At 42.6% G+C, this 228,038-nt stretch overlaps 24 protein-coding genes across 35 annotated transcripts; 16 read left to right on the top strand and 8 right to left on the bottom strand.

Moving 5' to 3' along the window:
• The first annotated feature begins 5,735 nt into the window (after positions 1–5,735).
• fam222aa (family with sequence similarity 222 member Aa) lies at positions 5,736–51,121 on the top strand. The gene is made up of 3 exons (XM_084551444.1): positions 5,736–6,777; positions 30,992–31,134; positions 47,318–51,121. The coding sequence occupies exons 2-3, from the start codon at positions 31,038–31,040 to the stop codon at positions 48,781–48,783; spliced, it is 1,563 nt and encodes a 520-aa protein (XP_084407570.1). The 5' UTR covers positions 5,736–6,777; positions 30,992–31,037; the 3' UTR covers positions 48,784–51,121.
• Positions 51,122–56,936: 5,815 nt separating this feature from the next.
• Positions 56,937–69,617, bottom strand: trpv4 (transient receptor potential cation channel, subfamily V, member 4). 3 transcript variants are annotated; one of them, XM_084551034.1, is made up of 17 exons: positions 68,418–69,617; positions 67,177–67,252; positions 66,140–66,597; positions 65,428–65,603; positions 64,566–64,718; positions 63,632–63,772; positions 62,000–62,298; positions 61,713–61,892; positions 61,436–61,597; positions 60,728–60,820; positions 60,533–60,606; positions 60,005–60,170; positions 59,844–59,910; positions 59,333–59,637; positions 58,858–58,985; positions 58,646–58,767; positions 56,937–58,516 (listed from the first exon to the last, which is right to left on the bottom strand). In XM_084551034.1, the coding sequence occupies exons 2-17, from the start codon at positions 67,183–67,185 to the stop codon at positions 58,416–58,418; spliced, it is 2,634 nt and encodes an 877-aa protein (XP_084407160.1). In that variant the 5' UTR covers positions 67,186–67,252; positions 68,418–69,617; the 3' UTR covers positions 56,937–58,415. The 3 variants fall into 3 exon arrangements, with proteins under 3 accessions (XP_084407160.1, XP_084407159.1, XP_084407158.1); XM_084551033.1 differs by lacking the exons at positions 67,177–67,252; positions 68,418–69,617 and having other exon boundaries at positions 61,436–61,594; positions 66,140–66,717; XM_084551032.1 differs by lacking the exons at positions 67,177–67,252; positions 68,418–69,617 and having other exon boundaries at positions 66,140–66,717.
• Positions 69,618–70,996: 1,379 nt separating this feature from the next.
• gltpa (glycolipid transfer protein a) lies at positions 70,997–74,180 on the bottom strand. Its single transcript, XM_084552334.1, has 6 exons — positions 73,980–74,180; positions 73,684–73,814; positions 71,833–71,891; positions 71,583–71,716; positions 71,310–71,460; positions 70,997–71,205 (listed from the first exon to the last, which is right to left on the bottom strand). Exons 1-6 carry the CDS (start codon positions 74,003–74,005, stop codon positions 71,023–71,025), a joined length of 684 nt encoding a protein of 227 aa, XP_084408460.1. The 5' UTR covers positions 74,006–74,180; the 3' UTR covers positions 70,997–71,022.
• A 424-nt stretch (positions 74,181–74,604) lies between these two features.
• On the top strand, positions 74,605–78,999 carry tchp (trichoplein, keratin filament binding). The gene is made up of 13 exons (XM_084551326.1): positions 74,605–74,623; positions 75,010–75,204; positions 75,714–75,924; positions 76,030–76,086; positions 76,419–76,487; positions 76,852–77,025; positions 77,104–77,216; positions 77,293–77,359; positions 77,458–77,630; positions 77,721–77,802; positions 77,888–78,073; positions 78,184–78,327; positions 78,418–78,999. Exons 2-13 carry the CDS (start codon positions 75,014–75,016, stop codon positions 78,448–78,450), a joined length of 1,500 nt encoding a protein of 499 aa, XP_084407452.1. The 5' UTR covers positions 74,605–74,623; positions 75,010–75,013; the 3' UTR covers positions 78,451–78,999.
• On the bottom strand, positions 78,994–93,254 carry git2a (G protein-coupled receptor kinase interacting ArfGAP 2a). Of its 5 annotated transcripts, XM_084551323.1 has the most exons (21): positions 92,851–93,254; positions 89,803–89,936; positions 89,404–89,516; positions 89,195–89,300; positions 89,020–89,106; positions 88,797–88,927; positions 88,607–88,701; positions 88,371–88,416; positions 87,840–87,891; positions 87,667–87,739; positions 87,449–87,546; positions 87,252–87,363; positions 87,014–87,156; positions 86,787–86,936; positions 84,897–85,145; positions 83,424–83,513; positions 81,854–81,936; positions 81,537–81,728; positions 81,169–81,300; positions 80,531–80,594; positions 78,994–80,422 (listed from the first exon to the last, which is right to left on the bottom strand). In XM_084551323.1, exons 1-21 carry the CDS (start codon positions 92,900–92,902, stop codon positions 80,210–80,212), a joined length of 2,415 nt encoding a protein of 804 aa, XP_084407449.1. In that variant the 5' UTR covers positions 92,903–93,254; the 3' UTR covers positions 78,994–80,209. The 5 variants fall into 5 exon arrangements, with proteins under 5 accessions (XP_084407449.1, XP_084407450.1, XP_084407446.1 ...); XM_084551324.1 differs by lacking the exon at positions 83,424–83,513; XM_084551320.1 differs by lacking the exon at positions 81,169–81,300.
• Positions 93,255–94,141: 887 nt separating this feature from the next.
• Positions 94,142–101,041, top strand: ankrd13a (ankyrin repeat domain 13A). Its single transcript, XM_084551953.1, has 15 exons — positions 94,142–94,663; positions 95,418–95,553; positions 95,876–96,000; positions 96,125–96,170; positions 96,448–96,591; positions 96,689–96,878; positions 97,447–97,513; positions 97,600–97,681; positions 97,790–97,851; positions 97,955–98,085; positions 98,216–98,373; positions 98,485–98,616; positions 98,713–98,873; positions 98,955–99,019; positions 99,138–101,041. The coding sequence occupies exons 1-15, from the start codon at positions 94,556–94,558 to the stop codon at positions 99,334–99,336; spliced, it is 1,806 nt and encodes a 601-aa protein (XP_084408079.1). The 5' UTR covers positions 94,142–94,555; the 3' UTR covers positions 99,337–101,041.
• A 7,027-nt stretch (positions 101,042–108,068) lies between these two features.
• slc6a4b (solute carrier family 6 member 4b) lies at positions 108,069–114,359 on the bottom strand (the record flags this gene model as incomplete). Its single annotated transcript, XM_084551334.1, has 13 exons — positions 114,143–114,359; positions 113,257–113,391; positions 112,836–113,055; positions 112,555–112,693; positions 112,331–112,465; positions 111,170–111,273; positions 110,017–110,144; positions 109,803–109,915; positions 109,412–109,543; positions 109,161–109,260; positions 108,963–109,063; positions 108,251–108,418; positions 108,069–108,149 (listed from the first exon to the last, which is right to left on the bottom strand). The coding sequence occupies exons 1-13, from the start codon at positions 114,342–114,344 to the stop codon at positions 108,069–108,071; spliced, it is 1,758 nt and encodes a 585-aa protein (XP_084407460.1). The 5' UTR covers positions 114,345–114,359.
• Positions 114,360–118,640: 4,281 nt separating this feature from the next.
• On the top strand, positions 118,641–146,585 carry sgsm1a (small G protein signaling modulator 1a). The gene is made up of 26 exons (XM_084551327.1): positions 118,641–118,687; positions 118,842–118,885; positions 125,941–126,016; positions 131,360–131,522; positions 131,776–131,928; positions 132,019–132,086; positions 133,443–133,588; positions 133,952–134,089; positions 134,514–134,638; positions 135,137–135,204; positions 135,315–135,478; positions 135,850–135,985; positions 136,080–136,223; positions 136,769–136,898; positions 137,390–137,454; positions 137,605–137,750; positions 138,572–138,700; positions 138,794–138,976; positions 139,262–139,333; positions 139,552–140,628; positions 140,715–140,839; positions 142,033–142,115; positions 142,248–142,357; positions 142,479–142,575; positions 143,692–143,859; positions 146,139–146,585. Exons 1-26 carry the CDS (start codon positions 118,669–118,671, stop codon positions 146,225–146,227), a joined length of 3,918 nt encoding a protein of 1,305 aa, XP_084407453.1. The 5' UTR covers positions 118,641–118,668; the 3' UTR covers positions 146,228–146,585.
• Positions 146,586–148,494: 1,909 nt separating this feature from the next.
• Positions 148,495–151,838, top strand: gatc (glutamyl-tRNA amidotransferase subunit C). The gene is made up of 5 exons (XM_084551349.1): positions 148,495–148,826; positions 148,904–148,954; positions 150,078–150,247; positions 150,334–150,437; positions 150,534–151,838. Exons 1-5 carry the CDS (start codon positions 148,623–148,625, stop codon positions 150,593–150,595), a joined length of 591 nt encoding a protein of 196 aa, XP_084407475.1. The 5' UTR covers positions 148,495–148,622; the 3' UTR covers positions 150,596–151,838.
• Positions 151,839–152,230: 392 nt separating this feature from the next.
• Positions 152,231–154,507, top strand: LOC311493204 (polyubiquitin-C-like; the record flags this gene model as incomplete). The annotated part of the gene is made up of 1 exon (XM_084551764.1): positions 152,231–154,507. One exon carries the CDS (start codon positions 152,231–152,233, stop codon positions 154,433–154,435), a length of 2,205 nt encoding a protein of 734 aa, XP_084407890.1. The 3' UTR covers positions 154,436–154,507.
• Positions 154,508–154,735: 228 nt separating this feature from the next.
• LOC311493205 (polyubiquitin-B-like) lies at positions 154,736–155,400 on the top strand (the record flags this gene model as incomplete). The annotated part of the gene is made up of 2 exons (XM_084551765.1): positions 154,736–155,126; positions 155,216–155,400. The coding sequence occupies 2 exons, from the start codon at positions 154,736–154,738 to the stop codon at positions 155,398–155,400; spliced, it is 576 nt and encodes a 191-aa protein (XP_084407891.1).
• Positions 155,401–158,616: 3,216 nt separating this feature from the next.
• LOC311492908 (polyubiquitin-like) lies at positions 158,617–159,751 on the top strand. The gene is made up of 2 exons (XM_084551353.1): positions 158,617–158,932; positions 159,038–159,751. Exon 2 carries the CDS (start codon positions 159,047–159,049, stop codon positions 159,512–159,514), a length of 468 nt encoding a protein of 155 aa, XP_084407479.1. The 5' UTR covers positions 158,617–158,932; positions 159,038–159,046; the 3' UTR covers positions 159,515–159,751.
• Positions 159,752–162,051: 2,300 nt separating this feature from the next.
• LOC311492910 (polyubiquitin-like) lies at positions 162,052–163,494 on the top strand. Its single transcript, XM_084551355.1, has one exon. The coding sequence runs from the start codon at positions 162,862–162,864 to the stop codon at positions 163,327–163,329; it is 468 nt and encodes a 155-aa protein (XP_084407481.1). The 5' UTR covers positions 162,052–162,861; the 3' UTR covers positions 163,330–163,494.
• A 1,533-nt stretch (positions 163,495–165,027) lies between these two features.
• Positions 165,028–166,098, top strand: LOC311492911 (polyubiquitin-like). Its single transcript, XM_084551356.1, has one exon. It carries the CDS (start codon positions 165,415–165,417, stop codon positions 165,880–165,882), a length of 468 nt encoding a protein of 155 aa, XP_084407482.1. The 5' UTR covers positions 165,028–165,414; the 3' UTR covers positions 165,883–166,098.
• A 4,622-nt stretch (positions 166,099–170,720) lies between these two features.
• LOC311493206 (polyubiquitin-like) lies at positions 170,721–171,235 on the top strand (the record flags this gene model as incomplete). Its single annotated transcript, XM_084551766.1, has 1 exon — positions 170,721–171,235. The coding sequence occupies exon 1, from the start codon at positions 170,768–170,770 to the stop codon at positions 171,233–171,235; it is 468 nt and encodes a 155-aa protein (XP_084407892.1). The 5' UTR covers positions 170,721–170,767.
• Positions 171,236–174,142: 2,907 nt separating this feature from the next.
• Positions 174,143–174,610, top strand: LOC311493207 (polyubiquitin-like; the record flags this gene model as incomplete). The annotated part of the gene is made up of 1 exon (XM_084551767.1): positions 174,143–174,610. One exon carries the CDS (start codon positions 174,143–174,145, stop codon positions 174,608–174,610), a length of 468 nt encoding a protein of 155 aa, XP_084407893.1.
• Positions 174,611–179,371: 4,761 nt separating this feature from the next.
• On the top strand, positions 179,372–180,172 carry LOC311492909 (polyubiquitin-like). Its single transcript, XM_084551354.1, has 2 exons — positions 179,372–179,564; positions 179,669–180,172. The coding sequence occupies exon 2, from the start codon at positions 179,678–179,680 to the stop codon at positions 180,143–180,145; it is 468 nt and encodes a 155-aa protein (XP_084407480.1). The 5' UTR covers positions 179,372–179,564; positions 179,669–179,677; the 3' UTR covers positions 180,146–180,172.
• Positions 180,173–184,034: 3,862 nt separating this feature from the next.
• On the top strand, positions 184,035–185,459 carry LOC311493209 (polyubiquitin-like; the record flags this gene model as incomplete). Its single annotated transcript, XM_084551769.1, has 1 exon — positions 184,035–185,459. The coding sequence occupies one exon, from the start codon at positions 184,035–184,037 to the stop codon at positions 185,457–185,459; it is 1,425 nt and encodes a 474-aa protein (XP_084407895.1).
• A 7,758-nt stretch (positions 185,460–193,217) lies between these two features.
• pxmp2 (peroxisomal membrane protein 2) lies at positions 193,218–197,265 on the bottom strand. Its single transcript, XM_084551351.1, has 5 exons — positions 197,062–197,265; positions 196,586–196,708; positions 195,942–196,104; positions 195,121–195,240; positions 193,218–195,009 (listed from the first exon to the last, which is right to left on the bottom strand). The coding sequence occupies exons 1-5, from the start codon at positions 197,169–197,171 to the stop codon at positions 194,941–194,943; spliced, it is 585 nt and encodes a 194-aa protein (XP_084407477.1). The 5' UTR covers positions 197,172–197,265; the 3' UTR covers positions 193,218–194,940.
• Positions 197,266–198,827: 1,562 nt separating this feature from the next.
• Positions 198,828–202,117, bottom strand: unga (uracil DNA glycosylase a). 2 transcript variants are annotated; one of them, XM_084551343.1, is made up of 7 exons: positions 201,786–202,117; positions 201,259–201,459; positions 201,075–201,170; positions 199,987–200,084; positions 199,669–199,757; positions 199,395–199,573; positions 198,828–199,305 (listed from the first exon to the last, which is right to left on the bottom strand). In XM_084551343.1, the coding sequence occupies exons 1-7, from the start codon at positions 201,882–201,884 to the stop codon at positions 199,165–199,167; spliced, it is 903 nt and encodes a 300-aa protein (XP_084407469.1). In that variant the 5' UTR covers positions 201,885–202,117; the 3' UTR covers positions 198,828–199,164. The 2 variants fall into 2 exon arrangements, with proteins under 2 accessions (XP_084407469.1, XP_084407468.1); XM_084551342.1 differs by lacking the exon at positions 201,786–202,117 and having other exon boundaries at positions 201,259–201,707.
• Positions 199,997–204,142, top strand: alkbh2 (alkB homolog 2, alpha-ketoglutarate dependent dioxygenase). Of its 4 annotated transcripts, none has more exons than XM_084551346.1 (4): positions 199,997–200,108; positions 202,611–202,893; positions 202,974–203,172; positions 203,246–204,142. In XM_084551346.1, the coding sequence occupies exons 2-4, from the start codon at positions 202,611–202,613 to the stop codon at positions 203,553–203,555; spliced, it is 792 nt and encodes a 263-aa protein (XP_084407472.1). In that variant the 5' UTR covers positions 199,997–200,108; the 3' UTR covers positions 203,556–204,142. The 4 variants fall into 4 exon arrangements, with proteins under 4 accessions (XP_084407472.1, XP_084407473.1, XP_084407471.1 ...); XM_084551347.1 differs by having other exon boundaries at positions 200,006–200,108; positions 202,608–202,893; XM_084551345.1 differs by lacking the exon at positions 199,997–200,108 and adding an exon at positions 201,370–201,497.
• A 1-nt stretch (position 204,143) lies between these two features.
• On the bottom strand, positions 204,144–211,679 carry usp30 (ubiquitin specific peptidase 30). 2 transcript variants are annotated; one of them, XM_084551335.1, is made up of 13 exons: positions 210,514–211,679; positions 208,994–209,103; positions 208,729–208,902; positions 208,533–208,636; positions 208,319–208,417; positions 208,113–208,158; positions 207,934–208,028; positions 207,782–207,841; positions 207,598–207,684; positions 207,373–207,453; positions 206,982–207,204; positions 206,784–206,892; positions 204,144–205,451 (listed from the first exon to the last, which is right to left on the bottom strand). In XM_084551335.1, the coding sequence occupies exons 1-13, from the start codon at positions 210,582–210,584 to the stop codon at positions 205,199–205,201; spliced, it is 1,512 nt and encodes a 503-aa protein (XP_084407461.1). In that variant the 5' UTR covers positions 210,585–211,679; the 3' UTR covers positions 204,144–205,198. The 2 variants fall into 2 exon arrangements, with proteins under 2 accessions (XP_084407461.1, XP_084407462.1); XM_084551336.1 differs by lacking the exon at positions 210,514–211,679 and adding an exon at positions 210,230–210,497 and having other exon boundaries at positions 204,145–205,451.
• A 252-nt stretch (positions 211,680–211,931) lies between these two features.
• On the top strand, positions 211,932–220,669 carry svopa (SV2 related protein a). Its single transcript, XM_084551357.1, has 16 exons — positions 211,932–211,969; positions 213,056–213,213; positions 213,352–213,437; positions 213,521–213,619; positions 214,024–214,095; positions 214,213–214,337; positions 214,428–214,491; positions 214,582–214,707; positions 214,800–214,928; positions 215,046–215,119; positions 215,519–215,595; positions 215,746–215,850; positions 216,838–216,949; positions 217,031–217,112; positions 218,846–218,935; positions 219,033–220,669. The coding sequence occupies exons 1-16, from the start codon at positions 211,935–211,937 to the stop codon at positions 219,243–219,245; spliced, it is 1,647 nt and encodes a 548-aa protein (XP_084407483.1). The 5' UTR covers positions 211,932–211,934; the 3' UTR covers positions 219,246–220,669.
• On the bottom strand, positions 220,667–225,222 carry LOC311492899 (D-amino-acid oxidase-like). The gene is made up of 10 exons (XM_084551340.1): positions 224,928–225,222; positions 224,740–224,854; positions 224,263–224,339; positions 223,528–223,593; positions 223,002–223,056; positions 222,733–222,837; positions 222,541–222,623; positions 222,153–222,270; positions 221,056–221,154; positions 220,667–220,977 (listed from the first exon to the last, which is right to left on the bottom strand). Exons 1-10 carry the CDS (start codon positions 225,158–225,160, stop codon positions 220,852–220,854), a joined length of 1,077 nt encoding a protein of 358 aa, XP_084407466.1. The 5' UTR covers positions 225,161–225,222; the 3' UTR covers positions 220,667–220,851.
• Between the last annotated feature and the right edge of the window lie 2,816 nt (positions 225,223–228,038).

Here is a 228,038-nt window from a genome sequence, read left to right on the forward strand (position 1 = left end):
TAGCCTGTCGTGAACACCAGCCCTAAAAACGCATGAAAGGAGATTTAACACATTAAATTGGTACTGACATCGAGAGGCATATGGACTTCAACTGACTTTTGGTAATATACGGAACATTTTTCCTGAAATGTAAAAGTATTTCTTTAAATGTATTGTTAACAGGAACTTTAAAATATACAGTATATATATATTTCTATACCGTGTGTTCTTCACAGGTGACTGTTTGCAGGTAACATAAACCATTACCTAGAAGTGTTCTGACCATCGAAAGCAACTGTGACTTTCACATGTAAAACTTAACAAGCGGATGGCCACATCATGTTAAAAGCTTTATTATACGGTAAGCCAGCTGCTGGATATTGGGTGAAATTAGTTTTAGCTGTCATGTCTATGGATCCGTCCAGTGTTGAAGACTGTTTGATACGGTTGAAAACGCTTCAGTTTCTTTTTGCAGGTCTCTGGGGGCGTGTTCCTTCATGGTAGGTCTTAAGAGTATTCAGTGGGCCCTTAGCTGTCATAGACACCAGTGCTGACGTGACATTACATTGTATGGAGAGAGGGGAGATACAACCTGTGAAGCTCTCAAACAACAGGAAGAATAGCTGTGTTCTTGGCAGACCTGCCTTAACCAGCTGCTATTTGGAGTGTAAATGTGTGTCTGTGTGTCTGTGTGTGTGTGTGTGGATGTGTGTGTGGGTGTATCTGAGTGTGTGATCTCATGAGTGCTCCTCGACAGACAGCAGTATCATTTAAGTTGTTAATATTTCATGCTTTCAGATATTCAGAAGATGCTGACATTTTATTCTTTGTCCTTACTCTCCAGAAACTATGTTGATATAAAATATCCACATTGAGGACATTTATATTTCTTATTAAATAAAAGAATATTAGTAGATGTGTCACGTTTCTTTTTTTCTATTCTGCTGGGAGCTGCAGCTAGCACAAAGGTGCTGACAAACATCTTGAAAGGTGTTAAAAACTTTTACTTTGTGGCAAGATACTGACAACTAGATGCAAAAAACATCTGCTCCAAAGCTTTCCAATTACTGGGACATAGGTTCCTACGTTAGGTGTAGTAAATTCAAACTGTTTGGGCGTCTGCTCCTTTAACAAGCCCACGTGCGACAGGGGTCACACTACGCGTGACCTCCCCACACCCAAGCACTTTTATGCTTCTGTTTAATTGAGATATGTGAACACCTGACAATGTGAACACAACTTCATCTGTGGTCATCTGTTTTATATTAAAAATGTGGACATGATTGTTGTTATTTCTCTTTTTCCTGTCCACTCTCTGCTTTTCACACCTTTGTGCTGTGGCAGTAATTTGATTTTGATGTTGTTATTTTTTTGTTAGTTCGTTTTTTTAAATTGAACCCTGGTCCTGTGAATAGCAAAAACACTCACACTCATCCCATACACAAAGGGCATCACATAACTTTAAATCAGCCCGTCTGCAAAGAGCTTCCTGTGTGGGTGTGCTGCGGCTGCGGGTGCTGTTCCATGAAGATAGCTCAGACTGGTCACACACAGGAAACTGAGATGCTTTCCAGGGTTGAACCACAGCACAGCTCAAGAAAACAACCTTCTAAGACATAAACAAGTGACAGTCTAGGTGTCGGCTTCATTTAAACTGCGCCTCGTATGAAAAACAAGGCTGCAAAGCACTTCTGTTCAGGAACACCTTGTCCTTTTTGAAAAACAAACAAGTGACAGACTTCCTGTCAAGTTGATGACATTTTTAGTACACCTTGAACGCAAAAGTTAAATCAAGCAAAAATGTGAAATATTGCTGTCTTAACAATAGCAAGGAAGGAAGAAAAATGTGTCTGTTTTTTTTCTATCATACCAAATAATTTTTGAAAATTGCTACACAAGCAAAGGGCTGCAATAACAAACATTTAGTCCTCCTTTGGTTTCAAAGCAGACGTGATATTGCCAACAGCCACAGAGGAGGCAGAGAGATGTTGTAAAGATACCAAAGTTCAGGAGTAACACTCTGTGAGTCTGCTCTGGCCTCTGATCTCTGTCCTGGCTTCCCCTCATCTCATCAACATATGGCTGTCAGTATAAATTCTCAGAGGAGGAATCTATTTGCCAATTTCTTAAAATATTGCAAAAGATGCCTGTCCTGCCACACACTTGCAACAGCGGGATTTGATAAATGCTTACACATACAGTATTATTTTAGCAATCTTTAAAGGGGAACTACTGTTTTTTTCAATCTGGACCTTATTTCTGGCATAAAATACGATCGTTTACTCACCCATATAACTTTTGTGTAATTTGTACTCCTTCGGGAGATAATTAGATCAGCGTATATCCATGTAGTGGGAGTGACTGGGGCACCGAAACGCAGCCTCTAAGTAACGCATTATCCGCCACGAAACCAATATTTTGTTATCGTACGCTAGTGCTATTCCCCGTTGAGTCCGGAGTTAGCTGTTATCATCGTGTTTTCTGACCTGGATGATGTCATCTCTGAGCGCCGCGCGCACCCACAACGGTCAGATTGTTTACCTGTAATTTGCTACTGCTATGGTTCGTCCACAACCTCAGAATCAGAAAAATATTCAGCCATGTTGTAAAAAACTAGCAGTAGCAAATTACAGGTAAACAAGCCGACCGTCACGGGTGTGCGCGGCGCTCAGAGACGACATCTTCCAGGTCAGAAGACATCATCTGGGGTCTGTAGGTCAATCTACAGACCCCAGATGATGATAACAGGTAACTCCGGACTCAACAGGGAATAGCACTAACATACGATAACAAATAATACGAGTTTCGAGGCAGATAATGCGTTATTTAGAGGCTGCGCTTCGGTGCCTCAGTCACTCCCACTACATGGATATATGCTGATCTAATTATCTCCCAAAGGAATACAAATTACACAAAAGTTATGTGGGTGAGTAAACGATCATATTTTATGCCAGATATAAGGTCCAGGTTGTAAAAAACTGTAGTTATCCTTTAACTTTGCAGGAATACAAAGAAAAGTGCCCTGTGGTCGTACTTTTATCACCATCGATTGTAACACTCATAACAGGGGTCTGCTGAATCACCCTTAATTTAAGATGTTAATATTGACAAAGGGACAAACCCGTCTAGATTTTAACTGATGTCTTTTGGCCTTTTTCTCAGTTCTTTATTTTCATGATCTCTTTTGTCAAGCGTTCAACACAACGCTACGGGAACACAATCCTGCATGGTGGCGGTCCTATCCTTGAAGTATTGTCCTCACTTTATAAAGCCGTCCTTCTTCTGCCTTGTTCTGTTTGCTACTTCAGGCCCTTGTTCCCACTCCACTCTACTCTTCCTCCCCTGCCACCTCTGCCTGCCCCCGATCTCATCCTCCACCTCTGTGTCCTCTAACCACTTGACACCTTTTCAGATTCATCCCCATCAGTTGGCAGACAGCGTGCATTTCACCCGCAAGGCACAATGCAGCGATCCTCGTGAATCAATGGCAGATAAATCAATGCTATCTCTTTTTCCCATGCCTCTGCTACCATCGATTTTTTTTCTGTTACTTTGCTGTTTGTGGAGTCTTGAACTTTGCTCAATTAAACTGAGTTCACTTTCAGGAACAAATTGTAACAGCGTAAGCTTTCAGCGCTGAGACAGACACTAATGTTAGCGCAGGATGGGGTGTACAAGAGCTTTATTTATGAGATGCTCTATTCAAAGAGATGCTGCAGTGATTTTTACTGAAGCTGAACCTGGATTTACTGGTATTGTGAACCCTCTTTCAGATGAGGCATGCAAAAGGCTTGCCTTGATTGTGAGGTCTTTCATTTTGAACCAGAGCTAATACCTAAAACAGAGACAAAGCAAATATCCTTTGATCATATTTACTAAGAAAGAAGGAGGTCCAATTAGCATCTGAATAACCCTTGCTTTGGTGTTTTAGCTCATAGGTTTCTTGGCAGGGAAATATCTAATATGATTTCACATCCAATCTCCAGGCACAAGATCCCGTCATCGGGAATGATTTCTGGGAAATGCACAGACTCAGACATATTATTTTGAAAACTGCATTTAATATAGCCCACAGAAAATTATCCACTGTGATATTTCGCTAGTCTCCCCCATAAATAATTCATTGTTTTTATGTGCCCTCATGCTGCCTTGGGGATTGGAACAGCTGAGTGTTTTCACAACGTATTTGTGTCCAATCTTCTGCGTATTGGGCGTACTCTAATCAAACCACAGTAAACATGCCTTGAATGTTTGTTGAGTCATCTGCTTATCAGCTAATCAAATGGCTTATTTGCCTGCCTGCCTCACTGGAGCACAGCACAGGCCTGGTTGAGTATTTTTCAATTAATTGTTCATCTGTTTGATTGACTATGCAGCCACACAGTGTAGGTGATATGACTGAACTCCACAGGCTTTAATGTATGCTCCCTAGGTCCACTGCAGCAATAAGGGGGAGGAGTGATTGAAGCTAATACATTTAAAGGACTGACGAAGTCAGGCGCTCCTTTGTTCTGCCTCTCTGGCAGCATTTATTCAGCATTTTATTACTTGTCATGGAGGCGTCAGGCCACATAAGAGATGTATATATACAGTGTGAATCTGTTTTTCTGTGTAAGAACTAGCATAAAAGTGCAAGTCATAGAGAAAATTTCAAAGGCAGAAGCCAGGACAGCGACATGGAGCTGCCAGGGATTGGTGAGCAATCAGATAGGGCAGAATTGATGACCTGGCTCAGGATGGATTTCTTGGAGCGGGCTGCCAGACCGAGGTAATACTTTCAGGCTCTTATCAGCACTGGCATAAGCTGAGTGCTGCATCACCCACTTCCCAGCGTCAGCTTATTATGAGAGTCCATGATGTGTGATTGCTTGTACTGCCTTTGTGTGTCCCAGGGTCTGTGTGCACCGGACATAGTTGGCAAGAAGAAGAATACTAAGGGCCTCTGTCAATGTAAACTGTCCACTTCCCCCACTGTTGTAATGGCATTTTGCAAAAACAGGTGTTTTGCAAGGTTTCCTCTGACTCATGTAAGCTGGAGCTGTCAGTGATGGAACTCTGCAAAGTTAAACAGACAGTCACTTTTTAGTTTCTTATATTTTCCAATATTTTTAGGTGATTTAATACTGGAGTTAGTCAGTAAAGACTCTACATGGTACTTTACATGCATTAATAAACTTATGCAATCTTTAAGCGTTGCTTCAAAAAGAAACTCTACTCGTTACAATTTTAGATGAAAAAAATGTCTATGATACGTCTTAGATCACTATATAAATCTGAGCTCACAGTGTACAATCAGCCCAGTGTCATTGACAGTCACACTTATTTCCCCTAGTGCAGTTTCAAACTAATTTAGTTAAATAGCATTTTCAAGTCACCATTTCTCAAATAGTAGATTAATTTGGCTCACTAATCAGACTTAATCTTATTCAGCTTGCATAACAATACTTTATTTCTCCCTGAAGGCCTGCTACAGATTAAACTCGAAGGGATTCAGTGTTGTGCTCAAGGGCACTTCAGAGAGCCTGCAGACAGGTCCTCCCATTAATAGGATGGCACCTTCAACCTTTGACTGGGCAGCGGAGAAAAAAAAAGTCTGAAACGCTGTAATGGATAAAAGAGTGATTAAAGATCTCAATCTGCATTCTGTCAAGCCAATTTATATCAAACGTTTTTTTTTTTTTTTTTTTTCATTTTTTCATTTTCTGCGAATAAACAACGTGGTTTCAGACGCTTAGACGCCGAGCATCTCTATGGTAACAGTCCTCAATTACCGATGATTGGCTGACCCGTGGGAATGTTTCTATTCCCGCAGTACAGTGATTGGTCGGTGGGCGGTCTGTGCAGCCTGACAGTCTGCAGCGTTCCGGGTTATTGTCAGTCTCGGCAGCTCGGCAGAAGGGCAGGACCGCATCCCGGAGCTGCCTGAAGTAGCTAGCTCTTTATCCACACCTAACCATTTCTTTTTTGGTTAATATACCAAAGAGAGTTTCTCCGAGCTTCACTATCGAGGTTCCTCCGCAAGCTCAGCTGGAAATCTGAGTCTGAATCCGGAGGCAAGACATCTCAGAGAGGCTGCCGACACCACGGAGAAAGTGACGGACGGAGCAGAGCCTGGTCACCGGGATTTTACATCGCATCGCATCAGTTTAGGATATTTCAGGCAGCTACTTTGGCCCTGCCTCGATTTCTTTCAGGGTACCTTTACACAATATTGCCTAGATAATATTTCTAACATCTGCATGATACATTTCGCATAAGGTCGTCTATAGCGAGCAGGCGGACCACTTTAAACCCATGCGTAACAGCGGGGGATTTTGGAATACAGCGTAGCCGTTTAACCACACAGTGTTTTTATTCAGATTTCTTTTATTTGGAGATATCTACGAGTCAGAAAAAGAAGAGCAACCAGGACCGTTTACTTTGTTTCGGAGGCTAAACGTTGAAAACCCGAAGCGCACTTTGTGCGCAATCCTTCTGAGGACGCTCCTGAAATTGCCGACCTGCGCTTTTGCCCTCGACAAAAATTGGCAGCCGAGTCGAGAAAAAAGGCAAAGCTTATTAACTTTGCTTGCTAGAGGCTAGAGTGTGGAATCTAATTTGCAGGCTTACCGGTATATTTGCATACCATCGGAAAACGAGGATAAACTTAATCAACATTTGACATCGACAAAACAGCAGCTGGATTTTGGGGAACAGAATGAATCCTTTTTAATTTGGACCACAGAAGTATGAGGCAGATTGCTCAGTGACTGCTACAATCTGCATGGAGTTCTAGACTGCACTACGGAGAAATTTATGGTAAATATCATTTAAATTTCTGTTTGTCTGAGTCTTGCCGATTCTGAATGTTTCGGGCCATCCTCTGTAACCATTACCGTAGTTTCTCTCAAAGCCTCGCTGGATCCTTTTGGGATGGTAAATAGAGGAACGCCAGAAAATAATGAATGTTTGTGAATGCTCCCTTTTCCCAGGATGCTGTTCACATAACGATGTCTCAGATTTAAAGCCTTTGTTTCCATGCGTGACCCACAATAAAGGAAGTGTTGTAAAAATCGACTTGTTAGAGAGCCGCTGCCGAATGGCTTTAGGAACTGCTTTGATGTGTAATATTGGTCTTTTCAAGTATGGGTAGCAATTAAGTGTATTGTAGGGCAAAGCACCGCAGGCACCACAGACAGGGATACGGTATGTGGCACTAGAGTTGCGGCTCAGAGCAAAAGGTGCGAATTTCTCATCTGTACGCCCCCGTGCGTCACAGCGTGCGGGGTGGGTGACTGTACTGTAGTGTCTGTTGCAATTAGTGATTTTTCGCCCGGGAGTGTTAATGATATACAGCCTTATTTTATAGTGTGCTTGTATAGTGTGACAGGCTTTTATCGAGGAACTCATAAAATTCATGGAGATGTGTGCGTAACACTGTAAAACTTTTCACTTTATGCTCGACGACGTGGATGATCATCTGTGCTGCATTGAGGTCTGGAGACAATTTGTCATTGTCCTGTGAATCTTTCGGCTGGTTTGTCCTGTGCAGCCTACTCGCCTCTAATGCAGTCTGAAAATGTGTTAATCTTGCATCTGGCTGAAACTCACACCTTATTTGAATATGAATCTGTTCTGGTGGAGTTGAGGCTGTTTCGGCTCCTGTGAACTTTGAGCCTTATTGGGTTGCTGAGGTTGCTTTGCAATATTTAGCTCGCACTGCACATAAATGAGCCCCCACATTATGCTGACTGTGCAGTGAAAAAGCTGCACACAGTATGTTTTATCATTAGACTACAAGCATCCTCAAAATTTATCTTCCTCGCTGGCTCCACTCATTCTCACTCCGCCAGCCCCGCAGAAAGAGAGCTCGCCGAATGTAATATGGGCCCCTACAGCAGGGCAGGCGCCCCCACAGTCGGGGCACCTGCCATAGAGCCTTCCTGGCTGTATTGAATAAAACATCCAGTGATGTATGAGGCAGGAGCTGCACCCGAGGGGGCAGAACTGCCTCATTTACTTCCTCCACCCTGCGCCTATGACCTGCTGAGCAAATTGTGCTCATATTAGCTCTGCGGCTGCTCCTCACCTAAACAAATAGTCTTCCCAGCATAATGCTTGCCTTAACTCAACATGATGGTTGGACAAGGCAGGGGAGAACGGAATGGCAGAAACGCTTTAATATCTAGGTCACTGAATTACCTTTTGGAGTTTTTTTTCTCTTGTTTTGTCTCTTTATTTCTCGCTGTTAGATCTTTCTTTTATTTTCTACAACACTGGACCTTCAAGGCTTCTGCTACGGACACGAGACTTTACTCACATTTCATTCTTCTCACTTTCCCCATGTTTACTCTGCTATCCGCTCTCATTCCACCAGGTACTGGCGCTTTGTAGGTTTGAAACCTGTTTTACAGTGTTATCCAAGCGCTGATCACACGCCAGCAGTTTCCTCCACTCTTATTTACTTTCAGAACACCTAAATTACTTAAGTAAAATCTAATCTGCTTTATTCGTTTAAGCTTCCAACGTTTGGAAGGCGGAGGACATATTTTAGCAACGCATTAACAAAAGTAATATGCTGAGAGAAGCCTGGCATATGATCAATTTGCAACTCAAATTGCATATCAGCTTGATTGATTGATAGCATTTGGGTTCCTTACTGTATTCTTTGCTTATTAAAGTGCCTGCCTGCAGTGAATAAGCGAGCTCCACTCATGAATATTGTTAAAGTCGCTGAAGTTTAATTTCCTGTGCTGTGTATTAATCTTTTTTAATCCGTGCATGGTTTGATTGTCTCAACACCTACCCAGAGGCAGCGAAACTCATTTTGGCACTTAAGATGACTAAAATAGTAGATACAGATGTGTGTGTGTGTGTGTCTGTGTGTGTGTGTATGTGAGTGAGAGAGAGAGCGAGAGTGTGTGTGTTTATGTGTGTGTGTGTGTGTGCGTGTGTTATTCAAGAACTACCAATCCCTTAAGTGTCTAAGCTTGCATGTCCGTTCTTGTGTTTCTTACCGCGGCTTTTTACTCACGCAAATTAAGTTAAACCGATGTGTTGTCCTCAGACTCCATTTATAGAAAAATATACTGTAGATAATGAAAGAAAACAGTAAAAATAATGAAAACATTTTCTTATCTTGTCAAAGAAATTAAAAGACAACAGTCCCGACATTAGCTGATATCATAGAAAAAGCACAAAGCTTCTTCCCTCGAAATATCATCGGACACTTAAAGGAACGTTTTCTCTCAAAGCCGTGACAGCAGCAGCTCATTAGGTACCTGATCAAAGCGTTTCCTATCAAGAAAAGTCTATAACAGTCCTTGATTTAAGACATTTCCCGTGGAGCCAAACAAAAGAGACGTGGCCTTTCTTGTGCTTTGCAGTTTTACATGATTTGATTTAAACTCTGTGGTCCCTGCGCCGAGATTTATCTTGCACATCAGTACCTGGGATGTGGTGACAGAGCATGAAAAGAGGAACATAAAACAAAAGCATTACATGCAAATGATTGTAGAGAAACAAACACACCCGTCAGCCAGTCAATGCGAGTGAACGCAGGTGAAAGCGATGTTCAGTTTCCAGTAGAGATGAAGGTGTTGATTGGATTGGACAGGCAGGATTAGCGAGAACGGTTCCGGTTGTGTATTTGGCGTTGGTGTTTGCAAGTAGCACCACGAAGCACATTGTGCTTGTTGCTTTGTTGTGTAGCTGCTGAGATGCATCAAACTACGCCGCTGCTGCAACTGTTTTAGGTCTGAATAATTAACCCTCAGTTTTGGCTGTCAGATGGCAGATGAGCAGCTCTCATTTTCTCCCTGGTCTGGTGATGTTTTCACTCTCAAATACTTAAACACCGACTTCTAAATAATTCAGGGTCACTCTTGGCCAAAGGCTGATTCCCAGGTTCCCACACTGTATCAACTATGTATACAATATGTGAAAAACCCTGATTATAATACTAACCTTGTGGAAATGGATGTGCAAAAGTCTTCTTTAAACAGATGTGGCAGCGCAGGCGTGTTGTTTCTGTAAACATGAGCTTTAACATTTAAATTCAAGTGTGTCTTTCTTTGAGCAGCAACACTAAAATAGACCACAGGCATGTGATTGCATACATGCACTCCTGCAGTGTTTCTGATGAGTGGTATATGTTAGTGAGCGTGAGGCTCTCCGCTCATTACTCCGCTGATGATTTCCTGTTATTTTGACTGCAGTCAAAGGTTTACCTGACCACCGCTGTGCTCATGAGACCTTGGCAGCTCCTCATCAGGGTTATCTGCAGCCACTTAGTGCATGACGGACAGCAATGATCCTCCGACCTCCTCCTCCTCCTCTTCCCCTCTCGCCCCCCTGTCAGGCTGAATGGAAGTCACGTCTCGGCAGGCCTCGAGGTTAATGTATAGTCTTTCATTTGGAAAGGTTAGGGGCGGCGGCCAGTCTATCTTTTTTTTTTTTTCAGTTTGAGAATGCTCCCGTGCATGAGAAATGTAGTCAACAGGAACTGCGCAGGTTATATGTGGTTAATGAGTACACTACGAGAGCTTGAGTGCTGTGCAGTTTATAGTTTGTTCCATAACCCAGGCAGAAAAGTGAGGGGAGGCATGCTCCTTCCAAAGAGTTCTTGGGGGGAGAAAGAGAATAAAGCAAATCTGACAAGCTCTCCAACAGCGAATTTGCTCTCCTTAAAAACAATGCCGCTCTTGCCTTCCTCATGGTCACATTGATTTGTTCTGGGTGACAGTGCAGGCTGCTGTGAAATCACCCCAGCGCCATTGATCTCAAGGAGAAGAGGAGGAGAGGGAATGAGAGCCTGGCGACAGAGAGCAACATGGGAAAATCCTCGGCGTGCCCTCCTCAACCTTAACCAGTAATAAAATGAAGGCCTTGGTTACTATCAGATCAGCCCCCGCTGCACTTCTTCAGCCACTGTATCGCAGTCTAGCCGGCGCTTTGATTTGTTTTGGAGGCCCGCACATGTTGTTTGATTTGCTATTGTGCCTCGCCATGTTTCACATTATCAGCTGAACTCTTTATTGCCACTGTTTTCCATGCCAGAAGCAAGGCTGTTTTTATCTCATGCAGGCCTCTGATTAATCTCTCCCTCTATGCTGGTGTACTTTAATCTTGAATGGGAGGTATCTGATTCTCCTCGGCTATTGAGGAAGATCAAACTTTAATGGAACAAGGAACTGCACATCATCCTAATCTCCATCTCCCTGCATTTTGGTTGACTGCTCTCCCTTGGGCTTTGTAGCTTTCTGCAGAAGCAGGAAATACATCAGACAGATAAGATGTTTTTTCTCTTCATGCTTTGGTAATTTATTCCCTGTTGACAATGCCCACCACTTTACATCTCTGTGGTTTGATTGCCTGGTCGGAGGAACAGCAGGTAAAGGCAGGGGAATTGACTGGCGCTTACAAATAGCTGTCCTGTGTGACCTGAACGTGAGGAACTTTTCCAGAAGCTTCAATTTGGGTTTCTTCACAGATCAGTCCTTCCACAGGCAAATGTGCCAGCCCTCGCTGATTATTGACAAACGAGAGAAGGGGGCATGTGTAGCCCGAGGAGGGATATGTCAGCGGCATGGATGTATCAAGGTTCAATGCTTTTGATTACACTCCAGTCATTGCAGGAATTAGCTATTGACCGCCGCGTTGTCCATTCACTTCCTCCATATCACTGAATAACAGCGTACATTATGCTGACCGGCATCCGGGCTGTGACTGGCTCGATGCATATTGTTGCAAATGGATAACACTTATGGGGTGTCACACCTCCCGCAGACGGTTTGTGTCTGTGACAAAAAGAGGCTATTACCCAATTCTAAGGCGGTTGCTGTAAGGTAATGAAATTTCCACTGACTGGAGAAAACAATGTTGTCTGGTCTGGACTGTAATTGCAGAAGCCACCTCACCATTTTCCCCGAGTTCAGCGTGAATGCAACACGATTTAATAAAACTCTGGAGATTTTTATCATTTATTGCCAGGCCTGGCAGCCGCATCAGGGAGAGTAAGCTGAGGCTTGCACAGATAAAACTCATTCAATTTATTTGTTGAATTTTAACCAAGCCGGGGAACGTTTACAAGAGAGGCGGCATACGACCCATAGGGAAATGTTTATGTGTTTGTATAGGACTATTGCAGGTCAGCTATATTGTTAATATAACGCTGCCGTATCCTTAATCCAAACGGAGGAGTACCCTGGAATTTCCGTCATTTTCTCCCGTCTTATTATTTGTGTCAAGAAAGGGTTGAAAATCCTTAGGATATTAGGCCCCGAGGCCAAAGAGCTTCTGTGTGCCTGCTTCCACTCACATACAAAAACATAGAAACATTGACATGAGGACATGTATGGACACACACACACACACTCACACGCTCACTCACACAGGGACACACACACTCCTAGCCCTGTTTTATTACCTCCTGCCTGCTGCTGGAATTGCTTTCCTCCCTCGAGTGAGCCAGGCAAAGCCGGCTTTATTGTGTTAACCTATTTGTGTGTCAAGAGCGATTGCAGCGTTCTTTATCTCTGTTTGTATTCGGACGGGGAGACGGCGGAGAGAGCGAGGGGGTGAGGAAGAGGGAGAGAGAGTGGCGAAGGGAGGGGTGGGGGTGGGGGGTTGGGGGGGGGGGGGAGCGAGTATGTGCACAGGAGCCAGGCGAGCCACCAGAGTTAGACGGATGGCCGGTCACCTCGCTCCACTCTGGAGGATAATGACTGGTTGCTTAGCAATGACCCACCCCCACCCACCTCCAGACTTGCATCCACAGTAATCACTTTTTCCCTTCTAAAATATCTCATATATAATTATAATGGGTCTTTTCATTTATTTAGCAGACCGGGATGAGGGTGCAAACTGGAATTGGAGTTTTTTTGCTTGTGTGTTTGTGCGTGTATGTGTTACATCCGTTTTGTTGGTGGAGTTTGACCGGGATTACGACTAGGCCAAAGCTATATTTCCTACTAGATAGCTGCCGCTGTACGACCTTTGACCTACGTAATGCTGCATTGGCAGCAGCGTGGTCGAACAGATGCACAAATACACGCATTCACATATTCATGTTTTTTTGATGGGCGACCAGGGGCTACGAGTGCTGCTTCTCGTGAGCTCTTAGTTTTATTAACATTTTTATTGAGTTGAACAAATTGCTGACCTTTTGTGGCATAATGAATAGCCTGCGCTGCTTCGGACAAATTCAAGTTTTGGCAGAAGTGACATGGCATCAATCCAAGCTGTTTAACTCGTGATTTGCGGAGTGTTTATTCAGCAGGTGAAAACATTTAATACCGCTGAGTGTTTTCCAACATCTCAGTTCTTTTTCATCATTCATTTTTTTTTCAAAGTCCTCAGTCGGGATGCTACTGTATAGGCTGTGATCTGCAGGGTTGTCTTGTCTGAACTGTGTTTTTCAGGTGGCAGAATTAAGGTGTGATATCCGAACACGACCCCAATTTAAACTCCCTTTCATCACCAGCAGCCACTGATGTTGGCACAAAGTCTAGAGTCGTTTTAATGCTCAGCCAATTATCCTCTCCTCTTTTTAAAATTGATTTTTTTTCCCCTTTCCTCTTTTATGAAGAAGTAAAAAATTAATTTGAAATTCTCTGTGAAGTTCGTATTAAACTTTTACTTGTTTATGATGATAAAACGTTGTGCCTGCTCAAACAAACCTCCTGGATCAAATTAAATGTTCTGACTTATGCTTGCGTAGCCAGCAGTTGGCGGTGCACTTGTTCATTTTTGAATAGATTAATTACAATTTACAAAAAAATCTGTTATTGGAACTTCTTTAAAGAACATCATCCGTGTCTGATATTTGCCCATCTGTGCTCTCTCTCCATATCCTGTTCGGTGCCATCTTTTCGTATCCAGGCTCATGCACCATTGCTAAAATTGACAGCTTTGCACATCCTGGGAACTTCGTACAGATAAACTAAACATACATCCACCCCCCCTCCCCCTCCCCCATCTCCATGCCATGCTTCTGTGGCTGCGTCTATAGGAACAGCTGTCCAGCTGTCACCGCAGCCAGCCAGTCAGTCGCTCTCCAAGGCAACATCTGTAGAAACTGAATGCACAAGGGCAGCCTGCCGTTCTCTGCTTGTCCCCAAAGACTGTGGAAGTGTGTCAAGCCTTTTGGCTACACATTACCACTGACCACATCAACCGTATCACTGGGTTTTGATTGAATGTTATCTGCTCCTGTGCCACTTAAATAAGCTCCGTGAGGCGTCAGACTGTTCGCTTTTGTCACCAACTTACAGCTATCTGTTACTGAAGCGATTCACAATGTCACAACAGTTCTTAAAAAGTAAACATGCAACTGTACAGCCCCCCCACCCCCCCTTCCCCCCCAAAAAAAATCCACATCACATTATCGTATCCATTAACAGTCGTCTGCCTCTGCATGGATGTGTGTGCGTGCGTGTGCGCACATGTGTGTAAACAAAATCCCAGCGAGCAAGGTGCAATGGCCTGGAACTGACGAGAACCCACTGGGAGAGTCTCTCCTTGATGTAGCCCCCCACTCCTGCTCCCCCTCCCTACCATCTTTCCCTCCTGGCAGCAGAGTGATGGTGAGACGGAGGGGGGGGCACAGAGCCATGAGAGCGGGGAGATGAACAGAGCTGCCGTCCCCTCTGTCAGCCACAAACTAGGATCAGGGAGATCGCATGGGACTCTCTCTTGGGATGAGCAGAGGGAGGAAGGGAGAAAGCAGCTGTTTAGTGTTTTTCTCTCACTTCTTCAGCAACTCACTTGTGTTTTCCCCGCTCTGTCATTTTCTCCGAGGCTGTCATTAGCTTCTGTCATGCTTTTTTTATTTTATTTTTTTATAAAGATTATTTTTTTGGGCAATTTTCGCCTTCATTTGCTTGCAGCAGAGCTTATTAGACAGGCAATGTGGGTTGGTGAGAGATGGACATGACATGTAACAAAGGTCCTTCAGCAGGTATTTGAGCTGTGGATGTTGCAGTTATGGTCGTTAAACACGTCAAGCTGCTTTTTGGATGGGTTTGTCTTTAAACAAGGAAATGCTGCGGTGTGCTGCTGCAGATGAGATAAAAATTAGCACGCCGAACGGTTTAATAATCCCGCGCCTCGTTTCTGATATTTTAGGAAATATTAAGGGACTTGATTTCTTTATCAGTCCTCTTGATAACTGAGGGCCTCTCAGGCATAGTGTGTTTCTCCTCGCAGACAGCTGCGGAGTCATACAGGCTGTGGGCGAAGTTTGATGGATCCTGTTTACTGGAGCCGAGAGAATGGCTGGGTATCTCAAATTAAGTGTCACTTAAAGCTTGTCTTTTAGTCAGCTTTCCATTTTGTTCCCCCATCTCTAGTGGCAGCACTGTGCTGCCAATTGTAACAGGGATTGAGAGGAAGACATTTGGTGATTACACATTCTGTCATGATTGAGGGGTGAAGCCAGCGACTTGATGCAAAACCAAATTCCATATGGCTGCAGTGAAATCTCTGCACCCATAGTGAGTTACTTTCAAACAGCCCCCGTCCCGATGACAGCAAAATCGCCTGCTCATGACTTATCGTTTTATCATTTAAATTTACCCCATTGATGCTTGCTGCTGTGATTGACAGCTGGGCTTGAAAGCCACAGCTATCTCAATTGAGCTGCGGCAGCCAGTTGGTAACCGTGACAATGGTCTCTCCTCTTTGCCTTGTTTTCACACATTTTCTGCTGTCACAGAAACCTCACTGATTGCTTCTCTGCCAAGACGGCATCCTATTAATCTCTTAAATAAGGGCCGCAGCCCAGCAGTATTGTTTGCAAGAAAACCAAGAGGACCTTGTGAGACCACACTGAAAAGAAAAAAGGGGGCAACTGGGGCTGAATTTCACCCAGGAAAGCAGAGTCTCCTTGAAATCAACAATATTAGAAAGTTAATAGCTGCTGTGGAGAGCGATGGTGCTGAGGTCTGAATATTGCTAGCACTCCCTGGACCCACCTGATAACTCTGCGGGCTCTGTTGTCTTGTGCCGCTCTCAGCCTTGCTCTCCAGGTGCATTTTGTGCTTTCATCTGCATCGTGGCACTCTGAATAAAAGCCTCTGTGTTTATGACCATTTTCTTTCTCCATGCACTTATTGATCCCTTTCAGTGTGGTTGAATAGGCTTGAATTTTTTTTTTTTTTCAGTTCTGGGCTCAAATAGCATAACAGCAGCATATTCTGAAATGGCAAACCATTGATGTATTGTGATGTGACCCAGGGAAGATAGAATAACAGTTCGACCCTTTGTCCCCCTGTGCTTCTCTGACTATTTGAAGGAAAAACAAACGTGAATGAAATAATGGTTTACTTGCAATGTGTGTTCTCTACAACCCAGAAAAAAAACTATCTCACCTATGTCTTGAAAAGGCTGTGGGCATTTCATGGGCTAGGCTTTTGTTGTTAATTAGGTGTGATTTGTGAACATTTCCCAAGTGGCAGGAAGTCTTTTTTGAGTCTCTGTACTTTCTTGCCAAGTGGTTGTTAATGGAGAATTGCCGCGATGCTCCTGACACCCTCCGCTTCGTAATGAGCGCCTTCCTGTGCAAAATAGCCCCATAAACCAACATTTTCAAGGCTGAGGACCATGTGGCAGCAGTATTTGGCGTCTCAGTCGCAACGACGTTTATGCCATGTAAAGACCCAGAAGTTACGGGATCTCCGCATCCCTTCCTCGTGTCTTTTTGTCCTCGCTGGCCATGGAAACCCGGTGAGGCAGGGCAGCCTAGATGACTAATTGACTCCCAGGTCAGAGCCATATGATAGCAAGGCTGCTGGTCAATGGAAATTGATATACTTTCCCCTACAGTGAGCTACAACTGCTTTGTGATCATCTGTGTGGACACGCGGCCGTGCATGCGTGCACACTTGAGAGAGTGAGCATGTAGCTCTTCATATCCTCTTTTTCCCCACTGCTCTGACACTTTAGTCTGATCTCACGTGATGGTTCTTGGAGGATATTGAACAATAATGAATCTATGAGGTGAAGCATTTGTATTAAAGTATATGTTTTAAATACTAAAAAGCTTTGTGGCCTATTTTTGTAATGCTTGATAGCAGTTTCAAGTATATCCACCTCAGTATTTTATGACAAAAATGTCCTGAGGGCACTACAGCTGTTTTGCAGTGGTAAAGGTTTCCTCTCCCTTCTATCTCTAAAGCCTCGTAGTCATGCTTTTTATCAACAGTGAAGTTCCCCGTGCTTCATGTGCAGCGTTTTGTGCACAAAGATGCACAAGTCTCTCTAACAGTTGGTCCTAGAAATGTGTGCGAGTCTGCGCTTCCCCACCTTCTGAATGTGCAAAAGTGTGTGTACAGGGACGCCTTTTTTGTTCATGTTTGCAGGTTAAACACAAACACTGCTGTCCCAGATTCGCACAAAATCCCCCTCCACCTGGGCCTGATCCCCGGCAACCAGCCCGAGCGCCTCGCATGCGCCCGTGGGCCTCCTCCCCTGCGCCCGTCATCCAAAAAAGATTCTCTCAGTTCTTCCAGTTTCAAAGTGCTCGCATAGCACGACTGTGTCAAAGCACCCCACCCCCCCACCCCCCCTCGCCCCTGACCCCTCCTACTGGAGACGGCACTCTTGACCTGCTGCCCTATTGTTTCCAGTGGGGATGGATAGGGAGCCGCCTCTACCGGCGCGATCCTTCACTCAATAGCCGCTCCATCTGTTGACTGCGTGACTCTGGGTTACAAGCGGGGATTTTGCTCCGTCTGTGCAGGGTGTGAAAGGAGCTATCTCAGGGGGCTTCCTGAATAGGCTTTTAAAGCTGCAGTAGAAGGGAGTTGTGATGCCTCTCACACCCCACCCTTCTCCCCTCCGCCCGTCATCAGCTCCACACAGCCGGCTGGGTGTGTGCAGGATGAGAGGCCTTCATTGTGCCTGTTCACAGGCCCCTAGGCAACAGGGTCACCTTGTCCCCAAACAAATGCTGCCCTCAGTGGGATTGTTGGCACTGCCTGTCTGTGTTTCCGTATGTGTGTGTGAATGTGTAAAGGGGGAGTGGGTATTTGAGTATAAGAATGCATCATCAGGAAGAGGGCAGAGGCCTTGGCTGCGAGGACATTTATCTAAAATCTCTGCCTTTCACATCAAGACCTATTCAGTGCGACCCGTCTGCATCAGGCTTTCAAAGGACATCACAGATAGAGAAACACTCTGTGCTGCTTCACAGGTCAAACTGCTCTCACTGAGCATTTGGACCAACAAAGGTGCTGATCTCATTTTCTATTTTTCTGGTATATGCAGCTTTAAGAGAAAAAAAAATGTTACCCATGTCTTGTCTGTCATGAATTTGAGTGCCCGTCTCTTGAAATGGTGCGAGAGAGCAGCATTGAGCTTTTGAGGCTGTTCTGTGGTTTGTCCTCTTCAACAGAGGATATTTGTGAACAAAAATGAAATCTGTGGCTGTTTTGACAGCTGGTTCACCTTCAGTAATTAATGTTGAAATAGCAGTCTGCCAGACATTTGTGCTGAGGTCCTATCTGTGTGGGAGTTGTTATTTGGCATTTTCTCTTAAGTGAAAATAAACAGGATCCTGCCCTCTGGGATCCTTTTCTTTCTCCTGAATAAAATTCCCATCAACCTAAAAAAGAAAAAAAATAATCTGAAAAAGAAAACTGCATTTGGGATTATTCTGTTTTTGAAATGCATTATTTTATTGCAATACAGAACCAAACAGCTCTACACAGCTGTTTAATTCCGTTAACACATTCTTTTTGTATCAAATGGGGGGCCCTGCTATTGCTTGGAGCTTAGTTCTGAAAAGACACAATCTAGGACCTTCATCCCTGGTTTCCCGTTCTTTTCCTTTATCACAGAGCCACAGCCACAGCTTCATCACCGGGGCCTGAACCCCTCAGCTGTCACAGGATGTCCCCAACACACTTTTACCTCAGTTAAGATGATTAAAGTAGCAGAATCACTTTCGCCGTGTCTTCTGCATGTGTTTCACCCCCACCTCTCTCCTCAGGTTGAGATACAGTGTCAGACAGAGAGGCAGACGCCTGGTTCGGGTATTGAACTCCCTCCCTGGATGAGACAGAGTTAAAGGAGGAGGGGTTTGTTGAGTGGAATGAGTGGAGGTGGAAAACTGCAGTGACAGCAGAATGAATAAATTGAAAAATTCCCTCATTGTAAATTGTCTATCGCTCGTGACAAACGATCTGATAGGCGAGCGGCCCGGGTTTCCGACGCATCCGTCCCAATAGAGCTGTGAATAACTGGTCTATCTCCACACTGCTTAGCACTGGCCCCTCACTTAATAATTCATACAGTGTGAAATATTTTCCCCGGTACAGATATGCCAAAGAGCTGCCGCCAGCAGGCGGGGGCGGTGAGGAGGGTGTCCCTGCGGTGCTAATTTGGGGGGATGGTGACGTGCATAGATTTCTAAGGGGGCTTTAGTTTAGAGGAGATGCCTCAGACACATTTGCCCTCCTGTATGCTCTGTCTGTTATTGGAAAGAGCTGAGCTGGTGAGGCAAAGAGTGAGAGTGAGAGAGCGCAGATGACATTTAACTTGTGGCTGATCTGCCTGGAACCGGGAACAGAAAGGGGAAATGCATTTCCATTTAAGCTGACTGAACACAGTTATCAGTGACTATGGGGACAAAGGGAGGCTGTAAACCTGCTAAGTAGTTTTTGCTGTTAGCCCTGGTGACTGTTGTGGTCGCAGTTGACATCAGTGGCAGCAGGTGTCTGTGAACACCTGGTTCATGTCTCCTGTTTCCATCAGGTGACTCCTCCTGCCTCAGGCCTTCAGGAGCTCAGCAGCCAAAAGCAACTCTCATGGTCCCTGACCTTATTGTCCACTTCATTCAGAGCTCCCACCTCCTCATTCTCCACAACAGTGAAACCAAAGCTTTAATGGCCTTGCTGGCCATGTGCGTGCATGAGAGCGTGCAGATGTGTGCCTGTGTGCTTTAGTGTCATATTGCCATGTGTGTCATTTTTGTGCAACAGTGTTTTGTCTAACTCGTTCTGCAGCTCAGTCCTGTACAAACTGGGTTTTTATGGTTCGCATTCAGGCCCTGATACCAATTATGCAAACTATTAAAAATTTAAGGAGGACAGTCTTTTATAATTTAATCCTAAAGTAATAGATTCTATTAAAAATGCATGAGAGGAGCTTTATAGATGGAGCTAGAATTAGTGTCTATCAAAGACTCCAGTCAAGGATGCAGGGGGAATGGGCAGCAGGAGTGGCGGTATTGCCTCATTATTCAAATAGGATATGATTATCATAGAGCAGGAGTCCCTCAGAGCTGAGGCAGAGCTCGCTGGCCACTGTGATCGCGAACAGGAGGAGTCGAGTTGGGCTCCTCAGAGACAGAGAGAGAGAGCGCTCCCCTTTTCTGGTGAAATGAAAATGGGTTTAGATTTCCTGTTTCAACTTTCACAAATGGGATTGGAAGTGATGTGTCATTTGTTGGCGCTTAAAGCGGCGCTTATACCTCTGCGGGACTAGACACCGTAACCTACTCACGTAGTCGACGCCGGTGTGAGCCATTTATACTTGTGCGCTCGTCAGTCTGGCTCGCTCTGTAACAACGCCACTCAAACGCTAGTCGGCTTAATTGTTGTTCCTACTTTCTGCTTCTTTTTCAACAATGACGACTGAAACTTTCACTGAAATTTCAAGTCGAATCATACAAATGTTTTGTATCTCTGAACCTCCCCGATGTGTTCCATCTCTATTGATCTAAAACAATCAATTCGAAAGTTGTGGAGATGGAGGAGCAGCTGGAAATACTAAAGTAGAAACACGCTACTGCCCAGTGGACCAATCACAGCCGTTGCGGTCTGGGGAGGTGCACGCCAGGCTACACTGTTAGCGTCTGCGTAGGGATCTGGGCTGTCGCCGTAGCTACAGTGTCAAATTGACACAGAAGCCTAAACCGCCTTTAAAGCACTCAGTCGTTAAAATACTCTTTGTCCTCCTGTTGTTTCACTCAAGATTGTTTCTTGTCCTTGCTGAAAGCATGTAGAAGGTGTTCAAGCATGAAAACAGGAAGCCTGCAGTGTTGTAACTTAATGGCTCTGCTGCAAGCGAGAAGTAGACCTTTCACTGGCCTTGGCACTCCTCAGTTTACCCCACAGAGCTTCCTGAACAGGTGAAAAGCGGAGTAAGTTTTCACAGTATGTGTGCTGTTTGTTATAAAGCAGCCAGATTGACACTTTTTTTACTTTTCAGGACCAACTTTTCAGTCATTTTGTACCCTACCCTGTCAGCGCAGTGAGCTAAACTGTTTTTCTGCATCACCAGTTTTATCGAGTACAGGTTGAATTGAATTTCACTCTGTTGTCATTTTGATTTCCTTCCATAATTTCAGGTAGGGAACGGCAGTGACTCAGATGCCATAACAACCCCTGAAAAGCTTCTGTGGATATTAATGTGCTGCAAGAAGTGGATTAAAAAAGCCAATAAAAATTGGAATCCTCATAAAGCTTATATGGATTTTGGGTTTTGCCTCAGAGGTAAATTCCTCGCCTTTTTGATGTAATGGTTGCCTGTTTATGGAATAAATCCAATGGGCTTAATCGATCATCTCCGTGGAAAGGTCAAGTGGAGAAGCGCTGGTGTTTGAAGTGCTTATTCCATGGAGGAGTGCCAGAAATGTGACACCTCCTTATGAGTGGGCGGTTGCGGGCAGATTAGTGATGGACAGGGTGGCCCAGGGGGATGATTTAGGGAGATTCAGCTCTAAATACTCTGTGTATATCAGACAGAGAGAGAGAGAAACTATAAGCTGCCTTTCCCAAATCCCTATTTTCAACAGAAAATCATATTAGTAGATTAAAAAGAAAAAATCTAAAAGGAAGAAGAAAAAAAAAACAAGGGGGTCACAGCTGGTGCTGAAAGGTGAACAAAAGTTTTGGTTTTAACCTCCTGTCCACGCTTAATGTTCAATGCTGCTTGAAGTTACCAGTTGGTTTCATCCCTCTGCAGTCTAATCTAATCTGGAGTGGGTGGCTGTGGGCAACATCTGTGCTCCGAGTTGAAATAGGGCTTTCTCTCTGCCTAATCCTCTATCCAGGGATCACTCAGTAGGGTGAAGACAATTACCAGCCTGCTTTCTCATGCTAATGGAATCTCTAACTAGATCTTACGGAAAGAGGAAAAAATAGACGAAGAGGAAGAAGAGAAGCGGGGACAATGGCGCAGAAAGATGACCCAACTAAAATGGGTTTTTAGATTACCATTTAATTATTGATAGAGACCCAGTTGTAAGGCCTAAGGTCAGGATTTGGAGAGCATTTTCTAAGAAAGGAGACAGATTATCAAGTTATTTTTGGGGGGTGTTGGATCAGAAAGTCGCTGAGACAGGCCTGATGTCACCGACATATCAGCAGCTGCGTGCCAGATAGTCTGCCTTTCACCTTTTTATCACCTGCCTCCAGCAAGGTGTCTGGAGTGGTTTTAAATTGCATTAATATGCAGGAATTTATAGATTGCCTCCCTTGGCATTTCTGCAGGGAGGGGAAGAGAGTATTACAGTCTCCATCTGCACTAATTACTGGGTCTTGGCAGTGTTACCTGTCTCTTGTGAAGGACAAACCAAGGCACCACGCAGTAACACACAGAGCAGAAGGAGCTCATCTGCTGGGGAGTCTTCAAGAAGAACGATGTCTCCGGGGCCTTTTTACTCTGATATGTTTGATGTGTTGGGAGCCTTGACTACCATAAAAAATCTCAGCCAGCAACATCAATAAACCAAATGACTTCGTCCAACTTCCTTCATCTGGAACTGAGAGAGGGAGAGAGAGAGAGAGAGAGAGAGAGAAAAGGGCTTTGCACCTGATTTTAGTGATAGTTGCATGCTCATGCAAACTGTTGTAGTTAAATATATCAGCATATATCGCCTGCTAATCCTTGTGAAGACTTAAATTGGCTGTCTGTGGTGTGTCAGAAGAAGTCACGGTAGCTCAAAAATAAGTCTTAACAGATGCACAACAGCCGCGTTCTCCTTGAAGTGTGGTTCAGAAAGCTGAAAAAGAAAGCAAGTCTTTGGTCTACCAAATAAATCACAGGAGCAACGAAATGTATCAAAAATCCTTGAGACGGGGGAGATAATCAGCCTGCACGTATGCCGTTATCTCCACGATGACCTCGCTTCTCATTTCTCTCCGTGGCTGGTCAAACTCGCTGATAACAGGAGCCCTTATCGGGTCGTCTTTGTCATGGAAGGCATCTACCATTTTAAGTCATTACAGCCTGCCCACACTGGCCAGTCCCCGAGCCCTGTCGCCCGCACTTTGCCTTTAAAAACAGTATGGAGATGAGCGGTTCAACTCTTTGCACTTTGAGTAGCTCAGTCCCTGCCCTTGTTGCCAGGTTTCTGCACCAAATCTGCATGTGGTAATTCCTCGGCTTGCTGTGGGTTTCTCAGGTTTCTGTATTTGTCTGTCTGCCTGTCAGAAAGTCTTCTTGGATCGCTGCTGCACGAACATCTTGCTGATGTTTGTGCCATCTGTGCCTTTAGCCAGCAGGTGATTACCAACTGCAGGCTCACCTCCCACTCTGTCCAATTGGATTCCCTTTGCTGGCTCGGTCAGGGCCAACTTCAAGAGGGAGAAAGATGACAACAGCTGGATAGCACACGTTTTGGAGTAAAGGCAGAGGCTTCTGAGTCTCCGAGACGGAAACTGCAGTAAGGAGAAAATATGTGGAGAAAAATGCCTGTTTCCTTTGCCCAACTAGCTGTGAGCACTTGTGTCATCCTCTCTTTTATAGTCCTTAATATCCAGCAGAGCAAAAATGGCTTTGTCACACTTGAGATATATCAAATGAGATGAGTGTCAACATTTCAACGGTGCACTATTTGATTGCCTTGTGGGCTTCACAACACACTAATGTTATGCATGACTGACTATTGGATCTGTGACACCCTCCAGTGAAAGACAGCAGTGCTGTCCTGTGGACCATGGGAATTGGGGTCACCTTGGGCCCAGCAGAGAGCGATGTTTGGAGTCAGGCTTCAGCAAGTGAAAGAAGAAATCACATTGTTTGAATTTAATTATATTCCATTGATTTATTGAACACCCATTAATAAGCATACGTCTCGAGGCAGGGCCATTTTGCGTGAAGGTTTTTCTTTCTCTCTCTTTCCCCATCTCTCCTCTCGACTGCTCGCTCCATTTCATCATAAATTGGCATAAGCCTTTCTTTGAAGTTCAGGAGCCAAGCCGAGGAATGACAGCACAACAAACAATGAACAAAACACAAAAAAAGACAATGAGCACTGTTTGAATATTCAAGTGAGCCGCCATAGGATGGGGGGGGGGGGGGGGGGAGCCCTTGTTTTATTGTTGTTATGTTAAGCCATGAATGGACCTCTCTGGGACAATAAAGGATTGTGTCACATTGGGATAAGAAATTTTGCAATATCAACAGGGCTTTACAAATGGTGTGTAATAAGGTTTATGCAGGAGAATATAAATCCCAGCATGAAAACCAGAAAGCGCAGCTCATTTTTCACATCCGGCTGGAGTAAGAGTGGGGCATTTGTAATTTATGCTTGGAGGGCCTTCCTGGTGAGGCTGAATCGGCAACAGAAATCATATAAAAGAACCTTTTTTTTGTTTATTTTTATTTTTCTAATGAGGCGTTGAATGTAGATTTAATCTAATTTAATAAATACATTTTAAATTATCATTTGCAGGCAACATTTGTGTGTGTTAACCTCCAATAAGGGCCAGTCATTCACGGAGTTTCTGTGTGGAAGTGGTATTAGATGACAACTGATCCTGCTACCCTGTAAAACAATACAACAGAAGCTGAGGCAATAAGAGGAGAAGAGGAAGTGTTTCCCCTGTGGTTTGTCTGACAGTCTTAAGCCATGCTTTCATTGCTCAAACTCCCTCGCTGGCAGGAGCGGCAGCGCAGAGACTCAGTCGTGTCGTAAGAGCACCTTGGTCATACTGCTCTGGAAATTAACTGATTTTACAGAGGGGACTGTCCCCACGCTTGTGACTGTGAGCATGTGTTAGGTTTCAGAGTGATTATTACTGCGGAGGACGCCTTTCTAAATCCAAATTAGATATATAGAGTTACAATGCAATGAGCCTTATGACAGATGTAGATAATTTTATTTAAATATGGTTTGTAGTGGCTTGCTTTAAACATTCTGTGCTTTTTGAGTGACAATAATTTCAGTCAGCAAGAGTTGCAATGGCCTCTCAATGAGCTCTGTGGAAAAAAGATAACTATTTAGCCAGCTGGTAAACCCAGTCATGAAAAATATCCTTACATTGCTAACCCACTGATGCATTCAGTGTAAATGCCACGGGATGTGAAAGTCAGGCTGATCACGCTTAAGGTACTGTAACCCCTGTACTGTGCTCTACTATAGCGAAGCTGTAAAAAAAAGAATGAGCAGTATGTAAAGACTTAAAACTAATGCTTTTCGAAATCCCATCGAAAGCTGCACATGTAACACTTGATCTGGGAACTGATTGCTTCCTAGGACTGTAGTGCGTGATGCATTGTTTTCCCCACTAGCTCGGGTGCCCAATACTTCACGCCGTTTCTAATATGTGGAGACATTTTATTTATTTCACAGCCATACAGGGAAGCAGAGCATGCTATGAATTCCGGGCGTGGGTGCAAGGAGTGAGTGGAGTGAGCCTGGGATGCAGGGGCGATCGCGTCATCAGAATTGACACTAAACCCAGCAAATGCCTCAGTCATAACAGTAACCACCTGTAGGCTGGTGTCTTTCATTATTTTTCAATTAGCGGTCTTTTCTGGAAGTGGTACGCACACTGGCCAACTCATTCAGTAGTCATTTAGTAACAGTAGATACAGAATCTGCTTGTTTAAATCTAAAGTCACTATTTTCTGAAGCTTTGCCTTTTGCATTTTCAAAATGTACCGCATAATGGCCCATCTCTGTGTGCGCCTGTTATTTAGCATCAATATAACCTAGCCCAGCACAAAGATGGTTGGCTGTGAAGTCAATTAGTCCTCATTGCTATTACAGGGTTGACATTAGACTAGGCATGCGTGTTTTGATTAGAGATGACAGACGACTCACTGGTATTGGACTGCCAGACATTCCTCACCCTTCATCCCATGGGTGAAGCTATTGAAGCTGACTGGAATATGGAAAGCTAATAGCTGAGTGTTTTTGCCAAGATGCCCTTCATCTGCAGAGAAACCTCTTATAAATGCGGCTGCTCAGCATATAAGCCCCAATAACAGCGACACACTGGATCATATATGTAAGACTCAGCTGCCAATATGTTATTCCAACACTGTATATCATTGCAGTAATGCCCAAACTGTAGGCTTTTACACACAATGGCCTTTTGTTGTGCAGGTTATTTATTGTGCTGGTGTGAGGTTGTGCGGAGCTGGTGGGTGAGTGCATCCAGGGGCTTGTATTGTTAGGGAATCAGTGGCTCTTGTTTGTGGAGCTGGGAGGGTTTGTTAACAATGCCTTTTTTATGTCCCAGAGTGCGTGCCTGTCGGCAAACGTCCCCTCAGAATTTTTGTTTGTGTGTGGTTTTGTTGTTGGTGTGTGTCTGTGGATCAAGGTCGGCGAACATAACCCTCTCATTGTGTGCCACGTCCAAATAGACCAGTTTTATATCAGGCACATGTGAGTATTAGTGTGTGGGTGATTTGAATATACAGTATAAGTGCGAATTATTTAGTGCTGGTGTGTGGAAAGTGCGGAGCCGAAAGGGGTTTACTGCCAGTCCTTCCTAATGGAGCCTTTCACTCTCCCTCCTATTCATGTGGCGGTATGGTGACGGAGAAGGGGGAGCCAGGGATTAACGGGGTAGAGGCAGTGCCTTGTTAAAGAAAAAGAAAGGGTTTGAGTGTGTCGATTGGATTAACTTGTTTGGGCTTATTAAGAGGGGAGACACAGCAGCTTGTTAAAAGCACTGCATGGGGCGTCCCATAGTGAGACGGCAGGGTCACCATTCAATTAGGCTGAAGCCCCGCCTTTGCTCATTGTGGTGGCTGTCTGCCAGGCCCCAGAAACGCTGCTGGTCTTACACCGGCAGAGGAAGTTTCACTGGAGACACTTTAATGAAGACTGGCTTTCTGTAAAAACAAAAACTGTAAAAAGAATATTATTATCAAGGCTCGGGATATTTTTTGAAGGCCTTATTAAAGAAATGTTTGTAATACAAGAACATTTATTTTGGATGACCCTGCGCAACCTTACTGCATCTATGGGTGTTAATATTCTTACATTTGCAAATGTAAAGCCTGTGGTTACAGCAAACAATAATTAAAAACTGAGGTCAGACAGACACGATCATCTACCACCCCTAACCTCCGCCTTGCCAAATATTGGTCTTTATATACTCTCTAGATTAGGATAATGATTTTTTTTTTTTTTTTTGACGGTAAGCACGGATTTACTGTTAATGCAATGTTAAATGTTCTCTTAACACAAGCATCTGTATGACGTCATTTAACCAACTATGACTCTGAACATGTCAATTACGTGTTTTGGTTTTTAACAGTTTTTCACACACAAACCATATTTCAGCCCGTTCCAAAAAGGTTCGGTACCCGCCCCTGAGTGTCAGACGCCTCACTCTTTCTTTCACCTGCAACATGTGTAGCTCAAAACACGCACACTCCCGTTTATTCACCCATGACCACCCTGTTACACCCCGCACTTGGCAGGATGCTTATCTGAGCAGACAGCTTTGGGCGCGGGGAGCCATCTCCTCTGATCTCCTCTGCAGTCTAAGAACCTTTTAACTAAGAAATAGCCCTCTGCCAAGCCCACCGCCTCTTGATTCCGGCTTATTCCCTCATCTCATGGGACTGATCTTCCGCCCCCATTGCAAACCCTACAGCAGCGTTAGCAGAACGGGAAAGAGCCGATAGACATCCTGGCTTTTGAGATATCCCTGCCCTGGTGTAATAGGAGACATGTGAGTGGATTTGATGAGTGAGTGAAGTGCAGGTGGGTTTTTTTTTAGCTGCACACGGGGCAGCGAGTGTGTGTGCTCACACACATTCTCCTGCATCTTCACAGGGATTGACCTCAGCAAGGCAGGCTGTTTCAGGGCAGCTGGATGATGGGTCACAGGGTTTTGGTTTGGAGATTATTTCCTGCCACTGATAGACATCTGCTAAGTAGTACAATAACCTAATAGGAGGAGATGAGGCGAAAGGGGGACATGACAAACAAGCCGAGGACTTGCTCCTTCTGCTTCGCTCTTAAAGGCAATAATAGGAGAAAATTGGTTCTTGAAATTGAATTGAAAAAAGTGGGTCCCTTTCAGCGAAGTATAATGCCTCCGAATACATTTGGTGAGCAGCAAATGGAGAAAAATGGAGGGTAGTTACGCGATTGTCTTTCATTTCAGAGGAGGAAAACTGTGGCGGTATCCCCCCGTTAAGACTAGCTTTTAGTCTCAATCTACACCACGTGTCCCTTTCCTCTCTCTCAACCTCTATCTTTGAACAAATGGACTGTGAGGATGGGCTCGTTGTGAAATTAGTATCCTCACAGAGAGGACACAGAGAAAGGATTATGTGAATAGCCAGTAATGAGCTCAAAGTGCCAGTGTGTTTGGGCCAGGCCTGTCTGTGTGCGAGAGGAAATGGCACTGCAAGCAACCTTTTTTTTTTTTTTTTTGCTCGAGCACCTGGCGAGACATAGAGTGGCCCCTCTCTCCCATCTGCAATGTGTGTGTTTGTGTGTGTTTGCGTGTGGGTGTGAGAGAGTGAGAGAGTGAGAGAGAGGGAGAGAGGGAGAGAGAGAGAGGGTGAACGGTACAGTCTAAGGATTTAATTAACTTATATTTGTTAGGGAGATGCATTAGTGGACACGCTTTTCACACTGCTGGGTTTGTGCTAAAAGTGTTGTTTTGTGCCGCTTCTGACAGCTTTTAAAAATACACATGTGACTTGGAGTGTTAAGTGCATTGTACAAGCCTCGGGGTCCGAGGTCAAATGTAATGTCTCGAGAAAACTGTTTTATTAAAAGAGGCTTTTTATGGGTGAAACGCTGAGTTCTTTGCAGGCACGGTGCATTTCTCTAACACCTGCTTCTGATCTTTAACTATTCAAACCAGAAATGTCAGTCACTGTTAATTATAGGCAGCAAGATGTGTGTGTGTGTGCTTCCTCTGTGCATTTATCAATCCATCAATCACTAGAAAAGCTAAATGGGTGAAGTAAATTTAGATCTGCAGCTCTGATGTCTTTTAAAGTTCATACAAACGCACGTCTTTATAAAAGTCAGATTATAAAAATGTTACTTTGGACATTTTAGTATGGTAAATTGTTAATGCATTGATACATTTTATAAAATCAAATAACTATTTTGTTGAATGGCTGTAAAGTCTGTAAAATATTTTGTAAAAATGTGTTTTCTTTAATGGTTTTCCACCTTAGTTGCATATTTCAGGGACACTTCATCATTTGTAAAGTTTTTTTTATTGTTTTTTTTGATTGAACGCTTCAGTGAGTGGTCTGTATTTTGCTTTATTCCTTAAAAGAACAGGAGCCAGCGCTTTATGGGCCGTCATTAATTTATCCCGTAATCATTGTAATTGCTTTCTTTCATATTAAAATGATAATCTATAAAACTAAGTAATGGACTGATGGCAGGTGGCTAAATGTTCATTTAGTGATTCACTGAGAAAATAAATAACGGGGGACAAGCCTGTGACAGGCGCACGAGAAATCATTTTTCAATAATCTGCCACGCATCGTGGCAGGAGACGCTGGCGCTGACAGCATAGATGAAATATTTGCCTCTGTTCTTTGTTTTAATATGGGAGGAGACCAGCCCAGATGGAAACAATAGTGTTTCATATTGATGCGTTTTGGACAAGAGTCTCAAAAGCATGCAGAGCTGAGACTGAGGCCACTTTTTACAGACACGGCCATTATCCGCTGTAGGTGAGAGTGGTCTTCTGCAGTGTTCAATACATTAAAAGCATTTGGTTCCTGGAAACGAACAATATCCGCTGAGTTAACAATAGAAGAGTGAATCTTGATCCTTATCATATAAAAACACTTTCTGGACCCAAATGGTTTGCTTTAGCTATTCTCATCTGGCACATAATCCAAGTAGAAGTCTTTGTAATCAGTCATCATTGTGCTATGTGACACTGGTATGTTGCTGATGAATGATACCCTCCATGCTACTCGATTGTTGAGGGTTCTTAGCGAGGGAGCTGTGGGTTTTCTTTTATATTTATATATATAAATATAACTGTGTCCTGTGTTTCCAATGGGACTGTGATGGGCTTTTTGAGAGGAAACTAGCAGCAACTGCCTCCCTGTTCCTGAGTGAAGGTGGCTTTGGGGGGAAAAGAGGGAGCGTAGAGCTGGAGATTTATGGCCTAGAGGGAGATTGATTAGTGCCGTCACTAGCCCTGATGTACGGTTGGCAGTCTCCCCCTCCCAACCCATCGCATTTGCTCACACACACACACACACAAATTCAACCATACGGTTCAACACACAGCTACACATACATCCAGACACCGCTCCGTCCCCCAGGCCTTTCCTGACAGTCCCCCAGAGCTGTTGCATGTTAAGTTGTAGCAGACAGACTGCTGTTTTCTCAGCATTACCATTTTTTTTGCTGTCCATAGATAACGCCATCAATCACCACATACACACTGCCCTGGAAAGAATGTGTCTCGGTGCGCCTGCATTGCTACTTTCTTTGTGCGCCCGTGTGTTTGTTTTGAGGATAGTTTCATAGACAGGAGATGCGGTTGAATGGCTGTGTGAAAGTGCTGTTTGAAGCTGCAGAGTGACTGGCCTGGACTGTGCTCTGAACCCATGTCAACCGTGCTGCCCCAGTGCAGGTGTGTGTTTATCATTCAGCACACAGAGCTGAGAGGCAGGCAGCTGTAGGCATGCTTTCCCAATTAAATCCTGAGTGAGAAACCTAGCCCATCTAGCCCAGAGCCAGCTCCTGCCGGCTTACCAGACACAGCTATGGAGCTTTGACCTGACATCGTCTTGTTTAACTCACTGAAATGTTCCCTTTTTTCGTGCTCTTTCTCTGCTCCAGGTTGGCCGCAGAACTCCCCCGGCTGTAGTACTGTGCCCACCTCGCCATGCTGGCCTGTCTGCAGAGGAGGCAAAACCCTCCACCCCAGCACCCGGTGTGTGCCAGCAAGACCCTGGAGCCGCCGCAAGCCCTTGGACGGAAATGTAAGTTAACCGAGTGAGAGAGCTAAGGAGGTCAGGAGTTCATCTTGCCTAAAGCTAAGGAATGAGAGAGTCCCGTGTTTGTCGTTTGTGTTCAATCTATCGGTCATGGTAAATGATGGAAACGGGTAGTTAACCCTGAGTGTAAAGTGAAGGGAAATAGACTATCCAGTTTTTATTGTTGTTGCTGTGTTCGCTCGCTACTCTGAGGAATTCTAAACAGTTTCATTCGCTTTGCAGTTAGACCTTGGATTGCCACGTTGTTTGGCTACTTATTGTGAGGGAGGCTGTTTAGCCGTGCTGATTGTGCAGTCGTGGCAACAGGGCCGAGCAGACACTGTTTAACGTGCCTCACTGGCCCTGGGTGACCCTGAGGGTCTGTAAACATTTACAGTGCCTGGCCCTGGCCGTGCCGGCCGCATGTAAAGTGTGACAGCTGCTCTGTTTGCTCCCCGAGCACCACCCTCCGTCCACTCACAAAATGGTGTAAAGGGACACAGATGAGCCAGGGTTGAAAACTGTTACAGAGCCGGCAAAACTAGCTCTAACCAGTTCAGGATTAGAGAGAGCTGTGACAGTCAGACAGGACTGGACTCAGTCTGGAAGGTGAATTTCTACCTAACTTTGTAAGGGTTTTGGATAAGCCTTTTTTTCTGAAAAGTGGAAGAAAGGACTTTCCTCCTTATTGAATGCTCCTAGAGTCTTTAGTGGTCTTTGTTTACATGGCAGTGCTACAAGCTACCTCAGTGTGATTAAAAGGGCTGGCGGATGGAGAACAGAGGAACACGAACCTAGCTGTTTTTACCTAAGCTTACAGGGGCTTAGTGGGAATAGCAAGGACTGTGCTTCTTCATCTGTGGAACATTGTATGAGGCATGTAACCAGCCCGGTGAAAAGCCTTAAAGAGAGACTCAGGTACGGGTAAAGAAATGAAGAGCTGCCCCGAAGTCCTTCTCATCTCCTCACTGCCCAATTAGCTACATCTCAACTCAGCATCACACTCCAATTACCTCCAACAGAGGAGAGAAAAGTCACCAACAACAAGGTGACTGTGTGCTGCCTCGGCCCTCAGATCTGGAGTTCTTTGCGCTGGCCTGTGTGGATGCTTCATATGGCGCCATGTAAGTTTGTGTGAAAGAAAGAAGGAACAAGAGAGATAAACAGAGCCGTGGGTGCTTTTGGAAGGGGTGGCTCTTTAGCTGAGTTGGATTCAGCCACGCTCACTAATGAGGTTTCAGTGAAAGGTGAAGTGAACGGGGGGAGAAATGAGAAATTGCGCAAAATGAAATTAGCGAAAGTAAAGATGGAGAAGATGGATCAAAATGGAGGGAACCCTCAACGGCAGTCTTAATCGATTCCCTACTTCCAATTTCGCAGGATTAGCCCACTTCCTCTCAAGGTCCTTTATTGAGGAGCAGCCAGTGGGAGTCAGGGCTCAAATCAATAGAGAAAAAGAACAGTCTCCAGTCTTCCCTTTGCCCTCCCTCTAACTGACCCTCTCTATCTAACCCTCCCTCTCTCTGTCTCTACCTCTCCCCTCCTTTTCCACCTGTTAAACCCTTTGATTGAAGGACTACCACAGCGACTGACTTGAGGTTCATAATGAGGATGTTTGAACATAATAGCCTTCTTTCTGTCCTCGGATGGGAGGGGGGAGCAAGTGTTGGATTTCCACCACTGTGCAGCACTTGGCCTCAATAAGGCAATTGTTCGTCCAGGCCCAGAAGCGGTGCAGAAAAGCAGACAGTGGGTCTGGCTGCAGAAGTGGGCACACTCAGGTCACCATGCTGAGCAGGTCCCCATGACTGATTGGTAATGGCCCAGTTTGTGCCATAATGGAAGGGAGTTGTGGGTAAGGTGACCTGGGTTCTCAACAGGAGACTGAATACAAGAATACATCTTCCATACTGATGGAGTGAGTGAGTGCACGGGAGGGAGGTTACCTGGCAGTGAGGCAGAGGTGAGGTGTGTCATTTGCATCGGCTGTGTGTGTGTGAGGACAACACAGAGCAGTTGGGATGAGAGGGCAAGGAGGGTTTTTAGAAAAAGCCCCTGCATGCAGATGCTGAGTGGCTGCACAGTTCATTGATGCGACTCCCATTAAAAATCCCTCATACCCTCAATAAAAAAGGACTTAACTGGCTCTACCATCACCTGGAAGCGTTCAGATCGGCTCGCCAGACAATCAATTTCCCCCAAGCGCACAGAGCTTAGCAGGAGAAACGGGAGGCGGAGAGCGGGATGTTTCCATTATCACAGCCCGCTCTGTGTCTGGGCCTGGGAGGGTGGGGTGAGGTACTGTAGAGCGAGGGGGTGCACGGGAGAGAAATGGAGGGAGCAGCAGAGGGAGATGGGGAAAGACAGACAAGTGGAGAGGAGAGAGAGAAGCAGAAAGGGAGACAGAGAAGCTGGCTTTTCAAAAAGCTATTGACCGCCTGCCCTTAAAAATATCATATTGGATTAGCCTCACAGGGGCAGCCTTTTGATATTTTTTTCTTTGGCCGTAGAATTAAAAGGAGTGCAGAGCATTACTTGAATTATAAATCATAGGCACTTGCTTTCACTGCGCCCAAATTCCACGCATATGTGGCTGCACTCTCCAGCGCCAGCCCCTGTCATTTTTAATTAAATCCCCCCTTATGGGTGACATTTGTAGCTTGCCCCCTCCTTCGTCCTCTCTTCCACGTCTCTCTACCACTGCCCTAGATGGAGACATGAAAGGCAGAGACGGCAGCGGAGCCAGGGCCTCTCATCGTGTTGTGCCCCAGAGAGAGGGCACCCATCCAGACAGATGAGAGAGAAAGGCCCTGCAGGGGGAGAGGAGTGAATGGATGCCACTGACCCCGGCCACCCTCGGCCAGTGGTGACCTCCCTCTCCACCCATCCCTCTCCTTTATCGTTGTCCTCCATCGTTGGCTGGTGGAAGGTCTGGGGGAGCAGGGGTGAACGTAAAAGCCCTGCTCCTGGAGGGGAAAGGGAGGTAGACCAGTCCGGTGATGAGTAACACTGAGATGGCTGGACAGGAGGCACAGCAGCCCCCACCACTACCCTGCCTCCTCCCTGGCCCAGACAGCAATTACTCTGCCACATGTCAGTGAAGGAATAACAGGTTCAGAATCCGTCCATTGACTGGTTGATGGGGGATACTGCAGTCTGGAGAGTTTCCAAAATAATCTCTTTTCAAATTTCAGCAGGTTTTCATTTGTTTATTCATCACTTAGCGGTTGCATTTGTGCCAGTATGACATTTTCTAAGAAGGCAATTGTCTCTGTGTGTGTGCACATTTGCACATTTTATCCAGGGCTGCTGTAAATACTGCCTTGTTAACCACACAGCTCACTGGCCCTCCCATATTTGTCCTGTGATTGGATCAGACCTTTGGATAAACCTGGGCGTTCCTTCTGTCGCCAGCAACTCATATGCATGTGCAGTGATTTAAAGCACACTGCAAGGACTCAAACAGAGACTGTATCACATTATGGTGAATGCAGTTGTCAAAGAGTCCAATACAGAAAATTGCTTGTCTCCCCAGTTAAATCCATTCGCCGATCAACTAGTGTGTGCACCAGAATCTGTCCCCAAATCTGCCTTGTAGCAGAGATACACACATATGCACAAGCACACCTGCAGCCATAACCCTCCGTGACACCACCCAGGAGGCCCGGGGTGCCAATCATCCAGGTGTAGATGAAAAATTCCCAGAAGGCCGGATATCCCAGGTTCATGCTATGTCAGGCCAGGTTCAGCCCTCTTCCAGCTTGATCGACAGAGACAACCTGGCCTTGTCACACACAGCCTTAGGACATGACATAGAGGTTCACCTGGGGATTGTAGTTTTCCTAATAGCCCCGTGCCTGTGCTGGAAGAGCTGCCAGAGCCATTAGTTTGCTTTGCTTTTAGACACTTCTCTTCCTAAGCCGCACCACCATCGAGGGGGGAATATGCTCAGGTAATGACCTCCAGCCACCTCTCCTCCACTGTTGTCGGAGGCAGCGCGAGACATAACAACGGAATTAGCTGGCCATATCAAATCGCCGCACAATAATTCAACGACTTCTATCTGGGGGAAAAGGCGAGGGAGCATTTTTCAGCTGAATATTTAAGCGTGGTCACCAGCAGCAGCAGCGGCAGAAATAACAACCTTTACCCTGATTGCCTCAGTACCCTGGAGGTGGGGGGCATAAAGTGGAACTAGGGGAAAAGGAATGGAGACGGCGAGGGAGAGCGAATCTGCATGCACTTGACCTTTTCCCACTGATTGAACCACCTCATTTCTGACTCCCATTTGGAATTCCACAGAGGACCCACAGAGACTGTCATTATTCCACAGTCTGCAGCAGGGAAGCAGAGGTCATGAGGTATTTTTCATGGTGAAAGGTGATTGATGGCTATCCATGGCCTTCCTATCTCCTCCTAGATGCTTACTTATGCAATTTCATTTTGGTGGCTCCCTGGGTTTGCATAGCCACATGGAATTTGTCATTCATACTTTCATCGCGCTGCTAGAGTCGTGTGCGAGTATTAAAATTGCAGTTCATTTCAGCAAACATGTGATATTTGCTGTACTAGGTGCTGGCACAGAGAGAATCATTTCCGGCTGGTGGCGTCCAACAGAGCCATGCCTTCCCTCTGCCCTCTGCCTTCTGCTGTGAACGCGGGGGGCGAAGCAATCTTATTGCCTTGAGAGGTGAGCTCGAGGAAGAGGGACTCTGCTGTAGTTTTGGTCACAGCAGGACTTGGGTTCAAAAACAGGTTCCTTGTTCCAAGCTGGCATTTGGGCATCCCAGGTGCAAGGCATTGACACCCTCTGTCTTCGCCTGCCAGAGAGTGGGGGTGGGTTGGAGGATGTGAGCAAGGGTACAGAGAGTGTTTGCAGTCCCTTGCTGTCCCACAGGAAATGACACGTAGATTGTGTCTTCACTGAGCTGTGCCCCACGGTCTGACCATGAGAGGCATTAAGGACGTGTTGCACGCTCCTGGCGAGATATTTAGGATTTTAGAGTGGTCATTTCATTATGATACTTAAAATGCCAAAACGCTGGAAGAAAGGTTTTACTGTGTTCGGTCTACAATGCTCTCTTTCTATCTGGTCACTGCCCTTCCAATCATCGAGGTAATTTGAAAGTTTTTATCGAAATTTGTCTTTGTTACCTATGTGTCAGCTGAGCAGATATAACATATTACTGCGCTTGCTGATTTACATCTGTTTGCATTTTTTTGTCCCATAAATGATGTAATTTCCATTTGCTTAAATTGACCCGACACATTTTAACTTCTCAGATTAAAATGAACAAATATTGATCAGCGTGTTGTTGGTCCTCTGTTAAGAGAGCAAATCTAATTACAAGATGCACAAAGTACATACAAGTTACGTGTGAACATATTCAAACTGAAGAGGCAGCAGCAGCAGGGAGCGGCGTTTTGATCAAAACCTGCGATGAACTTTTAATACCTTTACTGGCTTCGGTTTTTCAATCTGCTCTAAAAGTGCCGAGGGTTTGGCAGAGAAGGCTGGAGAGTGCAAACTGACCACAGCACAATGTTGAAATCATTGCTCCTGTGGGACATTTAACTACAGTTTCTGTGGTTTGCTCTTGAGGCTCGTTCTCATGAAGGCCGTCTTTGCATGTACTGGTTATAGAAATGGTGAGTTTTACTTGCCACGTTAAAGCTTCTGGGTAAGGGTGTGTGTTTTTTTTTTGTTTTTTTTTGCTGACTTCTGGCGACAGCTTCCAACCCATTTCCGCTGGTCCTCAAGGCTTTTGAACTTATTTCCAACAATCAAATTTCACTAACCCCAACCATAACCCTAAAGGAAAATCTACAGACTATATCTGGAAGCTCCACAAAGACACTTTCAGTCTAATTTGGAAAGTAGTTTTTACCTTTTTTTTTGTTGTTGTTGCTAAGGAGTTGAGATGGTAATATGAAAGCAAATGATGAAGAGTGTGTCAGCTCTGTCAGACAGAGAAGAGCGATGTCAAACCCAAAAAACAATTTTCAGGGACAGAAAACAGATCCACACAATAAATCCACAACTTTTCTGTTTCACCTGTGTCCCGTAGATGGATAAAGTGACGGCGTGTTGCTTAAGAAACAGATCAGCTGTGAGCAATAGTTGTAACTAAAGCACATTGATTCTGTTATATATCTCCACTGACATTTAATCTTTCCAAGTCTTGCTTAATCTTACTGAAAATATACCCATCTATGTATCTCCTCCTCTCCTCTCCTCTCCTTTCCTCTCCTCTCCTCTCCTCTCCTCTCCTCTCCTCTCCTCTCCTTGGCATGTGTACTGCAGCCGAGTGCCTTGTTGTCTGTGCAGTGTTAAATATTAATTGGGAATCAGTGGAGGACTTGTCTCCTAAATGATAGAACAGAAGGGCCCAGGCTTGCCTGAGGCAGCCTGCAGGCGCCTTTCTTCTTCCATTTACCTGCAGGCCTGCGCACCAGCACTTCCTCCGGTCTGACAGGCCTGCCCAGGCGCCTCCAGCCTCCCCTCATCTCTCCCGCTCTCTCCCTTTTTTTTTTTTTTCCTCCCTCTTTGCTCTCTGCACTGGTTCCTTTTCTTATCTCTGTGTGCCTTTACAATCTCTACCTCTGGGGTCTTTTACTCCAAACCGGTGTGTGTGTGTTTGTGTTGCTGCTGCGTCCATTTGAGTTTGTGCATGGCTGTGAATGCTGCTGGCTCTTGGCTGTACTTGTAGCCCTTTGAGAAAATAGTGTCACAGTGTGGCATATTCTCTTAAAGACAGGACAAGGAGGGCTTGACATAAATCTTTCAGGTCAGGGTTTTAGCTTGTTGTGTTTTTTTTTTCTTGGCTTCGTGTCCTGTGCTGCTCTCTGCCTCATCATTGAAAGGTTTAATCTCAGTTTCCTCTTCCTGATGTTTCCCCATAACTGGCCTCACAGTTTGACTTGCTTTGTTCCTCGCTATCGACTTTGTCATCTGGAGAGATGTACCGAGTCAAAACAACTGGCACCGGCTGCATCTTTGTTGCACTGGCTAGCTCTCACTTGTGGATAACGCATCTGGATGGAGTTAATTAAGCTGCAGAGTTTTGTTGTGGAAACTGAACCAGTCTAACCCGATGTTTTATTTTCTGTCTGTATCTGTTTTCAGCGGAGCACAGCTTTTCACAAGGTTCACCGAGGGTGCATCTTGAAGTGGCTAGTCTGAATGTAAAATGGAAGAACCTAGGGAAAGAGGAGAGGGCAGCAGAGAGGCAGAGATATAAATGGAGGAGAGTAGGAGGTGGGGATGACTTTGATGCCATAGGAATGAGTTCACAGGCTCATGAGCACAGGCCTAATCGCACATGACAATATCGGCTGGTGTGCCAGTCGCAACGCATAACCACCCCGCTGCTTGTGCTGACTCGGGGTATTTGCTGATAAAGCTCTGCTTTCTAGACCATGCTGTATGCACAATGAGGGTGGCCCAGGCAGGCCTGAGGGCTGGCTCATCACAGACAGCCCACAAACCAGGGGCTAGATCCCCCCCATCTATACAGCACCGTGTGCTCCACTAAGCCCTTTGGCAGGACTTGATTATTAAGCAGACAGCAATTTTGCGATGAAGATGGTTGTTTTTTCCATTTATAATCCATTAGGTTGCCCATCCTGGGCCATAAATTATTGCAAATGGAAAGAGCCTGGCGAAAGTTGCGTCTGAAATGAGGCCGCGGCTGCGAGGAGCTCTGTTCGGAGTGTGAAATATTCAGGGTTGATATTTTTCTATTGAAATGCCTTTTTTGTCATGGGAACAAATGTGGAGCTTGTTCCTTTTGTTGGGCCTTTTTGTTTATGTAGTGCAGTGTATAGCGTGAGGTAAACATGTTGCCCCAGTTTATGTGTTTGTTTGGACCGCGGGTGTCCTACAAAAAAGGCCTGACATGGCTGCTGCTGGCCTGCATTCCTTTGTGGCTCAAAGAGGACATAAACTACCAACTGGTGTTGTGTTTGCCAGACACTCAGCTAAATCATCAGTAATTAACAGGCGCAGTGATCTCTTCTGTTTTGATCGCTTTCATGCATAACATGACATATAACAGGTGCCTGCCTATATAGGTGTTTCTCTTTTTGGCATCTTGACGTCAAGATATGTCCTCATAGGTAATGCTTATAATGTTTTAATTCCCTTAAGAGGTGGAAGGTTTGCTCTGGTGCTGCCAGTGGTGTTAATGGGGCAGGAATGCAGGACGAGTGCTTTCCCACGCTGTTAGTTTTCTTCTGCTGGGTGCGTTTGAGATGAGGCTCTGGGCTGGCTAGGCTCTGCTAATGCAGCCAGAGTGCAGACAAATGGAAAGTGACACTTGTGTGTGTAGAATGGTATTTGTGGTGACGCTTTGACTACAGATAATAAAGTGTTCGCCCTGAGGTGATTTCGCCCGGCAAGCACCCCAGATGAAACTCACTTACTCAGAGAGGGAGACAGAAGAGACAGAGAGGGGGATGTAGAGATGGAAAGGGGAATGATGAGACGGGGGGGGGGGGGGGGGGGGGGGGGGGGTTGAAGCAAGAGAGGAGCACAAAGACATACAGAGGGGAGGTAAAGATTATTAAAAGAAGACTAAAGATCCAGAGGCATGTGGAAAGGGATTCAACCATTTGTAATTTCAGTGCTTTAAGAGACAAACGCTCTCTGACTGGTGGATTTTAGAGGTCAGACTGAGATTTGTCTTTTTCAATATATCTGATTTTATGTCATGTTTTTTTTCCCCTGATTTTTATAACAGTGGGTATGCAGCGCAGCATCCTACATTTGTGTGTTTTCAAAATGAGGTGTTAGAGTTATTAAAGAGAAAGAATGTCAGGTTCACTGGGAGGGGAACATGTTTGAATTAGCCGTGTGTCTGTCTGCCAGGCCATGTGTACAGAGGAGTCCTTCAGGATCAATCAGTTCTCAGTAATTTCCCCTACAGCCCATAAAAGCCAGGTCTGTCTGGAAGGAGCACGAGGCTGCCACATCAAACCAGCTAATTAATTTTCATAGCTGATTCAGTAACATCTGGCTTTGGAGATAAATTCTAACGAGAAAATGTAAACATGACAGTGTCCTGATGCCATAATATTTCACATTTCTTGGGTAGAAACCTTTAGAATAGAAACCCAATTAGCAGTTTTGATTGGGCGCATTGTCCTCCATCACATTATACACCTATGAGGAATTGTAGAAGAATTATATTATAACAGACAAACTGGTGTTTTTCCGTCCTGGTGTTATCTGTACCTATGGACCTTATCTCCGGCTCAGTGTACTGTATTAACCGCGCACGTGTACTGCTTCACAGCGGGCTAACTAAATGACCTCATGCCGCAGTCTCTAAGAGGAAGAAGCCCAAATTAGGTTCGCAGTTTGGTATTTCTTCCATCTGCTTGTGCAGAAAATAGATAGATTAAATCTTGGATGAGATTGGCTTTAATGAAATGAAGATTAGATTTGGGAGTTTTTTTTTTTCTTTTTTTTTTCCGAAATCTATTTTAATGATTAAATCCATTTTTGACATTGTGCCATTTCTGTGTGCCTGCGAAGGATCAGTGTGCAGATTGCTGTAACGTTCTCGTTATCCTCTTTGCCGTTTGGGAAACATGTTGGCAGGTTAAAAAAGCCCGATATGTGATGCAGCGTGGCATGCCCCGCTGAAAAATGTTGTCCAACTACTGCTCTTATTGAGATGGTGGTTCATTTAATTATATGTGTAATTTCCTCTCAGTGATGTTTGATTCAAAAGTAGCAGTAATTGTGAAAAATAACTTTCACAGTCTTCGTTTCACGTTTGTTATGTTGCAAGTTTTTTTTTTTTTTTTTTAATTAAACAAAGTTATCTTAAAAACTGCAATCAATAAGTCACGAAGATAGTGGAGGAGACAGACAGCTGAGTGGAGAACACATTTTTGTTGCCACCGTCTTACAATATGCATTTGTTTGATGATTACGATGACACAAGCAGACGCTGAATTCAGGCGGCTCTATCCTCTGAGAAATCATTGCAGTTTGATTTTTATCTTTGCAATTATAGATAGCGGAGGCCTGACAAATAATTGCCTTGATTATTTTCTCTCGTTGTTGTTGCACAGAAAATCAACCTTGAGATGAACAGAGGGAGATGAGTGTTCCTAAAAATGGCTTTTTCTGATATCAAGCAAGCAGCAGGGTTTCCTTTCCCCTCACGTGTACTTGAATTGATTAGTACTTTGGCTGAGGGCATATTCAACATGTCTGCCCCCTGCGAGGCTGCTCTACCCTGTTGATCACTGGCTCATACATGTGCTTCCTCTGCTCTGTCTCTCCTCAGGAAGCTCCTGTGGGGCACTGAGGCTTTGATTGACTGGCGGCTGAGTCCACAGGACGCCTCTATTATTATCATCTCTACCTCGGCAGAGGGGTGGGGGGCTATGTCCAGGGGGTCTGGCCGACAGCCCCTGCTTTGTGTGCCCGATAGTCAATTAGAGGCAGCGCACTGCCAGAGACGAGTGGGATGCAGGGTTAATTGCAGAGGACCAAACAGCTGGCTCTATCAGGGCCCATTGTGTTTGCAGCAGTTGTCACGGCAATTGAGGCCTGGCTGTAATCGCTGACTAATCAGCCCTGTGCCAGATGACACCTCCATTAGCACAAGGCAGGTATTGTTCAGGATGTGAAGCTGCCTCTGGCTTCCCTCTGCATGCCCATCCTTTTGCAGCAGGCTAATGGAGGTGGGGAGAGGATGTCATAGACCCTGATCCTATCTGCTCAGAGCGAAACAATAGCCACAGGTCGAGGGTTCCTTCAAGGAACAATGCTGTTCAGTCTTCCCTTTCGTGGTAGGTCAAACTTTTTCCAAGCTGAAGGATTCAGATGTGAAGTATCTGAAAACTGCTTTAGCCATGAATTATTAATTTGAATAAATTTATTGCGGTGAGGTTAAGGGCAAACTGTCCATTAGCTGTGAGATGCGCTACAAGAGTGCGGAAAGAGGCGCTCTGTGCTTGCCCAGTGGTCTAAAACGCGTAGCACATAACTGAAGAACGCACAAGGATTTTTGTTGCATTTTCAAAAACAAAAAAGTCAAATGTTGTGGAATAAAAAGGAGACATGGTTCCATGGTGGTCGAAAGGACACGAGAGCAGCGAGGACTCGTACCCATTTAATAGGGTCTGTCTTTCTAAGGGAAAATGTCTCCCAGTGAGCGTTGTGTAGTGTTGCTGAACGGAAATTGACCCCTTGTTTTCTTTTATCCTTGTGGTAATCTCTGTGCCTGTTGTTTGCCCTAACCTCATCACAGACTGCTCTGTTTGTTTTTGCCAAAGTTAATGTGTATTACACACTCGCTGTTCTGTGAAAACTTAATTGCAGTTCAGCCAAACGGTCCTCTCCCTTCATCTAAACAAGCACTCTTCTCCCCTGCTCACCAATGTACATGGTCAGAGAGGATCAAAGCGTGCGGTAAGTAGGGATACAGGCTTGCAGGAGTGAGTGAGAAAAATGCTGAGAGCTTTTTGATGTGTTGGAGCATTTTCTCCACTAATAAGAAGAAACTTCTCCGACCTGCTCATGATTTTAGAACACTTGGAACACTAATAAATGGGAGCAAGGGCATTTCAGGCAGTTCTCTAAGACTGTTTCCTCTGCTTATTCATTTAAACCTCTAATTAAAATGCAAAGCATTCTCATGGTCCTCTGGATTTGGTGCTGCACTCTCGCACAGCCTCTGACTCCCTATCTCCTTTCCCTTTTTTCTCCACTCCCCTGCTTCCTCCCCCCTTTCCACCTCACCTAACTCCCCGCTCTCATACTCTCTCTGTCTGCCTTTGCTTCTTGTGATCAACACAATTTGACCTCTCACTTGGAAGAAGTGCACAGAATTTAATGGATTTTTTACAGTCTAATCTAACCAGTTCCCTCTTTATTGCTGTTTTGTACCCAGTGGACCTCATCTTTACCAGGCCCCCCCACTCCTCCACCGCCTTTCCACCCTCACACCAAGAAAATTAGTTCATCAGAATTCAAAATGTACTGCTTGCTAATTAAAGGAGTGTTAATTGAGTGTTCAGAATTGGGTACCCCCTTCACCAAATGCACACAGATACACACACATGCATTCGTACACACAAGCACGCACGCAATCACAGTGACAGCACCGGGTACACCAAGGACGTTGTGCTTGGGGAGTTTCATGCCAATCAAAAATGGAGAGAATAGAGAGTGCCCATCCTCCAAGTGAAATGGGATTTCTAGATCATATCGTGGCCTATTGCAGCTCAGGCCGGCTCTGTGCTGCCATGTTATCCAATCCCTGCCTTGCTATCTCTGTCTGACCGCTGGAGAGTGTAACATTGCACAGATAGCCTCTCTCACCGCGTGCATCGTGCTAATGAGGGGTGGCATTTAGAGATGTGCTGCTCTGACACATGGGCATTGTGTGCCAGGCACTGGGTGATTAAGGACGAAGGTCAGCCCATTAATTGCCTCCCTGCCATCTCCGCTCCCTGGCGCGTGATCTCTCAGAACTAATGCATGTGTTTGCCTGAGCTTTTATCTAATCTCCAATGCAGTTCAATCATATGCTTGGTTTGTTTACATTCCTTTCATCTGAAAGTTTTTTTTTCTTCTTAGTTATTGTAAAAGCAGTGCTAGCTGCAGGTTTCCCTGTTCATTTACCATAAGCTGTTTCATGTGCTTGTGAATGCACATAGCCTCCTGCTCTCAGGAAGGGAAAAAGCATATTCTTCCATCCCCAGGGGAAATAATTAATCCTTACAAGGCTGTCGCATGTTGAAATGAAGCGAGTGTGAAGCATTTAGCCCAGGAGGCATTGCAGGCTGTCGCCCGCACAGGCACCTGTTGTTGTCCCTGCCCTACATTTCATGAGAGCGCTGAGCAGAGGATAACAACATGCTCTACTGATGGCAAATGAGCAAATGAGACTCACAACTGCAGATGCATGTTTGTGTGTGAGAAGGAGTGCGTGTGCGTGTGTCTGTGTGTGTGTGTATATACAGTATATATACTTCCTTTATATATATATATATATATATATATATACACACACATCCTTTTTATATATAATGATGATATGATGATGTTTTCCTGCATTATGCTTGCATGCACAACCATGCTAAAGTGCATGCACAGGTGCAGGAAACCCCCCTACCTTATGAGGAGATGAGGGCTCACACAAAGGCAGTGCAGGCTCCCTCGGAGGGTGTTTATCAGCCAGCACCATCTGTATGCTGCTGTTCATAGCTGTGATCTACTGCAGCCTAAACCAATAAGTCACAAAGCGCCAGCCTAAAAAGAGACTCTCTCCTTTAACCTCCATGTCCTCACTTATAGACTTACCGCTCTGGAGGAGAAAGATGTGGAGACCCTGCTCATCAAACACACAGTGTGTATATCGGCGTGTGTATGAGAGTGAAATATGCTCTGGTTTGTGGCCATACTTACTGTAATCAACTTTGCTATAAAATTTATACCATGGAACTTTTTAAAGAGGAAGCCGGAATCAGAAGCATCCAGATGCTCATTTGCCTCCTCCTCCTCTTCTTCTTCCTTTATGCCTGTGGGTTCTAATAACCGGAAGCCTTTGTGGGGCTGAGATGGGTTTTGTAGGCCTGAAAGGCCTCTAATCCCTGTGGCCTGTGAAGTGTGAAACCCTTTGATGCCAGGTTGGTGTGCCAAAGGCTCTGCCTATTGACAAACAAGGGCCAAGCTGGGAAAAGACGAAGGGAGAGTGCTTTCTCCCCTCTCTCAGAAGAAATGCAGGCTCAGGCATGGAAAATATGGGCCCAGTCACTGAGAAGGAATAGAATTAGCCACCCTTTAATGAATTTCCTGGCTGTTTTTATAGTTTTTTTTTCCTCATGTGGCAGTAATTAGGTGGAATGATGGGCATATTGCAGCTGGGGGCTTGTAGGGGCGGCAGGGCACAGGCCCTTGATATGCCTGAAAGCCAAGTATCTCTCCTCATTTAGACCATGTGATGATCAAAGATGTTTTTCTGCCCTCATGTAAAGAAGATCAGAAAAAATGCTGCCATTCCATTTGCATGTGGACCAGCAATATGCTTTGAAATGAGCATGTTTTTCTCTTCTGAGCAAATGAAATAAGTCTTCTGTCAGTTTTCTACTGCAAGTCAGAACATCAAAGCAAATGGCACTGCTGTCACCAGGGAAGCAGGGCTTTGCCTCAGTAAGGTTGGTTAGATCTCTAGATAGGCTGGCCTGGCACACTCAGACTTCCCTATTAAGATACCATCCTAACTGATTAAAACTAAATCATTCATGCCAGTGTGTTTTTTTTTTTTTACCAATTTGAATTCAAATTTTAAGTATAGAGTTTCTGAAGTGTTTTGTCTCTCAGATGAATAAACCTGACTGCAATAGCTCTGGCACTGAATTTGTCTTGGGATATACACAGGCTCTCCCCCTCTACTGTTAAATTCCCAATTTATTTCTTTTATGATATGGATCTTGTAGATTTAATCATTTTCACAGTTGGAGACCCATAGGGTTGTTGAAATGAACTCTGCATGCTATCTGTAATGGGAGCAAAGAAATGAGAATTGTGACTACTTGGCTGTGGAGTCTCTTTAAAATGATTTTGCAATCGGAAAGGAAATGGAGTGAGTCCTAGTCACAGGCAGCACCCTGCAGACTCCTTAGGTCACCGGGACATTTGCTGACGGCACAGTTATGGCAGTTAATTTTTGTGCGTTTTGTTAGCTTTTGCATAAAAATGTCATTTTTGAAGGGGTTGCAAGTCATTTGTGGCAGCTGATATATTGCTTGTAAATTGAGTTCTTTTCCCAGCCCCCCACCCTTTTTGTTGCACTGAGCTAAGTAGCCATGAAATTGCCTGAATAATGTCGTTTAAATCCAATCTCACCGCGGCCCCTCACCTCCATGCCCAACCCCCAAACAATGACACATGGCGAGGTTCTTAGAAATTGCATTTTTCCTGTTTGCCACCTCAGTTCACAATGGCCAAGCCTTGGTTCATTGAGCGAGGGCCATTGCCAGTCTCTCTCACCACCTCCACTGGTGAATTGAATTTGGAATTGGAGTGGTTTCATGTTACAAACAGCGCTGAGCATTTACATGTACAGTACATTTAAAGTGTGATGGTAGCGTGTATAGGTTCCTGCATTTTGTCTGTTCCATCATGTGGTGTTATGTATAACTGTATTATTATAACAATCTACATTAAACGCACGCAAAGGCCAGCGTTTTGCTATTCAGTGCTCGTCATTAAAATATTTCATAGACGCACAAGGGCAAACCACCGGTATGTCTCGTACGGTCGGGGTTTATTTTATTTTATTTCTATGTGCTTCCGTCTTTTTGAAATGCTTTTCAGCACACTTTCATTGCAAAGCAAAGTTATATCCTTGGAATAAGTTTGCAAATAACAGCACTTGAGCATTCTTGACTTCATTCTGATATACGTAGTTCACCTTAACCAGGCTAGTAATTCTCCATGGATATTTAATTGGTTTTTGCGAGTGCCTCTCCACGTACTCCTGGACTGAATAAATGTGGAAATTCTGTGGCCAAGGGTAAGACCCAGTAAGTGATACCACTTATAAATCTCAAATGTGCCACTGCAATTAAACTAGCTTTTATCCCCTCCCCTTCATCCCTCCTTGCCTGCTATCCAAGGCTAACCCAATTCAATGCTAAAGAGAGTCCGAATTAATTTCACAATGCACTGATTTAACAGCGCCTAAGGTACCAGGCTTTGACAGAATGAGTTTTTAAAAAGATCCATTTGTCTAGGGATGAACTTCCACAGGAGAGTGTGAAAATGAGATGGAAAGAAAGCTCAAATGGAGGAGGGGAGTGATGGAACATAAATGAATGCCAGGCCTCATTTATAATTTTCTGACTCTGTTTGGGTTGTATGTCTGCGGTTTTCTTCTTGTGTTATTCACCTGCTCTTGTGTAACGCTGGCATCTTTCAGCCTGCTTTCGACGTTGTCACAGTACAGCTGCCAGATTCTACTATTGCAGAAGAATAGTGGTTCTTGCAAAGGATTGATTGATCTGGCTTTGTGAAGCTGCCATTCCTGTCATCTACTTTGATATGTCTGGAAATTAAACCCCACGTCTGCTGTTCTGTTCTGCTACATGCAGCCATCTATGTTTTTCAGATCTCATTTGTTCATTTCACTCATATTTTTTCCTCTCTTGTTTGTTTTTGCAGGTGAACTGGTGGTGCCCACACATACCACACGCTACCCCACAGCGGCAGAGCTTGATGCCTACGCTCAGAAGACAGCCAATAACCCACTGTCCATCAAGATCTTCCCCACAAACATCAGGGTTCCCCAGCACAAGCACCTTAACAGGACTGTGAACGGATATGATACCACAGGGCAACGCTACAGTCCCTACCCACATATCCACACAGGGGGCTACCATGGCCTTCTTGCCATTGTCAAGGCCTCCTCATCATCGTCATTATCAGCATCCACCTTCATCCCCTCAAAAGGCGTTCTCAAGAACTCAGAAGGCAGACGGACTAAGCTCTCTCCAGCCCACATAGCTGTTGCCCCATACCCACCTCCTAGCAGTAGCACTTTAGCCAGTGGCCACGGACAAATGGTATACCACACTGGGCCCTCAAAGCCTCCAGACGGCCCTGGACTGTCAGTTCCTCCAAATGTCACTGTAGCTGGCTCAGTGATTCCTGTAACAGGGGGCCGAGGCCTGGCCCTGCCCGCACAGTCCAACCTCCCTTCCATCCAGAGCATCATCTATCAGATCAACCAGCACTGCCAGGCCCAGGCTCTGCAGCAGGTGTGTCAAGGGGCTGCCACAGCGCCCTCGAATTCCAGCCCCTCCAAGCAGGGCACAGCAGTCATGGGGGTCTCTTCTAGCTCCTCAGGTGGAGGCTACGTGGTAGGAATGGGTCCCCAGGCGAACATGGTGTACACGGGGCCCGGGCTGCCGGCTCAGACTGCAGACGCTATGAAGACTGGTGTTTACGCAGATGGCATGGACTATATCCTTTGGCAGAAACAGCAACAGCAACAACAGCACCATCAGCAGCAGCAACAGGCTGTGCTCCGCATGTACAGCGGGGGCAGCGGTGGAGGGGGCGCCATCAGCAAGTCCCCCGAAACTTGTGTTCCGGGGGGGGGGATTATGGCGGCCCAAATGTCCTCCTCTTCTTCTAGACCGTACCACCTGACAGCGAGTGCCAGCGGAGGCGGCGGGATGGACAAAGTCAGCTCTTCACCTTTGAACTGTGTGGGTATGCATGGAAATTTCTCAGTGGGTCAATACTTTGCACCGCCATGGAACAGTGTGCTGGTGACACCTGACAGTGACTGCTACAACCCCCAGGAGCTTTTGGGCACCTCCACAGGAGGCCCAGCCACGGGGCACAGAGAGATGGGCTACCCCCACCACCATCATCACTACCACCACCATCATCACCACCCTGCTATAGACAGCGGGGGAGGTTTGTGCTGCAGCCTGCCCAGCAAGAGCATGTGCAATACATCAGTGCTGAGCAGCAGCTTGCAGTCCCTGGAGTACCTGATCAACGACATCCACCCACCCTGCATCAAGGAGCAGATGCTTGGCAAAGGCTACGAGACTGTGTCTGTGCCGCGTCTGTTGGACCACCAGCATGCACACATCCGCCTCCCTGTTTACAGATAGAGGAGGAGGAAGAGGAGGGAAAGAATCAAGAGTTGTGAATTTGTGAAGAAAATCAAAGTTGTAGAACAGAGATGTTTTTGGGGTTGCAGAGTTGTTGCAAGTGCCACTGCTTTAACTAGTGTGGGAGCTTAGAGAAGAGCAGTTGTTGTGCTGCGTGACCCTACGTTTGGTGGTTCCGAGGCAGGCTGTGGGAATCCCAGATACAAAAGGCAGTAGTGATTGCCAGTGGGAAAGAAAAGGGATTTCAAGATTCTCCTGATGTTCCATTGTGTGGTTTGCCAATAGGATTTTGGATTGATTGATTTCTTTTTTTTTTATTCTTAAATTTATTCTTATTTTTCTTTGTCGTTTTTCTTGCCTGAACCTGTTTTTATGAGAATCATAGCTTGACATGAAGTGCATACGCCACTTGTATCCCCCCCTCTCTCCTCCCAAATACAAAGGATGAAGCTACTGCGTAGGTTGTCACTGAAAATGGTCCTAAAGGGCCAAAGTTTAGGGCTGCTCAGAAAATCCAAAACTCTGTAACAGGACACATAAACACGTACACATACAAAATGTACTGACAAATGAGAATAGTATGATTTTGAGCTTGGGTGATATGTACAAGGATAATAAGGTTGAATTAAAAGGATAGTACAATATTAGCTATTATTGCTGTTATAATTGATACATAAATTGCACTGCTTGAATTTTGTTAACTTTGAAGTTTGGAATTGGGTAGTTTGGATATGATATATTTAAGAAACTTGAAAAACTTGAACCTATTTTTTGTTGTTTGATATATTTGTAGGTATATTATATGTATTGGCTGCTATGGGGAAAAGTGTCTCAGATGTTGTTTTTTTTCCGTTTTTTTTTTTTTTTTCCATTTTATTATTTTCCACTTTTGTTTTTATGATTTAATAATTCCTCCTCGAGCTGATGTGCAGTCTGTTATGTCCTGGTGTGAGGCGTAGCTGCTGCTTTGGTTCTGTAAGAACCTGGTCGGAGAGCTCTTTGTTCCTAACCAACACTGGAATCTACAATAAATCTTGAAATACTTATTTAAAAAGAAAATGTTGCAAAAAATAAAAAAAAATAAAAAAAAAATTACAAGAAAACGAAATGTTACAATGAAGAATGTGATTGGGAGGTTATCTACATAACCTTACATGTATGTTAATGCGTGTATGTGGCCGAGTGCATGCGCGTGTGTGCATTTTAGTTTGTGTTCTTCAAAATCCTCAGACTTTTAATTGTGTTATTACAAGATTTCTACCACCAAGACTGATTCACCAGTCCCATAAACATTATATCTGAGTAATGTACCGGAGATCGGTTGCAAATGTTGCCCCAGTTTATTGGAGGCTTTAGATTTTCTGTGGAGCTGGAGCATAGATCAAGTTCTCACGTGACTCCTTTATAACTGTAGCTACAGCACTACAGCCTCTTCATCTTTCAGGTGTTATCATAATGACGGGAATTGGTGGAAACAAATGGAGGTCGTGTTTTTCGGGGTAATATTCATTCCTAATCCTGCAAACAAAAAAAAAAAACATAATGAAAACAATCATAACCCTGTCCTCTGGCGTCAGATGAAATGAGACGAAGCTCACTGCTTTTCCTTGTCCATTTCAGCCCCTGGTTGGGATGCATTTAGCACGGACCAGTCTTAACTTGATGATTCAGAGCAGTGAAATATTTATTATGACTGTGAGATTCCCTTGAATGTACTGCACTTAAATTACTGCGATGTTTTATTGCCTTGTGGGACTCAAGTGAAAGAGAAAAATTGGATCAGTGCAGCAGTCCTCTGGTCTTAAATTAGCATTTCTTTTGTCAGTCAAATTTCAATGGAAAATTGAATTTATTAACTGGAGAGAAAGAGAGAGAACACAAGCTTTGTTGTGGGGAAATACTGGCATCAGTCTAGATTTATGAAGTGCAATTATTATGACTGTATTAACATTTTTTTCTCTGAGCTTACACCAAAAAAATAAATGTAAACTACAGTTGTCAATACATTCCCAATGTACCACATCCCTAATCCTTATCCATTTTTGTTTTGAGGTGTAAAATAAATTTCTTTAAGAATATATTCGGAAGCCACATCTTGGCTTTGAAGTCTGTGATTATTTTTTAATCTACTATGTCCTCTAGGAGTCAGTGGGAAGTTGGGTCCTTGTTTCAGCCGCTCTGTGAGATCCAGAGAGGAGTGTGATATACCGTAGCGCTAAAACTTCTACAAGTGAGAGAATGGAGTGCATTCAATTGTTCAGCTTTTAGATGTTTACGCTTTGGCCATCCAAAGATATACGATAGTTGGAAAAGGAAATTTTATACCCATGAAATTGTATTATTCAAAAGGATTTTTCTTTTTGGGTTTCTTGGATCATTTGCACTCCACTAATAGACCCTATTCCCTTAAGATAACATTTGCTTTTTCTAAACTATGAGCCTTACATTTTGAGCTAATTTTGTTTGTAGACACGCCACTGTCTTTGAAGGCTGACAGAAAATTTTCACCAAGCCCCTTGGCTTAAATTTGCACAGTAAGCCTCCTTAACATTCCAGTGAAAATTTTTCATGTTGTTTCAACAGCTTAATGCCCCAGCCACAGTCTGATTCCAGCATATTTTCTGTCTTGTAGAAATATTTTGACAGATTTACAGATACATCCCGTCCCTAAATCCCTTCCGTTTGGCTTCTGCATCCAAGCATTAAACCCTGTCACATGATGTTGAAGTGAAGAGGAGACACTTGAGGCAGTAGAGTTTCTGGTGTCTGGCCTTTCCCACCAGTGGAGGTCTGAGGCACCAGGCCTCTCTGCTAATGGGAATATTGGGTGACGTCTGGCTACTGGACACTGCCAGTGGAGAGCATTCATTCAGTCAAAAAGGCTGAAATCAAACCCTTTTCAAATAGCAAGGGATTTCCTGTGAGGTACTGGGATTATTCTGGCTGCTTGGTGCCAAGTTCAGCTGAATAATACAACAAAAAAAAAGGCCACACAAATAAAATTATTTATTATTTAGCAGAAATGTTCATTTCAAATCAGGTTTTATTCAATATAAGGTGGATGAGCGTCTTTTTCAAGTGTGCAGGCTCCAAACTGTCTGTCCCCCTGGTTCTTTACACACATTAATGAGCTCCTATTGATGGGATGCATCTTAGCCCCGTAACTCTGGTCCATTCCACTATTCTTGATTTGGACAATGGACGCTTAGCCCATATTAGGATAATAGAATTAAATTTCAAATAGATTTGTGCCTGAGCTGATCCAGCCACGGCTCACTCAGCTGCAGAGGCAGAGTGGCATATGGCATGTCATTATCTAAGCCCACCCTCCCCCTGTCCAGGGCCAACAGGGTTCAGCAGTGCTTAAACAAACCGAAGGTTAGGACTGGCTGGTTGGCGTTGAAGGGGAGGACAGCGGGGTTTGGGAGAGGAGGGGTGTGTGGTGTGGTGTGTGGGGGGGTTTGGTACGCTAAATCACAGCCTCCACAGTGTCTCAGAGGGCCTCCGCAGCGCACCATGGCGCCTGGGCTCAGAGGCCTGCTTTAAAAGCTGGGCTGTGTTTGATCGAGGGGATTTGTTTTCTGTTGGATTATACATGGTTGCTCCCTGCCTGGCTGAGGGGCCCTGTGCAATGTGACAGATCTCAGAAAAAAAAAAAAGAGAAAGAAAGATACAGGAAGGGATTTGGGGTCAGAGAAGCCTCGAAGCATCAGTAATCAGGATAATTGCCATGTTCCTGGTGCTGCATTCACCCTCTTTGGCTCTGCAGTCCCACACTCATCACCTCTCTGACTGAAAGACTTATTATGCTTAAATTTACTAACTTGTTATGAACTTTTTGGGGGAAAGATATTTTGAGGTGTTTTCCCCATGAAATGATAAATGACATCAACACCGCCCTCAGAATGGAGACATTTAGATCTATAACTTATCTCTGTGTCTACAGACTTCTATTGACTGTTAACACGTTTTCAAGGGCAATGAGACACTCAGGAGAATGGCCCGGGGGCAAAGTGGAGGGGAATTGACTTATGCTGGTTGTAAAAATCCCTTAGTAAATCCCAATAAGTCCATGAAGACCTTTACCCAGGTCTAAAGGTCTAGTCGCATATTATGCACCTTAAATACTGCTGAGACGGAAGGAGAGCAGACGAGCCGTTCAAAGCAGGGTCAGCTCTTTCACTCTCAGAACAGAGGGGAGGGAGGGATAGAAAAAATAAAGGCAGCTGTTCACTCTGTAGAGTCTTGGCGCTGCTTCTCCAGCCTACAGATGACGGGGGGGGGGGGGGGGGGGGAATGTCCCCTCCGCAACGCTTTGGTCAGTCTCAGTCATGTCCCCTGGCTGCCCTTGGGCCCTTGAGGCTCTCATCACAGAGTTCTTCCAGGCATCCCTCCGAATCATCTAAAAGAAGACAAATTCACCCGGCCAGTCCTCTCCATTAGGCTACTACATAGCAAGAATATACTTTAATCAATAATTCAGACGGTCCTGACGAGGCTTGTATAGTTAACCCAGCCTTATAGCTGAATTGCACAATATTATTAAAGATGCCGCGCACAGTTACAGCACATCAGCGTCCCTTTAGTGCTGTAGGATGAAACTGGATGGCCGCGGCATCATTTGAATTTTGTTTTTACAATATAAAAAATCAGCACAGATGACAAAAGAAATCAGGATCATTTCCCAAAGGCACAGCCCCAGAGCCCTCTTTTTTCTAAAAGGCAGTGCAGCAGGGCGTAATTCCAGGAGCTTACAGCGCTTTATTTCTTCAGCGTCACAACTATGTATGTTCAGCTGAAAAAGCTTATGGCCTCCAAATATTCATCTAGTTTATGCGATGGGTATATTGCCGTATCCAATCTAAACTCAAAAGTCTGGGGATTTTGCTTTTTTTTTTTCTTCCTGATTCATTTTTTTACTGTTTGTGAGGCTCTCTGAATGTTCCTGTGGACAAACAGGGCTGTTTTTTCCCCCCCCGAATGATCTCAAATGCACCAACGCTGCCAAAGTCTGAGGGTGCCGTAACCTTGAGAAAATAATATATATGGAAATGGGAAATCTATAAAGCATCTCTCTTATTGTTCTCCCTGCAGTGTTGTATTTATGTTTAAAAATGATTTTGTCTCCTCAGGATGAAAAAAGAAAAATGTTAAAAAAAAAAAAAAAAATACCGTGCTTTTTTTTGGGAGGGGGGGGATAATAATATATGAGTCTTAGATTTCGAAACAAGAAGTCTGAATATTTGAAAAAAAAAAAGCTGTAAAATCCTTTAGTCGTGGGGTTTTCAACTTTTGAATGTGCCTACAGCCAAGCATCCCAGTGATTGCTTACCCTCTCCAGTTCTGCAATCTCCTCCTAATCTCCCCAATACCATCATCTTCAATTTGCTGAAACTGCCACTGTCCCTCCTCCATCCCGACGATCACAGTAGATATTTTGTCTGTTCCCTGCTTTTTGTCAATCTCAGGACTGAAATTTCTTTATTTTAATGTAGATGGTTGGTTTTCATTTGACCTCTCCCTTTCTTCTGTATTATTGTTTGACATAAATAAATAAAGCAGATGACTTCTATGCCTGTCCAGTTGCTATTCTCGTCCCCTCGTCTGATCTCTTTGTTTCTTTTTTTTTCTCTCTTTATCTTTGTGTAAAAAAAGAAGAAGAAAAAAATCTTCTTAAACAAATTTTAAGAACCTATACTAGACCTTCCTGTCATGAAGATAAGCATATTAGACTTAGGAGTCACTTTGCACCTCACCGCCATATGCTGGCCTCTACAATCCTGTTGTTCACTTGACCTTTCTCACCTTTACAGTAGTTCAGTTCTTAGACTTTATGAAGCATGTGTTTTTTTTTCTCTTTGTGCTGTCACTGGAAACAACCTCTCATCGGGCGAACAAACAAAGAAAAAAAAAAAAACGGTGCTGTCGAATTTTAGAAAAGCAGGAATGATTGACATTTTCCAGGATGATGGTTTAGAGATATTGCTCTTAAGCAGAGGCGAAGGCAAGCTAAGTCACTTTACGCGCAATTTATCTAAGCCACCAAGACAAAGCCTCCTCCTTCGCAGGGAACTCACGCTATAATGGAAACAGCAGATGTGTCAAATAACCGTTTAAAACATAAACCAGATCTACAGCCAGTCTAAATATTTAACAAAATATAAACCTTCGAGAACTCAATATTGACACTCTTCTTCTCCCTTCTCTCGTCACTCCCAACCTCTCCACCCACCTAAAACATCAGATAAGCCGTAGACTGATGAGCCAGCCGCCTCCACCAGAGCGTGTGGTACTGGGAGGCTGCACACTGATTTCATACACGCTCGCTCAGACAGAAAAAGAGCTCTGTGGAGCAGAAATGCTTCTCTTATTAGCAAAACTCATTCACCTGCACGCCACATTGAGTCCCTGGCAATTTCACAATAAATCATGAGAGATGCCTACGGAGGCCGGGCAGCAGGCTGAAACTCTGCCACGGCCGTGCCCTCGCCTGTCAGTTTAGACACTCTGAATCATTTCGGGTTCAGCAGCCTCGTTTCATCTTAGATGAACTGAAAGGTCATCTCACACTCCACCTAACCAATATGTCTGTGGCTCCTCATCTCCCAGTGCTTCCAGTGATTGCTCATTCCATTTAGAAATACCACACCTTGGTGACATATTTCACTGAGGATCATGGAAGGAATGTCAAGGAATTATTTAAAAGAAGAGAATTAGCACAGACAGTAGGAAAAAGCGCTCCAGGAGTTTTCTTTTAATGTCTGAGCCTGGCTTTATCTTTCCATGCAGAGGTTCATTCAGCAATGATTTATCCATCTCTTTTGCAATGGAAGTTGAAGCAATGATTGTGAGTGTCAGCCTGCTGTACCTCATGCAGACAATGAATGTTGTAGTTGAAGCCATCAGACAGTCTGAAGTGTTGTTTAGTGAATAAAGAATGAGCTGGCCCAAGTCCAGGTCAGTATCCGCTTGAGACTCATCTGCCTAAACACCTTAAAGCTCAACTGGCTGGACAATAGCTGAACAATTTGTACTGCCAATATCTAAGCTAGTTAGTTTACTTAAGACCTCCTGGCTTAGACTGTCAACTTTCCCTTATGTGCAGTTACTAAATGAGGGCCGTTACAACATGATCCTGTTTGGCTGTCGTTTGGTTTGTTGAGACACATTTTGTGGCAGCGAGAGCACACATGCTGCAAGCAAGTGAGCCATTTTGTTAACAGCTCACACTTCCTGTGCAAGTGTGTGGTTCCAGAGTTGCTGACAGTGACACTTGCAGGACCGAGCCCTGCCCTACTTAACAGGCTGCAGGGAGGAGGGCAGGCCAAGTTGTCAGCAGCGCTAGGTGCTCACTGCTTAGATAAACCTGGAGGATTAGTGGCCCAGTTAAAGTTGGGGCAAAGAGGATTAGCCTCTTCTCCGAGGTGGCGAGAGATTCCCTGTGTCCTTCAGCGCTGCTGGCCTTGGAGAGAGAGGAGAGAGAGGGAGGGAGGGAGGGAGGGAAGGAGGGAGGAGGATGGGAGGTGAGCTGTGAGGCCCTAGTTATCAGGAGTGAAAATCACTACGGCAACATTTTAAAGAGGAAAGGAAGGGTGAGGCATAATGATGAAAGGTGAAAAGCAATGAACCGGTGCATAAATAGTTCCCAGCTTGTGGTTTCATTAGGGTGGCCAAAGCCCATAATTACCAGCCAGGTGTTGCAGAGGGGTCAATAAGACCTGAGGTTCACTAAAATATATTTCATAGGTGGTTTGTATTCTTCTTCTACTTTAACCTTTTGTACTAATAACAGTTAACAATTTAATATTTACATTTGAGATTAAGAAATATACAGCATTTGTGCCCTGGAGGAACAGCAGGAGACACACTTATCTACCTCAACGGGATGTCTACGTGCAACACATAGAGGAGTTTAGACCTCTGCTGCCACCAGCAGGCCAGAGACGATACTACACATGAGGAAGATATGGGAGACCTGTGAACTCAGGGTTACTGCTTTATGTCAGTTTTTGAAAATTAGGATTCATTTTCGAAGGTGAATGTAGATTTTGTAAGGAAGTAACATCCATGGAAGATTTATACCAAAAAAAAAATAATAAAAAATAATAAAAATATTTATACAATGTATAGATTTAAAGGTTAGTCACCATCTCTTCTTAAAACACTAACAGAAAACATTAGACATAGCTCATCTTAACACACAAAGGCAAACAAAATATAATGAAAGAATAAAAGAGGTTGCTATTTTCAGCAAAACCCCGAACACATTTTATTATTTCTGCCATCACACATTCTTGTGGGTCATTAAGGTTTGAGATCTTAAAAATGATTTATAAATCATTGAAAACTGACTTTTTATTTTCTTCTGTTTTGGGTTCACTCCAGTGCAAGAATTGAAAGACGGACAACGGCATTGTTTATCAAATACAGTGTTTACTGTTCTGTGCAGCAATGTACAAACAATATAAAAATGCATAGACACATATCAGGAATGTAAACAAAGTGAACAATGACCTGTGACCTTCAACTGTAATGGAATAGCGAAAATGAATTGTACGCTCTATCTCCTCCTAATCGAAGTCTGTTGTGTAGCACAATGACACAAACACATGCAGTAGATGCACATAAAAAAAAAAAAAAATGCTGTATAGGGCAAGGGGCCAATTGCAATGAAAACACTGCAGCAAATAGAGGGAAGTGCATAATGGCAAGGACTGAGAGTTGATTATGCAAATAGCCCAGCTGCAAAGGAACAATAACTCTGCAAATTCAAAGACAAACCATAACACGGAAGGCTATTGTCTCGCATTTGCATATTTGCTTGACAACTATAACCTGCTCATCATGCCCATCTTGTTCAGAATAATGTCTTTGTGTTCACATAATAATGCACACATCAGAGAACTGGCATTGTGCATTGTTTCGGTTCAAATGGAAGCTGAGCTTGCAGTCCAAGCCTGACACCTTCAAAGTTTTGACACTAATTAATATAATATGGAAAATATATAAAGTAGATAAAGCCTTTTTCTATACGCAGGAGCCCTGCCGCCTGAAAAATAAACATTCAAATCAGCACGTAGACTATAATCTTTATGAACACATCATATATACCTCATAAAATGTAAAGCAAGCAAATAAGATCTGATTTCTACTCTATAAATCTATAAATATTTATAGGAATATGCAAAATATATCTCCCATTGAGATGATATCTGTGGATTCCTAATATAAGCTTTTGTTTACACTGCTAATAATACAGTAATTACGCAAATGCTAAACTATTACGATTCTGCTTTTTGCAACAACATAATGACTCTGGAAAGGATGAAATACGATGACTCTCTTCCCTGAGTGATGTCTGGATTGCAGATTTACAGTACGTTTTATAATAGGTTTTCTATTCTTGTGTGACAAGTACAAAACAAATCAACAAATTACAACCCATCGTGTAATTAATGCCGTTTAGTTGTCATGTTTACTCTGGTCCATTTCAACAGTATTTAGCGTTTTCATACGAGTAACTATGTGCAAATGAGAACTCTTATTGGCCAAATGTTCCCCTTCAGAGTGATCTCACTGATGCAGATAGCTTTCTGTTGTCTTTTGAAGACACGTACAGTCCTCTGCAGGCGTCAGTGCCTGGACGTCAGCGGCTCCATCTCTACCACCAGATCATGAGGCCGAGAACCCTTGCTTAACTCCACCGCCCGCGGGACCACCGTCGACCAGCGATCTGAGGAGCATGAGAGGGGAAAAAAAAGGAATTTCTTTTGTCTGCATGAATAAATGAAAGTGTGGTCCACATGAATATATATTGTATTTATCTATGCATTTAATCATGAGAGCGCGGTGAGAATCGCACCTCTCCTCAAGGCTCTGACGCTTTGCTGCAACCCGTTGGCTTGGCTCGTCTCACTCTTGCCTGGATCCTCGCTGATTATCGCCAGGTTTTGGTTCCAGTGACACCAGTTAACCTCATCCACCCTGATTTAACAAGGCACCATTAGGACAGACAGTTCTTTGAAGTGTCATTGGCGCCGTTGAATGGCAGTGACTGTGACTTATGCAAAGTACCTGAAACACCAGCGTCGATCTGGTGTGCCATCGCAGTTCTTCCCCACGGTCACCATCTCCCCAGCTCGAAAAGACTTGCGAAGGCAGACTGGGAACGAGCGCTCGATATCCAAGATGGTTGTGGCCCACTGTAAGTATACATTAGATAAGCAGCAGAAATGAACTGAAACAGATTTCCAGTGTCAAGTCTTTGGTAATCTCTTCACTTTTCCTCTGATCGATCAGCCTGCAGTTCTGTTTTGTTTGTCACCAGTTAAAAGGAATGACATTTCAATAAAAACAGCAAATGACATGAGACTAATGGCAAATGTTAGCATAGCGAGGTTAGTTTATGCAGTGCACCCTCACAGAGATGCTAGAACGCCTCTTCTTTTTAGTCTGAATCAAACCGTTAGCATTAAATCAGGCTAAATGCTGATGTTTAAAACTACACGGAGGCTCTTTTGTCACTAGCGACCGCAGACCACCAGTTCACCTGAAGTTTCCAGATCTTCTTGCTCTCCTTGGACACCTGCCCCACCGTCTCCCCCATCAGGGCGATCAACATGTTGAGCAGCAGCACAAAGGTGAGAATGATGTAAGTAACTAAGAGGATGAGAAACACTGCCGGATACTGTGCACTGTGGATCATGTCCAGTTCTCCCATCCCAATGGTCAGCTTGAAAAGGTCCAGCAGGAAAGTACTAAAAGTGTCCGGGTCCCTGCAGTTGGGGTAAGTGGGGCAGCCCCCTTCGCACTCTGAGCCCGGGGGAGGGCACACTGTCAGCAGGGACACCAAGGCTGCGGGGTGGAAACACAGGAGGCTGGGTTATGTGAGCACTTTTAGGAATAGATCAATTTGAGACACTAATTTAATTTCTTGTTTATTGAATATGCGGCTACGGGCAGTACAAGGTTGTCTTAGCATAAAGGCTGAATGGAGTCAGTTTTCAATTTAATGTTTGGGGCCAGGCAGGTAGACGAGAATAAACATCCTTTTAGCCTACCTGATGCGTATCCAATCATGAAGAGGACATACACCAGCAGAAATCTGAAAAGGTCTTTGAAAAGAATCTGAGAAACAAAAACCAAAAAAAAAAGATATGATGTACCAGCACATTTGAGTTCACTGATTGCTTTGATTGTCTCTCCATTTTCATTTTCTAACCTTCTGTATCATGATGCTGTAGGTACCGGTGAGCTTCAGGCCTCGTGTGAAGTACAGTGTGTTCATCCAGCCCAGGACGAGTGCAAACACCATCACAGAGACATAGGCCTTAATGCCAGACAGGTAGAGGGCAGCTGTGACTACAATCAGTACAGAGTAGATGAAACTAAAGAGGAGAGAACAACTAAGTCAGTGATTCAGTTGCATTGCTAAAGCTTGTGACACAGAAGTGATAAATGAGGACGGGAAGATGAGATCGCTGGCATTTGGCATTTTTAAAGCATGTGGACATCACTGCTAATGATTTAAATCAACATGGTTCAGAGGAGTGCCAGACATCCTCTGATCTTTGTTTGGATCATGGGTTTAATTAAGGATTGAAGCTATAAAACATGCCAGAGAGGAGGCTGACAAAATAATTAGATGACTCAGTTAAGAGGATGCAAAAATTTGCCTCGGGTAAAAGTCGGTAAGGGATGAAGCAGAGGTGAGGGTGAGGGGCTGCAAGGACGGAGGATGGAGACTTACTACAGCAGCTGAAAGGATCCATCAATAAATAAAGACTTCACCCCGGGGCACTTTTTCAGGAAGAGATCCTTAATCTGCAAAGAACAGGGGAAACATTTCCACAGTGACAACAACACTGTGTTTTTACAGGAGACTGGGCGAAGGCAGCTTTGTTCTGTTCAAACTATAACAAGGAGTGAGAGCGTGATGACTTACATTTGTGAGGAAGAAGAAGATTCCTGATGCCAACGTGACGATCTCTCCTGCCATCCGCCAGTAGTCAGAGGATGTGGTGTACGGGTACGGTGGCTAGGAGGAAGAAGGACAAGACATATTGATGACATTCATTTCACTAGGTAATAAATCAACAGATACACAAAGCACACAGCATATGGAAATCACTCATAAGACAGAAAGTTGATACTCTTAAGGGACTATACGGTTTGGCTGGATATTTTGGGACCTACATATATTGACCGTCTTGCCGAGGGTTAGGTGATGAGATTGCTATCGATCTAAAATCCATCAGAATAAAGATCGAGCCAGCAGCTGGATCTTAGCATAAAATCCTTTTTAAAAACACAATTTGTCACACTTTGCATACACAAGTGTTACTGAGAAAAAAAAATGTGGAGGTGAATATTTAATTTTTTTGCTGTTTTCACCTGCAAATCTTTATGCTAATCAAAAATAACTGGCAGCTGCCTGTAGCTTCAAATTTAGCATACGCACATGTGAGAGTGGCATCAATCTTCTCATCAAGGAAGCAGGGCAAGGAAGCAGTTTCAAAACAACGGTTTCAAATAATGTACATGTTATTTTAATGCAAAGTAAAGTAAATGGTGTCCTGGTGCTAAACCGGTACAAATCGTACGGCCACCCCTGCCCTGTCACATTAATGTGGTGTCTTGAAACTTCACCCACCGTTCCCTGTGTCGGATGGTAATAAGCCACGACGGTGAAGATGATCATGGTGATGAGGTAGGAAACCACGCTGATGTAAAAAGAGACAGCAGCAAACTTCTGCCATTTGGCCCTCAGCAGCTCATTGATGGGCTCCACCGCCAGCATCTCATGGCGGTTCTGCTAAAACAGCATCAAGAAATCCTGATCTTTGCACACACATATACATTTTAGACATTTTTTTTGTTTTCTTTTTGACAGAGAAACGACATTGCAGAGACAAATGAAGTTTATTCACCTCATTGCGACTGTTGTAGACAAGGATCTCCAGCACTGATGGTTCTTCTCCACACGTATCCAGAGAAGACAGATCATACAGGGAAGAATACACCGGTCCGTAAGCCCAGTCCTTAAACTTACGTGACAGGTGACGAGCTTCCTCGTCTTTGATCTCACGTCGGATGATGTGCTGAAAAACCTGGAGGTACATGGAGAAGCTAACCTCCTGATCTCTGATTGTGGACTTTACAATATTCAAGTAAAGAACTATGATGATTAGGTAATTTTAATTGCAAATGTATCTACCCCTATCTTGCCCAGTTTGGCAGCCATCATGAGAGGCGACATGCCATCGTTGTTGAGCACTGTCTCCAGGCTGCAGTCTGGGTAAAGCCTGGCACTCTTGATTAGCAGCAGGTCGTACATCTTTGTGAGGAAACGGGTGTTGTCCTTGGTGTTGTCTGCAATGTGCACCAGCGCGTGCAGCACAGTGTTTCCACGCGAATCCTGGCGTCGCAGGTCGGCCTTCTTGTGCGGATTCTCAGTCAGGTAGTGCACTATGTCGGGCTGGTTAGTGCATGCAGCCAGCGAGAGAGGCAGCTCACCTGAGCAAACACAGAAGGAGAGAGAGAGGGGGCTCGCTTTATTCTGAAATCGCAGGAGATTAGGATAACTGCATTTCAGATTAAAAATAAGCAAATCAACAGGAGGGTTAATTAAGAACTGTAGCTGGCGTCTGTATGTTTTCACAAAGCATACTAAACATGGCTCAAAGATCTGACTTAAATCCCTGCTATGAAAGCATCACAATTAGCAGTTGTTTGAGGGAGGGGCGCGATGGGGCCAGAGTGCCAAAAGCAGCTGCTGAAAATGAGCCGTTGCCATGGGTGACAGATTACTTTGTCACCTCGCATAGAAACGCTCCTCTTCATGGATTTGCACGGGTGCATGCAGAGTGTTAACGTGAGTCTAAATCCCATTAGCCATCAGCCCTGCCAGGTTCCTGTTCACCTCACCGCAAAGCTCCGCGGCAAATTACTCACACTGTGCCCGGACACGCTGGGATTTGGGAATGACAACCATGCTAAGTGCAAATAGAAATCATCTCCTCTGCGATGAGTAAAGAAGATGACACTTGATTGTAATCAAACAGACGATTCTTAAATTTGGGTTCAGTTGGAAAAAAATAATAAAACAAAGCCAACAGCTGTCCAAATCTACCTTTTAGACATTTTAGGAGTAATATTTAAATCAATTATATGCTAAACGCATCATCAAAAGATTCAAATGAGACATAAATAAATAGATGTTTAGACTTTTCTGGGTTCATTAAGGTGACAGCTGAGGTGAGATCTGAACAGACGCCAGCAGAGGGCAGTGTTGAGTTTATTTCTCCTTGCATTACAGCCGGAGGATGTTTGCTTTTCTAAACTGCAGAACACAGACACCTTTCACTGGACGCACTTCTTGAACATACATAACATAATGCTCGCGTTTTCTCGTGTTTTTGGAGCACTGCCGATGACGACTTCTCGTACGATACTTCAAAAAACATTTGCCTTTAAGGTGGAGTTCACCATCAGACCGCAGTAGTATCCGAACTGTATTAGTCCTGCCAAAACTTGCCATGTAAAAAAAAAAAAAAAAAAGTAAAAGGGTGGGGTCTAATGCCACTTCTTTTTTTCCATGGCAGCAGAGGTTTATTTGCCAGAGAAATGTGCCACGTTTTAATTATTTGCTCTGTGCGGCCGCTGTTAAGGACATTACTAAACACGGGGGTAATTTCTGTGTTTTTTAAAAAGAAGAGTGGAAATTGAAACTATGACCAGCGAAGTCATAAAAACCTCAGACCCATTACATCATTTCTAACATATGAGGCACAAAATGCAGCTACAGCTTTTCCAGGACAGGAGTTTGTGTTCTGACAAAGGTCATTACCGAAATAGAAGTAGCCTCCCTCATCTCTGGGCTGGAAGAAGCGCCCCCTCGCCTGGGCATGAACGTCGGCCCCCTGCTCCACCAGCAGCTCCACGTACTGCTTACAGCGGCGTTCGATGGCAATGTGGAGCGCAGTCTGGCCTGATAACGCAACACAACCCAACACAGAAGCATTGTCACTATTGAAGGTATTTCTGCCTGAATTGAAAACATATCGGCAGAAAGAATGTATTGCTCAAGAAGGAATTAGCAAATCTAGGTGCATGGAGTTGATTATGTTGACAGGCATTGTGAAATAAAAAAAAAAGAACAGTTACACAAGAGAAGCACTGTCAGCTCCTGCAGATATTATATATAAATCATGATGATTTATGAGCTTGAGAACGAAGGTTAAAACAAAAACACTAAAAGTTATTCAAGGCTGCGTTCATGCACCAGTGTGTCTACAGGCTCAAACCCATAAAAACTGCGTCCTTAAACATTTTACGTCGTCACGTAAAAAAGTCCAAGGTCTAAAAAAAGCTCTCAGAGGTTAGGTAAATAGGTAAACATGAGTTAATGGCAGACAGTATCGTCACACTTTGTATAAAAGGTGTTACAAGGTGGAAAACGCTTTCTACAATCTCACAGCTAATAAAGTAAGGGATGAAACCTAAATAAATGAGGCCTGGCTGTTCTCATTCACTGGGTTGTAAATTGTCACTGTAAACACACATACATGCTGTATATACATTCCTTTTCTCCGTAACTGGGCCTCACCCTTTGCCTTGTTAATATACTGTAATGCTCAACAGAACACTGTCTCTGCCATCCTCTACCCAGTGGAGGATAATGTGGCAACAGTGCTGTATAAAACTGCATAATTCAAGAACCTTGCTTCTTTGAGTTTTTTTTTTTTTACCTGCACTTTGTCATTACTGGGTTATCTTCATACCTCTGTAGTAGAAATCCCTGAAGGGTGTATTGATGAACTCTCTGAGGTTTCCGGTCTTCTCTGCGATGTCCACCAGCAGTGGGATGGTGTCATTCTGGCCACCGTAAAGGTTCAGCAGAGCTTTAGGCAGACACGTCTTACCGGTGGATGGTTCTTCGAGGAAAAAAAAGTGAAAAAACAAAAGATGTTTTGAGTCTGGACAGTTTAGTTTTTCTTTGTTTAGTCCTATATTAGTGTCAAACCAGTCTAAACACTGAGGTCATCGTGAAGTGATATATCACTTCTCGATATCCCTGGCACTTTCATAAGTATCCCTTGGACTACCTTGGCTGGGGGTTACTGTGACGTAAAATTACTTCCTGTTGTTCCTCTTAATGTACTGTGAATGAGTACACTATGACAGAATATAGTTTTGGGAATTGACGCATGCAAACAAGTATCTGAGCTTCGTAGTAACAAACTGTTAAAAACAGGGGTCAAACGAGCTCTTCACTATTATTAGCCTCTCTGTTAAAAAAAACGTCCTTCTTAACTCTCTCAGAGTCGGCAGTTTGCTGTGATTTCTCTCTGCTCCTTGTCATACAGTTGAAAAAACTTCTGAGACACACACAGGAAGCTTTCCCTGGGCTTGCCTACGAGTGGGACAAAGAGTCACATCACCCCACCTTTTCCATCTCACATCCGCAGCGAAAAACAGACGAGAGAAAAGGGGGCAGGGGGGTGAAAAAGGTCAAAGGTAAAGTAACCACAGGATAAGGAGTGTCTGGTTTAGAGCACAGGCGGTTTCATGATGTCAGGGTGAGACTCTATATAAAAGTGGGAAGTCTAGATTCTCTGCATCTTAAACCCTTTTCTGTCTTACCTCTGAACTCCTCGTCAGTTAACCTCTTTTCCTGACTTTGCAGATACTCCAACAGGCCCTCGAGGGATTCAGGATCTCCACGTGACACACACTCAAAGAGCAGAGAGCGGTTGAATATTTTCATCACTTTTGGCGGGTCAGAGCTTTGGCCATCATCACAAGACACCTCCGCTTTGCTACGACAACACAGAAACACGACTCAACGTTATGTCACACATTGAACTTGCACTGGAAGAGGATTTAAGGGGAAATCATGTTGAATCTGTTTTAATGTTTTCATTTTTCAAAGGGTGTTTGAAGAACAAAGCATCTTTTAAGGAATCACCCACAGTTCTCATATAAATGGAGCTCTGTGTGTTTGGGACAGGTAGGGCAGCCAGGAACAGGCAGCAGCCTAAATATTACCTCAACGGCTACAGAGGAACCAACAACATGCTCTCTGTTAGGACAGGGAATGGGCTGAATGAGAGACTACTTCGCCCACAGTATGTGTGTGTGTACCTCTTCATGTGGCCAACCTCTGTGTACAGAGTGGCAGTTGTAGGAGGTTTTTGTTTTTTTTTCACTACATTTTTCCAAACCTGCCCTTTTATCCATGGAAAAAAAGACAGTAAGGTGAGCCCCTGAACTGAGACGTGAAAAGGAACACACAATTAACACATCCTGGAAACACACAGGTGTTGTAGTTCAGAGACAGTGAGGCCATTCTCACCCTCTTGGGAGCTTCTTTCTACGTCTCTTCTGGTTGCTCGTGTTTCTGTAGGTATCATAGTCAAAGAGAGAGTCCATGGGTGCTTTCTTGGAACCTGGAACCACATTTGACTCGTATATGGTAGATTCCAGTAAGTCCATTGGCGTGGAAATGCCCTTCTTGAAAGCACCCTGGAACTTCATCCGCAGGTTCTGTCTGCTGTCCGCAGGCTGCCCGGGCTGAACCTGCTCCAGGGCCGAGTCCTGACTCGTGTCCTGAGTGGACGGGGAGCCATCCTCGCTCTCGAACAGGTGCGATAGCTCAGACAGAGGGAAGGCCGCATCAGACTGCAATGGCGTGGCCACATCAGCCACACCATTTCCCGAGTCCACAGACGGAGGAGCTCTGGCAGAGACAGAGCCGAGGGTGTCGGCCTTGGACAAGGCTTGGTGGCACCTTCTGAAGAGAGCGGAACGGCCCTGAAATAAAAACCACAATAAAATATTCTGACTGTGCTGCATGCATTTTAGAAGAGAAGTCTTGTTTAAATAGAAAAAAATGCCTTAAACTTATAATAGCATGAAATACAAATCTTTTCACAACTCAAGCTGCTGGCGTAAGACATCTTATTATGTTTTTATTTGAAAAGGTAATTCTTATTCATTTCAATCTTCATATTCATATACAAGCAGAGATATCCTTAGTTATAGTGGGCGTGATCAGTTTCCAGGTCCCATGAGGAAGGACAATATACAAATGAGAGACATGAGATGAGCCTGGAAGAAGTCAGCTTCCATCTTTATGAACAGGAAACTCAGGATAGTAATATGCAGTTAGAATGATTTTAAATAAGATTTTCAAAATGACAGCATGAGTCCAAGAAAATTGTTCAGCTAAGATCATGTTGCATCTCGTCTCGTAATCAGTTTATTCTGATGGCAGGCTTGAAAGCAGCCACATTCAGTATTATCTGTGTGAAATTGTGTTTTAAGACAACAAAGTGACTCCAGTTTAAACTGCATTTTAAAGAATACGTTAAACATTTAAGCGCTCTGTACCTCATTCATCCCTTTTGTCACAGTGATGTGCAAAATTCCTCTTCAGGGGAAACTGGAGATAAAGCATGTGGGTGCTCTGTGGAATACAAATCAGCAAATCAGCACGTGAAAGGGTGAAGAAAGCCAAAAGAGAAAGAAAGCAGGATGTCCTAAGTGACAAAAATTGTGCAATTTAAGGATGGGCTCTATGGAAAAATGAACAACAGATTGGTGCCGAAACCAAAGTGAGTCTGGACTCTTATTGGCCAGAGGGGCATGCTTTCTATAACAGGCAGAATCACACTACCTGTCTGTTTAACACATTAAAGAGACAATTTAACTCTACAGATATGTTCTCTGTCACACTGCTTCTCTACGCTCAGAAACATACACTTTACTGCAACTTATCTCACAAGAAACATGAACTTCCTTTCAAGCTATGGGCTTTCCTGTGTGTGTGACCAACTATCTAAGCGGGACTGTGGTGCAAAGGAGCAAAAGAAACACGGGTGCCGGGGTCCAACTGAGGGGTAGGAATGACTCACAACCCTGGTTGACATACAGGATTATCATGCCTTTACACTTCAGTGAGTTTTTCATAGTGAAAAATCGGAGGAACAAAGACAGGCTGCCCTTGACAAACTATTATAATAGACTAGGACCAAAGCATTACATTATTTAGTAGAGGTGTCCGAGGGCAGAGAGAATCCACCGGCTATTAAACATGCCAGACTGATAGAATATGATCATAAAATATCAAGTAGGCCCGAGGCCCACATATTATCCACTTACTGGGTCAGGAAGTGGCAATCTACTTATGAAAAAGTTTCTCACTGTGAGTGACTCTAATGTCCTCTCAGAGATGGGGGACTTCCTGCTCTGCCATGGCTGATGTGACATTATCCAGAGCAAGAGAAGCTGGAAGCCCTGACTGGAGCCAAATGGCTGCTGGGAGTAAGTGCGGCAGAAAAAAAAGTAGTAAAAGGAAAAAAAGATGAATAATAAATAAATAATAATTAAAGTGATGGGCATTAATGGTAAAAATGAAAATAAAAATACGAAGAAATACAAAAATAACTATTTTACGTTGACACAAAATCAAAAGAAAAAGAAAAATGAAGGATAGAATAACATGTATGTTTTTTTTAAAGCGTTAAAGCTATGATAAAGATATTACAGACATGTTTCTTCACTTTAAGAAGTTTAGGAGTTTCTCTCATTCATTGCAAAAGAGAAATAAAGTAAGAAAAGGCGTCACATACCTTGTCCTGAAAGATGATCCTGTCTCTATTTTTCTTAGAAATCACTATCATCGGCAGCTTTACTCCATGGTTTGAAACTTAAACTTTCTCCTGATGAGTGCTCTTTGGTCGTTTCTTCAGCGTTAGTGTGACTCCACCCAGGTGAAAGGGCTTTAACTAGACTACACCGCTTCGCCTAACGCCGGCAGAACAACGGATGCCTTCACAGATTTTGGGTGGGACAAAGTGGCCCACTACCTTGCCTCAAAGTTGGAGTCAACGCGGAAGTATGGGGCGCAGTACCACTTATGACCACTAGGGGCCGGCTCCAAAAACTCTGCAATAGAGATCCATTCAACCAGGTGTTCTCTGAAGACTGTTCTCTGAAGACTGTGGCTTATTCCTGGAATTAAAAAAACGAGTAAGTACAGTTTACATGTCACCACAAGACAGACTGGCCTCTACATTACTAGGGGAAAGTTTAGGTACACGGAGATGTTTCACAAAAAAGTCTCGTCTATACTGACTTTAAAGATTCTTGGTAGTTTCTTGGCATTGTTTTCTGTTCGTTGTGTCCTTTATAGGTGAGTGCACTGCTGAACGAACATGACCTCCTTTTACATCAACAGTTTAACAAATATTAACCCACCTCTCAAATATTCAAAATCCTTTTAATGGAGTTACATTTCTGAAAGGAAGGTGTGTCAAACGGAAACAAAGTGAAACATACAGAACCAGACAGTCATAATAAAAACGAGAACCCATGTTCTAACAGTGACCAAATCAGGGAATAAGTTAATATATTTGTGTTTATCTATAGCTATTTCTAGGTAAAATGTCAACTTTATATCACTGAGGTTTAAAAAGTGTAAATAAACGTAAGTATTAAGCTGAGTATAGCTGTAAAAGATGAAATATCTAAACATTTTCAGTTCCAAGTCTGCATTTATAACTTTATGCAAGAAGGAGCATAAAGGAATCAACAGTTAAAGTACTCAATAGACAGCTGAATGAGCCACTGACTGTAATTACTGTTACTGAAGCGGCACTTTAATGGCACAGGTGGTCACAGAGACGATGATTATAACCATTTGATATAGTAATTTTCTTTCGTCTAGGACAATAAATCAGGTGAGACCACCATATTATTTCATTTAAGTAACAAAAAAACTGTAGTGGGCCAGAAATTCAGAAAAGGACATGAGAATACTCATAGTTCCTCAATATTGTTCATTTACTTCTGTATTGTTGGAAACATGTGAGAAAACCATTTAGACGTGAACAGTATGTAAATGAAGACACAGATTCTGGAAGAGAAGAATTTAACCGCTCAACGCATTTTTATTAATATCTTTACTACATTCATTGAAAATAAAAGATGTGTTATTTTGCACTGTACACAACACTGCAACAAAATGCCAGAAGACACAGGATGCAATCTAATCTCATCTAGAGTCGTCAAAAACTTTTCCACATAGTAAGAATTCACATTTATTGTTATTATTATGTAAGCACCTGAGAGCCGAGTGGACTGACAAACACTTGGTGTAGCAATACTTTGGAAAGACAGCACAGATGTGGACGTCCTGCCCTGCAGATAGGTATGTCGTGGGCAGATCAGACCTTCAGTATGACTCAACACTAGTTCTTTGCCTGCCTGCTTCACACAAGGAGACATGTATAAAAATTGAAATATAAGAATTTAAGGCAGGAAAGGGTGATACGGCCACTTAAATTAGTGGTACCTCCAGCTTAAGGCACAAAGAGGTGTGCAGTATTAGAGGACATTCACATTTTTAATCATTTAAAAAAAAGTTCCACAAACAAAACTATACAGCAGGTGATGAAAGAAATCCTGTGAGTCATGATCCTGGTTAAACCAACTATGCTTTGTATAACTTGTAGTGTAGGTAATAATTAACTACCTGTAATACAGTGTAATTTATGATTAAAATTAAAACTAAAATTAATGCCAATCAAATCCACAGATATTATGGATGGCTACAGAATACAGCAATTGTTGGATAAGATAAAACAATGCCTTCTTCTGTGATATATTTGTAATGTGTTTTGAATTTTGAATGATTGTGAATTAACCACAACCCTATATGATCTATATAGTTACTACATAGAGCCATTATAACAGGAAAATAAACTAATTAACAAATCAACACACATGCCCTCTTTCTTAGCTTGTGATGTGGAACACTGTGCACAAACAGCAGGACGGACTTGTTGCCAGTTAAAGTTGCACTTTGCTTCTCAATATTATTTTCGCACATTTTTGAGAGTACTGGCAAAACTTTAAATTTAAACATGTGTTTGTTTGTTTTTTTCTATAAAGAGACATGGCTTTTCAAATGGAGCGCAAAGAATCTGCAGCCGCTTTGGAAATCTTGCCCCAAAAGTGAGGAGAAAAGCAAACTGAGGAAGCCAGAGCAGGCACACAGATGAATATAATAATATATTTGATGTGTAACAGCAGAGTGTTATAAATGGACTCCCACGGTAAGCCGTGGGATGGCCTGCAGGGAACGAAGGTGCAGACTGCGCAACTGCTGACTGCGCAATCTAAATGACTTTGTAAACTAAGTGGCTTACTGAAGGAAAGAGGGTCGTCCAGCAGTCACACTGTGTAGTCGAGGTCAGCGTTCATCTTATTATATATGTCATAAATAGCATCAACGGTGGCGGTGAAGTTGACAAGGAATTTCCGTATTTTTTCCAGGACTTCCTCCTCCTTGACCTCCCGACCTTTGGAGAGGGCCTTCAGGAAATCTGACTTGTACGGAGCAGCATAAAGAGCTGCCTGAAAGAGAACATTCAAATTTACATCAACCCTACATTTGATAAAATTAACAGACAACATCAATAGTTTCTGTCAACAAACACACCCGGCAGCTCCGAACTCACCTTGAAGAGCTGTTGCACAAACCAGCCATGATACTTTTTTAGGGCTAATTCATAGGCTTTGGTGACATTGACCCGAATGAGGTTTGGGTTGCTGTCATCCTTCTCACCGTCCACCAGGCTCTGAAGGAACACTTGGATAAATCTTAGACCCCTGTTAAAGAAGAAGACATGCAAAGTGTTTATGAAATGGAGACCTTTCTCAAACTGAATGAGCACAAACTTTACACTACAATGCAGTAGTCTTTAAATGTGAAAATATAACCTTCATCAGACCTCTTTAGCCACATAAGCGCCAGGGTTGCTCCAACTTTGGGCCATTCTCCTCCGTGCATTTCCTTCTCGACCTCCAAAATCTGCTGGAGCGTCTTGAATCGTCCTGGGTTGGTATCATAAACTGCCTTGATTTTCTATTGGATAAAACAAATATATATAAATATATTAGCATGATGATGATGACGATTATTATTATTATTATTATTGGAAGTTGATGAGTTGACTAACGTGAAGGAATAACCATACTTACTGTGATGTTACCAGTTATGTCGGCTTTGATTGGAGCAAAAATGGTGGATCCAAGGCAGTCTGAGGAGGGATATTCACACAAAAATAATTCTTCAGCGCTTCTTGTGACGATCACCAACCTCTACCAACTAACACGGAGGCTTAAAAAGCAAATGCAGGTCTCTATATGTAGGATTCTGTTGTATCTTGAAAGCCACAAATAAAAAAAATAAAAATTAATATTAAAATTGTTTAACTTGTCACTGCCAGAAATTATTTAAAGAAATCTGTTTAAGTTTCAACTGAAATATAATCTAGGTCTGGAATCATGATTACAGTTATATCTCAATATCTGTAAATCTGCGGTTAAACTTCAAATCCTATATTAAGCTCTAGAGCCGTCACCTGAATTAAAGGGACTTGGTTCATTTTATATATATATGTATATACATAAAATGATTCACAAAGCATCTGAATTTTTCACACTGATTAAACTGTGCAGTCATTAAATGACATCCATAACTGATGGCCCGTGCAGATTTTAAACACTGTGTATATGTAACTTGACTGCAGGCTGGAAATCTGTGTTTTGCTGCCCTCTGTGAAAGTTCCACGCCTGTTTTGATCTGTGTTATTATAGGGACACTTATTGTGACTGAAACCATTGCTAACAAATTTAAAGTCACCTGTGTCAACTGCAAATGTCTGTGGTGAAAAGGGTCTATTTGGGACATAGGTATGTGGTTTAACAGACAACTTTCAGTCCCCAAGCTGTTAGTGGAAACTACCCGTGTCCACTCCATTGTGCCAATGTGAAGCATCGCCACAACACTGAGGGCAACATATCCTGTTTCAGAGACATCCTCAACCTACTCTCTTCAAGGGAGAAGGTACAGTAAAGCACATTTTTGAACTAGAATTATTAATAAAACAAAAACTAAGATTATGTATGCCTTCACTAAGGTCAACGTTGTGCAGAGTCTTGAGAGGAGTTTTCTAAATTCAAATATCCCAAAAAAGTAATATTCCTATGAAAGGTGTAACAAAACCAACAGGAGAGTGAGGCTGTCAATCTATTCCCTCAGTCTAGAAGAAATCTAATTGGCAAAACAATTCAAAATGCACACTCATGGACATTCACACATGTGTTTCAAATTGTTAATGGCTTGTAGGAAAGTTGGCTCGGACATTTCTAGGTCACGAAAAACAATGGTGACAAGGAGGAAAGAGCTTAATATCGACATCAGACTTGGTTCATCTCAAGGGTTTCACGTGGCAAATTCAATAGAGGGACTTTGGCATATTAATACAGAATGAAGTCGCACAAAGATGCCCTGGTGGACCATGCCACTGGTGAATGGGCAAGGGGAACTCAACACCGTACTAATCAATTTTCACAACTTAAAATCCGGGCCAGTGGATTAAATTATGCATGCTAAAGGATTGTGGACAGCTTGATGAAGAGAAATACGATCCAAAAAAAAGATTATCGTTCGGAAAGAGCGACGTCGTTTTGCTGAGCTTTATGGAAGCTTTATGACAGGTTTCCCCTCGATAAATTAGTTTTTCTAACAACTGTAACGGTTTTACAATTGTGGGAAAAATGGTCCATTGCATGAGGCAAATTTTGAAATAAAACCCCACACACTTGTTCCACCAATTTACAAAGACATGAATAATACATCATTTATAAATGCTTAATATCACTTAGTCAGTGCCATCAATCTGACCTATACTGTAAACTTCTAAGAATTCAATCCTAAAAAGCAGTACGTGTGTTAAAATCTTCTGCAGTCACTGACATCTTAGACATTTAACTTCATGTGCAGGAGTGTCTCCAGCTACTGAGTGGCACTGTGGAAACATCACTTACCAAAGAATGGTGGAAGGTATGACACAGCCTCCAGAAACGGTCTTGTTTCCACCTGTCTGTCAGCCGGCAGCTGTCTGAACTGGTGCTCCATTAGCAGAGCCATCTCTTTAGTCTGGACACACTCCTTACCTCTGAAAGGAAAGCAACAGGTTGTCAGCCCTCCACTGCAGATCCACAGTGACACCAGGACACAAGCAGAGAACCTGCTCTCTCTCTCTTTCTCTCTCTCTCTCTCTCTCTCACATACACACACTCACGTACACACACCCACACACACGCACATTGTAGTCACCTACACTGAACTCAGGTCGCAGAGGAGCATCCAGCCGTCAGCTCATGTGATCGACTTGTTAGTGATACCCAGACTACCGCCACCTGTCGGGTAAAAGGGCGGACAAACACCACTTAGGCTGAAATCCAGGGCAAATCATTGACTGGAGCAAACACAAGAACGGCACCTATCAGCTGACACTGTCTTCCTCTGCGTTTAATCACATATGCTGCTTTACTGCCAACTAATGGAGATTTGCTGCATATCGCCATTACTACTACCACTACTACTACTACTAGTACTACTACTACTACTATCACTTCTGCTACAAATAATAAAAATAAGAACAATAAGAACAACAACAACAAAAATAATAATTATTTATATTTAGTTTGAATACGTTTTCTGCAGGTTTATTTAAAGAGCTATGCAATCTTATAGGTTAATTATCATAATTAATTAAGTTAATTACGTATTATAAGAAAAATAAACACAAATAAAACTTTTATTTTTTTTACATATGGGTCAATTTTTCTTTATTATTTATTTATTTATTTATTTTTCGCGTTTTTGTGCCATCATCAGTTTTGATCTTTGCGAGATCCCGTAGCGTGGGAGTAACTAGGAAGTGCTTCGGGTAACTAAGGAAACCCGGGAGATTGAATTAAGGTGAGTTTTCTGTGTAAAACTGCAGCGGCTCGACTGATTTAAATAAAACCCAGTATAAAAACAATCGATCTTACCCCCGAAAAGCTGAGTAGGTATTATTTGTGGAGCTAAATTGTCCTTAACTGCGTTAATCGTTGCTGTGCGCTGAGCACTGTTGACGCTTTGTTCTTGTTGTTAAGGTTTCACGTCCAAAACATACATAACAATAGCAGCAGCGATATCAAGCTAAATAAATACTGTATGTTTTTTGCGTGGAGTAGTTCCCTCTTCAGTGTCGACTTAACGTGCAAATTGTGTTTGTGTTAAATTGGCCAAGTACTTAAAATCAAGCAACGTTATAAGAGGTTGCTGCTCATGCTCTGTATATTCTGCTAACTGTGATGTAGGTCTATGGCTCTGCCCACCTTATCGGCCCATGTCCCCAGTCGGTCCCGGGCACTAGCCGGGCAGCTGGCCCGACAGCGGGAGCATGAGGCCCGGTGTCGCCAGCAGTGGGAGCAGCATGCTCAGTACTTCAGAGAGCAGAGTGTCCGCAGTCAGAGACAGGCGGTGTGGAGCTCCCGTCAGTCCTACCAGCAGAGGTAACCTCATCCAGAACTGCATGGTTTCAGCAATGCAGCTTTTTATTTACCCCTTTTCATCTTCAGGATTGCCATGGGCCACTGCAGTATTATTGAACTGTGCAAGCGCAAGGTCTGTGTATGATATAACTGGATATAAGTGTGAAAAGAGTGAATGATTTGTATAGTATTGCTCTCAGTAAGTTAGGCCTCATTTAGGGTAATATAGGCTCACAAGATCTCTTCGTTAGGCAACAAGAAAATCAGATTTTTCTCATGATGTGACCATCTACTGTACAAATATGTCCCATAATTAGAAGGATGATCTTTACAGTGTTGAAAAATAACAACTGGCACAATGTTTGTGTGTGTAAATTTGTGTAAAATAGAAGCCTACCATCCCTACACAAACAATCTTTCGGGACTTTATCTTGTGAGCGCTATCCCACTCTGTTGATCAGTTTCAGCTGACAAAAATGCCAGAGAAGCACAACTGAAATATATATTTGTTTCTATTTTTTTTTTATCAGTATGTCAGCATACCATAAACAGAGACTGAAAGAGGAAAAGAAAGCCGTCCTGGAGCACCGCAGGGATCGACTCAGGGCCATGCTTCAAGAGGAGCAAGACCGCCTGGAAGCGGAGCTCCGAGAAGTAGTGCCTGACAGGAGCACGCTGGCGAGTCAGCTGGTGCAGAAAACAGAAGAGCTTCGTAAGGCGAGAGAGGAAAGAAAAAAAAAGGTAGTGCCACTGAATTAGCAGCATATTTTCTTATCAACAATGATCAAGCTGTTAGGTCACATAAGTGTGTAATCACTGCTATTTGTATTTTTCTTTTTATTTTAGGTTGCACAAGAACTGCTTAAGGAGCACTGGAAGAGAAACAACCCAGACCTGCGAGAGGTAAATTTAAACTACTGATGCAGAACTGACAGGATGTCAGTGCCTCATACTTCAAAGTCTGTTGATGAAGTGATTAATGGCTCCAGGAATCTGATGACAGAAGAAGAGAAAGAAAGCAAGTAGAGAAAACAGACACTTTTTTATCAAGATATCCGTTTGATCTGGAAACGTATAGGGCTTGTGATGCAGACATTCCATGACTTCCTGTGAACCTGAGTCCAGTGTTGAGTAAGAGAGTAAAAAGTTCTGGTATCCCTTCCACCGGGGTTCAGGTTCATCAGTATCTCTGTCTCAGCTAAGTCACAACTCTGTTGTTTTTAATCCGTCTGCAGGTCGAGTCAGCATTACATAAAGATCATGTTGTCAGCCAATGGCAGGAGCAGACATCTGAGAAGAAACAGGTAGGACTCAGTCCATCAGTGTGCTTGACCTACATGTCCCGTTTGTCACATTTTTGGGTTATAATGATACCCAATTTTATTCAGACCAAATTGTGAAGAAAATTTCCCCCATTATGAGTTTCTGTTGCACCACCTCTCCCATGCTAGTGATAACACAAAACCCCCCAAGTTATTAAACTTCTCATTATCCTTTTACGTGGCACATTATTTATGTAACAAATCCATTTTTAATTAAACAGTGCTCATGTACACTGTGAGCACAGTATCAGGTCTGACATCTACCATGACTAATCCCCTCAACATGGTGTATAATTAAAATAGTTTCGACACCTACTGTAAGTGATCCATCTCGTCCAACATGCAGAAAGAAGCGACAGAACAGGAGGAGAAGCGGCGCTTTGAAAATGAGTACGAGAGGACCCGGAAAGAAGCTCTGGAGAGGATTAAACAAGCGGAGGAGAAAAAGAGAGCAGAGGAGCGTAAGAGAGCAGAGGAACTTCGCAACCAGATGAAAGAACTGAAGCTAAGAGAAGAGGAGGTATTTACAACTTCAAAAGACTGTTTGTTCAAAAATATTTCTTTTACATAACCATATTCATATTTTATGGTCTGTCAGGCCACTCGTCTAAAAAAGGAGCAAGAGGCTCTGCTGGTCCAGCAGTGGGAGCTGGAGAAAATAGAGGAGGAGAGGAAGGTGGCAGAGGAAAGGCGAAAGAAATCAGAGATGGGGTAAGGAAAGGTCTTTCTGCAGATAGCTTCTTTGTTCTTTTGAGATATTGGGCTGACTGGATTTGTGTTCCACCAGGCATTTCTTGATCCGCCAATATCGAGCTCAGCTGAAGAGGAGAGCCCGGCAAGTGCAGGAGGAACTGGTAAATTTGCTTCTCCTGCTGATACTGCTGTGTATTCTTCTAGATCCAATCCATTTTCTGATTTTAATGTTTTCCTCAAAATCCTCTGTGCCCACCAGGAGGCTGACTGTAAGATCCTGGCAGCCTTGCTGGAAGGAGAGCAGGAGGACAGGAGGATGGAGACAGCACGGAGGGAAAGAGCTATTGCTGATGCTGCCTGGATGAAACGTGTGATCGAGGAGCAGCTTCAGTTGGAGCGTGAAAGGGAGGCTGAGTTTGACATCCTACACAGGTGAGCGCCAAGATTCAGCAAGCCATGACGCCACAGGAAGGGACCCCTGTTACTCATCACATACATACCTATGTATCTCAACTATTTCAGGGAAGAAGCTCAGCGCGTATGGGAGAAACGAGAAGCTCAGTGGGAGAGGGAGAGGAAAGCCAGGGAACGGCTCATGCATGAGGTAAATGGATGACTTTGACAACTTGGGAGTAAAATTTAAAAGGTTTGATTACTGGATAAAAGCTTTCCTGTATTTGTTTCGGAAGGTGCTTGTGGGGAGACAGCAGCAGTTGGAGCAGAAGATGCAGAATAACCGCGAGGCTCAGGAAGAATCCTTGAAGAGACGAGAAGAGCTGATCCAGGAGCTGGAGCTGGAGCGGCAGATCAGACGCCAGGAGACGGAGCAAGAAGAGGGTCGCAGGACAGCACGGATGCAAGAGATAACCGCTCAGGTTGGCATGAATTGCAGTAGTTTGTTTCCAAAACATATTTATTTTATTTTTTTTTTACAAGATTTTAACAATAAAACTGATCTAATGTTGTTTGTGTGCACATAATGTAGGTGGAGCAGCAACGCCAAGAGCAGTGGGAGGAGCAGCGCAGGATAGAGGAGGAAGAAGAGGAGGACAGGGAGGCTCATCGAATCCAAGAGGAGGAGCTGAGGCTTGAGGCGCAGAGGATGGCCAAGAAGGGATACCAAGAAAAGGTAAATAATGAACGTCAAGCTGATGGAGACTATTCTTATTTTTCTGTTTTTATCTTAATGTTAAAATATGCTTCAACCTGTCTCTTTCAGATTCATAGCAGGCCACGATCAGCCTGGACGTGAGGAACCTTCGAGGCTGAGCAGCCACTGCATTGTGAGATGTAGTATTTTCTGTAGCTGTAAAGTTCATATTGTCTTAAAATAACCATCACAGGCCCATACGTACATCATAAGTTAGTCTCTGTCCTTCTGTCAGCACTGAACTGACATACGGCAACAAAATCCTCATATGAAGTATTTTTTTTAGTACAAATCTAAAATGGACAATGAATGTTGTTTACCATGTCTTACATTGAAGTTATGTTGTGAAGGCCTATTTTCATGCCCAGTTTAAATCAGTCGATCTTTAAATCCACTTAGGGCACCATTTAAAGACATTAAGTAAAAATGTGAACCTGTTCTTCTGTGCCTTTTAAAGGAAGGGGATTCCTTGTAGGTCAGGTAGGCCATATTTTGTGCCATCTCAATGTTGATTCTGGTTGATTGCATGTATATAGAAGAACTGATGTTGTTTTGCACTTCTAGAACCGTTTAATGAATATATATATTTTTAATTCTGCATGTGTCGACTATTTCTAATAAAAATATTGCAAATCAGCTCATAATCTTGTATTAATCCAACGAAAGGTGAAACAAAATAAATACAAAACCTGGCTATAGTTATAAATTAAGTTTATTTAGAAAATAATTCTTTTTCTGAAATGCAGCTTACCAGTTGCATCACACACATCTCTGCCCTCCATTCGAGTACAGAGAGGGACATTACTTTGATCGGATTTCAGAATGAAAATGGATCCGGAAACACTTTGGGCTGCACAATAACAAAGGAGACGTCTAGAGTTCTATCCCATATGTTGCACATTAAATACAAAACTAGCAGCAATGGAACAGAGCACAAAACACGTGAACACACGTACGGTATGGCTGTTAGCTCTACACACCCCGACAACAACACTGAAATGGCACACAAGACTGCAGAATACAGTGCAACGTGGAGCCTGTTAGAAAAACATACCAAATCATTATAACTTAATGCAACGACATCTCGGTGCTGGTGGAGAATAAAACTTGGCCCCTGAACAAGTGTTACTTGCATTCACTGACTTGACAAATGGGCATACATAAATAGCTGCAATAAGTGCACTGCAGACCGGATTACACTTGGACAGGGGACAGACCATATAAATAGCTTTTTGCAACAAACATTAGCATTGCAGAGCTACAAAGAGTGTATAAACAACGTTCCCAACATTTACTGGACGTAATGGTCGGCTTGTTTTTAAATATTAAACTTTACAGTATGGTGATGCTTACACAGTGCAATAAACGAGAGGAAGCTCATTTAGCTACAATAGTGTTTCTAATAGTATCCAATGACTCATTTATGGCTTTTCAGCATCCATGTGTGGCTTTGGACTCATAACATTAACCTGTATCATCATATGGATTTACTAGACTGTGCTTAATTCTTTTATTGGATTAATGCACCACTTAAAGATATTGTGTAACTATGAGTCTGTTTTACTCAAAGTGTTAAAGAGTAATCCGTAAACCAATATATTTCCCGAGCCTGAAGGTATTTTACGTCAAGAGATATTGTGCTACTATAATAGCTGGAAATACCAAAGGAAAGTGACTGACGTTTCCTGTGATACTCAGACTTTGTCCAATGTTGGCTTTAAATAGTGTCAATAAACTGTCCATAAATTAAAAAGACAACGCATGCATATACCACAAATACAAAAAAACACAATAAAATTATTGAAAATATGTATAAAAACAAAACTGAGATGCTGGCGGCTTTGCAGCCCTTTAAGTGCTGTTAGTTGGTATTCTCCTTTGTAGTGATGGTGACAAGCTGTTTGGCCGCCTTGGCAATGTCATAAGCACATTGGATGACCTGCTGGGTGACCAGCTGCATGTCCGGTCCCGGGCAGCCCTCTGAAGGCAACGCCTTCCGGCACTCGTTCTGAAGCCGGCACGCACTGGAGGTCAACAAGCGCAGAGAGCCTCTCACGGTCTCTGAGCGAGGCTTCTGCAGAGGACGGTTAAAATATTTTAATATTAATGCAAAGCGATATACGTTTGTTAAACAAACAGCAAACCAACTGATCCATTCAAAAATAATACGACAGGTTGATACCTTGGGAAAGAGGGCGGCCATTTCTGTTACAGCCACATGTATTCTTTCTGAGCAGGGCATGAAGCTGTGAGGGGAAAACATTTATTGATGAGTTCAACACACTGGTGTCACATTCACAACAATCTGGAAATGATAAATGATAGAAACACTGTAATGACACAAAAAAAAAAAAATATCCATGAACCAATAGCTGTTATAAGCAAGTCCATTTACAGAGCAAGGTACTAATTAGTCTATCACCACACACCGTGCATCATCATCTTTAGGTTAACATCAAACATGCTAAAAACTGATTTTTAGAATTGTAAGTACAAGATACGTTGACTCTACGGCACAATTAAAAAAATATGGCTATGCAATAAAAACATCACCATGAAAAATCTAAATTGAAACAGTCCATTGTCTACATTGAAAGCCAGTCACTGCATAGATGCAACTTACCCTTTAACACAAATTCAAAGTCAGTGATCGAAGAGAAAACTGTTAAATGGAGGCAAGTATTTTCAAGCATGCAGAAGCATATCAAAGAAAAAGAGATACGGTATCCTGTTAAAGGTGAGACAGAGCAGAAGAATAAAAGGTGTGAGGGAGAGGAAAATAAAACTGTGCCTGGGAGGCAGGGACAGAAGCCAGAGTACCAGGAGGTGGGGTCAGGGGACCGGAGGCTGAGTGGCAGAAGGGGAGAAGGGGCCTTCTCAGCCCAGGGCACCAGAGTGCTGAAACATCCCAGGCTGTGCCTGAGCCGACGCACTCCTTCACGCTCACATGGTCTGCGCACGGGAGTTAGGGAATGGGACACCCAAACAACATCGTAACAAAGGAGCAGAGTTGAAGCAGAATGAGGGGGACGAGTGAAGATAGCAGAAAAAAAAAAGAATATGACAGGACATAAACACAACTGTAACTGAATAATGATGAATGTAAGAAGAGCTCATGGTTTTAAATGGAAACAAGAAAAAGAAAGATAACATTAAGATCAAAAACTGATAAAACTTCACATTCTTACCTGTCATGTTTATTGTCCTGAGCAGCTCGCAGCAGCTCTTGGATATTCTTGGTGATCTGCTCGGTTTTGCGGATGACGTCTTCTGTGCTGGGAAGAGTGGGGTCTGACTCCATCTCTAGATCATCCAGCTCAGGGATAGAGCTGCCCTCTCCCAGCCAGCCACTGCTCCTCAGCCGTCCCCTCCTGCTGAAACTGCAGAGGGATAATCAAAAGATATCAAGTCTGATTTAATTTGATTATTTAACTGTACTTGAAAACCCTTTAAAATCATAATGCAGTCAGCTAGTACAAGCCATCACTCTGGGTGACGCTCTTACCCTGAATCATCCATCTCGGAGTCATTGAATGTGTTGTCGTAGTCACTCTCTGGCATGCTGCCTTGCTTCTCAAACTTCGAGGCCTGAAAGGAAGAGAAACGCCAAAAAAAATGCTAATGCGCAGGGACTCCACCATGACTGGCAATGTAAACCAGAGACCGCTGTGATAAAATCACAACTTCGGCACTAAATGTCACACTTATCGACCACAAACGCATCTTGTACACGTGCCACTTTCTCTCTGCTGTGCCAGCATGAAACAGTACAGCAGTTTCAAACAAGCAAAGGCGATGCAGATGACTTTGAATAAAACAAGCCGGTAAAAAGCTGTGAAGCGAGAGCACATAACCAATTTAAAGAATTAAATGTAGGATTAGTAGAACAGGTAATAAAGCTCAGACCATTATCACATATTACTAAAGCTAACCTTCTTGAAAAAGACCATTATCTCCTTATTTTCAAGCGACAACGGTCACCATCAAATGTGCCGACATGTTGATTTGTGAATGAAAACTTGAACCTCCTGAACTGAGGCTGGATTCGCCTGTGTCAGTGAAACAGTCCAACAAAAAGCTGTTACTAATAATCAGCAGCGAGTGGCCAGAAACATTACATCAGAAGCATGACACACAAGCTTGACTCATTCTGCAAACTAAAGAGAAGTAAACCCCGGAGGGTCATTATTTCAGGAGGGGAAGTCAGCATGAGATAGTGTGAGATTCTGTTTCATCTGAAATGAAACAGAATCTCACACTGTCGAGTGTGTCCCAATAAAAAAGAACATATCTTTACACTGGATAGGGTTCGTGTGATCTGAGAGGTTAACTGTAACTTTAACTTTATGCAGATTCACCATCACAGTCAAAGCTACATTTAAAAACAGGAAGCAGCGACAAACAAGTGCATTTATGCCACACAGAGATACTTCACACCTTCATACAGTCACTGTGGTGTGTCAAAGAACCTAAACAAAATCTTCTTCTTGCATGCAGTTCAAAATCTTAATCTGGGGAATGTCATTAGCTCACACACGTTTAGCTAAATCTTTGTTCTGCCCTCGCAGATGATCAGAACACTTTGAGATCACCAGTGTTTGGGTGCGGCTGAAGCAGTGAGAGCATGCCGTTCCAATCTCACTGTGCAAAGTAGCCAAGGATTTGTTAGAGAGAGTATTCGAAACGAAAAACGTCGACGGTTTCCTTCTGGAACAAATTTTTGGACAGCGAAACTTTGTTTCAGCATCATTATCTGCACATGTTTCTAGAGCACAGAAAGAAGACATTAAGAGTTAGAAGCAAGTGCTGCGTCACAAGCTCAATTTTCTGCTCAACGTTCAGCAGACAGGCTGAGGTTTCGCCGCCACAAAACCCCGCGATTCCATTTGCGTAATTAGGGCGATGCTGATGATGAAGGCAGGTGTCTGATGGTGAGGGCAGCCAGTGGAGGGATGGCTCATGCAGCAGGGCAGATAAAGAGCAGGAGAACAGAGGAATGTGGGAGAGGAGGGAATGGGCTCCATGTGGACTTGCCGCGTCCCACGAGATGTGGGCAGAGTGAGGATGTACTTAACCTTTTGAGAACTGTCGTCCTTCGACCATGACAAGGTGGATGGAAATGAGGGGAGGGATGAAGAGGTGGTCACAAAAGCGCCCCTTTCCGTCTAAAGACAGGGTTCAAATCACATTTTAAAGACAAGATTTTCGTTTGAAGAACCGTTTGCATTATACACCGATCAGGCATAACATTATGACCTAATATTGTGTAGGTCTCCCTTGTGCCTCCAAAGCAGTTGTGTCTCATCAGAGAATGGACATGGGCCTTCTGAGGGTGTCCTGTGGTGTCTGGCAACAGGATGTTGTTAGTGGGGGCCTTTGGGTCCTATGGGTTGAGGGGCGGGGTCCTCTGTGGACCATCCCACAGATACTTGATCAGTTTGGGATCTAGGGAATTTGGAGGCCAGGTCAACACCTTGTGCTGTTTTCCATGTTGTTTGAGTTGTTTAAACAGCATGTGTGTGTGTCTGTGTCAGGCTGCATCCTGCTGGGGATGTCTGCTGCCATCAAGGAGTGTCATTGTTATGGGGTGGGGATGCCTGGTCTGGTCTAGATGGTGCTACATGTCTCAGTAACATCCACATGAATGCAATGTCCAAACATTTTGCAGATGCTCAATGTTTTTTTTTTTTTTTTTACTTCTACTGTCAGTGGTCTTAATGTTGTGGCTGATCGGTGTATATTGAGCTGAATGGGGATTCGATTTTATGTCCCACCTGTGTCCTCAAGCCTGTTGCTGCTCAATCAGATATTGCATAAGGAGAGTTGAAAGATAACTGTATCTGCACATTCAATTTAGGATATAAACATTATGCTGTGTTAGAAGGGTGAACTTAGGACATATCAATGTTAAAACTTAAGAGGCAACGTAAAAGAGTTTAGTTGTGTTAGAAGATCACCCTCCTACATTTGCTCCCTGAGTGGCAAACAGCTGCTTCAGTGAGCAGTGTCCCAATAAGATAACCCCTAAGAGGTGAAACCAGAAAAATGAAAACCTCAAATTTAACAACATAAATGTCACATGTGAATTAAATAAAGAGTCCAAACAGATGAGAGGTTAAAGTGAGTGTGTGAATGTATCATGCATTACAAAAACACAGAGTATTTGTATGGTAGTTTTAATGCTTCATCAACATAAAACACAGTACAAAGCTTCAAAGTTCAACTGAATAACAGCACCTCCTTACTTGCACAGCTAAGTTTTGTCTAACAAAGAAGCAGCACTCCTGTAAATAACAGATACATGCAGATGATGTCCTTCTAAAGTGGACAAATATGACGTGTCTGGCTGTAATCTAAATGCTCGGCGCTTTGATGGCTCAGACTTTGGTGCAGCAAGAAACTACCCAGTAGTAAATGAGTGAGGAAAAACACAGAAGAGGGCATAGGGAAATGTTTGCAGACAGGATGAAGACATGAGGGGAAAAAGGTGGAAACATGGGCAGAGGAGAGGAAGAGGCAAAGGAGAGCAGGGAACAGGTCTTACTTACATGAGGTGGGAAGGGTTGCAGGGTGGGGATACCCTCCTCTGGGTAGGGAGTTTCCCCTTTAGGGAGATAGGGCTTCAGGCCTGAGCCGGTCTCATACATAGACATGGGCCGACTGGCCCGCGCAGACTGTCGGCGTTTCAGGGCTGAGGGGCTGGAGGGGTCAGGGTAGTCTGTACCGCTGGGGATCTGATAGATATTGGTTGTGACCTGCCGCCTGAGAGAGGTGTTCTCGCTTTGCAGAGATTGCAGCTGGAAGAGACGGTCAGCAACACACTAAGAGGTGCTCTCAGCAAAGCAAGCTTTCGTCCCTGCTCTGACCTATTCTTTACAGCATGCAGCCACTTCTTCAGCTTTGTTTCTCTTTATATTCTGATAGTCTGCTACAGTCAGTATGATAAAAGTCACCTAACTCAGCCGAGGTTTTAATTTGGCAGGAATAAAGTTATATGATACAATATGAGAACCTATCGTTTTCTGATATGTCAGCAATAAACAAAACCTGAAGCTGCTTCAGTGACGATGAATCACTTTATGGTTGTTAGCTAAACATGGCGGCTCTTATGGAAAAATGTAACCCAGTACGTTCTTCTATAAGAACCATCTCTTCTGCTACAATATCCACAAAGTTAACCGTCCCTCACTGATCCGTCACTGAAACAGCTCCAGATTCAGTTTTATTGATGGCAACAGTTAATAGCTGTAGAAGAGACAAATTCATATAAACAAGGTCTTGTCTGCACCGGCTAACATCACAGGAATAACATGAATATTTCTGTTTGTTTTTTTGTTTTTTTTCTCTTGGTCTAAAAATGCAAAGCAAGTGATAAGCAAGCAAAAGATGTCGCACACGTAAGCAGTTTAGGTCAAAGATGTACAGTAGCTATAGTACAGACAGACCCATGAAGAAGAACTGTGGAAGTCTAAGAGACATTCAAGAATGAACTAACTTTCTTTCAATATAGGGAAATGAGAGATACTGTGTACTGGTCAGTAAAAGTGTGAATGCAGTGGATTTGTTCATGAACTGGCATTTAAATATAAAACGGTAAGTGACTGCCATTTGTAATCACTACTAATACCTATCCTGCATGTTCTTTATCTGAACGTGGTCGTCGCTGAAGACCTGTTTGACCATGAGTTTAACACTGTACAATCTACCACAGAGGAGAGAGACTCTGATCGGCATCCTCCTTCTAGACAGATAAATTAAATCAATTTAAAAATAAGAAAACAAAATTGTAACCTCACTGTTATGACTTACAAAATGAACATGTAACATCTACAAGTCAGAGTAACAAAATCACCTGAAGAGCTACCTTTTTTTTTTGAAACCTCTATGAAATGTGACCAAACATAAACTATACCAAACAAATAAATCCACATGTACTAAATGAAGTTACCAAAAACAACAGCTGGTTATCATCCTAAAACATTCGATGCAGTAACACACAGTAAACGTGATGATTGATGAAGCAAGGCACACACATACAATTTCAGTTAGTCGGTATGTATTATAAATTATAAATTAGGTCATGCTTTCTCTTAAAACATGCTTGTTAGTAACATCAGACAGCATAGCTCCAACTAAATTTGTATATTACAAAAAATCTGACCGAACCTTTTTTTGTTATGAAATGCAGAAAGGGTGATTATTTTTTTTTTTTGAAAGAAAATAAACCAACACAGAAAAATGTACATTCTGAAACTCAACATGCTGGCCAAAACAAAAGGGTGGAAACACGGGGTGTCACAGCAGCCTTATATCTTAACAAAGCATCATCACAACCCACTGATTGGACCTCCACATCAGAGAGTGATCACACTGACCACTGTGCCCCCCTAGTCCGGCCCCCGGTGTTAGTGATCTTATTGGTGGAGCGGGGTGGATACCTTTTTCTGCATCAGCCTCAGCTCGTCACTCAGGTTGTTGTTGGCTTTCATGAGCTTCTGGATCTTGGATTCAGAGGCCGAGAGTGCGTTTTTCACTTCTATGTATTCTTGCATAGTAATGGGGCCGTCTGAGAGGTCGGAGTCCAGGCTCTGTCAAGTTGAAAACAAAGTGGTGAAGGCACCAAAAGAGAGAATGGGGCTTTGATTTGCTGAGAATAACAAAATACCTTAGTCCTGTCTCCTTTGCTTGAGGGGAGCTCTTGATCTGTGTCCTCGTCCGACGCCACGCTATCATAGTCGGGCTGGTCATTGTCCTGGCTATCACTACAATGTCTGCCGCCTACACTCTTCAGGATCAGTTCAACGTTGTCTGGTATGCAGGGGCACAGAGTGGAACAGTTAGTGTATTATGCTACATGTCAGTGCAGGTAGGATTTTGGAACAAAGTAACAGGAAGATACCAACCTTTGGGACTGACTACTGAATTCCCTTGTTGTCTGCGCTTAGCATCGCTCAATATGTCGATCACCAGAGTTGCAAATTCGTGTGCATTGAATCTTGCGAGCTTCTGTCGCCCCTAAAATAACAGAAGCAAAGTCAAATCAGCAGCAACTTCCAAGTTAACGTGAGCAGGCAGAAAGAGTCCTGCACGTCTGACTGGCCTGGTTTCGTGTCGACGAATACTCTGGGTTCACAGGAAGGAAAGGAACCACAGTCGTCTCCGTCACCAAGGTGCTGTGATTCTGTGTAGCCAACCACACTGCAGATGACGACATAAGAATGAGGTCAGTGATGTTTAGAGGCTGGAAGTTTAGCCGCTACACAAGACACGCTACCGCCGACGTTCTCTGGACACGACGCAAAACAGATTTGACTTTACCTGCATCCGTCTCTCGTCTGTCCACTTCGTCGTACACATCCATGGCCAGCTCTTCAAATAAATGATTGCTGAGCTGCAAGAAAATGAGGAAATCACACTGCGTCAGACTCAAGGGGAGAAATGAGAACTTAGAAAAGAAAATCTTTAAAACCAAACACTCCAGAAATACTCACAGACTGCAGTTTCTTCTTTGCTGCCTTTGCCAGTTCTGACAAATCTAAACTGCTACAAACAGAAAATAACTTTCATTAGCACGTACTGACAATTTGTTACTGCAGGTCCACATAATGTAATGCATACTTTATTCTGAGTAGTACTTACATGTTTCTGATCCATCAAAAGACAGCAATAAAAAAGATCAAATGCATCATAAATCACTGTTTCATTTGTTGTTTTTTTTCTTCTTCTCTGGTTGTTTTAAGATTAAAGCCAAAAGCTCCAGTTGTTTGAGAGGACTTTTTAATTATTTGCACAAATTACAGAGTTGCTGGGTCTGTTTCTTCTAACACAGATAATAGATCCTGCAGCGAGCTCAACGGCGTGTCAGAACAGGCCTCAGAGCAAAACTACAACCATGAACGACTGCCTCACTGCACTCACTTTGTTGGCTCAGGTCAAGTCATTAACTTAAGCAAATGTTAATTCAAAGACAAGCACTTAATGTACACACACATCTAGCTGACTTACAGCTTCTGCTTTCTTACCTGTCAGCCATTTGTGGAACAATGAAGTGCTGGCCGTTTTTATGATCTGAGAGGAACAACAAGAAAAGTTCTGGTTAGGAGCCAAAATTATTGTAGGTGTGAAAGTGTACACACTTTTCATTTAACAACATGGCCATATTCACAAGGGAGATTAAATATCATGACAGTTATTTTAATCACTATTATTTTCTGCTACACTGTTCAGATTTCAGTTCCAGGTCCCACTCACTGCATACCTGGTTTTCTCCCACACAAGTAAAACGCCAGTCGATCAGTAAGTTCATACTGAATCTCCACCAACCTATCCGCCAGGTCATGATGACCAGCTTCTCTACAAAGACACATTTAGAAATAAAGTTTAACACTTCAGGATGATTATTATTTTGTGTATAGTTCATAAAAAAAGACTTAAGTCTGTAGCGTTACCTTGCATAGTCAATGGGAGTTTTGCCATTGCTGTCTGGTGCCCCAGGATCCGCCCCATACACTGTTAATAACTCGGCCTGAGATACTTGTCCTGCTTTCGCAGCTACATGCAAGGGAGTGTTTCCTTTCTCCTGGAGGAGAAACGGCAAATCATTACGAAACAAAGCTAACAGAAAAATAAATGCCAGAATGAAAAGGTTGATTTTAAACGCAGATGTCTTACAGGGTGAAAAAAGTTTGCTTGTGCTCCCAGCGATAGCAACCTCAAACAAGTCTCCAGATTGCCGGTGCGTACACTTGAGTGAAGTTGCTGCAAAAGGAAATATTACTATGATTCGATCGAGCAAAGCAATAAAGCAGTTTTCTCCTAATCAAGGTGAGCAGCCAGTACTCCTCACCTTGCTCAAATCCTTGGCCGCTGAGCTGTCATCCTCCCGGCAAGGCATGCGATGGACAAACGCCAGCATTTGATATTTGGCTCTTATAAACTCTGATTTATTTGGGCTTTCAGGCAGAAAAGAAAATACGAGAGGCTATGAATTTTTGGTTCAATAAACAACATTCGGCAAACAAAACAAACTCTCATTTTCAAATAACTACGACTCACTGAAGTTTGTCCTGAGGGTTGGCCTTGCGTTTTCCACTCATCACAGACGCAGGGTCCAGAAGGGAGTGCTCCCAAATTGAATTTGCACCATTGCTGTATAATGTTTGAACCATCTAAGGGAAATGAGAAAGTGTCCTATGAAGTGTGTGCCATTGATTTAAACTGCAGACAGCTGACTGGATGTTGACAGTCCCCGTCCTGACAAGCACTTGCTCTATTTGGACAAAATCAATACACTTCAGATGGATGTGATGCGCAGTTGTCAGCGTTTATACTGAGCTGCTGAATCTAAAACTGCAGTTATATTAATGTCTGCAAGTATAATGTAATCTTCATTCAGGAGAGCACAGTAAAATATTAATGTATATACTGTATATGTTTCTGTATGGAGTTATTTACCTGTAGCTGCGTAGGAGGCCATGGTGTGTGCGTCAGGTGGCGGACTTGAGAGCTGTGTCTGCCCAGACTGCGATGAACACTGCAGCACTCATCGCAAATCAACACGCCCCTGTTCACCGAGGCCCAACGAGGATCTTGGAGGGAAAAGACAACCATCAGAATTAGGACACTTGGAACAATCTAACTGATAAATCACGACTGATTACAGATGTCATGTACAGAGCAGCAGTCAAAAATGCACAATAAGTCGTCCATCTTTCTCATCATATTTTTTAAGTCTTTCAAATCACTGATGTGCTGCTCTCAACATCCCACTTCTTCTTTTTCTACCACATTAGACCCAAAAATACCTCCTATTTATGGTGTGGTAAACTTAATATGACAGGTGGGAGCTTGCAGGTTTAAGTTCCCAAAAAAACATATTTGTCGTTTAAGGTTTTCGTACACAAAAGGGTGTTTTGTCTGCAGTCTTAATAATGTTTTAGGGTTTATCATTTCCTGGCAAAGTTTATGTTTCATCCTGCACTCTGGGGCATGTAATAATTTTGCATCCAATAGAAGGCTTTCTCAATTTTTCAGGCCCCACCTCCTCCCTGCGTCTCTTCACCAGAAGCCCTGCTGGCTTCATCTCAACACTACCACTGGAGGTGACCGTGGGCCAGCTTCTCTAGCTCAGTTTTTACAAAGAAATATGAAAATGGATGGAAATAAATAGCCCTCCACTGATCATTTCATAAACCTTTAAGCTGTCGGTAGTCCACATTTTGTTATTGACAACAAATCCAAGAATTTCATAGATTGTACAAATAGCAGTGTCTGTGTAGCCGAAGTCTGATACAGGTTATTGTTCTGTGCCGTAGTCTGTGACCAAGACCGAAAACTATGAATAAGACAGAAAATCACATCATTGTACTATTCACACTCTATCCGCCTGCCAGAAATATTCGCTATTACAGAATCAAATGTGTAATAATCTATGGCTGAAAATTGTCTCCACCTTCCTCTCTACTTGAGTAACACTCACAGCTATTGTTCTGTTATCTTACGAAATCCCTGAGTCTTCTGAAAAAAAGAAAAAGAAAAGACATTTCATAGTTCTGACCCATTTTTAAATATGTACCTTTATATAGGTCAAATAGGCTTGGAGATGTCGACAGGTGAAAGTCTTGAGAGACAGGCTAACAAATGTTGCTTTTAGTGTAGTTTTTGAATATGAGGAAAACGCAGAATGATGTCGGCCTTATCCTTTAAAGACTCTAAAGTGCTCAGCTCAGACCACTAATAGTGTTAGTTAGGGAAATTTGACTTGTAGCTGATAACCTAAAAATGACAGCATAGATTGAAGAAATACAGAAATGAAAAAAGCCAAAAAGCCAGAGGCCAGTAACACGGGCAGATCAAATCTTCATTAAAAGGTCGCTGACTGCAGAGTTGAGTGAAACCATGCGTTGTATAAAAAGGAAGTGGAGACGAGCAGTTGAAGGTTGATGCACGTCCTAACAGAGCAGCTTCCTCTTTCACAACACTGCAAAACATATATGTATATATATATATAATATACAAATAAAGACTCTTTCAGCTACATATTAAGTTAATGCATGGCGTTAAAATAGAGGCAGAGCACACTTACGCCCTAGAGTATACCCTGTGACCAAAATAAATTTGTTTGCTTAACCTTGACCTTATTTAGCACACTTCGACTTGCACAAATGTCACCGTCTCCCATCTGTGCAGACGCTCTTTCTGACACCTCCAGACCAAAAACACTGCAAATTCATACGACACGCCTGCAGCCAACGAGCTCTTAAACAGACCGAGTGACTGGCACCGTGACAAGACAGACACCAAATACTGTAAACGTCTTAACAGCAGCTGAGGTGCAGGAGCAACAGCTGCAGGGGTTCCTGATCAGATTCTGGCTCCAGTTTTCCACAATCTCCTCCTAACAACCCTCCGCCAAGACATTAGTGTTAGTGCTGACATGCCTCTTTTACCCTTTCCTCAACAAGGGCTGCTAAATTTAAGCTCACGTCTTGAAACTCTAAAAATATTCACGGCCAACAACTGGTAACAGCCGCATAGCGAGGAAATCCACGCCAGCTGCCATGGAGATCTGAGAGTTAACTAATTTGGATGACATGATGACAGATTAGGCATTTAATATTTTGCATGCTTCCTGCTTTTGTTGATTTGTATCGAGCGATAACAACACGGGGATGTTTTATACAGACTTAGAGATTCCTACAGTTTTCTAAAAACAACATTACACGACTTACTTAATTAAAATACAATACAGTGCAACCACAGAAGGAAGAAAAGAACTCCTCTGCATTGAGTTTATGCGCTCAATTCACTCAGCATCCTGTTTTGTTTCCTGTGCCTGCCGAAAAACATCACGTCATTTCTACATGAATGGGACTTTTCGAAGTACCTCAGACACAATGCAACAAGTATTTCTTCCGTTTTCACAGAAACATTTGACTACAAAAGCTCAGGTGTATTTTTTTAGTTCTCTTATACTAAATCTACTCTGAACAAACCGATCTCAGTAAGAGGATGCTGGTATTCATCTGATGTCAGATCACAGAGACAGGAAGGATTAGGTCTGACTGTATAGATCGGCAGTCACTGCATTTCTATGAATATGATGTACAAAAGGCAGCAGACCCACTGACTTGCAGTTATCCTAACAGTGGCAAAGAGTCGTGCAGCTTCTTAAAGGATAAAATGCCATTATTATATTACAAATTTGCTGCAAACTTGTCATTGTCACCCCGCCTATCAGCATTAAACAACTGTGCACGACACTGAGACACACCAACAATACTTTCCTGATTATTTAAGCAACAGCATTTTGAAACAGCTCTAAAAAGCAGCTGCTCGCAGTGCCACAACGCAACAGAAAGGGTCCACCGAATAGCCAAATAAGAGTAAAGAAGAAAGCGGCGTGGGCGAGCTTTGATAATCTGATTTAAACCCCAGCTTTACCGACTGACCGACCAAACGTCAGTAGATAAATAACGGAGGTGGTCTGAAGTTGCAGCTTACCTGGGACACAGCAATCAGCGCAGACCTCGGTGTTTCGCAGGCGTTTAGACATCCTGTTATTAGGAAAGAAGTGCCTTTTAAAATGAGTACAGTACTGGGTCCGTTATGCTAACCATTGATTACTCTGTGAAGATGCCTTCCGCGTTAGCTACACCTAGCTAATTAAAAACAAACCAAAAGAGCGACCCGCTATGTTACTTCTTTATAGCCTTCTCGTTTTGGCTAGCCATAACAACATAACCTCACAGGACTAAGTACAACGCCGCTTGCCTGCAAGTTAGCTGACTTAGCACCCACCTGACTGGCTAACTAGCCTATGCCCATTTGGTAGTTTACTCTACAGCCTCTGAAGAGCGAAGCACACAGAGCTAGAGCATTCCCAGAGGCAGCTGCGACTGTGACCTAATGTGTATGTGGTTATGCCCGAAGTTTGATCTCTCAGGAAAAGGAGTTCCCCAGTATAATAGGAAATACAAATCCAATTACATTTTAGTAAGTAGATACGTATATATCAAAAGTGGGATTTTCACGTTTTCAATTAAGAATAAAACCTAAATTCAACGCAGCATATTTGGTATTGTTTGGGCGGTAAGCGACCTGACAGCCCTGACTGAGGGCAGAGGAGCACAAATGAACAAGTACACAGAGGAGGTGAGTTTGATCTATGCACCTTGTGACACGGTACGAAAAGACGCTGCTTTACAACGAATGATAAGACGATGCTTGGGACATTCCCATTGGCCAGCCGCCTTCTTTTTAAAGAAACGTCGAGTATCAATGGCACTCCTGTACTTTTTATTAAATAAAATGACAGCAAAATAACATGTCAGTTAAGGTGCACAATTGGCCAGTTCCCAGGCAGGATTTATTAACAACATCAGAGCAGCTGAAAGCCACAAAACGTGATTCAGATAAGATGACAGAGTATCCCATTCCTGGTTATTTGTTATAACCTGAAATTAAAGGTTTAAAACCACCAATAATCGTTAAAAGTATATTACACAGTAATAGGCTGGCGGTGCCGTTCCAGATTTTCAACCGCCCTCCTCCAATCGTAAAAGCGACGATCGCATTTCGACTTTGTGGGCAAAACAAAACATGTTTTTTAACATATCTACACTGTTTATTTAATTCAATATTATGTGTAACCCGTTAAATTTAAACGATTTTAGAAAAAGATCACAGTTTGACAGGAAATCAATCCTTATAGGGATTATACTTAATTTGAGATTTCTGCAACCCCTATGCGGACGCGTTGAATGGTTGCGACCAAACTGGAACTGCCTATTATTCTTTTCAACTGGCGATGATTTTATGTACAAATATTATTTTTACGGCGCATTGACTAACGCAGTAATTCATATTAAGCATACATTTAGTTTAGTTTTATTGGATTCAGGTAAATAGCTTTAATCAGACGATATTAGTTAGATTGGGAATCTGTTTCTATGTAGGACACCCCTGCCTGATACTGGCTACTACTTCTGGCACTTCCTTGTTCAAAAGTTTTATTTAGGGGAAGGCTTGAGGAAAAGTTGGTCAGCGGATTGGCTATTGTTTCGACGTTGCTGTCAAATATTAACGGCATGCATCATATTTATGATATATTTTTTAGTAACTAGCTTGTGGCTGTCGCAGCTTTTCTCATGGCTGTAGTTATTAGAGGCTGGCTAACTTTGCACTGAGAGGCTCCACGAAGAGGAAGATGTCCACGGCTAACGTTAGCGAAGACATCAGAGCGAAGTTTCCCCTGCATTCAGCAGTGTGGGAGAATGATTACAGGAGACTGGAAGAGCAGACAACGTTACCACAGGTTAGTAAAACACTGAACGCGATTGCTAACGTGCTACGTACGCACGCTTGCTACTAGCTAGGGGAAAGCCAGGACGGGGCTGTTGAATCTCCGCTGCCAGTTAAAGTAGGCCAGCGGTGTTGACAGATGCTCCGCAGTCAAGATACAGATAACGTTTGAATATGTGTGGGGACAAAACTTAGCTGTTCACTGATCAAGAAATCTGAAAGATTAAGTCACTTAAAAATAAATACATTTTTATGTAGCCTGTGTAATTTAGGGAAAAAGCCCAATTCAGTGGGTTTAGATATGATAACAGAAAACAGAATGACAAAAACAACTGCTTTACATATGAACCACATACGTTAGAGCTGTGTTGTGTTGTAGTTTGGCCAATTTGCATTTGATATTTGATGCCACTGAGAGAAACTCTTTATTAGAATAACGTACTATTATTGCAGTGTGGTTACTGTGATCCATTGACTCTCATTGATAAACAACAATGACATATCAATGACACATTTTTCTTACTCATGTGAGAAACAGATGTGTTGCTCATGTACTGACTGCCGCAGTCCTATATCATTATCTGCAAACACCTCAATTAAGAACTGTAAACATGCCTGTAAACGTTATAACATGACAACACAAAATACTGTGCTACTACAGTACTATAAGAGGTTGTTATGTCCTCCCTGTGATATTTAGTTGGAGCTTGTATTCTTGTTACACAGAGTTGCAGTTGAAACGCATATATACTTTTTGATTTTCTCAGAATGACATCGAGGCTGTGGATCCCAGAGGCCGGACCCCTCTGCACCTGGCCGTGTCGCTCGGTCACCTAGAGTCCGTGAGAGTCCTTCTGAGACACGGTGCAGAAGTGACTAAAGAAAATGGCATGAATTGGACAGGTTAGTCGTGAAACTGAATACTCAGCATGCCTTTGAATGCTGTGATGCCACGAACGTTTCCTCCACTTCTACTACAGCTGTGCTTTTTGAGGATATTGCGGTTTGTCTGATTGCTTAGATCCCTGTCTCTTTAACCATGGCATCATCTGCTACTAATGAGGTTTCTGGTAAAGGAACAGTATCTACTCATGTGACTGTAGTAAAACGGTTTCACTTTCCTTTGTTATTACGTCATTGTTGAGGGTGTTTAATGGGCTCTGCTTGGGAACAGATGCCACTAAAAGGTTTAGTGGTTTGTATTTACATGGCTTTCTCTGTGTAGTGCTTCAGGAAGCAGTCAGCACTGGAGATCCAGAGATGGTTCAGTTAGTGCTTCAACGCAGAGACTACCTCAAAGCCTCCACTGCTCTGGGAGGAGTGCCTGAGCTGCTGTCAAAGATCAGAGAGGTTTCACTTTATGCATTTTCCCATAGTCTTGTCATCTTCTGCGTTTGTGATAATAATAATTAACTGGTCTGTTTGTTCATCCCCAGTGCAAAAGTAAATAACTGGTCTGTTTGTTCATCCCCAGTCTCCAGACTTCTATATGGAAATGAAGTGGGAATTCACCAGTTGGAGTAAGTTGTAAAGAATGTAAAGTAGACTGTGTGTCATCTGTTTATTCATAATTTATTATGCAAAAGTAGAAGATATCTACAAGTGTTTCCTGTTGTTAAATTTATGAACAGGATTTAAAATCTTTGCCTGCTAGACGGTTTAGCCAGGTCGTACAGGAAAAACTACATACCTTCCTCTTGGTAGTGAAGCTTTTGTTTTCGTATTGACTCGCATTGTTTTTCACGTGTGGATAAATTTCTTTCCACGGTGGGACATTCACATTCTGTTACTTCACAGTCCCTCTTCTGTCCCGGGTTTGTCCGAGTGATGTTTGTCGCATTTGGAAAAGTGGCGCCTGCCTGCGAGTGGATGCCACTCTCCTAGGCTTTGAAAACATGACCTGGATTAGAGGGCGTAGAAGCTACATCTTCAGAGGAGACGGTGTGTGTTCCAGCTCTCTTGCACAAAAACAGAATATTTTATTGTTATTTTATTTTAGGTATATGACATGAGTGCACCCGTGTCTTTATTTTCACAGATTCATATGCAGAGTTGATGGAGGTGAACCATGATGATGAAGTAGTGGACACTGAACGCTTCAACATAACCCAAGAAATGGAGGATGTCACACTAGAGTCAATGCAGCCGGCTGAACAGGAAGTTGCCAAAAGATTGACTACTCCTATTGTCAACACGTACTTGGACACAAAAGATATTGCTTTTGAAAGGTAAGAAGTTTTCTGTTTTCAGAACATGAATCTTTTCTTTGATGAGCCAAGACCAAACTCTGCAGTGAGTAGTTTGAAAGTTGGCCCTTTTATGGGTGATCTTACTGTGTAATTCCATTTGGCTGATTCATCCTTTTGCACTGAGCTATGACATTCCCAATGTTATTGTAGTATGTAATTGTCTCAAATACACTCGCACGTCTCTCACTCTTGTGTCTGTTGGCTATTCACACATCATGCAGCTGGCAAGAGTTAATATTTTTTCTGTCCTTTCTGTATGCTGTTGCAAACTGCAATTTCCCCATTGCAGGACAAATAAAGATTTTTCTTATTCTTATTCTTAATGTGTACTGTCTTTATACTACCTGAATAGCTAATCTTCATCTGGATAACTTCCTCAAACACACGTCAACGGTTTACAGAAAGCTGTAATTACAGTTGTAATAATGGATGTATTATCTGCATCGTTGACGTTTGTTCAGTCTAATTATTAACAGTGGATTGTGTCTGCCGCGTTGCTTTCGTCATCTAAAAAAACCACCATTGTGTTTTTGTTTTTGCTTCACAGGACCAAGTCTGGGATTTGGGGCTGGAGGAGTGACAAAATGGAAGTAGTCAATGGATTTGAATCAAAGGTATGCGTGATTTATCTGTTTTAGTGTGTTTGCAGCGTGCCTCGTTCATAATATCAGCTGACGTTAGATTGGGATTGTTTTCTCAGGTTTTCAGTGTGAACAATGTAAATGTGGTAATCAGGACAAGGACAGAGCATCTCACAGACGAGGAGAAAGCCAGGATTAAAAGTATGTGGAAAATATTCTTCATGCGTTATACCTTTTTCTGTCCCTCAGTTTATACAAAACTACATTTGACTGAAACTGAGTGTTGAAGTTAGACCTTTTTGTTCAAAGGTGAAAGGAACATCTTGGAGTCTCTGCTGGGGACTGTGGAGCAGCACATAAGTGCCCAAGGGGTAGGATGTGCACTCAGTAATTATGACACGACAAAGCAGTTTGTAACCACCCACAAGCTGCTTTCATGTGACTGCTTGTTTTTCTTTTTTCTTTTATTTTTAGGACCTTACTCTTGAGTATGCAACTGCCACCAACCCCACTGCAATAACTCCAGAGGAATATTTTGATCCAGACTTTGACCTTACGAACAGAGACATCGGCCGTCCCATTGAACTGAGCATTCGTACACAGAAGTAAGACAGTTTTCAAGGTTTTAATAACCTCAATACATTATTTCTTGTAGTTGTGTGTGCTATGTGAAATTTGAATCATGAGATTAGGTTTTGAGTAAAGCTTTGAACATTACCTGTATTCTTATCACAGGTTCAAAGGTACATTGTGGATGAGCGAGGAACATCCCCTATCACTGGTGGAGCAGGTCACCCCCATCATTGACCTCATGGCTCGGACCAGTTCCCATTTTGCACGGCTACGAGACTTTGTGGCTCTGAAGTTTCCTCCTGGATTTCCTGTTAAAATAGGTGTGACAATGAATCTTTTAAAAATAGAGATTAGAGAGAGTTTAGATTAGAGATTACACTTTAAAGATGCACTTTGTCTATTTTTATATCTTCTGTGTTACTCTCTGGCAGAGATTCCCCTGTTTCACGTGCTGAATGCCAAGATCACATTTGGTAATGTGAATAAATGCAGCACTGAAGAGGAAGTCAGCACAACGCCGGCAGCCACACCTACATCCTCAGGGGACGATGAAGAAGCAGCAGGTGTGAATGTGGCCAGTGTATTAACTGCATTAAAATACAATTTGCATGTGAGTCATTTCTAAACTGCTTGTCTTGTGCCTGTCTGTATCCACCCAGCGCTGCCTCCCTTCCAGGTCTGTCCCTCGGTGTTTGAGGTGCCGCCGAGTTACCACCGCAGAGGGGGCAGCCGCCACATGCCCGTGTCCCAAAATGACGAGGACCTTTTGCAGTACGCCATCCATCAGAGCCTCCTGGAGTCCCGCAGAGGCCCCAGCCAGGTAGGAACTATCATCATTCAGCCCCATTGACACAAAATATAGTTTCCATAGTCTTTTGTTTATTTTGCAATGTGATTGTAGGAGGGGATCTGGGATGATGCTGACGGGGAACTCACTGATGTAATGCCAAGTAGCCAGAGTGACAGGTAGGAACAGGTTAAGGTTGTTAGCATAGCTCCATAAACCGTCCTTGCTTGTGTATTGTCCTTCTGGCTATTTACCAACTGTATGTGATCTCAGTTTTCTGTGTCAATGTCCTTCTAGGAGCATCCCAGAGGGCGTGCTAGTGGATTATGCGGACACGTCCAGTCCAGCCAGCTCCGCCTCTGCCTCTAGCCCCGACTCAGAGCTCCGCCTGGCCATGGAGCTCTCTGCTCGGGTTCAGGAAGAAGAGGAGAGGATGAGGAAGCAGGAGGAAGAGGAGCTGGAGAGGATATTGCAGCTATCTCTCACTGAGAAGTAAAAGGATTAAGAGGGAATAATAATAATAATACAACTTTTCCAGATGCAGACGCAACCACCACACCTCAATTTTCCTTCCTAACCACTCTAGTCATCTATGCAACCGCAGATTCATCTCTGTAACAGATCATTCTCGCACAGGCAATATCAATCTCTCAGTATCCATTATATTGCAAAAGGTATTTTTGGTAAGAGCATACTCTTTTGTATATTTCTATCCCGGCATAATGTGTATCCATTTTCAAGCTTGATTCTCGGGCTGTTTGAGATCATTTTGGTTGGGTTCTTCTTTTTATATTTATTTAGTTTATTTTCCGATTCAGAATCACAACAGTGACCCGTGTGTATTGATTATATTGTTGTCTGGAGTGGGGATGAATCGGTGTGATTAAGGTTCTATGAACAAAAAAGGCTGACTACTCAAGGTGACTTCATGCAGTGCTGACTATCAGATCTGGCACTAAAGCATCCAAAAAAACGGTTGATTTGTAGTTTTCTTACTAGTACTGTGATTTTATAAAGCTATAATGAACATCGTAGCACAACAGTTTGTTTGGTCTTCTAGTGCCATTGCCCTGATGGGACAGATCTGAGTGCTTTCACTGTGACGTCTTCCTACAGAGTCACTTTTTTTCAGAACCACGGGCTCACTGAATAGCGAAATCTCAGGGTTCCAACTTCACAGATTCCCCCTCCACTTTGGAATTAATTTGTTAATCAGTTGTAAAACTCTGAAATTGTATCCTTGGTGCACAACGGTACCACTCACACATATCATTCTACACTATACCAATTTCAATTTAGTCCGGTTAATTGTGTCAAATGTTCATATGTATATGCATTTTCTAGTACTTTATGAAAGTGCACTCTATAGATGGGTTTGAAAAAAGGCATGTTGCTGTGTGAGAGAGAGCTTGGTATGGCATGGTAGCATATCTGTGCTATCATTTTCCCGGCCTGGTTTATCAACATTTCCTTTGACTTCGTGGTTAGAAAGGATTTATTTTTGTAAACTGTCACTGAGCAACTTCATCTCAGACCAAAAATGCAATAGCAGAGACCAGTCTGTCTGTGGATTTACTGTCATGCAGCTTATTAGCACTTACTCAACTAGAGTTTGCAGAGATTATTCCAGTTCCTAATGACAGTCGTCCTTTCGTAGCCATGAACAACTCAAGACCTCTGAGCATAAGTCAGCACAGACTCTCTTAAGATCTTGCATGCCCGCCCATATTAATTTCTTCAGCTCGTGCCAAGGATTGCTTTGCTCCGATGAGGCTTGGTGTTGGTCGCAGCGTGGTGACAGTTTTATATAGTGCCACTCATACAGAACTTTGTGAACAGATTTTTAACATTTTGATGAGGTTCCGGTTGTACCAGGGTGCTGCTGAGTAACATGCATTAACCACTATAGTAGATTTCACTGACAGCCAACCACTTAATCAAAGGTCTCAGCCTCCGACTGCGTCAGGAGTTTCAGCTGATCAATTGCTAATTGGAACGACCGTGTTGCCAAACTGCTGAACTGTCAACTTTTGAAAAGGCCAGCTTTGCTTAATTTGATGCAAAGCTTCGCAAAGCACCGTTCCAGCTGCAAGTTTTTTTTTTTTTTTTTAAGATGTTAAAATTTTAAGAGAATGTGTCAGTTTGAAAATGTTGTTCTAAAAATGTTCTAAAATAAAAGCACTTTATTTCCATGAGGACTATACACGCTTAGTTAATGTGCTTTATTCACAAAATATACTTCTGATATGTTCCTTTTGGTTCAGTTCAACTAGTTCACTGTTGGCAGTTCATAACATCCAGTACAACAGCAACAGGGCCAGCTTTATTATCAATCAAAACAAAATGAAGTTTATTTTCACATTACATAATGTACGGAGAAATATTTATTTACATTATTTCCTCTAAAGCAGTGAAAATGCAAATTATGTGCCACCTTTTTTTTTAGTTTTTCTATTATCTACACATAATTTGATAACCTATTTATGGAACTAACAGTTCCTTTTATTGTGATTTCCATATGTGGCACAAGGTTATATATGTAAGTTTATTTCAGCTCATTAAAGAGCTGATTTAATTTGTAAAAAAAAAAAAAAAGTTTGCTCTTTATTTTAGCCTGTACAGCAGCCCCAGTCAGCACCTCTTCCTCTGACGTAATAGATGGAGAGTAAAGCAATCACAACTCTTGTTTTGTAATCTCACTTTTGTCACTTTAATAGTTACAGACTCGAGGCACACATTTCTCTTGGAGAAAGACCATTATGACCAACACTTGCCATCACTCAAAAGCACGTAAGCACACATTTCCCCTTAGGTTTGAATTCAATAAATAAATAAAAAGTAGTGACACACTGTATGCAGTATAGGCAATGGCACAGATTATTAGGTGTAAATACTTTATACTGATCCCGTGCCACTTTTTTTTTTGCAGAAGTCGATTCAAAATAAATAAAAATAAATAGATAACAAACGCACAGGGAGGTCCAAAAGCTGAAAATGTACATTAAGTCCCTCCTTTTGCTTTAATGACAGCAGGAGTCGAGTTGCACAGATTCTACAAGTTAGTGTGAAGCCTGGTAACTCATGTTAGCTCCACATCGTTCTTACAAAGCGCTGAGGTGTGTTTGTGCTCATTATGCTGCAGCAGTATGACTCATTTTTTTGCAAAGATGCAAGAACACCAGAGGTTGCACCACTTGCTAAACGTCAGCTAAACAATCCACAAACTTCTCACCATACTTCACGGCTTTCATCTTCATCTCCTTACATACACCATCTGTTAAAGTCACAAACTTTAAACTTCATGAGAAAATAATCCCCTGTGAAGTGTCTTAGCCCACATGTTTGGCCTGGTAGCTGGGGTGTGGTTTAGAGACCTACCTGTCCTCAGCGACACCACATACTAGCCCCTTAAGAGTCATATTTTAAATATGAGATGGCTCCTCTTCACTCAGAATAACAATCCAGCTTCACTTTAACCAGTTCCGATGCCATGTTTTCCACAGTCACGCTGCTGCTTAGTAAGGCTTGTTTTGCTTGACACAGTTTTTGGACCCCATTTATGTAATTATCTACACCATTAAAACATGTAAAAGATAGTCCATTGAGCTGATTTCATGACAGAAACCATCATGTGCATTATCATGTGCAGTACAGGTGCAGTCTGGGTATTTTCAGGGACGCTTCTTGGCAGCTAGATGGCAGACGTCGGCTCTCCATTCATTCTGGTGCGGTCACGAGGTGTTTGTTATTTTTACCGGAGGCTCCGCTCCTCGGTGCAGGACAGGTGCGACTCTGCACCGGGGGAGGACAGCTGCCAGGTTTCCCTCTGTCTCTGTTCGCTCTGTCCCCTCCATGTTTCAGCGACGGGGCAGCGGTTTGTAGACACAGACAGCCATGATGATCATCAGCACCAGCAGGACAGCGAGGACACTCCCCAGGGACACTGTGAGGACAAAAGCACACTCTGAAGCGCAGATAACAACCAATAACAACACTTTAACAAACCGTCTGTGATGATGGATTAATTTGTGCTACTGGTTATTTTATCAGCGAGTTGTTCCTTCTCCGGGTTAAAGACAATCGGACATATGTATAGTCTACAGACGCCTTACACTACCCTGCGTAGAGCAGTCATCACTAACAGGCCTCAGTCGTGTCCACAGTCGTGTCACATCAAGTCTCACCTAAATCCTGTTTCTGCAGGTTCTCATAAGCTCTCTCTGTCAGGGCGGTGTCCTCCGACTGAGCGTTAACTAACTCACTAAAACACATTATCACAGCTGGTGGCATGAGATGCTGCATCATAGCGGTGGAGGCTGCAGGATGAGAAGGAGGAGGAGGATGATGATGAGAGCGTGATGCGTTTCTCCTTCCGCTGTAGGATCTGGGTCCTAAAGCCGTCGGGTTATCTGTTGCAAGCGCGGATCAGCTGATCAGTATGTTTAACCATTTAACATATCAATTATATTCACTCTTTTTAGCTAGAGCCAACCTTTTTTTTTATTTCTTGGAGTAAATGCAGTTAAATGTTTTACTTATTTAATTTTGTTTTATTTTAATATTATAATTAATATTCACTAAAAAAAAATGTTATTGAGGGGTATTCTTACTGGCATATGACTCCCTGGAAGACAGTACGCTATTAGTTAGTCCTGCTGGATAAAATTTTATACACAAAAATTCTTCTGGCGTCAGCATTGACCTAAAGTCGCCAGAGGCTCGCTGCTAGGCAACTGTTGGCACAGGCACCAACGGGGCTAACAGTTGGCAAGCTAACGATTATGGGTATATCACTATTTTGCTCATACAAATTTAAAAAACTACAAAGAAATCTCTTTCCAACTAAATTACAACATGTTAACTTATTAGTTATTTAATATATTTATTTTATGTCATTGTATTAATTTAGTATTAACTTCTGTAGATTCTGAAAATAACCACAACCTAGCAGTTTCAATACTGATTACCAGTTACTTCCTGGAAAGTTCCCATAACATTAGCAGCACATTAGGAACCTGTACAATAAAATATTACCCATTAGTTTAGAAAATTCACAACAAATTCGCTACTTCTGACTGTAAAATGTGATTATTATGGCAACTGGGAAACAACTTTTCAGTGTGTTCTGACATTTTGTGGACCAGATAATTAGTTTGTTAATCTAAAAAATAAACTCATGATAATTCAGTAATTAAAATATTGCAGCCCCATTACAAAACCTGCTTGTGAAGATATCTGAATTTCTGGAATAGGGCCGCAGCAAACAGTTATATTATTTATGAATCTGATGATTAAGGTCTGTTACACTGCACTGATTCCACCAAGACATAGTTTTGTTGTTGTTGTTGTTGTTGTTGTTTTTCCCATTAACAGTCGTAAACCACAAGATTTTCAATTTAATATTTTAGAGGGCCTATAAAATCCTATTATATTTTACTTGAGAAGCTTTGACCGGTGAATCTTTCCATGTCTTCGCTTGAGAAATGACTTACATAATACACTGTTGCCCATGAAATTGGAATAAAATATTCTTTACCCCTTCTCATGATATGATTGTGACAATGTGACTTATATAAACAGTAATTAAAAGAGGAATGTGTCCGAAAACAAAATTATTCCATCTTTATGGGCAACAGTGTATTATCAAAACTATTGTAAATAGATTTTATGTCAACCGACTGAGCTGGCTGAGCACACTGAAAGTTTCAGGTGTTTCCAGGCTGTGGAAATATAAAGAGTACAAAATCCCTTCTCTTACTGGTAACCATCAAACAAAGTGGGGGGCCTCGATCACATTTCCCATTTGTGAAATGTCAAAGAGCAATGAAGAATAGATCGAAAGGTCAAGCTCCTTGGGGTTACATCCTTATATAATTACCATGCGTGACTGATGTATATGGCCTTTATCTTCATCCTCTATAGAAGACTGCGCACCGTTACAACTCTTATAGCTCCTGATTACATGGCATAGATGCTTAATGAGCGTCAGGAAATGTCACTCACGGTGGCCTAAAATTAAAACTGGAGGCTTCCTGGATAAAGTCATCACAACAGGACGACGTTTCATTATATGGAGTCAGAGATCCTGTTTTAATAGGTTGCATGTAAACCGAATCAACAGATTTTTATATGTCATAACTTGAGTAAGCAAGGACAGGGTTAACAAGCTAAATAAGAAAGTGCTCACAGCTTCGTTCAGTTGATGTGTCATGTCATTACAGCATATCACACAAATACAAATACTTCACTGAATTGTTTATGTATGTAAAGTATACTCAACACCATGATATGTATTAACACAACAGTAACTGGAATACTTAGTTAACAATATAAACTCCATGTACATTTTCAGTTTTCAAGATTTTGCTGTTTTATTTGAAATGAGTGAAACAAAAATCAGCCATAACATTATGTAAATAACACTGATTATCTCATTATCTTGGCACCTTTCAGTTGGTGATTATATTAGGCAGCAGGTGAACATTTTGTCCCTAAGGCTGATGTGTTAGAAGCTGGAAAAATAGACAAGTGGGAGGATTTGAGAGACTTTGACAAGCGAAAACTTGTGATGGTTAAACAACTGAGTCGGAGCATCGTTAAAACTGCAGCTCTTGTGGGGTGTTCCTGGTCAAAAGTGGTCCATCAACATCCCAAGCTTAGTGATTCACATGGGGAGCAACGGTTGGCCTGCGTGGTCTGATCCAAAGATGGGCTGATAGGTGTGTCAGAACACACAGTCCATCACAGTTTTTTGCGCATGAGGCTGTTTAGCTGCAGAGCAGTCAGGGTGTCTATGCTGACCCCTGTCCACTCCTGAAAGGGTCTACAGTGGGCATCTGGGCATCAGAACTGGATAGCTGAGCAATGGAAAGAGGTCACCTGGTCTAATGAAGCATGTTTTCTTTTACATGTGGATGGCCCGGTGCATGTGTTTCACTTAGCTGGAGCACATATAACCAGGAAGCAAAGAGCTAAGTCTCTAAGCTGAGAGCATGCAGTATTCTAAACAATTATTCCTGCTCATGGATTTATAACACAACTCAGAGTGGGCTAACGCACCCAGAAATAATACAGGTTGAGTTACAACAATGTATATCAAACAGTTTACAGATCTGTTTTGTCTCATCATGGGACCATTTAGCTAGATTAGCTGACAGAAGCTACAATGGCTTTTGCAAGTGGAGGCCTAAATGTTGGTTAAAAGTGAGCACAGTCATTTCTATAAGAGAATATTCACGTTCTCAAGATAGCTGAATGGTTTCCAGTGTTTTGGCACACAAACTAAATTGTATAAATTCCTCTGTTTTCATCCACTGTGCAATTCAAGGCGTCTACAGCAGTCATTTGTTTCTTAACATACCGTCCGTCATGCTGCTCATATCAGGTAGAGGACAAACCACCTATTTTGCAGTGTCTCTTTTATGTGTCTCCCGTGCTTGCTTGTTCTCTACATCAATAGCAGTCACTGACACAAAAGGGCTTTGATCTGCACGTCCATCAACCAGCAGCTCAATGGGGAATCATATGTCCCGAACCACCTTCCACTCTCGTATATGTTCATACCTGTCGTCATTGAAGCGATGGGGCCAGGCTTGAATTAGAGTCCGTTGATTAAGCAAAGATCTAAAGGGCAGAAATCATGCGATCGTGTGAGTGCGTCTCTGTCTCTCTGAGGGTTTGCGGAACATTTGAAGGGTTTCCCTTGTATGTTGATACATTCTGGATGTTGCAAATTAGCTTGTTAATTAGAATATCTAACAGAGGTGAGCAGAAACAGCCATCAGAGACACATACAGTAGATCGCCATATAGAGATTTGCAAGAACAAATCCTTGTGTAATCTTCTACGCTTTTGCAATTCAGGTAACAAATACAGCACTTGTTCTAATATACATACTGGAATTTAAAAGTTTATCGTCACATTTAACCACCAGTAATGAAAAAGACGAAATATGCAATCGATACTATAATTAATTTATTCAGATCTTCCTACAGAAACCATGTAGAAGAGGACAGAAATCACACGACTATCATCACCTTGCTCATCACATTACTCTCCAAGAGTAAATAAAGCATTTTAGATAAGTGAACACCTCTGACTAAAACATATTATACTGTATATCTACAAAAACATTTGAACAGTCTTCAATTAGAGCGAGAAAACATTGTCTGGAGAGGCACAATATCCATAAATATCAATATAACCTTTACAATATTTGTACATACAGTGTAATATATATTCATATTAAGGCAAAACAGGCCGTCTGGAGTTAAGTGAAGCCATCAGATGAAGACCAGATATGTCTTTTTGAATTTGAAAAACTACAGTAATACTAATATGAAACAAAATAATGCTACATGTTGTATATATTTATTTATTTGTAAAAATAATATACTCTACAATCATAATTAGAAGTATATAATTATCACATGGTCTATGTCTGTGTGCCTCACTTACATCCATTACAAACACTGGTAGGGAGAACAGAACATTTTAGCAGATATATTGAGCAGCTGCCATTAAATTTCATTTAAGCACTGTTTTACAGATCTACTGTATAAATACAAAAATACAGCAGTGATTAAAATAAAGGACTGTCTTTTACTGTTAAACTGATATAGGGTTGGTCCCATTTAGACTGAAAATACATGCAATACGCTGCTCCACTGATCAGTTTAGTGCTCAGCCTCACTGCTGCTGTAACACTGGTGTTAGTACGGCCGAGCATGCAGAGCGGACATCAAACTGTCACGCCGTGCAGAGATATAGAACTTAATAGGAAATGCTCCCATGCAATACAAATGATATGCTGACTGTTACATTTAGAAATACATTTTTTTAATTTTTTTTCCTTGGCATCATGTTCTTGTAAGGTAAATACAGAGAGACCACATTGACTACTGACTCCTACGACCACAAGAAAGCAACACTTGACAATGACAATATGTGAAAGCTATGAACTGTCTCTGTGATGCATCTGATTCTCCCAGACGCCACACATACAGCGAAGATGTGAGTATTGCTATCTCAGTTCCTCTCAGAGTTACAAATTTAGCAGCATTCGACTTTTTACAGAGTGTACATACAGTATGCAGTGAAAGTTGTTCAACGTTATAAACAGGCAAAAACAGTCATGGTGTCAGATCACGTTCAGGTTTGGTCACAAATAACTTAAGTAAGACTGCGGTTTGAGTGGGAGTCTACAAGCACACAAAGGTGTTTTTCTTTCTATGGTACAGCAGCCATGTTCAGGCTGTCGGTGTGGATGTCTGGTATGGTCCTTTCTGGTCTCAGACACACCGCCAACCTCTGTGGAGGAAACAAGACAGTCGAGGAGGAAAGGAAAATGTTAGACTGAACGAAAAGGTGTGAGAGACGTTTTCAGGATTTGGCACATTTCTCTCTCTGACCTGCTTCAGAGAACCAGGGGTGAACACCAGCTTGTAGACCATGTAGATGGGGATCCACATGAAGGATGAGAAGCCGATGAGGTACCCTACTGTGATGCTCCAGTCTGGGTACTTATAATCAAACAGCGTGAGGGGCGGCGCTTTCAGCAGGGAGCTCACTATGATATACTGAGAAGAGTTTGGAATACATAACATTTCCATATATATTAATGCAGCTTTGATATTCTTACATACTACTGTGGAAGGGAAATATACCTGTCACACTTCTGCACATTATAAAAGAAATGTATAAAGGAAGGCATGTAATAATGCAAAATGTCAACAACCAGAGAGAAAGATGCAAATAGGAGGCAAAGATATGTATAAGGGGGAAACTGACATTTTGCCCGAGTGTTCTGCAATATATATATGCAGTAGAAAAAGTTTTACGGTAGATATTTCACATGGAGGAGGGTTTAATCTTCAGAGAGGGCTGAGCTGTTTGGTTTCCGCAGCCTTCAAAGGCCACTGGTGTGGCCGTCTTTTGATCTTACACTAAGCTTTCACCCATATCTTGGTCTGCTACGTCCCCATTCATCTCTGGATGACTTAAGTGGAGGATGCTTATTTGATCTTTTTTAAAGCACTGCATGTTAAAATATCCTCAATGTGTGAATAAAATATCTTTTTAAATTCACTTGTAAACTGTGAACGTAGTAATTTATTCTCTTACCGCCAGAAATGCTGGACTGATGGCCACCCAACACACCTTCCAGAATAATCCCGGGGATTTTCCCAGCATGGCCTGAACATCACTGCTGAATCTTTGGATACCTGAAAACAACAAAGGGTCACTAATATGCATAATGGACTACCAAAAAAACAACACAAAAACAACAGAAAATTAGTTAATGACAATAATTCTTTTTACCATAAAACCAGGAAACAGCAATGGCCTCAAGGAAACCCACTGCAATAATGGAGCATCCTACTCCAAATTCCTCCAGCAGCTTCACCACATAGGCACCACCCTGTCAATATCATTTTACAGTGACTTTCATTTAACTCTGTTTGACTGACAGATGCCACAACAAACTTTACAATAAACGGTGCTTGAAGATAATCATTTGAACTATTGAGGGGATCCCTTGGGTTAATGAATTTAAAATGTCAAAAACGTACATTTGTAAGGGTGCTTAAGGAGCCCAAGAAACAGACGACTACCAAGCCCAGAACAAAAAGTTCCCGTCTGTGGGACAAATGCTCGGGGTATTCATCCAACACAGCAGTGATGATCGCCTCCAGCCCTCCAAACTGAAATACACAGCGACGTTATCGTTAATCACTACAAAACACGTACATCGTAACATATACATCAGCCAATATAATGATTTAGCATCTTTTAATGGAAAAATTAGAATGAAATTTGTGGTAAATTAAAGGCTACTTTGTGAAGACAATTACATTTGATCAGACAGAGTCATATTTAATGTTGTGTAATTTAATCTGATATGTAAAATGCTGTTAAAGGGCGTCACAGAGTCACTGCAACAAATGGTTTCACGGTTCGTACCGTGCTGTCCAGTCCCAGCGTGATCATCATCACAAAAAAGATGATTGCAAAAAAGGTGGAGCCCATCATGTTTGCAATGGCTTCTGGGTAAGTGATGAAGAGTAAACTTGGTCCTGGAAAGCATGACAGCAAGATTATGGTTTATATTAATGTAGCTGTAGACAAAAACTATACCTCGTTTCTTTTTTGTTTGTTTGTTTGTTTGTTTGCTAACCTTTGTCCTTGGCTACATCCTCAACCTCTACCTTCCTCATCTCTGCCATGTAGCCCAGCACGGTGAAGATTACGAACCCGGACACGAAGCTGGTCAGACAGTTTACCAAACTGGTCACAATGGCGTCCCTGTTGAGGAAGATATTAAACGCGTAATAATAATAATAATCAATCGTATTGCTTGTTCTCATAAAATCCATTTTAAGGCTTGCTTTTAACTTCTGCTAGAAAAACATAACTGCAACCACACCGGTGTGTTTCTGTCTGCCGAGGAAGTCAGTCAGCACTGACCTCTTTGACCTCTGTTTAATGGGTTTCCTACATACTCTTTTCAGCCTTTTGTTTCTGAGGCAGGATCACACTCCCGACTAGCAACCACATACATCCTGCAATTCTAAAGAGGAACAAGCCACAGAAGGATCCCTGACATGCGGTCATTAAAAAAAAAAAAGCTATCTCACCAAACATTCGCCCATTGCAACAGCTTTGCAATAATTACAAAAGTGTCAATCTGCAGAATAGGTGTAATTAAAGAAAATGTTCAGGCAGGATTATGTAAATGAATAAACTTTTAAAACAGGCACATTTATCTGCTTCGGTCCAAACTGGTGGAACTGATGCAGCTTATTGAAATATTCTCATATTAGCAAATGCAGTTTTTTGAGCCAGAAGCGGTTTGCTAGGTACATTGTAAAAGAAATTATTTAGATTTCTAAAGTAATAACGAAGAACAGGGGAGTGTAACTATATGATTCTGTGTTTGGAATATGTTTGACGGTACGAGTCAAGTTTCATTCACAGTGTGTGTTTAATACTACTTATTCCTCACATGCCACTTCACCGCTAATCAGCCACATGCACTGTTAGTTATACCGGGACTGTGAATTTAATTTGTCTTGCACACAGGTTAGCATTTACCGTATATCCACTATCTAGTATTCATGTAGTATGCTCCTGCCTCTGTCCCCATTAATCCTTAGAGCGTCATTCAATTCTAAAGATGTGTCTTCAGATCATACAGAGTGCAAATGATGCGCAAAGGTCTCAGCCTTTCGTTCAGACCACTTGTCTCTACTTGCTGTATTTAAGCCACAAATTTGCATTAATCGCTGCAGCACACTCTAGGTCAGCGGATGTAGAGGGACCAGTCTCACCGATAGCAGTTATTTGTGAAAGGGTTGTAGCTGGAAAGAGCCAGGAGGACTCCAAACCCCGGCCCGAGAGAGAAGAATATCTGAGCAGCAGCATCCACCCAAACCTAGACAACATAGAGACAGAAAGAATCATCGCACTGTCTGGGACTTCAACTGGATGATTTCTGGATTGTTAAAGGGTGTTAAACACTAAACTTCTTCTTATTATTATTTCTTTTTTTGTGTGTGTTCTGATCTCTCAATATCATTTTGTCAAGCACAGAGATGTTGCCGCACAGCTGTACGCAGGGAGATCTGAAGAGGAGCTCGCATTCGGCATTAAAAAGAAGAGGACAGCGTTGGATATCGGTGAGTGAGACAGAAAGGGAGGCCTTTGTTAATGGGCAGAAAATCTAAACCAATTATGCATCTTATTATCCTGCTCTGTGGCTTATTTATGCATCTCATTTCGTCTCATCTATATTCCCTTCCAACCAAAGCACTCACACATGTTTGCCAAACAACAGCAGCAGCAGCAGCAGCAGCAACAGCGAGCCAGGGATGAAGATGAGAACGTTTCATCAATTTAAAATAAATATTATTAAACTACTGCCTCTCATGCTCGGATGTGTTGTTTCATTTCGCCAATTTAACGACTTAAATACACGTTTCTCCAAAATGTTAGAAACTCTGATCCAGATTTAAAGTTATTTTTTGAACATTTCACTCAATGAAATAGAGAAAATCGTTTGATTTTTCTTTTATATTTGTCACAACTCATAAGATGACTATCTGTAATGCTTTAGTATAACTTATTATTACTGTAAAAAGTGCTGCATCAAATAAATCAAAATTTAACTAAACTAAGGCAGGTTTTTACATGTGCATGCATTTACATATTTAAACTTTCTTTATTATTTTTCCATTTCTCTTTTCATCTTTCCTTTCTTTCTCATCATTTCATGTGGTCAATCTTCACGTGAAGTGATGCTTCAGGAAACGATTCTTACATCACAACGCTGCTTTTAAGGGGATTGTTCATTTAAATTACATGAACTGTATAAAATGTGATTCTTGAGGGATCAAACATGTGAATCATGGAAACGTTTTTTCTAAAGGGACACGAGTGAACCAGATAGTTTTGTGACAAACTAACTCATCGATCAACTTTGCACAACTCACACTGGTCTCCAGCAGCTTATCCCACTGAGGTTTCAGGTAAAACACGACGCCTCTCCAGGCTCCTGGCAGAGTGGCACCTCGAATAAGCAGGATGAAAAGCACGATGTAGGGCAAGGTGGCGGTCACCCACACTACCTGGGTTGGAGGAAAAAGATAACTCAGGGAGAGGCAAGAGAACTACAGATCATCAGTGTTGTGGTAGTAAAACAACTGCAATGTGCTACCTTCCCTGAGGTCTTGACGCCTTTCCACAGGCTGAAGTATACTATGGTGAAAATAAGAAAAAGGCAGAGCAGCAGCTGCCAGCGAACACCCCCTACGTCCCTCAGCCCTGATGACCGCTGGAGCTCAAGAACATTCCTCCTGTTAAAAAAATAAAACAAATAAATCACCAGGTTTCCAGCTTTTCCACTACAAATTCACAAGCCGACTATATTTGTGTAGAGTATTGCTGTAAAGCTATTTATATATGTGGTTTCTGTTACTCACACTTACATGCACTTACGTGTAAAATTCCTCTGCCGGAGACCTGGAGGAATTCGTCCAGGTGACGTTGTCCATGCCAAAATAGTTGGTGCAGTCGGGGGTATTCCACACATTGTCGCAGTTTGTCCACGGCAAGATGATGGAGAAAGAGGAGTAGAAGTAGAAGAGGGCCCAGGCGATGATGGTGTTGTAGTAGAAGGACACGTACAGAGCGATGATACATATGGCATATCCTATACCTGAAAAAGAACAGAAGGATGTGAAGTCACCCATGAAATGTCACTTTGATCATTCACTGGTTTGTTTTATCATCTGCTTGGTTTTGGACAAGACAGAAATAGAAGACTAAATGGGAACAATCCTATCGTGTATTCAGACTTCTCATGGTAAACGGCCTTAATCTCAATACACTGTTGAGCTGCTCAGTTTCGAGGCCTTACCTTTGAAAATGGGACAGATGTGTTTCCATATGGATATGGCTCCGGTCCTGTGGAACTGTCCCAGCGCCAGCTCCATGTAAAAGAGCGGCACGCCACCAAAGATGGCCATCAAAATGTAGGGAATGAGGAACGCACCTGCACAGAGATGAGCGAGGGTACATGTTACCCAGGGCTTTTTCATGAAAGGCTGTTGACGAAGCTGTTCTACGTGAAAATGACACACAAACGGTTTGAATGTCAGCAAAAAAATAAAAAAATAAATAAAAATGTGTCTTACATTATATTTTAGTTCAAAAAGGGATTTACAAGAATCAGGGGTTAATTTTTTAACTGAACTTGCCTCCTTTCTCAGTCACCGCACACAAATATTGAATTAAATATCAAAATAATCCATTGTTTATTGTCCTTACCATATTCTTTATCTTCAGTTTTTTAAAATTCAGGATTATATATTTAAATATACCTTTTTCCTTTTTATTTCTTGTCTTAATACCACTTTTTGTCTCCCTGTGATCATCTTTTGCAATGAATCTCCCCTTTAGTTGCTAAAAGTATTGAGTAATGGGCAAAATTTTCCCGTCAAAATACACAACACAATAATTTCTCTGATATGACCAGGCAGTGTAATGTAGAAAACAAGTCGTTATTGTAATATCAAATAAGACAGAGAAATGATTTATCTTATGAAAACTTTTTAGTGGACATTTAAGTGATATTTTCACTTCAGCACCGTGGACAGTTTCTGCTGTTTTCAGAATAAATGATCGAGCACAAGACAAGTTTTTTTCTTTTTGAAGTGTCTCCTCTTATTTTAAGGTACTTAAATCCTGGTTCATGTAATTAGCCTGTACACTAATTATAGGTTTAAAATCTTTAGACCACTCACCGCCACCATTTTGATAACATATGTACGGAAATCTCCAAACATTCCCCAGGTCCACCGCAAATCCAATGACAGACAGGAGAAAATCCATCTTTTTGCTCCATCTGTCCCTGGAGTCCGTCTGTGTGATGACCGGCACCGGGACGGCGCTGTTGGAGCTGCAGCCGGGGTTCGGGGAGCCGTGGTGGGTCAGACTGCCTGCCATGACCGCTGAGTCCTGTCGGGGCACCGGACTGTGAAAAGTCATTCAGAGTACCAGCTCCACGGAGGGGAGGATGGTTCTCCTATAATGATGACAGGACCGAGTGGGAGGAGTTGGTGGAGAAGCAGCGGACACTTGGGGATACCTGTTAGTGGAGAAAGATGTAGAAAGGTTGTGTGTGTGTTTTTTTAATACACTACACAGCAGCTTTTAGCGCTCTTTCAACTTAAAAGTTCAAACCAACTTAGAAGCTCTAAATCGATTGCGTTACTATAATTGATCAATAAGATGGATTTCTTCATAGAAGCATATTGGCTGTGCAGCAAACTGAAGGTGTTTTGTATTTTCCACCCAGTCACTTTAGCAGCAGCTTGGACTAATCTAATGGGACAGTTTCCACAAGGTTTCACTTCATCTGTTAAAATAAAAGAGTTTAACCAAGCACCGTGATTCACTGGCATCCAATCCAAGCAACAGGTGTTCCAGTAAAGTGGTGCATTGATGTTAGCTGAGGCCATTTCTGTGATATTCATCATCCTTTGATATCATGGACTTTATAGGTGGAAGTCAGATTCACACAAACACAGTGGAGCAAGACTGTGATTTTCCAGGACTCAGACAGGACGCAGACACATCTGGTACTGTACACTCACTTTAGGCTGCTTGACTGTTCCCACACTGCAACGATACTGTGACGCCATAACATTTCAAAAGGGAAACACTGTGCTTGTGACTGTAGCTGTATAAAGCGTATAACTAAAATAGTTTAAAACAAGCTCCAGTTTGACCAGCTACAACGATAAAAGGCTGCTCATAGACTAATAACTCACGATTCATTATAATCCACCTAAAACAGTAGTGTAACAGTTGCATGGACCATTTTCTGCAGAGCATGAGCTTTTGATTTCTGACACTTTAAGAGGCTTCATTTAAATAACAGCAACAATAATACATTTGTATTTTTGTTTAAATAAGATTTCAAATGAAAAACATTTAATTTTGATGTATTATTTTTACCCAGTTGTAATGGATCAAGCGATGATTGTTTGTTTTTATCAAGTCTTAGGGTGTTTTAATAGTAAATGATCAGTTTAAGTTCTTACACTACACCAGCTTTATGTAAAAACATTCTGCTGAAGCCTTCGCACCCCGTCAAGCACTGTATTAATTAATTCATTTAACTATTAATTAATATGAATTAACATTTATGACAAAATAATAAAAGTGTTGTTGACTTTTGACTTTCAATTTGGTATTTGTTTAAATAAATTATGTTTAAACTCGATCTAGTTTTAATTTTTAATGGAGAAATCATGTTCGAGATTGTTTTAGGATCAACTGTGGACTGTACCAGTCCGAGAATAAACAAAACAAACTGAGATTAGGATAGCGTTATTTAGTGTTTAAGGCCTTTGGGTCATGACTCTTTTAAGCCATTTGCCACATTACAACAGATGTAAAGGATTATATTATTTATGTATCTTTCCTTTTTCATTCATATTGCCTTAAAGGTGGAGGCTAAAAGTCAATTCTTGGCTTTGGAAGTAGCGGTGAGAAGACAATCTAATGAGGACATCCATACAGGAGCTTCATATCATCCACTGTGACATGACGCCTTTCCATGTAAATCTGGCTTCGACTCTCTGGATTAAACCTCATAAAGTCTCTCACTGAAGATCAACAAAACGGAAACAACGTAAAGGCAATAAATAAGGTTCAGTGAGCGGTCAACCCATTTGAACTTTCACCATTTTCATGCACAAAGCTGTACATGGCACATTTAGCCATCTTGGTTTCCTGATCTGTCAGGTTAATACAGTTTGGTGAAGACAGCAAAATACAATCATGGCAGTTGACCTGCACTCATCAGGAAAACCTAATAAAAAGACTTTGTAATCAAATCCACCGCTTTTAGCACTGAGCTGTTTGAAAACTGGATATTCAGAGAGACAGAGTCATGCAGGTCTGTGAGCGGAAAGAGTGCATCAAATGAAGTTACTTTGGGAAATGGACATGACGGAGAGATAGGACATCGAACATCCTTATAAAACTGTCAAACTGTTGCCAAACTGTCTGGACCCGTGTCACGTGATTTGTTGCCTCTCACCGTCACCTGACGATTGGAACTGTAGACAGACAGATAGACGACAGACGACAGACAGACAGACAGACAGATAGATAGATAGATAGATAGATAGATAGATAGATAGATAGATAGATAGATAGATAGATAGATAGATAGATAGATAGATAGTGCCTTCTCATTTCCAGAGCTAGGATGGGGAAGGGTAAACAGTCAGCTGGGGGAAAAGGCTGTGGTTGTTCAGCTGAGGTGCGAGGGCCCCTGAGGGCCAAAAGCATGACAACACAACAACAAACCATATAGCACTGGCCTTCTCTAACATACAATCCTGTCAATGTGCATTGGCACACATGGGCAGAAGAACATCAGACTGACAGGAGCCTCTATCACATGCCCTGGTGCCTGTTAGAGCACGTCGACTCTAATCACACATGGACATGTGCATGTTGGCCCCTGCCCAGAGACATGGATATGTCAGAGCATTGTGATTTCTAAAAGTGGAGCTGGTTTGATTTGGAATCATTTCCATCATTTCCAGCTATTTCCTATATAATCTTTATACATATAGATAACTGTCTCTGAGCCTTTATTGTTCATTCATTGTTTGAATAACTCATGTTTCATGACCAGCACTGATTTGTGATCTTTTCTGACATACGAGAGAATCCCTTCAAACGGGTGTGCAGAACCCCGATACCTATCTTGGCTGCAAATAAATACTGTTGTGCAGAAGTTTATGAGCTCTAAACTGACCTATTCAGGCAAGCAAACGTTAAAATGTTGATTTTCCCTACTGTCAAGTGGGCAACGGGTAACTGGTGAGGAGCTGTGGTGTGCTGTTTACTCAGGCAGAAGTCCTGGTATGACATTTAACGAGACATGCTATTACCTCACATTATCTGAAGCCACTGCAAGGTGTGAGTCATGCGAGCGAGGGAATCCTGGGTTGAGGAGGATGCTTGAGAGGGGGTCCAGTCGCTCTCCTCTCAGTCTGTCATCTCATGTTATCACTCCATCTTTTCACCACCTGATTCACCTGACAGCTCAGTCCCTCCAGGCGGAGCTGGACTCGTGGCCCCAAGACGTCCCACCCTGGTTCACTGAAGCCTACCACCTCCTCCTGCTGGTATTCTAACTCAGACGGATTTTTTTTTTCTTGAAGATGTTCTCGCTCATATGGTGCACGTAAGTGTGAAAACTGCTGCTTTTTTATATATAAAAGCTGAAATATACAAACCATATAGATTTACTGGTTTATTTGGAGCCTTGGGAACAAAGAAATTAAACAACGCAGTCGCCATCTTCTGGACAAAATGAGAATATTATACATTTACCTGTTAATGATGTGCATTAGAAGAAATATCTGAATAATTTGATTTAAAAAAAAAAAAAAAGGGGTTAAGTATTCTTTAAGGTTTCATTAAGGTGCGCTTTTGTAGATTTGTGAAGAAGTAAAGCTTACAGATCATCAACATATTCTAATATGATTTATTTATTCTGACGTCTGAAATCACAATTTCACAATAAATTAAAACATTCACAGTGTCAGTCTTTGTCATCCCTATTTCTATTACCTCAAATATGAACACGTTTGGAGGCTTTTGCTGAATAAATCAACAGGTGCTCTAAAATAGTGAAGTGAATGTGTGGTTTGAAATAACAGTAGAGCAGAACAGTCGCTTACTCATACTGGGGATTAAAATGGATGTTAAAACATATTTTGTTTTAAATATTTTGGATATTGCAGATGCAGTATATGACACAGTTCCTCTCCCTGACAAGTCCTTCCACATCTTGACCACACGATGGCGCAAAGACAAAACGTTTCCGCGTCACGTTACATGTCTGTCTGTTATAATTCAGTTCAGCAACACGTTTAATCAGTTTGCTCTGAATAATTTAAGTAGAAAACTAAAAACTACTGTTATAATGGAGAACACATTACATTAACTCTGAGTGTAACCTTCTTTAACATTGTATTTGATTAAATGACATTTGTTAGACTTTGCTCGTGTCCTAGGCATCAATATTAAATGAATAAAGACTATACTGAGATTAAAGCACTAGAAATGATTGCGAATATAAGACTGCTGTATTGATTTGGAGGGGGGCACCCAATAGAAGCCCAGTGTGTGTCTTTAAGAGGCGTGCGTTGAGAGGAGGTGGAGTCGTGAGCCACATCTCGGCGCACAGCGGCACTCAGCTGATGGGAGGGGTGCAGCGCGCAGACAGGAGCCCGGATCCATGGCAACAATCATGGCAGGTGGGAGCAGCAGCAGCAAAAAAAAAAATGTCCTAAATTGCTATTTCCATGTCCTATCTGTGTGCGTGTGTGTTTTAGCACAGGAATGAGTAGTGAGTGGAGCTGTGTCGGAGATTTAAAATGACCCGTGTGGATTATTTGTGTTGTGTTTCAGAAGCTGAGACCCGTCAGAGGCTGCTGCGCACCGTCAAGAAGGAGGTGGGTGTTTTCAGCTCAGCAGTTCAGTTATCGAGTCGGAAAAACAAACAATGTTGGTCATATGGAGCTGTATAGTTCACACTGCAAACACGCACAGGCTGCTCAGGTGATAGACTAGGAGACATCTGAGACACATGTAGCTTTGGGTTCTCATGTGTTTCTCCACATCTTTAAAAAGATTAAAAAAAAAAAAAAGCCTATGTTAAATATTAGAATACTAATAGTAGCCTTTAAAGTACGTTTAATGGTCTATTTTTGTAATTAATACTCTTTATTCTCGGTGTATAGAGCTGCAGCTCAGTAATTATTCTTAAGGAGAAGCAGCACGAAGGAAACAGATTGTCTGGAGTCAGTGTTTGTGGTGTTAATGGCAGAGTAAACTATCAGCCTTCTGCCAAACCATTTGGTGGTGTTAGTTAGACACAAACTGTCTGTATGTCTGTGTGTGTGTGTGTGTGTGTGTATTTGTGTGAGTGTGAGTGATCGAGAGAGAGAGAGAGAGAGAGAGAGATTCATGTAATGAGTTAGGCTATATGGAAATGGCAGCAGCTCCAGTGGTCTGGTTTTCCACCACATCATGTTGCTCATCATCATTTGAGGTTAGTGCAGCAACACAGAAGACCAGAGTTCAGCAGAGATCAGATGAAACATCGCCAGCATTTAGTCTGCCTGACATTCAAACCCCAGATGAGGTTTCTTTAAGAGCCTTTCGTCCTCAGATGGCTCATCCTCTTAAGAAACTTTAATCGGTCCTTTGCTTTTTTGGATCTAAAATGTTGGTAAAACTGCATTAAGTGATGCTTCTGTAAAGCAACATTATGGGGACTTTAAATGTGATGTGGGAGCAATATGGGCTGATGATGAGAAGCTCAAGGTGCATGAGCCTCCATTTGGAGGAAGAAGAATTCAACCCATCTAATGTCTGTATTAGTACAGATACAATACTGCATTACAAATTGCTTTATATCAAGGTTCAAAGTAGGAATTTACTAAATTGGTACTGCACCATTAACACAAATAATTATCTGAAATATCAGCTCAGCTAACTGTACAGCTAACTAACCCAGCAGTTACTGCAGGCAAACATTCAGACAAAACACTGAGTGTAAGAACTGGTCCGTGCGGTGAAACCTGTTTCAATTTGTAATGCAGCATTAAAATCTCATTTCGGTAAATATTTTTTCCTCAGCTCGGTTAAGTTACACGAACAGCTGGTGCCGCTGGCCAACTTAAGCTCCCCAGAGTTTATAATAAAAGAAAAATATCCAAGTATTCACAGTCGTTTGATTAAATATTCACAGCTGAACCAATTTGGCTTCAAACTGTCTCTGCTAACTGTAACACATCCATTGTGTAGGAGATCTGTAATTCATGAATAAGTAATGAAGCTGAATATCAGCTTGTCCCGTTAGTGAATTGATGTCTGTGTTACTCTTTTGTTTTCATTGTCCTTCAGTGGTGTGTACTTTACTGCTGAGGTTTTATTTCCCTCTGTTTGTTCAGGGAAGGTTTCCTTAATATCGCCCACACTTACTAAACATTTACAGTAAACATGTCGAGGCCAGGATCTTTCCAGCTTAATCTAAACTCCACACCTGTTGATCAGTTAAAACCACACTTTTAAATAAGCAGATTGTTACGTATTAAACTTTCTTTTAATCTAGATTACAAGTTCAACGTCTCTTTTAATGCTGCTGTGGGTTTTTCCTCTTTGCTCTCATCTCTAATTGCCTCCTAAATTACTAGACTTTATTTCTGCCGAACAACAAAACCCAATAATCACATCCTGGATCTTGTGAAGAGAAGAATGTCCAGACTTTGGTCTGATTGCTTTCCTCCCGAGTCCTGTTTTCAGCCTTATCTGTGGAAACCAGACGTTCCCTTGACAAAACCTGCCTTCTGTGTGGATATGGGCCCTCAATGGGATTCATTCACAGTGGCTCTTAGTTTGTTACTGACAGCCCACTTTATCCTCATCTAGGACTTAATGAAGGTCAGCACTAATTTTCATATGCAGTCATTTGAAAAAATAAGTGCAGCCTTTAAAATGGTTTACTTTTTCATTATATATGAACAAACTAACCCTTGCCCCCCCAGATAAATGTGATTTTACTCAAACAAATGATGATAAAATTAACATTTTGTTGCCATTTCCTAATTAAAATTAATTAAGAAAGAGCATAGTCGTATGGGAAATGTAAATTTGGGCCGTCAAATCCATAAAATGAGAATCAGTGACTCCAGATTAGGTTCCACTGATTCGAATCCTCTTATGGAGTGACAGTCTTATTAAGCCTCTGGTTTTCTTTTTTGCTACCGTGTGTGGATGGTGTCACCATGTCAAGGTTTAAAGAGATGTTATTCAGAAAAAAAAAGGTTGTCGATGCCTACGAGTCTGGCAAATGATTTAAAATGATCTCCAAATTTTGTAAGGTAAATGATTCCATTGTAAGAAGTGGTTATGGTTTCAATTCGTCCCGGTCTGGCTGCCCCTGTAAATTCGAATTAAAGTTTACCCAGACAGCATCAATAACAATCAAACTTTTCACTTTATAGAACCTGACGTGACACCCGCAGTGCTAAGGTGATAGTGGCGAAGAAACTTGAGCAAAAACCGACTCATACGGGGATCCATCTTCTTAGCCAGGTAGAGAGACAAAAAAGAGAGAGAGGGAAGAGATACATTCATGTACTCATGATAAAGGACGGACTAAATATTAATTATAGAACAGCTTGGTGGGTATTTAGTATGCTCATAAAGATTAAAACAAAGGAAAAAAGAAGTTTTTAAGAACTCTTTGAGCTGTTGGTTGGCTTGCATTTAGAAATAGATTGCACAAAAAGCCTGCACAGAAGGCGAAAATGCATTAGAGTTTATTTTGCCAGTCAGCCTGTAGGCAAGGCCTTTTGTAATAATGTCTTCTGGGTTGGGGACTTTGTGTATATGAAAAGAAACCCTCAAATATCTGGTAACTGAAGGCAACATGGATGAAAGCATGGTCAAACATTTCAGCAATTTGTTGTCAGAGACCACTGTAAGATTATGCAAACCATAATCTAGCTACTCATCACATCTATTTGTTGAATATGTTTTTATTTTATAAAAAAAAGCTAATTTTCCTTGTGGTCATGCTCAGGTTTACCACCTGTGTCTTTAGGCAAAGAGGATCAAATATTTGCTTTTTCAAATATGTTGAAAATGTCAACAGTGCGATGTCCTTATTCCTATTCCTCTTAAAAGAAATCTGGATGTCAGGGTTGTTTTTCCCGTCGGTTTATGATCATTATTACTCAGTGTGGGCTGCACCATAAGGTGTCTCTCTGCTGTGTGTTCTCACGCTGTCCTTGTCCAGCTGGTTTTGCGCCATCAGTCTGCTCAGATATACCTGGATGTGGGCCATTATATCCAGAGAGCGTAGAACGTCTGTGACAGCAGAATTACCTCCTGGCGCAGAATCGGATTGAATGAGAACTGTTATTTGCCTCAGCTTCGATACAGAACCCCCCCTCTGCCTCCGTGTCGTGCTCCTGCATCTGTCTTTTTGAATACACACCTGTGTTTGCTAAAGGATAGAGAGAGAGGGAGAGAGGGAGAGCGAGAGAGCGGCTCAGACCATTCCTGTCTCATATTTTAAGGCTGGGTGTCGTTCCACCAGTTTTATTCAGAGTTTTATGCTAAATAGAGATTTTCTGATTCCCGGTGGTGTATTGAAAGAAAATAGTAATGCAGGGTTTTATTCTGCACGAAGGAGTGCGGGCAGGTCAAATCAAATGTTGTTGTTATAGACACTGGTAGAGATTATTACGCTGAACACTATTATACAGTTCTGACCTTTTTAAGAGACTGTATTCATAATGAGGGTTTGGAATATATAAGATAGGATTATATGTCTGCAGTGAGAGACATACACTGCTGCTACGCCACATAAAATCAGTCTAAATGTGCTGCTGGCACAATTGCTGTAATGCCCCTAACCAACTTGCGTCAGTAAAGGTTTCTTCTTGCAAGTTCACCGCATGGTTAAGCTAGCTTGGACAAACGGTACCTAAAAATGTGAATGTTCCACGTCTGGCCAACTCTGAGTGCTTAAGATGATCATGTGACCTAAGGGGGGAAAAAAAGGCTTCCTTGTCAGCTTGTTCAGGTTGTGTTGTGGTTTCACTGATCTTCCGGTGGAATCGTGTTCACCGCCAGATCGGTCCTTTAATTCATTATTAACTTGCAGTTCAAAAAACGTGATTCAGCCCGACATCTCCCTGGTGAAAGTGCAGCTCTGTGTGCATTGCATTAACGTGGATAACAGTCGTGATTTTTGATGTTTGTTTCGTCGTGCGCTCCCTTCATTCATCACCCAGCGCGGGGATGATGAATAATAAAGGTTAATGGATGGTGCTTTCTCTCTGGTTCCTATTTCTCGGCTCTGCTGTTGCAGGAGTTAATTGGAATACTCAGAAGATCTTTTGTCACGCTGGCTGTCGCCTTCGAGCTACAAGTTAGTTAGTTAGATTCGGGCTTTGCAGTAGAGCCAGAGCTCCTTCTTGACTGTTGTAGCATCACACACATTTATCTGTGAAATTATAGTAATAATAACGGTGGCTTTTGAGTGGAAATGGCTATTTTAATTGGTCAAATGTGTGTTGGTTTTTTCAGTTTCTCAATGCCAAAGCAGCACACAAGGACATGGCTGGATAACAGTACATCTAAATGTCATCAGTGTCTTGTTGTTGTGGAGCTGCAGTCATTCTTGTTTGTTTCAGAGCTAAATGAATGTTGTTTAGTTGTCTTTTAGCCGGAAGTGATCCATGTGCCACGCGTGCCGTCTCCATAGAAACCTGGAGACACTTTACCATAAAAATTCCTCAGAGGCCTGATCCATAACCCAGATCAGAGAGATGGGGAAACACAAAGACGGAGTGTGCTCCCTCAAGTTGGCAAATCAGTTAGGTTTCGGTATGTCAGGTGCACTTAGACAGAAAAACCGGCGGGTATATGTCCCCTGTGTTTTATATATATACGAGTGTGTGTGTGAGTGTGAGTGTGAGTGTGTGTGAATCAAGTCCAATCATAAGAGGAGCTGGTGTGCATCACTTCAGACTGCCGCTGTCTCTGTTGAGTTGGCAGCATGAATCATATCTGTTGATGCTGCAGAGAACAATGCTACCGATGCGAGCAGGCCAAGTCTGCATAATGACTGCTGTCTAATTAAGGAGTGTGTTTCTGTATAAACCCATTCACGGGGCCAGGATTCTGGGCACATTTGTTTTCCAAGTGTTTAGCAATAGCGATTAGTCAGTTTAGTCCGTTGACTTGCATCAACAGCGAGAGCCCGGTCTCGGTGGGTGAATTTTCCTCAGCGGCCACACGGCGTCGGTTTCAGTTAGATAAAGATGCTTCTTTTCTTTTCAGGTGTTCACATCTGCATCTGATACATTTGGACATTTGTATTTACCAAACAATGACTACTAAATCTATAAATGCCTGATACAGTATTCAGAAATATTCATGATACATTGATATAACCAAGTGCCTTCTCTCGTATACAATTTTTTGGTGCTTTATATCTATTTTATGACACTTTATACTTATGCTCAACTGTATCTACAGCATATGACAGCTTCTACTTTAAATTTTAAAAATAAAAAACTGGATCAGCTCAGTGTAATGTCTTATATTAAATTAAAACAGTAAAGTAGGTTAAAGACAGTTAAAAGCAGCACAGCAGTTATCAGTAGTAATCTAGTGAGAGTAGAGTAACATAAAAACTCGTTGTGCTGCTCTTCTGATCTACACACTTAAATATATAAAATAAGTCATGCTTGATTTAAAATTCAAAATTAAGATATGACTTACTATGAGTTTTACTAAAGAGCACATTGAACCTTCCCTCTCCTGTAAGTATCACAGTCCCTCTGTGTACAGCAAGTAAACTAAACATTAAATCACTGACCCGTAAAATTGAGCCTTAGTGGAAAATCTCGCCTGAAGACAGAACGACACTTACTGGAAAACTTTATGATCAAGTTTCGCACCGTGAAAACTAATATTCTTTTATATTGCTTTATAACCACTGAAGAAATGATTGGCTCACACCACCGAAGGACAGGATCCACATGTGGATTGGGCAGAAGTCTAAAATGCAGCCACTGGAACGAAGAGCTGTGTGTCTGTTTACTGCGAGGACCGTGCGTGTGTGTGTGTGAGTTTCATACCTTGAGACTGTGGATATTTAGTTTTGTCCTCACTTCACAGGTTTGATTTTAGGCATTTAGCTGTGATGGTTAAGATTTAGTTCAACAAACGTCCTCACAAAGATAGCCCCGTGAGCGTGTGTGTGTGTCAGCGAGTGTACATCTGTGTGTAGAAGGCGAACTTGGCAGACTAATATGGTCACTGTGGACAGACTCATTTCGGCAGGAAATTACAGCTATCTGTGTCGCTGTGTCCGGAGGTTGATATTCTCCGCGCAGATTGCAGAGCGGTGCCCACACAGGGGGACGTCTCCATAGCCACCGGAGGGATTGATTCGCCAATATTGGCATGTAGCTGTTGTCAGGTCCGCTGGTAGAAGGACACATCACCGTGACGACAAAACCTAATCTAATGAGCGTCGCCCTGCGAGCACGTGTGTCTGACCTTCTCCATCTCTTATATAAAAGAAGTTCAGACTGCACGAATTGGACGTCATCAGGGTTTGACGCAACTGAATAAAGTTGTTCAGAAACAGGGTTCTGTGAGGTACCACCTCCATTTCCCAGTGGTCCTTGGGATGAGAGCTGGTGACTCACCCTCCACAACTTAACATGAACTCCTCTTTCCTAAATGCCCTCTCCTCTTAACTTTTCAGCTCCACCTCGCCCCGTGCTCTGCTCCCTCTTTCATACTGTTACCCTTTTTATACGCAGACATGCACTGAATGTATGAATTCTCTTAATCAGTCCTTGAAATATGTTTATCACTCAGTCAGACCCTCTCCAACGAGCCCCTCACAGACTGTTTGTGCCAGTTGTGGCATATTAATGAATGAGTCATCCAGCATCTGCCTTGTTATTGACAGGTGAAGCAGATTATGGAGGAAGCCGTCACCAGGAAATTTGTTCACGAAGACAGCAGCCATATCGTGTCCTTTTGTGGTGAGTAACCGAATGAATCCTGAATGCAGCTTTTGCTTGTTCGTAACCTTCGAGTTGAACTGGTCTGCAACACTGAAAGGCTTTGATGTTGACTAATTTAATACAAGTCACTGTGAAATTTGCCAATGTTTATCTTCACCTCTGAATCACCAACCTTACAATATGCTCCTAATATTCTAAGGTTATGGTAAGGTTACCAATTTAGAAAAAAGAGAGGGTTCATTTTCACAAATACCTCAATTAAATAATCTTTTAGCATTAAGTCACTTCATCGTCCATACGTCTTACAATGCCACTATAAATCCATCTCATGAAAAGAAGGTTATTCATCGGTCAAATGTAAAGTTTAACACTTCTCTCAAGGCTCCGCTTCTCCTAGCTGATTGACTTTGCTGCGACCGAGCCAAGAACTGTGAATAAATTGCTCAGAAATGGTCCATTGATCCAAACTCCTTCCTTCACTGGTCACTGACCAATGAGCCTTTTTACATCTTACCGAAGTTAAACACTCAGCCAGGACAGATTTAAATGAATGAAAAGAGGCTTAAAAATATATTTTAAATGATTCATTTGACACGGTGTGCACAGTTAAAGAAATTTGTGCGTGTGATCGTCATTTAGCGGGGTAGTTATTCCTTGAGCTGAACAGGAATGTCTCTCAGTGGAGTCATGATAGAGGTGCAGTGAAGGATCAGTGTGACCTCTGGTTAAACTTCTGACGCGTTATAATCGTATCTTCAAAACCAACAGATAAACAAAATCAGCTATAACTGTATCATATTGACCACAAATTATTATAAATTGCTAAACATTAGTCATGCACTTAGAATTGGTACCAACAGCAAGACGTACGGTACATTATGCACCAAACTCTCCATTAGTCTACGTTACCTGGCAACGCCAGTGTTAGTCCATTAGAGAGACTAGAGCAAAGTTGGTGGTTTTTATTGTTAGATTAGCTTTCATATAATACGGACGAACCAGAATACATTAAAAAACCTCTTTAACGAAGAAGGAAGTTGAGATTTTATCTGCTACTTTAAAATCAAACTGTCATGAGGAGCCACGTCACGGCAGAAGTTTTGCACGAGAAAATAATTTCCAGTTTCCGGACATTTAAAGTTCAGTGTTTCACCAAATGTTATTGTTATTGCCTCCGAAATCACACTAAGAGGTTGCAGCGTGATTACTGTGAAAAACACGCTGCCCACATGCAGGCGCTCACACTCGTCAGATGTCTGGCTCAGACCAGAGCTGCAATCAGCAACCAGATATATTTGGGGATTTCAGTGTGAATAAATTGACTCTCAGCTTGCAGGAGATGTGATATTTTTATTAGTTAGAAGCCATTTGTGCAGAAAATTACTTATTATTCTCAAGTCTTGGAAAGCCATTAAAATTTAAAACAGAACTTTAATTGTGCAAACCGGAGAACAGCAACAAAGCCTTCCCTCGACGGCGACTGTTATCACCGTGTAGAAAAACACGAGTGAGTTGTTGTCATCGTAAATAAGTGCAAGGAGATGCAGCAGAGATGTGAGAATATGGAGAACCTGTCAGGTCTCTATAGGCTCGCCGCTCTTTATTGTTGTGAAAGTCTAATTGCACACTTGCTGTGTATTGCCTAGATGTATTGCGGCAGTGGGAGACACGGCTGTATTTAGTCACACATGATGTGGAAGGAAGGTTGAACTCTTTATTAGCCACAGTTTCACCAACAGTTCCAGCCACAACATTAAAACCACGCCCACTGATGATCTCTTTACGATGTAATGATCTTCTGGATCCTGGCATTTAACGTGGATGCTACCATCATACGTACCACCACCTGAACATTGCTGCCGACCAGGCACACTCCCATGGCAACGACAGTGTTCCCCAGATGAGCTACGAACATGCACCCGGTCACCCATGAGGGGTGCTTTTGACAGTGGCCAGGGTCCAGCTTGAGAATCATGACTGCTCTGCGGCTGTGCAGCCCAATACAAAAGTGTGATGCTCTGAGAGTTCTGACACCTTTCCATCAGAACCAGCCTCAACTTTTTCAGTAATTTTTAGTTTAGTAGTAGCTGCATCGGACCATTTGGGCCGACCTCTCACTTTTCAACCTAGTCATCTTGTGGTCCAAATTTGCCACTGAGTTGCTCAACTCCCTGAACCTGCCTGTTTTTACCTGCTTCTAACACATACACTTTGAGGTAAAAATCAGCCACAACATTAAAACCAATGACAAGAGAAGTGAATAACATTAACTATCTTGTGACAATACAACGTTCTGCTGGGAAACTTTTGGACCTGGCTTTCCTGTGGAGGTTACTTAGACATGTGCCACCCACCTAGACCAGACCAGGCACCCCCACCCCATAGCAAGGACACTCCTTAATGGCAGCAGCCATCCCCAGCAGGATGCAGCCTGACACAGACACACACACAAAAACAGTTTGGGAACAGCTCAAAAAAACATGAGAAACAGCACAAGGTGTTGACCTGGCCTCTAAATTCACTAGATCCCAAACTGATCAAGTATCTGTGGGATGATCCACAGAGGCCCCTCCCCTCAACCCACAGCATCCAAAGGCTCCTGCTGCCAGCATCCTGGTGCCAGACAACTGTTTTGGAGTCACAAGGGAGACATGCATAATATTAGGATAATGTTATGCCTGATCAGAGTATATCCCACCCGCTGACAGGTGCCAGTGATGATGACCAGTTGGTCATAATGCTATGGCCAGTCGGTGTACACTACGATCACAACTTCATCATTTCCAAATGAAGCATGTTTGAGTTTCATACTGTTAAGAGGCATTTGAAGTGCAGCTTGAAAATTAAACCAGCATATGCAACTGATGTTGAGCATCCTTAGTAGCCTGTAATCAGCTTAACCCAAATCTATTTTTGTGGTTTTATTTTTCTCTTGCAGTGTTAATGAAAATAATTAGTCACAGATTTCTAATACACTGCGGCTGTGGCTGTTTTTTATTTATTTTTTGGTCAGTATTGTGGGAACTAAATGTGCTTCATGAGTTTCCCTTTAGTACTTTCATGTCGTCAACAGATTCCACGGCCTGCAGTGTAGTCATTATCGGCCGGATCATCTAATAGCCTGTTGTAACAGCTGCTGGTCAGTCTGATGTGTATTGTTTCCTCTGCTACTGTGATGCGCCCCTGTGGATAGCCCAGGATGACCCTCTCAACCCCTTTGTATTATTGTCAACCAGCCTCCTCCTCCGCCTCCTGACTCCTTCTTGTGATCCTTATAGTGGCTCTTGTTACTACGTGTACTCTTTCAGCTGTGGTCTGTTCAGAGATGAGAGCGTGTGGAGGATGGGAGAGGGGCTCAGCTAGCTCACCGGGGAGCAATTAACTTCCAACACCGCTTCCCAGGCAGTCTGTAATGTGGACGATGTGGAGGGAACGCGTTAAGAAACAATGACAAGTAGCACAATAGAGCTAAAAACACACTAGATTAGAAGCTGTGATTATCACCTGGTAATCCTTCATTTAACCAGTTACAAGTTATTTCTGTTTTCCTTCAGATCCTGTGAGTTAAACTCCTTGCTTCTTATGTTATATTGATCACAAATGATGCACCTGCACTCACCATCATCTGTGACGTGAGAGAAACACCTATAAGATGGATTTTTAAGTTGCATACGTGTTATTTAAAGTTTACGTAACAAAGAATCAAACAGGACATCGCTATCTTAGCAGATGAGTAATAAATTATTAAAATGTTTCATCACTGAATACTCTGTGGCTCACCTCGCTGACTTATTGACAGATTGTCCATATAAAGACCTTCTGTTCAGGCCTTCTGGCTTCCCTGAGTGAAGTGTTGGTCAGCTGTGTGCCACGGACAAGAGTCTCTTAATGCACTCAGTTGCCACAGATACAGGATGATTAGAGACAATTTACTGCGTTAGCTGTTTTCACCAGGCGGGACTGTACAAAGGCGGATCCTACAGGCATGATGCTCCTTTGCTTTGAAGCTCAGATGAAACATTTGATTTCAATAAATAAGTTCGTATTCCTGTATGTTTAAAAAAAGATGCTTCCCAGTGATAAATAAATTTCCCATGTGTAAAATGTATATCAAGTAGCACTCAGGTTTCATTTGTTGTGTGTCGGCGCAGAGACTGTGACACACTGGATATTTTCCTCTTGGTAGACAGACGGTAGCTTTCTAAAGGTGTAAAGGTTTCCTTCTTTGAACTTTTGTGAACGCAGACCAGTTAGCAGAAATGATGAGAGAGTTAGGAGCATGAACTATATTTGGAGACCTTTTAATGAAGCACTTTGTACTGACATTTACGGTCTTTACTCTTTTAATGATGTGAGAGACAAGGGGCGAAAATGCAGGAAGAGAGGAAGGAGAAAAGAAACATGCAGAGCTGGGTTGATGCAATGCCGCACTCACATTTAGACAATTGTAATAAGATTAAAAAGCGACAAAATGAAGGAAAAAGAGGAGCCAGCCGCATATGAAGGAGTGAGGACGGTGGCAAAGAGAGAGAGATGGAGATGCTGATGAGTCCTCGCGGCCCCTCCCTCCGCTCATCTCTCCCCGAGCTCGATCGCTCCATCAACAGGGGTTGCCGTGGCAACCGCAGCCTTCCCCCTGACCCCCATGCGAACGGAGCCACAGGATTAGTCCTGAAAGAGAACTCAAATGTCAACACGGCTCCAGGCACTGCCACGTAGGCCTGAGAGGGAGAGCAGGGTGTCTGTTCTCCGCCGCAGTCGAGTGATTGTGCGAGTGTGTCAACATGTCATCAGCTTGTGTGTTCAGTGCCGCGTGCTGGATAAACTGGAAAAGATTATGTGAGGGTGTGATTTAATTAAAGATTTATAGGAGCCAGAGAAAATTGCAGCAAATACGCAGATGTCTCAAAACGGCAAACCACGACAAAGTCTAACTAAAAATCTACCACATGCTCATATATAAATGTGTTGCACTGCAGCCTGTTGTTGTGATATGAATTTAAACAATGAAAAAATTTATTGTCACAGGGTTCCTGTAAATGGGTATTGGCACTGAATGGATTATCTTGATGAAATAACAGCTGAAGTGGGTTTATGACTCGCTATTTATAGGATAATTGTTTGTGTCACGAAGCACATTAGTTGCCGATTGTGTGCCAGTGCCAAGTATTTGGCTTAAAATGTTTATCCCAAGTGTTAGAAATTAAAGTTGTTATTATAATTTTTTGTTATATACTGAGTATGCTTTAATATTTGCTAAAAAAACTATTAATAATTTTGTGATTCTGATGGTTTCTTGTTTTCTTAGATATTATGTTGCTCTGGTGTATAGCATTAATATAGAGTACAATTTTTTTCCAGCTGCTGTGGAGGCATGTGTTCTGCACGGGCTGAAACGGCGAGCAGCAGGCTTTCTGCGCAGCAACAAGATAGCGGCCCTCTTCATGAAGGTGGGGAAGAGCTTCGCCCCGGCTGAGGAGCTGTGCAGGAAGGCCCAAGAGCTCGAGCAGATCATCGAGACAAAGTGAGAGACACATACATCACGGCTCGTCCTCACACATCACAGACGACTTCAAAGCTCGTATCAAAGCCCGTTTTGATTGTTCCGTCAAAAGCCCTGGAAACAAATGGCTGTTTGTCTGAAGCCTCTAAATAATTCATGCTCTGAATCCTCTTTTTGAATCATAAGTCTCTAGTGCTGTGAGACTGATGCAAATGCAGGTTTAACAGAATTAGAATAAATTTTTAACTAAAATTGTGACTCTTTCCTTGGGAAGACGAAGTCAGAGCCTCCAAAGTCAAGACAGCCTTCGCAAGATGCCCCGACTGCCCAGCCTCACCCCGCAGGGCGTCAAGAACCTGTGGATCAGGACGGCTCTGTTTGAGAAGGTGCTGGACAAGATTGTCCTCTACCTGGTGGAAAACAGCACGTATGTTGAGCGGGAAAATTACATCATGTTCAGCTGTGTTACAAGATTTCCCCGTCCCCTCAAAATTCCCCTTTCATGTTTGTCTTCCAGTAAGTACTACGAGAAAGAGGCTGTTCTGATGGACCCCGTGGACGGACCTATCCTCGCGTCACTGTTAGGTAATGATATGAGGCCTTGTGAGCTTTTGTGTGATTTATTGTTCTCATCTAACATCATGTGCTGTACCCTGGACATTTGAGGACATTATGTTACTCTACTCTTTCTTACAAAGGCCATTTGAGTACCTCATCCTGCATCCTGCTTCTATAAAGTATTTTAAAAATAGGGAAATTCACTCTTTGAGCTGGCTCAGTAGGCCTAAACAGGCTATCTGTAGCGAGGGGTAACAAGTGAAAGATTGGGAAGCCCTTAGCTACAATATGAGAATCTTCTATACATTTGTGGTGGATCAGAAGACAGATCATCTGCTCTCTATTGTTATCGATCCTTGAAAAATCTACCTTTTAGTCCCTCACCGATTGATGATCTATTTTGGAGAGGAGCTTAACTAAACCAGTTTTATTTTACTTAGCCTATATTTAACTGGCCAAGTGTGGCACAGGAAAAACACAAAAGCTCATAGTTATATCACAAAGAAAATCTCAACTAAAACATTTGCACACAGAGAAACTGGACTTACCATCTTCTTAAACTCATTCAGGTGTACTACATTTATTAAAGCTTCATTCTTGCAGCAGGACCTCTTAAAGGGAAACTACTCTTACAACCTAGACCTTATTTCTGGCATAAAATACGATCGTTTACTCACCCATATAACTTTTGTGTAATTCGTATTCCTTCGGGAGATATTTCAACCAGCATATATCCATGTAGTGGGAGTGACTGGGGCACCGAAACGCAGCCTCTAAATAACGTATTATCTGCCGCAAATTAATTTCGCCAATATGCTACTGCTACGGTTCGTCCGCAACCTCAGAGTCGGAAAAATATTCAGCCACGTTGCAAAAGAAATAGCAGTAGCAAATTACAGGTAAACAAGCCGACCGTCGCGGGTGCGCGCGGCGCTTAGAGATGACATCATCCAGGTCAGAAGACATCTCTGTAGAAGAAGACAGGTCTGTAGATTGACCTACAGACCTCGGATGATGATAACAGGTAACTCCAGACTCAACGGGGAATAGCACCAGCGTACGATAACAAAATATTGGTGAAATGAATGAGTTTCCCGGCAGATAATGCGTTATTTAGAGGCTGTGCTTCATTGCCCCAGTCTCTCCCACTACATGGATATACGCTCATCTAATTATCTCCTGAAGGAATACCAATTAAGTTATTTTATGCCAGAAATAAGGTCCAGGTTGTAAAAAACAGTAGTTCCCCTCTAAAGCTCCCTTTCCCAATTTAGTTTGTACGTTAGGAACCACAAATTACAGTATGTCTTTAGAACGGAGACTGATTTTCCACGCAGTCCGGTGTCTGCACGGAATCTAACTGTGCTCTTTGATCGTTGGCAGTTGGACCTTGTGCTTTGGAGTACACAAAGATGAAGACGGCCGACCACTTCTGGACGGATCCGTCTGCTGACGAGCTGGTGCAGAGGCATCGCATCCACAGTGGCCACTGCAGGCAGGACTCTCCCACCAAGAGGCCTGCTCTGTGTGTAAGTATTAAATGTATTAATAAAAAGCATTAGATCCTGCACAATTAGTTCCAGGCTCTCTTTATTTTATCCTGTGCGTATAAATGATGCCATTATTCTGTGTATTAACTGGCATGTGTAAGCAGACAGTCAGTTCACAGACATTCACACTCATTCACTCGTTATGTTATCAGGTCATCTCGGCCTATTTTACACACCCCGATAGTCTTTACAGCTCCGTGGCTGCGTGTGTATTTCTTTTCTTTTGTGTCAGTTCCAAGCACAAGTAGACCTGTGTTTGGCCGCATTGGTGCACATGAATGAGTAGATGCTAGTCATCAGTCTGTTATCTGATTTGATACGTTGCGTGTCCGTGCCGTGCAGATCCAGAAGCGGCACTCCAGCAGCAGCATGGATGAGCGCCCTTCCCCCTCGCCATCGGCTCGTGAATATGTGGAGTCGCTGCATCAAAACAGCAGGGCGACACTACTGTTTGGCAAGAACAATGTGCTGGTACAACCGGTAAGTGTCTGGTTCCTCTTCAACACCTGAAAGCTGTCATTAAAAACCGAGGGATATTGCACTGCAAGTAACACGCCTGAACCAAACGCTTGCCTATACACTATGTTGTCATCCTATACACCGCTTTACTCAGATTGTAGTGCACATTGCATGCTTACATAACCTAACCTAACGTATCCTAGACTGAACCTGCCTCCTATAAAATGGAAATAAATGATGTATAGTGTATGCAGATCTTCTTTTCCTTTCATCCTCTCTTTTCCACACACAAAACAAAACAGTTGTTGATGTGATATGACTGTAAATGCTTGGATAAGACTTCCTTGCTTGGCAATTTCATCTCCGGATTCAGCACAGTCTCCCCGGGGCTTGTAGATACTGACGCATCCTTCTTTCTGCAAATAAAATCTTGTGGTTGTTTCAGAGGGATGACATGGAGGCAATCCCAGGTTACCTCTCTCTGCACCAGACCGCTGACCTCATGACTCTGAAGTGGACACCCAATCAGCTCATGAACGGCTCCGTTGGAGACTTGGACTATGAGCGCAGGTGCAAAACGACCCACCTTCAAATGGATGATGATCACAGTGATTGTGTCTGCCATGCCTGGATTGGATAATATTAGCAATCCTTCTCCTGCCAAGAATAGCCACCAAGTAATGCGCCTCCACAAAGACGTTTAAGCGCTGCGTTATTTCTTTACTTGTTCTCTGTGCTGTCTGTGTAACTGAAGCGCGGCTCGGGGGCGCAGCAGGCCGAGTAAATGCTGCTGATTTGATGAGGCCTTTTTTTTCCGCGCACCAGCAGCCAACCGATGGTTTATTGACTGAGACACGGACAGGCCTTCCTCAAACTAGCAAATCGTGTTATCCGTGCATGGTTTCTCTCATCAAAAAACATTGATTATTGCATTAGGCAACCGCATCTGCTTGTGTATGTGCACGCTCTTGACTCGACTACTTCTTTAGTTAGTCTTAAATTCAACGTCAGCTTGTGATCACCTGGCTAGTTATTTTTTTTACCAACAAACTATTTCTTATTTTCCAGTGTTTACTGGGACTATGCCATGACAATCCCCCTAGAGGAGATAGTTTATTTGCACTGTCATCAACACGGTGGGTGCAGACAAACCTTTACGTTATACCACAGTTACAATGATTATTTTTACAATGACGGCAAAAGAGCATCATGAGTAAAATAATCGTCTGCTACACATCTTCTGTAGTGGACAGCGGAGGCACAGTGGTGCTGGTCAGTCAGGACGGGATCCAGAGACCTCCACTTCGCTTCCCCAGAGGAGGCCATCTGCTCCAGTTCCTCTCCTGCCTGGAGAACGGTTTGCTTCCCCACGGCCAGCTGGACCCTCCGCTCTGGTCCCAGAGGGGAAAGGTCAGCAGACTTTCTTAACACTAAAATGCTAAATCAGCCTAATCTGATCAATAAATCAATAAAAAAGACATCCGGATTTGGAAATAGATGCACTGCCTCATTACATTATTGCTTGGAGAGATACTGATGAATGTGTGGCTCGGTTTTCTCTCTGCACCGCCACACATGAAGTGTCTGCTTAAATGAATGGATGTTTTTGTTAGACCATGAGCAGCTTTGTATCTGCAACTAAACTGAATAATGAACACCACCCACGCGTGTACAGCCGCTATTAATAAGCTTAATCATACAGCCGTTCATCATCTTCAATTCAAGGGGATGGCATAACTAGGCTCTCCACTGGTTTGATAGCGCTTATTTTCCCTTTGCAGGGAAAGGTGTTTCCCAAGCTGCGGAAGAGGGTTCCTCAGGGATCTGGATCCACAGACTCTGTCTCAGATAAGGAGGAGGACGAAGCCACGGACTATGTCTTCCGCATCCTCTTTCCAAACAGCCAGTCAGAGTTTGGTGAGTTTCCATCCAGAGAAGCAAATAACCTGGGCCTCGTCCAGATTATTGCATTATGATAAAAAAAATAAGTGTTGCTGGTTGTTTGTTACAGTGACTGTAACCCACCCTTCCCATCTGACTTCCTCCCTCTCCCTTCACCTGAGTGGACAGTCCCCCTCCAAAACAGGGACGCTGGTTGTACCCAAGAGGTCCTGCAGCTGTCCTGAAGAATCCCCCTCATTCACAGGAAGCAGCTGTAACACTGTCACACCTTGCCTCGTCTGTCCATCTGTCAGCTTACCTTGCTTTAATTCCTTGCCTCTAATATCCTCCTGGCCTGCCCTGCGCCTCTGGCGAAGTTTATTGACGTGCCGCGTTATTAAAGCCACATTGTGTCACACCTTTTTTACTGCAAGTAACCTGTTTAACAAGCAGTGGGTGGACAACTGATTGATCAAATATGGCTCCTGAACGGAGAAAAGCTCTTGCGCAGTCGGGCTTTCTCTCTGTAATGAAATCAAATATGATGGCTTTGTGCTTTCAGATTCAATTCCAGATTGCTTCAGTGTTTTTTTTTTTTTTTTATGCGCATCATCGTCGCTCAAACAGGAATCAAGAGCAAATAATGTGCACTCTGAAATGCTTTGAGCAGGTCACATCCGATCAGCGCACTTCTGCTTACGCCAAAAATGTTTACAGCTGTGCTTAAATCGCCTCGGTGCATGTGAAATCTTTCTTGAAAGCTTGATCCTGCTTTAAAGTGATAATAATGATGTGCGTCTCTGTGTGTGGGTGCCGCAGCCACTCCTACAGAGCTGATGGATCAGGGAGCTACGATGTGGCATCCCACTCTCAGGAAGTCGTCCTGTTCCTCCTGCTCTCAGGGGAGCTTCTCTGAAGGAGCGACGCCCAAGGGGTGCAACCATGAGAGGTGAGAGATGAGCAGCACTAGCGTTAGATAATGACAGAGGAGCCTCTGAGGGACGGCGGTGGAAACACACCCACTCACCTGACATCCTCGACAATAAAAAAGAAAACTGGGGATGGAAATAAGAACACAAGAAGCTGGCAATTAGCCTGAAGAAAATTATGTGACATTTACCTCACTGGATTAAAAAATGTGTTGGGAGAATTAGGTGATAAGCACGGCAGATAAAGTGGTTGAAAGCAATGAAAAAAATATGCAAGCTGCTGGGCCCAATTTGTTCTATATGGCACTGCAGTAGTTTATCATTTGATAAAAGGTCAGACACACTGTAATAAACCTTTCATTAGATTCATGGAGGACATTATGAATAATCTACCATGCTCTAGATGATTGGTTTAATGATAGCGCTTTAAAAAAAAAGAACAGTATGGTCGTAAAAGGTCAAAATGTTTTCTCTAAATAAGGAAAATGATCCGTGCTATATCTTCCTGCAGGACTCCTTTGAAGCTGCTATGTGACAACATGAAGAATCAGATCATCTCCAGGGCATTTTATGGCTGTATGTGATTGCTTCCTGCATACATTTGGATATTAATATCTGTTCACATTCAATGCAAAAGTGTTGGAGGAAGTCGCAGACAATGTTCTCCTTTAAATTAGCACATTCTTCTGCAGAGGTCGGTAAATAACTAACTGTGTTGTCAATCAGGGTTGGCTTACTGCCGTCACCTGTCCACTGTGCGTACACACCTCTCCGCCCTCGTCAATCACGCCATCGTGGCCCCTGACGTGCCCTGCGATGCCTTCGGAGGGCTCACCCCAGACGTGTGGCGGACGTTCCTCCAGGACTGCACAGTAAGCATCACTGGGGCCGCTGCTCTGCGACGTAGACTTCATATTCACTGCAGACAGTGTGCTGTCCACACGCACGCCTCTTTCACTCAGTCTTTTGTCTCATTCATATTCATCCTCTGCTAATCGTGTGGCTCACACCATTAGTCTCACAGCAGTGAAGCGTGACTAATGGTCCTGTCAGTCTCCACAAAGTCCACTTCTACAGTTTAGTTGGATATTAGTTTTATTAACATGGAGTCAGTGTGAATAAAGAATGAACAATGCTTTATTTTGCAGTCCTTTTTAAAACTGGTGCATTCTTTATAAATGATGACAGCGCAGGATTTGATCTTTATTGAGAGTCTCTGTCATTTTTAAGCACTAATAGATCGTACACCGATCAGCCACAACATTAAAACCACTGACAGGAAAAAGTAAATAACTGACCATCTTGTGACAGTACAATGTTCTGCTGGGAAACTTCTGGACCTGGCATTCGTGTGGATGTTACTTAGCACCCACCTAGAGGCACATAGCAATGACACTCCTTGATGGTAGCAGCCATCCCCAGCAGGATGCAGCCTGACACAGACACACACACAAAAATTGTTTAGGAACAACACAAAAAAACATGAAAAACAGCACAAGGTGTTGACCTGGCCTCCAGATTCACTAGATCCCAAACTGATCAAGTATCTTTGGGATGATCCACAGAAGCCCTTCCCCTCAGCCCATAAGACCCAACAGGACACCCTCAGAAGGTCATAATGTTATGCCTGATCAGTGTATAGGACTCACCAAAAGGCTAGCAATGAGTTGACTGGCATGTCTTGTATCTTCAGACCTACAAGGAGCAGGAGCTGCTTCGTCTGGTCTACTTCGGGGGTGTGGACCCCTCTCTGCGTAAAGAAGTGTGGCCTTTCCTGCTGGGTCATTACCAGTTTGGAATGTCAGAATCTGAGAGGAAGGAGGTTTGCACAATCATACCTTTGCTTCCAAAGCACCCCCCTGCCCCCCATCCCCCTCCCCGTATCACTAACCCCAATCTCTCACCTTTACCTCAGGTGGATGAACAGGTGCGGGTGTGCTACCAGCAGACCATGCGTGAGTGGCTCAGCTGTGAGGAGATTGTTCGCCAGCGAGAGAAGGAGCAGCACGCTGCAGCATTAGCAAAGTGTTCCTCTGGGGCAAGCATGGACATCCCCAGTCAGAAGATGATCCATCACGATTCCACTGTGAGCAACGAGGTAAAGTGGATTTACACATAAAACTATAAAGGAATTGTTGAAAAGAGATGTGTCCTCATATATGGGGGTATTTTCTTGTTCTCTTATGCTGGTGGAAGGATTAAAAACACATGATACATTTCTACTTATTGGGCATAAGAAATGTCATGTGACACAACCTCATCTCTTGAAAAAGGCATCAATATTTGGATATCGTGGTGCCTTAAGCTTTAATTTTGAATTTGTTACCAGCAACTGTTTACAACAGCAAATCACTGTTTATCTTGTATGTCTCATATGGTACAGTCCCAGTCCTCCCAGAGCTCAGACAGGCAGAGTCTGGCTCGCCTGCAGAGTGATTCCAGCAGCAGCACACAGGTGTGAAAAACTCACAACATTACAGCCTGCATAAATAAATGCTGCCATCCTGACCTTGGTATTTTAAACCATATTTTAAAATTCATGACTTAGGTGCATGTGAAATCCCAATTTTGAATCAATACTCCTCACTGCTGCGTTCTCTCTGCTGCTAGTTCTTCGCATCCTCCCACCCCTTCCCCTGGAGTAGTCTGCTTCCCTTTGGCTTGTTCTTTCAGGTGTTTGAGTCTGTAGAAGAGGCGGACCAGATTGAGACAGAGCCCAAGAACGAAGAGGCGAAACAGGTGCCAAAGATGCCCAACGGAGCTCTGCAGAACGGGACCAGCTCCCCCGACTCTGGACATCCTTCCTCCCGCAACTTCTCCGTCACCTCAGGCCTGTCGGACGGCTCCTTCAGCACAGAGGACAGCGCTGCACACGATGCAACCCCGAGATCTGCAACTGTCCCTCAGGCACCGCAGAGCACTGTCAAACCCGCAGAGGGAGAGAGTGATGGTCTGGCGGAGGAATTAGACAGCAAGGCGAAAGGTGAAGGGAAGGAAAAAGGGGACGGGGAGGAAAAAGCACCCGATGTGACCAAAGCTGCAGAAAATACTAAGACTGAGGTGATAGATGACAGTGTGGACAAAAAAGGGACAAGTCTGCCGCCTGAAACAACAGAGAATATTGAGGAGTCAGGAGCTGTTAAAACAGAGATAGCCAAGGTTGAAGAAGGAGAAAGCCCAGACATTAAAGGAAAAAAATCTCATTTGGAAACCGGAAAAGAAGTGTCAGATGAGGGTGCTATGACAGCAACAACAGCTGCCACACAAGCTGGGGGAGAGCAAAGAGAAGTGAGTAAAGAAGCAAATGTGGAAAAGATGAAGGACCTGGACAAATCAGAAACAAGTGAAAAAATATTCAAAGCTCCCGGTGCTCCTGAGATGGAAAAGGCTCTTGCTTTCTCAGAAGAGAGATCAGGAGGAAAATATTGTACCTCTCAGAAGGATGAGGCTCAGGGCATGACTGAGTCTGATGAGTCTCCCTCAGCCATAGAGATGGAGGAGATCCCCAAAGCCAAAATTTCCATGGTGCCTTGGAGCAGGAAGGGACATCGCAAGAACTCGTCTTCCTCTGAAGAATCGGCCCCTCTCTCTGTGCTCAGGCAGGAGGAGGAGCAGGGAAAGCTCAGCCCAGAGGGTACGGAGTCCATGCTGTCGGAGGAGCCGGAGATGGAGAGCCTTTACCCTGCCTTAGATTCTGAAAACACAAAGAACGAAGAGACCGCTCAAGGATCAGCTGGGGGTGCTTTCTCTGTACGCACACTTTTTTCATATAACTTCATATTTTCTTCCCTCTTATGAGTGTGTGTCCTTCATCATGGTCATTTTGTCTGTTTCAGCAAGAGCTTTTGGACTTGTACACACTGAATCTGCACCGCATCGAGAAGGACGTCCAGCGCTGTGACAGAAACTACTGGTACTTCACGCCTGCCAACCTGGAGAAACTGCGCAACATTATGTGCAGGTAAAAGACTGATAGCGGCGGGGATGTAATGAAAGCTGATAAAATCTTTTGTCCCTACCGCTTGCCTCTGACTTCAATGCCCTTCTTATCTCGTTTACAGAGATTCCTAAGAATAAGGTTCAGCTTCCATGAAAAGACTAACAATTAATTGATTATTAACAGTTGGTGCTATTGCAGCCAAAGCCTTTTACATCTTATTCTTCTGTCGCACAGAGCTCCATTGTTGTCCGCAAACTTAAAAAAAAAACACATTAGCGGCATTGAGTCATGTATTCATTGCTCCTGTTTAAGCAACGTTTTCTATTTTCTATTTTTCCAAACTTATTAATTTTTAACATTAAACCCATGCACAGGAGAAGTGACACTGAGCATCTCCTTATGATGCAGTATTCTGCCGGAAAACCCTTTGGTCCTGGCATTCACGTGGATGTTACATACTCCCCACCTCATAGGGACCCAACAAGACAATGTTTCTACCTCACCACAAAACCTGTTTAGGAACAGCTTAGAAAACATGAAAAATAGCCCTAGGTGTTGACCTGGCCTCCAAATTGCCTAGATCCCGAACTGATCAAATATTTGCAGAATGTGCTGGAACAAGCCTGATCCACAGAGGCCCCTCTCTTCAACCCACAGGATCCAAAAGCCCACACTAATGTCCTGGTGCCAGACAACTGTTTTGGAGTCACATAATATGAGGCAGATGGTTTTAATGTTGTGGCTTATCTGTATATTCATGAGCAGTTTTTAAAGTCTTCAGTATGAACTACTCGGCGTAGTGCTGGATGCTGCAGGCTAGTTTAAGAGACACAGACACATTTAATATGTTCATTTTGTTCTTTTCATGGGATTTATTGCCAGTAAGAAAAATATTTTTTAACTCTAGCCTTCTCCTCAGACAATAACTATTTGTTTCTCATAAAATAATATTGAACAGATTTGTCTTGTCCTCCCTGGTGCACCTTTACATCTGAATGGGCACCTCTCTACTACTTCCTTTACGACTTTAAGAAGCCTAATGATGAATAATAATAATAACAGATTGTGGACTACAGAGTTAAATAATAAACGGTGAACATTCTTTTAGATAGCTTCTGTGTTGAAGAAACATTTGGGAAAACATCTGAATCGAGGCAACAGAGAAGAGCAGCCTCGAGGAACTAACTTCATTTCTCTTGGCTGTGTATTTGCAGCTATATCTGGAGGCACCTCGACATCGGCTATGTTCAAGGCATGTGTGACCTGCTGGCTCCTCTTCTAGTCATTCTGGATGATGGTGAGTCAGCGCAGTGATTCACTATTTGCTTCAAACGCCGTGTATTTTTACTGTTATAGAAGGAACAACAGAGGAGAGTTTGCCCACTCTCTTTCTCACTCCACCGCCCTCTATTCTCTGTCCTCCTTTCAGAGGCCATGGCTTTCAGCTGTTTCTCTGAACTCATGAAGAGAATGAATCAAAACTTTCCACACGGAGGAGCTATGGATACTCACTTTGCAAACATGCGCTCTCTAATCCAGGTGACACAGCCTCAGTAAAGCCTTTACAAATACTCTAGGGGTCACGTACCGCTAAATCCATTCATTACTTTAAAAAAAAGTACATCTCACTTGAATCTCCCCTGATCCCCTCTCGGTATAGATCCTGGACTCGGAGCTGTTTGAGCTTATGCACCAGAACGGAGACTACACCCACTTCTACTTCTGCTATCGCTGGTTTCTCCTAGACTTCAAACGAGGTAAAGTGACGGCACAGTGTGAAATTGTTTGTGCCAATTAGACGAGGAAGAGATTCACTCCTCTTTAAGCTCCATTTGTGGATAAAATGCCAAACCACTTGGCAGCTTGTTGGCCGCACATGCAGTTATTAAGGCTCAGAAAGCACTTGGAAGTCAGTTACATCTTTGGGAATCCATTCGCTGGTGTTGCTAATGAAATAAATGAATAACATGAGCTGCTAGTTATAGTCCTAAATTTCGGCTCTGTAATTCACTTTGCTTCATACCAGGGGTTAAACAATGTCCAGTCCCACAATCCCCCAAAACAAGCACTAAGGCGACGGTGGCAAGGAAAAACTTTCAGGAAGAAACCCTGAACAGAACCCAGCTCATATTGGTGGACCCATCTGCTTGAGACCGGCCGGCTAGAGACAGAATGAGCGAGAGAGAGAAGAGAAGAGAGGAGAGAGCAGCAGAAGCAAAGAGAATAATTCATACAAGCATTTGAATAATAAACATGACAAAAAAACTATGGACGTAAAACTATGCCAGTGACAATAGCGGTTATATTCCATGTGAGTTGGCTGGCACAGTGTAAGAATACATGAGGTATTATAAGCAGGTTGGAGAATTATGTATAATATTTAGGTAGGGATGGTTCATTTAGGTAATAGACGCTGGACGGGTTGGTGAGAAACATGCAGCTTCAGGCCGGAGACGCTCATAGAAAGGTGGAGAGGAAGACGGAGACACGTAGTTAATAACAAGCCACACCGTAATAGCACATGAAAGGTGGATAGGTTCTTGGTGCATCAGGAGAAGTCCCCCAGGAGCTGAGACCTATAGCGGCATAACTAAAGGATGGTTCAGGGTCAACTGAGGCAGCCTTGACTATAAACTTTATTAAAAAGATTAATGGTAACCCTAAAAAGAGAGGTCGTCTGCCTCCCGAACCCAAAGAAGGAGCTGGTTCCACAGGAGAGAAGCTTTTTGAACCTCTAGGAACCCCAGGAAACCCTGCACTTTGAGGGTGACATATCCTCTTTGTCCTCTCCACCATGCAGCTCCACAAACTCACCTCTCTCCTGAACTCTGATGCAGATCAGCTTCCATTCCTTTGTGTCTTCTGTCTTCCAGAGCTGGTGTACGATGACGTGTTTGCGGTCTGGGAAACCATCTGGGCAGCCAAGTATGTCTCCTCCAGTCACTTTGTCCTCTTCATTGCCCTGGCACTGGTGGAGATGTACAGGGACATCATCCTGGAGAACAACATGGACTTCACTGACATCATTAAGTTCTTCAACGGTAAAACAGACCATTCATTTTGCAGCTGCCGTTCACACATAGTACACTGCTGTGCGTCAGCCTTAGGTAAAACAACTGAGGATGCCTTCGAGAGTCAAATAAATATTGTTTTTCCCTGATCTGGGTTTATATTTGGCGTCGGTGTCATGGTGCAGAATGAATTTGGAAGTGATGAGACGCTGCTAGACCTTCTTAATGGTGCCGCATAATGGATACAGAGCGAAAAATCTAATAGTTGTGCTAAGTAACATATTGCCACTCATCCCTGCAAAAGATTATTTTATGCATTAAACATTAGTTGTCATGGGAGCACTGTTCAGCCTAAATACAGCTGTATAAGTTTATCTGTGGCTCTGACTGAAGTACGCAAAAATAACTACACCAATGCCCTCGGGACTTGTCTCGTCTGCCATGGCACACAAAATAATGAAATGCCTGCAGTGCAAACAACCTCTGCTACGCCTTTTTTTATTATTATTATTAAAAATCTGACTCTTGCAGCTAATTTAGTCAGTAAATCCGGTTTAATTTCAAAATTATTCAGTCTGACATGGCGTTTATGTTTGCTCTTTTCTGTTCAGGAGAGGGTTATTGCGTCCATATCAGTCTGCATAAAAGTTGTCCTGACAGGGTAATTTTCACTGATTCACTGGTTGCTAGTTACTGCACACTTGTGGCTGTTTTATGGGTCTTTTGTGCTGTTGGCAAGAAGATTATTGTCCCAATTAAGGTCTGACAAGGAGATACTCCGTTTGGCTCAGACAGCACGACACCAGACATATTTAATGTGGGAAGAAGTCCAAGAGAAAGAGTTCAGAGGGCTACAGATTTATAGAAGAAGGTCCATGCCTTAATTGATGAAAATAAGTTTATTGGTAGACAGGTCGTGGAGAAATGGATGGAGGAAAGAGAAGGATGAAATGGCTGGGATGGGATGAAAAGGGACAAAAAGGGTTGATGGATGGGATGAAAAGGGGTTAAAGGGAAGACATTAAGGGGGCGGGACGTGTAGACGGATGATGGTAGAGGAACCCAGGGATTGAAACTCAGGGTGGGGGCTCAACTCGGGAAGCTTCGGATCCTTGTCCCCTGGTTCCTGTAATGAAAGGTGGAAGAGAAAGACAAGAAAAGAAAGGGATGGGGAGAGTTGGGGTTAAGAACCGAGACGAACAGAAAGCGAGAGAGAGAGAGGGTTAAGGGTTAATTTATAGGTTAGCTTGTTAAATAGAATGATATCGGACGTGGTCTAAGTTCCGAACTTAAGTTGTTCAGTTTAACTTCATTTATAACACATGGTAAACAGTAATAATAAATGGCTGCTGCAGTACTACTTGGATTATTAAATTATATCCTACTCAGTAAGTACTGCTGTGTACTTGGCCTTTTATTTGCTTTTTTGGGTTTTTATGTGATAGCATTTTAAACTTATTAACCCCGAAGCTCCTTACACCAGGACCGGAGTAAAAAAGCTCAGGCAGCACCATTTTTCAAAGGTTGCCAAGAGTGGTACTTTCGTTTTAACAGATGCAGCAGTGTTTGCATCAAATTTCCAGTTGAACATTTTTAGATTTGACTTAATAACCTTAGTGTTGACTGACTCTGCATCCGGCTGAGGATGTTATCAGGCGCTTATTCACTCTCTAAATTCTAAGTTTAATAAGGCGGAAGTAAAATATGCTCCTGCTGGATTGTTTCACATCTCACTCTGGCCTGCTGATAAGGATAAGGAGGCGTATTGTGTTTCAAAATACTCCCAAGTGTCTCTTATCCACAGAGCTCAAGGTTGTTCATTTTTGGCCTCACAGCTTTGCAGCTGTTACTTGCTACATTTGAAAAACGTTTTTTCAAGTAAATAAAAAAAGGTGTTACTACACAAAAGACGTTTTGTCTCCAAAGCTACAGACATTCACAAAAGCAACCTGAATGACTTTTGATGTTTCTTTTTTTCTTTCATGCAGTTAGTGCCTTCATCGGATCAGATTTTTTATTTTTTGAATACGGAAGCAGGTTTATGTTAACATGATAAAGATTTAGAGTGGATTATTTGCAGTAGTTTCTATTCTACTTTCCTGTATGTACACACAAACCTTTAGTTAGAACGTGATTTACTTTCTATAAGTAAGTTTGAATAAAACACAAACTACATCAGTTAAAGTTGATATATTCCTCAGACATTAAAGAAAATAGATTCAACTTTTGAATTGTTTGAATTTAGTGTGCACTAGTAAAAAAAAAAAAAAAAAAAAAAAGATTAACCTCTAATGTCTGTTGTCTTTCAGAAATGGCTGAGCACCACAACATCAAGAAGATCCTGACGCTCGCCAGAGATCTGGTGTGTAAGGTGCAGATGCTGATAGAGAACAAGTGATCGTGGCCGTCTGTCTTCTAATCCTTCCAAGTCAAGCGCGAACGGCTGTAGCAGCACAAGAGCGAAACACACAAAAGCACGCACAGACACACGTACACACACTACACGAAGCCTTTACAATCACCGTTTGCTGCTATGAGCCTTATTGACTGTATTCACTTTGTCATTCGTGTTGTCAGCAGGTGTATGAGAATATTACGCTTAATATTTGTCAGTATGTTGAAGTGGATAAAAAAAAAGAAAAAACACACACAAAAAAAACGTGTTTCTAAATATTTTGGTCAGTCCTAACCCGAGTGCACTTAATATTTTGAGATAAAGATGGTCTTAGTTGCACATTTCAAACCAAAATGCAGAGCTGAATTCCACCAGAGACTATATTTATGAGAAAAAATGCATTGTGATAATAGTTTATATTAATTATTTTAATAGTCTACCAGATGAAAAAGAGATATATATCTGCTAGTTATCCTCCTATCCCCGTCCCTTAACGAAGGAAAGAATGTCTACTTTATATTCTTTACGTATAACTCCCTCAGATCTAATTCATTTACTCCGACCGATTCAGAACACTGGCTGACAGGCCAAACAATTAAAACCCAAACTCCTCAGCGTTCAGAATAATTTTGCTTTTAGCTCCATGTCATTGAATTAACATCCAACAGTGTTTTCAGTGTTCTTGAACTGCCTTGTCTGCCAAATAGTATGTCTTTATTTGTCATGTGTGAACTATAGTGTACTGGGAGATAACAAATGTGTTTTAAATCAAATTACGTTGTAGAATCCTAATATTTAAGTGACTTATGGATGTCTGGGCAAAGATTTATATCAAGAAACAAGCCTGATTTGATAATCCTATTTAAGTTATATTTCATTATCCATTATAAACACTGTATATTTTGTAAATTGTGCAGTTTACTCACCTTGATTTTTGTATTGTCCCGTATTGTCTGGTGCTTGTTCGTCGAATCGGATGTTAAGTTTAGCTTGAGTATGATCATGAAAAGGGGAGATCAGGTTTAGTCAGAGGGACCAAATGAAGACTTTTATTGGTGAACGTTATTCATATTCTTTAGTGTGAGTGGTTTAAACAAGAGAGATGAATGCTAAATGAAACATACAGAAGGACAGATGCTGAAACCGTAACACGATGCCAACAAATTTTAGGTTTGTGAGGATATGTGAGATGCTTTTAATCCCTCGTCTGAATTGCCGTCGTTCATAACCGGAGACGTCACTCAGCTGCTCTTCAAGTGTTGTTTCATGAATGTGGTGAGATGAATTGCATTTGATATTAGTGTTTCTTTGTGGATGCTACCTGCTGTCAGAAAACCTATTTTAATTTATTGTAACATTTATACGCCAAAGTATTTATTTATTTATTCATTCATTCATTTTCTCGTTCAGATGCTGCTTTGTTTGTAAAGCTGATATTTTTATTTTCTGGCCAGTTTTAAATGTGTATCAAATTCTATACTAATAGTTAATATATACAGTATATATATATATTAAATGGCTATATGTTCTTATAATAAAAATAAAAATGGAATCATTATTTTTCCAAGACGTATTGTAGTGTGCCTTTTATGAAATATAATAAGAAATACGTTGTCATTTTGGAAGGTAGATGACATCAGTATATTGTTCTTTAGTTTTACGAAAGCAAACTAGGTCCACAACTTCTGTCAAAATCCATCTCAGTTACGTTTTATACACTCATGCTCCACAGAGGAACCGTGAGTGACCTGTTTTTGTTTCTTGAAATTAGTGCCTTCATCAGATCAGATTTTTAGTTAATTCAGCACTGAGGCGGGTTTATGACAACATGTAAAACAAAAAAAAATAGTATACTAATAGGATGAACATAGACGCTAATGTCTCAACGATGGCTGGGGAAAAACAAAAAGCTATCGCCCGAACAGGGACTTGAACCCTGGACCCTCAGATTAAAAGTCTGATGCTCTACCGACTGAGCTATCCGGGCGCTCGAGAGCATTTCGCATCTGTTGTCAGTTTTACTGTTGGCTCGACTCTCATTGGTAATATTCATAACATCAGTAACATCAGTGTCCTTTTAAGGGCGTAATACCTTGACATAGTTCGCTAAGAATTGTTAACTATTCATCAGTATGCCCCAAAGAAACCCTCATTGTGTTTGAAAGCGAATTAGGCAGTTGTCTGTCGAGAATAAAAGCGAACAAGGAAGTACGTTGACGTTAAGCCTCTTGCCCTGCTCCTTCCTTCCTCCTCCGAGCTAGCTACAACAGTTCGTTAGCAATACTAGCTTGGGAAGCTAGCTTAGCATAGGACCGACCTTCCTGTTGAGAAAACATTAAGAACACGTGAACCTTTCTGCTACATATCGGATATAAGTGACCAGCTAACGTCCCCTAAGATGTCAGTGTTTAGCCTCGCTGCCTCAAGCACATGTCGTGGCGTGTCACTGAAACTCACTCGGCCTTCATTTAACCTGTTAACAAACGATGGATGCTCAACAACAAACGTGGAAAACTTTCACAGAAGGCGAAGAAGAAGCTGTCTGCAAAGCCACGCCACAAATGTAACGCGTCTTTTCAGCTCCCGACCACATAACCCTAAGGTAATTTTAATATATTGGTATGCAACACAGCTGTTGCTTATACAGGATACTGACTTAATGTTATGACCTGTGTACAGGTGCCAAAGGTTGCAACGTGGGAGCCTGTACCTGAACACCAACTTCCCCCGGTAAGTGAGGAGTTTACATACACCTTAGCCAAATACATTTTTACAATTCCTGACAATTAATCATAGTATACATTTGTTTTGTCAGTTAGATCACTACTTTATTTTATGTCAGAATAAAAGTAGAGAGAGGGGATTCATTTCAGCTTTTATTTCTTTCATGATATTCCCACTGGTAAAGACGTTTACATACACTTACTGTCTTTACTGAACTGTCTTTAAATTGCTCAATTTAGGTCAAATGTTTCAGGCAGTTACTTACAATAAGACACAGGTGTTTGAGCCCATTCCTACTGACAGAATATGTTGAACTGAGTCAAGATTGAAAGCCTCAGTTTTATAATCAACTTCGGGAGCTTGGCGTCACATTTGAAAGAACCACTTGCGACCAAACTTTAACTTTCTGGCTGATGTCTTGAGATGTCGTTTCAACATATCCACATAATCGTCTTTTCTCGTGATGTCATAACTTTTCTGAAGTGCACCGGTCCCTCCTGCTGCCAAGCGCCCCCAAATCATGATGCTGCCACCCCCGTGCTTCACAGTTGGGATTGTGGTCTTCGGCCTGCGAGCCTCCCCGTTTTCCCACCAGACATAAGGATGGTCGTTATGGACAAACTGTTCAATTTCTGATATGTCAGACCAGAAGTCATTTCTCTTTGTGACCGTGTGCAGAGTTTCAAATTATGTCTATTTAGGACTTGTTCCCCTGTTTCCTCCAGTGTCTTCACAAGGTCCTTTGTTGTTGTTCTGGGATTAATTTGTACTAAGAAACTGAATTATAAATTAAGTAATCTATCTGTGCAGCTGTTGTATAAAATTAGCTGTGTCCTAACCAACTTGCCAAAAATAGTTGAACAACAAATCTGTGGAGTGGTTATAAAGTCAGCTGTAGTGAGTTCAACCCAAGTGTATATAAACTCCTGACTTCAACTGTACCTATGTCTAAAAACCCATGTTAGATTTCCAGTGTCAATGTAAGTGAGTCCAGGATTTCTATTTTTCTATGGATGGATGGATTAGTAAATCCGGTGGTTACATACAGTCAAAGGCATTTTTAAGAGAGGAAAGGGGAAAGGAAGTCGTCACATATTCATTCTTAAACAATACAACATTAATTTTACAGCCTACCCAAATCCCTGCCGACCTGGTGGACAAACTGGAGCGCCTGGCCTTGGTTGATTTCCGAACCAAACAGGGTCTGGCTTGTTTGGAGAAAGCCATCCGGTTTGCAGATCAGCTTCATGTTGTTGACACATCAGAGGTTGAACCGATGGACTCGGTTCTAGAGGACAGGTACGAGTAACTCAGTTTCTAAACTTTTGTGTTGTGTTTTTGTGTTCATAAAGTGGTCATAATGGGATTTATTTATGCACATTCAGGGCTTTATACTTGAGAGATGATGCGGTGACGGAAGGAGACTGTGCTGAAGAACTGCTTCAGCTCTCAAAGAACACAGTTGAAGAATATTTTGTGGCACCACCAGGTAAGAAATGACATGTATTTTAAAACATTAGTTCAGATTTAACAATGGCAATTTATGGCTATTTTCTTTAAACTAATATTTGTTTTCTTTACACAGGAAACATTCCTCTGCCTAAGAGGGAAGAGAGGGCAGCCATGCTGAAACACTCTGAGTTCTGATGTTTATCACTTTGTCCTTGATATTTATTACTTTTTTATTTGGAGACTGAATGTATCTTTAAAAAACTACAGCCTGTGTCAGATCTGTTGAACAATGACAAAGTGTGGTCACGTCACTGCTTATCTTTTTTCCGCAGTCGGTTTCACATGTTCTGCAACAGGAAAAATAAAAAGCTTTACATACTTTTTTGTTTTTCATGTTCAGAGTTTGACACCCATGTTGTTTTTCAGTTTCAGTATCGTTTCCTGATAATGGTAACGAGTGAGCAATATACAGTATTGACAGCGTGTGCAATGGGGGTAATTCAGGGCAGTGTTGTAACATTGTTTGATTTGCAGTGCTGGAACGTGAGTGAGTACACAAAGTATTTTTATTTAATGCTTCTTTATACATCAAATCCACATTCAGATAAAGATTTTAACAACATAAATTATTTTGCAAGATTTATTTTGAGTTGGGGCCAATTGTCGGTCTTTGTATTAAGTGTTTATTTCCACTACAGAGTGCCCTCTCCTTCTGAAGTCCTCATAAGATCCCATTTAAATAGTAATCCTTAATTAAAGAAAGGAAAATGCTACCAAATAAGTGTACTTAAATACTGTAAACACCAGGGAAGGTGGAAGGTTCTGACTGGCACTATATACCCATCTACTATAGATTCAGCACAGGGGACATTTTAATATTACCTTGATTTTCATTTTTCTGTACTTTTTTAGGAAGTTACACTCATCAGCCACAACATTAAAACCACCGACAGGAAAGGGAAATAACATTGACCATTTTGGGACAATTCAATGTTCTGCTGGGAAACTTTTGGACCTTGTATTCCTAGACTAGACCAGGCACCACCACCCCCAAGCAATGACACTCCTTGATGTCAGCAGCCATGATCCACAGAGGCCCCTCCCCACAACCCAAAGCTCTCCATTAAAAATATTCAGTTGCCAGACACTGAGACACCACAGGACACCCTCAGAAGGCCCATGTCTATTCTCTGATGAGTTACAACTGTTTTGGAGGCACAAGGGAGACCTACACAATATGAGGAAGGTGGTCATAATGTTATGCCTGATTGGTGTAAATAAAGGATCTCTTCAATACCTGTGATGACAAATGTTTACTGTTTTGGTTTTGTTTCCATCGTGTTCTTAAAATGTAGCTAAACATAGTCACAAGTTATGATTGGATTTGTTCAGGTTACTAATCAGGTGAGCGGTTAAAAAAAAAAAAAAAAAAAAAGATGATGAAGGAATGCCCCTTATCCCAACCCAGCTGTTTTTTCTCTGCCACACCTGTCTGATAAACCGGTTTGGTGGTGTTACATTGCTGCGTGATCAAAACATGCATTTTACAGCGTAGTCATGTTTGGAGAATAGAAACCGAAAGTTATCAAAGCAGAGAGGGAAAACGAATCTTAAGAGAAGGGGAGGGTGTTGATCAGCTGGGCCAGACTGTACAAACAGTTGCCGAGCATCGTTCTCAAGTGTCCTTTCTGAAAATTTTGAAGAGTTCAAGAAGTCATCACAAGGTATGAAGCTCTCTTAATAAAATGTAAACGAAGCAATCTTTGATCATTAACAGAGAAGACTTTTTGCTGCTGCTGCATATTTTGAATTCTCTTTCAGACTGTAAACATGGAAATAATCATCACGAAGCTGGATGGGACGTCCTACCCGATGACTGTGAACCCACATGACACTGTTGGACATCTGAAAATACACATCCAAAACGAACTGGGGGTGTCTGTCCACCATCAGAAGCTGACGTTTGTTAACGGCCAAATGACACTTCTCAGCAACAACACCAAGCCTCTGTCCTACTACAGCTTGCAGTCTGGCTCCCAGGTTTCCCTGCTGATCGTCGAGCCTCCTACCATCCAAGTGTTCCTCAAAAACGAGAAGGGGCAGACGTCCACCTATGATATCAAACCCAACGAGACGGTGAGCGACTTCAAGCTCAGAGTCGAGCAGAGGGAGGGGGTGCCAGTGAGCCACCAGAGGCTCATTCATCAAAGCAAGGAAATGACAACTGGCAGCCTGCGGGACTATAACGTGGGGGCGCTGAGCACTATCTTCCTGAACCTCCGCCTGATTATCCAGCAGCAGCAGCAGCCTCCTGCCATCCAAGTGTTCTTCAAAAACGAGAAGGGGCAGACGTCCACCTATGATATCAAACCCAACGAGACGGTGAGCGACTTCAAGCTCAGAGTCGAGGAGAGGGAGGGGGTGCCAGAGAGCCAGCAGAGGCTCATTCATCAAAGCAAGGAGATGACAACTGGCAGCCTGCGGGACTATAACGTGGAGGCGCTGAGCACTATCTTCCTGACCCTCCGCCTGACTATCCATCAGCAGCAGCCTCCTACCATCCAAGTGTTCCTCAAAAACGAGAAGGGGCAGATATCCACCTATCGTATCAAACCCAACGAGACGGTGAGCGACTTCAAGCTCAGAGTCGAGCAGAGGGAGGGGGTGCCAGTGAGCCACCAGAGGCTCATTCATCAAAGAAAGGAAATGACAACTGGCAGACTGCGGGACTATAACGTGGGGGCGCTGAGCACTATCTTCCTGAACCTCCGCCTGATTATCCAGCAGCAGCAGCCTACTGCCATCCAAGTGTTCCTCAAAAACGAGAAGGGGCAGACATCCACCTATGATATCAAACCCAACGAGACGGTGAGCGACTTCAAGCTCAGAGTTGAGGAGAGGGAGGGGGTGCCAGTGATACACCAGAGGCTCATTCATCAAAGCAGAGAGATGACAACTGGCAGACTGCGGGACTATAACGTGGAGGCGCTGAGCACTATCTTCCTGACCCTCCGCCTGACTATCCAGCAGCAGCAGCCTCCTACCATCCAAGTGTTCCTCAAAAACGAGAAGGGGCAGACGTCCACCTATCATATCAAACCCAACGAGACGGTGAGCGACTTCAAGTTCAGAGTCGAGCAGAGGGAGGGGGTGCCAGTGAGCCACCAGAGGCTCATTCATCAAAGCAGAGAGATGACAACTGGCAGCCTGCAGGACTATAACGTGGAGGCGCTGAGCACTATCTTCCTGACCCTCCGCCTGACTATCCAGCAGCAGCGGCAGCAGCCTCCTACCATCCAAGTGTTCCTCAAAAACGAGAAGGGGGAGACGTCCACCTATGATATCAAACCCAACGAGATGGTGAGCGACTTCAAGCTCAGAGTCGAGCAGAGGGAGGGGGTGCCATTGAGCCACCAGAGGCTCATTCATCAAAGCAAGGAGATGACAACTGGCAGACTGGGGGACTATAACGTGGGGGCGCTAAGCACTATCTTCCTGAACCTCCGCCTGATTATCCAGCAGCAGCAGCCTCCTGCCATCCAAGTGTTCCTCAAAAACGAGAAGGGGCAGATATCCACCTATGATATCAAACCCAACGAGACGGTGAGCGACTTCAAGTTCAGAGTCGAGCAGAGGGAGGGGGTGCCAGTGAGCCACCAGAGGCTCATTCATCAAAGCAGAGAGATGACAACTGGCAGCCTGCGGGACTATAACGTGGAGGCGCTGAGCACTATCTTCCTGACCCTCCGCCTGACTATCCAGCAGCAGCGGCAGCAGTCTCCTACCATCCAAGTGTTCCTCAAAAACGAGAAGGGGGAGACGTCCACCTATGATATCAAACCCAACGAGATGGTGAGCGACTTCAAGCTCAGAGTCGAGCAGAGGGAGGGGGTGCCAGTGAGCCACCAGAGGCTCATTCATCAAAGCAAGGAGATGACAACTGGCAGACTGTGGGACTATAACGTGGGGGCGCTAAGCACTATCTTCCTGAACCTCCGCCTGGTTATGCAGCAGCAGCAGCCTCCTGCCATCTAAGTGTTCCTCAAAAACGAGAAGGGGCAGACGTCCACCTATGATATCAAACCCAACGAGACGGTGAGCGACTTCAAGCTCAGAGTTGAGGAGAGGGAGGGGGTGCCAGTGAGACACCAGAGGCTCATTCATCAAAGCAGAGAGATGACAACCGGCAGACTGCGGGACTATAACGTGGAGGCGCTGAGCACTATCTTCCTGACCCTCCGCCTGACTATCCGTTAGCAGCAGCCTCCTACCATCCAAGTGTTCCTCAAAAACGAGAAGGGGCAGACGTCCACCTATCATATCAAACCCAACGAGATGATGAGCGACTTCAAGTTCAGAGTCGAGCAGAGGGAGGGGGTGCCAGTGAGCCACCAGAGGCTCATTCATCAAAGTAAGGAGATGACAACTGGCAGCCTGCGGGACTATAACGTGGAGGCGCTGAGCACTATCTTCCTGACCCTCCGCCTGACTATCCGTCAGCAGCAGCCTCCTACCATCCAAGTGTTCCTCAAAAACAAGAAGGGGCAGACTTCCACCTACGACATCAAACCCGACGAGACAGTGAGCGACTTCAAGCGCAGAGTCGAGCAGAGGGAGGCGGTGCCAGTGAGCCAGCAGAGGCTCATTCATCAAAGCAAAGAGATGACGACTGGCAGCCTAAAGGACAATAACGTGGAGGCGCTGAGCACGATCTTCCTGACCCTCCGTCTGAGAGGAGACTGAGGACATGGTGGTCAACACAACAGGAATTAATCTCTTATAGCTTTTTTTAAAAAAATCTTCCTGCCATCCAAGTGTTCCTCAAAAACGAGAAGGGGCAGATGTCCACCTATGATATCAAACCCAACGAGACGGTGAGCGACTTCAAGTTCAGAGTCGAGCAGAGGGAGGGGGTGCCAGCGAGCCACCAGAGACTGCGGGACTATAACGTGGGGGCACTGAGCACTATCTTCCTGACCCTCCGTCTGAGAGGAGACTGAGGACATGGTGGTCAACATAAAAGGAATTAATCTCCTATAGCTTTTTAAAAAATAAAAAATAAAAAAAATCTTCCTGCCAAAAACGAGAAGGGGCAGACGTCCACCTATGATATCAAACTCAACAAGACGCTGAGCGACTTCAAGCTCAGAGTCAAGCAGAGGGAGGGGGTGCCAGTGAGCCAGCAGAGGCTCATTCATCAAAGCAAGGAGATGACGACTGGCAGACTGCGGGACTATAACGTGGAGGCTGAGGACATGGTGGTCAACACACCAGGAATTAATCTCCTATAGCTTTTTTTTTAATAAAAAAATTATATTTATTAGTTCTTTTATTATAAATAATCAATACATTCCACAATGTGTAAGTCCCTTTAATAACTTTGTGTTTTGTTTAGGCGACACCAAAATTATACACACAAGATTTAATGTTATGCTTTTATTTTGGAAAGTCCATGTTTCCCGGACACTGTAAAAATAAATAAAAAATTCTAATGTGGATTTACACGTCTCGTTGCATTTCCTGTGCCTTAACTGTTAGCTCAGTGGGTGGAACTTTTGTTTAGGCGACTTCTCCGAGAAGACAGGTGAGGAACCCAGACCCAGTGGGTCATTGCAGCAAACTTGCAGCGGTTCATCAAGTATGTGGAAATATTTCACTTAAGATGAAGTCCATTTTGGCGGCACATTGGCGAGGTGGTTACAGCGAGAAGGTCCTCGGTTCGAATCCATGGGCCGACTGGGACGTCCACTGGGCCTTTCTGTGTGGAGTTTGCATGTTCTCCCTGTGTCTGCGTGGGTTCTCTCCGGGTACTCCAGCTTCCTCCCACCATCCAAAGACATGCTTGTTAGGTTCATTGGTGATTCTAAATTGGCCGTAGGTGTGAGTGTGAATGGTTGTCTGTCTCTCTGCGATGGACTGGCGACCTGTCCAGGGTGTACCCCCGCTTCTCGCCCGATGACAGCTGGGATAGGCTCCAGCAGACCCCCGCAACCCTTAACAGGACTAAGCGGGTACAGAAGATGAATGAATGAATGAATGAATGAAGTTATTTAACCCCAACTGATGCAATGAGTAGCTTCTCATTTCTTAAACAGCCATGTCGAAAGACACATCCAGTGGTCGTGGAAAATTATGTTAATCTGTTTGAGAAGAAGAGTCAAATCATTGGCATGCATCAAGGAGAGAAAACATCTAAGCAGATTGCAGAAACTACTAAAATTGGGTTAAGAACTGTCCAACACATTATTAAAAACTGGAAGGATAGTGGGGAACCATCATCTACGAGGTAGAAATGTGATTGGAAAAAAATCCTGATTGATCATGATCTGATCACTTAAACGTTTGGTGAAATTAAATCAAAGAAAAACAACAGTAGAACTCAGTGCTATGTTTAATAGTGAAAGTAAGAGCATTTTCACACGTACAATGTGGAGGGAACTCAAGGGATTGGGACTGAACAGCTGTGTAGCCTTAAGAAAACCACTGATCAGTGAAGCAAACCAGAAAAAAATGCTTCAGTTTGCTAGGGAGCATAAAGATTGGACTTTGGAGCAATGGAAGAAGGTCATGTGGTCTGATGAGTCCAGATTTACCCTGTTCCAGAGTGATGGGGGCATCAGGGTAAGAAGAGAGGCAGATGAAGTAATGCACCCATCATGCCTAGTTCCTACTGTACAAGCCTGTGGGGACAGTGCTATGATCTGGGGTTGCTGCTGTTGATCAGGTCTAGGTTCAGCAACATTATGTGTCCAAACAATGAGGTCAGCTGACTACCTGAATATACTGACTGACCAAGTTATTCTATCAATGGATTTTTTCTTCCCTGATGGCACGGGAATATTCCAAGATGACACTGCCAGGATTCATGGGGCTCAAATTGTGAAAGAGTGGTTCAGGGAGCATGAGACATAATTTTCACACATGGATTGGCCACCACAGAGTCCAGACCTTAACCCCATTGAGAATCTTTGGGATGTGCCAGAGAAAGCTTTGTGCAGTGCTCACTCTCCCATCATCAATACAAGATCTTAGTGAAAAATTAAATATATATATATATATATATATATATATATATATATAAAGGGTCAGATTGAGTATCAGTGGTATTGATGGTGTTGACTTGGGCTACAGCAGCCGGTGTACAAGCTTTTATAAACTTACTGAAAAGCCTCCTTAGCTTCCGTTATCTGTGACGCTACAATAAAACACAGTAAAAAGTGACTGCAAGAATGAAATCTATTCTTGACCCATGACGTCATCAACTAGTGGAAGTTCAGACCAGATACAACAAAAATATTACGATAGCATTGTAAATTTAAAATTGCCTGTTGTCTGTATGGAATAAAAGCAAACAATTAAGTACGTTGACGTTAAGCTTCTTGTCCAGCTCCTTCCTTCCTTCCTCCTCTGAGCTACAGCAGTTGTGAGCAATACTAGCTTGTGAAGCTAGTTTAGCATAGGACTAACCTTCCTGCTGAGCAAATATTAAGAAAATGTGAACCCTGCCAAACCAAACCTCTGACTTCTAACAATATACCCACCACAGGAGACATTTTAATGTTACATATTGAGTAAAGTTTTCGTGTTTCTAGTTAGAACAATCAGCCACAAGATTAAAACCATTGACAGGTGTAGTAAATAACATTTCTAGACTTGGCAGTCTTGTAGATGTTACTTAGACATGTACCACCCACCGAGACCAGAGCAGGCACCCCCACCCCATAGCAATGACACTTGATGGCAGCAGCCATCCCCAGCAGGATGCAGCCTGACACACACACACACAAATGGTCTAGGAACAACTCAAAAAACATGAAAAACAGCACAAGGTGTTGACCTGACCTCCAAATTCACAAAATTACAAACTGATCAAGTATCTGTGGGATGATCCACAGAGGCCCCTCCCCACAACCCAAAGCTCCCCATTAAAAATATTCAGTTGCCAGACACCACAGGACACCCTCAGAAGGCCCATGTCTATTCTCTGATGAGTTACAACTGTTTTGGAGGCACAAGGGAGACCTACACAATATGAGGAAGGTGGTCATAATATTATGCCTGATCAGTGTAAATAAAGGATCTCTTCAATACTTGTGATGACAAATGTTTACTGTTTTGGTTTTGTTTCGTGTTCTTAAAATGTAGCTAAACATAGTCACAAGTTATGATTGGATTTGTTCAGGTTACTAATCAGGTGAGTGGTTAAAAAAAAAAAAAAAAGGAAGAAGGAATGCCCCTTATCCCAACCCAGCTGTTTTTTCTCTGCCACACCTGTCTGATAAACCGGTTTGGTGGTGTTACATTGCTGCGTGATCAAAACATGCATTTTACAGCGGAGTCATGTTTGGAGAATAGAAACCGAAAGTTATCAAAGCAGAGAGGGAAAACGAATCTTAAGAGAAGGGGAGGGTGTTGATCAGCTGGGCCAGACTGTATATAAACAGCTGAGCGAAAAGTTTTCATATAGTTGCTGAGCATCGTTCTCAAGTGGCCTTTCTGAAAAATTTCAAGAATTCAAGAAGTCATCACAAGGTATGAAGCTCTCTTAATAAAATGTACAACGATGAAGCAATGTTTGATAATTAACAGACAAGACTTTTTGCTGCATCTTAAATCATATTTTGAATTCTCTTTCAGACTGTAAACATGGAAATAATCATCAAGACGATGGATGGGACGACCCACCCGATGGTTGTGAACCCACATGAGACTGTTGGAAATCTGAAAATACACATCCGAGACAAACTGGGGGTGCCTGTCCACAAACAGAAGCTGATGTTTGTTAACGGCCAAATGACAACTCTCAGCGACGACGCCAAGCCTCTGTCCTACTACGGCTTGCATTCCGGCTGCCAGGTTTCCCTGCTGATCGTCGAGCCTCCCACCATCCAAGTGTTCCTCAAAAACGAGAAGGGGAAGACGACCACCTACGACATCAAACCCGACGAGACGGTGAGCGACTTCAAGCGCAGAGTCGAGCAGAGGGAGGGGGTGCCAGTGAGCCAGCAGAGGCTCATTCATCAAAGCTTAGAGATGACGACTGGCAAACTGCGGGACTATAACGTGGAGGCGCTGAGCACTATCTTCCTGACCCTCCGCCTGAGAGGAGGCTGAGGACACGGTGGTCAACACACCAGGAATTAATCCCCTATAGCTTTTTTTAAAAAAATGTATATTTATTAGTAGCTACTTTGTAAATAATCAATACATTCCACAATGTGTAATTCCCTTTAATAACTTTGTGTTTTGTTTAGGCGACATCAACATTACACACACAAGATGTTGTGCTTTTATTTTGGAAAGTCCATGTTTCCCGGACACTGTAAAAATAAATAAAAATAAAAATCTGTAATGTGGATTTACACGTCTCTTCGCATTTCCTGTGCCTTAACCGTTAGCTCAGTGCTTATTTAGGCGACACCAACGTTATACCATACACACAAGATTTAACGCTATGCCTTTATTTTGAAAAATCCATGTCAACTGAAAAAACAAAAAACAAAAAAAGAAGTAAAAATAAAAGTTTCTAATGTGGATTTACCAATAGGATTTACACGTCTCTTCACATTTCCTGTGCCTTAACAGTCAGCTCAGAGGGTGGTTGGGGTTGTATCAACTAGTCGACATAATTATGTCCACTTTTCTTTTTTAGACATCCTGGCTGCGCCTAAACACACGTACACACACGCACGCACGCACATACGCACATGGACATCGATTCAAACGTTCATGTAAATGAAACCGCTGATATTACAATCCTTCTATCTGACGTGACCCAGGCAGAACAAACGGTTTGCAAATTACAGTAGCAGATTAACAAGGACTCCTGACCGCAGACGAGCAGACCGGTGTGCAAGGAAGGTGGAGTGACAGCGGGGACGGCCAATCACACAAGAAGAGGCAGAGCCAATCGAGACGCATGTGGGCGGGTCTAAACTAAGAGAAACAGGCTTCAGCTTGAGCGGCCGTTTTCCGCTTGGTCCTAGTGCTTGACGGGTCTCTGTTTACTGTAGCGTAACATTGTTTTTGGACTGTAAGTGCAAGGGACCAAAACGGCCTTTTGAAAAAGTGCAGGGAGACCGGACTTGGACCTTATGAACTTTGGATAATACACCCAGTATGCATATGACAACAACATCCTACTCCCTATATGTTAATGTTCTTAATGTTTTTTGTTTGTTTGTTTGTTTGTTTTTTTACGTGTGTTCCAGAAAACAGAAAAGTACATTCAGGCAGAAATATAATAACTGAGAATGGAAACAGATATATATGATGTATTGATTACTGAATGACAATAAAAAGTAAATAAAAAAAAAATAAAAAAGAAAAAGTGCAGGGGACATGTCCCCTGTGCCCCACCCCCAAATTACGTCCGTGCTGAAGATGAAGTCCATTCTACCATGACATGTAAAATATGTAAGTCACTCCTGAAATACATCAAATGTACTTACACACTCATCTGAAAAGGCGAATGCTAACAGAAGCCGATATTAGAGAGAAGGAGGCTGCCAATCAATAATTTATTGGTAAATTTCACTGTCCAAATTTATTAGACCTTTGACTGCTATATCCAAAAAGGTTCAAAAAGGCAACTGGACTTGTAGAGTTTCCATAATGTTAATGGAAATTAGCTGCACCGGTTTCTGGTTGTTAACACAACAAGGAAGTTCCAGTATGAGTTCCTATTTAAACCTCAGACTTCCCACCAGTCCCCTAGAACTGAAGAAACTACTCAGATGAGTGGCGAAACGTCTTCTCAATAAACTCTACAAGTCCAGTTGCCTTTTTGAACCTTTTTGGATATACCATGACCTGGATGACTGAGAACCTTCACGGACATATTTGACTGCTATACATATGGGCTTTGGAGATATACTGCATTTTTTATTCCAGCTACATTATCCTTCTTATAACATGTTCAAGCTTCTGTAATCTTATGCAAAGCCTCCTTAGCTTCCATTATCTGTGACACTACAATTCAGGTCAAGAAGAATAGATTTTATTGTTGCAATCACTTTCTACTGTGTTTTATGTGTGACGTCATCGACTAGTTGACGTTGACTCAACTGCATTTTTTCAGATCAATAGATATAACAAAAAGACAATGTTAGCATTGTAAATTTTAAATTGCCAGTTGTCTGTATGGAATAAAAGCGAACAATGAGGTACGTTGTTAAGCTTCTTGTCCAGCTCCTTCCTTCCTCCTCCTCTGAGCTACAGCAGTTGTTAGCAATACTAGCTAAAGCTAGTTTAGCATAGGACCAACCTTCCTGCTGAGCAAATATTAAGAAAATGTGAACCCTGCCAAACCAAAACCTCTGACTTCTAACAGTGTACCCACCACAGGAAACATTTTAATGTTACACATTTCCATACTTAAGTAAAGTTTTTGTTCTTCTAGTTACACCGATCGGCCACAAGATTAAAACCACTGACAGGTGTAATAACTAAAATTTTTTGGACCTGGCATTCATGTGGATGTTACTTAGACATGTACCACCCACCTAGACCAGACCAGGCACCCCCACCCCATAATAATGACACTGCAGCAGCCATCCCCAGCAGGATGCAGCCTGACACAAACACACACACAAAAACGGTTTAGGAACAACACAAAAAAACATGAAAAACAGCACAAGGTGTTGACCTGGCCTCCAAATTCACTAGATTCTAAACTGATCCAAGTATCTGTGGGATGAACTGGAACAAGCCTGATCCACAGAGGCCCCTCCCCTAAACCCAAAGGCCCCCACTAAAAATATTCAGTTGCCAGACACCACAGGACACCCTCAGAAGGCCCATGTCCATTCTCTGATGAGTCACAACTGTTTTGGAGGCACAAGGGAGACCTACACAATATGAGGAAGGTGGTCATAATGTTATGCCTGATCGGTGTAAATGAAGGATGTCTTCAATACCTGTGATGACTAATGTTTACTGTTTTGGTTTTGTTTCCATCGTGTTCTTAAAACGTAGCTAAACATAGTCACGACTTATGATTGGATTTGTTCAGGTTACTAATCAGGTGAGCGGTTAAAAAAAAAAAGAAAAGAAGAAGGAATGCCCCTTATCCCAACCCAGCTGTTTTTCCGCTGCCACACCTGTCTAATAAACCGTTTTTTTGATGGTGATGCATTGCTGCGTAATCAAAACATAGCGGAGTCGTGTTTGGAGAATAGAAACCGAAAGCTATTAAAGCAGAGAGGGAAAACAAATCTGAAGGGAAGGGGAGGGAGTTGATCAGCTGGGCCAGACTGTATATAAACAGGTGAGTGAAAAGTTTTCACACAGTTGATGAGCATCGTTCTCAAGTGGCTTTCCTGAAGAATTTGAAGAAGTCATCACAAGGTATGAAGCTCTCTTAATAAAATGTGTAACGATGAAGCAATGTTTGATAATTAACAGACAAGACTTTTTGCTGCTTCTTCATTATATTTTGAATTCTCTTTCAGACTCTAAACATGGAAATAATCATCACGAAGCTGGATGGGACGTCCTACCCGATGATTGTGAACCCATATGACACTGTTGGACATCTGAAAATACGCATCCGAAACGAACTGGGGGTGTCTGTCCACAATCAGAAGCTGATGTTTGTTAACGGCCAAAGAACACATCTCAGCGACGACGCCAAGCCTCTGTCCTACTACGGCTTGCAGTCCGGCTGCCAGGTTTCCCTGCTGATCGTCGAGCCTCCTACCATCCAAGTGTTCCTCAAAAACGAGAAGGGGCAGACGACGACCTACGATATCAAACCTGACGAGACGGTGAGCGACTTCAAGCGCAGAGTCGAGCAGAGGGAGAGGGTGCCAGTGAGCCAGCAGAGGCTCATTCATCAAAGCAAAGAGATGACGACTGGCAGCCTAAAGGACTATAACGTGGAGGCGCTGAGCACTATCTTCATGACCCTCCGCCTGAGAGGAGGCTGAGGACATGGTGGTCAACACACCAGGAATTAATCTCCTATAGCTTTTTTTAAAAAATTTATATTTATTAGTACTTTTATTGTAAATAATCAATACATTCCACAATGTGTAATTCCCTTTAATAACTTTGTGTTTTGTTTAAGCGACACCAAAATTACACACACAAGATGTTATGCCTTTATTTTGGAAAATCCATGTTTCACTGTAAAAAAAATAAATAAATAAATAAATAAAAAATTCTAATGTGTATTTACACGTCTCTTCGCATTTCCTGTGCCTTAACCATAAGCTCAGTGGGTGGAACTTTTGTTTAGGCGACTTCTCCGAGAAGACAGGTGAGGAACCCAGTGGGTCATTGCAGCAAACTTGCAGCGGTTCATCAAGTATGTGGAAATATTTCACTTAAGATCAAGTCCATTCTACCATGACATGTAAAATATGTAAATCACTCCTGAAATACAACAAGTTATTTAACCCCAACTGATGCAATGAGTAGCTTCTCATTTCTTAATCAAAATGTCGAAAGAAACATCCCGTGGTCGTAGAAAAGATGTTAATCTGTTTGAGAAGAGTCAAACATCTAAGATGATTGCAGAAACTACTAAAATTGGGTTAAGAACTGCCCAACACATTAAAAACTGGAAGGATAGTGGGGAACCATCAACTTCGAGGAAGGAATATGCTCAGAAAAAATCCTGATTGATCATGATCTGTGATCACTTAAACGTTTAGTGAAATCAAATCAGAGAAAAACAACAGTAGAACTCAGGGCTATGTTTAATAGCGAAAATAAGAACATTTCCACAAGTACACGTGGAGGGAACTCAAGGGATTGGGACTGAACAGCTGTGTAGCCTTAAGAAAACCACTAATCAGTGAGGCTAACTGGAAAAAAAGGCTTCAGTTTGCAAGGGAGCATAAAGATTGGACTCTGGAGCAATGGAAGAAGGTCATGTGGTCTGATGAGTCCAGATTTACCCTGTTCCAGAGTGATGGGGGCATCAGGGTAAGAAGAGAGGCAGATGAAGTGATGCACCCATCATGCCTCGTGTCTACTGTACAAGCCTGTGGGGGCAGTGCTATGATCTGGGGTTGCTGCAGTTGGTCAGGTCTAGGTTCAGCAACATTATGTGCAGAAAGAATGAGGTCAGCTGACTACCTGAATATACTGAATGACCAAGTTATTCTATCAATGGATTTTTTCTTCCCTGATGGCATGGGCATATTCCAAGATGACAATGCCAGGATTCATGGGGCTAAAACTCTGAAAGAGTGGTTCAGCCATCCCCAGCAAGATGCAGCCTGACACACACACACACACACACACAAACGGTTTAGGAACAACTAAAAAAAAAACATGAAAAACAGCACAAGGTCTTGACCTGGCCTCCAAATTCACTAGATTCCAAACTGATCCAAGTATCTGTGGGATGCACTGGAGCAAGCCTGATCCACAGAGGCCCCTCCCCTCACAATATGAGGAAGGTGGTCATAATGTTATGCCTGATCGGTGTAAATAAAGGATCTCTTCAATACTTGTGATGACTAATGTTTAATGTTTTGGTTTTGTTTCCATCCATCGTGTTCTTAAAACGTAGATAAACATAGTCACAAGTTATGATTGGATTTGATCAGGTTACTAATCGGATGAGCGATTAAAAAAAAAAAAAAAAAAGAAAAGAAAAGAAGGAATGTCCCTTATCCCAACCCAGCTGTTTTTCCGCTGCCACACCTGTCTAATAAACCGGTTTGATGTTGATGCATTGCTGCGTAATCAAAACATAGCGGAGTCGTGTTTGGAGAATAGAAACCGAAAGCTATTAAAGCAGAGAGGGAAAACAAATCTGAAGGGAAGTGGAGGGAGTTGATCAGCTGGGCCAGACTGTATATAAACAGGTGAGCGAAAAGTTTTCACACAGTTGCTGAGCATCGTTCTCAAGTGGCTTTCCTGAAGAATTTGAAGAAGTCATCACAAGGTATGAAGCTCTCTTAATAAAATGTACAACGATGAAGCAATGTTTGATAATTAACAAAAGACTTTTTGCTGAATCTTCAATCATATTTTGAATTCTCTTTCAGACTGTAAACATGAAAATAATCATCACGAAGTTGGATGGGACGTCCCACTCGATGACTGTGAACCAACATGACACTGTTGGACATCTGAAAATACACATCCGAGACAAACTGGGGGTGCCTGTCCACAAACAGAAGCTGATGTTTGTTAACGGCCAAATGACAACTCTCAGCGACGACTCCAAGCCTCTGTCCGACTACGGCTTGCAGTCCGGCTGCCAGGTTTCCCTGCTGATCGTCGAGCCTCCTACCATCCAAGTGTTCCTCAAAAACGAGAAGGGGCAGACGACCACCTACGACATCAAACCCGACGAGACGGTGAGCGACTTCAAGCGCAGAGTCGAGCAGAGGGAGGAGGTGGCAGTGAGCCAGCAGAGGCTCATTCATCAAAGCAGAGAGATGACGACTGGCAGACTGCGGGACTATAACGTGCAGGCGCTGAGCACTATCTTCCTGACCCCCCGCCTGAGAGGAGGCTGAGGACATGGTGGTCAACAAACCAGGAATTAATCTCCTAGCCTATAGCTTTTTTAAATTTTGATATTTATTAGTACTTTTATTATAAATAATCAATAGATTCCACAATGTGTAATCCCTTTAATAACTTTGTGTTTTGTTGAGGCGACACCAAAATTATACACACAAGATTTAATGTTATGCTTTTATTTTGGAAAATCCATGTTTCCCGGACACTGTAAAAATAAATAAAAATAAAAATCTGTAATGTGGATTTACACGTCTCTTCGCATTTCCTGTGCCTTAACCGTTAGCTCAGTGGGTGGAGCTTTTGTTTAGGCGACACCAACGTTATACCATACACACAAGGTTAATGCTATGCCTTTATTTTGAGAAATCTATGTTACCGCACACTGAAGAAAAAAAAAAAAAAAAAAGTCTCTAATGTTGATTTACCAATAGGATTTACACGTCTCTTCACATTCCCTGTGCCTTAACAGTCAGCTCAGTGGGTGGTTGGGGTTGTATCGACTAGTCGACTTCACTGCCGTACGCTTTAAGCAAGAAGTCGACTAGTTGCCAATTGCCAGACAGTAACAACACGGGCTCCTCCGAGAAGACAGGTGAGGAACCCATGGGCAGTGTTGGGAAAGTTCACTTTCTACGTGAACTAGTTCAAACCTCAGTTCACAAATTTTAAAATGAACTAGTTCATTTTATAGTTCATAATTCAAAATTTTGAACTAAGTTCACAGTTCCAAAAAATGAACTAGTTCAGTTCTTTTTTTCCATATATTGCTCAATTATTGCCATAGCCCATATAGAACCACAGACAAATGTTTTTTTTTTTTTTTAATAAATTTCCATTTCAAATTCCATTTCAGTAGCCTACAGTAAAAAGGAATACTGGAATCCTTTACTCAGTACAGTAAAAAGGAATACTGGAATCTGGCAGGTTGTCCAGCTGCGGCTGGGAGATGACAATGGACCCACTACTGTACGCTGTTACTGGAATTTGGGTCGAGGATGAGGATTTGTCCTGACTGTCTTTTGTTTTTTTAGTTGCTTGCGCATACCTTGAGAGGCTAGCCGTGTGCTTTAGTTCAATATGCCGTTTTAGATTTGCTGTGGATGTTACTGACGTGCGGATTTTCTTTCTGAAAGCCGGCGGGCACAGTTTGCACATAAATGTAAGATTGCTCCCATCATCCTCACCGACCACCTTGTCATAAAACTGACTTAAGTGATCATACTTTGTCGCCTCCATGCTGCTGTGGCTTCCACGCTGCATTTTGTTTTGATGACGCATGCGGCGCTAGGCTACGACACTGGTGGCTGGCGTTGCCAGATTGGGTGTTTATTCCGCTACATATTAAGGCCTGTTTACGGTGTGTTTTAGCCGGGGTTTCGCCTGGAAGGCTCTATAGAAATCTGGCACCCTATAACTGAGAGAGCGTGCCGTTCACAGACACCAGAATGAACGAGTTCACAGTAACGTTCATCAGGCAGTAATACAGTACGTTCAGTTCATGTTCGCCCAAAATATGAACGAGTTCATGAACTATCGTTCAATGAACGCGTTCAGGCACAACACTGCCCATGGGTCACTGCAGCAAACTTGCAGCGGTTCATCAATTATGTGGAAATATTTCACTTAAGATTAAGTCTATTCTACCATGACATGTAAAATATGTAAATCACTCCTGAAATACAACAAATGTACTACTGCAATACACACTCATCTGAAAAGGCTAATGCTAGTAGAGGACGATATTAGAGGGAGGCTGCCAATCAATAATTTATTGGTAAGTTTCATTTTCCAAAGTTATTAGACCTTTGACTGCTATTGTAGAAAACACTCCCTGCCCAGGCCTAGGTGGGCAGGACTCAACACTCATCAAGCAAACAGGCTTCACCAGAGGTGATAGAAACCTCAGCCAGGTTCTGCTCGACCCTTTTTCCTTTGTCCACCAGATGCTGACTGGCTGTTGAGCTGCAAACTTTCCAGTTGATTGTTAACCTTGGATGAAGTAATATGCATTCTAATAGATTTATTCCTGTACCTTTGGTATCTTGGTATCATATCATTTATTTTTAGCAAATACAACAATCAACTTTGAACTGAGAAAAAAATAAAAGGTTGAAGGCTCTCTTCTGGTGCTCATATTTTGACTGATATGCCAATGTAGAAGCTATATATACAATCCAGTCACTTACAGAACAACTTTTTTTTTACAGCTGTACAAGGAAATATCTTCGGAGGTATATGGCATTTTTTATTCCGGCTACAGCCTTCTTGCAACATGATGCGTCGGCTATGGCCGACACTAACAGCTTGTTCAAGCTTCTGTAATCTTATGCAAAGCCTCCTTAGCTTCCATTATCTGTGACGCTACAATTCAGGTCAAGAAGAATAGATTTTATTGTTGCAATCACTTTTTACTGAGTTTTATGTGTTACGTCATCGACGAGTTGACGTTGACTCGACTGCATTTTTTCAGATCAATAGATATAAAAAAAAGACAACGTTAGCATTGTAAATCTAAAATTGCCAGTTGTCTGCATGGAATAAAAGCGAACAATTAAGTACGTTGACGTTAAGCTTCTTGTTCTGCTCCTTCCTTCCTCCTCTGAGCTACAGGAGTCCTTAGCAATACTAGCTTGTAAAGCTACTTTAGCATAGGACCAACCTTCCTGCTTAGCAAATATTAAGAAAATGTGAACCCTGCCAAACCAAACCCCTGACTTCTAACAGTGTATATACCCACCACAGGAGACATTTTAATGTTACATATTTCTGTACTTAAGTAAAGTTTTTGTTCTTCTAGTTACACGATCAGCCACAAGATTAAAACCACTGACAGGTGTAATAAATAAAATTTTTTGGACCTGGCATTCATGTGGATGTTACTTAGACATGTACCACCCACCTAGACCAGACCAGGCACCCCCACCCCATAATAATGACACTCCTTGATGGCAGCAGCCATCCCCAGCAGGATGCAGCCTGACGCAGACACACACACACAAAAACGGTTTAGGAACAACTAAAACAAACATGAAAAACAGCACAAGGTGTTGACCTGGCCTCCAAATTAACTAGATTCTAAACTGATCCAAGTATCTGTGGGATGAACTGGAACAAGCCTGATCCACAGAGGCCCCTCCCCTCAAACCAAAGGCCTCCATTAAAAATATTCAGTTGCCAGACACCACAGGACATCCTCAGAAGGCCCATGTCCATTCTCTGATGAGTTACAACTGTTCTGGAGGCACAAGGGAGGCCTACACAATATGAGGAAGGTGGTCATAATGTTATGCCTGATCGGTGTAAATAAAGGATCTCTTCAATACTTGTGATGACAAATGTTTACTGTTTTGGTTTTGTTTCCATCGTGTTCTTAAAACGTAGCTAAACATAGTCACAAGTTATGATTGGATTTGTTCAGGTTACTAATCAGGTGAGCGATTAAAAAAAAAGAAAAGAAGAAGGAATGCCCCTTATCCCAACCCAGCTGTTTTTCCGCTGCCACACCTGTCTGATAAACCGGTTTGATGGTGATGCATTTCTGCGTAATCAAAACATAGCGGAGTCATGTTTGGAGAATAGAAACCGAAAGTTATTAAAGCAGAGAGGGAAAACAAATCTGAAGTGAAGGGGAGGGTATTGATCAGCTGGACCAGACTGTATAATCAACTTCACTGCCGTGCCATGACACAAGCAAGAAGTCGACTAGTTGCCGATTGCCAGACAGTAACAACACAGACTCCTCGGAGAAGACAGGTGAGGAACCCAGTGGGTCATTGCAGCAAACATGCAGCGGTCCATCAATTATGTGGAAATATTTCACTTAAGATCAAGTCCATTCTACCATGACATGTAAAATATGTAAATCACTCCTGAAATACAACAAATGTACTACTGCAATACACACTCATCTGAAAATGCTAATGCTAACAGAGGGCGATATTAGAGAGAAGGAGGCTGCCAATCAATAATTTATTGGTAAGTTTCATTTTCCAAAGTTATTAGACCTTTGACTGCTAACACTCCCTGCCCAGGCCTAGGTGGGCAGGACTCACACTCATCAAGCAAACAGGCTTCACCTGAGGTGATAGAAACCTCAGCCAGGTTCTGCTCGGCCCTTTTTCCTTTGTCCACCAGATGCTGACTGGCTGTTGAGCTGCAAACTTTCCAGTTGATTGTTAACCTTGGATGAAGTAATATGCATTCTAATAGATTTATTCCTGTACCTTTGGTATCACTGTCATTTATTTTTAGCAAATGAATCATCTGTATACAACGATCAACTTTGAACTGAGAACTTGAACTTTTGTTCTTCTAGTTACACTGATCAGCCACAAGATTAAAACCACTGACAGGTGTAATAAATAACATTTTTGGACCTGTCATTCATGTGGATGTTACTTAGACATGTAGCACCCACCTAGACCAGACCAGGCACCCCCACCCCATAGCAATGACACTCCTCGATGGCAGCAGCCATCTCCAGCAGGATGCAGCCTGACACAGACACACACACAAAAACGATGTCGGAACAACTAAAAAAAACATAAAAAACAACACAAGGTGTTGACCTGGCATCCAAATTCACTAGATTCTAAACTGAAAAGGCTATTAAAGCAGAGAGGGAAAACAAATCTTAAGTAAAGGGGAGGGTGTTGATCAGCTGGGCCAGATTGTATATAAACAGGTGAGTGAAAAGTTTTCACACAGTTGATGAGCATCGTTTTCAAGTGGCTTTCCTGAAGAATTTGAAGAAGTCATCTCAAGGTATGAAGCTCTCTTAATAAAATGTGTAATGATGAAGCAATGTTTGATAATTAACAGAGAAGACTTTTTGCTGCATCTTCAATCATATTTTGAATTCTCTTTCAGACTCTAAACATGGAAATAATCATCACAAAGCTGGATGGGACGTCCTACCCGATGATTGTGAACCCACTTGACACTGTTGGAAATCTGAAAATACACATCCGAGACAAACTGAGGGTGCCTGTCCACAATCAGAAGCTGATGTTTGTTAACGGCCAAATGACACATCTCAGCGACGACTCGAAGCCTCTGTCCTACTACGGCTTGGAGTCCGGCTGCCAGGTTTCCCTGCTGATTGTCGAGCCTCCTACCATCCAAGTGTTCCTCAAAAACGAGAAGGGGCAGACGACCACCTACGACATCAAACCCAACGAGACGGTGAGCGACTTCAAGCTCAGAGTCGAGCAGAGGGAGGGGGTGCCAGTGAGCCAGCAGAGGCTCATTCATCAAAGCAGAGAGATGACGACTGGCAGCCTAAAGGACTATAACGTGGAGGCGCTGAGCACTATCTACATGACCCTCCGCCTGAGATCAGGCTGAGGACATGGTGGTCAACACACCAGGAATTAATCTCCTATAGCTTTTTTAAAATGTTAATATTTTTTAGTACTTTCATTATAAATAATCAATACATTCCACAATGTGTAATTCCCTTTCATCACTTTGTGTTTTGTGACACCAAAATTATACACACAAGATTTAATGTTATGCTTTTATTTTGGAAAATCCATGTTACCTGGACACTGTAAAAAATTAAATAAAAATAAAAGTCTCTAATGTGAATTTTCAAGTCTCATTACATTTCCTGTGTCTTACCGTCAGCTCAGTGGGTGGAGCTGCTTTGTTTCAGATCAAAAGATAAAACAAAAAGACGACTTTAGTATTGTAAATTTAAAATTGACATTATTCAAATATTTCTAAGAGGCTGCCCCGATCATGTACATCAAGGTTTACTATGAGGTCTTCTGGCAGTGCTCTGTAAAAATACATGTCGGGATTCCCGCCGAGATTCCCGACATATCCCGACTCGGACTGTGGAGGCAGAGAAGCGTTGTGCCTCTATGAAGCCCATTGAAGACACCGTGAGAACAGACTACGCATGCGCGAACCTCCTAAACTGTTTGCGTTCATTTCACACAGGGCAGAGAGGCAGAGGTTGATGAGTCTGCCTCAGCCTCCTGTATTCACGTATGCCAGCTTTGAAAACAAGCTCTCCTGAGTAGTGGCATTCTTTATACCGTCAAAACAACACATTTCACGTTTTAATTTTTTAATTTTAAAACAATAAATCAACAATCAAAACATGATTTTTTTTAAAAATATTATTTTTTTATTTCTTTTTCTTTTTTCTCATTAGCCTAGGTGAGGCACTGCCTACCCTGCCTCACCTGACAGCACACCACTGGCTATGGCCGACACTAACAGCTTGATCAAGCTTCTGTAATCTTATGTAAAGCCTCCTTAGTTTCCATTATCTGTGACACTACAATTCAGGTCAAGAAGAATAGATTTCATTGTTGCAATCACTTTCTACTGTGTTTTATGTGTGAGGTCATCGACTAGTCGACGTTGACTCGACTGCAATTTTTTCAGATCAATAGATATATCAAAAAGACAACATTTGCATTGTAAATTCTGAATTGCCAGTTGTCTGTATGGAATAAAGGCGAACAATGAGGTACGCTGACGTTAAGCTTCTTGTCCAGCTCCTTCCTTCCTTCCTCCTCTGAGCTACAGCAGTTGTTAGCAATACTAGCTAAAGCTAGTTTAGCATAGGACCAACCTTCCTGCTGAGCAAATATTAAGAAAATGTGAACCCTGCCAAACCAAACCTCTGACTTCTAACAGTATATACCCACCACAGGAGACATTTTATCGTAACGTATTTCCTTACTTAAGTAAAGTTTTGGTTCTTCTAGTTACACTGATCAGCCGCAAGATTAAAACCATTGACAGGTGTAATAACTAACATTTTTTGGACCTGGAATTCATGTGGATGTTACTTAGACATGTATCACCCACCTAGACCAGACCAGGCACCCCCACCCCATAAGGTCATTCATCCCAGCTGCCATCAGGCTGTACAACACCATCCTGAGTCAATAGTAACTGTACTTTTCTTTTTGCACAAACTAAGCTTCTTTGCACTGCCTGTTTTTGCACAAACCACTACCTCACCAACTCAAAATGTCTTTCTCAAAGCACATTGAGCAATTATTTATTTGTAAAGTTTATCCCACCATTCTCCACACTGTACATACAGAATGTCTTATATTTTCTAGTTATTTCTCCTCCCTATATTTTCTCAGAGTATGGTGATTTTTTTGTATATTCTTTGATATATATTTTTTAAACTTTTGTATTTGTGTTTTTTGTGCTTTTTTGATGACCTTTTCCCTGTTCAAAGTCGTCACTGTCTTTCTGTATATATATTTTTTTGCCAAATTCTGTGCTACTGGAACAAGGAAATTTCCCACACGTGGGATTAAATAAAAAGTCTTACGTCTTATGTCTTATGTCTTAATGACACTCCTTGATGGCAGCAGCCATCCCCAGCAGGATGCAGCCTGATACAGACACACACACAAAAACGGTTTAGGAACAACTAAAAAAAAAACATGAAAAACAGCACAAGGTGTTGACCTGACCTCCAAATTCACTAGATTCTAAACTGATCAAGTATCTGTGGGATGATCCACAGAGGCCCCTCCCCTCAACCCAAAGTCCCCCATTAAAAATATTCAGTTGCCAGACACCACAGGACACCCTCAGAAGGCCCATGTCCATTCTTTGATGAGCTACAACTGTTTTGGAGGCACAAGGAAGACCTACAATATGAGGAAGGTGGTCATAATGTTATGCCTGATCAGTGTAAATAAAGGATCTCTTCAATACTTGTGATGACTAATGTTTACTGTTTTGGTTTTGTTTCCACCGTGTTCTTAAAATGTAGCTAAACATAGTCACAAGTTATGATTGGATTTGTTCAGGTTACTAATCAGGTGAGCGGTTAAAAAAAAAAAAAAAAAAAAGAAGAAGAAAAGAAGAAGGAATGCCCCTTATCCCAACCCAGCTGTTTTTCCGCTGCCACACTTGTCTGATAAACCGGTTTGATGGTGATGCATTGCTGCGTAATCAAAACATAGCGGAGTCGTGTTTGGAGAATAGAAACCGAAAGCTATTAAAGCAGAGAGGGAAAACAAATCTGAAGGGAAGGGGAGGGAGTTGATCAGCTGGGCCAGACTGTACATAAACAGGTGAGTGAAAAGTTTTCACACAGTTGCTGAGCATCGTTTTCAAGTGGCTTTCCTGAAGAATTTGAAGAAGTCATCAGGTATGAGCTCTCTTAATAAAATGTGTAACGATGAAGCAATGTTTGATAATTAACAGACAAGACTTTTTGCTGTATCTTCAATCATATTTTGAATTCTTTTTCAGACTGTAAACATGGAAATAATCATCACGAAGCTGGATGGGACGTCCTACCCGATGACTGTGAACCCATATGACACTGTTGGAAATCTGAAAATACACATCCGAGACAAACTGAGGGTGCCTGTCCACAATCAGAAGCTGATGTTTGTTAACGGCCAAAGAACACATCTCAGCGACGACGCCAAGCCTCTGTCCTACTACGGCTTGGAGTCCGGCTGCCAGGTTTCCCTGCTGATCGTCGAGCCTCCTACCATCCAAGTGTTCCTCAAAAACGAGAAGGGGCAGACGACCACCTACGACATCAAACCCGACGAGACGGTGAGCGACTTCAAGCTCAAAGTCGAGAAGAGGGAGAGGGTGCCAGTGAGCCAGCAGAGGCTCATTCATCAAAGCTTAGAGATGACCACTGGCAGCCTAAAGGACTATAACGTGGAGGCGCTGAGCACTATCTACATGACCCTCCGCCTGAGAGGAGGCTGAGGACATGGTGGTCAACACACCAGGAATTAATCCCCTATAGCTTTTTTAAAATTTTATATTTATTAGTAGTTTCATTATAAATAATCAATACATTCCACAATGTGTAAGTCCCTTTAATGACTTTGTTTTGTTTGGGCGACACCAACATTGTACACACAAGATTTAATGTTATGCTTTTATTTTGGAAAATCCATGTTTCACTGTAAAAAAAATTAAAATAAAAAATTCTAATTTGTATTTACACGTCTCTTCGCATTTCCTGTGCCTTAACCATAAGCTCAGTTGGTGGAGCTTTTGTTTAGACGACTTCTCCGAGAAGAGGTGAGGAACCCAGTGGGTCATTGCAAACTTGCAGCGGTTCATCAAGTATGTGGAAATATTTCACATAAGATGAAGTCCATTCTACCATGACATGTAAAATATGTAAGTCACTCCTGGAATACAACAAATTATTTAACCCCAACTGATGCAATGAGTAGCTTCTCATTTCTTAATCAAAACCATGTCGAAAGACATCCCGAGGTCGTAGAAAAGATGTTAATCTGTTTGAGAAGAGTCAAACATCTAAGCAGATTGCAGAAACTACTAAAATTGGGTTAAGAACTGCCCAACACATTAAAAACTGGAAGGATAGTGGGGAACCAGTGTCTTTGAGGAAGAAATATCGTCGGAAAAAATCCTGATTCATCATAATCTGTGATCACTTAAACGTTTGGTGAAATCAAATGGAAGAAAAACAACAGTAGAACTCAGTGCTATGTTTAATAGTGAAAATAAGAGCATTTCCACACGTACAATGTGGAGGGAACTCAAGGGATTGGGACTGAACAGCTGTGTAGTCTTAAGAAAACCACTGATCAGTGAAGCTAACTGGAAAAAAAGGCTTCAGTTTGCGAGGGAGCATAAAGATTGAACTCTGGAGCAATGGAAGAAGGTCATGTGGTCTGATGAGTCCAGATTTACCCTGTTCCAGAGTGATGGGGGCATCAGGGTAAGAAGAGAGGCAGATGAAGTGATGCACCCATCATGCCTAGTTCCTACTGTACAAGCCTGTGGGGGCAGTGCTATGATCTGGGGTTGCTGCAGTTGGTCAGGTTTAGGTTCAGCGACATTATGTAGCCAAACAATGAGGTCAGCTGACTTCCTGAATATACTGAATGACCAGGTTATTCTATCAATGGATTTTTTCTTCCCTGATGGCACAGGCATATTCCGAGAAGACAATGCCAGGATTCATCGGGCTAAAACTGGGAAAGAGTGGTTCAGCCATCCCCAGCAAGATGCAGCCTGACACACACACAAACAAAAATGGTTTAGGAACAACTAAAAAAAAAACATGAAAAACACCACAAGACCTGGCCTCCAAATTCACTAGATTCTAAACTGATCCAAGTATCTGTGGGATGAACTGGAACAAGCCTGATCCACAGAGGCCCCTCCCCTCAACCCAAAGGCCCCCATTAAAAATATTCAGTTGCCAGACACCACAGGACACCCTCAGAAGGCCCATGGAAATGCATATATGGTATATGTCAATGTTCAGGCAGGATATTGTTTTGAAACCTTTTTTATTTTTTTAATGACAGCAAATAGTCACACCGGTTGTCCTCCCGGGTAAATTTGACCGGGCTTTTTCAATTGGTTTCAATGTAAATGTGTAAAATGATTACACCATTCTGTGTTACATATTTTTGGCCTACTTCATGACAAGTCATTACCACATATTTTAAACTTCTTTTAGACATGTTTTATGAAAATAAACCTAATATAGAAGATATTATTAGTTATTTGGGATAACTACTGATTAGTATATGTAAACCATTAGTCAGGCTACCCTAAGGTCAAAATTTACTGATGCACTTGTTTTCGTAAATAAGAGAGTAAAGAAATATAATTTGCAAAGTTCAACATTTATTTTAAAAACTCTTTCTTTGATATTTTTTATAAAATAATAAACACAGAAATACAGGGCAAGCATGTGTGTGCATGAGGGACAGGCCGTTAGCCCCTGACAGGGGGCTGTAATCCGTTTACGGCTGTATACACTGGTGACCTGCAACAAAAGTAATAAACAACAAATCATTCAAAAATTAATTCTTATTTCACACAAGAATGCAATGCATTGACCTGAATGAATATAGATAAATATTACATGAAAAAAAGTGCAATACCTTGTCGAGGTTGTGGATTCCCTCTTTTTCTTGTTATAGTCAAGGATGATCTTTTGTCCTCCGTGGTGCTACTAAAAGCAGTGTCCCAACGCAGAATGCTCATGAGAAGCAAATTTTTTTTCTGTCTTTGGGGCAGTAGGAGACAAGAGAATGTCTCCTCTTCATCACGCTGTCTCAGAGTGAAATGTGAAATTCCTCGAGGACGCTGTATTTATAATCTCAGTTTTGTGTTTATAGTTATCTTGTCCAGAATTGGAGAAAGACAAATCACAGGTGTGAAATTAACATGTTCACAAATGTTTAGCCTTGACATTTGGTGTTGTCTGGCTGTGTGGATGGGTGGGTGGGTGTGGGTGGTTGTGTGTTCATTGTGCTGAAAACCACAATAGTGTGACCCATTGCACCACTAAATATGACCCGGGAAGACAACCGGTATTATAAATTTTGATAAAACACACATAATTTAACAAATATAGTCATAATTAATTTGAGCTGTAAAGAGCATAGCAGGGGACCATCCATGTAATTTTCAGGCAATTATATGGAAGAAAACCAAAGTTATGACAGTTTACATTTTGAAAGCGGGTCAAATTGACCCGAAGACAACAGGAGGGTTAAGCAAGAAGTCGACTAGTTGCCGATTGCCAGACAGTAACAACACGGACTCCTCGGAGAAGACAGGTGAGGAACCCAGTGGGTCATTGCAGCAAACTTGCAGCGGTTCATCAAGTATGTGGAAATATTTCACTTAAGATGAACTTCTACCATGACATGTAAAATATGTAAATTACTCCTGAAATACAACAAATGTACTACTGCAATACACACTCATCTGAAAAGGCTAATGCTAGCAGAGGAGATATTAGAAGGAGGCTGCCAGTCAATAATTTATTGGTAAGTTTCATTTTCCAAAGTTATTAGACCTTTGACTGCTATTATAGAAAACACTCCCTGCCCAGGCCTAGGTGGGCGGGACTCACACTCATCAACCAAACAGGCTTCACCTGAGGTGATAGAAACCTCAGCCAGGTTCTGCTCGACCCTTTTTCCTTTGTCCACCAGATGCTGACTGGCTGTTGAGCTGCAAACTTTCCAGTTGATTGTTAACCTTGGATGAAGTAATATGCATTCTAATAGATTTATTCCTGTACCTTTGGTATCTTGGTATCACTGTCATTTATTTTTAGCAAATGAATCATCTGTATACAACGATCAGCTTTGAACTGAGAAAAAAAGGTTGAAGGCTCTCTTCTGGTCCTCATATTTTGACTGATATGCCAATGTAGAAGTTATATATACACTCCAGTCACCAACAGAACAACTTTTTCACAGCTATACATGGAAATGTCTTCAGAGATGTACGGCATTTTTTATTCCGGCTACATTATCCTTCTTGCAACATGATGCGTCGGCTATGGCCGACACTAACGGCTTGTTCAAGCTTCTGTAATCTTATGTAAAGCCTCCTTAGTTTCCATTATCTGTGACACTACAATTCAGGTCAAGAAGAATAGATTTCATTGTTGCAATCACTTTTTACTGTGTTTTATGTGTGACGTCATCGACGAGTTGACGTTGACTCGACTGCATTTTTTCAGATCAATAGATATAACAAAAGACAACGTTAGCATTGTAAATCTAAAATTGCCAGTTGTCTGTATGGAATAAAAGCGAACAATTAAGTACGTTGACGTTAAGCTTCTTGTTCTGCTCCTTCCTTCCTCCTCCTCTGAGCTACAGCAGTTGTTAGCAATACAAACTTGTAAAGCTACTTTAGCATGGGACCAGCCTTCCTGCTTAGCAAATATTAAGAATATGTGAACACTGCCAAACCAAACCTCTGACTTCTAACAGTATATACCCACCACAGGAGACATTTTATCGTAACGGATTTTTTGGACCTGGCATTCATGTGGATGTTACTTAGACATGTACCACCCACCTAGACCAGACCAGGCACCCCCACCCCATAATAATGACACTCCTTGATGGCAGCAGCCATCCCCAGCAGGATGCAGCCTGACACAGACACACACACAAAAACGGTTTAGGAACAACTAAAACAAACATGAAAAACAGCACAAGGTGTTGACCTGGCCTCCAAATTCACTAGATTCTAAACTGATCCAAGTATCTGTGGGATGAACTGGAACAAGTCTGATCCACAGAGTCCCCTCCCCTCAACCCCAAGTCCCCCATTAAAAATATTCAGTTGCCAGACACCACAGGACACCCTCAGAAGGCCCATGTCTATTCTCTGAAGAGTCACACCTGTTTTGGAGGCACAAGGGAGGCCTACAATATGAGGAAGGTGGTCATAATGTTATGCCTGATCGGTGTAAATAAAGGATCTCTTCAATACTTGTGATGACTAATGTTTACTGTTTTGGTTTTGTTTCCACCGTGTTCTTAAAACGTAGCTAAACATAGTCACAAGTTATGATTGGATTTGTTCAGGTTACTAATCAGGTGAGCGGTTAAAAAAAAAAAAAAAAAAAGAAGAAGAAGGAATGCCCCTTATCCCAACCCAGCTGTTTTTCTGTCTGATAAACCGGTTTGGTGGTGATGCATTGCTGCGTAATCAAAACATAGCGGAGTCATGTTTGGAGAATAGAAACCGAAAGCTATTAAAGCAGAGAGGGAAAACAAATCTGAAGGGAAGGGGAGGGAGTTGATCAGCTGGGCCAGACTGTATATAAACAGGTGAGCGAAAAGTTTTCACACAGTTGCTGAGCATCGTTCTCAAGTGGCCTTTCTGAAGAATTTGAAGAAGTCATCACAAGGTATGAAGCTCTCTTAATAAAATGTACAACGAGGAAGCAATGTTTGATAATTAACAGTGAAGACTTTTGCTGCATCTTAAATCATATTTTGAATTCTCTTTCAGACTCTAAACATGGAAATAATCATCAAGACGATGGATGGGACGTCCTACCCGATGATTGTGAACCCACATGAGACTGTTGGAAATCTGAAAATACACATCCGAGACAAACTGAGGGTGCCTGTCCACAAACAGAAGCTGATGTTTGTTAACGGCCAAATGACAACTCTCGGCGACGACGCCAAGCCTCTGTCCTACTACGGCTTGCATTCTGGCTCCCATGTTTCCCTGCTGATCGTCGAGCCTCCCACCATCCAAGTGTTCCTCATAAACGAGAAGGGGCAGACGACCACCTACGATATCAAACCCGACGAGACGGTGAGCGACTTCAAGCGCAGAGTCGAGCAGAGGGAGGGGGTGCCAGTGAGCCAGCAGAGGCTCAATCATCAAGGCAAAGAGATGACGACTGGCAGCCTAAAGGACTATAACGTGGAGGCGCTGAGCACTATCTACATGACCCTCCGCCTGAGAGGAGGCTGAGGACATGGTGGTCAACACACCAGGAATTAATCCCCTATAGCTTTTTTTAATTTTATATTTATTAGTATTTTCATTGTAAATAATCAATACATTCCACAATGTGTAATTCCCTTTAATAACTTTGTGTTTTGTTTAGGCGACACCAACATTATACACACAAGATTTAATGTGATGCTTTTATTTTGGAAAATCCATGTTTCCCGGACACTGTAAAAATAAATAAAAATAAAAATCTGTAATGTGGATTTACACGTCTCTTCGCATTTCCTGTGCCTTAACCGTTAGCTCAGTGGGTGGAGCTTTTGTTTAGGCGACACCAACATTATACCATACACACAAGGTTAATGCTATGCCTTTATTTTGAAAAATCCATGTTACTGGGACCTGAAAAAAAAAAAAAAAAAAAAAAAAAAATGAAAGTCTCTAATGTGCATTTACCAATAGGATTAACACGTCTCTTCACGTTTCCTGTGACTTAACAGTCAGCTCAGTGCAGGGCCCGAGTGGGACTCATTTTCAGATGGAGTTTCATGCCATATCAAAATAATGTAATTATAACTTTACATGTTAAGCCTACAATAGCACACTGTTCTCTAAAGCCTTGTAATTCCGTGTATATTTTCTAAAATAATTCCAGTTCAGTGGAAGTAATGGTTGCTTCACAATGTGGTTTTATAACATTATAATCAGAACTTAGATTTCACAAATACAACATGTCCTTTTCTGCGAAATCAAATATCAAGCAAATTAGTGTTCACATATCTAATCCTTAAACATGAATAAAGAATAAAATAAGTATTGCACTGTTCTCTGCAAGTTTGTTATCCACAGTGCACTCTGGACCTGTGGGCTCATGACTGGTGCTTGGTGATGCATCTTGCATCTGAGGGACAAGGCAAAGTTGGTCAAACTTTGTGGCGTCGCATCATACTATTATTTAAATTATGTAACGTTAGGTTAGACAGGCTATATGTTACAACGCCACGCAATTCATTGACTTGATAGACTAATTAGTTAACTTGAACGGTGCAGGTAAAGTTGCATTTTGTTCAACATCTTGTCTTACCCGTTTCATCATCTTCATTGGTCGTTTCAGACAGCGAGCACGTTTTATTGAAAAAGCTGCCGATTTTTGCACATTTAGCTGCATCTGTCTCCAGTGCTTTTCTATTTTTAATTCTCGCTTTTTCTGCACCACCCTTGCTCTTTTTATTTTCCATTTTGCAAACACCCTTGCACTTCTGGGGCTGGAGCCAGGCTCCAAACACCACTGACAGTGTGAAGGAAGAAGTCGACTAGTTGCCGATTGCCAGACAGTAACAACACAGACTCCTCCGAGAAGACAGGTGAGGAACCCATGGGTCATTGCAGCAAACTAGCGGTACATCAAGTATGTGGAAATATTTCACTTAAGATGAAGTCCATAACCATAACATGTAAAATATGTAAATCACTCCTGAAATACAACAAGTACTACTGCAATACACACTCATCTGAAAAGGCTAATGCTAGCAGAGGGCGATATCAGAGAGAAGGAGGCTGTCAATCAATAAAATATTGGTAAGTTTCATTGTCCAAAGTTATTAGACCTTTGACTGCTATTATAGAAAACACTCCCTGCCCAGGCCTAGGTGGGCGGGACTCACACTCATCAACCAAACAGGCTTCACCTGAGGTGATAGAAACCTCAGCCAGGTTCTGCTCGGCCCTTTTTCCTTTGTCCACCAGATGCTGACTGGCTGTTGAGCTGCAAACTTTCCAGTTGATTGTTAACCTTAGATGAAGTAATATGCATTCTAATAGATGCATTCCTGTACCTTTGGTATCTTGGTATCACTGTCATTTATTTTTAGCAAATGAATCATCTGTATACAACGATCAACTTTGAACTGAGAAAAAAAATAAAAGGTTGAAGGCTCTCTTCTGGTCCTCATATTTTGACTGATATGCCGATGTTGAAGCTATATACACAATCCAGTCACCAACAGAACAACTTTTTTTTACACCTGTACAATGAAATGTCTTCAGAGGTATATGGCATTTTTTATTCCGGCTACATTATCCTTCTTACAACATGATGCGTCGGTTATGGCCGACACTAACAGCTTGTTCAAGCTTCTGTAATCTTATGTAAAGCCTCCTTAGCTTCCATTATCTGTGACGCTACAATTCAGGTCAAGAAGAATAGATTTTATTGTTGCAGTCACAAATTTCTACTGTGTTTTATGTGTGACGTCATCGACTAGTCACTAGTCGATGCTGGCTCGACTGCATTGTAAATTTAAAACTGCCAGTTGTCTGTATAGAATAAAAGCGAACAGTTAAGTACGTTGATGTTAAGCTCCTTGTCCTCCTCTGTTGGGTTTTGTGTTCTCGTTTATTGTGGTTTTGTGCTTTTATTTTGAAGCTGTATGTTCGGTGGAGGTCACGTGAGCCTCTTGGGCCAATGAGATGTTATGGGCGCGTTTTTTGTTGTTGTTATGAGCTGCTTTTCCGCCATGTGAGTTACTGACTGAGAAGAGATGTGGGAAAAAAAAAGAGAACAAAAAGAAGAGATGGTGTGGATTTTTCCCTCCTAGGATGGCAGAAGGAACAGAAAACGTAACATGCTCCTTCCTCCTCCTCTGAGCTACAGCAGTTGTTAGCAATACTAGCTTGTAAAGCTAGTTTAGCATAGGACCAACCTTCCTGCTGAGCAAATATGAAGAAAATGTCAACCCTGCCAAACCAAACCTCTGACTTCTAACAGTGTATATACCCACCACAGGAGACATTTTAACATATTTCTGTACTTAAGTAAGGTTTTGGTTCTTCTAGTTACACTGATCAGCCACAAGATTAAAACCATTGACGGGTAATAAATATCATTTTTTGGACCTGGCATTCATGTGGATGTTACTTAGACATGTACCACCCACCTAGACCAGACCAGGCACCCCACCCCTTAGCAGGAACAAGGAACAACTAGACAACATGAAAAACAGCACAAGGTGTTGACCTGGGGGGTATTGCACAAAAGTAGAATTAAGACATCGCCTCCAAATTCACTAGATCCCAAATTGATCAAGTATCTGTGGTATGCACTGGGACAAGCCTGATCCACAGAGGCCCCTCCCCTCAACCCATAGGACCCAAAAGCCCCCACTAACAATATTCAGTTGCCAGACACCACAGGACACCCTCAGAAGACCCATGTCCATTCTCTGATGAGTCACGACTGTTTTGGAGGCACAAGGGAGACCTACACAATGTTAGGAGGATGCTCATAATGTTATGCATGATCGGTGTAAATAAAGGATCTCTTCAACTACTGTTGATTTGCGATATACGTCATGATGTTTTTTGTTTTTCTTTTACTGCACTGTTAGAAATACTTGTGATGGCTAATATTTTCTGTTTTAGTTTTGTTTCCCTGTAATCGTGTTCTTAAAATGTAGATAAACATAGTCACAATTTATGATTGGGTTTGATTAGATTACTTCAGGTGAGCAGTAAAAAAATAAATCCCCTTATCCCAACTCAGCTGTATTCCGCTGCCAAACCTGTCCAGTAGTCTGATAGGCTGGTGGTGATACGTTGCTGCAGAATCATGTTTGGAGAATAGAAACCGAAAATTATCAAAGCAGAGAGGGAAACGAATCTGAAGTGAAGGGGAGGGTGTTGATCACCTGGGCCAGACTGTATATAAACAGGTGAGTGAAAAGTTTTCACACAGTTGATGAGCATCGTTCTCAAGTGTCCTTTCTGAAGAGTTTGAAGAAGAAGTCATCTCAAGGTATGAAGCTCTCTTAATAAAATGTACAGCGAGGAAGCAATGTTTGATAATTAACAGAGAAGACTTTTTGCTGCATCTTCAATCATATTTTGAATTCTTTTTCAGACTCTAAACATGGAAATAATAATCGCGAAGCTGGATGGGACATACAACCCGATGATTGTGAACCCACATGACACTGTTGGAAATCTGAAAATACACATCCGAGAAAAACTGGGGGTGCCTGTCCACAGACAGAAGCTGATGTTTGTTAACGGCCAAATGACAACTCTCAGCGACGACACCAAGCCTCTGTCCTACTACGGCTTGCATTCCGGCTGCCAGGTTTCCCTGCTGATCGTCGAGCCTCCTACCATCCAAGTGTTCCTCAAAAACAAGAAGGGGCAGACGACCACCTACGACATCAAACCCGACGAGACGGTGAGCGACTTCAAGCTCAGAGTGGAGCAGAGGGAGGAGGTGGCAGTGAGCCAGCAGAGGCTCATTCATCAAAGCAGCGAGATGACCACTGGCAGACTGCGGGACTATAACGTGGAGGCGCTGAGCACTATCTTCCTGACCCCCCGCCTCCGTCACCAGCAGCCTCCTACCATCCCAGTGTTCCTCAAAAACGAGAAGGGGCAGACGACCACCTACGATATCAAACCCAACGAGACGGTGAGCGACTTCAAGCTCAGAGTCGAGCAGAGGGAGAGGGTGCCAGTGAGCCAGCAGAGGCTCATTCATCAAAGCAGCGAGATGACAACTGGCAGACTGCGGGACTATAACGTGGAGGCGCTGAGCACTATCTTCCTGACCCTCCGCCTGACTATCCGTCAGCAGCAGCCTCCTACCATCCAAGTGTTCCTCAAAAACAAGAAGGGGCAAGCAACCACCTACGATATCAAACCCAACGAGACGGTGAGCGACTTCAAGCTCAGAGTCGAGCAGAGGGAGGGGGTGCCAGTGAGCCAGCAGAGGCTCATTCATCAAGGCAGCGAGATGACCACTGGCAGACTGCGGGACTATAACGTGGAGGCGCTGAGCACTATCTTCCTGACCCTCCGCCTCCGTCACCAGCAGCCTCCTACCATTCAAGTGTTCCTCAAAAACGAGAAGGGGCAGACGACCACCTACGATATCAAACCCAACGAGACGGTGAGCGACTTCAAGCTCAGAGTTGAGCAGAGGGAGGGGGTGCCAGTGAGCCAGCAGAGGCTCATTCATCAAAGCAGCGAGATGACCACTGGCAGACTGTGGGACTATAACGTGGAGGCGCTGAGCACTATCTTCCTGACCCTCCGCCTGATCCGTCAGCAGCAGCCTCCTATCATCCAAGTTTTCCTCAAAAACGAGGATGGGGAGAAGACCACCTATGACATCAAACCCAATGAGACAGTGAGCGACTTCAAGCGCAGAGTCGAGCAGAGGGAGGGGGTGCCAGTGAGCCAGCAGATTCTCATTCATCAAAGCAAGGAGATGACGACTGGCAGACTGCGGGACTATAACGTGAAGGCGCTGAGCACTATGTTCATGACACCAGAAATTGATCTCCAATAGCTTTTTTTTTTTTTTTACATTCCACAATGTGTATTTCCCATTAAAAACTTTGTGTCTTGTTTAGGCGACACCAAAATTATACACACAAGATTTAATGTTATGCTTTTATTTTTGGAAAATCCATGTTACCTGGACACTGTAAAAAATTAAATAAAAATGAAAGTCTTTAATGTGAATTTTGACGTCTCATTACATTTCCTGTGCCCTAGCCTCAGCTCAGTGGGTGGAGCTGCATTGTTTCAGATGAAAATGTAGCCCGGTGGAAATTCATGAAGAATAAAAAGGGCATATGTTTAAATAAATATGTTAATTGCATAATAAATAGCAGTTAAGATTTAAAAATGTCTAAGTTCATGGTTAATAAATGTCATTTAAGGTTAAAAAGTAAGTTAAAAACATTCAGTAAAAATAAGCATTCAGTAAAAAAGTAAATAGTGTAATGGTATTGGTGTATTGAACTATGCATTTAATATGTTAATTATTTGTTGTTATAAATGTCTGTAACTATGACTAAAGTACAGGAAGAAATAGACACACAAATGGGTTTGAATGTATTTTATTTTGAAAGGTGTGCAAGTGAGCCTTGTACCTGTGGAAAAAAAAATAACAAACAGGAAGTGAAGAGAGGGCGGGAGAGAGAGAGAGGCCGAGGAAGAGAACGAAGTATGGACTGCTCGGTGTGAACAGTGAGGGAAAAGAGACTGTGAGTGAATCACCAGGGTCGAGGAGGTGTTCGACCAGGACTCTTCGGAAGACTTTGAGGTGACTTTACTGTCTGTTTGAGCGGACAGCTCAACTCAAGATAAGTGAAAGAAGTGAAGCTAGCGGCTAAACAAGTGGCTAGTAGTTTGCACGGACTTTGCTAACAGGCTAGCGGCTAGCGACCCCTATTGACGGCAGAGCCTGTGTTACCACGCGTGTGGAGCTGCGGACGACGGAGCCGAGCCACAGCGAGATCGGCGGCGGTGTGTGTCTTCTTCTCCTCCTCTGGGTGGATCGTCTTTCTCCTCTCCTCCTCCTGTTTCGGCCATTCTCCAGCGTGGGTGTGTGAGGCTTCAACACCTGTGGATTAAGGTACCTCTCCTCCTTTTTCTTTTGCCCTGTAGTGGCGAAGCAGCCATTTGTTTGAGGCTACAACGTACCCGAGCTGCATTCAGGCCTGCATCGGTTGAACGGTATATTTGAACAATTGAGTTTACTTTATTGCCGGCTATTTTATTTTCATGGGGCCCATTTAAATGTCATGGTGATAATTATTGTTTTTGAGAAGGTCTGAAAAAAGTGTGTGAACCTGCTGAACATAACTTGTGAGTAAACCATTCCTGTTTTATATACACTAAACAGTTGTGGTCACTGAGTTTAATATTTTAAGTTCATTAAGGTCAAAGGGAATAATTTTATGCTTAAAAAGTGATTAAAAGGTACTGTGATTTAAAAAAGTATTTAAGTTCATAAGAGTAAATTGAGGGTTAAAAACTTGATTTAAAGGGGAAGTTAAGTCAACATTTAAAAATCACTTTTCACACATACTGTTAGGGTATACATTTAAGTTTATTACAGAGACCCAATCTTATTGCTTGATAGCAAGAAAGAGCTCAGGTTAGCCACCTCTCACTATAGTTTCATACACTAGAGAGGCGCTACATAAAATGGAGGCACCGCTGGGATTTTAGTGTGGGTTTCTTGTGTTTTATATATATTCTGGGAAGTTTGAAGTTTAAAATAGTGCTAACTGCTAAGCTAAAATGGCAACTCAAGCTGAGCTAGCATCAGAGTTAAAGGGATGGTGCCGTGGCGAAGCAGTAGATGAGGCTCATGCAGTTATGGTTATCATTAAAGAAGATGTGACCTATGAAGCCATTGAAGAGACAATGCAAACAGTGAAGAGTTGGGGACGTGTGCGTGTCAGAGGCCGAACTTTCAACCTACAGCACAACCGGTACCATGTTTTGTGTGAATGTAGGGAACCGGTTATAGGTGACCTAGTTCCCCCGGAAGTGGCTCCTATTGACGGTGGAGGGCCATGGTCAATCATCCGAGCAAATCAAAATACTGACGACAGTGAACAAGTGTCTGGGTCACCGCCAACAGACAGTCAACACGTGGAAGACCTCCGCACATTGTTCCCGACTGAAGAGGCTGCCGCCAAGTCAACAGAGGCTATACTTCGGGCAGTGAGTGATTTGCTCGACAAGACATCCAAGTCATCAAGTGAACATGGAAGCTATCGCCGCCTACGAGTTTTCTCTGGGTTATCTCCCACGCCAGCTGGAGAAGAGCAGTTCGAACACTGGCTGGGTCAAGCACGGCTCATGGTGGAGGAGTGCGACTGCTCGCCAAAAGAGAAAAGGCGGAGACTGATGGAAAGTGTTAGAGGTCCTGCTCTAGACATTTTAAAAGCTGCACGAGCTAGTGATCCTGACGTGAGCCCTGAAGACTGTTTAGAGGCGCTTGAGCATGCATTTGGGACAGCAGAGTCAGGTGAAGAGTTATACTTTGCTTTTCGGTTACTGCAGCAACAACCAGGTGAGAAGCTGTCTGACTTCCTTAGACGGTTAGAACAGTCGTTGGGCAGGGTTGTGCAGAGAGGCGGTCTTCCCTTTGGTTATGCAGATAGAGCAAGGCTCGAGCAGTTGTTGCGTGGTGCCATAGCCTCTGATCTGATGCTCGTCAATCTTCGTCTGAGAGAGAGGAAGGAAAAGCCGCCAACCTTTCTCCAGCTGTCAAAAGAGATACGCACAGAAGAGGAATACGAGGCATCGAGAAAGCAGATTACACCTGTCGTGCACAGATCATACAAGCAAAATGTGGATGCAAAGCGAATTGAAATCCAGAACTTGAAGTCTGAGATCAAAGAACTCAAGACACTTGTCGCTGCTGTTGTGTCTAAACCAGCTCAAGATGGGCCAGCTAGTGATGAGAAAACTCCCCCAAAAGTTGCGCCCGATGAGTGTAGTTCTGACAGCGAGATAGTAGCTTTAAAAAAACAGTTAAGGCACCTACAGCAGAGGTTCACTAATAAAGTAGCTGAACCTCGAGCCTCTGTTTCAGCTGTAAATGCATCAAAGCCAGTTGCCAGCTCTCCCCAAAGATCCTTTAAAGTCCCAGAGGAACATTTTTGTTATCGATGTGGAGAAAATGGGCATTATGCTGAGAAGTGCCAAAACCCAGAAAATCAGGCTAAAGTTATCAAGAGACTTATTCAGGCCCTGAAGCTGTCAAAAAATAACAAGCCGTCAAGTGATGCCACAGTTAGTAGAGTTAACTGCTTTGTGAAGAAAAGTGCAGCTGACATGTCAGACAAAGTCAGCATACCAGATGGTTTGGTTGGTCCGCCTAGCCTGGTGCCGTTGAAGGTTAATGGACAGCCCTGCACTGCTTTGTTGGATAGTGGCTCGCAGGTGACGATCATTTTTGAGCCCTGGTACCAAAAACACCTACCTGACGTCCCTATTCAGCCAGTGTCTGGTCTTTCCCTGTGGGGTTTGAGTGAGTCTGGAGTTAGCTACCCGTACCGTGGTTACGTGGTGGTTGATTTGGAGTATCCAGCTGAGGTGGTAGGGACCAGTCAGACTGTTACTGTCCTCGCACTCATTTGTCCTAATCCGAAGACAGGAGATGAGACATCTGTTGTGGTGGGCACCAACGCTAGCCATGTGAGACGCTTGGTGAACCAATGCAAGGAAAATGGTGTTGATGTCACGAAAACACTTGGGTTTCGAGTTGGTGTCCAGGAGGGTCAGCCTGCCCTCAATGGGACTGCTGTCCCCACCAGTGAAGATGAGGCTGGCTGGGTCAGATGGATGGGGCCAGGCCCTTTGATCTTACCATCCGATGGTAGCACTCAGGTGGTGTGCAAAGTTGAGCTGAAAAAACCAGTTGGACCAGAAATCCTGATGGTAGATTCGGCACCAGCAGCTGCCTTACCTGCTGATGTGTTTCTCCATCCCATGGTTGTGCCCAGTGGGGCTTTGGATGTTAACAGCTTGCGAGTGTTAGTCAAGAATGAATCTTCGAGAGAGACTTCCATACCTCCGGGAACAGTGATTGGAGGCATGTACCTCGTTGATTCGGTTGCTACTATCCCCCCCAAAGAGACTGTTTCCCCGGAGTTTGATGAGAGTGTGATAAACTTTGGAGACTCTCCTATCTCTGAGCAATGGAAAAACAGACTACGACGGAAGTTGGCTCAGAAGTCTCATGTGTTCTCCATGTGTGAGTGGGATGTGGGTTTGGCCAAGGGGGTGGAGCACCAAATCCGGCTCTCTGACTCCCGGCCTTTCCGTCAGCGATCGCGCCGGCTAGCCCCTGCAGACATCGAAGATGTTCGAAAGCATTTACAAGAGTTGTTGCAAGCGGGGATCATAACTGAGTCGCGAAGCCCCTATGCTTCCCCTATAGTTGTTGTCCGAAAAAAGACGGGAGCTATTAGGATGTGCATAGATTACAGGCTGTTGAATAGCAGAACCATACCTGACCAATATACCACCCCCTGCATTGAGGATGCACTAAATGCTCTCACAGGGAGTCAGTGGTTCTCTGTTTTGGATTTGCGTTCAGGCTATTACCAGATAGCTATGTCCGAAGAGGACAAAGAAAAAACGGCATTTATTTGCCCGTTAGGATTTTTTCAGTTTGAGCGCATGCCACAGGGCATTACAGGGGCTCCAGCAACCTTTCAGAGGTTGATGGAGAGGGCAGTAGGAGACATGAACCTCTTGCAAGTGCTGGTGTACCTCGACGATTTGATCGTGTTCGGAAAGACGCTTGAGGAACACGAAGAGAGACTGCTCAAGGTTTTGGATCGTCTTGGAGAAGTTGGGCTGAAACTTTCAGTGGACAAGTGTCAGATCTGTTTGCCAAAGGTCAAGTACCTAGGTCATATTGTTTCTGCCGAAGGTGTCGCGCCCGATCCCGACAAGATTGAGGCCGTTACCACCTGGCCTCAGCCAACAAACCTGAAGACGTTGCAGTCTTTCCTTGGATTTTGCGGATATTACCGTAGATTCATACAGAATTACTCTGCAATCGTTAGACCGCTGACTGAGCTCACCAAGGGCTATGCTCCGACTCAGAAGAGAAACAAGCATGCCCCAGATTTAGACAAAGTCTACTTGAAGGAATCAGAGCCCTTTGGAGATAGATGGGACAAATCCTGTACAGATGCGTTTCACCAGATCATCTACTGTCTGACCCACGCACCTGTTCTGGCATTCGCTAATCCACAAAAGCCGTACATTCTTCATGTCGATGCAAGCTTCAAGGGTCTTGGGGCTGTATTGAACCAAGAACACCCTGAAGGCCTGAGACCGGTTGCGTTTGCAAGCCGAAAGCTGAGTTCTGCTGAGAAAAATTACCCCATACATCAGTTGGAATTCTTGTCACTCAAGTGGGCTGTAGTCGACAAATTCCACGACTACTTGTACGGGGCAAGATTTACAGTACGCACTGATAACAATCCGCTGACGTACGTGTTGAGTACAGCCAAGCTCAATGCGGTAGGGCATCGCTGGCTCGCTGCTCTATCAACATATGAGTTTGATGTTCAGTATCGTCCTGGGCGACAGAACATTGACGCTGACCTGTTGTCAAGAAACATGCCAGGTGCAGATGGTGATGGTTGGGTGACTATCCCGCAGTCTGGGGTCAAGACGATCTGCCAGAAGGTCTGCGCTTCAGTAGCTGACTGCAGTACGCCTGTTTATGTTGCACAGCTTGGGGCATCCTCCCACTGTGTGCCTGACATGTATGCGTTTCCAACGCACATGGAGTTAAAGTCACTTGAACTCATGAGTAAGTCAAGTCTGAAAAATGCTCAAGAAAATGATGAGGCCATTGGACCAGCCATCAAGGCTCTTAAAAATGGATGCTGGCCAGAGGAGGCCAACATGAGTCCAGAGTTGTCGAGGTTGAAACGAGAGTTTGGAAAGCTGTCCATGAAAGATGGACTACTGTACCGTTACAGTAAAAGACCCTCCGGGGAAGTGGTCAGTCAGTTGGTCCTCCCCAAGGAGTTCCGGGAGATTGTCTTGAGGGCCATGCATGACGACCTTGGGCACCTTGGACAGGAGAGAACGGTTGACCTGCTCCGCAGTAGATTCTTTTGGCCTAAGATGTTGGTGGATGTCGAAGAGTACATCAGGAATTGTGTTGAGTGCATCACTCACAAGACCCCGGTACAGAGAGCTGCTCCATTGCACCAGATCGTTAGCCATGGGCCTATGGATTTAGTGTGCATGGACTTCCTTTCCATGGAGCCGGACTCCAAAGGTATCAGCAATGTGTTGGTGGTCACAGACCATTTTACGCGATACGCGCAGGCTTTTCCAACAAAAAGTCAGAAGGCACCAGTTGTGGCAAAAGTCCTAATGGAGAAATACTTTGTACACTATGGACTGCCCTCGAGGATCCATTCGGATCAAGGAAGGGATTTCGAGAGCCGGTTGATCAGGGAACTGTTGACTTTGATGGGAATACGCAAGTCGCGGACAACGCCTTATCATCCGCAGGGAGACCCTCAGCCGGAAAGATTCAATCGGACGTTGCTCTCCATGCTGGGTACGCTAGGCCGGGAAAAGAAGCGTTCATGGAGCCAACATGTTCCTTACTTGGTCCATGCGTACAATAGTACAAAGTGTGACGCCACAGGGTACTCCCCATACCACCTAATGTTTGGCCGAGAAGCGAGGCTTCCTGCGGATGTATGCTTTGGGACGTCCCCAGATGGCATTGAGGAGGCATGCCACACCCAATATGTCACAAAACTGAAAGAAGACTTGAAACAGGCCTACCAACTAGCCTCAGAGGCTGCAAACAAAAGGCATCAGAGAAACCGGAGGTTGTATGACCGCAAAGTTACCTTTCAGTCCATAGAGATTGGCGATCGAGTTCTGCTCCGGAACTTGGGCCTAAGAGGCAAGCACAAGCTGGAGAGTAAGTGGAATCCTGCCCCCTATGTGGTAATGGGAAAAATGCCAAACCTACCTGTGTTCAAGATCAAAAGGGAGGATGGAACGCCAGGGACAAAGACCATCCACAGGGACCACCTTCTTCCTATAGGGCAGCTTGTGAGAATACCAGCCACCAATCCGGTTGAAGATCCACCTGCTAGGCCCAAGACCAGAGCCGTCACACATAAGCATCGTCAAAGAGAACCAAGACCAGAGACTCAGGAGTTTCAGGAGTTTTCTGACTCGTCCTCTGACATGGAGTATTATGTCCCTCATCCTGCCAAATGGAGGGACTTAGTCCCGAGAGCGACACCTGCCTCCAAGTCAATAGTTGACGCAGAACCCGACCCCGAACCAGAACCGGATGATGACTCTGAAAACGAAAATGACCATGAATCTGAACCTGCCAATGAGAAGGCGTCTGACCCCGAAGAGGAGGATCACCAATCTGAACTCGAACCTGAGGGTGAGAAGAATGAGAAGTGTGAAAGAGAAATAACATTGGAAGAGATCAGTGAAACTGGATCTGGGTCAGACCAAGAAGAGGAAGTGACTGAGGATCAGAACAGACAAGTGATAACCAAACCTGAGCCTAGACCTAGATCAAAGAGAACTGTTAAGCCGACTATTAGACTTACCTATGATGAACCTGGTAGATCCAGAGATCAGCCACTGACTATTGTTCACAGAGGTATAGTCATTACAATAGGAAAACACTAGTCATACTGAGTTATTACACTCTTAATACTCCTTAGTTAAGTTCATTAGAGTCTGATGAGGACACACAGACATTTAAAAAGGGGGAGAGTGTAGCCCGGTGGAAATTCATGAAGAATAAAAAGGGCATATGTTTAAATAAATATGTTAATTGCATAATAAATAGCAGTTAAGATTTAAAAATGTCTAAGTTCATGGTTAATAAATGTCATTTAAGGTTAAAAAGTAAGTTAAAAACATTCAGTAAAAATAAGCATTCAGTAAAAAAGTAAATAGTGTAATGGTATTGGTGTATTGAACTATGCATTTAATATGTTAATTATTTGTTGTTATAAATGTCTGTAACTATGACTAAAGTACAGGAAGAAATAGACACACAAATGGGTTTGAATGTATTTTATTTTGAAAGGTGTGCAAGTGAGCCTTGTACCTGTGGAAAAAAAAATAACAAACAGGAAGTGAAGAGAGGGCGGGAGAGAGAGAGAGGCCGAGGAAGAGAACGAAGTATGGACTGCTCGGTGTGAACAGTGAGGGAAAAGAGACTGTGAGTGAATCACCAGGGTCGAGGAGGTGTTCGACCAGGACTCTTCGGAAGACTTTGAGGTGACTTTACTGTCTGTTTGAGCGGACAGCTCAACTCAAGATAAGTGAAAGAAGTGAAGCTAGCGGCTAAACAAGTGGCTAGTAGTTTGCACGGACTTTGCTAACAGGCTAGCGGCTAGCGACCCCTATTGACGGCAGAGCCTGTGTTACCACGCGTGTGGAGCTGCGGACGACGGAGCCGAGCCACAGCGAGATCGGCGGCGGTGTGTGTCTTCTTCTCCTCCTCTGGGTGGATCGTCTTTCTCCTCTCCTCCTCCTGTTTCGGCCATTCTCCAGCGTGGGTGTGTGAGGCTTCAACACCTGTGGATTAAGGTACCTCTCCTCCTTTTTCTTTTGCCCTGTAGTGGCGAAGCAGCCATTTGTTTGAGGCTACAACGTACCCGAGCTGCATTCAGGCCTGCATCGGTTGAACGGTATATTTGAACAATTGAGTTTACTTTATTGCCGGCTATTTTATTTTCATGGGGCCCATTTAAATGTCATGGTGATAATTATTGTTTTTGAGAAGGTCTGAAAAAAGTGTGTGAACCTGCTGAACATAACTTGTGAGTAAACCATTCCTGTTTTATATACACTAAACAGTTGTGGTCACTGAGTTTAATATTTTAAGTTCATTAAGGTCAAAGGGAATAATTTTATGCTTAAAAAGTGATTAAAAGGTACTGTGATTTAAAAAAGTATTTAAGTTCATAAGAGTAAATTGAGGGTTAAAAACTTGATTTAAAGGGGAAGTTAAGTCAACATTTAAAAATCACTTTTCACACATACTGTTAGGGTATACATTTAAGTTTATTACAGAGACCCAATCTTATTGCTTGATAGCAAGAAAGAGCTCAGGTTAGCCACCTCTCACTATAGTTTCATACACTAGAGAGGCGCTACAAAAAGATAAAACAAAAAGACGACTTTAGTATTGTAAATTTAAAATTGACATTATTCAAATATTTCTAAGAGGCTGCCCCGATCATGTACATCAAGGTTTACTATGAGGTCTTCTGGCAGTGCTCTGTAAAAATACATTTATTCTGTTATTCTTACACAGTCATGTGTCTCAAGTATTATAGCAGCATGTCATAAAGGCATAAACCTGCTGGACATGATAACAGTAGAAGAGCAGTATTTGAAAATGATTGACCAGATTAGTAACAGGTTTACAGCAGCACATTTAACACATTGGTACTATCTCAGATTCGTTTTCGGTGAAGGAATGTTCACTTTCTCACAGATGCGAGGTAGGCGTACCAAAACAAGGCGATCATGTTGGCAAACAGCACTCTGAACTGAAACCAAGAACAGACACAGGAAGACACAGGTAGGGAGGGGGGGCATTAAAGCGGTGTCGGTGTGTGACTCATCTTGTTTTGAATGCAGGATGTCAGTGAAATACGTACCTGAACAGGCACAAAGTTGATATTTATGAACTGGAAGGGAGTCCAAACCTTCCAGTTCATTTTCAGAGCGGTCCAGTAACTACTTCTCATCTTCTTTTCAAAATCGGACCAGCCTTTGGCCTGAGGATAGGATGGTATAAGATGATTAAATGTCCACATTTATATAGATTTTTATATTTATCTATGTCGTCTGATACTGAAGACAATACATGAAGGACAAAGAATAAGTAAAACAGAGTCACAAACTTAGTACATGTACTTTGGCCAGATATCATGGGGGGTGGGGGTAAGAAAAGAAACTATGGCTGAATTTTTGGCATTTCTGAAGATGATGATATAGCAACATTTAAAACTGTCACATTTAGCCCTGAGAAGCTGGGATAGGATGTTTGTTTGTACAGCATTATGGAAAATGTGGGACAGAGACAACGTCATTGACATGTCGAATGTTTGGACACAACTATGTGAATAAAGATGTTGCCAGTCTAGTGCAAAGCTGTGTTTGAGATAAATAGTAGTTACTACAAGAAATCTCAAGTATGAAACATATTTTGATCTGTTTACACTTTTTCCACACTAGATAAATGTGTTATTTCCTAGTTTTGAGGTCTTAAATGTAGAAAATGGTACTTATTTATTTATGTAGAATTAAATGAGTAGGTGTGTCAACAGGTTCAAATCAAGCTATCCCAGCCTCTGCTCCAGCTTTTCTGACAATCTTTTAAAAAAAAATCCACCTCCCCAACTTTGTGAAACTGCAACCTCAATCTTCCAGTGATACCCTTTATCTATCTGAAAGGGCAGTTTCTGAGATGACCCACCTCCAGGATGGTCATAACAGAGTAGAAAATGAGCAGAAAGCCAGGAGCAAAAATAAGCCGGTCCAGTAGGAGACGTTTGACTATACAGTACGGGTCTGTGACGGGCATCCACACCTCCATCAGCTGGTAAAAGTAATGGCTCACCGGACCTGTAATGAGTAACCTGCAACAAAAAGCAAGGACTATTCTAACTACCGCAAATACATAGATACATGACATTAAAGGAGCCAAGTGCATGCAATAAGTCAAGTATGTGAAGATTGTTAGTCTATAAACAAGCACTTGTTTATAGCTTTTGCACAAATGATTTTATGACCTTTAACTTGGTCTATTTAAGTATTTATTGTACAATTATTATCATATGTATACATGCTAAAATAGTTTGGATGTCTTTCCAATGCAAACAGTTTCTGTGAAGAAGAAGCCACTTGTATGAGCAGCGAAACGTCTTCAAGACAACTCCATTTGCCTTGGTTTTAGCTTTGTTTTTGATAGGTCAAGGTTAAGATGCAAAGATAGTAACAGAGAACAGTATGTCTTTTCTGCTATCATTCAGTAGTTTCACTGTAACAGACAATACAACCATAGCCTTGTAGCCCTAAAGCCGCACGGATGCTCAGTTTTCTTTGTGCATTAAATCTCACCCATAAATGGCGTAGCGTGAGGCTCCAGCCACATCGATCTCACTGACAGCAGCTCCATTTTTGGCCTTTTTTCTTGCCTCCAAAATCTGAGACAGAAGATTTCCTAAGGCTGAGAGGATCCCACTGAAAACACCAAGGATGCACAAACAAATCTGTCAACATGCAACAGGCGAATTCACAGTGAGGTGCTCTTTTAAAATCAGTGTTGTCAACTTGGGAGGGGTGGTTCCTCCTGCAGATGCTGATTGGCTGAAATCAGAGCGTGGTGACAAATGACCAGTCTGTGGTCAGCGCTGACAAAGTGCTCCAAACAAAAAAAACTAAATAGCTGGAAATTACTCTATATGTGTTTCTAACGACTTACTAAAATTAGTTGCAACAGTTTAACTTTGTCAGTCGCTAAATAAGAAATGATGGACTGCCAAACTGAGGACGCACGACAGAAGGTGCAGCTGTCAGCGACCAGAGCTACTAACCTCGTTACAGACTTTGTCAGGATGGGGTATTTCTTCAGAAGGACAAGATACTGCTGCAGTAAACGGAAATGTAAGGACGCGTCCCGGACAGGCAGACTCTCCACGGCCATTGTTGTCACTAGTTAAACTGAACAAATATTAGCACCACAAAGTAAACTAACAGGGGCGAAGTTTCCCCGCCAGTCTTCCTGTTTGCGTCATTGCGTCACCGACGGAGCCACGCCTCCACGTCGAGGTCAAAGTCTTTACTGTCGGTGGCTGTTTGAAATGTTTAAATGTCAAACAGATAATAATAATAATACTGATAGTAGATTTATCCAAATTGTTTAAAGTCTGGAAGGATGTAAAAGCACATGTGTTTCTCTGGTGTAACTTGCAGCATGCAACACTGAATTGTAACACTGAAAATGTCCTTTAATGTAGGTCCTTCATGGGTTTAAGGGGGTTTGTGGTTGCCATTGCAAAAACAAGTTTTCAAAAGGCCCAAAACAATTATTGGCTCCTGGTAACAAGGATATTATACTGTAGTCAAAGTCAAAGTCAGCTTTATTGTCAGTTCTGACATGTGGAACAGGATTGAAATTTCTTTCCTCAAAGGCCTAGAATAAAAACTACGGCATATGACAAATAGACATAAAGTGGCTGGTGCAACCCCTGAGTTTGGTAGGTGCAAAATAAGTGATGAAATGAGTCAATAAATAATACACAGTATTAATGTCACAGATGAAGTGTTAAAGGCAATGTAATGTACAGAGATCAGTCCGGGGCAGTCCCTGATGGCAGCAGACTGAGGAAGTTGTGTGTTGGGTGGTCAGGATCACCTGCAATGCAGAGGCCTTTGCAGGTGAGACGGGTATTGTCGATGTCCTGGAGAGAAGGGAGAGAGGCACCGATTATCTTCTCAGCCGCTCCCACTATGCGTTGGAGGGTCTTACGGGAGGACACGGTGCAGGCGCCGTACCACACAGTGATGCAGCTGGTCAGGATGCTCTCAATGGTGCCTCTGTAGAATGTGCACATGATAGGGGGTGGGGCTCTGGCTTTCCTCAGTTTGCGTAGGAAGTAGAAGCGCTGTTGAGCCTTCTTTGCCAGTGATGCTGTGTTGCTAGTCTAGGAGAGGTCCTCTGTGACAGGCACACCCAGGAACTTGGTGCTGCTCACCCTCTCCACAGCGGCACCGTTGATGGTCAAAGTAGCACGCTGGGTGTGCACTCTCAAGTCCATGACATTCTCTTTCATCCTCTCCACGTTCAGAGACTTTGTTGTCTCCGTACCCCATCATGTGCTATTGTAATTTCCCCATTGAGGGATCAATAAAGGTTTCATTCATTTCATTCATTCATTCATAGCCAGGCGGCTCACCTCTCTCCTGTAGTTGGTCTCATCTCCGTTGCTGATGAGACCCACCACAGTTGTGTCATGCGCAAACTTGATGAATAGGTTGGAGCTATCTGTCGGTGTGCAGTCGTGGGTCACTAGAGTAAAGAGGAGGGTTCTCAGTCAGCACACATCCCTGTGTTCAGGGTGATGGATATGTTGGTGCCAACCGGTACTGCCAGACGTCTTCCTGTCAAGAAGTCCTGCATCCAGTTGCACAGTTTACTTAACACTTTATCAGGAATTTTTCCCCCCAGACTGTTTTATGAACTCCAATTCCCCAAATTTAGGATAAAAAAAACTTTGACGTTCAGCAGTGGACTGAGGACAAAAGCTCCTACTGCCTCATACAACATTTCAGATTAGACTAAAATAATCAAACTCAGAGAAATCAAAACTCAACTGTTTCTTGGAACCACTTTAATTGTCCCCAAATGTCAGTAAAAACAGGGAAGGAAACACAAACATATTTACAACATTTAAGCTGCCAACAGCAGATTATACAAAAATGCATCCCAACAGCAAGTTTGAACAAAAAGGCTTAAAAAAAAAAAAAGGAAAACAAAAAAAAGAAAAAGGCAGTGTATAAAACAAACATGAACTCTTCAACTTAAAAAAAAAAAGAAAAAAAAGAACATAACATCGCCGAAACAGGAAGTTAGAAAGCTTATGGTTTTGGTGTGTAGTTAATCAACACATACTAGAAAAGGAAACATACATAACAAATTAAAGTGCCTTCCAATCAATGGGAGACTTTCCAGATTTCTTGAGCAGCTCGTTGGCCTTCGAGAAATGCTGGCACCCAAAAAAGCCCCGATGAGCGGACAGGGGAGATGGATGCACAGCTTGCAGCACATGGTGGCGTTTCTATAAAACACAGTGTGAAAACTGAGCATGAAAACGCACTAATAAACACAGCTGAAAGCGTTTGCATTAGAACAACTGTATGGACTCACCCTGTCTATAGAAGCTCCTTTCTTCTGAGCGTACGCTCCCCATAGCATGAAGACGAGGCCTTCCATGTTGTTGCTGAGCCACTGCACCACGGCGTCAGTGAAGGACTCCCAACCCCTGTCTTTGTGCGAGTTGGCCTGGTGTGCTCGGACGGTCAGCACAGCGTTGAGCAACAGCACACCTGGCGAGTGGGGTCGCGGATTGAGTAAAGAGACGCTTTGTTAATGTCAGGCAGCTCTCTTGTTGTGTAACCGCGTGTAAACATTTAAAAAGTACCTTGTTTGGCCCATCCAGTCAGATCTCCATGTCCAGGGTGCTGAAAGCCATCGATGTCAGAGACCAGCTCTTTGTACATGTTCTCCAAACTGGAAACAAAATGTAGAAATTGTAGAAACTAAATCAAAATACTGACTTAACAGCACAATTAGATTACCAGGAAACAATCTTCAGTGTTATTCACTTCATAAGTTAGTGGTTTTAATCTTGTGGCTGACGAGTGTGTCTCTGTGTTGTCACTTTGTCCTTACAATCTAATCATGAAGAAAATAGTGATATATGCTGTTTTCTATCAGAGAAACTGAAAAGGCTTCACACCTGGGCGGAGGAGGCACTGGTCTTTTCACACTGAAGCACAACCCATGGGCTTGGTTAGGGCCATGGTATGGATCCTGGCCAAGGATCACCACTTTGACCTGGAATCACAAACACATCTTTAGGTGAGGAAACAGTTAAAAATAATGTTATTTTAAGGACACCTTTAGAAGAAAGAAAAAGGAAATCCAGGCAGCCATCGATCCTGAGCCACTGAGTATTTATATGCAGAAATAAAAATACCATTTTCAAAGGACACACGGTTTTAGTTTGTACGTCCTTTAAAGTGAAAATAAAATGGTTACACTATCATCTTCCATGCATAATTCTCATCCTCTTCCTGGGTATACACTCTTGATGTCTTTTTATTTCACAATCAACTGGAAAAGAAGTTTTTTCATGATAATGAATGTATGTATTTTGGTGAAACGAGCCAAATTTGTTCAGCGGTTACAATCCGATTTGCCTCCTTGAAGATCTACAGACAGATCAATACATAGATTAAGTGAAAAATTACCTCCTGTCGCTTAGCGTCGCTGTTGTGGTTTGAAAACTACACCCGATTTTGTTCATATAGGAAATGCACACAGTCTACATGAACTTTTTCCAAATATCTCTACACTGTCAAACATATTACAGGAACCACTTTAATATAAGGAAACCTATATATAATATTAAAGTTTCAGGAACAAACTAATGTGACTGGGACCAAAAAGAAACGTTAACAAATGTACAAATTACTCAGTTTACTTTTAGGCTCTGTTGTGTCTGTATACTGAATATAATGCACTTTAATTCCAGGTAGCCTATTGCATACAAACATATTGTATGAGATACTTTATACAGTCACTTGCCAGTTCATGGGGTACACTGGCGAAAATGAATACATTGTAATATAACAGTGCTGCACTAAATATTATCCTTATGGAGGTTATGGTATTGAGCAAAATAATAGTGTTTTCATTTTGTTTTCATGTGGTTTGTAGTCTCATTAAATTGCATTGTAGGCTACTGTACTGATGTTTGTATTATTTCAATCACTTGTGTTATCTAATGTATCTAATGTTTTGTCTAATGCAATTTAAACTTACATCTCGGATGTCACACATCTGTGTCCAGGTAAAGACATGTTCATCAGGTGGGTACACAACGTGACGTTTTCTCTCCTCAGACACAAAGTTCATGAGCTGTGGCAGAGATGTGCACTCATTAAAACAGTTCAAAACAAAACACACACACACACAGCATGAGCACTGTACTGACTCGTCCCCTCACTTGTTTGAAATAAGGCTTCCCAAACTCTGCAGACAGTCCCTTCCTCCAGCTCTCTCCGAAGCCTTTTGGCGTCTGAGCGGAAGCGAGTTTCTCCAGCGCGGCTCTCTTGTTGCGGGCGATCCTGTCGAGCTGCTCCGGGGACAGAGGAGCAGGAGACGGGCTCGGCGGCGCCGGCCCCACCGCAGAGGGCTTCTGCTTCTTCTGTATTATTTTAATGTATTGAGCATAACACAAAGCCGGTAAGAAACTTGCAGCTGGAGGCGAAACCGGGTTTAGAAAGCGTCGACGGAGCAGCACAAACATTGTCGTGTTGCGCGCACCGCGTTTAACAACATTCAAGAACATAGCGGTGTCATTGAACGCAGCTTGGATTACGCTGAGCGCGGCGCGGGAAACTACAGCGTTCAGTTTGAAATACTTGAATGGGAGCACTGTAAATTGTTTTAAATATACAAAATGTAATTAGCGTTACAAGCTACGCATGTGTCTATGGTTAAGCTGCTGTCTGAAGAAGAAGTGACGCTCACCGGGTCCTTGGCATCCTCCTCGGTCTCATTTAACTCCGTAGAAAGTCTCTTTTTCGATACTGGCGTAAAAAACGAGTTAATGGTTTTCTGTCCAATCATTCTGCTGATAAACACTTTGGCGGTGAATTAACCGACTTCGATAAATGTCTAAAATGAGAGCAAACACCGGCAGGCTCCTCAGAAACCCCCAAACTCTCCCGGTGGGATTAAACACTTCGCGCCAAGGCAAAGTGACGAAAGCACGTTATGTTAATGAGCGGAGTGCTGTTCAAGACAAACCACTGAAAGCTACAGTCTGCTGTTTGTTGTAGGTGCAGTACCTAGCATTGGCACGGGACAAACACGTAACCATATTTACGTTTATAAAAACCTTTTTATGCCATCATTCTGAAGTATTTGTTCTTGTTTACGCCTTATTTTGGAGAGCGGACTAAAATGTCACTTATTAAAGTAGTCGTCAACAGAAAGCAGTTGTCTGCTGATTTGACCTAACAGGGAACCATTTGAGTAACTTTTCAGGTAATTATTTTCAGTTTCCAGGTTCTCAGCTCCTTTTATTAATCTTCTTTCAATATTTTTATGTTTTGCACGCAGTCTACCCTTAAGTTTTGGTGTGGTCACTTTTGGTTTTCTCTAACATTTTAACTTACAGTTAATTTAGAAAATGGCAACATTAGAGACTACGGCTTACAGATAAAGCAGCCTCATTACAAAGTTAAAGGTTCCAAATTCAACAAAAATGTACTACTGGGCTGAATTTAGACCAACATCTGTGCTTATCCAGGTATATAAAACCCAAACATTTATCTCCTCCGCCAACAGCAGATGACCGCAATGGAAAAGTTTGTTATTCAAGGACAGAATAAACGCTCAAGCACCAACGATGCCCTGAGAAGGAGTCCAAGGAAGAAGATGAAACTGGAGAAGGATGAGCCGATGAAGAAGGAAGAGGAAGATGAGGATGCCACTTCAGGAGAGTTCTCCCATCCTGTTCCTTGGCAGAAAATAGAGGCAGAGGGACTGGACTGTGATTATGCACTGCTCTTCTCTAAAAAGGAAGCAGACCACCTTTTTAAACAGCTGGAGGAGGAGGTGGTGTACGCAACAGGTACGACATCAAACATCGTTACTGTAAAATGATGAGATGTTGCAGTTTGAGTTCATCCGTTGTTGCTGTTTTTGTTCCAGGAGAGGAATCAAAGGTCCAGGTGTTTGGAAAGGTGTATAATATACCAAGAAAGCAGGCAACGTATGGAGATGCAGGTTTAGCTTATACTTATTCTGGGGTGACACGTTTGGCCTGCCCTTGGACTCCAAGCTTGGAATACATTCGGGATGCCGTCACAAAAACAACGGGACAGACATTCAACTTTGTCTTGGTCAACAGGTGAGAAGTTAGGACTTGTAAAAGTCACAGTCTGAGATAAATTTCATCCTGAAAGTGTTAATCTCTCCGCCAGGTACAAAGACGGGCAGGATCACATGGGCGAGCACCGTGACGACGAGAAGGAGCTGGACCCTCTCTGTCCCATCGCCTCGGTTTCTCTGGGGGCAGCACGAGACTTCATCTTCAGACACAGAGATGCTCGAGGAAAACAGAGCTGCAGACAGATTGAACCCGTGAAGCTGGAGCTGGCTCATGGAAGTATGCTCCTCATGAACCCACCCACCAACACCTTCTGGTATCACAGCCTCCCTGTTCGCAAGAAGGTCCTCTTGCCTCGGATTAATCTCACCTTTAGACGTATCCTGCTGCACAGCAAGGAGTAAGAAGGCCAGGTGCAGATTATGGACTTGACCATATGCACTCACTCCCATGAATCACTGGCAGCTGAGCTTCGGTATAGGCTGTTCGGAAATCCTCGGGTACATCAACAGATCTAAAATCTGTTCATGCAGCAGCTGAACGAGAGACTTAATGACAATACGTGAGACAATAAGTGAGATAAGTAAAGACTGTAAAGGAAATCAATGATTCTAAACAAGCCACTCTGTAAAAAGTTACTGGTTCTTGTTATTCTTTAATCAGTGGATTATGTTTAGTTGAAATTAAGATTTATTTGGTCAAACTCTGCATGAATGTGAGAAGGCTGCTGACACTCTGATCTACGAACTGATGCAGCTTGAGGAAGGGTTTCAACGAGAAATCAGCATCAAAGTTCATCCACTTGTCTTATAAAATAGTGCTTTGCTTAAATTGTGCAGAGATTTCAACTGCATTTTAAGATTTCATAAGTGGCCTTCTCCAACTCACCAAATATGACTTAGTCAATCTTTGCTTTTGGCATCCCTTTAAGTTATGTTTTGTTTTTTAAGATTGTACAGAAAGTTGTTAAATAAACAAGATGCTAAACTGATTCTTAGTGATTTTTTTTTAATACCTGAAAACAATCACCTTTACAAATTGCACACAAATCCACATGAATATACATTAGTGCAAACTGCAGACGTTACAGAGTTTTGAACCATTTCTCATTTAGATTTTGTTGGTTTAGTAGGAAACGGCAGTTACCACTTTCACAGAATTAAAAATATGCAGGATGATTCACCTAAAAACTGGTTTCTTAACCGAGATTAATCTGAAGCCCCACACCATGCCGAAGGGCTGTGATGCATCATACTTTCAAGGAGGGTCCTCATCTGACGCTCTCATTCATTGTAGCACTCGTGCGTCCATGTGTTAAATATCTCGAGCATTAGCAACAACTTGGCACTTGAAACTCAACCGTGCAGCTTTGCAAATCGTAACAGTGTCAGGATTATTGAAAAATATCAAATTCAACACCTAAACTGTGTCAATTGAAACATTTGAGTCTAAAACAGTTTACGTGCACTGCAGGGAATGATCAGGCAAATCAGACAACAGAGAACCAGAGTTAAGATAAATTCAACTTATCTGACTTTTTGTAACTTCTAAATACCATCTTTGACAAGACTTAATCGGCTACTTCTGTGTTTTTGTAATGTACAGGCAAAATAACGGGAACACCCTAAAGTATTAGCATTTAAATTTAACATCAATAAATACAGTATCATAAAAAATGCCAACACCTCTGACGGCCTCAACAGAACTATCATTATGAGCGTCACACATGAGCCCACATGTATTTCTGGGCTTTTACTTTGGTGTTTACCATATTGTGTTCCTGTTTCTTTGTCCCGTAGAAGCCAAAATGTTACAAGACGGAAATTGTTACACGAGTCAAAGAAAACCGGTTTAAGTGACCAGATGTTTGTCTAAAATCTTGCAGGTCCATTATCTTTGGGATTGACAGCCTCCATCATACAACGTCCTTCAACATTCAGCGTTAGTAAGAAAACTAGGAAGGTGTTCCTCTCTGGTCTCATTGTCACATCCAGTGTGACAGCATTGATTGGGAAGTCCTTCAGGCTTTGAGGTTATGAGTTTCTGGTCACTCCTCTGAGTGCAGGGTGAGGCTGAACCTCCGAACTCTCTCGTAGAAGAGCATATAAGCGTTGGAAGACAGCACCTCGTGCAGGGTGGCTTTGCGCACAGAGTCGTCTGACACCCAAAGCCACTGCGAGCTGAAGGGAGAAGGGCTGCGTGGTGAGGAAGGGCTGCGGCGGTACGTGATGAAATGTCCTGAGTGCATGTCACCGTGGTGGACCAGCACAGCTGTGAGCTGGAAAAGGTACTCTGTGGAACTGGAAGGAAAAACGCTACAGTCAAAAGACAGGTATAGCTGATTGATGATCAGTCGCCACTCATGACCTGTATGAAAACATCTGCATGTACATCATTACGAGTGGGACAAATAATACAATACTGTGTTCAGTTTATCATGCATTTATATTTGCTTAACCTTTTCCACTCACATGAACACAATACTCACTTTTACACACCATTTAAACTCACCTCTAAATCAAACCCTCGGTTCACACAGGTAATACTGTTATAACTTCATATGTAAGGAGTTACCTTAAAGCCCCTGCACCCCTTTACATTTATCTGACTGGTGTGTAACATGTGGGTAAGCATGTAGGTCACCTTCGAGAAAACTTACTCGGAATAAGTCTAAACTGAATGTCATCTGACTAACTAAAGACCGCTGTATAAAATTATTACACCATCCATGAACCATCGGCTGTATTTGATGATGTAGCCAAGGTTTCAGGGCTCCGTTGTAGCCAGCAAGCATAAGTCTAACACATTTGAGCCAAGACTTATTTTCTTGCTATAGCCTACAGGGTATGATAGACCTCGTTTGTCACCACATGGCCCGTTTACCTGCAGGCAGTCAACAAACAACACTTGTCAGCAGAGTTTGAGCTAGACTTTTTCGTTGTCCGTCATTTTGACTGACAGGGTCATACAGATTCCGTCATAATCCATTTTTACCAGTCACTGTATTTATTAATTTTTTTTTTAAATGATAATAATGACATTCAATAGCATTTAATTTTCTTTAATTTTCAATTAATATTCAGTAGCGGTGGAAGAGCCGAATCTTTGGCCGGCCATCAAAGACGACTCAAGAATCATGAATCTATTTAACCGACTCGGTTGAGTCCTACCAAGTTTGATTGATATAATCAATAAACTGCACCATTCAAACATCTTACATCTCACTCGGCAGAGAATCTAAACGTACTACCCGACTTGACCACTATCAAACTAAGGCACTCAGACACTCACTCACTTACGCACAATACGCAGAGAAACGAAACTTAACCGACTCATAACCACTGCTCGTGGATCCCTGCTTAACCGAGTCAGCAGCCACTCACTCTGCCGGCAGAGAAACGAAACTTAACTGACTCTTACACTACTAACCAAGAGAGACAAGAGCCAGTTAATATGATCACACGCCACCAAGTGGTCTGTTGTGTGAATTGCAATCTGTCAAAATAACAGATGGCCTTCAGATTTTTCCATCACCGTTTTAAAAAAAAATAAAAAAACGGTCAATGACGGAAAATATTCGGTTAACGCGACCCCTGCTTGTCAGACTACAAACAGACAAATGGAAAGTTTACCTGTAGTCATATGTGAGGCTGAGCTCTGAAGTCAAATTCGGAGAGTGAAGAAATACAGATGAACAGGTCCCGTTGGAAAAAGGTTTGTTGTTGTTATGATGCTCTGCATCTGGAAAACAAAATGTAAACCAGATGCATGACAAGAACTAGCTACACATGAAGCAGTGTGACGTTACAGATGTAGGATATCCATCATACCAGTGCCATTGGCTGTGGGCTTTTCTCTGGAATCCTCTAGATTTTCTGCCTTTAATGCTTTTGGTGCACATCTGATCCGCTGGCTCCTCTGTGTGGAAGAGTTGTGTTTGTAGCGGTCCATCGATAAATACTCAGCGAACTGAACGTGCTCCTGTCGTTTGATGGGGGTTCCTTCACTAGACCATGTCAGTCTTTGTAAATGTATGCAAAGGCACTGGGGGAGCTACAAAAAAACATTGGTCATTAGAACATAAGGCAAAGTTTTGATCCACCAAACTACTCCTACGTTTATTTCCCTGAACTGGATTAAAAAAAAAGGCTTTAGCTGTGTACAGATTAACATCTCAGACCATTAATATTTAGCCAACAGTGACATAATGAATACAGTTACCTTTCCCAGTTTTAGCTGTTTAACAAATGTCGTCCTCTGGTTTTCTAGAACTGGCCCATTTAATGTGGTAACTTGTTGAAGCTGAAGAGTAATGATCGAAAAAAAAAAAAAAAAGAAACAGATGAGAAAAAGAGAAGACTTCTGGTTCATCGTCTTTGGTTTTCAGTGAAACATTTAACACAAGGATTACAATTTAACAAGACGGTGATCCTGGTCTACACGTACCTTGGTGCAGTTTTCACACTCGACTTCTTTGATGGTTTCTGAGGAGATAAAATGCTGAAGACACTGATCAAGAGACATAGGTCGTCCCTGGGAACAAACACAGGTCAAGTTACGGCAACGTCAACATAGTGGTATCTTCAGTAGTGGTACTCTGGTGACATGTGCTGGTGCCATTTTTGCTTACCCACTGAGGTAAAGGGATGGACAGAGAGAGGCTCTCAAATGAGTCATACCGCACAGGACTCTAAAGAAAACACATAATGGAGGAATAAATCACTTCCGTAACACAAACTAGTTTTCTGTTCACCACTTGGACCAAAAAACAAACAAACTCACTTTCAGTTCGCAGCGCTTGCACGACATGTTGCTTGTTAGCCGACCATGAAAAGGATGCTGAAATTTCCATGGACTTGGTATTGGATGAAGAGGTGCTGCAAAAAGAAAAATGTCAAGAGATTAAATATATTGGTTTCTTGTTTTATCATACAGGCTCTGTGATTTATTTGTCCTCTTACCCCGACTTCTGCAGGTCATAGTTTGCTCATCTTGGTCAGGGATACTCTGGTATAAAATATCCACATAAAATAATTCACATCATACTATACTTTGTGACTGTTTAATTAGCACAACAACACCAGGAAACTCAACAGCAGAGTGCGGGAAGGGGGGCAGCATGCAGGAGAGATCTGAGAACAACGCAGGCGGCGAAATGATAACTTACCTCGAGGGACTCCATGTCAAACAAATGAGCGACTTTAGGCTGGCGATCCCGCTCCTCTTCCAGAGAAGATGTAAGGACATGGAAAAGTTCATGTGCATCCTGAGAGGGGATAGGCAAACAAAAAAACAGACAACAGATTTTAATGTGACATTGCACCATAAATTATACATACAAATACTAAAAAAAATACCATTTAACGGCATAATTAACTAACCTGCTCTTCAAATGAGCTGATGTGCCACCGGTACAGTCTGAGAACATCCAAGAGGCATCCGGCATCAAGCACATCTTCCTCTATCGGCTCTTCACTGGACAGAGCTGTCAGTGCAGAAACAGCCATCATGTGAAAAATGTGAATGAACACAGCTGGTCCGTTACACTTTCTTATGTGACAGGCTGGTTGTATATACCTTTGAGAAGCTGGAGCAGTGTCGTGGACAGCTGGTTGTCTTTGCATGACTGGATTGAAGGCAGCCTTGAAAACTTCTCCAGCCACCTGACGAAGGACGGACATGCTGCCAAGCCTTGAAGCAAAGAGTTCAGGAAGCAGGTGTTGCCCAAGTTTAAGAGACCTGGAACCATACCTGGAGGGAAACACCAGTCATTGTAAATTACAGTAATATAACCAGTTCCCTTTATATAATCTGTGTATGTTGTTTTTGTACCAATTCTTACCTCTCTTTCTCTTCTTTCGCTCTGTAATTGGGCCCCACAAAACGTATACTCCAGCTGCAATCGCAGCAGCAATCCCGCCAATGACACCCCAGTTTTTTATCATCTTGTTTCTGGAAAGAGACAACATATGTTGATTAATCACAGCTGAAAAGCAGAACAGGAGAACAGGCAGGATTGCATGAGAGCAACAAGTAAATACACACATCAATATGCGATTTATATTGCCAAGAATACTAACTCTAACCCTACGGATAGGGATTTAACATATGTATCTGGGAACTACAAATCCCAGACACTGATGTTGATTGATATTGATAAAAAGTTGAATTTCAGCTGTAGTACCTGTAAGACCAAAACCTTTTGATCATTTGCTGTGCTGTAGTTTGTGATAGTGTTACTTACCCCTTCATTAGGATCACTGTTCTAACATAACAGCCCTGCACTAAATCTTAGCTTCATGAAGGTTATGTTTTCAACATTAGTTTAAATTACAGAGAGCTGTTCATTCAACTGTGTTTTCACTTTGGAGGCTGTAGTTGCTAGTAATATTTAACTGTGTTGTGTAGTACCCACAACGCGTTTCTATTATTTTGACACCACAATGTACATCCTCCAAAATGATCAGACACTTGAATTACCACCTTCCTCACACTGCTGTAAACTGAATATTATAACAGCTATTAAGTGGCTGTTACATTTTCACAAATATACCCAATGAACTGACACGTGTTTGTAGTATTTAGTCTGCCCCCACTGACGTACACTGAATGCATGCCCCTCAGTGTAATGTAACAGCACCTATCTACAGTCTGAGTGAGTCAACAGCTGCAGTCGCTGAGGATTTAAAGGGAACCCACGTGGGTCTAAAATGTTCACAATGTTGTTTTTATTTAATTTTTTTCTGTTAGCTATGAATGCATACCCTCTCATCCTGAGAAATTAGACAAAACAACACACAATCTAGTGGAAAGCAATTCGATTAATTCTATGGTCTACTAACCCGTGATCCAATTAGTTTATCTGTGGTGCAAACAGGACAGGACTTGATTAGATCAACACACCTGCCCCAGTCTGTTAATGACCCAGTTAACATGCTACTTTACATTATAAACTAACAAATGTGAGCTATAGTTACGTTTGTAAGGTTACTATGCTGCCTACCCCCCTCCACAACCATCTCACACTACCAACAACACACACTGGACAGGAGCTAGCTTAGCATTAATGCTAACTTACCGACAACACTGAGGTCAGACTGCCCTCTGTGTACTATGTCTCCTCTGTGTATAAACATCCAAGCCGCTACAGTGGAACACTTGTACAATACAGTACTACTGTTGTCGTGTATGTCCGTTAGCGGGTTTAGAAAACGAAAAACTGAACCAGGTTGCGGTGTCTGCTCTGTCTGCGCATGCTACGCTCCGAGTCCAACGTACGGCGGCGCCGTGACCCGCATCGCTCCTGTCCTCTAGCACTAAAAATAAGTTGTAGTTGATGTTTGCCAAGTGGAGAGGCTTTACCTGACGCCGGGTCCGGTGCCAAGGAACTCGCCAACAAGCTTATCAGCGCTTTCTGGTCTGCACCACAACATCCTGCTGGCTTCGCGGAACTGTCGTCATTTTGTGGCATGTTTCAGGACGGAACCAAGGAAGAGCGAACTGGTGTGTTACACAGTTTACACTCCGACCAACAAACGTTTGTTGCGCACATTTACAGGAGGCAGTACTGCATTCATCCTCCAGACAACGTTCAAAGTATAACACAAGCAAACCACTTTTCTTCGTTGCTCTCTCTCTCTCTCAAGGAAACTCTGGTGAGATGATTCTACAGTTGTTTTGCTGTGATTTATTCAGTATTTTCTACATTTATGAATGAAAATCCTAGCAACATTTAAAATGTCATGTTTTGTAATTCTTCTCCACTCAAAGGCCCCAGTAACAATGTATTTATTTCAGTCATTTTGGTTTTCACATTTGAAGCAATTATATGCAAAATGCAGCAATAAAACCTGTTAAAAGCAGGTTCTGATTGAAGAAATACATAATACCAAACATTTATTTGTACCCTTCAGAACATTAAGCATGAAAGTCTGACCCAAACACACAATACCGAAAACACAGCATGTTGAAGTTCGGCTGCTAGTATAGATGGTTTGCAGTGGTTGCATTTTCCTGGGAAATCTGTGTGCTGTTATTTGTGCAGGTTTGCTGCGATTTCTACATTAGTTTGTATGTTAACTTGTGTCTCCTGCCATGATCCAGAACCGTGCACGATTTATTTGAATTCTTCCGTAGATTTAGTTGCCTATGGCCGACATAAACAATACAAGAAGCATTTTGTTGTTTCATTGCCATTAGAATGACAAATTCCCTGCCTCCTTACATAAGTTTTAATTCAAGTTTTAATCTAATTCACTTCCGTACATCAGTCAGCCATTTTAACGTAATTCCCAGTTTGAAAGGTGCAACACAAACAAACTTAGCTACTGGCCAACACACAATTTTAACAATGGTAGCTTTTGCGTGATGATTTATCTTTAGGAGTAAAAAAAAACAAGCTAAATTTCCAGTGTCAATCGGATCAGAGAAGAAGCAAGATATTACTAATAAGCTTCCTCTAACATCACTATTCATAAACTCAGTCTTCTGTGCTCATCTTTGATGTCACCTGGTCTACTGGAGCAATGGTGTGCCATCAAGTGTGACACGCCGGCGGCTCAGTGTCAGAGCGCTGATAAGTCATGTGTTTTCTCCAGTAATCAGCATGCATGCAGATCCCCCTGAGCTCCTCCGCTCTTCCTCTGACTCGCCGAGGGCGGCCTCTGATTGGCTGTCAGCAGACACTCGTAGCAGGTCGCTCTCCTCGGTGCTGAAATCGCTGCTCTTCGTGACAATGTAAACGGCGATGAGGCCAAAAGGAGCGCACGCAAATAAACACCAAAATGGACGATGATCATTTCCAACTGAGACAGCTGCCGTGAGTAGACTTCAATCTGCACATCAGCGCCTTTCGGTTCTGTTCGTCCATTTTTCAGTCATGGCAGCATGTTTGTCCGCTTCGCCCACTGACAGCTTCGTGTTTGGTTAGCTCGCCGGACCACAAATAGCATGACATTCCTCAAAAAGCAGCAGTCATTTCAGACACACATTAACAGCCATGTAACCTAGAAATTAGATCCTATAAATCCAGGAATAAATAAAAACAACAAGGCATGGTCAGACTCGGCTGGTGGTGCAGGTTGTTTATAGTCGCAGCGTTTTTTATCGGAAATCTATGTGCTGTTATTTATTCTCAAGGTGCAAGGTTTGCAGCGATTTCTAGATAAGTTAATATTTGAACTTGTTATTGTGTTTGCTGCCATGACTCATAACCTTGCGTGATTTATTTTAACCCTTGAGCATAAAAGTGTATCCTGAACGTTACAGTAAAACGTATGCCAGTCACCTTCAAGAATTACATGCTCACAGTTCTTCATAAATGTTCAAAAAACAGGAGAAAAGTACGACATGTTTTTGGTTTTTTGTTTAAATCAAAGTGATATTGCAGTAGACGTGCTGGACAATAACAAATTCATTTTCTTTCCAGAAGAAACTGCAAAATTATAGCGGTTTACAGTATAAGGCATAGAATATATCCCTGGGCATCTAACAGACTCATCTGTGACGCTGATACTTTCCATTGCAAGTAGACTATGCTATCTAATTACAATAATTAAGACCTCTCTGGAGCTGTCATCCTAAACAAACTATCAATTTTCTACATGTTAAGCCTAAGATTAAGCCTTCCGTTAGTAGCATGTGTATCTCCGTGTGTTTAGCCTTTTTAAACTCGCCAAGCACTAAACAGAGTGTTTAGAGCTGCCAGTTGGCTTGACATGGATCGCCCATAGGACAAGAGTACCACCCATTCACCAAATCACATCCAGAAAAAGCTCATATCACCCAGGCAACAGCCTCTGACTCTCATTTGCACTTGACTTTGTCTTGGAACTAGTCTTCTGAAACTCTACTGTATATAAGTGAGGCTTTAGGAAAACAGAGATTTCTTCTTTGTTTCTTGTAGTGTTGTTCGCTTCCGTCGCACGGGAGAGAGCACACGTTCTGAGGAGGATGTCGAGGGCAGAGAACAGGATGCCAGGATCACTGACCAGACCGCTCTGGAGTCTGTGGCACTTGCAGAAGGAGCTCCGGTACCTCGAGAGTTTGCCAACCCGACTGACGGTACAGAATTGCAGGGCTCCAGTTCTCCCAGACAGCTTTTTTGTTTGAGCTCCCTTTCCCCACACTTCTATATTAGACTCACACTCAAGTAACATGGAACGTACTTTCCCTCAAGATTCCTATTTCTCATCCCTTCAGATACGTTCATGGTAGAAGATGCTGTCGAGGCCATTGGCTTCGGGACATTTCAGTGGAAACTCTCCATCCTCACTGGTTTGTCATGGGTGAGAACTTCAGTTAAAAATGATTTACCATACAAAGTCCACTGTGTGAATATACTGATTTACCGGTTTTTCTGTTTGCTCAGATGGCTGATGCTATGGAGATGATGATCCTCAGCATCTTAGCCCCACAGCTCCACTGTGAATGGAGACTGCCAAGCCTCGAGGTGGCACTGCTCACATCGGTAATGGCTCTCTAATGCCCGTAAAGTGCTCCTGCTTGCAGGGCTGTGTGGCTGCCTGGGTAGTTATTGATCAAGTGCTTAGGGATTGTTTCGAAGTAAGTGCTTGCATTCTGCTGTAAAATAAGCACCACGTGGGAAAGTAGAGGCCTTGACAGATTTCAGTGTCATTAGATCCCATTGCAAAATGACTATCAAAGCCATGTTTATGATACAATATGACAAAAGGCAACCTGCAAACAAGGCACGGTTTTATTAAAAGTGTTGTAGATAGGCAAAACAAAAATGCTTTGTTTGAATATGTGCAAGAGAAAGTGCCTAACATCAGCCACTTGTATTTGTCGCAAAATTGTGCTGCAGCATGCCTAATCCCACTTACACTGATTACATTTTTTTCATTGGTACAGGCAGTGTTCATTGGGATGATGCTCAGCTCCTCTCTTTGGGGAAACATAGCTGACAAATATGGCAGAAAAACAGTAAGTTCTACTCTCCTGTTTGACATGTATAGCTTAGTAGTGGACCATTCATGAGGTCATGTACTGTATATAGTATAAAATATCAGCTTATTAGCTTATTTTCATTTGTTGACGCAGGGTCTGAAGATGAGTGTGTTGTGGACCATGTTCTACGGCCTCATGAGTGCGTTTGCGCCCGTTTACGGGTGGATCCTCGTCCTCCGTGCGCTGGTGGGCTTTGGTATTGGAGGAGCCCCGCAGTCGTGAGTACAACATTTGTTGATCTCTTTAAAAAGACACACCGTGATTAATGATCTCAGCTTGGATTAATAGTAAAGTGTCCCTCCCTAAAGGGTGACGCTGTATGCAGAATTTCTACCTATGAAGTCCAGAGCCACATGTATCTTGCTGATTGAGGTATAGATTTATCTGTGCCAGCATCTCATTTTATATAATATTGACACCAAGTCTCTTTTGCTCTAATAGCTTGCGTCTGTTCTGTTGCAGATATTTTGGGCCCTGGGCACCGTGTTTGAGGTCCTCTTAGCAATCCTGGTGATGCCCACTCTGGGCTGGCGCTGGCTGCTCGGCCTTTCTACCATCCCGCTCTTCATCTTTGCCTTTCTGTCTTTTGTGAGTATTAGTCTTGTTCTACAGCGAGATGCATAACAAATCGCAGCTTTTTTAAGTGACATGCTTGATTTTTTGGGGCGCGGTGGGAGCAGTGGCTACCGGAGAGCGCTCGATACGATGTTCTGACTGGGAACCAGGAGAAGGCTCTAGCCACGCTGAAGCGCATCGCCACAGAGAACGGAGCACCCATGCCACTAGGAAAGCTAATCGCTGCCAGACAGGTGCAGTCTGTTTCTGCAGGATGACCATGATCTGTAATTTAGACATTAATCACGTATGATACCCTTACATTTTGTCAATTGCGTTTTTTTTTTTTTTATGTCTCTTCTTTTAATTAGGAAGATCGTGGGAAGATTAAAGACCTATTTTCATCCAAGTTCCGCTGGACCACAATTCTGCTGTGGTTCATTTGGTGAGTGAATGATCGATGCCACACAATCATAAACTCAGACACTGTTTTCTTTCTTGCTCTCCAAATTCTTTTTTTTTTAAATTTCTAATATAAATGATTTCTAAATATGAATCATCAAGGGCGGCACAGTGGTGTGGTTGTTAGACTGATGCCTCACAGCAGGAAGGTTCTGGGTTTGAATCCAAGCCTTTCTGTGTGGAGTTTGCATGTTCTCCCTGTGTCTTTATGGGTTCTCTCCTGGTACTTGGGCTTACTCCTTAGGTTAACTGGTGATTCTAAATTGGCCGTAGGGGTGAGTGTGAATGATCACCCCACCCCATGACCCTCCATAGGACAAGCGGTTACAGAAAATTAATGAATGAATATGAATCATCGTGGTTTCATCCCGTCTCTCTGTAGGTTTGCAAATGCCTTCTCCTACTACGGACTGGTCCTGCTCACCACAGAGCTGTTTCAGGAGGGAGGAGCATGTGGAAGTGAGTTAAACACAGACAAAGCCCCTAACAAACTCAATGATTGTATTTATTTTATGATTATAAAAACAATGATTATATAAAAAAAAAAGCACAGAGAGTGGGCTGAATCTGTACTATCCTGCTTGTTTGATGTTTGACATCTCCCCCTAGTGTCCAAAGGTAATAAGAAGGAGCTCCGATGCAGCTTAGAGTGTAAATATCTGAATTCGGATGACTACAAAGATCTGCTGTGGACTACGTTGTCTGAATTTCCAGGTACTGAATTCTCTCCAAAACGTCATCCTGTAGATCATTTTTGTAGTTTTTATTACAGTCATTTCCTACTACAGTGATTAGTAGGAAATGATTGCAATAATAATTGTATTAAACATAATCACCTGCTTGCTGAATATTATACAAATCATTTTAGTACTTTAGTACAGTTTCTTTATATCAAATCACTCTGTAGATATCAAGTATCTAATATGTCGGTATAATAATAATAATAACTCAAGGGGAGAGCAGTAGAACAGCAAGATCAATGAGAGAGAGCAGTGATAACTTAAAATACTAAAGGTAATGTGGATAGATCTCTCTCATAGCGAGACTGTAGGTTGTCGGGGTTCTTGTCGTTGCAGCTGCTTACTATGACAAGTTGAGTGCTTGACATGGGACATACACTGATCAGCCCCAACATTATGACCACTGACAGGAGAAGTAAATAAGATGGACCATCTTGTGACAATACAATGTTCTACTGGAAAACTTTTGTTCCTGGCATTCATGTGGCACCCCCACCCCATAGCAATGACACTCCTTGATGGCAGCAGCTATCCCCAGCAGGATGCAGCCTGACACAGGAACACACACAAAAACGGTTTAGGAACAACTCAAAAAACATGAAAAACAACACAAGGTGTTGACCTGGCTTCCAAATTCCCTAGATCCCAAACAAGTACCTGTGGGATGATCCACAGAGGCCTCTCCCCTCAACCCATAGGACCCAAAGGCCCCCACTAACAACATTGTGTTGCCAGACACCACAGGACACCCTCAGTCCATTCTCTGATGAGTCACAACTGTTTTGGAGGCACAAGGAAGACCTACACAATATTAGGAAGGTGGTCATAATGTTATGCCTGATCTGTGTATCTTTAAAAATACTCAATCTGGTACCTTACTGTGCAGTAAAGGACACAACTTTTTAAATTTTGCAGTTTGCACTCCATGTAGTTTAAGTAAAGTTATGTTGACATCACATAGGGCTGCTGGTGACACTCTACGCCATTGATCGACTGGGAAGAAGGAGGACCATGGCTTTGTGCTTCTTCGTCTTCTCCATGTGCATCATTCCTCTCTATGGCTGTGTTGGGAGGTGAGGTGGGCCTCAGTTGGACTTTTAAACTTTTCATGAATTGTGGATCCTCTCGTTTAACCACTGCTTTGTCCCTTGCAGGATATCCATGACAGTATTAATATTCATCGCCAGAGCGTTTATTGCAGGGGGCTTCCAGGCTGCCTATGTGTACACTCCTGAGGTAAGATGCCCGAACTAAGTATTTTTACTTCCCTTGTGCAAAATTCAGTTACAACCCGAATTCCAGAAAAGTTGGGACGTTCTTTAAATTTAAACAAAATGAAAACTAAAAGACTTTCAAATCACATGACCCAATGTTTTCTTCACAACAGAACATAGATAATGTAACAAATGTTCAAACTGGGAAATTGTACACCTTCATCCACTAAACAAGCTCATTTCATATTTGATGCCTGCTACAGGTCCCAAAAAAGTTGGCACAGGGGCAACAAATGGCTGAAAAAGCAAGAAAGTTCAAAAAGATTCAGCTGGGAGACCATCTAGCAAGTAATTAAGTTAATTGAGATCAGGTCTGTAACATGATTAGCTAAAAAAGGGATGTCTTAGAGAGGCAGAGTCTCTCAGAAGTAAAGATGGGCAGAGGCTCTCCAATCTGTGAAGGTGTGCATAAAAAGATTGTGGAATACTTCAAAAACAATGTTCCTCAACGTCAAATAGCAAAGGCTTTGAAACTTTCATCACCTACAGTGTGTAACATCATCAAAAGATTCAGAGAAACCGGAGATGTCTCTGTGCGTAAGGGACTAGGCCAAAGACCTTTATTGGATGCCCGTGGTCTTCGGGCCCTCAGACGACACTGCATCACTCATCGGCATGATTGTGTCACTGACATTACTAAATGGGCCCAGGAATACTTCCAGAAACCACTGTGGGTTAACACAATCCACTGCGCCATCTGCAGATGCCAACTAAAGCTCTATCATGCAAAAAGGAACCCATATTTGAACAAGGTCCAGAAGCGACACTGTGTCCTGTGGGCCAAGACTCATTTGAAATGGACTGTTTCAAAGTGGGAAAGTGTTCTATGGTCAGATGAGTCTAAATTTTACATTCTTGTTGGTAATCACGGATGCTGCATGCTCCGGGCTAAAGAAGACGGAGACCTTCCAGCGTGTTATCAGCATTCAGTTCAAAAGCCAGCATCTCTGATGGTATGGGGGTGCATAAGTGCGTACGGTATGGGCAGCTTGCATGTTTTGGAAGGAACTATGAATGCTGAAAGGTATATAAAGGTTTTAGAGCAACATATGCTCCCCTCCAGACGGCGTCTATTTCAGGGAAGGCCTTGTGTATTTCAGCAGTACAATGCAAAACCACATACTGCAGCCATTACAACAGCATGGCTTTGTCAGAGAAGAGTCCAGGTGCTGAATTGGCCTGCCTGCAGTCCAGATCTCTCGCCTATAGAGAACATTTGGCTCTTCATTAAAAGAAAAATATGTCAAAGACGACCACAAACTGTTCAGCAGCTAGAAACCTGTATCAGGCAAGAATGGGACCGTATTCCAACACCAAAACTCCAGAAAGTCATAACTTCGATGCCCAGACATCTTCAGTCTGTTTTGAAAAGAAGATGAGACGCTACACCATGGTAAACACGCCCCTGTCCCAACTATTTTGAGCCCTGTAGCAAGCATCAAATTTGAAATGAGCTCATTTTGTGCATGAAATTGTAATATTTCTCAGTTCAAACATTTGTTACGTTATTTATGTTCATAAAATATTGGCTCATGTGATTTGAAAGTCTTTTGGTTTTCATTATGTTCACATTTAAATAACGTCCCAACTTTTCTGGAATTCGGGTTGTATTTGTACACCTCAAATCAGTAGATAAGGAAAGAGAACCAGAGCCTGAGAAGAGCAGCGCTAACTGTGTTCTCTGAAAACCTGCAGGTGTACCCGACAGCAACCAGGGCTTTAGGTCTGGGAACAAGCAGCGGAATGGCCAGAGTCGGTGCCCTCATCACACCATTTGTAGCACAGGTAACACTAAGCTGCCAGCTTCATCATTACAACACAGCACAAAATGAGGATATGCTAACATCATAGTCTTTATTTGTCTCTGGGTTTCATCCTGCAGGTGATGTTGGAGTCATCTGTGTACCTGGCCCTCTCAGTGTACTGCTGCTGCTGCCTCTTGGCTGCCATCGCCTCCTGCGCACTGCCAATTGAGACGACAGGCCGGGGCCTGCAGGAGTCGAGCCACCGTGAGTGGGGGCAGGAGATGATGGGCCGGGCCTCCTCCCAAAGCTCGGGGGGAATCCCTCGCTCCAGCTCCGGGTCACAGGGCTGAGGGCACGTCGACTGGGGTACGACTGAGAGGCGACCGCAGCGAAGAAGAAAAAAAGGCAAGGAGAGGAGAGAAGCCAGCTCTCCGAGTCCATCTCTGGCCATCGTAATATGATTCTTCAGTTTAGACATCACAGCGGCTTCAGAAAGCCAGGCAGCACAACATTTTTACAACACATCACTCTAATTATAGTATTTAAACACTATTGCTGTCACATTTTTTCCACTGTATAACGGCACGCAGGGTGATAGGAAAGACCAAATGACCAACATGAGTGCAAAAAGCAAACGGTGGACACAATGGAAAGTTAAGAAGAATTCTACTACTTCAACCAAAGTATTTGAATCCGACTTTTCTATGGTGAGACAAGCAACAAGGATTAAGAAAAAAATAGCTTCAAACAACTATCTTCTTTTCCAAGAGCCTTAAAACTACCTATTCAGTTTGTGGCTGAGAGACCGACTTTTAACACTATGAGAAAGCTGCTTCTATTAGCATAAAGGGCATAGATATGTAACAAACAGCGTTTTCCTGTGCACACAAATTGCCTGCTGAAAACACTAATTACAAACTCAGCTTTGTTAAAAGTGCGTCATAAAGATCCATTCCATGTCTTCGAATCAGCAGAACATTAGGGTGAGTAGTCTAGGATGATTTTATTTAAGATTCACTGCCGACAGGGTGGTAGTCTCTTGCATACAGCGAGAATCTTAAATGTTTTTTCTTACGTTAGTATTATTTCACATTTTTTTGACACGAATGAATTTTATTTCCTGCTAAAGACGACAGGAAGATGCAGGTATTCCTCTAGTAATAACGAAAATACCTCCTTATGTGTTGATCATTGCGTTGTCTTATTATTTATATCGGATGTGCTGGAGCCTCCATCAGAGAAAACTAACATCAGTGATATCTAGAGTCCACAATGCTTCATAGTTACAGCACCGCGTTCACATATCCTGGACTTCAGCTTAAGACACACATCAGCCCACCGGTGAACTTTAGCAGGGTGTCACATTCTGTATTTCGTGTAAATAATGTACCGATACCTGGTTTAGCTGTTGTCTTGGCATTTGTTTGTAACAAAGGTGATGTGGACATGGACTTTACCCAGTTTCGTTCTACGAGTAACAAAAGAAAGTTGACCAGTACGGGTCCAACAAGCCGACTCTTACCTGCCAGTGTTTGAGATATAGTGCTGCATTAAGTGTCTGTGTGCACAGATTCTTGTCGATGCACTGGATGTAAATGTGTATGATACGATAGTAAATAGTTTAAAAAAACAAGCAGTGGATCCATGTTGTTATTCATTATTTTAGGAATTTATTGTGGTTTTATCACTTAAAATCACTGCATTTACTACATGTACTGGAAATGTACATTTTCAATATTTGAATTACTTTTTAAAGAACTCAAACCTCTGATTATATTACATATGAATGTACTATCTCTTCAGTAATGATGCACAAGAACAACAGGATTTCGGGTAAATGACTCCACAGGTAAAGGATATTAAATGTCTGTTTGCTTTAAATGTTAGCGTAGATAAGAACAATATGTGCACTGACAATTTGAAGGAGTGCATCAATCAGTACTACCAGATAGAAATCTACAAGCGCGCTTTTGGACCTTTGCCTTTTTGTTCCACGATCTGACCGAAGAGCCTCGCTGCCTCCTGGGCACAACCTCTGTGAATGGTGAGTCCAAAACCTCCGTGGCCGTAGTTGTGTATCACCTGAGTGAGTGTCGCAATATTTTAGAAGTTGAATGACTATAATTAACATCTGAAGTGCCGCTTGAAGTTAAAGTTCACCTCTATCGCGGCTGCACTGGACTGTATGGTCTCCCTCTCCAGTCGCACTTTGCTACGAACGGGCCTGAGGCCGGCCCAGTCTTCTACTACCCTGGCATGCTGCGGTTAGAGAGGAACAAGAGAAAAGCTTTATCAAGTTTGAGCTTCTGCACGAAACTGTCAAATTGAAACCGTTAAACTCCTTACATGTGCTCATAGTTGCAGTAGTTTTTGTTTGCGTATGTCCCAAATCTTTCCTTATCTGAGGGCTGCATTACAGAAAGCGTATTCTAAATATATCAAACGCCAAATCTTAAATCTGTTATAACTACAGGGGTTAGCTTACTTGCTGTAAATAATTCATTAACCTTTGTTAGGGCACTCATTAAAATACTTGGAAATTCTAAATTTCAACCGTAGAGTGTTATTGTAGGTCATAAGAAGACTTTTACTTTTGTGAAATTTTTCAAAATATTTAATTTTCATGAAGAAAAATCATAATTAATGAATTTACCACATATGGTTTCTTGCCCTTTAGTGATAAACAAATGTAAACATGTATTTAGACCATTAGAACATAAGTGTTGATTCAGGCACTTGTTAACATTATCAGATTAGACAACATCAGGCCACTTCTTCGTGGTACCTTGTAGACCACATTTGACCCTGATTTGACCTCAGGATGTTGCCTTGATCTTCGCCGATTGGCTGGGTAAAAACCACATACTTCTCAATCTCACTGAGAGACGGATGCAATTTCAAAATATATGTGGAAAAGACTAAATACGTTTCCTTGCCCCATAAAGAGTTCATGTTTAGACAGAAGAAGAAGTCTTCATGCATTCATTCATTCATCTTCTATAACCGCTTGTTCCTGTGAAGGGTCGCGGGGTCTGCTGGAGCCTATCCCAGCTGTCATCGGGCAAGAGACGGGCTACACCCTGGACAGGTCGCCAGTCTATCGTAGGGCTAACACAGAGAGACAGACAACCATTCACACTCACATGCACACCTACGGCCAGTTTAACCCACGCAGACACAGGGAGGCATCAGTGCTAACCACCTCGCCACTGTGCCGCCCAGAAAAAGTCTTGTATGACCTTTTGGTATCACCTCACCTTGAGACTAGGCTCGAGCTGACAGGCCTCTTTCCAGATTTTCTGGTGGTCAGTGGAGTTGTTCTGTTCACTCCAGTTTCCTAACTGGAAAACCCCACCGACTGTCACAAGGCGACTCCTGCGGACACAGATGTTCTGTACGCTGACGAAAACAACTCTCAACACAAAACAAGCCTATCGACTGTAACTGCTGCAGGAATGATCCCAATGTTAAAAACACAGTATTTAACTCATATAATTACAATATAGAAAGTAAAACTGCACAGGAACATGCGTCATTTGTGTCACACTGTAAATTCATAAGTAATACCAATACTTCTAGTCAATACTATCAACACTGTGTTCCAGCAGTTCAATGCTCAGCAGTGTGGTGTGTTAGTCGCACTACCCTGGAATGATATACGGTGTGTTGTAGACTCCTGATTTAAAATTGTGGGTAATAACCCAGTGCTTCAGCCATGGAGCATCCACCTGAAACACAGAGAGACAAGCAGGGGAGACTACTGTTATGGTGTGCTCCCTTTATAGTCGGTCATATAAACTTTTTACACGCTGTACATTAGGAGCCGCTCTCTCTCACCTTCAATATCTGGCCGCGGCCTGGTTTCAGCTCCGGGTCTGGCTGCAGTTCTCCTGATCTGATCCCGGAGCAGTTAATGATAACGTCTGCCCCAGATTCTGCCAGCTAAGGGTCATAAGAGATAAGGATATGATGATGAAATTTAACAAACCTTTCTTGAAATAGGAAGACATTATAATATTACAGACTGGGTATACCTTAAAACTGAATACACATTACATACAGCATATATACATATTTGACTATAATATTAAAGACCTGGCACTAACCTCCTTGAAGGACCCAACTTTCCTGTGATAAAATTTCACACCTCTTTTCTCCAACCTGAATATAACAGAACATATGTACATTGTGAGCACTAGACACCAATAAAATAATAAATAAAATAAATGAGTTATTCACCACACATTGATGTGAATTCTATCGAGACGACTATACACAGGGTTAGATGGGAAGGTCACAGCTGTCTAAATGTTTCTTCTTCTCATGCCTGCGCAGATCGTGATAGCAGTTCACTCGCAGTTCATTTTTAACTTTTCACTGAGAGACCACTTTAGTCCGCTTTACATATCAGACAGCACTGCTCTCGGTTAACAAAACATTAAGTAAAAGGTTAATCATTATAGGTAGACTGATACCATGTGAACCATGTGGCAAACATATAAGATAAAACAAAACTCTCATTAAGCCGAGTCGAAATCGGGACGACATTAAAAGCCACCGAAGAGAGTATATAATTCAGCAGTCAGGAGGTTCCTTTCATGTTTTATTAGGTAATAAAAGTTAATCACTCACCAGTCCATCAGCCAAGGTAGGTATGATTTACCCTCCACCATGAGAGCAGTGTTGAACCACCCATATCTGGACAAATCAGAAGAGACAGATGTGTTACAGTGTTATAGCTGGTGACACAGAGATACAGTATCCTTATTTAACAAGAAAAATCAGAGACTGGTTTTAAATACTGACTAGTGCAGGAACTAAGCTGAATAGATGGATTTGACAAAAACTGACATTTATCAAGTTAGAAATTGAGTGTAAGCAGTTTCTTTGATACTTTATTTCATTTTATGGTCGATGGTTATATAACGCTATGATTTATGTTCCTCCTGCTGTATTTATAATGTTTTATATATAGCAGTGTGCTAACCCCGTGTGAGAAGGGTCAAATTCTGACTATGGTATGAAAATAGCTGTAAACATGTTTGAGGTTTATTTTTTTTGTTTCATCCAAGTGGCCTCTTCAGTTCTGAATAACTGGTGGAGAGATTAGGTTTTTATTTGGAACATCTGTGGGTGGTGCACACCTGAAACTCACGTAACCAGTCCTGTTTTTCATATGTATATATACATATATATATATATATATATATATATATATATATGTGTATACATATATGTATATATATATGTGTATACATATATATATATATGTATAACATGATCTGGATGACTGGGACTCTTCACACAAAGCCTCCCCTTTATGTTCTTCTTTTTTGAGGTTTTATAGGAGTTTCAGTGGGAACGTACGTGTAGCCGGGAAACATCTGCAGCTCCCGCTCTGTGAGCCGTCTGAAGCCGAGGACGGTGTCCTTAAATGAGGGGTCCTGGAATCAAAACCAATTCACTTACAGTGAAACCACGGTACTAAAAACGTCTTGGCAGAATCAGGTCAGCTCAGGACATGGAATCCCAATTAACTATAGACTGTGAGTGTAAACCCTTAGCGAGGCCTCTCTGTTGAAGTGTCCCAACCACTGCAGGCGACCATCCTTTGTGCGGCTGAACAAAGCTGTAGTTCAGCGGCAACTGGAAACCAATGGACTTTTGTTTATGGTAGATTGTGCACTGGCATGTGATTTATTTGAGGTTACATTGTAACTATATATACATTTAAATATGGAACAGGACCTTTGTTCTTGACAGTAAATGGCTTCATAGTGAGGCCAAATCTTATCTTTCTGGTCACATGTATTGTGCATTATCTGAGGACAGAGCACTACTCACAGGTGCTGGTTCAGTGCAGACGTTGTAGCCAGACTGAAGGAATATACCCATCTTTACCGACTCTGGTGACCTGAGCCTGCTCAGCAAGTAGTCAAATGTCTCCTTATTCCATTTCCTGTGTGCGAGGACACAAAGTGTCAGCTGTTTTTAATAAATAGGAAAATCACAGTTAAAGCAACTGAACTTACGTTTCCTGGGCGTTGCCCTTATCATATAGGTAAGGCTGCCAGAAGCCAGCAGCTCCATCGCTGGTGGTCAGAGGAGTGAAACAGTCTGCGTACACCTCAATGGTCAGTGGACTGACAACTGAGTGATACTGCTCGTAGATGCTCTGAGCCGTTGACAGACCAATGACTCCAGCTCCAATCACCGCCACCCGCATGTCTGCACCAACATGAGACAGAGAGACTTGCTCATCCATCAAGAAACCCTACGTGTAAACAACATTTTCCTAGAGCACCTAACACTTTAAATCACCACTATACTATATTATATTCCAACATACTTATACATTATTGTGATTTCAGTGCTATTAAACAATGTATTACTCAATATTATGTATTAACATTGTTGGAGAAGGAAAAGAAAGGCACATAAAGACAATAAAGCAGTCACTGTCACAGAAGTTTAAATAAAAAACTTCACTTCCACTCAGCAAACCTGCATAAAAACTACAGAACCATGTGCAACAACTGTGTCTAACTGTTTATGACTGTATAAAGTGCATTATGTAACAGCAACACGTTGGTTGAGCACAAGTTCGTGCTGCACGATAAAACACATGAATGTACATATCGTCGGAATAAACCACTCAAAACTGGACTTTAATTTTGTCAAAAGAGTTTAGGTTTACCTTCAGATTAGTCGACAGCCACTCCTGCAGGAGTCACTGAACTCTGACAGTCCGATGACTACTCACTCACTGGTCCAACTTTCGAGTGAGGGGCGGAGAATGCAGCGACCCTGAACCAATGCCGCGTTCACGTTGCATCGTTTAAAGCAAAATCTGAGCAGCCGACTGTGAAACACTCTCAGTCCAAACTAATAAATTCAGCTAGATTTATAGACGCTAAATACTTGAAAACAATGTGCCACAGATACGTTACTTAGCTAATTAGTTATATGACTACAAGTGTGACACTATGGATAACCACATCCGATTAACCAATGTCTATAAGTTAGTAAAATAAATGTTTTTCTGTTTCGATTCTTCTTCCTATTCTACCGAGGTTACCTGAATGCAGCACAAGTCTCACAAACATATCAAACGAGGAGACATCAACAGGCCTCCAAAACTGTATGAGATGTTACAGTCTGCTGTTTTTATTATTGATCAGCCTCAGTATTTTATATAAAAATGAGCAGAATAAACATCTCATTATATATGTGTGGATCTGAAAACATTGATAGAATTACAGAAGTGCACTGCTGCCACGCCAGAAACCAAGCAACATAATGTATGACTTTATAATGGGTTCACTAAAGAACAGGATAGGAGACAAGTCGTTTGCCATGGTGCACTGTAAGTGTTTGTTGGTGTAGTTTTCATTCACCAATACCAAATCATTGTATTTCTTTAACAACAGAGCTTTCATCCCTACACTTAACATTTCCCCAGCAATTGTATCCGTGCATTGGGCCACTGTGATGCCACACAACTCGGAGTCCACCAGTATAAGTTATAACGTGATAGCAAGTTATCACCATAGATTGTATGTCATCAGGTTAGTACGTGACAGCAAGTTATCACGCAGCAGGCTGCAAGCGGCAAATAGACTCAACAAACTGATCCGCAAGGCCAGTGATGTTGTCGGGGTGGAGCTGGACTCTTTAAACACAGTGTCAGAGAGGAGGATGCTGGCAAGAGTTAAGACCATCCTGGACAACACATCTCACCCACTCCACAACACACTGGCCAGTCTAAGGAGCACCTTCAGTAACAGACTCATTCTACCCAAATGTACAACAGAACGCCACAGGAGGTCATTCCTGCCTGTGGCCATCAAACTTTATAACTCCTCCCGCTGAGTGTTGGTCACTCTTAACACCTTTAACACTTCAGACGCCGTTAATTTATTTGCAACCTCTACCTCTGTATATTGTGAATACTTGTGCAATATTGTTCCTTTACGTTAAATGCTTCTTACTTATTTTTTTATATATTTTTGTATTACCTTTATTCAACTAGCAACTGTCACTTTATGGGAGCAACAGCAACAAAACAATTTCCTTGAAGGATTAATAAAGTATTCTGATTCTGATTCTGATAACCTGAAACTTATCAGTTCCTTCTGGTGTGGCAGCAATGTGCTTCCTGTTATATTGATTTTAAATTATCAATTTAAATGAAATGTAATACTAATAAAATAAGAGTGCACCAGAATGAAGCACCTATATTATAGAGGGAAGCCTTGGCTTATACAAGACACAAATCCTTATTTTGTTAATACAAAATCATGTAACAAACGTTTGTTTTTTTGCGTGTAGGGTAAACTTTAAGCAAGCTTGGTGGCATTTTTCCTGCATGTTTTCCCGAATTAGTATAGATTTGTCAATTAAAGTTTGTTTTTAATTCTATTTTTATTAGTAATGTTATTAAAGCGTGGAGTTTGCATGTTCTCCCTGTGTCTGCATGGGTTCTCTCCGTGTACTCCGGCTTTCTCCCACTGTCCAAAGACATGCTTATTAGGTTCACTGCTGATTCTAAATTGGCTGTAGGCGTGCGTGTGAGCGTGAATGGTTGTCTCTCTCTCTCTGTGTCAGCCCTGCAATAGATTGGAGACCTGGCCAGGGTGTACCCCGCCTCTAGCCTGATGACAGCTGGGATAGGCTGATGAATGAATGAATATTATCAAAGCTCTTCTAAAGTTTCACAACTGAACTTCCTGTTATAGACCATACATCTGTACATATGGATCTCAAACAAACAGGTGCTACTGATGTCACTTATTTCTCCCCCTAAGAGATCATCTGTGATGTCTGTGACATTACCCTGTGGGCTGCTCAAGTACCTGAATTTCTGCAACTCATATTGTGATTGCGCAAGCTGGACTTTGACCGGACTGTCACTGCCTATAATACTGTAAGTACCAGTTTGACTTCTGCGATCTCATATCATGTGAGTACAAACCTTACATCAACACAGATTTCCTGCTGCAGTCACATAAATAGCATTTAAGTATTTATTAATAAAAACAATTGTCCTGTTTAGGCATGTCCAATTGTAGCATATCTTTGTTATATACGTACTGCTACATAATTGTTTACATTAGTTTATATTTTATTTTATTTTGTTAATA

The sequence above is a fragment of the Chelon labrosus genome, assembly GCF_963514085.1.
Source record: "Chelon labrosus genome assembly, chromosome: 9".
In the NCBI taxonomy this organism is placed as follows: domain Eukaryota; kingdom Metazoa; phylum Chordata; class Actinopteri; order Mugiliformes; family Mugilidae; genus Chelon; species Chelon labrosus.

What these genes read in the sequence shown, in the direction of transcription:
- fam222aa (XM_084551444.1), top strand. Translation starts at nt 31,038, where the DNA reads ATGCTGGCCTGTCTGCAGAGGAGGCAAAACCCTCCACCCCAGCACCCG. An exon ending in GCAAGCCCTTGGACGGAAAT is followed by an intron (nt 31,135 to 47,317) that starts GTAAGTTAACCG and finishes TTGTTTTTGCAG; the next exon opens with GTGAACTGGTGGTGCCCACA.
- trpv4 (XM_084551032.1), bottom strand. Translation starts at nt 66,639, where the DNA reads ATGCAGCACAGTCAGAATATTTTATTGTGGTTTTTATTTCAGGGCCGT. An exon ending in TCTTCTTCTTCCTCACAAAT is followed by an intron (nt 60,607 to 60,727) that starts GTAAGTCATCAC and finishes TGTTCTTTGCAG; the next exon opens with ATTAAGGATCTCTTCCTGAA. An exon ending in CGTCAGAGCCTTGAGGAGAG is followed by an intron (nt 58,517 to 58,645) that starts GTGCGATTCTCA and finishes CATGCTCCTCAG; the next exon opens with ATCGCTGGTCGACGGTGGTC.
- gltpa (XM_084552334.1), bottom strand. Translation starts at nt 74,005, where the DNA reads ATGCTCCTCTGCGACCTGAGTTCAGT. An exon ending in ACATAACTGGTAACATCACA is followed by an intron (nt 71,717 to 71,832) that starts GTAAGTATGGTT and finishes TTTATCCAATAG; the next exon opens with AAAATCAAGGCAGTTTATGA. An exon ending in GCGCTTATGTGGCTAAAGAG is followed by an intron (nt 71,461 to 71,582) that starts GTCTGATGAAGG and finishes CTTCTTTAACAG; the next exon opens with GGGTCTAAGATTTATCCAAG.
- tchp (XM_084551326.1), top strand. Translation starts at nt 75,014, where the DNA reads ATGGCTCTGCCCACCTTATCGGCCCATGTCCCCAGTCGGTCCCGGGCA. An exon ending in GAGAGGAAAGAAAAAAAAAG is followed by an intron (nt 75,925 to 76,029) that starts GTAGTGCCACTG and finishes TTTTTATTTTAG; the next exon opens with GTTGCACAAGAACTGCTTAA. An exon ending in TGAAGCTAAGAGAAGAGGAG is followed by an intron (nt 77,026 to 77,103) that starts GTATTTACAACT and finishes ATGGTCTGTCAG; the next exon opens with GCCACTCGTCTAAAAAAGGA.
- git2a (XM_084551323.1), bottom strand. Translation starts at nt 92,902, where the DNA reads ATGTCTAAACGCCTGCGAAACACCGAGGTCTGCGCTGATTGCTGTGTC. An exon ending in GTTCCACAAATGGCTGACAG is followed by an intron (nt 87,892 to 88,370) that starts GTAAGAAAGCAG and finishes TTCTGTTTGTAG; the next exon opens with CAGTTTAGATTTGTCAGAAC. An exon ending in AGGACGACAGTTCTCAAAAG is followed by an intron (nt 81,937 to 83,423) that starts GTTAAGTACATC and finishes TCTTCCTTTCAG; the next exon opens with GCCTCGAAGTTTGAGAAGCA.
- ankrd13a (XM_084551953.1), top strand. Translation starts at nt 94,556, where the DNA reads ATGTCCACGGCTAACGTTAGCGAAGACATCAGAGCGAAGTTTCCCCTG. An exon ending in TCAATGGATTTGAATCAAAG is followed by an intron (nt 97,514 to 97,599) that starts GTATGCGTGATT and finishes TTGTTTTCTCAG; the next exon opens with GTTTTCAGTGTGAACAATGT. An exon ending in AGCACATAAGTGCCCAAGGG is followed by an intron (nt 97,852 to 97,954) that starts GTAGGATGTGCA and finishes TTTTATTTTTAG; the next exon opens with GACCTTACTCTTGAGTATGC.
- sgsm1a (XM_084551327.1), top strand. An exon ending in TTTGCACTGTCATCAACACG is followed by an intron (nt 135,205 to 135,314) that starts GTGGGTGCAGAC and finishes CATCTTCTGTAG; the next exon opens with TGGACAGCGGAGGCACAGTG. An exon ending in ACATGCGCTCTCTAATCCAG is followed by an intron (nt 142,358 to 142,478) that starts GTGACACAGCCT and finishes CTCTCGGTATAG; the next exon opens with ATCCTGGACTCGGAGCTGTT.
- gatc (XM_084551349.1), top strand. Translation starts at nt 148,623, where the DNA reads ATGTCAGTGTTTAGCCTCGCTGCCTCAAGCACATGTCGTGGCGTGTCA. An exon ending in CCCGACCACATAACCCTAAG is followed by an intron (nt 148,827 to 148,903) that starts GTAATTTTAATA and finishes ACCTGTGTACAG; the next exon opens with GTGCCAAAGGTTGCAACGTG. An exon ending in ATATTTTGTGGCACCACCAG is followed by an intron (nt 150,438 to 150,533) that starts GTAAGAAATGAC and finishes TTCTTTACACAG; the next exon opens with GAAACATTCCTCTGCCTAAG.
- LOC311492908 (XM_084551353.1), top strand. Translation starts at nt 159,047, where the DNA reads ATGGAAATAATCATCAAGACGATGGATGGGACGACCCACCCGATGGTT.
- LOC311492910 (XM_084551355.1), top strand. Translation starts at nt 162,862, where the DNA reads ATGGAAATAATCATCACGAAGCTGGATGGGACGTCCTACCCGATGATT.
- LOC311492911 (XM_084551356.1), top strand. Translation starts at nt 165,415, where the DNA reads ATGAAAATAATCATCACGAAGTTGGATGGGACGTCCCACTCGATGACT.
- LOC311492909 (XM_084551354.1), top strand. Translation starts at nt 179,678, where the DNA reads ATGGAAATAATCATCAAGACGATGGATGGGACGTCCTACCCGATGATT.
- pxmp2 (XM_084551351.1), bottom strand. Translation starts at nt 197,171, where the DNA reads ATGGCCGTGGAGAGTCTGCCTGTCCGGGACGCGTCCTTACATTTCCGT. An exon ending in CTGACAAAGTCTGTAACGAG is followed by an intron (nt 196,709 to 197,061) that starts GTTAGTAGCTCT and finishes TGGTGTTTTCAG; the next exon opens with TGGGATCCTCTCAGCCTTAG. An exon ending in CTGTTATGACCATCCTGGAG is followed by an intron (nt 195,241 to 195,941) that starts GTGGGTCATCTC and finishes TCCTATCCTCAG; the next exon opens with GCCAAAGGCTGGTCCGATTT.
- unga (XM_084551342.1), bottom strand. Translation starts at nt 201,603, where the DNA reads ATGTTCTTGAATGTTGTTAAACGCGGTGCGCGCAACACGACAATGTTT. An exon ending in CCAGTGCCTCCTCCGCCCAG is followed by an intron (nt 199,758 to 199,986) that starts GTGTGAAGCCTT and finishes TTTTGTTTCCAG; the next exon opens with TTTGGAGAACATGTACAAAG. An exon ending in GACTGGATGGGCCAAACAAG is followed by an intron (nt 199,574 to 199,668) that starts GTACTTTTTAAA and finishes CCCACTCGCCAG; the next exon opens with GTGTGCTGTTGCTCAACGCT.
- alkbh2 (XM_084551346.1), top strand. Translation starts at nt 202,611, where the DNA reads ATGACCGCAATGGAAAAGTTTGTTATTCAAGGACAGAATAAACGCTCA. An exon ending in GGAGGTGGTGTACGCAACAG is followed by an intron (nt 202,894 to 202,973) that starts GTACGACATCAA and finishes TTTTTGTTCCAG; the next exon opens with GAGAGGAATCAAAGGTCCAG. An exon ending in AACTTTGTCTTGGTCAACAG is followed by an intron (nt 203,173 to 203,245) that starts GTGAGAAGTTAG and finishes TCTCTCCGCCAG; the next exon opens with GTACAAAGACGGGCAGGATC.
- usp30 (XM_084551335.1), bottom strand. Translation starts at nt 210,584, where the DNA reads ATGTTGTGGTGCAGACCAGAAAGCGCTGATAAGCTTGTTGGCGAGTTC. An exon ending in GGCACCGGACCCGGCGTCAG is followed by an intron (nt 209,104 to 210,513) that starts GTAAAGCCTCTC and finishes GTCTCTTTCCAG; the next exon opens with AAACAAGATGATAAAAAACT. An exon ending in GCCCACAGCCAATGGCACTG is followed by an intron (nt 206,893 to 206,981) that starts GTATGATGGATA and finishes TTTGTTTTCCAG; the next exon opens with ATGCAGAGCATCATAACAAC.
- svopa (XM_084551357.1), top strand. Translation starts at nt 211,935, where the DNA reads ATGGACGATGATCATTTCCAACTGAGACAGCTGCC. An exon ending in TCTTTGCCTTTCTGTCTTTT is followed by an intron (nt 214,708 to 214,799) that starts GTGAGTATTAGT and finishes CGGTGGGAGCAG; the next exon opens with TGGCTACCGGAGAGCGCTCG. An exon ending in AGCTAATCGCTGCCAGACAG is followed by an intron (nt 214,929 to 215,045) that starts GTGCAGTCTGTT and finishes TCTTTTAATTAG; the next exon opens with GAAGATCGTGGGAAGATTAA.
- LOC311492899 (XM_084551340.1), bottom strand. Translation starts at nt 225,160, where the DNA reads ATGGATGAGCAAGTCTCTCTGTCTCATGTTGGTGCAGACATGCGGGTG. An exon ending in TCTGCACTGAACCAGCACCT is followed by an intron (nt 224,340 to 224,739) that starts GTGAGTAGTGCT and finishes TTTTGATTCCAG; the next exon opens with GACCCCTCATTTAAGGACAC. An exon ending in CCAGTGCAGCCGCGATAGAG is followed by an intron (nt 220,978 to 221,055) that starts GTGAACTTTAAC and finishes ACACTCACTCAG; the next exon opens with GTGATACACAACTACGGCCA.